This window comes from Anolis sagrei, chromosome 5, assembly GCF_037176765.1.
Source record: "Anolis sagrei isolate rAnoSag1 chromosome 5, rAnoSag1.mat, whole genome shotgun sequence".
Lineage (NCBI taxonomy): Eukaryota > Metazoa > Chordata > Lepidosauria > Squamata > Dactyloidae > Anolis > Anolis sagrei.
This window is the reverse complement of record NC_090025.1, coordinates 188,683,614-188,971,971: the sequence shown is the minus strand read 5'-3', so window position 1 is coordinate 188,971,971 and position 288,358 is coordinate 188,683,614.

The following is a 288,358-nucleotide window of genomic DNA, read 5'->3' as shown; positions in this document are numbered from 1 at the left end:
GAATTAATGCAATGACAAATGTGCAGGATTCTAGTAGATATAGTCCAAAAAGGTGCTTTTTCCAAGCTGTGAGCAAACACATATGATAGGTGTCAAACTAGAGGATGCTGGACTAGAGTCCTTTTCTACTCTACTATGTCTTGTAGGAAGACAGATAGGAACTATTGTAGTAACACAGATTCATGTGTGCCTGTTTGCATAGCTTGATTTCACCAAACGTGCTACACAAGCCATTGCTTCCTTCAACGTTTATGCCTAACATTTGAATTTTATACGAATTACTGCCCATCCACTGACATTTTCTCCATAATATAAAACTGCATGCCAGCACTAACTCAGTGAAATTTAATGTAAAAGCAAGGTAAAACAGTTGAAGTGGAAGAATATTTGATTAAATTGCTGCTTGATTTATAGTGAAATAAATTGGAATGGAAGTAGTGTGGACTTTTTTTTATGGCCACCGTATTTTACCTTCATAATCAAAGTCTCTGAATTCTTTGTGCTTCTGTGATTAAAACTGTCCATTTAGATGTCTTCATTCTGCATGTTATTACTTTTCGCTCCACCCTCTAATGACTATTTTGAGTTTTTGCTCACATCTATATGTATAGGGAGAGAAAGAGAGTGAATGAAACATTGTTTGGGTTGTTGTAGGTTTTTTCAGGCTATATGGCTATGGTCTAGACCAGAGGCATTCTCTCCTGACGTTTCGCCTGCATCTATGGCAAGCATCCTCAGAGGTAGTGAGGTCTGTAGGAACTAGTTCCAACAGACCTCACTACCTCTGAGGATGCTTGCCATAGATGCAGGTGAAACGTCAGGAGAGAATGCCTCTAGACCAGTTCCAACAGACCTCACTACCTCTGAGGATGCTTGCCATAGATGCAGGCGAAACGTCAGGAGAGAATGCCTCTAGACCATTGCCATATAGCCCGAAAAAACCTACAACAACCCAGTGATCCTGGCCATGAAAGCCTTCAACAATACATTGAAACATTGTTTGTTTGAAAAGAGTAAAAATCATTGGATAAAGAAGAGTAACAAAACTTGCCAGTCTATAATTTGGTTTTGAACATCCATGGATTTTGGTATCCACAGGTGGGATGGGGTCCTGGAACCCAACCCCAGCACATGAGAAGAGCATACTATACATTTCATAAACATAGGTAAAGGTAAAGGTTTCCCCTGACATTAAGTCTAGTTGTTTCCGACTCTGGGGTGTGGTGCTCATCTCCATTTCTAAGCTGAAGAGCCGGTGTTGTCTGTAGACGCATCCAAGGTCATGTAGTCGGCATGACTGCGTGGAGTGCCATTACCTTCCTGCTGAAGTGGTACCTATTGATCTACTCACGTTTGCATGTTTTTGAACTCCTAGGTTGGCAGAAGCTGGGGCTAACATCAGGAGCTCACCCTGCTCCCTGGATTCAAACTGCCAACCTTTCAGTCAGCAAGTTCAGAAGCTCAGTGTTTTAACCTGCTGCATCACCGGGGGCTTTATTTATTTATTTGCAGTATTCATATTCCTCCCTTCTCACCCCACAGGGGAATCAGGGCAAATTACAATGCACATATTCATGACAAACATTCAATGCCATAGACACACAACATATATAGACAAAGACACACAGAGGCTATTTAACTTTCTAGCTTCATGAGGGTATGCTTCGAATTCTGGCCACTGGGGGAGCTGTCGCTTTATTGTCCACTTTTAACCCAATAGAGTACTTCCTCATTCTTTTGCACACTGCTGGAGGTTCTTAAGATGTTGTAAATTAGTTAAATTAGCCTCCCTGCATAAGCGGTACCTAAATTTCCTACTTGACAGATGCAACTGTCTTTTGGACTGCAAAGGTCGATAGCAAACTAGACAGATGGTTGGGAGCTTACTCCGACCCGGGTTGGCTTCGAACTCATGACCTTTTGGTCAGTAGAGATTTTAATGCAGCCGACTCCTAACCAGCTGCACCACAGCCTACACTGTATATATCATATACATATTGATCTATTTTTGTTTGTTTACATAGCACCTGGAGACACTTCATTGACTGAAGTTGGACTTACAAATTGCTCCTTTAGTCCATAAATAAAATGGAAGCCCATCACAAGAGGAGCCAAAAGGAAAATTGGATCCAAGAAACAACCGTTTCAGTCGAAGGAAATGGTCCTGAGCATTTGGGATAGCAGTAGCTAATAAATACTAATACATAAATACATAATATATCTGCCCAGTTTCCAGGGAAGTTGGCAAAGTGTGTTCCTTCCAATTTGTCATATGCTCATGAGGAGGGGAAATGTGTTGACAGTAAATGAGGTAATATTGACACAATACAGTAAGGTCTTGTTTCCTTTTAGTCAGAGTGGAGAATAACTGAATTGCATCACAGTGCACCCATTTTCCATGCTTGTAGTAAGGACAATGAAAAGTCAGCTTAACATTGACGCCTTGCATAAGTGATGCTGTGAAGTAGTGCTCACTTAAAAAACAACAACATCCAAACACAAACAGAAAAAAATCATTTGATAGCCATACAAGTTCAAAAACTCTAAAACAAGTTCACAAACCAACTTTTTCATCCCTGTCAACCTCAAATTATCTCATGATTCCAGGAGGAAAAAAAAACCCAGAATGATAAAGGAGATCAGAATTTTTTTCTTGTAAAGTAAGAATAAAATTAGACCAGATCTACACATTAACCAGAGCCCCTGGTGGTGCAGTGGGTTAAACCGCTGAGCTGCTGAACTTGCTGACCAAAAGGTCATTTGTTTGAATCTGGAGATGAGGGTGAGCTCCTGCTATTAGCTCCAGCTTCTGCCAACCTAGCAGTTCAAAAACATGCAAATGTGAGTAGATCTTACACATTATCCAGATGGAGATGGTAAGCCATATGTCATATCAAATTGTAGGTAAACAACTAGGTATTTTAACATTTCTATGTGTAAACATTCCCGTGTTTGGTGGGACGCGAGACATGGCCTTTTCTGTGGTGGCCCCTGACTCTGGAACACCCTCCCCAAAGATTTTAGGCCTCTACGTTGGCAGTGTTTAGAATGAACTTGAAGACCTGGCTCTTCCGATGTGCCCTTCCAGAATAGGAAAACTCCATCAATAAGTCCCAGAAGCACTTTATTAGAAATTAAGATTGCTGGCACACTGAACTTACCCTATAATCCTTACATATCACCTGTCATAGAATCATAGAATAGAATCATAGAATCAAAGAGTTGGAAGAGACCTCATGGGCCATCCAGTCCAACCCCATTCTGCCAAGAAGCAGGAATATTGCATTCAAATCACCCCTGAAAAATGGCCATCCAGCCTCTGCTTAAAAGCTTCCAAAGAAGGAGCCTCCACCACACTCCGGGGCAGAGAGTTCCACTGCTGAACGGCTCTCACAGTCAGGAAGTTCTTCCTAATGTTCAGATGGAATCTCCTCTCTTGTAGTTTGAAGCCATTGTTCCGCGTCCTAGTCTCCAAGGAAGCAGAAAACAAGCTTGCTCCCTCCTCCCTGTGGCTTCCTCTCACGTATTTATACATGGCTATCATATCTCCTCTCAGCCTTCTCTTCTTCAGGCTAAACATGCCCAGCTTCCTAAGCCGCTCCTCATAGGGCTTGTTCTCCAGACCCTTGATCATTTTAGTCGCCCTCCTCTGGACACATTCCAGCTTGTCAATATCTCTCTTGAATTGTGGTGCCCAGAACTGTCACATCAGCACTTTTAATCTGTACCCATTACTCTGTCCCGGCCTAGTTTTATTGTGTCTTGGTATATTGTTTATTGCTTGTTGTTTAATATTGCTTTAACTGTTTTTAATTTGCTTTAGGTTTTGTATTGTTATGTTGTGTTTTGAGGCCTTGGCCTTTGTAAGCCGCATCGAGTCCTTTGGGAGATGCTAGCGGGGTACAATAAAGATAATAATAATAATAATAATAATAATAATAATAATAAGCTAGACCGTTAAAGAAAATTCTTGGATTAGCATTTTTCTTGATGTTCATGGCTATCACAAACAGGGAGTTGCATTTTTTAAAATAGCCGGTTCTAATTTGAGAACAAAATATAATAATCTTCATACATTCTTCACACTTTGTATGTGTCAATTAATCCATTGCTAATTCATTAGATTTATGAGTTTATCTATACCTCACAGGTATATCTGCATGCTGCCATTGTAACTTACATGGCTCTGGTCTAAGGAATAGTAGTTTGGCAAGGCTTAGAAGTCTGCTAGAGAATTCTCCCAAATGATGGCATTTACTAGAAGAATAATCAAAATGTCTCAAAAAATGCAAAACATTAGCAGAACATTCTAAAAGTTTCTTTAAACTACAAATTTGATTCTATGGGACTAAACAATGACATCCAAAAAATACACCATATATACATATACACATACACTCATATACATATGCATATGCACACATTCATACACATGTATATATATGCACAAACGCACACAAATATACACATATACACACATACATATAAGACATATAAGACATGTATATGTATATACAGACATATATACATATACATGTGCACATATACATATCCACATACATACATACACACAAATATGCATATAGACAAGCACACACTTATACACAATATGCATGTACACATATAAACACACAAATACACAAATATATGCACACACACACACACACACATATATATATACACCCATATATATATATATATATATATATATATATATATATATATGCACACATATATACACATACATACACACACACACATACACACAAACACACAAACACAAATATATGCACACACATACATATACACACACAAAACACATATACACAGCCTGGGCCACAGCAACATATGGCAGGGGATGGCTAGTACCTAATATAGATCTTTTAATCCTCACTACCTCTGAGGATGGCAAGATGGATGGATGGCATCCTTGAAGTGACTGGACTGACCTTGAAGGAGCTGGGGGTGGTGACGGCCGACAGGGAGCTCTGGCATGGGCTGGTCCATGAGGTCACGAAGAGTCGGACACGACTGAACGAATGAACAACAACAGCCTCTGAGGATGCTTGCCATAGATGCAGGCGAAACGTCAGGAGAAAATGCCTCTAGAACATGGCCATATAACCCGGAAAAACCTACAACAACCCAGTGATTCCGGCCATGAAAGCCTTCGACAATCTTTTAAGAAGTGCCTCCCAATGCCAAATATGAATCACAAAGCCATTGTCCTCTTATGGATTTGGGATTTTCTTTTGATATATGCAAGTGCTAAATAAAGGTGTATTGATAGGGCCAATGTGATCTGCGCTCACAAAATGCTTTAAAAATTAGCAGTTGTACATAAATGGGAAACAGAAACGTCTCAGCATGAGGGTTGCTTTAACACCCCCGTTTCCTAGTGCTTCCAAAAACCAGGCAGTAGCGAAGAAATTAAAAATGTTCTTTTTTGCTCTCTCTCCTCCCCCAGGTGGCTGATCTTTTGAATATTTCCTATAACCCCTTGCTGCGGTTCCTGTTCCGATCCCGCACTATTAGTCATGCATTCACAGGAAACAATCTATATGCCTCAAAAAGTGTGCTAGTTACTTGTCACTCACCACCAGGCACTAACGGACACTTTCAAAACCTGGCCTTGCTTTTTTTTTTTTAAAAAAAGTACACTGTGCTATATTACACTTCAGTTCAGAGAGGCAATGGGGAAAAGAAACACATGGCTCTCAGCTGACCCTCTTTTGAGCTCCAAATCTTGCAGAGGTGTAGCTACTGGGAAAACAAAAGGAAGGCATTGCTACCCAAATTCTGCCTCCCAGTGCAATTTTCATATTTGTCCATGAATAGAAAATTCCTATAGAGCAGGCATGGGCAAACTTCAGCCCTCCAGGTGTTTTGGACTTCAACTCTCACAATTCCTAAGAGCTGGTATTTGCTCTAGAATTTGCTAGGTTCTCTAATGTGACTCTGTAGTAACTTCTGGTGATCTAGAGGCATTTCTCCTGACGTTTCGCCTGCATCTATGGCAAGCATCCTCAGACGTAGTGAGGTCAGACTACCTCTAGAACATGGCCCTATAGCCCGAAAAAACCCACAAGAACCTAGTGATTCCAGCCATGAAAGCCTTCGACAATACATTGAACTTCTGGTGACTCTGGACCATGCTCTGACCTACAAGAAGCACTGCCTGAATATCAAGCAAAAGGTGGGTGCTAGAAACAATATCATATGAAAGCTGACTGGCACAACCTGGGGATCACAACCAGACACAGTGAAGACATCTGCCCTTGTGCTATGCTACTCTGCTGCTGAGTATGCATGCCCAGTGTGGAACACATCTAAAACACCACGCTAAAACAGTGGATGTGGCTCTTAATGAGACATGCCGCATTATCATGGGGTGTCTGCGCCCTACACCACTGGAGAAACTACACTGTCTAGCCGGTATTGCACCACCTGACATCCGCCGGGAAGTAGCAGCCAATAGTGAAAGGACCAAGGTAGTGATATCTCCAGCCCATCCCTTGTTTGTGTATCAGCCAGCATGTCAACGACTTAAATCAAGACATAGTTTTCTTAGATCTACAGAGACACTCGCTGGAACACCCCAGCAAGTGAGAGTCCAAAAGTGGCAGGCCCAAACCCAGCACCTCAATCCATGGGTGATACCAGATGAGAGACTCCCCCCTGGGCACTCAGAAGACTGGGCGACTTGGAAGGCGCTGAACAGACTGCGCTCTGGCACCATGAGATGCAGAGCCAGTCTTAGAGCCATAGCAAACTAGGGTTTTGCGAGAGCAAACTAAGCCAGCATGAGCGATGCTCCGCCTCTTTCTCCACCTATTTCCCTTTGCTAGGGCAGCGTTGCAAGCATACGCTCGTGCCGCAGCAAACTACAGGAAGCTTGCGCTCGGGCTTGCTCCGAAACCCCGCTTTTTTTCCCCCCGAGGCTGCTTTCTCTCTTGCTAGCGTGCCTGTTTTCCATTGCAGAGGGCAGGGATGCGAGCGTACGCTCACAGTTGAATTCTGCCAACTGCGAGAGTACACTCGCATTGCTTCCCTAGCAAGGGAAAACAGGCACACTAGCAAGAGAGAGAGCAGCCTCGGGGAAAAAAAGGCGGGGCTTCGGAGGAAGCTCGAGCACAAGCTCGCTCTCGCTTCCAGTAGTTTGCTACGGCTCTTAAGAAATGGGGCTACAGGGTGGAATCCTCAGCATGCGAGTGCGGAGAAGAACAAACCACTGACCACCTACTGCAATGCAACCTGAGCCCTGCCACATGCACAATGGAGGACCTTCTTGCGGCAACACCGGAGGCACTCCAAGTGGCCAGATACTGGTCAAAGGACATTTAACCAACTACCAAGTTTGCAAAATCTGTGTGTTTTTTTCTTTTTAATCTGTGTGTTTGTTTTGCTCTGTTAGAATTGTAATACAATGGTATGGTTGCTGATGACACAATAAATAAATTGTCCACCATCCAGCTTCATTGCATGATGCTAAGTTTTCACAGTATTTGATTATTACAATTTTAACACTAAATCTGAGCCAACAAAGACACTCTTCCATCCTTCAGCAAAAACTGTGTATGCAGTTGGGACATTCCTTGCACAAGCATTTCCTATTTGTTACACTAAAGCAATAAAGTGTCAAATCTATGTCCTCTTCTCTTCCCATTTATTGCAAGGGAGGAAAAGCCCTATCATATAGTCTCTCTGCTGTGAAATAAAATTGTCAGTGTTTCAAAGAATCTGGAGAAAAAATATTTCACCAAATATAATTTATCTGGCTTATTACTCATCCATGTGTTTAATTTGTGAATGCAGAATCCATGGATACTGAGGGTCAACTATAGAATCAAATTAAAAGGTATTGGAAACTCAATGCACCGAGGCTGCATCACGGAGAAATAGCAAAACACAATGGACTGGTGGTCAATGAAATTGTTTCAGGGGAGGGGGTCACACAACCCATGGAATGATCTGCAGTATTTTGGTGTTTCCAAGTAGCTTCTCAATGTCATCCCATTAAGTTTGGGAAAGGCATATTTCACCATAGCCAGATCTGTGATATTTCCAAGAATGGGAATTTCCACAAAATCCATTGCCTCAAAATATGATGTCCACTATCTTCTTGTTGTTATGTACCTTCAAATCAATTCCAACGTATGGTGATGTTATCCTAAGTTTTGATGGGTAGGCGGCTTTCTCATTTGTAAATATACATACTATGAATGCCCATGATCAAAGTACAGGAGGCACCCTTGGTTTTTCCTCCTCCTTATGGGCTTCCCAGAATCACCTGGCTGGTCACTATTGGAAGGAAGTTGCTGGGTTGGAAGGTCCCTTTCTCTGATCCAGGAGGGCTCTTCATATGTTCTCATTTCATGACATCAACCTTTGGCTTTCAGAAGGTACCTTTTTTGGCTCCAGCCTCTGTCTGGCTCCATTCCCCATAAACAAGGTTTGATTAATGTTGCAGGAGAAAGAGGAGTGGGTTGTGAATCACAAATTCCAAACTTTTAGAAGAAAGTCAATTTTTCCTCATTTTTTTACCCCTTCATTGAGGCATGCTACAAGGCAAGAAGCTTAGAAAACAGTATCACGCAGGCAGCTGCTGCAACGGAGGGCTTCTGCATACTGTTTTAGGCAACTGCTACCAGCAATTGTTGACTCATTTATGGAACAAGATGCACCAAAGTGGGGAAGAGGAAGCGAAGGAGCGAGAAGGCACATTCAGATTTTAGTTGGTAAGATGACCAAATTGCCAGCACCCAACAGAGCCAGAAAGAGAGAGTGAAGTCATCTATGGTCTACTGAGCAACTTGAATGAAAAACAGATGTTTCTTTCAGGTGTTCTCAGGTTGGGAACGGTTTATTACTCAAAGAATACCTGCAGGAATTGTCTGGTGGCATCATCTTTCTCATCTTTAGCCTTGCAGACCAAATGAGACTCAATATATATATATATATATTGCAGAGTTCAAGGTGAAGATATTAACTGTTTCAATGCAATACAGTTAAATTACTTTATATTATTTAAATATTTAATAGGTTTGCACCCTCTGTTTCAAATTTTTTTTTAGCTTGGACACTAAGCAAGGTCAGCCCTGGTTAGTACTTGAATGGCAACCACCATCCAATATCAAGTACTGTGGACTATATTTCAGGGGATGGAACTGGCAAAACTACCACTGAGGATTTCTTTCCTAAGAAAACTGTATGAAAGGGATGTGGTCACCATATGTCAACAGGCAACTTCAAAGTGCTTGCTTCTTTCCCCACTGTAAAATGGCCCTGGACATGGCTAACAATAAAAAAATAATGAAAGACAAACAATAACTTACACTTCAACTGTCCCGTTTTGGCAAGGATAGACCAATTAATTCTCTGTTATCTCATTTTTCTCAGCTGCAGTTATAATGTCTTTCTTTCTCTCTTTTCCTTCTCCCACTTTTTGCCTTGGATTCAGATTACTTCAGTTGCTGTAAACTGGGTCCAAAGTGCAAAACTAGTTAGCACTCCATGAACTTAGTGGAAAAGGAGACCTACAGGGTTAGGCAAAGGTAAGCTACTGTGGCCCCCTCTAGCTTCCTCTCAACTTGTTTTACAAATGTTAGCTTTCTGTTTAAAGGACTTTCTAGTTCAAATCTGGTTTAAAGATGTAGACCCCTAAGGAAGGAAATCAAGGAACTTGAAGTTGTCCATCCATGGTGTCCATCTAGCAGAGCATTTCTCAACCTGGGGGTTGGGTCATGAGGGGGGGTATCAGAGGGGTCACCAAAGACCATCAGTATTTTCTGTTGGTCATAGAGGTTCTGTGTGAGAAGTTTGTCCCAATTCTTTTGTTGGTGAGATTCAGAATGCTATTTGATTGTAGGTAAACTAGAAAGTCCAGCAACTACAACTCCTAAATGTCAAGGTCTATTTTCTCCAAACTCCACCAGTGTTCACATTTGGGCATATTGAGTATTTGTGCCAAGTTTGATTCAGATCCAACATTGTTTGAATTCACAGGCTCTCTAGATGTAGGTGAACTACTACTCCAAAACTCAAGGTGAATGCCCACCAAACCCTTCCAGTATTTTCTGTTGGTCATGGGAGTTCTGTGTGCCAAGATTGGTTCAATCCCATCATTGGTGAAGTTCAGAATGCTCTTTGATTGTAGGTTAATTATAAATCCCAACAACTACAACTCCTAAATCACAAAATCAATCCCCCCCCCAACCCCACCATTATTAAAATTTGGGCGTATTGGGTATTTGTTCTAAATTAGGTCCATTTAATGAAAATACACCCTGCATAACATATATTTACATAGCAATTAATAACAGTAGCAAAATTACAGTTATGAAGTAACAATGAAAATAATTTTATAGTTGGGGGTCACCACAACATGAGGAACTGTATTAAGGAGTCGTGGCATTAGGAAGGTTGAGAACCACTGATCTAGCAGAAGTTGACTAGCCAGTCACATTGGAAGACCAAGAGATTTCTAGAGAGATTGCAATTAATCAAATCTATGAATAATCAAATCAGCAAAGAGGAGAGCCCTTTGGAAGAACGCCCCTCCTGGCAAGGTGTCAACCAAGACATGGTCTCCTAGGTGTAACTAAACCTTTATTCCCCCCCCCCCCCAAATATATATCTCAAACAGATTTTGTTTTAGTAATCTTTGCATAATGAGTCCTACTGAGAGACTGAACAAATCTTACCATATATGCCTTAATTTGTTGGTATCTGTTGTGGCGTTATTTTGTTTTGTTGTTGCTGACTTGTCCTCTACACAATGCATTATCTGTTAAGCGCATTTCCAACTGATGTTGCTTTTTATCTTGTTTTGCAGTTCTTTATCATTAGCTGCCTTGAGGGTTTCACTGAGCCTAGTAGTTAAGAGATCAGTTTAAAAACATACAAGTGAGAATTGCAACAAATACTTCAGTGTGGTATGGATTGCTCCTACTAGGGCCCTTTTCCAGGATGTTGAATTCCATTCCATTCTCTAAGGGCATCATTCCACAGTAGGTACTTTAGTGGCCCCCTTCATTTCTAAATTTTCTTCTGGACTATTGAAAACTATAGGGTTCCATAGGATGGACATGACAGTTGAGCCTGCAGGACATCACAGGTATAATCTCTCATCCATTCTTCTGGAATAGCAGAGAACATTAGATTTCGGTAGAGTAATAATCATTTTACTGGAAGACAAATTCTGAAATTATCAGATCAACCAGAATGGCACAAGTTCTCCATGTAAGCTTTTGGTTTCTCTCTCTCTCTCTCCTTTATTTGAGGATAACTCAGGGAGCAACCAACTCACTTTTGCAACAGATCCACTGCCTGTTTCTAGGCAAAATTCAAAGTGATGGGTTTCACCAATGAAGCCTTATACAACCTAGGTCCATGTCACTTGAGGAATTGTTTTCTTCCATGGGAATCTGCCCAAGTTTTGAGATGTATTGGGGAGACCCTTCTCTCTATGTGTGTTTAATGGTGTATATTTTAATTTGGATTTAATTTTATTGATTGCTAAATCTTTTTTAACTTTTATATTTTGCTCATGTTTAGCTATGCATTTTTTGTAATATGTTGTTGCCACTTTTGAGCCTTGAACAGGTAGTTTATTATGATTATGATTATTATTTGACTGACACAAAAACACAGTATGTCACAGCAAATGAAATATATATGCAAATGAAATATATATCACAAAATCACAAGTTGAACACTTCCCAAACGTCTAGGACTGTGTGATGTATTTTTGAATGATGCGTGCAGATCCAAGTCAGGTGGCCTTTTGCAGTTGACAGATCATGATTTTGTCAATGTTTATTGTTTCCAAATGCTGGCTAAGGTCTTTTGGCACGACATCCAGTGTCCTGATTACTACTGGGTCCACCAGTACTGGTTTATGCCAGAGCCTTTGCGATTCGATTTTGAGGTTCTGATAACAGCTGAGTTTTTCCTGTAGTTTTTCCTCAATGTGACTGTCACCCAGTATGGCAATATCAATAATCCAAACTTTCTTCTTTTCCACAATCATGATGCCTGATGTATTGTGTTCCAAAACTTTGTCAGTCTGGATTCGAAAGTCCAGTGTTCATTTTTTACTACCTTTGCGGGTTTATGATCCCACCAATTCTTTATGCTGGCAGGTGGTACTTTTGACATAAGTTCCAGTGAATCTCACCTCTGAGGATGCTTGCCATAGATGCAGGCGAAACGTCAGGAGAAATGCCTCTAGAACATGGCCATATAGCCCGAAAAAACCCACAAGAACTGAGTGATTCCAGCCATGAAAGCCTTCGACAATACATTTTTCCAGTGAATCATCTGGGCCACAGAGTTGTGCCTTTGTTTGTAGTCCGTCTGTGCTATTTTCTTGCAACAGCTGATGATGCTTGCAGTGTATCTTATGACAGGTATGACCCAGGAGTTTATGGCCTTGATGGTATTGCCTCCTTTGAACTTGCTTTTGAGAATTTTTCTGACGCTTTGAATATATTCTTTGTTGACCACAGTTTTCACATGTTCATGTTTGATGTTGTCCAGCTGTAGTATACCCAGATATTTATAGGCCTCTGGCTGGTGACACTTTATCATCATCATCATCATCATCATCATCATCATCATGATGCTTCTTCGCTTCGCTTGTTTGCTTTATTCTGTTAGAAATGTAATATCGACTGGTTGCCCTGACACGATAAATAAATAAAAATCATCATCATCACCCATCTCCCCTTCTTTCAAAGTACGCTTCTAAGTTTGGCAAGGTTAACAACAAAAGATAGTTCTCTAATAAAGAATCGCAAAACCTGACTGTGGGCGATTTGTTTTTCAAGCCTGGATTCTGTTACCATGAAGTGTTGGTCCACATTTATATCACTCTTATAATTAAACTGAATGCAACCTATCTCTATCTCCACAGTTCTGCATCTACAGACTCAGCCAACCATGGTTTGATAATTCCAGGGTTTCACCAAATCTAGTGAGACTACCATTTTGGCAATACAATATTTCATTTTGAGAACACGGCTTGGATATTATTGTATATGAAAGGACAAATTGTAGCTCTGTCAGCCAGAAGAACTCTCTTCCTGAACTGAACTGACCACACTGACAATGGAAGTCAGCCGTGAAAGTATAACAAGCCGTTCCCTTGCTCTTCGTTGATATTTCATCTAAGTGTTGTGGAAAATGAAAGTTTCCGTGGGCATGGCAACATGAAAATGTTTGTGTGGGTAGAAGGAAAGAAAGAAAGGCAGAAGAATAAGGAGATAGGAAGAGAGAGAGAGAGAGAGAGGCAGAGAAAGAAAGAAAATGCTTGGCAATGAAGCTGCGAAGCCTTCTACCTAAAGCCCCCGCAAAGCCACATTAGCTGTGTCTATTTTCTATTTTTAGCACCTTTGTGGCTGAGGAGAGTGAAACCCAAACTGCTGTTTCTACCTGCTGTTCCCAACTGAACTTTTTAACAAGGGTGTCTGTGTGGTCTCTTTGTAGTTCCAACGGACAGAAAAGGGATGGAGCTGAGTTAAACTGTTCTTCTTCCTCTCTGCCAGCCCAGGGGTAAAGTTGTGAATGGGGTGGGGACAAAACGAAGGCATTGTCCTTTAAGAATATAAATTCAGTTCTGCCCCCTCCCCTGAAATTTTCCTTCAGTCCCCAAATTTCTGGCATTGCATTTTTCAGAGTGAGACACCGGAAAACTGTCACTTAGTACTCTTCTGTTTGTTGTGTTTGCATTCTCTTAGCCACTGTGCCAACGTATTTTCTTTGGATGCCTTAACTGTTTCTAAATACTCAGTGGAAATTTTAAGTTATTTCAATGCTAGAAATTTGAGGACTGAATGATTTTTTGCAGGGAAAGAATTCTTATTTACAGGAGAATAAACTCATTTTGGCCTTTGTCCAGAGATAGGTATAGAAGTGACCCATTCTACAAGTCACAAAGATCATGGAAAATGCTTTACCTTTTTCAAATCCAGGCCTTGAGAAAGTTACTTTTGTAGACCATAACTCCTAGAATTTTCCCAGCCCAAGTGGGCAGTTTCTAGAAGTTGTGATTTAGATGAATTACTTTATAAGCTGTGTCAGTGGCCCATATACAGTAGGAAAGGAATCTTAAAGGTGGATGGAGCAATTACCCAAAGCAAATGGAGCAGGTCATGACTGTCTCAGGCTCTGAGATTTTAAAGCCAAAATCCTTCACAGTTGCAAAAATATGCCATTCAAACAAAAAACACCAAGAGAACAAAAAATACATGCACATACATATACACTATTATTTATTTATTTATTTATTTACATTATTTCTATCCCGCCCATTTCAGCCCGAAGGCGACTCAGAGAGGTATACACAGTCGGCACAATCCGATGCCGAAACAAATTACATACATTGATAAAGCAAAAACATCAAGTGCAATTAAACATAAACGACAGTGCATAATAAACAGTTTAAAAAGAAACGATGTCCTTTCGTTCAAATCTTCATCCATTACATTGTCTTGGCCGTTCCTGGGTCCATTTCCAACTCTAGTTTGTCTGTTTACTCCGGGTTTCCGAATGCTTGCTTGAAGAACCAAGTTTTTTCTCTTTTTCGGAAAGTCAGGAGGGAGGGGGCTGATCTAATATCCCTAGGGAGGGAGTTCCACAGCCGGGGGGCCACCACAGAGAAGGCCCTGTCTCTCGTCCCCACCAGACGTGTCTGCGAAGCAGGCGGGACCGAGAGCAGGGCCTCTCCAGACAATCTTAAGTTCCTGGGGAGTTTGTAGGGAGAGATGCGTTTAGATTGATAGACTGGGCCAGAACCGTTTAGGGCTTTATAGGCTAAAGCCAGCACTTTGAATTGAGCCCGGTAGCAGACTGGCAGCCAGTGGAGCTGATTCAACAGAGGAGTTGTATGGGTTGTATGTTAGCAACCTGGCTGCCGCACGCTGGACCATTTGAATCTTCTGAGCCGTCTTCAAAGGCAACCCCACGTAGAGCACGTTGCAGTAATCTATACGGGATGTAACCAGAGCATGTGCAAACCAAAAAAAATTGGTCCTAAACTGTGTTCAAAAGTAGGGAGTGCTGGCGCTTCGTTTCTAAAGTCCTTTCTGAATTTTGTGGGTAAAAATTTCGAAACTTTATTAAACTTCCGAATTTTCATAAGTACTTTGTTAATGGCAGTTGTGCATGCGCATTAAGGAAAAAATACTGTCAGTAGGGAAACTTGAGGAGTGTTGCTCTTCCTCAATTTTGAGCTATCCTGATGAAACTTGCTACAATGGTAGAACACATTGACCGCTCCAGGCGGCAGAAATGTGGGGTTGCCCGCTTTAAAGCCCTGGTGTGATAACATTCTTCTCTCTTGCTATTGCTTGTTGATCAATTTTGAAATCAGGCTAAGAACTGCATGCAGTCCCTTTCGTAAAGTCAACCCCTTCATGGTCTTTTAAGACACTTCTTTTGGGTTTACTTAACACACAAGTTTAGGACTCTTACATAACCACAGTGTCATTCTCAAGGGAGCCCCTACAATTTGCTGAGCCGTTCCCTTGGCCTCGTTTCAATATTTGTCTTTCGGTGGTGGAAGAGGCTCGTATCCTTTGGAAGTGGAAAAATACTGGTGATGTCAGCAAAAGAAACACATCAAAATGGATGTCATTTAAATGGTGAGCTCACTATGTGGAGACATTACGTATGAAATCATTATGATTGGAATTTCTGCGCAGACTTGATGTTGAAATTATGGACCTTTCATACACACACACATGCAAATTGCAGAAAGAGTGTCAGCAAGGTAGTGTTTGGTCATATAGCCATCTCCCCATTCAGTGTCTGGGCAAAGCATGGGGAAAGTGCAGCCCATTAGAACACGTATGTCCCCCATGTCAATTTTATGTCCTCCCAAGCCACAAGAGTCTTCAAATAGTTGCCTAATACAATTGGGTGGGGCCGATGGGGAGTATAGTCTCAACTATTTTCCAAGAGTATCTGCCCTTCCTGCAAGCTAACAGGACCACCTGGCACCCAAATCCACCTACACCCTGCTTGCCTTTGGGAATGGCACAGAAAGGAGGACCCCAAGTTGTCTCTTTGCAGCCTTGCATGTCCCTTCCCACTTTGGGGCCACCATCACGTGGCCTCATGCTGCTTTTAATAAATGTTTTCATATATTTAATAAACCTCAAATACTATACAATGTGCTTTTCTGTGCTTCCCAGCCAAGTTTTCTCTTTGATTTGTATGAAAATATATCTTGTAAGCCGCTTGGAGTCCCCTTTGGGGTGAGAAGGGTGGCATATAAATGCAATAATTAATTAATTAAATAAATAACACAAGCTTTCTCAGTTAATAAAGCATCTGAGAAGGGCTGTGTCTACACCAGGGGAAATAATCCAGCTATAGTCCAGAGGAGTCTGCTCCAGTGCTGTACTGGATGCATCATGGGAGTGCCACAAATACTGGTAGTGAAGTCCCTGAAGCTGTTTTGCACTCCAGATGGCCAACCAGACCTATCTTCCTGGAGTCCACTGTTGCTGTTTCATTGCACAGAAGCAGCTCCCTAGCCTTGCTGGTGACATCACTTATGGAGAAGTCACAACAGGGTGCTATTCTCATCATTGATCACCTTCATTTTCACATTGCCAATGCTTTAGCCAGATGGTCATAGCTCTGGGAAATGCCTTGGCCATTGCAGGTGCCTCATGCAGAGATGCCCATGTGACCAGGGAAAAGGAGCCCTGTGGCCACCTGACAATTATAACCAGGGCAACACAGGCCCAATCCAGCCCCTTCCCCTGCACTGATGAACACAGGGAAAAGGTGATGGACCCAAGCATATGGACCTGGTCATACTATCCACACTATGCCTAAATGCATGGTGTGAACACAAGAATGTGAGGTGGCTTATGAGAGGTTAAAGGGAGCTTTGACAACGGCCCCTGTATTAAAAGCCCCAGATTTTAAGAAACCATTTATCCTTACTACTGATGCATCTAATGTAGGGCTAGGAGCGGTCCTTAGCCAAGAAGATGACCAAGGTAATTCCTAACCGGTGCTTTACCTGAGCTGAAAGCTCATAGAGAGGGAGCAACACCTTTCTGTAATCGAGAAAGAGTGTTTGGCATTCAAATGGGCAACTATAACGAAAACACGGAATTGATCCTTCACAGATCCCACCGTTGTTCACCACTGTAAAGGCTGAAGAGGATCCTGGACCAATATTGCTATAACAGATCCACTCAGATACACACCCACCCACCCACACACGAATTAGGTGTTTTTACCCCCTGACTGTGTTGAAAGTCCCCGAGTGTGCCCCGGGTGGGATTCGAACCCACGCCATCGAAAAGACTGAGGGGAATGTTATAGCAATATTGGTCCAGGATCCTCTTCAGCCTTTACAGTGGTGAACAACGGTGGGATCTGTGAAGGATCAATTCCGTGTTTTCGTTACACATGGCTTCAAAGTTTTCCCTGCAGAAAAGACCAGAGATCCCTGGAGGTCAAGTAGACATCCAGAAGTGTCTTCATGCTCAGTGTGGGCTATTGAACCTGTGCAGATTATGTGCACCTGGCCACTGGTTTGCCTTCCCTCCATGGTTGTAGCATCTTTTTTAAATGATGGGTAAAATGTTTCAATACTTCCTGATCTTGCTACTTTTTCATTATATACCTCAGTATGATAGGTCCTTTCTCCTACTGTGGCAATATGCCAGCAATCATGTGGCATCAGTAGGCATGATTCTTCTCTTCTCCTCTTTTCCTTCCCACTTGCTATTTCCACACTGGGTACCTTACTTCTTTTCTTTTTTCTTCTTTTGACTGTTTTAATTTTTTATTGTTGTAACTAGCTGTCCCCTGCCACACGTTGCTGTGGCCCAGTCTGTGTATATGTGTTTTGTGTGTGTATATATGTGTGTTTGTATATATATATGTAGGTGTATATGTGTGTGTATATATTTGTGTATTTGTGTGTGTATATATTTGTGTATTGTGTATGTGTGTGAGCTTGTCTATATGCATATTTGTGTGTATATATGTATGTATGTGGATATGTATATGTGTGTGCATATATATGTGCATGTGTATATGAGTATATGAGTGTATGTGTATATGTATAAATGGTGTATTTTGGGGATTTTTAAGTCTGTTCCACTGGCGTTTTGTGTGTGTGCATGTGTGTGTACATGTGTGTTTTATGGATGATGGACACTCATTGGACTGTTAGGTATATTGTGTCCAAATTTTGTGTCAATTTGTCCAGTGGTTTTTGAGTTGTGTTAATCCCACAAATGAACATTACATTTTTATTTATAAAGATTGTGAAATTATGCTAATTCTTTTTAAAATGATACAAACTACAAGGCATGTTGGGTAGGGCATAGGGCAGTTGTGATGATGAAGACTGGCCATGGGACCACAGATTTCCAAAGCAGCACAGTCGCGCTGGTGCAGAGAGTTGCACTATTGAACATATTAAAACTGATATGCATCCATTTCTAATGTTAACGTGATTTTGATGAGCAGTGGGTTGATGTGATAAAGTCCAAACCCAGCTCACCTTTAGCTCACCTTTAGCTCACACTCTTCCCTGTCTATCCTCCGTCTGAGAAGCGTGAAACTGGGAGCCCCCCTGGCTTCTTCCCCATAGTTTTCATTGTCATCCATTTTCTTTGACTTTGTATCTAATGATTCCTTTGGAAAAGAAAGTTGTTGTTGACTCACAGGAGAAGCCGCATCGGTTCAGCTCTACTATGCAAAATCCTCATGGCATATAAAATCAAATTGAGCAACGAGCGGTCTGCTTGTTAAGAGACAATGAAAACTCATGCCCTTCATTTGTATCCCCAGAATAGCTGTTTAATCCGCTGTGTGAAATCTAGTTCTCCTATGTACATCTGCAACTCTTCTTATTATCCATTGGGTTAATTTTTACTGTCTCTCAAGCAACTGAATAGCAGTAGAGTATGAAGAGTCTGCCAACTTCCCTTTCCTCGGGGATGCTGGGGAAAGAGCCCCTTGGACTCTTTGCTGATAATATTACTCATTAACTACATCAGGATAGGCCTGGATTAGACACTTGTTTTTTTTCCAAGAGCTCTGCCAAGGGGAAATTGTATTCTGTTTTAGTGGAACAGCGAGGAAATCAAATTGTGGGCACCAGAGGAGAGAGATGCCAAATAATAAAAAAGGGTTTTGAAATACATTTGAGGATTCATTTCCCCCCTAATGAATGTTTCAGCCAGGAGTTATCTAGGTTAGAGATTCACAAGTGTATTCGCACTCTGAAAGTTTTTTAGGACTTTCCTCAAAGTCCCTCTTATGTTTTGCACCAGTAAGAACACCAAAATGACTTGAAATGTCACGGATCAATACATAAAAGAGCAAAGAGAAGGAAAAAACATAACAGGTTGGACCAAAGAATTGGAATCATAGAATCTTTAAGTTGGAAGAGACCTTGTGGGCCATCCAGTCCAACTCCCCACCAAGAAGCAGGAAAACCACATTCAAAGCACCCCTGACAGATGGTTATCCAACCTCTGTTTAAAAGCCTCCAAAGAAGGAGCCTCCACCAAACTCTGGGGCAGAGAGTTCCACTGCTGAACAGCTCTCACAGTTAGGAAGTTTTTCCTCATGTTCAGGTGGACTTATCTAGTCCAAATTTCTGTTTGCACATTGACCAAACAGCAGTGCCGGATTTGGGACAAATGAGGCTCTGTGCTAGTTAAGTTATGAGGCCTTTTACTTGGCCTTGATGGAGGCCTACCCTGTCTGCTTTGTGGCATGTTCCCATAGACTATAAACTCTATCATTATTTATTTATTTATTTATAATTCAAACTTATATGCCGTCACTCCCCTGGGGCTCGGAGCGGCTTTCAAGAGCAGGCTAAAATCTAACACAATTTAAAAACAATTTAAAACCATTTAAAAACAACAATATCAGAGATCAAAGGCCTGTCGAAACAGATATGTCTTACATGCCCTGCGGAAAGCTGATAAGTCCCGCAAGGCACGGACTTCAGGTGGCAGCGTATTCCAGAGTGATGGTGCCACTGCTGTAAAGGCTCTGCTTCTGGTTGCTGTTAGATGCAAGGTCTTGACACTGGGAATTTCCAATAGATCTTGGTCCTCAGAACGGAGGGATCTCTGGGGTTGGTAGGGGGTGAGGTGGCCCCTCAGGTACATCGGCCCCAGACCATGCAAGGCCTTAAACGTAAGTACCATCACTTTGAAAGTGACCCGGTGCTCAATTGGTACCCAATGCAGCTGTAGTAAGATCGTAGTAAGATTCCCGCAAGAAGCCGAGCAGCTGCATTTTGTACCAACTTGAGCTTCCAGATCACCAACAGAGGAAGGCCAATGTAGAGGGCGTTACAGTAGTCCAGCCTTGAGATGACCGTATCCTGGATCACCGTAGCTAGGTCGTCCCTGGACAAGTAGGGGGCCAGCCGTCTAGCCTGCCGCAGATGAAAAAATGGAATTGCCCCGAAACAGAATCTCTTCAAATTAAGAATTGCACCACATAAGCAAAATCCATCATACATTTTTTTTTGGCAGGAAGATGGGCCCGCCTGGCCACCGGGGCCCTGTGTGTGCACACCTAAGCATAATACTAAATCCAGCACTGCCAACCAGATGCCTATAGGATGACCCTAATGAGGACATGGGTACAATACCACCTTCTCATTGATATTTTCTCACAGATAGGATTCAGAAGTATAATATCTTTGGAACTGGAAGAAATCAGTATGACAACCTCAAACTCCATAAATCTATCCAATTCTATTTTAAAGCTGTCCATGTTAATAACCATATCTTGATATAGCCCCCGGTGATGCAGTGGGTTAAATCCCTGTGCTGGCAGGACTGAAGACCGACAGGTCGCAGGTTCGAATCCAATGGGACCCTTCAACTCTCAGGAGTTACTGACTCTTGTCCTAACAGCTTGGCTGACACTTCTTAAAAACCATAGTGTACTTACCAACATTTAGTATAGACCCCATACTTGTGGAACTGATATAGTTTCAACTTCCTCATCTGACAAAAAGTGTTCTTTTAAGGAATTTCCAAGGACCTCCAGGCAATCCTATGGTATGCTTCAGCTGGACTTTAAAGAAGAGTTGTGTTGGAGGACTAAGCTAGTTTCTAGAGGTGACACTTCTCTAGGAATTTTCTAGATCCTTCAACACAACTCTGTCTCCAGCAGAAGTCGTTCATTTCAGTAGGGTTTGCTCCTGTCCATGTTTTCTGGTTTCCAAGTTAAGTTGATGAATGTGACGTTTATGCGGTCTGTACTGTACATAATATTTTACAGTATTGAATTGTGGTATACATTTTAGCCAAATTGTCATTATTGTGCCTTTGTGTAATTCTCAGACATTTAGTGGGGAAATATGACCCTTTTGACTTTTTTCCTTTCAACTTCCTTTTGAAAAACCAGTTCCCGCATTTTAGAAGTTTTCCCTTTTGAAGTGAAAATGTGTTTCTGCTGGACTTCCTGGGGCAATTTTCCACTTACATATAAATGAAATTTGATAGCACTGTGGTCCCTATTGCCAGTCAGTTCAACAGTGCCTATATCTCTTAAGCTCACTGACATGCAAAGGTAAGCCCCAGAGATCAAGCATTTCAGGTGAAGGAAGAAAGTGTCAAGGAAAGAAGGGGAAAAAAGGGTCTTGGGTCACTTTTAAGGCTACCAGATCTGGTATAGCTTTATGTTTCTTTGACTGTAACACACTTCCACAGAGGCATGAGTACAACTGCCCCTTGGAGAGATAGGGTGGGTTATAAATCAAGTTTTATTATTAACTAGCTGTACCCACCATATATTGCTGTGGCCAATCTTCACTCCCTCTTTCTCTCCTTCTTTCTTTTTCTCCTTCCTTCCCTTTTTTTGCTTTCCTTCTCTCCTTCCTTCTCTTCCTCTTCCCTTCCCCCCTCTTTTCTTTTCCTTCCTCTTTCTCCCCGTTCTTCCTTCTCTACCTATTCTTGGACGGCAACTCCCAGCAGTCCTCCTGATCAATCAATCAATCAATCTACCTATCTGTCTCTATCTAATCTATCTATCTGGAGAATTGCTGGGAGTTGCAGTCCAGGAATAGGAAATTGAAATATGCAGGGATTGGGATGCTCTCAAAGAAATCCAAGGAGAAGAAAGCTTGCAGCTTGGGAGCAATGCATTTGGATCATTCTCCTCTCCAGACAACCAGACAATGTAATACAAATGTCTGGTTGCTCCTGACACAATAAATAAATAAAATAAATCCTCATCTTCTAAAGGGCCTGGTCTAGGGGATGCTGGGGGCTGTAGTCCGGAAGAGAGTGTGGATATGTTATTGTGTGTTTTGTTTGCCAGGGGGAGTCGCTTTAGTGCACGTCCTGTAGCGTCTTTTTGCTTTTTTGGCTTTTAAAGTCCCTTCTGCTGTGTTTTTCAGTGTTTTAATGAGTGATGGTCTCTCATTGACCTGATAGGTGTATTGTGTCCAAATTTGGTGTCAATTCATCCAGTGGTTTTTGAGTTACGTTAATCGTACAAACTAACATTACATTTTTATTTATATAGATGTTTGATCCTCAGATATAAGATTTAAAGATGTAGTAAGCACAGGGTTTAGATGCCAAGTATATAGACTTGACCTTGAGTAGACCTCAAGGCAAGGAAGAGACATCTCACAGTGAGAGTTGTGCCCTGAAAAGTATGTTTTGTTGTTCATTCATTCAGTCGTTTCCTACTCTTCATGACCTCATGGACCAGCCCACACCAGAGCTCCCTGTCAGCCGTCACCTCCCCCAGCTCTTTCAAGATCAAGCCAGTCACTTCAAGGATACCATCCATCCATCTTGCCCTTGGTCAGCCCCTCTTCCTTTTTCCTTCCATTTTCCCCAGCATCATTGTCTTCTCCAAGCTTTCCTGTCTTCTCATGATGTGGCCAAAGTACTTCATCTTTGCCTCTACTATCCTTCCCTCCAATGAGCATCCAACTATATCTTCCTTATTTGTTAGTAGTAGTAGTAGTAGTAGAAGCTACTGTAATCAAGTTGTTTCTAATATATGGTGGCCCTAAGGTGAATACATCATGGAAATTCTTTGGCAAGATTTCTTCAGAGGGGATCTTCCTTTGAGGTTGCAAGAATGTGACTTGCCTGAGGCCATGCAGCAAGTTTCAATGGCTGACCAATGATTCAAACACTTGTCTCCTGGGGCTCCAATTCAACATACGAAGTACTATATCACACTAGCTTGCAATTGGCATTTTCAATTTGAAGAATGTATTATGTGCAGCCATAGTTAATGCTTAATGACATCACCAGGACCGTCACCTTCTAATATCACCTTCAGTGACAAAACAAGGGGGTTATCTCTGAAATGGTTGGGCATGGGATAGATCTGACATGACAACCTTAGGCAAATCAGATCCCTTTTCTTCACATTATCTAGAAGTATGCAAATGTTCCTACCTTTTTGAGAATTCCTATGAGATTAAGAAATACTGGTCTTGAATCTCAGGTTAAGCACCTGTGCATCTTTAATTCTGCTCTACTTAATTCAATTCTATTTTAGTGTTTTTTCCCCTATGTTTTATTGTAATGATTCTTTTGTGCAAGCTGCCTTTACTCCAAACCTTGAGATAAAAGCTGGATATAATAATTGTTCATAATAATGGCTGATACACTAGAGTAGCGTTTCTCAACCTGGGGGTCAGGACCCTTGGGAGGGGGGTTGCAAGGGGAGTGCCAGAGGGTTTATTTATTTATTTACAACATTTATATGCCGCCCTTCTCACCCCAAAGGGGACTCAGAGCAGCTTACAAGTAAAAAGTAAATACAATATATTATAGTATTATCATAGCACAATATTAATATGATATATTACATTGTACTATAACATTATAACATATAATATATATATATATATATAACATATAACAAAGGCCATCAGAAAACACATATTTTTATGGTCTCAGGAACCCCTTTGTTGGGCCAGCCCTCCCTCCCCCTGGTATTCAAAGTTAGTCATATTGGGTATTTCTGCCAAGTCTGGTCCAGATCCTTCAGTTGGGTACACTTTGCTTCTCCTATGTGGGTGAACTATAACTCCCAGCAACTACAACTCCCAAATGTCAAGGTCTATTTTCCCCCAAACCCACCAGTGTTGAAATTTAGGCATATTGAGTACTCGTGCCAAGTTTGGTCCAGATCCATCATTGTTTGAGTCCACAGTGCTCTCTGGATGTAGATGAACTACAACTCCAAAACTCAAGGTCAATGCCCACCAAATCCTCCAAGTATTTTCTGTTGGTCATGGGAGTTCTGTGTGCCAAGTTTGCTTCAATTCCATCATTGGTGGAGTTCAGAATGCTCTTTGATTGTAGGTTGACTATAAATCCTAGCAACTACAACTCCCAAATGACAAAATCAATTCCCCCAGCCCCACCAGTATTCAAATTTGGGTGTACTTGTTATTTGTTCCAAATTTTGTTCAACAAATGAAAATACATCCTGCATATCAGATATCTATATTACAATTCATAACAGTAACAAAATTACAGTTATGAAGTAACAACGAAAACAATTTTATAGTTGGTGGTCACTACAACATTTATTTATTTATTTATTTGTCGTGTCAGGGCAACCAGTCAATTATATTACATTTTAAAAAGAAACAAAGCAAACAAACAAACAGACAAAATACAAAATTTGTGAGTTTGGTAGTTGATTAAATGTCCTTTGACCAGTATCTGGCCACTTGGAGTGCTTCTGGTGTTGCTGCAAGAAGGTCCTCCATTGTGCATGTGGCAGGGCTCAGGGTGCATTGCAGCAGGTGGTCAGTGGTTTGTTCTTCTCCGCACTCGCATGTCATAGATTCCACTTTGTAGCCCCATTTCTGAAGGTTCGCTCTGCATCTCGTGGTGCCAGAGCGCAGTCTGTTCAGCGCCTTCCAAGTCGCTCAGTCTTCTGGGTGCCCAGGGGGAGTCTCTCATTGGGTATCAGCCATTGGTTGAGGTTCTGGGTTTGAGCCTGCCACTTTTGAACTCTCGCTTGCTGGGGTTTTCCAGCGAGTGTCTCTGTAGATCTTAAAACACTATTTCTAGATTTAAGTCGTACTAAAACATGAGGAACTGTATTAAGGGAGGTTGAGAACCACTGCTCTAGAGATTGAAGAGAGTCAGGTTAGGATATGTTTCTTACCTAAGTACTGGATCCTTCCTCATCTAGATCTAACTGATATTTAATTCTAGGGTGTCCCCAAAGTCACCTTACATAACATATGTATAATATTGTTTATTAATCTTTCCTATTTATGGAGGCTCTGTAAATAGTGTCTCTTGGCCTGACCATCCCCAGTCTAGATTTACGGCAACAGAGTTCTCTTGTTGATCAGGATGCAAATACTGTTATTTACATTCAGGCAGTGTTTTCCAGTGCAATATGCAGAGAGCTTTCCCTTGCAATTCCTTGTTGCATTAGAGATTGCTAATAGGAGGAAAGTGGAAACATCGGTTTGAACAGATTCCTGTTGCTTGCAGTGGCAGCTGCTGAGTAAACTAGAAAAGGAAGTGTGCTGTCACATGCTGGGCCTATAGTAATTGGCTTTTGAACAGAACATGCTCTTTGTGCCCAGCGTGAAGCCAGGGTGCCTCAACTGAGAGACCCTAAGGATTTTCCTATACAAAGTCTTTAGAAGCTTGAAAAGTTTAACATGGTCATTTATTATTGCTTAGGTCTTCAACAAAACAATCAAATACTTCTCAGATCTTCAACAAGTCAAACAAATACTTCAAGGATTTGAATCAACTGGTGGCTTTCTTAATCTTGTCCACGAGGGACAGGCAACTATCTTCATGAACTGTTTCTTTTCTTTAAGAGGAAAACCCTTTTTAACTCCTCCTTAGGTGATCTACTTTCTAAACTTTGCTGGTGTGGGCCTTACTCCAGGCTTCAAACTGCTTCTTGGGTTCAGAGTAGACCTAACAGCCAAGGCTTTATAGATTCACCAGCTGGATTCCTTTGGAACTGTTTCCCCCCGGAATTTCATAAGAAACGAAGCTTCTCTACAGGTGGAGCTGATTCACGTCCTGTAGCTAAGCTTTCAACTGTAAGACTGAACTAAAATGGCTCCCTTTCTCTCCTGAACCCTGGGGAAAGGGGTGGAACTAAAAACCCAACGATGATAGGCAGGTGGCTAGTCCCATGACTAAAATCATGGGACTAGCATGTGGCTAGTCCCATGATTAAAGGAAGCCACCTTATTGTAAAATGCATGGAACTTTGGAATACATGCAAACACTCAAAGAAAGAAAAGGAAGTTGGAGCTCCTGGTAATGCTTAATGACATCACCGTACCAGTACAGGAAGACTTTCACAATCCCAGCATGTTTTACATTATTGAATATGTAGGGTTCATGCATATGAATCAGTTATCAAGGTATAACCCAAGGTTAGGCATTCGTAACTGTGATAGTCAAATCTAGCCATTGAAAATAACTACTATTAATATTGCTTTAACAACAGTTTATTTGTTTCTCTTGAATATGTGAAACTTAATAGACTTACATTAAAATTGTTTAAAGGTAAAAGTGTTTTTGTAATCTGATGATAATTTTTAATTGTTTTATATTGAAAGCTGTCTTAGGGAGAAGTGGTGATTGTGAAAGCCAGCAAAGAAATCTGTGAATTAATAAATAAATATTAAAATAATAACCAGTTACTATCTTATATTAACTGGTGGCAATTTAAGTGGTGTGAATGATTGGAACTTGAGACATTTTCATATATTTCCCAGTAGCTATTCCAAGGGGCCTGCCCCTTGTTTCATAGGATATGTCAAGGGAGACTTAGAGGTAGAAATAGTCATGCCTGGCCAAGTTTTTCCAGCTGTAACTCTAGCTTGACTGCCTTGCTTTTTTGTATGGAAGGCTTTTAATATTTGGGGCACGCTGGAGCAGAGCAGTCAGTTCACTATGTCTTGCGCATGAGACTCTATAGGGCCCCTTTAAGTTCTAATTAGGCAAGCCCACAAACAGATTTCAAGGTGAGAAGGAATTGTTCCTTACCCACTTGGCCAGAGAATTAAACTTTTCCTTCGTTATTTCTGCAAATGTCACTGAACCACTTACCCTACCCCTCCTTCACTATTTGTGCCTCTGCCAGATTCTCCCTTCAAAGGATATCCAGTCTCTCTGTAAACACAGGTCTAAGGCCGCTGATATGCCTTTTTCAAGCCTGCGATATGAGTCTTAATTAATATACCTTTGTGACACACCTCCAGAATTTTGCATGTGCCAGGTCTTGCTAAAAATATTGTATTGGCACCCACATTGGTTCCCTTCCCCTGCTTTCCACCTCTTTTGTGGAGAAAGATTGAGACTGAATTTCTCTAAGCCTAAAGGGAGAACATGGCTATTAATAGAAATGTATGCATTGCAGTGTGTATGTCATGGTTGGTCCTGAAAAGGTCTGTTGGTTGTTTTGCTTGTGTGCTTGCATGCTGCAAGTCGCTTCTGGTCACTTCTGGAGTGAGAGAATCGGCCCTCTACGAAGACGTTTGCCAGGGGGAGTCGTTTTTGCGCATGCGCTGTAGCATCGTTTTGCTTTTTTGGCTTTTTAAGTCCCTTACACTATGTTTTTCAATGTTTTTGAGTGATGGTCACTTGTTGGCCTGATCGGTGTATCGTGTCCTAATTTGGTGTCAGTTCGTCCAGTAGTTTTTGAGTTATGTTAATCCCACAAAGTTGATAATAGTGGGTTTGCATCTAGTCTATTTATTGAAACATCCTCAATTTCCTCACCTCTCTCCCTCTGTCTCTTGTGTCTTTATTTATTTATTTACTATATTTGTACCCCGCCCTTCTCACCTAGAAGGAGGCTCTACACATAGGCAACAATTCAATGCCGTAAACCTATACAATTACAAAATAGACATTTAAATTAAAACCACAAATTAAAACATTTAAACATTGCATCAAATATTAAAACCACACCATCCATAATCATAATCCATAATCTTTCCATGATCCTTCCAGCCACACATCGGATCAAATTTCATGAGTTGAACTGGTAGCCCATTTGATTCTCTTACCATTGATCTCATTGCCTAGACTTATCTGAGTGGAGAGGTGGCCCTGTGGAGAATGAAAAAAATTGTGCCAATATGAATTGGGGCAGGGGAAACATGTGGGTATCACTGCAATTTCCTAAAAGAATCCCACACCTTGTGTGACTGTGGAGCTGACCAGACAACTCTGCATCTGTATGTTTGTCCACTGTGCCCTGCCTCATGTACAGAGGAAGAATTGTTGGAGGTTATAGACAATGCCATTGCTGTTGCCCATTTTTGGTCACAAGATATTTAGCCACCTGCACTCCTTCTATTTTTATCAGTTTTATACTAATTTATGCAATGATTTTGATATGAAATAAATAAATAACTTCAATTGCAGACCAGTATATTGAGAGTGGGTATGGTACTAGGGGGGGTGAATCTGGGGCAGAATTTTTCCATATTTCAGCTGAATAATTTTCCTATTTTAGACAGTCTATTGTAGCCTCCTGAAAGATAAATAATAGTACATTATGCAATTAACATCCCCTCTGTAAATGTGATTTTCCTGCTTATTGGCAGGGGATTGGATTGGATAGCCCATGAGATCTCTTCCAACTCTATGTTTCTATGAAATGCATTTCATAGATGCAAGATTTGTTGATTTTGGTGGAGTCAGATTTGCAATAAAACTAGGATTTTAGTAAGATCTCTCCCTCACCCACTGACCATGCTGAATGGGAAATTTAGTCCAAGATTTGACAACAACTTTTTCCTATTGACAATTCAGTCTCAATTAACTGCCATCCATCAAGTAATCAGAATGAGGAGGACAGAAGGGGTAACATTCTTGCCTGGACTGTTTTACTCTCTCTCATGTACCCCCTCCTCTGACAATGTGGCAGGTATTAAGATGTTTGAGAATTTCAACTAACATTTCACTGTTTGTGATGATCATGTTAACCTCAGCACTTTCAGCACTTTCCTCCCACCTTCCTGTCCCGTTGGCTTCCTGCCTCCTGGCCTCTGTTTTGCATCTCCTCTGAATCTCCGCCCTCCTTCATCATATCACCATCATGTCCAGACTCTGGGCCATCACAACTTGTGTGACTCATTGAATCACTGACCACCCACTGACCACATCCTATGGTCTCCCAGTAGTTTGATCCAACCCATGTCCATGGGCTTCAACTTCTTTGACAATATATCTTCTCAACTCCTAACCCAAGAGAAATGGGACACATGTGAGTGGGTGGGAAAATATACCATCAGAGGACACACACACACACACACACACAGAGTTGTATCTACTTTCCGTATTGCAATTGTTGCCCAAAGATAAACACTGAAGCAGTTTATCTGGCATCCTCATCTCCTTCAAGATTGATGTAGTCATTCCATTTTTTCTTGTTTGTTTTATTTTGCCAGCTCCTCTCCTTTATAGTGAATCCAAAGTCAGCCACAAACTGTAAAAAGGAACCTAAGAAGATGGAGGAAGAGGAGAAGAAAGTAGGAAGGTTTGCTCATATGGCACAGCCATATCTGTTTGCAGGAGTAAATTGTTCCAAGGCCAGTAACCACAAGTGAAACTTTAGAACTTTCCTAAGAAAGCACCAAAGGCCTCTCCTTCTAGTACTATCACATCCTGAATTTTTTTCAGATCTAATGTACTAATTTGTTTAGTTTCAGAGACACAACTGTGAAATGTACATATTGTATTTCTTGGTCGTCCTTGGATACGGAAGGTGCAAAAGAGGATTTTATTCTCAACTGTGGATTTTACACCATCTCAAAGTGGGTTTAACAAGAAATAATACCAACTTTCTACTGTGAAATAAATGAAGCCTAACAAACATTCAGACTGCTATTACACCTTAACCACAACTGGCCCACCTGTGCTAGGACTGAAAGGGAAATATGAGTTTCGAAGTTACTGGTAAAACATCCCTTGGAGTGACAAAGTAACTATCATCTTGCATTTTAAAATTAAAGAGTGAAAACAAAATGTCATAGGCATTCTATGAAGCTGTGGTTTGGTGAGACACTAGAGCTCTCCGATAGGGAAAAATAAATATCTCACCAAGCTACAAATTTCAGTATTCCATAAGATGCAGCCATGGCCATAAAAGTGGCATCTAACCACTATAATTGTGGAGCGTCAAAAATACTGTCAGCTTTGATAAATACTGTGCACTGAACTTGGGGATGGAGCAGTATGAGAATGGGTTGTTGTAGGGTTTTTTTGGGCTATATGGCCATGGTCTAGAGGCATTCTCTCCTGACGTTTCACCTGCATCTATGGCAAGCATCCTCAGAGGTAGTGAGGATGCATCTACACTGTAGATTTAAAGTAGTTTGACACCACTTTAACTGTCATGGCACAGTGCTATGGAATTAGGAAAGTTGTAATTTTACAAAGTGTTTAGCCTTCTCTGGCAAAGAGTGCCAGTGCTTCACACCAAACTACAAAATCCAGGATTTGATAGCATTGAGCCATGGGAGTTAAAGTGGTGTCAAACTTCATTAGATGACACTCTGAGAGAAAGATGAAATATAAATAAATGGTGATGTTATTGTTGATGATAATAGAAAAATGCTTCGGAAAGCTTATATTATATATCAGCTCTGCACATCCAGCTTATAACGCATGCCCCTTTTTTATGTCCTCCACACTTTTGTGAATCAAACAATTGTAAATGATATTTGCAACAAACCAAACTGATGCCCATAGTTATATGGATTGGTGATTGTGCCACCTTGGATTCATTTCAGAGAAAACACACACAGAGAAAGAGAGAAAGAGAGAGAGAGAGAGAGAAAGAGAGAGAGAGAAAAGTTGCTCTCACCCTCAACTGGCATCATCAAAGGATTTAAGTTTGTGATGGAGCCCATTTCCCTTTCCTCCTTCTCATTCATGCTCACAAGCAATTTTAAATGACTTATGCAGATGGGAAGCAGGTGGCCAGTATGCATGAACACTACCATCATCGCCCCACACACATCAATAACCAACAAAGTAGGTTTCTTATTTGTTAAATGGGTCATGGTAGAAGCAGACCTGCAGTTTAAAATGTGTTCCAAGGTGGGTTTTGGGGGAGGCTGTGCCTTTTGGTGTCTGAAATTGAGAAAGGTAATGGCATTGTGTCTCGTGTACATCTTGTGTTAGAGAAACTACAAGGCAACTGGACCAAGAACGCTCGAGATGATTCCACCTACTTCAACTTCTCCTGCCTCTATGTTAGAAGACAAAAAGCGGATACTTCAGTTTTGGGCTAAATGAGTGGGAAACTGATAGATCTAAAGGAAAGTCTAGACTGAATTTTTGGACTCAGTGGTGTATATTTCTATGGAAGTCTGTTGAGAGCTGTGGAACATTCTGCTGGAGCATCTCAAGCTCAACTTCTTGGCAACCAAAAGTGTTGGTCAACAAATTCCTCCACATTTGAAATGCAGCAAGTTTGGATAATGGCTGGTTTTGGTTGTGTGCCTAGATTTATGCTCAGCCCACATATCAGATAGTTGCACAACACCATCTTTGTGCAATTATTGTTGAAGCCATTTTGAATGGCTGGAAATGATGTCATGTCTCTCCTGCTAGTATTTGGGATTTTTCTTGGTGCATTGCTGATATTTTGAAGTGGGTGCCCAAGAAACGACATTTTAAAGGATTTTGTTTGAAGTGTCATAGAATATTCATCTTGGGGAGTTTAGCATAGTTAGTAAGGGTCCCAAGACCTGCACTAAATTTGCCACACTTGTAAATAAACTCATATACGACCAACCATCAGGCAATACCCACCAGAGCTTGGAATGAATGCTACTTTAATGTAGCTACCTGTAATGACTTTTTTATGTGTGTAATAAAGTTCCTCTTAAGAAATTATAATACAAATGGGCATGAAGTTGAATGATTGAAGCAATGAGTATTGGAGCCATGAGAAATGGACTCTCTTTTCCTATAGTTTGAAACCATTGCTCTGTGTCTTGGGGTGCAACTAGATCAGTAATTCTTAATCTGTGGGCTGCGGACCACCCGTGGGCCAGAGGATGAAAATCTGGTCCATGAGCCTCTTTCTTATTTTATTTCCACTCCTTTTGCATTGCCTGCCACTGCTCCCCTATCGTTGATCATGGCGTATGTTCTGAATTAGAAACTAGAGCTGATATGGTCTATCTAATGCAATTTTCTGAATCAGCACCCCAAACCGAAAAACTGATTCATAATCCTTTTTGGAGAGTGATCCCTGCTCAAAGTGGTCCCTGCTCAAGTAGTCCCTGGTCAAAGTGGTCTCTGGTCAAAAATGGTTGGGAACACTGATCTACACTGTAGAATTAATACAATTTGACACCACTCTAACTGCCATGGTTCAATGCTATGGAATCCTCTGAGCTGTAGTTTTATAAGGTCTTTAGCCTCCTCTGCCAAAGTACTGGTGCCTCACTATGAATCCCAGGAGCCCATAGCACTAAGTCATCACAGATGAAGTGTTGTCAAAGTGCTTTAATGTTGGAGTCAGCCTTAAATCCTATATATAAACTGTAGACGAACAGCCTACAGGAACTCTAGCTTCCTGTAGAGATAGCGAGAAAGAAAGTGTGTATGAAAGTGGAAATTATTTGTGTATGATCTAACAATCTGTCTGAGCATTTTTTAAAATTCTATCTAAAATAATGAGCTTTAGCCTGGAAATTATTTGTGGAGAGAGAAGACAGTGATCTGTATTAATGTGCCATTAAACACACACACACACACACATGCACACCATCAGAGGCGTAAAGAAAGCCAACTATCCTTTCTTGAATAGAGAAGGTCATATAATGAAAAGAATATTGTAACCAGACTGATAACTGTGTCCCTTAAATTAATACTGGATAATTGGAAATGATAATTTGCAAGTGACATTTCCTGCATGGTTAACTGGGGTATAGGTATTATTATTATATTGTTCGCTGTGAGTAAGTTGCGATGAGGCTCTTAATAGCATTTGTCACTATGGAAGATAAAGCAATGATAAAGTGTAATCAAATCTTATGCTTCAGGGCTTAAGATGATTGCCTGAGGGGGAACCACCCTTTCTTCCATGTAAGCTGTGGCAACCTACTTTATGGTGTAGCATTGGACTAGGACTCTGAGACTGGGATTTGATTTCATGGAAACCTTGTGACTGACCCAGGGCAAGTCACAAACTCTCAGGTCCAGAAAACTCTAGGATAGGTTCACCTTAGGGTCTCCATAAGTTGGAAACAACCTGAAGACCCACAAAAACAACAAGAAGAAAACTACTTCTTTCATAACATCCTTAGAGCATGACTACATTGACTACTTACATTCCGTTGTGCACAAACTATGAAGGAAGCTCCTCAGGCGTGATGTCCTATCGCCCAATTTCACCCCAAACCAGAACTCCTCCTTATGTTGGATTTATTTATCATGGAGATGGGAATTGAGGGCCCCATTAGATCCCATTGGGCTTCAACTCCCAGTGTTCTTCACTGCTGGCTGAGACTATTGGGGCATGCATTCAAAAAACAATTGCAGGAATGCACTAGGGCAGCATGTAAGACTTACCTTTTATCCCCTCCTACCAACCAATATATCCAACCAATTTGCTTTTTCTTTGCAACAACCCTTTAGGGTAGAGGATAGAGCAGTGGTTCTGAACCTTCCTAATGTCATGACCCCTTAATACAGTTCCTCATGTTGTGGTGACCTCCAACCATGACATTTCTGTTGCTACTTCATAACTGTAATTTTGCTACTGTTACGAATCGTAATGTAAGTATCTGATACACGGGATGTATTTTCATTCACTGGACCAAATTTGGCACAAATACCTGATTCTGAACTCCACCAATAATAGAATAGAAACAAACTTGGCACACAGAATTCCCATGGCCAATGGAAAATACTGGAAGAGTTTGGTGGGAATTGTATTTGAATTTTGGAGTTGTAGTTCACCAGCATTCAGAGAGCACTGTGGACTCGAACAATTTATTTATTTGTCGTGTCAGGGCAACCAGTCAATTGTATTACATTTCTAATAGAACAAAACAAGCAAACAGACAAAACACAAAATTTGCAAGTTTGGTAGTTGATTAAATGTCCTTTGACCAGTATCTGGCCACTTGGAGTGCTTCTGGTGTTGCTGCAAGAAGGTCCTCCATTGTGCATGTGGCAGGGCTCAGGGTGCATTGCAGCAGATGGTCAGTGATTTGCTCTTCTCCACACTCGCATGTTGTGGATTCCACTTTGTGGCCCCATTTCTCGAGGTTGGCTCTGCATCTCGTGGTGCCAGAGCGCAGTCTGTTCAGCGCCTTCCAAGTCACCCAGTCTTCTGTGTGCCCAGGGGGGAGTCTCTCATTTGGTATCAGCCATTGGTTGAGGTTCTGGGTTTGAGCCTGCCACTTTTGGACTCTCGCTTGCTGAGGTGTTCCAGCAACTCAAACAATGATGGATAAGTATCAATTAGATAAGTAGATAGCATCCAAGTAGACTATTGTACACCACTGGGAAAGAGAAAATGCACAACCAAACATGTGAAAAAAGAGGGCACAGACTTGCACAACAATGACATGTTAGATTGATATCTGTACTTACAAATGTAGATCTCCACTGAGCTGGGATGACAGAAGGTCTAATGCAATTGTAGTTGGGCAAGTTCCATCCCTCTTTTCCCCCTTATGATTCTTTACATTACACATGGAATGAAAGGCTCTTCAAACACAGAAACTGTGTAGAATGAAAGGGCCCTAAATCCCCATCCAGGTTTTTAAGGGTGTATTTATAGTGTAGAATAAATGCAGTTTGACACCACTTTAACTGCTATGGTTCAAAGCTATGGAATCCTAGGAGCTGACATTTGTTGCAGCTCCAGTCCTCTTTTGCGGCTCATTTGGAAGCTCATAAATTACACAGTATTTGGGATAGCACCCAAAAAGACTCTCCGAAAGCATCTGGCAATTTTACTAACACAACTAGAAGTAAGGTTTATGGGGCTTATTCTAATATCATGGCCAATTTGTAGCAATGTAAGTTGCTAAAAATAAATAAAAATAGCTGCTAAATGATTATGGAATCACAGGAGAAGTTATAGTTCTACATCATATTTATCCCGTTTTCTGCCAAAGTGTCCTGGTGCCTCAGCAAACTTTAAATCCCATGATTCCATAGCATTGATCCATGCTCATTTGCCAAACCATATTCATTCTACAGTAGAGATGGTCCCTTAGATTGGTGCTCATTAGCTTTAGTTGTGATCTAGGAAAACATGCTTCTCATTAAGCTGAAAATAAAGAAGTCCCAATGCTGGTTTTGAAGTAAACCTTGGACTTCCATATGAGAAATAAGAATGCTTTGACTGCACAGGGTACAAAAAAGAAATAATGTTTGCTTAGATTCCCTTGAGAGTCACTTATCAGATAATGCTTCTGAATGGACTTCTAATACATATGATATCTCAGATACTGTCAAACCTATTATTGACACCTCCAGGTTAGATACCATCAAATACTGAGTGCTACTGCATGTCAGTTGCCCGATACGGTCTACTACATAGTAAGTACTGTGAAATATTGTCAGTTACATGTCAGCTATCAGATATCATGTGAAATTGTTGGGTGTCATAAACCATTACATACTGACTGCTGCTACAGGTCAGCTGTCATCAAAATGCTGATATATATGTTAGATATGGTAAACTACGGTCTGTTACTGCCAAACCTGAAATACCGGATCTAAGCTATGCAGAAAATCAAGCACATTCTCTGAGGAGAATGTGGATGGGAACTGAGGCAGCACTTTGGTTTCTAACTTGGAGATATGCTTTAGAGGAGGAATAAACTATGCGATCGACATAGAATGACAATATTGGAAGAGACCCAGGGATCATTCAGTCCAACCTCCTTCTATGCAGAAACACACAACTGAAGCATTCCCAACAGGCCATGAAAACTCCAGAAAAAGAGACTCAAACACCCTCCTATTCCACCATCAAACAGTTCTTACCATCAGGAAACTCTTCCTAATATTTAGGTGGAATCTCTCCCCCCCCCCCCCCCCGTACTTTGTATCCATTGCTCCATGCCCTGATCTGTAGGGCAGCAAAAACCAAGCTTGCATTCTCCTCAGCGTGACATTCTTTCAAATCTTCAAACATGGCCATTGTTGGAGCATGTAAAAAAAATCAGTTGGTGAGTGTCTTAACTGAAAAATGCAAGGTGCAAAACTGATTGGTTGGGCTGCACCTGAGAGGCTAGCTGAGCCTGGGAGTTTTGGCAACAGTTACATGTTTAGGTTTTCTGTGTGGGAACTTGCCAAAGACAAGTCAGTGTATTTTCTGCTTCTGAGCTGCTGGAAGAAGATCCTTCACCCAAGGAACATTTGAACATCTCTCAAAGGACATTGTGTGATTCAATACAACTGCTCACATGACTGTATATGTTGCTCTGCACCACAAAGAGTAAACACCTTATTCTTTACCTATCATCCGCGTGGCATATCTTTTCTCTAGCAAGACAGTGTGTGGATTGGTAAAGACATGAACTAAACATTATTTTCATTCTGCCACAGCCATCATGTCTTAGCTTGACATTTTATTGTCCAAACTAAACATACCCAGCTCCCTAAGTTTTTCCTCATAAGGTAAAGCTCCTTGTAAAGGATGCTGTCCTATCCAAACCTTTTGCCAGTCAACCCCGAAATAAGAGACGCAGATGTATGGAATAAACTAATGGCTACTTTATTGAATGTTACCTAATTATACCTTGAAACTTGTATTTTCATCTCAACCTAATGTGAAAATAAGAATTTGATGAGGACTAAAGCTGAGGTAGTGTTACTTCCCGACCTACCCAGAAAATGGGCAAAAACAACAGGTTCCCGAGTGAAGTCATCCTGGATGTCCTTGCAGAGAAACATAACGGATAACTCTGCCCCAAGGAAATCAGAATCTCCCATTCCTCCTAGGTCATTTCCGTACGCCCTCATCTGGGTTATAAGAACCACAGATGAGGGTTTCTGTTGCTGACCTACACACAAAGGGTGTCTTGGGTGTACACTAAAATATGGCATTACCTCGCTAATTTCACAGTAGCCTATTTAATGACACCACAAACTGACAATTTGCCTTTAAACAGTATAGGGTAGGTGGAAAAAAAAAACCCTAGAATATAGAGGGGAAAAAATCCTATCCGGCCCCTGTTGGCAACCTATGAATTATACTGTTAGTGGCGGGAGGGTTGGTCGAAGTCTTCGATTAGAATGAACAGAGATGGGCAGAAGCTGGCTTAATAGCTCTGCCCTCTCTGGAAAGTAGATCTGGCTGGATCTACTTTCCCCTCTTCTTCTTCGGTGGAGGTAGCAAACCTCCTTCCCAACCCCAGCTGTGTGGGGCTGGGAAGTCCTGTTATGTGGCCATTCCTATTGCCCTATGTCAACAAGGCCATGGAAAGCATGGTTGAACTCTGGCAAATCATACTTCAAACTTCAAAACAAGGCAAGAGCAAAATAGCTCTGAACAATGTATTGTTGGAGGCTTTCATGGCTGGAATCACTGGGTTGTTGTAGGTTTTTAGGGCTATATGGCCATGTTCTAGAAGCATTCTTTCCTGACGTTTTCCTAGTTTCCAACAAACCTCTGAGGATGCTTGTGGCTAGGAAAATTGGGCTTACATATCTGTGGAATGTCCAGGGTGGGAAAAAGAACTCTTGTCTGTTGGAGCTAGGTGTGAATGTTTCAATTGGCCACCTTGATTAGAATTTGATGGCCTGACAGTTTTTAGGTATGGCTTGTTACTGCCCGGGGGAATTCTTTCTTGAGAGGTGGTTAGGTGTTCCTGATTGTTTCTTGTCTGAAGTTCCCCTGTGTTTGAGTTTTGGTTTTTTTATAATTTATAATTTTTTAGTACAGGTAGCCAGAGTTTGTTCATTTTCATGGTTTCTTCCTTTTGTTGAAATTGTCCACATGCTTGTGAATTTTAATGGCTTCCATGTGTAGCCTGACATGGTAGGTATTAGAGTGGTCCAGTATTTCTGTATTCCCAAATAATATGCTGTGTCCTGGTTGGTTCATCAGGTACCTCTGAACAAACTCTACCCAGAAACATCCAAGGTAGGTTTGCCTTAAGGTTGCCTCAAGTCAGATATGACTTGAAGGAACACAATGACAAGAATCCATATGAATTTATTTATTTATTTATTTACCACATATACCACCTTTCTCAGCCAGAGGCGACTCAAGGCGGTTCATAGTCGGCAACAATTCAATGCCATAACAAATATCAAAATATAGTTAAAACAATTATAAAAACAATTCAACATTTAAAATGTAATATAAAAAGCAAATGTATATGTAAAAACAAGATCCTCAGTGTCTCCTTACTAAAATCGTTGTCCATTGCATCGTCAGTCATTCCGTATATTCGTTTACATCTAATTATGCTCCAGTAGAAAAAGCTTGCTCGAAAAGCCAGGTCTTAACCATTTTGCTGAATGTTAGAAGTGAGGGAGTCAATCTTATATTCCTGGTGAGGGCATTCCATAGCCAAGGGGCCACCACTGAGAAGGCCCTGTCTCTTGTCTCCACCAAACGCATCTGCGAGGAAGGCGGGATCGAGAGCAGGGCCTCCCTAGATGATCTTAAAGTCCTAGATGGTTCATAAGGAGAGATACGTTCGGATAGGTACGCCGGACCAGAACCATTTAGGGCTTTATAGGCTAAAGCCAGCACTTTGAATTGTGCCTGGTAGCAGACTGATTCTCTTGAATGAGGTCTCTTAATTCTGCCTTGTCTTGTTTTGATAAATGCTGCATGTGCTGTCGTTCACTCCTAAGTTCCCTCGCACCCAGAGTCAGATACAAATTCACCTGATGACCAAACTCATTGAGGCTGGCTGGCTGGAGCAGTATTCCCTGCAAAGCATGTCTTACATTCTCACCGATGACATCTAGCAATTCTCAGCAGCTCTCTGATTTATTCAAGAGAGGGTCCCAAAAAGTACGGATTGCATATGAAAGAGAGGCAGAGGGGAGGAGTCCCTCGAATTAGAGTTCAAGTATAAAATCCAAGGAGCTTAACAGGCTGCTCAAACTACTGAGTGATGGGAGTGCAAAATGCGAATCCCGGAAGCAAGAGGGGAAAGATGGAAGAATAAGGAGGAGGTTTTAGATTCAGATGAATGCAAAATCCAGGTGCATCTTTCCTTAAGCCGCTCAGCCTCTCTGACTTGTCCATCTTCAAAACGCCGCTTTCTCAGTACGCCGAAAGTCTCTTCTCCGCCTGTAGTTGCCAAGGTAGTACAGAGCGAAGCACATCTGATTTCTCTAAAACCTGCTGGGATTACTCTCCCAAGCTGCTTTTCCGTATCACATCATGAGAAATCATTTCAGCAGAACTAGACCTATTACTTATTTCTTTTTCTCTCCTCCTCCTTCCCATTTGTGCTACGAAAACAGAAGAGGGTCTTTGCCAGCAACAATTTTTTTCCTATCCTGTGGACAGTTTACTGGTGGATCTGGCCGGGAAAAAAGCAACGTGGAATGTAATGGTCATGGGGCTGATTTGTGAACCATGACATTCCTGGTTCATCTGTTGCCATTGCCAAAAATGTAGTGTGTTCTTACATTAAATGTTATGTGACAGTACTTTACTTAGGCAATCCCTCGTAGCCCAAGGATGATGGTCATCCAAGTCCAATGTCTTTGCAGTGAGTCCGTCGGTGACTGTGGAGCCCTATCCTTGATCTGCATATTTCCCACAGTTAGGACATCGGTTTCTAGATGGAAGGTGGTCCCAGTCAGGGTGGGCTTGATACACCTTCCTCTTGGCACATTTCTCCCTTTCACCCTCCACTCATTCCTCTTTGTATTCTGCAGCACTGCTGGTCACAGCTGACCTCCAGTTAGAGCGCTCAAGAGCCAAGGGCTTCCCAGTTCTCTGTGTCTATGCCATAGTTTTTAAGGTTAACTTTAAGCCCATCTTTAAATCTCATTTCCTGACCACCAACATTACGTTTCCTGTTCTTGAGTTGGGAGTATAGTAACTGCTTTGGGAGATGGTGATCGGGCATTCGGATAACGTGACCAGTCCAGCGTAATTTATAATAATCATTGAACAAACCCATACTGTGTTTGTTTTCCTACAAAAGGCGGTCCCAGTCAGGGTGAGCTTGATGCATCATCCTCTTGGCCTATTTCTCCCTTTCACCCTCCACTCATGCCTCTTTGTATTCTGCAGCACTGCTGGTCACAGCTGACCTCCAGTTAGAGCGCTCAAGAGCCAAGGGCTTCCCAGTTCTCGGTGTCTATGCCATAGTTTTTAAGGTTAACTTTAAGCCCATCTTTAAATCTCATTTCCTGACCACCAACATTACATTTCCTGTTCTTGAGTTGGGAGTATAGTAACTGCTTTGGGAGATGGTGATCGGGCATTTGGATAACGTGACCAGTCCAGCGTAATTTATAATAATCGATGAACAAACCCATGCTGTGTTTGTTTTCATACAAAAGGCGGTCCCAGTCAGGGTGAGCTTGATGCATCATCCTCTTGGCCTATTTCTCCCTTTCACCCTCCACTCATGCCTCTTTGTATTCTGCAGCACTGCTGGTCACAGCTGACCTCCAGTTAGAGCGCTCAAGAGCTAAGGGCTTCCCCGTTCTCGGTGTCTATGCCAAAGTTTTTAAGGTTACTTTAAGTCCATCTTTGAATCTCATTTCCTGACCACCAACATTACGTTTCCTGTTCTTGAGTTGGGAGTATAGTAACTGCTTTGGGAGATGGTGATTGGGCATTCGGATAACATGACCAGTCCAGCGTAATTTATAATAATCGATGAACAAACCCATGCTGTGTTTGTTTTCATACAAAAGGCGGTCCCAGTCAGGGTGAGCTTGATGCATCATCCTCTTGGCCTATTTCTCCCTTTCACCCTCCACTCATGCCTCTTTGTATTCTGCAGCACTGCTGGTCACAGCTGACCTCCAGTTAGAGCGCTCAAGAGCTAAGGGCTTCCCCGTTCTCGGTGTCTATGCCAAAGTTTTTAAGGTTACTTTAAGTCCATCTTTGAATCTCATTTCCTGACCACCAACATTACGTTTCCTGTTCTTGAGTTGGGAGTATAGTAACTGCTTTGGGAGATGGTGATTGGGCATTCGGATAACATGACCAGTCCAGCGTAATTTATAATAATCAATGAACAAGCCCATACTGTGTTTGTTTTCATACAAAGGGTAACTTTTCTGAGCTCTCATTTATATCTCCTCACTACAGATTACCTGGCAAAAACTAACAATAGCACACCAAATGAAAAATACACTTTGTAGTTACAGTTCATATTGAACTTTCTATATCTTAAGGATTTAAAAAAAAACGCCACCTACCACAGCTGCAAACAAACAAAAACATTTCAGTCACATTGGGAATTGCTAGCAAACAATAGAGGTTGAATCCCAATTCAGAAATGTCCGGCAGGGTCATTATTTTACACTTATTGTGTCACTTAGCCCATTTTATTTCTGAAAATTGAAGTCAAAGCACCCTAAGCCCTGCTGAAAGGGTTTCTTTCATTTTGGGGGGCACCTGAGCTGTTACACAATTCAAGCTTACCTGTGCAGGGTCAAACAGGAACCTGTGATAAGGATAAAGTAATGGTGCTTGACATTGGCCAGCCACAAAGTGGTACACTTAACCCCAAGTCGAAAGATACTCTTTTGTGGAATGATGGTGACAAATGCTGTTATTGGCAGTAATTGGCAAATGCAAATTCCAAATCCAACTCTACTGAACTGTATGCTTTATATGAGGAAACTGCATTCAGTGTTGTTAGGGCTGACCTCCCCTTTTCATGTGCTTTGTTAAAAGAAAATGAGAGAGAAAAAGAAAAAAGTGACAGTTTATGTATTTTGGAGTATCTCTCACCCACTCTTTACTTTCTCAAATGGACTGTTGGGAGGGGAAGAGTGTCAGCATTTGGATTTCGGATGTTGCGATTTAGAAAGGAAAAAGAAGACAGGTACCTTGATGAAACTTTCTGGTACCCCAGGTTTAGGTTGGAGAAGAGAAAGGTAAGAGGATCATGATAGCCATGTTATATTGAAGATGAAGCCAGCTTCTTTTTTGGTGCTCTATTGCAGTGTTTCTCAACCTGGCGGTTGGGAATCATTGGGGGTTGTGAGGGGCTGCAGAGGGGTCACCAAAGACCATCAGAAAACACAGTATTTTTATTTATTCCATTCGTCATGGGGATTCTGTGTAGGAAGTTTGGTCCAATTCTATCATTGGTGGGGTTCAGAATGCTCTTTGATTGTAGGTGAACTATAAATCCCAGCAACTACAACTCCCATATTTCAAATCTATTGTCCCCAAACTCCACCAGTGTTCACATTTGGGCATATTGAGTATTTGTGCCAAGTTTGATCCAGATCCATCATTGTTTAAGTCCACAGTGCTTTCTGGATGTAGGTGAGCTACAACTCCCAAACTCAATGTCAATGCCCACCAAACCCTTCCAGTATTTTCTTTTGGTCATGGGAGTTCTGTGTGCCAAATTTGGTTCAATTCCATTGTTGGTGGATTTCAGAATGCTCTTTGGTTGTAGGTGAACTATAAATCCCAGCAACTACAATTCCCAAATTACAAAATCAATCCCCCTCACAACCCCACCAGTATTCAAATTTGGATGTATTGGACATTAGCGCCAAATTTGGTCCAGTGAGTGAAAATACATCCTGCATATCAGATATTTACAACATGATTCATAACAGTATCAAAATTACTGTTATGAAGTAGCAACAAAAATAATTTTATGGTTGGTGGTCACCACAACATGAGGAACTGTATTAAGGGGTTGTGGCATTAGGAAGGTTGAGAAACATGGTTTAGAAAGTAAATGAGGACAGGTACCTTTATGAAACTTTGTGTTATCCTAGGTTTAGCTTGGAGAAGAGAAAGGTAAGAAGAGACATGATAGCCAAAATGTCTGTTTGAAGATGAAGCCAGCTTGGTTTTTTGGTGCTCTAGAGACTAGGACATACTAGAGTGATGGGTTCAAACTGCAGGAAACGAAATTGCACCTGAAAATTAGGAAGAACTTCCTGATGGCAAGAATGGTTTGACAGTAGAATACATTGGCCCCGAGTCTGGTGCAGTCTACTTCTTTGGAGTTTTAAAAACTGAGGCTGGATGGCCATCTATCTGGAATGCTTGAGTTGTCTATTCCTGCATGATATGAGTTTGGACTGGAAGGCTCCTTCCCTTGAAGAATGACAACCACATGCTGGAACACACTAGGCTTTTAAGCTAGTAAAATACTATATTTTCAGCATCCAAAGAGATACCAGGGATCACCTAAGTAAGTGAGATGGTCATACTATTCCTTTCCTTCTTAAAGATTTCCCAAATTCATGGGTCAAATCCATAACTCCAAGGCATGATGTGAGCACCTGCAAAAAGTGCATGGAAGACAGTAGAGGCAGAACAAGAGAGAAGAAGAGAGAAACATCGGAAATCCAAATGCTGAAGCTCACAATGGAAAGACGCTGGAACCAGCATATTTTCCGATTCCCCAAAAAGGTCTAGTGCACAGGTAGGAAATGAGCTGTCTCATAATGTCACAAGAAGAAAGCAAGCAGTTTTTATTTCAAGATAAAGAATCTTGAAATAAAAGTCTTTGGATTCCTGAGGGCATCTCGGAACAGGACAAAAGTTGTCGCACTTTGCGTGAACTCTTGCCTCCAACTGCGGAAAGCCTTCCAGAGAATGAGTGAGAGAACCGTCTTGACTCAGGTTTCACAGCAAACAAGAAGCGCCCTAGAGGCCTCCTGGCTAATCCCGTGATAAACGTCGGGCTTCCTTTTCTTGATGTGCCACCGTTTTTACCAGCCCCAGAGCCAGCGGGCCCCATTGTCCTTGATTCACTCTGAACAAACAAGGGGCTGACAGCTTCCTTCCTCAGAGTAAACAGAGCTGCTACTTAGACACAGTTCAAAGACTTTTAACACTCCCGGCTTGACTATTACCTTCTGGATGGACACGTCCAATTTGCATTTTATGAGAGCAACTCCATCCATTTAAAGCCCCCAAATACTGGCACTAAAATAATGCACTGAACTGTTTTTTATGACCCCATATTTGTGGCTAGGTAGAATATGTTTTTAGAATAATCCATTTGTTTGCCTCTCCTATGTAATGGAAAAATAGGACCATTTTTAAATCCTTCACATAATATAAAACCCAACGTGGGGCTGCCCTTGAAAACGGCTTGGAAATTTCAGTTAGTTCAACGGGCAGCGGCCAGGATGTTAACCGGTGCTCCTTACAGAGAGAGGTCAACCCTCCTGTTTAAGGAGCTCCATTGGCTGCTGTTCATTTTCCGGTCCCAATTCAAGGTGCAGGTGCTCACCTACAAAGCCCTAAACGGTTTGGGACCTGCCTACCTGCGTGATCGCATCTCCGTTTATGAATCCACACTCTCCCTTCATTCATCCGGAGAGGCCCTGCTTATGATTCCACCTGCGTCGCAGGCGCATTTGGTGGGGATGAGGGACAGGGCCTTCTTTGTTGTAGCCCCCCGACTCTGGAACGCCCTCCCCAAGGACATTAGACAGGCTCCTACGTTGGCAGTCTTTAGGAAGAACTTGAAGACTTGGCTATTCCGGTGTGCCTTCCCAGAATAGAAAACTCCAGCAAGACATCCCAGAAGCACTTTACTAGAGACCTAAGATTGTCAGCACGTTGCACTTACCCAAAATCCTTATATTTCAACTGTCACACTCAGCACTTTTAATCTGTACCCATTTACACTTGGCCCAGCCTTAGTTTTATTGTGTTATGGTGTATTGTTTTTACTGTTTACTGTTATTGCTTTAATTGTTTTGATTTGCTTTATGGTTTATGTATATTGTTGTATTGTTGTTTTATTGAGGCCTTGGCCTTGTAAGCCGCATCGAGTCCTACGGGAGATGTTAGCGGGGTACAAATAAAGTTAATAATAATAATAATAATAATAATAATAATAACATAGAGCAACTATAACATATAACTATAAATTAGATCATTTAGACAATTAAAACATGGAGTTAAAACCATATTAATATAAATGTTAAAATCACATAATCCAGAAATCATCATCCAAGGCCATTCCAAATGGCAGATATCAATTGCACATAATTGAAAAAGATCTTGGGGTCCTTGTGGACAACAAGTTAAACATGAGCCAACAATGTGATGTGGTGGCAAAAAAAGCCAATGGGATTTTGGCCTGCATCATTAGGAGTATAGTGTTTAGGTCCAGGGAAGTAATGCTATCTCTCTATTCTGCCTTGGTTAGACCACACCTGGAATATTGTGTCCAATTCTGGGCACCACAATTGAAGATGTTGACAAGCTGGAAAGTGTCCAGAGGAGGGCGACTAAAATGATCAGCCAAGTTTTTACTTTTTTTCTGAAAGCCAGGATGGAGCTAATTTTGTTGGGAAGGGATTCTTGAATGGGATACTCCAGAACAGCATCACCAGAGTCCATACGGCCAGCCATTGACTGGCTCAATGGCTGGTAGGGGTTTGCACTTATGGTACTGAGCTGGATAATGTCTGTCCAACTCAGTGATGCTGGACCTGGTTCAGCACTGATTGACCACCATCCTGACCTTCCTGCTGGCATTTCAGGTGTAGCAGTGACCCACTGTAAACAAAACTAGTGGTGGAAATATCTCTCAGTGCCTATAGTGATGGTAGCCAGATCATGAAGCGGCATGAGAAAGGGGAGGAGGGAAAAGAAGAATTTCTCCCTCCACTTAAATAAATCTAAAATTAAAGATTCAGACAGAAACAAACATATCAGTGTGGGGAAAAAACACATCAAAATCACAAATTACTAACAATACTGATTAAAATTACATTTTAAAGGAAAAAAAGAGTTGTTATGCAGCTTGGAGGTGCCCTTAGACCTAACAGTACACCTATCTGAAAAACCACCTTGGTTCATATAAGGCTACCCCAAATTTGAGGTCATCAGAAGAGGCCCTTTTATGTGCTCCAACACCCCCTGACATTGGAGTGCACAGGTAACAAGGCTTTCTTTATGGCAGCACCATAACAATGGATATACCTGCCAAAGGAAGTTAGGTTGGCTTAAGCTCTATTGAGAATCTGGGAGATACACCTACAGTATGATGCTCTTATCCATGGACTCAGTATCCACAATTTCAATTGCCAATGGTCCAAAAAAATGCCATCTGGAAGAGTTTGTGGGCCTTTCTAGGTCCTCCATTTAAATGTTATGATATGTTTCTGACCCAAGTATGATCCTATATAAAGTTCACTGTTATCCACAGTTTTAGATATCATGCCTTACAATATATCCTCAGTGGATACGGGGGTCACACTGTAGATATAGTAAAAGTAAAGGTTTCCCCTGACATTAAGTCTAGTCATGTCCGACTGTGGGGTGGTGCTCATATCCATTTCTAAGCCCAAGTGCCGGCATTGTTCATAGACACCTCCAGGGTTATGTGGCCAGCATGACTGAATGGAGTGCCGTTACCTTCCTGGCAAGGCAATACCTATTGATCTAATCACAATTGCATGTTTTTGAACTGCTAGGTTGCAGAAGATGGGCCTAACAGTGGGAGCTCACCCCACTCCTCAAATTTGAACTGTGAACGTTTTGGTCAGCAAGTTTAGCAGCTCAGTAGTTTAACCCACTGCATCACCAAAAGCATGATTATGGAGTAACACATGCACAAAAAGTACATATGGATCTTTATGAGACCCTCAAAGCTTGTGAGGAATTGAACTTAAGGGTGGGAAATAATAATAAAAAAGGGAAACCAAGAGATTTGTCCATTTCTGCTTCTGACTGGCACAAAAAACATAGGGCCTCTAGCTTGCTGGCAGGGAGAGAAAGTCAACTTAAAACAGCGTGAAAATAAGTTAATTTTGTCTTGTTTGGCACCATTCTTACAAATTGCTCTGCTCATTGGGGTTGATCCCGAGCTATAGAGAAATCCCTCCGTTGCATCCAGTTGACGGAATTAACTATCACTCCAGAGTTAGATTCTGTGGTTAATTAGCAACCAGTTTCGGAAATTATGTTATCATCACCTTGGCTTAGCAGCCTCTTGCCTTTTCTTGATGCCTTCTTGCTCTCCAGTCTCCTGTCAAGCTCACAATATTTTCCACCTCAAGGATATTATTTTTAGCTGTTGACGCTCTTGTCTCATATAGAAAGCCTTTTTTTTTTACCTTAAGCTTTGCGTGTGCCCCTCAGTTATATTACATTCCTGTCCATTTGCAGAAATGACATCATATCTAGGGAGTGCTAAAGGTGGGGGATTGTTTGGTTTTGAAAGCGAACATGTGCCGAAATGACGTACCCTCCCTCCCTCTTTCTTTCTTTCTTTCTTTCTTTCTTTCTTTCTTTCTTTCTTTCTTTCTTTCTTTCTGCATCCCTGACACTGAGGTGACCTCTGCTCATCACCTCTGTTGACAATGCACACCTTCCATGTCATCCTTTGCTGTGATAAAAACTAAAGAGGAAAACAAACAGACCCCGAGGTGCCCTGCTGTCCTGCTGGTGCATCGAATGACCTGGTCACAAGAATGGCTCCTGACAGCCTTCCTCATGGATTAAGGCGACAATGGAAAGCCTTGGAAGGGGGTTCAAAGAGGTGCATTCTCCAGATATTTGTGAAGGAAACCAATTCCTCTTCCATCACTACCCTAATGTTCCAACCAGTGCTGGATATCAGGGATGAAATGGTGTAGTTGTGCAGAAGGAAGAAGCTGAGACACAAAGAGGGATGTGTGGAGCAACTTCAAATTCACCTGAAGCACAGGCAAAGTTGGTTGGAGATATAAATGAGACGGAGATGAAATGCAGCCTGAACTCTACCCAGAACCCAAAATCACCAAATTGACTAAACTGAGGCTGTTGTACTTTGAACCTATTATGAGATGTTGTGGGCCATTTGAAAAGATGACATGGCTTGCTAAATTTGAAGGAACAACCAGTCCTCCACAGATTCTGCATTCACAGATTCAACCCTCCACAGACTGAAAAAGCTTTAAAAAAGATTCCAAAAGGCAAGTCTTGATTTTGCCATTATGTTCAAGGAATATTATATTACTGTATATAATTGGACTTGTACATCTACAGATGGTATATGACTATTCACCATTGCTTTTAACGCACCATTTGATTACATTAATATTGTGCACTCCCCAAATCAAAGAAAAGCTTTATGAGAACTGCCATTCCTCTTGGCATCCCCCCAGCAACAGCAAGGGTATCCCTCTGGGCAGCTAAACCAGGAAACCCCAACTGGATGCCCCCCCACAAGGGTCTTCCTCCAGGTCCAAACCAAGAATGGGCAACCTGGAAGTCCCTGAATAGACTCAGAAGCGGAGTGGGCAGATCAAACGACAACATGGCAAAATGGCACTACCTAAAAGAATCCCACACCTTGTGTGACTGTGGAGCAGAACAGATAACACCGCATCTCTATGCTTGTCCACTGTGCCCTGTTGGAGGCTACAGACAATGTCGTTGCTGTTGCCCGTTTTTGGTCAAAAGATATTTAGCCGCCTCCACTCCTTCTATTTTTATCAGTTTTATACTAATTGATGCAATGCTTTTGATATGAAATAAATAAATAAAGTGCACTACCCATTGCTGGAACAAGGACTAAGCTCTTGCCTTTTGTCTGTCTACTCAGAGAAAATAATGTTTTTTTTTTTTTTGGGTAAGAGCTATGATACAGTACTCCCATTGACCCATGGATAAGTAGACTCAGTCTTTTTTTCTATTTGTTTTTTTAACTAACATTTCTGGACATATACATGAGAACATAAGGTACAAGTCTGATAGATGATGGGAATGCTTTGTAGTAACATATCTTAATTTCAGTAAGACCTTTGACACCGTGACAATGCCCACTGTGATATATCTTTAAACAAGCTAGGAAAATAGGGCAAGACAGGGCTACCATTAAGTGGAATTTAATTGGTTGATCGACTTTTAAGCAGAGGCTGGATGGCCATCTGGCAGGGGTGCTTTGAATGCGATTTTCCTGCTTCTTGGCAGGGGGTTGGACTGGATGGCCCATGAGGTCTCTTCCAACTCTATGATTCTATGACTGAACCCAAAGGATGCTCATGTATGACTGCTCTTCATTTGGATAGAAAAAACTATTCATAGGATTCTCTCCTGAGCCCAGTGCTACTCAAGTACAAAACGTTATTGCGGTCACTGACCAGCACAAAGCGGGGCAGTGCTATTCAACATCTTTATAAATGATATGGATGATGAAATGGATTATACCAAAGTAAAAAAGCATAACCCATATCTTGGAAGACTTGATCCGAAGTCAACATGACTTGAACAAGTTGGAGAACTGGCCCAAAAGTAATAAAATGAATTTCAATTAGGCAGAAAAAAATGGAAAAAAAGATATAAGATAAGTGACACCTGCCTAGAGAACAGTACATATGAAAAGGATGTCTTAGTAGATTGCAATTAGACTAAGCAATAGACCACATTCTGAGCATGAGTCAATGGTGAGATGTGGCAGCTAAAAAGCCAATGTGATTCTAGGCTGCATCATTAGAAATATGGTGCCTAGATTGAGGGAAACAATAGTGCCACTCTTTGATTTTGGGCAGATCTTACCCAGAATCCTGTGGCCAGTTCTGGGCACCACAATTCAAGAATATAGACAAGCTGGGACCCATCCAGAGGAGGTTGACCAGAATGGTAAAAAGTCTAGATAGAAGTCAAACTTTATAAGGAGCAGGTTAGCAAGTTGGGAATACTTAGCCTGAGAATAGATGGTTAAAAGTTACATGTTAACCTTGTTTCAACATTAGAAAGGATGGGTTGTAGGTTTTTCCGGGCTATATGGCCATGTTCTGGAGGCAATTTTTCTCCTGACGTTTCGTCTGCATCTATGGCAAGCATCCTCAGAGGTAGTGAAGTCTGTTGGAAGTAGGAAAAAAACACATCAATGTTCCTGTTTGTTTCCCCTCTGTTGTTTTGCTGTTGTAATTTTTGAGTTTTTTTTAATACTGGTAGCCAGATTTTGTTCATTTTCATGGTTTCTTCCTTTCTGTTGAAATTGTCCACATGCTTGTGGATTTCAAAATCTGGCAACCAGTATTAAAAAACTCAAAAATTACAACAGCAAAACAACAGAGGGGAAACAAACAGGCACATAAAATCACTCTCAACAAAAGATTCCCCCCAGGCCCTTCCAAGCCATTGAATGCAAATCAAGGTGATCAGCTGAAACATTCACAGCTAGCCCCAGCAGACAGGGGTCCTTTGTCTCACCCTGGTCATTCCACAGATATATAAACCCATTTTTCCTACTTCCAACAGACCTCACTACCTCTGAGGATGCTTGCCATAGATGCAGGCGAAACGTCAGGAGAAAAATTGCCTCCAGAACATGGCCATATAGCCCGGAAAAACCTACAACAACCCAGTGATTCCGGCCATGAAAGCCTTCGATAATATATTAGAAAGGATGTCATATTGAGGAGAGAACTACCTTATTTTCTGTATTGTCAAAGGCTTTCATGGCCGGAATCATTGGGTTGTTGTAGATTTTTTCGGGCTATATGGCCATGGTCTAGATTAGAAGCATTCTCTCCTGATGTTTCGCCTGCATCTATGGCAAGCATCCTCAAAGGTAGTGAGGTAGTCTCTGGAATAACCTTATTTTCTGTTATTCCAGAGACTAAGACAATGGACTAGTGAATTCAAACTGCAGGAGAAAAAAAGACTCCACTTTATTAGGAAGAACTTACTGACAATAAGAACTTTTTGGCTGTGAAATATGCTGCCTTGGAGCATGAGGAAGTCTTCTTCTCTGGAGGTTTTAAATCAAAGTGGGTGGACATCTGTGTGGGGGGTGGGGTGTTGTGTATATTCCTGCTTGGCCCAGTGGTGGCCCTTTTGGTTTCTTCCCATTTTGTGATTCCATGATTCTATAATCTGTAGTGACTGATTGGCCAAGGGCCTGTGTCTTGGAGGCTGGCTGCTGATGCCAGAAGGAGAGGATAGCTAGTTAGCAACCACCTGCTTGCACAATGAGGATTGGCTGCTCCATTGCATGAGGATTGACTGCCCCCAACCATCATAAGTAAAGATAGGTTATCCTTAACACCTCTTCTTTTCATGGGGTGGCAAAGGAGGTGACTTTAAAACCATTTTCCTTTTTTTAAAAACTACACAGAAGTGAAATGCCAGTCAACCAAGATATTTACCAAGGCTTCTCATTGACCCATATATGCTCTTATCTGCAAGCCATTATCTTTTAAAACAATGTTGACTAACAGCTTTTCTTTTGCTCTTGTTTCTCCCTGAAAAGAATAACAAATAAGCTTAATTCGCCACAAAATCTTTCTCCAATGACTTTTTAAGCCTTGCACAATGGCAGTTATTTTAAGAAGCATGACTAAGAACTTGCAACACTTTTCTATTTCTACTCCTTTCTTCGAGTGTTTGGTGGTTGTTTCCCCCTTTTCTTTCTTTCCTTCCTTAAAGCGGGAACACTTAATCACTTCTAATCTTTGGAAGTGCCATTACCTTTATTTGTACATGGACAGATAGGAGAGCTTTCACAGTCTCTTCCATTCTCGCATTTGTCTCTCCCATAGGTATGTCTTATTTTTTAAAAAACAACAACATAATTGTTAGTTATTACTATGAATAATAATGATAATAATTTATTCATTCACGTCCCACTTTTTATTCATTTACAGGACTCAAGGTGACATAACAACAACAACAACAACAACAAACACGTAAAACTACTCTGTGACTTCCAAATTTAGACTGACAGAGTTTTAGAGTACAATACTCTTGACCTCACAATCATAAAAAAACAAAAACAAGTATGGATTGTCGATGTTGCATCCCTAGGCAACAGCAGGATTGATGAGAAGCAACTGGAAAAGCTGACACGATATGAGGATTTAAAGATCAAACTGCAAAGACTCTGGCACAAGCCAGTCAAGATGGTCCCAGTGGTGATTGGCACACTGGATGCAGTGTCCAAAGACCTTGGCCTGCACTTAAAAACAATTGGCACTGACAAAATTACCATCTGTCAGCTGCAAAAGGCCACCCTAATTGGATCTGCACGCATTATTCGCCGATACATCACATACTCCTAGACACTTGGGAAGTCTCCGACGTGTAATCAAATATAAAAACCAGCATATTGATCTTGTTTGCTGTGTATTAATCTTCTTATGTATCAAATAATAATAATAATAATAATAATAATAATAATAATAATACGATCAAGGCTATCAACACCTGGTCCATCTCCATCATCAGATACATTGCTGGAATTGTGAACTGGACACAACCAGAGCTGGATGATCTGGACAGAAACACCAGAAAACAGATGACAATCCACTACTCATTACACCTGTGTAGTGATGTCGACAGACTTTACCTGCCCAGAAAATCAGGAAGCAGAGAGAGGGCTTCTGCAAGTGAAACAAATGGTAGAAGAAGAGAAACATGCACTGGCAGATTATGTGAAAGACAGTCAAGAACCAACATTGATGGAAGTCAATAGCCGAAAACTGCTTAAAGTGCAAAAGACAAAGAGTGAATACCATAAAAATACAATACACAGCAGAAGGGAAAACTGGCAAAAAAGACTCTCCATGGACAGTTCCTGGAAAAAAATAGCTAACTGCAGGAGATACAAAACACTCGATTTCAGGATTTAAAATCTCATGCTGGCCCAAAAATCCCATGATCCACTTCCTCACTGACATTAGGCACAATCTTTGGCTGAATTATTTATTTATATATTTATTTCCCATACCTGTACCCCACCATTTTCACCCCAAAGGGGACTCAGGGTAGTCTCTTAACTGGTAGAAATTCAATGCCCCAAAAACAAATTCCATAATTAACAGTTACAATTACAACCAGCATTAAATTTGTAAATTGTTAAAACAGCAATTAAAATAACACAAGTTCAAAATCATAGTACAGAATCTGTCCTTTAATCCATCACTTTAAGAGTTCTCAAGTATTGCATTGCTAGAGTTACTGCTTGAATGCTTGGTCCAGTAACCATGTCTTAAGCTTTTTCCTGAAAGACAGGATGGAGAGGACTGTTCTGATTTCACAAATGAGAGGCTACCACTGAGAAGGCCCTGTCTCTCATCTTCCCCAGTTGTGGTTGCAAGGGTGGTGGGACTGACAGCAGGGCCTCCTCAGATGATCTTAATCTCAATCTTGATTACAACAGTTTGAGATTTCAGCACCCCAAACTTTTCACTGCTGGCCATACTGACTGTATCATCTTGGAATCAAAGTCCAAAATATCTGGAGGACTTCATGGGATTAGGTGAAACCCAACTGACTTTCTGGAAAACCAGTATGGTGCTACAGGTCTTATTGCCAGTGTCCCTGGATCAAGATCCATAGTTCTTCATATGTTGAATAGATTTGGCCCAAGGCCACCTTCTGAGCTTCATGGTCGAGTAGGGATTTGAACCTGGAGCTCTCGCATATTGATTCAAGTCCAACTACACCAATAAAAATTAGGAGCAGCACCTGCATAACCATTCTCACTGAACCAGTCCACAGAGGGATATAACATAAGCAAGGTGATTAACACACGGAGCTTGCTGGCTTTGACTAACATTCATATAATTAAGAAGACAGGTTCAGATTATGATGCTGGAAATGAGGAATATGTATTTCCACTGAAGGCTCACAAGGAGCTGGACTTGGTAGGGTTCCAGCTTGAGCTTCAGTCTAGCAGAAACCATGAAATGGAGAATTCACACCAGCTGTCAGTTTTCTCCTGTGGGACCACTGGAGGTCCCAACTTGGGGAAATGCAGCTGGCTCCATCTGGGGCTAATTACTCATTTGGGGAAGGAAACCACAAGTCTATAACCTGATTTAAGAGTCAGTCTTGGTCTCCTTCTCAGTGTTCCTTTGACATCTGTCCAACCATGAGGTCAGACCCCTGATGGAGGAAGAGAATGAAATATGTTTTGGGATTTGCCTCCAGTGAATAAAAGTAGGACTGAATCAAGTCACTCTCCATCCATCTGACTTGTTTGAAGAGTTGATCAGACAGCCAGTTTCTTACCTTTGCAAATCAAATGTAATAACTATCTTCCAACATATGTTAAAACTTGAGTTCTTTCCCTTTGGGAACAACACTCTTAAATAGTCCCTTTGGCAACCTGGAGATAACTTCATTTTTTCTTCTGTAGGAAAATTCCTATAATCTCTTTTGCCAGTCCGTTGGGCCTCCTCAAGGATTTGTGTGAATCCTCTGCTTTTATGGTATGTGCTTCAGGTTAACCTTGTGAAATGCAAATGTCCAAAGTGCCTTTTTATATGACCAACAGAACCAATTGATAAAGCATCTCCCAGATGGCACCACTTTAGGCTAGGATGAACCAAGACCCTCTTTTATAAAGGGCAGTCCACTTTTAGAAGGTGCCTTCTATATGAAGGAGTTGCCTTGTCTAAGTCTGTTTTAAACAACCCTAAGGAGGTAGATCATGGACATGAAGTTTCCCATCTTCTATTAGGCCCTGAACTACAGAATCAGTAGGTGTCCAGATCAACAGGTCACAGGGAGATATATGGCTGCTTGGGTGAGATGTAATTCCATTGTAGCTATGAATATTTCTAATTTTGCATCTATACTTATAAATAGTACCTACACAAGCATGTGGACAATTTCGGCAGAGAGGAGGAGGCCATGAGGGTGAACGGAATCTGGCTACCAGTATTAAAAAACTCAAAGGTTGCAGCAGCACAACAACAGAGAGGAGGCTGGCAGGGACATCCTCTCAACAGGGGTTTGCTCCAGGCACAGTCAGCCCATTGTGTGCTGATCAGGGTGGTCAGTTGAGGCATTCACACCTGGCTCCAGTGGACGGGGGTCCTTTGTCTCACCCTGGTCGTTCCACGGATGTATGGGCCTTTTTTCCTGGTTCCAGTGGACCTCACTACCTCTGAGGATGCTTGCCATGGATGCAGGCGAAATGTCAGGAGAGAATGCCTCTAAACCATGGCCATACAGCCTGAAAAAACCTACAACAACCCAATACCTATCTGCATTTTATGGAATATGGTATCCTTTGTTTGGTTTTTTTCATGGTGACATGTTAGTTTGTACTGGCTGCCCTTTTCTATGTTGCAAGGGGATGGGAGATTCCATAGACCTTTCCTGGAGCACTTAGCAAATTCCAATGGACGACATTCATTTCTCTATGCCGCATTATCATGGGGTGTCTGTGCCCTACACCACTGGAGAAATTACACTGCTTAGCCAATATCGCACCACCTGACATCTGCCGGGAAGTAGCAGCCAATAGTGAAAGGACCATGGCAGAGGCATCTCCAGCTCATCCCCTGTTTGGGTATCAGCCAGCACGTCAACGACTTAAATCTAGAAATAGTTTTCTAAGATATACAGAGACACCTCAGCAAGCAAGAGTCCAAAAGTGGCAGGCTCAAACCCAGAACCTCAACCAATGGCTGATACCAAATGAGAGACTCCCCCCTGGGCACTCAGAAGACTGGGTGACTTGGAAGGCGCTGAACAGACCGCGCTCTGGCACCACGAGGTGCAGAGCCAACCTTAAGAAATGGGGCCACAAAGTTAAATCCATGACATGCAAGTGTGGAGAAGAGCAAACCACTGACCACCTGCTGCAATGCAACCTGAGCCTTGCCACATGCACAATGGAGGACCTTCTTGCGGCAACACCAGAAGCACTCCAAGTGGCCAGATACTGGTCAAAGGACATTTAATCAACTACCAAACTCGCAAATTTTGTATTTTGTCTGTTTGTTTTGTTCTGTTAGAAATGTAATACAATTGACTGGTTGCCCTGACACGACAAATACATAATTTCTCTATTATCCAGAGTTTTCCATTTCCATGATAAATTCAGGAGTGTGTTCCCTATGGATGTGAGTGTCATACATCCACTCAGCCTGAGTCAGAGAAACGCAGATTTAGCCTAGGCTTTTGTACTCTCTGCTGACACACAGGGAAAATGCAAATGCTTGAGAGGAGTCCAAAATAATGTGTGTGAAGAAAGCAAGCTCTCTTAATTCATTAAAGGCTCAAATGAACTTTTTTAAATAAAAAAATCAGGCTTTGTGCAGCCTAGTATCAGCAAAGGCTTGGACATGTTACATTTTATTGGACACATACTCAACTGATTTATTAGTCTGCTTTCTGTAGATATTTTACTTTTCTGTACAAAATTGTGATGGCCTACGGCAATGAACAATAAAGTTTACATGGTATGGCAATGAACAATAAAGTTTACATGGTATGATGTGATTTTATTGGATGACGACGCTCTCCCAGAATCCTCCCAGAGCCTCAGTCAACATAACTAATGGATTTGGGAATGTTCAGAAACAATCATCATCATCAACAGCAGCTATGGTTGACATTCTGTATTGCAGTTCCAGATTCATAGGATGCATCTGCACACTGTAGAATGGCAGGAGTTATCATTTTACAATCAAACTACAACTCTCATGATTCCACAGCACTGAGCATTGCAATAAAAGTGGTATCAAACTGCATACATTCCACAGTGTAGATGCATTCATAACTTGGACCCATGGTTCCATAACTGTTCCATATTCAATAATCCTATGTTGTCACCTCAATAGCCAGCAGTCCCTCTAGCCAGGCCTGTAGCCGGGGAGGGGGCGGGCTGGGTTTGATTCCGGGGAGGGGGGGGGGGCGAGTCTGAGTGAAAGAGGGTCTACCCTAGCAAACCTTTTGTATCGTTACCCCAATATCCCCATGCATATGAGATGTATTGAGGATGGCGATCAGATTATGATATGAATAAACATAACAGTCTAAATAATGTACCAGTAAGGCCTTTTTGCAGACCACCATGAGAATTTGGGGGGGGGGGGATGAAGCCCCCAAGCCCCCCCCCCCCGGTACATGCCTGCCTCTAGCAACCATCAGCTTCTCTGAAAGATGGAGGTCTGTTTTGAGGGTGATCAGGGCACAAGGAAGATGAGTAATGCTGTGACATTCAGAAGCAAGGCTCATCACAATTGCATCTTGCTGCCTCGCTTGCTGACAAAAAGGTTTGTGTCTTCATTACCAGCAAAACATACCTCCATTACTTGGACTGACTGCTACCTGGAAAGTAGTTTGGTGGTGTAGGGTGCATGAAGGGCCTTCTGCCGCTCCCCCACACCATGCATGCAGGCTTGGGGGGGGGGGGGAGCACAGAGCATCATCAAAGATATTTCAACTTTAAAATAAGTGCTTAACACTACTATATATCGATTGTTAAGTATAACAGATGATGAGATTTGTAATACCTTCAACAGCATCATCTGTTGTCCATACTCCCCCAAACCTCTCCAGTATTTTCTGTTGGTCATGGGAGTTTAGTAAAATTCCATTGTTGGTGGAGTTCAAAATGCTCAAAGATTGTCAGTGAACTATAAATCTAAGCAGCTACAACTCCCAAATGACAAAATTAATCCCCTGCAACTCCACCAGTGCTCAACTTTGAGCATATTGAGTATTTGTGCCAAATTTTGTTCAGATCCAGGGATGTTTGTGTTCAGAGTGCTCTCCAAATGTAGGTGAACTACATCTCCCCTAACTCACTTTCAATTCCTCCCAAATGCTCCAGCATTTTTTGTTGGTCATGGGAGTTCTGTATGCCAAGTTTGGTCCAGATCCGTCTTTCATGGGGGTCTTGGCTGTGGAAGTCAGAGCTGAATTGGTCGAAGGTACTGCAAATACCATCATCTGTTGTCCATACTCCCCCAAACATATTGTTTTTGTGATTAATCACTATGCATTAATTATGTTCAATTTATGCCAATGAAATGTATGACATCCTGCATATCGGATATTTACGTGACAATTCATAGTAGTAGCAAAATTACAGTTATGAAATAGCAACAAAAATAATTTTATGGTTTGAAGTCACCACAACATGAGGAACTGTATTTAGGGGTCACGGCATTAGAAAGTTGAGAACCACTGGATTAAGGGGTATTCTGGATTTCCGAATTCCAGATAAGGGATGCTCAACCAATACTTGTAAAAATTGTTTAAGATAACTTGAACCATGAATATGTGCAGATCTGGATTAAATCAATTATAAACCCCAAAAGTTAACATTCCACACAGGAGCATAGTCAATGTATTGTCGAAGGCTTTTGTGGCTGGAATCAATGAGTTGCTGTAGGGTTTTTGGGCTACATGGCCATGTTCTAGAAGCATTCTCTCCTAAAGTCCATCACCATATTTCCAAGCTGTGGAAATTCTTCCTTCTTACAAGACTTTAAGCGCTTCCTGAATAGGATCATTCAAAAAAGAGGTGGGTTACCGGTAATAACAACAAAGCCACACCAGAAGCACACAGGTGTGAGAACAGTTTGGATTTTGGTCAAATATATATTGCTTCCACCTTCCGTGGAGAGGGTCACAGGGAGACACCTTGGCCCCTGCATTGAGGGATGGTGTGGTTAGAAACAGACACAGAATTAATAAAAGCTAGACAAAGTTGAGCTTTCTTCCGTTAGTGGTTAACCTCTTTAACATCTTAAAACAGCACCTGACTGAGGAGCTGCCAAATTATATGTGACAGAGATAGGTTTAAGCATAATGCCTCTGTTCCTAGAGGTATATATTGCTAAAACAGCCACTTAATCCTTTGCAACTCAAATGAGCTACCTGACTGGCAAATTTAGATTCCAAACAGCAGTGTAATAGATTTTCTAATTAACAAGGATTGAGGACATAGCTACACTGACCGTTATCCCAGAAGTGGATGGATGGGTGGCAAATCAGTTTCATGATGGTTAAATGATACATGGAGCTAATTTAAGTGAACGCAGATCAAGGCTGCTTAATGCAGTCTTTGAACAGCATTAACAAAATTTGCGGACTGCTCTGAAATCTCCCTGGCAGTCTGGAGAAAGCTATGACTTTGGGCACATGTAACCTGTTGGTCCAGTTCCGAGATGGAGCTGGCCACAGCGGTTTACATGCCCATTTTGTATTCCCTGAGCTTGGGTGTCCAGGGATCAAGGATGGCACTCCCTCCTACCATTCTCATTGTCACAAGCTCCTTCTACACTGCCCTATATCTTAGAATCTGCTCCCAGATTATCTGCTTTAAACTGGATTATATGAGTCTCCACGGCCAGATTTATTTATTTATCGTGTCAGTATCAAGCAGACAATTGTATTACATTTTAAACAAATTTTTAACAAACAGACAAAACAGAGTTTGCAAGCTTGGTAGTTGATTAAATGTCCTGCATTGCAACCTGAGCCCTGCTACATGCACAATGGAGGACCTTCTTGCGGCAACACCAGAGGCACTCCAAGTGGCCATACTGGTCAAAGGACATTTAATAGAATACCAAGTTTGCAAAATTTGTGGGTTTTTTTTCCATTTGTTTGTTCTGTTCTGTTAGAAATGTAATACAGTGGTATGGTTGCTGATGACACGATAAATAAATAAATAGTTGTAGAATGGGACATGAAGCTGGGACTTTGGCTAAAACACAGTCAGTCAGTATTCAGAAGACTGGCAGTGTGACGTTTGCTGGTTGCGTAAACCCAGCGTTATGGGGGAGAGCTTGCCAATGATGTCTGCTGTGCAGGCTGAAGCAGTGGAAAAAGAAAACATCATGGTAGGATTTACTAGAAAAAGGGTTAAAAATGAGACAGGAGGAATCAGAAGACCATTATATCAACCTGTGACAAGCCCATATTTATATTTTTTGGCACCACAAGTTGAGGTTGGAATTAGACAGGTAAGGCTGTGGAAATGTCTCCTTCCTTGCCAACTTCCTGGTTATGCTTGTAACACCTGCATTTTAATACTTGGAAAGAAAATAGCCATTACTCTCAAAAAATGATTTCAGTTAAGAGGTTTAATTGCAAGGAAACCAATACATTCACTTCTTCTTCTCTCTTTTTTTTTTTAAAGCTCAGGCGGTGCACCTGGAATAGCAGAAAGAAAACTCTAATCAATCATACTTGTCATTGCAGTAAATGAGGGATGGGGAACCTGTATTCCTCCAGATGCGGTTGGACTACAAGTCTCATCATCCCTCACCACTGAAGAAGCTGAACAGAATGGGAGTTGGAGTTTGACAATATTTGAAGAACTACATTTTCTGTACCTTCCCAGAAAGTGTTTATAATATTTCATGTGTTTTTATATACATAATTTTATTAAGATATTTTCCAAATAATGTGTGTGTGTCTGTGTGAATCATATCTATCTATCTATATCTATGGCTGGATGGCTCTTTGTCAGGAGGGCTTTGATTATGTTTTCTTGCCCTGGTGAAGGGAGCTGGACCAAATGGCCTTAAGGCAGTATTTGTCAACCTGAAGGTCAGGACCCCTGGGGGGAGGGGGGTAATGAGGGGGTGTCAGAAGGGTTGCCAAAAACCAGCAGAAAATACAGTATTTTCTTTTGGTTGTGGGGGTTCTGTGTGGGAGGTTTGGCCCAATTCTATCATTGGTGGGGTTCTGAATGCTCTTTGATTGTTGATGAACTATAAATCACAGCAACTACAACTCCCAAAAGTCAAGGTCTATTTTCCCCAAACTCCACCAGTGTTCACATTTGGGCATATGTATTCATGCCAAGTTTCGTCTAGATCCTTCATTGTTTGAGTCCACAGTGCCCTCTGGATGTAGGTGAACTACAACTCCCAAACTCAAGGTCTATGCCCACCAAACCTTTCCAGAATTTTTTGTTGGTTGTGGGAGTCCTATGTGCCGAGTTTGGTTCAATTCCATCGTTGGTGGGGTTCAGAATGCTCTTTGATTGTAGGTTACCTATTAATCCCAGCAACTACAAATCCCAAATGACAAAATACATTTTTAAAGTGATGGTCACTCCTTGGGGTAGTAGGTGTCTTGTGTCCAAATTTGGTGGCAATTCGTCCAGCGGTTTTTGAGTTATGTTAATCCCACAAACGAACATTACATTTTTATGTATATAGATTCCTTCTTGTGTCTTCATAATGTAGTTCCCATTTTGTCATTTCAATATTTCTTTGAATATGGTTTTTTAAAAAAATCTTTGCAACATCCCTGCAAGGCAGGTCAGGTTTATTATATTACAGATGAACAATGCACATAGAGAACACACTCGGTGTAAGCTCCAGATAAAATGGAGCTTACACCTAGAATCGCCAGCTGCATTGGAATTAATGAAAGCTTGGTCCCACAACCACATTTTGAGCTTTTTCCTGAAGGCTAGGAGGAAGTGGGCTGATCTAACTTCACCAGGGAGGGAGTTTCAGAGCTGAGGGGCCACCACTGAGAAGGCCCTGTCTCTTGCGCCCACCAACCACATCTGTGAAGGAGGTGGGACCGAGATCAGGGTCTCCCCAGAAGACCTTAGCCTCCTAGCTGGCTCATAGAGGGAGATACATTCGGACAGGTAAGCTGGGCCGGAACCTTTAGGTCTTTGTAGGCTGAAGCCAGCTTTTTGAATTGTGCTCGGTAGCAGACTGGCAGCTTATTAAGGTCACTGTCAGGGTTGCTAGCTTCTGTGCAGCAGCTATGGCTTGTCGCCCCAAGATGCTTACACAGACTTAGAAAGTTTTAACATATATTTTATTTTAAAACTGTGTGTTCAGAGAATGTGTCCAGAGGAGGGCGACTAAAACGATCAAGGGTCTGGAGAACAAGCCCTATGAGGAGCGGCTTAAGGAGCTGGGCATGTTTAGCCTGAAGAAGAGAAGGCTGAGAGAAGATATGATAGCCATGTATAAATATGTGAGAGGAAGCCACAGGGAGGAGGGAGCAAGCTTGTTTTCTGTTTCCCTGGAGACTAAGATGCGAAACAATGGCTTCAAAATACAAGAGAGGAGATTCCATCTGAACATGAGGAAGAACTTCCTGACTGTGAGAGCCATTCAGCAGTGGAACTCTTTGCCCCGGAGTGTGGTGGGGGCACCTTCTTTGGAAGCTTTTAAACAGAGGTTGGATGGCCATCTGCCAGGGGTGATTTGAATGCAATATTCCTGCTTCTTGGCAGGGGGTTGGACTGGATGGCCCATGAGGTCTCTTCCAACTCTTTGATTCTATGATTCTATGATTATCATTGATATCTTAGTATTTAAATGTTTAACACCACTTTAATTACCTTATTCAATATTGGGTTTTAAACTCTGTTTTAACATTGTTTCCTGATACCTGGATGTGTGTGTAACCTGATGCTTGTATACTTCTGTACTTGTGTTTGTACATGTGTGCGTACTCTGACACTTGCACACCCTATCACTTGTACCTTTTGATACTGGTCATTGACCGTAATAAATATTTATATATATTAATAATGTGGAGCATATTCTGTGGAAAAGTCACAAATGATTATTTTGTGCAGAAAAGAGCATTTTCTCCACAGTAAAGAATAATAGTTTTTACATAGAAGTATTCATGAAATAGAAATATTATTTTCTGCAGAGAAAAGGTGTTACCAGTGCAGAAATGTTTTCCCATGCAAAATGTCCACATTTTGCTCTTAAAAAGGCCTCAAACCTGCCCCACCTTTAACGTGCCATCCTATTGAAATGTTTAAACCTGGCTATCATGTCCCATCTTAATCTTCTCTTCTCCAAGATGACTAAACTGAAGCTGTTGTATTTTGGACGTATCGTGAAATGACATGACTCATTGGAAAATAATGTCATGTTTGGTAAATTGAAAGGCAGTGGGAAAAGTCTGCATTACAGGTAGGCATACTCAGAAAAGACGTAGCCTTGAGTCTGCAAGACCTGGGCTGTTGTGGATAGGGTGACACAGAGCTTTCCCATTCATAGTGTCACCATAAGATCTACAGTAGCAAACAACAACAGCCGCAGCAGCAGCAGTTTCAAAGCAGAGCTGAAGGGGGGGGGGGGGAATCACTTCTTTTTCGGCACAAGAACTTTCAGAATCTGGCGGGAGGATTCTGGGAGATCTAGTCCAAAAAAGAATTACTTTCCAACCTTGGAATATAGGAATAACACATTTTCTTTTACTAGAAATAAAACTGGCCCATGTAGACATGTTGTCCTTGAAAGGAACAAGGTTTTGATATCTCCTTAATAAATTGTTCTTTTCCTTTCTTTCTCAAGTGTTCATGGTTGTAAATCCAGCCATAGTGAAACAGGGGCAAGGGAAACCAGCTGAGGATTAGTCCTATGATTTTGGTGCATTTTGCTCAGCAGCTGAAAAGGAATATCATTCTAATGCTGATTGATGGCTAAATACGCCAAAGCTTTCATGCCTCTCTTGTAACACCATTTGGACTGAGGGGGGAGGCATTCAAATACACCCATAAGAAACACAGCTGAGTAGCTTTTCATATATTTATGGTGGTTAAGATCAGTGGTGACTTAACAGTGTCCGTATCTGTGAGGTAGTGAATCCATTCCAGGTTTCAGGTTGAACTTCCAAGCAGCTGTCCAAAGTGCTGAACATTGAAGAGATGTCTTTATAAACGTATTGCAGTGGTTCCCAACCTTTGGGCCTCCAGGTGTTTTGGACTTCAACTGCCAGACATCTCAGCCAGCTTGCCAGCTCTTAGGAACTGTGGGAGCTGAAGTCCAAAACAACTGGAGGCTCAAAAGTTGGGAACCATTGATGTATTGATGTATTTTCAGTGCAACCCTATAGGCAACATCCACTGGAGAACCTGAGAACCTTGTATTGTCTATATCGATGTCAAATGTCAGCATGTGGGAAGAAGCAAAGACCACCAGCATTGAAGTGATGGTCCTCCACCATCACCTCCGCTGGACTGGCCATATTGTCCGGATGCCTGACCACCGTCTCCCAAAGCAGTTGCTCCACTCCGAACTCAAGAACGGAAAACGGCATGTCGGTGGGCAGGAAAAGAGATTTAAAGATGGGCTCAAAGCCAACGTTAAAAACTCTGGCATAGACACTGAGAACTGGGAAGCCCTTGAGCTGGAGGTCAGCTGTGACCAGCAGTGCTGCAGAATTTGAAGAGGCACAAATGGAGGGCGAAAGAGAGAAACGTGCCAAGAGGAAGGCACATCAAGCCAACCCCGTCCAAGACTGCCTTCTACATGGCAACCAGTTCCCTCACTGCAGGAGAAGATGCAGATAAAGAATAGGGCTCCACAGTCACCTTATGGACCCACCAGTACACTGATGTTGGAAGACTGTCCTACTCGGACAATGAGGGATCGCCTAAGTAAGTAAAGTAAGTATATAGAACAATTGTCTAGGTATGGCTAGGTCTTCCAGCATTATTCTATTGTCAATTTTCAGCAGAGGTCGGTCATAGAACTGCACTAGAAGTCCTAGAAAATGCCTAGACAGGGTTTCTTTGGGTCATTAGTAGGAGAGCAGCAAAGGTGGTGGCAAAGAAAGTAATTGCAAATAATCAGATCTGCAAATGCTTGATCTGGAAATGTGGAAGGATGATGGTATTGAAGAAAAATAAATTTTCCCTCAGTGTTTTTGGGAATACAGTGATTCCTTGACATATGTGTTTAATTCATTCTGTGACCAAGCTCATAAGTCAATTTGCTCGTATGTCAAATCAAATTTTCCCATTAAAATGCTATTAATCCATTCCAGCCCTTCAAAAACCACACCATTTTAAAAATAAAGAGTATTTAACTACAAGATCAAAGAAGATGCTGGCAGAGATGGAGGAGACCATTCTACCTTGCTTCCTTCTTCCTTGTCCTGGCTCCGCTTGTGACTGGCGAGCTGTGAGCAGCTCTCAAGGTGTGATATAGTGGTGCTGAACCCCCACCTCCAACATTCTCCTCCTGCTGGTATCTCAGAGGTATTCATGACACCTATGGTGCTACCTGGTGACATAAGGAAAAGCCATAGCAGGGGACATTTAATTAATTTCTTTATTTACTGTTTTATATACTGCTTTCCTCAACCCTGGGGTGGGGGTGGGGGTGGGGGGGCACTCAAATAATGCTTCCACCATGTCTCCTGCTATAGATGGCCCTTCTTCCAACTCCAGAGTTTTGTGATTCTATACTTTCAATATCATAGCTGAGTATTAGGCCTGGGTAACAACGCAAAAAATTGTTTCTAAAATCGATTTGTATTTGGGGTTTTTTTTTGTTTCAATATTTAAAATAATTACAAAATTTTCCTTTTAAAAAGTTCGATATTTACGAAATTTCGTAAATGGTAAAAAATTAACGAATCGATTTCCGAAACAATAACGAATCGATTCGTTAATGGCGGACGCGACCGCGAAATATGCTAAAAAACCTCCAAAAACTTCTGAAGCTTCCCTCTCCCTCTGTTCTTGACTGTTGGTGTGATATTATATTTTTTTTTTCACTAATTAAACCATAAAACTGGCCCAGACATGCGGAAATAATAACGAAACGACCTCAGAACAATAACGAAACGAATACAATAACGAAATACGAAGCATTTACAAAACGTGTTTAAAAATTCGTTTTTTTAATGATTGCTCCAGAATGGTTCGTTATCATTTTGTAATTGGAAAAATTAACGAATTATTAACGAATTACGAATTAACGAAACGAAACCGCCCAGGCCTACTGAGTATATATCAACAAGGCATGGTGCTTGCTAGTGATGCCAAAAAGTTTCCCATAGACCACTGCTTCTCAACCTAGGGGTTGCAACCCCTGGGGGGGGGGGGATCATGAGGGAGTGTCAGAAGGATCGCCAAAGAGTATTTTCTGTTGGCCAATCTATTGTTGGTGGGGGTTCAGAATACTCTTTGATTGTAGGCTAACTATAAATCCCAGCAACTACAACTCCCAAATGACAAAATCAATCCCCCTCCCAACCCCACCAGTATTTAATTTTGTGCATTAGTAAGGTTGGGTTGTTGTAGGTTTTTTCGGGCTATATGGCCATGGTCTAGAGTCATTCTTTCCTGACGTTTCACCTGCATCTATGGCAAGCATCCTCAGAGGTAGTGAGGTCTGTTGGAACTAGGAAAAAGGGTTTATATATCTGTGGAATGACCAGGGTGGGACAAAGGACTCTTGTCTGTTGGAGCTAGGTGTGAATGTTTCAATGGATCACCTTGAATAGCCTGACAGTGCCTAGAGCAAACTTTTGTTGAGACATGATTAGATGTCCTTGATGGTTTCCTCTCTGTTGTTGTGCTGTTGTAATTTTAGAGTTTTTTAAAATACTGGTAGCCAGATTTTGTACATTTTCATGGTCTCCTCCTTTCTCTTGAAATTGCCCACATGCTTGTGGATTTCAATGCCTTCTCTGTGTAGTCTGACATGGTGGTTGTTAGAGTGGTCCTTAGTAAGGTTAAGAAACACTGCCATAGACATACATAGCCAAGTGTACATATACATAGAAGTGCATTTTGTCATCTCTATCCATGGATTCTGTATCCACAGATTCAACCATCAATAGACTGAAAACACATTTTTGCTATGCATGGACTTGAGCATCCATGGATTTTAGGGGTGGGGGGTGGGTGGGGGTGGGAACTGGAACCAAACCCCAGAAGATAACAAAGGCCAGGTGTCATTTACTCAGTCCTGAATGTTGACAGGAGACCACATTCCCTAGGCTCAAGGAATCATCCAAACAACTGTTTTGCTGTAGGGAATACATGGTATGGACCTATCTGTGGAAGGAGGTGTTGATATTTATTCAGTAATCAATCACAGAGAGAAAGACTTTCAAATTGCAGCTGGAAGTTTTTATTTTTATCCCCCTTTTCCTTACTATTGGCCTTTTTTTTTAAAAAAAAAAGAAGGGGGAAAAACTTGCAATGTGGAAAGCAATACACGGCTGCCTAGTTCTCATCAAAAGCCGGCAATCACAGCTAAATCAGCATGCAAAATGCCACTCAACCTTGGGCCTTTATTAAAATTTGCTGGGACTCAATTTGAGATAGCGATCATTCTTATTAAAAAGCAAAATGTAAGATAGTTTTTTTTATATAAATCTCTGGATGGAATGGAATTGTTAATCAGCATAGACTGATGTGATTTCTCTGTTGCAAATCCTGCCGAGGGCTCAGAACTGGCATATTACCATAATTCCTAGGCTAGAGCTGGCAGCTTGGAAGGAAAGGAGAGGGGGAGGTAGGAAATAAAGACCCACAAGAGTCTTTAAAATGCTTAAGCAAAGCTGGAAATCGCAGCAAACAGCACAGTCTAGGAACAGCTAGTCTAGGTATCTTTCTGGGTTATATAATCAGTGCTGCTCACTTTTCATATTTTTTGGGTTTGCCATCTATTTGGGGTGAGGAGGGTACACACATGCATTCACAGAATATTTACACCTAATAGAATAACAGAACCTTCAACTGAAAGGAGAGCCAAAGTGGTGTAATGGTTTGAGCATTGGACTATGACTTGGGAGAGCAAGGTCCAAATCCCTGCTCCGACATGGAAAGGAAACCCAATGGATAACCTTGAGCAAGTCACACTCTCTTAGTCCCAAAAGCAAAGAGAGTGGCAACCTATCCCCATGATAGATTGCCATAAGTTGACTATGGTTTGAAGACATGCAACAATGCAACTGGAAGGGTTCAAAAGGGCCGTGGAGGAATAAACAACCAATGCACTCCCGAAAGGTATCCATCTCACCTCTGTATAGAGATTTGGAAAGTCCACTATGATCTGAGGTAGTCCATTTCCCTATCAAACAGTTCCTAGAGTCAAGAACTTCCCAAAGTTTTTAAGAAATGTCTCTTTTCTTGTAATTTGAATGCATTGGTTCATGTATTCAAACTACAAGAAAGGAGATTCCATCTGAACATGAGGAAGAACTTCCTGACTGTAAGAGCCATTCAGCAGTGGAACTCTCTGCCCCAAAGTGTGGTGGAGGCTCCTTCTTTGGAAGCTTTTAAACAGAGGCTGGATGGCCATCTGTCAGGGGTGATTTGAATGCAATATTCCTGCTTCTTGGCAGGGGGTTGGACTGGATGGCCCACGGGGTCTCTTCCAACTCTTTGATTCTATGATTCTATGATTCTATGTTCCAATCTCTTGAGAAGCAGAAAATAACTTTGTTCCATCTTATGAATGACATTTCTTCATCTATTTATGATAGCTATTGTTTCACCTCTTGGTCTTCTCTTGGTTGCTCTTTTCTGGAGACAGTACAGCTTGTTATCATACATATATGATGTATGATAAGAGGAGAAGGTTGAAAGGAGACTTAATGGCTATGTATAAAGATGTGAGGGGAAGTCATAAGGAGATGGAGCAAGCTTGTTTTCTGCTGCCCCGGAGACTAGGTCGAAATGGAACAATGGCTTCAAAGTACAGGAAAGGAGATTCCACCTGAACATTAGGAAGAACTTCCTAATTGTGAGAAGGGCTGTTCAGTAGTGGAACTCTCTGCCCAGGAGTGTGGTGGAGGCTTCATCTTTGGAGGCTTTTAAACAGACCCTGGATGGCCATCTCTCAAGGGTACTTTGAAAGTGATTTTCCTGCTTCTTCTCAGGGGTTTGCGCTGGATGGCCCACGAGGTCTCTTCCAACTCTGATTCGATGATTCTATGATATACATACACACTCATTTATAACACTTCCCAAATCCTTAAATACTCTTTCATATAATCTATGTTGTTTCATGGTGGGTGGTGTTAGCATTGGCAATGGTATGGTTTATTTATTTAAAGTTTAGTCTACATTTCCAGTAAAATTTGTGAAATTAGAAAATGTAAAAGGAAAAGCCCATATGAAAGCACAGGAATCCTCTTGTGGCTTTACACTGATACTTTGACATTAGTACTTTTTCTAGCATTGTGTAAGAAATATCCAATACAGATTAAGTATTCAAAACGTGTGTGACCAGATATGTTTTAGATTTAGATTTTTAAAAAGATTTGGAATACTTGTATTTGCATGTACATACATATCTCCAGCCCCTGGTTAGCATCTGGCCCTGCACCCCAAACTATTACCCCGGACCAGGCCTGTAGCCAGGATTTCGATTCGGGGTGTGTGTGTGAGTTTTTTCAGGGGGGTTTCAGGGGGGGGGGGGCTGAGTTTCAACCCCCCCCCCCCCCCCCCCGGCTACATGCCTGCCCCGGACAGATCTGCTATAGGTTCAGGAAATGAGCAGCCACAGGCCCCACTATTACTATTGTTGGGACCAGTTATTGCGCCTTACCCACTCCCCCCATGTCTTTCTTTGCAATAGCCTTGGTCTAGCCATCTCAAATTGCCTATGCCCTTTCTGAAATTCTGGCCTTAACAGTTAAGAATAGAGTGGGATTGGCATGAAAGAATAGGATGGGATTGGTTTTAATATATATCTGTTGTGTTGATAATTTTATGCCTATTTTTCTCTTACTCCATATGTTTTTGTGTTTTAGTTATTTGGAAACTGCCCTGAGTCCCCTAGGGGAGATAGAATGGTATATAAATAAAGTTTTATTATATTATTGTAATGAGATATCTTGGAGATGGGATCCAGGTTTCATATACACCTATCATATATATAGCCTGAGGATAATTTTACATCATATTTTAAATAAAGTTGTGCATAAATCAGTAAGCAAAGGTGTCAGTATCTCAACCACCCATATAGACCATTTTGGGTTTTCAAGTATTTTAGAATTCTGGTTTTTCAACCTGTACTTCTTTGTGCAATGGCCTTTCCCAGGCTACATTATTGTGGCTTCATACAGCTTTGCTCTCCAAACCAAACAACCATTGATTGGTCAGGGATGTTCTGGAAATGTTCCCTGAATTTGCCATCCAGTTTATCATATTCACCCTTGTAGCGCTCTTCTTTATGGTCCAACAGCTCATCAGGTTTTGGCCTTTATTTGCTGAAGATGCATTGTTTCAAAGGACCAGGCAACAGGAAAGACCTTCACCTGCATCTTGGGAAGGCACTAGCTGCCAGTGGCTTCCATATCTGTAGTACCTTTTTTCATATTTTTTATTGTTTTATTGGTTTTTCCCACTCCCACCCTCCCCTCCTTGTACATGCAATTTATACATCAAACTACAGAGGTTACATTTGAAATATCAGTCTCAGTCTTAATTTTTCTCTATAGTGAATTCGCTCTGGGTTTTAGTCTGATTTAAGATACCAACCAATAGGGCGTGAATCTATTAGGGGAATAGAGCCCTGGAATGCAATAAAGCCAATTCACTGTATTCTTAACCTGGAAGCAATCAATGGTGCCAGCTGAAGCTCCCTTCTCATGAAACACGTGACCACACATAAATGGAGATGGAATGATATTTACTGGGATTACAGCCAAGGAGGAAAGAGTCAAGCAGTTGTTCCTTGTGCACAAGATTCATAGCTGCAACTGATATTAAATATATTTCTGGGATTTGACATAATTCCTTGTTTCAACCTTGGCACATGGCAGGTCCATATAGGAAATCTATCTCTCTATCATCTGTATATCTGTACATCAACCAATGCATTTCACACTCTCTGGAAGGAACAAAAATGTACTTTGCATTAATGGTATTTGTCTTCAACAGTACAATAGGCAATCTTGAGGTACAGGCAAGTATGATGTTTCCCAGAGTAGAAGAATCCAAAAATACAAGGAGCTACATGGATCCATGTCAATGAACCAGTCCTACCAGTCTCTGTAGTTGTGTAGTTGTGTGCTTTCTAGTCATTGACAACCTAAAGTAATCCTAAAGTGAACCTACCACAGACCTCACTACCTCTGAGGATGCTTGCCATAGATGCAGGTGAATCGTCAGGAGAAATGCCTCTAGAACATGGCCATATAGCCTGAAAAAACCTACAACAACCCAGTGATTCCGGCCATGAAAGCCTTCAACAACTACCACAGATATTTTCAGAAGGTTGCTGTTACCTTCATCTGAGTCTGAGAGAGTCTGACTGGCCCAATTAGCCAGTGAGTTTCATGGCTAAGTAGGAATTCAAACCTCTTTAGCCTTCTTATTCATATGAACACCTTTATGTTGTTCAGGATCAAAAAGTTCAAGAAGTGGCAGTTTTAACAGTAGTTCCTCCTAATGTCCAAGTTCTTCTGTGCTCATGTTGAAGATCCCAACTTTTAAATCTCCAGTAGGGTTGGGGCTAGATTATTTTTATCCATATCATTGTAGGCTTTTGTAAAGATATTTGATCCCACTTGGGTGCCCATTAATGTAATCAGTGGAGTTGGTATGCATGTAAGGCATGTTCTCATTGATATGAAACTAATTTCAGATCAGCTTATGCTTAGTCAGTAAAACACAGGTTTTTGAGGTAACCTGGAAAATGTATTTCTTCAGTGCTGCCTTTCTCCAAGAGTAAACAGCTTGGGTGATTCAGAGCAGCCTTTCCATAATAATTGTATGATTTTCTGGTTTGTCTAGTGTATCCTTATATCACACTAAATGTGCATGCTGCTTTTGGAGGGCATGGCTCAGATATTTGGAATAATTTAGAGAGTTGTAAGAATACAAAGCCTATAATGCAGTGTGACTAAGAATGAGCAAAACCCATATGTATAGTAATGATGGCTATTAATGCGGACTTAAGACTAGAGTACTTTGTTTTCCTAAAATGGCAATGTTATGATTTTCTTGCTAAGAAAGGATTTATAAATTGGAAAAGGTGAATGAACATAGCATAGAAAAAGAGGCACATCCAATAAGACACAGTTTTTTATCTCCTTTTTTCTGTTGATTGGTTTTAACACATATTTTTGGTCTCTTCCTGGAATCTAAACCTGAAGGAGTGCATAGAGGCAATATTTCAGAGATCGGCATGTTAAGGACAGAAATAGGAAATGTTCCTTTTGGGATGACAAATTTTAGAGTCCCCCCAACCGACCTGTTGGATGGCCATATTGGTCAAGGGATTCTGAGATCAGTAGTCCAAAAAATAATCTTTTCAGCTAGAGTATCATAGAACCTTTAAAAGATCTAGAGAACTGAAACTGGCACACTTATAATCCTTTGTGCATTATGGTTTCCATGTCAATGTGGTTTGTTTGCTCCACATCAGATTAGGTTGCTTTGGGCTGCTCCCATATCTGTTCTCTGCTTCTCCTCCCTGTTGCAAGACAGAGCTGTTTGCTCCATGTCCCGCTATGTGTCACTCATTGTCCCATCATCAGAGTGAAAGTAACACTCAGTGCCTTGTTTGTTTCTATATCAGGAGAACAGGGGACACCATATTGTGAAACATATTGAGCAAATCCTTAAGTAACATCCAGTTGAGAGTTGGTGATACTTGAGCCAGGTTGGAGTCAACTCATGGGACCACTAACTGAAGCAATTATTTATTTGTAAAGTAAGTGCATGGAGGAGAGAATCATGCCACATCTTACAACCCATGTACCCGAAATTGAATGCATGAAGTCCATGTGGATATCTGATGAGTCATGGGCTACACCCATATACAGATGCCCCCACATATTTGTTTCTTGGTAAACAAATGCATTCATAGAAGCATAGAAGCATAGAGTTGGACAAGACCTCATGAGCTATCCAGTGCAACCCCCTGCCAAGAAGCAATGCATGGGTGTCGAAGGCTTTCATGGCCGGACTCACTGGGTTGTTGTAGGTTTTTTTGGGCTATATGGCCATGGTCTAGAGGCATTCTTTCCTGACGTTTCGCCTGCATCTATGGAAAGCATCCTCAGAGGTAGTAAGGTCTTTTTCCTAGTTCCAACAGACCTCACTATCTCTGAGGATGCTTGCCATAGATGCAGGCAAAACATCAGGAGAAAATGCCTCTAGAACATGGCCATATAACCCGGAAAAATCTATAACAACCCAATGCATGGGTGCTTCAGGAGGAGATGTACAGTAATGTGAGGCCATGAATGCCAGATCTACTCCATCTTCCATGTATTTTGTGTGTGAACAAAAGCTTCTAGAGATGATCGTGTCTGCCAGTACATCAATAATGTTACTTAAGATGTGGCTGGTGTTCTGGGGAAAAGAAGTAGACATGGGATATGCTGTGATCATTTGTTCCCACCGCAAAGATACCATTATGGTTGATAGTTGGTGTCCATGCTATGGTGCCCATGATGTACATTCATTTCTCTGCACCTTTACTGGCATGAAAAGAAGAGGAAGAGGCGAAGACGGCAGTAGGACTTGTAACAGCCCTTGCTTGTACAATGAAAGAAGGAAGAAAACATAGAAACATACGTTGTCCATGCTATGGTGCCCATGATGTACATTAATTATTCTGCACCTTCTCTGCCATGAAAAGAAGAGAAAGAGGAGAAAACAACAGTAGGACATTTTATAGCCCTTGCTTGTACAGTGAAAGAAAGAAGACATAGAATCATACTGTTGGAACGGGTTCTATGGATCATTGTCCAACCTCCTGTTCAACGCAGGGATTTCATCTAGATTGAACATTTGCAATAGATATCTGTCCGACCTCTTCTTGATGAAGACATTCAGAGAAAGAGAAAGAAACACTTTTCTAAGTGGTTGGTTCTATTGCATAACTTCCCTTATTATCAAGAAGTTCCTTCTAATGTCCACTTGAAAGCTACCCTTATGGAACCTCAAATCATTAGACTTGGTCCTATCTTACAGAGCAACAGAGAACAGGCTTTCCCTCTCCTCTGTGTGACAACCTTTGAAGTATTTAAAGAGAACAGGCTTTTCACCCCATAGTCTTCTCTTTACCTAGCTGAACATGCCCAGCTCCTTCAAACTTTCCTTATAAATGTTGTTCTCTGTACTTTGTATAGTTTTTGTCATCCACCATTATGTTCCTTATATTCCACCTTTTTCAAGGACTGTGGTAGTATGAGAAAGGTGACATCAAGCAATTCTGATTGCCTGACAGCCCTGGAGCTTTGACCCCGCCCCCCGGGCATCAGTCAAACTGTGTACCTGCAATGCACAAAGGTATGTGTGTTATTACGACATTTTTCTAGGCATACTTCAGAATTCTGGCTTGAAACATCAAAACTATGAATAGTCTTGGACCAGAATTTGTGAGGGGCCACAACTGCCATATGAATTTATTATTAAGAGTTCTACCCTTTCGAGGTGAAGTGCAGAGCTCCCAGGGAGAGATATTTTTGGAGACAGCATCTCAAATTTGGAACTCCATCTTCAGAATTATTGACCAATGGCAACTACTATTAGGGTTCAGGTCAATTTGGTACCTCAAATTTGGAACTCTATCTTCAGAATTATTGACCAATGGTAACTACTTTTAGGGTTCAGGTCAATTTGGTACCTCAAATTTGGAACTCTATCTTCAGAATTATTGACCAATGGTAACTACTTTTAGGGTTCAGGTCAATTTGGTACCTCAAATTTGGAACTCCATCTTCAGAATTATTGACCAATGGTAACTATTAGGGTTCAGGTCAATTTGGTACCTCAAATTTGGAACTCCGTCTTCAGAATTATTGACCAATGGTAACTATTAGGGTTCAGGTCAATTTGGTACCTCAAATTTGGAACTCCATCTTCAGAATGATTAGCCAGTGGTAACTACTTTTAGGGTTTGGGTCAATTTGGTACCCCATCTTCAGAATTATTGACCAAGAGTAACTACTTTTAGGGTTTCATAGAATCATAGAATCAAAGAGTTGGAAGAGACCTCATGGACCATCCAGTCAAACCCTCTGGCAAGAAGCAGGAAAATTGCATTCAAATCACCCCTGACAGATGGCCATCCAGCCTCTGTTTAAAAGCTTCCAAAGAAGGAGCTTCCACCACACTCTGGGGCAGAGAGTTCCACTGCTGAATGGCTCTCACAGTCAGGAAGTTCTTCCTCATGTTCAGATGGAATCTCCTTTCTTGTAGTTTGAAGCCATTGTTCCTTGTCTTAGTTTGGTTCAATTTAACTCATTGTGGTGGTGCAATGGGTTAAACTCTTGTGCAGGCTGAACTGCTAACCTGAAGGTCATTGGTGTAAATCTACGAGGTGAGGTGAGCTCCTGTCTGTCAGCTCCAGCTTCCCTTGTGGGGACATGAGAGAAGCCTCCCACAGGATGATAAAACATTCGGGCATCCCCTGGGTAATGCCCTTGCAGTCAGCCAATTCTCTCACACCAGAAGCGACTTGCAGTTTTTCAAGTCGCTTCTCACACACACACACACATTGGCACCTCAGATTTGGAACTCCTCCATATTTGTTTAGGTCAATTTGTTTTTATTCCAAGGAATTTTATAACTGTTTGAACTCCTATCGGAGTGCCTGCTGTTTTAATCATGTCATTTGTGCTGTATAATAAACCCTATTTATTCTCATATATTATTGTATGGCTTATTATTATTTGGCAGTATGTTTGTCTGCAATCATGTGAGCATTTTGTCCAAAGATGTGTTCAAAGACTGGCTTTAAAGGAGCAAGGCTAATGCTTTTTACTCTATTTTATTTTTTTATTTCGGGGTGGGAGAAATCACATGTATTGGCTAGGCAAGTCAGGCGTCCTCTTGCCGCGACTGCTTCATGCAAAATATCGGTAGTATTTGTCAGCCTGGAAGTGTCTTGAGGCTGCTACTGAGAGATATAAGGAGGCAACTGATAAGGAGAGCATCAGAAGGGCAGTTAATTGCCTCCAGTCTCTCGGTGCTGGGGAATATTTAAAATCTATGGGATTAAAGGCAGATTAAAAACTGTGGAAGCAGGGGCCCAATAGCGCTGAAAGATTGTTATCAGGGAGGGTAATGGCAGAGCAAAAATGAATGTGGCAAATAAAATGACAGATAGGAAATTCAGATCTGCTTCTAATGCTCAGAGTTCCATCTTGTAAGCACAATTCATCTACGTGTAAATCATTTTTTTTTTTTTGGCTTCAAGCTTATCAGCCAATCAGTGAATTAAAAATGCTCTTTCCTCGGAGGATTAAAGAGGTTGATTGAAGTCAGTGTGAAAACTGGCTAATAAGTCTGGAAATGTCAGGAGGGTGCTTCAGAGGAAGAACTCGCTGTACCGCTGTCCCCCTCCCAACACCAACACCAACTCCTCCTCCTCCTCTTCGGGCTTCTCCTCCCAGCAGGACTGTGAATCAGGGAGGCTGAGAAGCTCAGTAGTTGGGTTACTTGGAGGGAGAAGCTGCGGTTGGGGTGTAGGGTGGTTGCAAAGAGGCAGGTCATATTCTAAAGTTAATGACTCTATCTCAACTATTCGGACATAGGGAAGAGAGGTGGGCATTTTGCACTTACATAGGAAAATTATGCAAAGATTAGGTTCTTGTGGGTTTTTTGGGCTATAGGGCCATGTTCTAGAGGCATTTCTCCTGACGTTTCGCCTGCATCTATAGCAAGCATCCTCAGAGGTAGTGAGGTGAGGTGAGGTACCTCACTACCTCTGAGGATGCTTGCCATAGATGCAGGCGAAATATCAGGAGAAATGCCTCTAGAACATGGCCCTATAGCCCGAAAAAACCCACAAGAACCTAGTGATTCCAGCCTCATGGCCTTCGACAATACATTTATGCAAAGATTATTGCAGATGCAGACTGTGGCCAGGAAATCAGAAGACGCTTACTTCTTGGGAGGAGAGCAATGTCCAATCTCGATGAAATCGTAAAGAGTAGAGACATCACACTGGCAACAAAGATCCGCCTAGTCAAAGCCATGGTATTCCCTGTAGTCACCTACGGATGTGAGAGCTGGACCTTAGGGAAGGCTGAGCGAAGGAAGATCGATGCTTTTGAGCTGTGGTGCTGGAGGAAAGTGCTGAGAGTGCCTTGGACTGCGAGAAGATCCAAACAGTCCATCCTCCAGGAAATAAAGCCCGACTGCTCATTGGAGGGAAGGATACTAGAGACAAAGTTGAAGTCCTTTGGCCACATCATGAGGAGACAGCAAAGCCTAGAGAAGACAATTATGCTGGGGAAAGTGGAAGGCAAAAGGAAGAGGGGCCGACCACGGGCAAGATGGATGGATGGCATCCTTGAAGTGACTGGACTAACCTTGAAGGAGCTGGGGGTGGTGACAGCTCTGGCGTGGGCTGGTCCATGAGGTCACGAAGAGTCGGAGACGACTAAATGAATGAACAACAACAAATGATTCTTTGATTACACCATTCTAGGTAGACAAGAAGAGATGGTGGAATCTTGTCATTCCCAGTAGGTTCAGCCAAAAGCAAACTGCTGCTGCCTCTCCCAGATGGTGTGTTATTACCGATTAATTACTTTAGACACCTTTATTGCACTCTGATGTTGTTGGGCCGACAGGGAGCTCTGGCGTGGGCTGGTCCATGAGGTCACGAAGAGTCGGAGACGACTGAACGAATGAACAACAACAACAGAAAGTAGGACATTACGTATAAACCAAAGCACCCATCTTGGAGAAGTGAGCCTGAGACATATGAGAAATGCTTCCATTGATGATTGATTGATGGATTGATTTATTTACTGCATTTCTATGCCACCTTTCTCAACCTGAAGGCAACTCAAGGTAGCTTACACTGGCACAATTCAATCCCACATTGAACATAAACAAAATTAAAATAAAATTTAAAAACAACTAACACACATTATAAAAACCCTGTAAAAAGCATTAAAAGCATAAAACACCAGTAACTCCCTATTAGCTCATTTTCCAAAGACATTGTCAAGCCGTTCCATGTTCATTCTTTCCTGGGTTCCATATTCATCAATTGCACTGTGTTTTCAAAGGCTTGTTCAAAAAGCCAGGTTTTTATTTTTTTTTCCCAGAATGTCAGTAGGGAGGGGGCTGATCTAATATCTCTAGGGAGGGAGTTCCATAGCCAGGGAGCCACCACTGAGAATGCCCTGTTTCTCGTTCCCGCCAGGCGTGCTTGCAACAAAGATGGGCAGTTGATCGCAGAGACACTTGTTCATAGGCAGGCATGTAGCCGGGGGGGGGGGGGGAATTCTCACGGTGGTCCGCGAGAAGGCCTTACTGGTATATTAAACTGTTATGTTTATTCATATCATGATCTGATCACCATGCTCAATATATCCCATATGCATGGGGGTATTGGGGTAATGATACAAGAGGTTTGCTAAGGTAGACCCTCTTTCACTCAGACTCAGCCCCCCCCCCCCCCAAATCAAACTCAGCTCCCCCCGAAACAAAATCCTGGCTACGGTCCTGGTTATGATGATCTCCTCTCTGGATTCATCTACCTTCTCCTTTTCTTCCTTCACCCTACTTCTTCAATCTGCTTTTTCCTTCCTCTTTCTCCTTCCTCTTCCTGCTCCTTTCTTATCCTTCACCTTCTTCTTTTTCCTCATCTTTTCCCTTTGTTCTACTCCTTCCTCCTCTCTTTTTCCTCTTTCTTCTTCCTGTTCCCCCTTCTCCCTTTCTCCTCCTCCCTCTTTTTCCTTCATTCTCTTCTTTCTCCCTTATTCTCAACTTTCTTCTTTTTGTCCTCCATTTTTGCATTACTCCTCTTCCTCTCCCAAACTGTTCTAATAATCAAATACTATTGTATGATGACAAAGACGAGGTGTAGGACTGTTGTATTTTTACATGTTTTATTAAGCTATGTATACATGTATTCATTTGTTGGGATTGAATACTTCTTGCCTTTTATGCTGTTAGCTGCTCTGAGTCTCCTATGGGGAGATGGGGCGGTTTACAAATAAAGTTTATGGTTATTATTTATTACTAGCCATCCCCTGCCATGCGTTGCTGTGGCCCAGTCTGCTGATCTGGAAAATAAAGTAATGAGAAAGTGTTGGTTTATAATACATGAAATTTCTTTATGCTTTATTTCTTGTTGTTTCTTTGTCAATGTTGATGTAGAGATTGTCTGGTTGCCTACTTTGGAACATGCAACATTTCAAATCTATGATACCGTATCTGTCATATATATATGTGTGTGTGTGTGAATCATATCTATCTATCTAATCTATGGCTGAATGGCTCTTTCTCAGTAGGGCTTTGATTGTGTTTTCTTGCCCTGATGAAGGGAGTTGGTCTGGATGGTCTTAAAGCAACATTTCTCAACCTGGGAGTCATGAGGAGGTGTCAGAAGGATCACCAAAGACCACCAGAAACACTCTTTTCTGTTGGTCATGGGGGTTCTGTGTGGGAAGTTTGGCCCAATTCTATTGTTGGTGGGGTTCAGAATGCTCTTTGTTTGTAGGTGAACTATAAATCCCAGCAACTATAACTCCCAAATGAAAAAAATCATTTTTGAGTGATGGTAACCCCTTGGATTAATAGGTGCCCCGTGTCCAAATTTGGTGGCAATTACTCCAGCGGATTTTGAGTTATGATGTCACTCAAAACAAACAGAGCATCATACTTCACACACTGAACTCCCATGACCAACAGAAAATACTGGAAGGCTTTGGTGGGCATTGATCTTGAGTTTGGGAGTTGTAGTTCACCTACATCCAGAGAGCACTGTGGACTCAAACAATGATGGATCTGGAGCAAACTTGGCACAAGCACTCAATACGCCCAAATATGAACACAGATGGAGTTTGGGGGAAATAGACCTTGACATTTGGAAGTTATAGTCACTGGGATTCACAGTTCATCTACAATCAAAGAGCATTCTGAACCCCACGAACAACAGAATTGGGGCAAACTTCCCATACAAAACCCCCATGACCAGGCCCGTAGCCAGGATTTTGTTTCGGGGGGGGGGGGGGTGTGATTTTTTTTCAGAGGGGGTTTCGGGGGGGGGGCTGAGTTTCGGGGGGGGGGGGGTGAGTCTGAGTGAAAGAGGGTCTACCCTAGCAAACCTTTTGTATCATTACTCCAATACCCCCATGCATATGGGATATATTGAGTATGGTGATCAGATCATGATATGAATAAACATAACAGTTTAAATAATGCACCAGGATGGCCTTTTCACGAACCACCATGAGAATTTTGGGGGGGGGGGGCTGAAGCCCCTCAAGCCCCCCCCCCCCCCCCCGGCTACATGCCTGCCCATGACCAACAGAAAATACTTAAGGCCTCTCTGCCCCGGAGTGTGGTGGAGGCTCCTTCTTTGGAAGCTTTTAAACAGAGGCTGGATGGCCATCTGTCAGGGGTGATTTGAATGCAATATTCCTGCTTCTTGGCAGGGGGTTGGACTGGATGGCCCTTGAGGTCTCTTCCAACTCTTTGATTCTATGATTCTATTCTATGATTCTATTTTAATTGTATGTTATTCAAAGGCATTGAATAGTTGCCTATATGCCAAGTTGCCTTGAGTCCCCTTCAGCGTAGAGAAAGGCGGGATATAAAGAGAATAAATAAATAAATGCAATCATCATGTGCAAATTTTGTACAGCATTAGTCTTGAATTGTGAATAAGCTGAAAGAACTGTGTGATTTGTGATGATCTTCTGGCAGTCAGAAGGAAATGATTAAAACCACTCATTCTACTTCATCACACCAGAGAAAAAATCCACTTAAAATCCAATTTCTGCCTTCTGCAGAATTCTGGGGTTTGTAGTTTAGTGAGTCTGTTAAAGGCTTCTCCCTAATCTACAAACCCCAGAATTCTGCAGGAGGATTTTAAGTGGATTTTTTTTCATTTTCTTCAAGAAGAAAGTTAGTGAAGAATGACATCCCTACTCCTGTGTCGCTGATGATCAAAATCAATTCTGTTGCTATACCTCCTTTGATCTGTGAACTCTCATCTAGATTGGGGTCCTTACCTTTGGCTGGATCGAGCCCAACTTGTTAAGGCCTTTCTTGAAATTATCATTCTAGCCTTCTCACCGAGCCCTTAGCTTATTAACCTGAATTCCTATTTCCATCTCTCTCATTTTCTCCCCCATCCCCAAAGCCTTCCAGCAAATCAACAACATGTTTTCCTTTAGCCGACACTCAAGAAAATCTGCCGAAGCTGATTTTTTATTCTACCTGAGTACCTTGGCTTTAATGCTGTTTTAAGGTTGAGTGATCAAGCATGGCAAAGGGAGGAAATGCAATGCATTATTAAGATTGGGAAAATCAAACATACCTACAACTGAACTTCAGCTCTGGATCCTGATGGCTTAGGTGATGTCATAATGGACCTTTTTAGCTTGTAGCTTGGCTCATTTGCTTGAGTTGCCCAGAGGGACCTGATTTACCGCACAATTATTTGCCTGGAAAACACTATCCAGCAGTCCACTGCTTCTCAGCTCAATCTACGTGATTATCTGAAACGATCTGTTAAGGGCTGACAATCTTGCTGTGTCACACCTTGCAAAAAGTTGCTTTCTGGACTCCCATCAGCTGTGACAGTTGAGGGATTCTGAAAATTGTCAATTTGCCCAGAGCTTCTTTTTTTTTTAAGTCTTCTTCTTTTCCTCCACCCACTTTGACTCTCGTTGAGATGTTATTTTTCTACACTCAAGGATGTATTTGTTTTTTGTCATTTAAGCCAAATCTGCAGCCTGAAGCTACAGCCATGCGTGGTACTCCTATTCACACTCCTTGTGTCTATTGGAATTTTTATTTTATTTTTTAATTATTATTATTTTATTATTATTTTAATGTCATTTTGATAATGTTGTTGTTGTCTGTTGTATATGATTTTATTGCTGTATTATGTTGTCCGGGCTTGGCCCCATGTAAGCTGCTTCTAGTCCCCTTCGGGGAGATGATGGCGGAGTAGAAATAAATATTATTATTATTATTATTATTATTATTATTATTATTATTACTAGCCGTTCCCTGCCACGCATTGCTGTGGCCCACATGGGGGTTCTGTGTGGGAGGTTTGGCCCAATTCTATCATTGGTGGGGTTCAGAATGCTCTGTGATTGTAGGTGAACTATAAATCCCAGCAACTACAACTCCCAAATGTCAAGATTCTATTTTCCCCAAACTCCACCAGTGTTCACATTTGGGCAGATTGAGTATTCGTGTAGAGTTTGGTTCAGATCTATCCTTGTTTGAGTCCACAGTGCTCTCTGGATGTAGGTGAACTACAACTCCAAAACCAAAGGACACTGCCCACCAAACCCTTCCAGTATTTTCTGTTTGGTCATGGGAGAACTGTGTGCTAAGTTTGGCTCAATTCCATCGTTGGTGAGGTTGAGAATGCTCTTTGATTGTAGGTGAACTATAAATCCCAGCAACTACAACTCCCAAATGACAAAATCAATTTTTTGAGTGAAGGACATACATTGGGCTGTTAGGTGTCTTGTGTCCAAATTTGGTGTCAATTCGTCCAGTGGTTTTTGAGTTCTGTTAATCCCATAAACGAACATTACATTTTTATTTATATAGATTATTGATCCAGAACAGACTAGATCAGGAGAGCTCCCCACAAATACAAGAAGAGCACTACAATACAAAGTACCATGCAGATGAACTGCTGTCTAAGAAGAACTTTCCCAAACTTTGAGAAATCCAAGGTTTGTGAAAATAGAAGGGGGAATAAATAATAATAATAATAATAATAATAATAATAATTATTATTATTATTATTATAATAATGCAAACTCCTTCCGAAAATGATTGAATGAGAATTGCTTGTGTTCAGTAGCCATAGAACATAGAGCTGATGTAGAAGAAAATGGGAATAGGACCAGGGCTGGAATGGAGTGGAATGGAATGGAATAGACTTCCCTGGAAGAGGACATGACTGGCTAGTGATGACTGCAATACATAACTAGTAGGGCTGGGCAACCACAGAAAAATTTGTTTCTAAACTTGATTCGTTTTTAGGGGGGTTTTGTGTTTCGATTTTTAAAAGAATTCCGAAATTTTTCTTTAAAAAAGTTCGAAATTTATGAAATTTTGGAAATTACGAAACAATTATGAAACAATTACGAATCGATTCGTTAATGGCAGACGCGACCGCGCAATACGCTAAAAAAACCTCCAAATGGGACAGGGGGAACTTCTGAAGCTTCCCTCTCCCTCTGTTGTTGACTGTTGGTGTGATAATTATATATTTTTTTCACTGATAAAACAAACAATAACTATAAAACTTGCACCAGACTTGCGGAAATAATAACGAAACGATTTCGAAACAATCACGAAACAATTACGAAATGAATTGAAAAATTCATTTTGATTTTTAGTTGCTCCTGAATGGTTCAATATCGCTTCGTTATAAAAAAAATAACGAATTAATAACGAATTACGAAATTAACGAACGAAACCGCCCAGACCTAATAACTAGAGTACCCCACAGGACTTAAAATCATACCCTGCAACTGTCCCAATTTCGCAGTGACAGTTGTGATTATTTTTTTTTACAGTATCTATATACCGCTTTTCTCACCCCTAGGAGGACTCAAAGTGGTTTACAAACTTTAAACATAAATCATATTAAAAACAGTACATCATCAAATATAAAAACAGTTATTAAAACCATAAAACAATCTCATCAGTTGAGTTGGTGTTCCAGTCCTTGTCCCACTAAAAGCTGCATACGTCTATTGTCAGAAGGCCTGGTCCCAGAACCACGATTTTATTTTATTTTCTAAAGGTCAGGAGTGAGGGAGCAGATCTTACCTTCTTTGGGAGTGTGTTCCTTAGGCAGGGGGCCACAGTCGAGAAGCCCTGCTTCTCATCCCCACCAGCTGCATTTGCGCTGTTGACAGGAGCAAGAGCAGGGCCTCCCCGGATGATCTTAAATTGCAAGGTGGGATGTAGAGCAGATGCGTTTGGACAAGTAAGCTGGGTCCGAACCGTATAGAGTTTTATAGGTCAAAACCAGCACTTTGATTAATCCTCTGCGATTCCACTTTTTCTGCTGCTTTTAAAATTTCCCAGCTTTCTTCTCCTCCTCTCATCTACGCAAATTTTTGCATCTTATTTCAAGTGAAGGTCAAAATGCAAAAGTAGCTTATTTATTTATTTACTTCATTTTCCCTCTCCTTTCCCACCCAAGGGAAATCAAAATGGCTTACAGCAAGAATTAAATGCTGCTAAAACCCAACAATAAACAGTAAAAATATATCCCACAGTTAAAACGATTAACAGTTAATCAGTAAAACACATAAAACAATATACAAATTAAAAGCATATAAGGTGCATAATTCCATTGATCCAATAACCTTGCTCAAATCCTTAACTTGCACCGTGCCAAAACCCATAGTAGCTTATTCTTCAAAAGTCAAGTCTTTAGCTTTGTTCTGAAAGCCAGAAGGGGTGGAGCCTGCCTGATGTCGCTGGGGAGGGAGTTCCACAGCTGAGGAGCCACCACTGAGAAGGCCCTGCTTCTCTTCCCCACCAATCACGCTTGCAAAGATGGGACTGAGAGCAGGGCCTCCCCAGATGATCTTAAAGTTCTAGTAGGCTCCTATGTACTTTGTACTTTATTCAGGGTGTTCAGAGTGTTGAGAGGTTTAACTCAGGTGCCCTCCCCTCCAAACTCATTATTAGAACCTTTAATAGTTCACTGTGATGCTTTCAACAACCATTTTGTAGATAAAATCTCTCATATAAGAGCTGGCTTAAACTCTGTCATTGGAGCAGGGGCCAACAACGAGGTGTCCAGTAACTCTGTGAGTGGGATTACATGGTTTCAATTGGTGAATACTGTTGATGTTGTGGCAAGTAAAGAGGCAACCAACTTTCTTGATCCGTGCTGGTCGTTCAGTGAAGAGATGCAGTTAATTCTCAAATACAACAAATTATCACTGCATCTCCCAGTGAGGAGAATGTTTAAAAGAAGCAGTAGTTAGACCACTGCTGAAAAAGCCCTCCCTGGATCTGCGGGCTGCTCCTCTAGCCTACCAACTTTTTCATCGACCGCCCAAGACTGTGGAAAAACCTGCCAGAAGAGCTCTAACAGCTAAATGAGCTGTCAGAATTTAAAACACATTTGAAGACATATATCTTCTGGCAGGTATCTCTAGCCAATTTTAATCACAAATTTTAAATGTGTGTCTTATTTATTTATTTATTTACTTTGCTTATATACCGCTGTATCTCAAGCCCGAAGGCGACTCACGGCGGTTCACAAACAGTAAAAACAGTAGAAACAGCAGTGGTTCCATACAACATATAACAATTGACTTAACACATTATCCATAAATTACCAATAAGCAATTACAATGCACAATTATTACAAAAAACAACCGTACCCAATCTTCTCATCATCCAAGCGTAGTCCAGGTTCATCGTCCATTGTTCCATTCCTATGTTCCATTACCAGATTGCACTAAATTACTCAAACGCCTGCACAAACATCCAGGTCTTCACCTTTTTGCGGAATACCATTAGAGATGGTGCTAGTCTAATGTCCGTAGGAAGGGCGTTCCACAGCCGAGGAGCCACCACCGAGAAGGCCCTATCTCTCGTCCCCGCCAGCCGAGCTTGAGAAGCAGGCGGGATCGAGAGCAGGGTCTCCCCGGAAGATCTCAAACTCCTGGTGGGTTCATAGGCAGAGATGCGGTCAGATAGGTAGCTTGGCCCGGAACCGTTTAGGGCTTTAAAGGCCAACGCCAGCACTTTGAATTCAGCCCGGTAGCAGATCGGTAGCCAGTGGAGTTGGCGCAACAGGGGGGTTGTATGCTCCCTGCGCTCCGCTCCTGTTAAAATCATGGCTGCTGAGCGTTGGACTAGTTGGAGCTTCCGAGCTGTCTTGTGTTTATTCTTTGTTCTGTATATTCTAATATGCATTTTTTAGAAATATGTTTTAATATGTGTATTTTTATAGAATGTTTTAGGTTATTATTATGTGCTTTTAGCAATGTTGTGATTTGCATCGAACCACGAGGAGAGGCGAGTAAATAATAATAATAATAATAATAATAATAATAATAATTGCTTTATTAATTCAGTTGGGACACACAGCTGATGATTTTCTGATGGTAAGACTATTTGACAGTTGAATACTTGTCTTGGAGTGTGGTTTGAGACCAGATAACCATTTGTAGGTAGTAGAATCATAGAATCAAAGAGTTGGAAGAGATCTCATGGGCCATCCAGTCCAACCCCCTGCCAAGAAGCAGGAATATTGCATTCAAATCACCCCTGACAGATGGCCATCCAGCCTCTGTTTAAAAGCTTCCAAAGAAGGAGCCTCCACTACCCTCCGGGGCAGAGAGTTGCACTTTAACTGTGTTCCTTCATTGGACTGAATAGCCCTTGGGATCTCTTCCAAATCTATGATTCTATGTAGATGAGAAGAGATGGTGGAATCTTGTCATTCCCAGTAGGTTCAGGCAAAAGCAAACTGCTGCTGCCTCTCCCAGATGGTGTGTTCTTACCGATTAATTGCTTTAGACACCTTTATTGTACTCTGATGTTGTTGGGCCATGCACCTCCAATCTGTAGTGGGGGAAGCTATGGTATATTAACCCCAAATGCATGACTGACAGGCTGAGCAGAGATAGCTTCTTAAACCTGGGGTGTGAAAGCCACCTCGTACACTATGCTTGAGAGGTTGGGTGAGTCAACCTTGCTAACCGCCCTGGAGCGCCTCAGCCCTGGCACCTTGCCACTTCAATAACATGCAGTCAGAAGGCTGCAAAAATAAATGCGCTGATGCGTGCTTTGAGGGCTTTGTCTCTCAAATGAAGTCCAAGACCTGGGAGGTGTAGCCGTGCTGGCAAGGTCTGGTGGTAACATTGTATTAAAAATAAAAAAGAGGGAGAGAACTGGTCTATGGAACGACGTCGAGCAAGGAAGGGCAACCTGTTTCGCACTGAGAGTCCCATTAGGAACCGACTACATGCTGCTGGGGCATGGCAATTATTTTGATTAATATAATTGTGTGGCAATTAATGTGCTGAGAAATGGGAGCGCTGACTCCTTCAGCCAGCTGGAGTGACTCAGAACTCAAGAGCACTGTCAACCTTAAAGATCCAGGCTTAGAAGGTAAAGAAAAGAAACAGTTTTGCAAAGGCAAAGAAAACAGAATATTGAGTCTAAAAGCCTGGGCCTGCCTGATCCCCTACAGCTGCTGATCAGTGAGATGGAGAACCTACTCTGGGTTTTAGTTTGAACTTTACAAAAACTCTGCAAGATACACAGACTTTTTCCTCAAAACAGGATGAGTGTCTTGGATATGTCCTTTAAGATACAGATGGCATAGCAGCAAAAGCTATTATTTCAGATAGGTGATTTCAGAGCGGTAATCAGAACTGTTTCAGCCTAATAGTAGTAAACCAAAAGCCAACAACAACAACAACAACAACCTTGATTTTTATACCCCACCAACTGTCTCCCCGAGGGGACTCGGGGAGGCTTACAAGGGACAAGCCCAAAAAATTACAGATAAAAACACAAGCAATTAAAAACATCAGATAATCACAATCGTAAACAACATCAGAACAATCTGGCTGAGAAAAGAACATAGTTGAGATTCAGGCTCAAGTCTATATTGGCAGCTAAAAGGTTATATCTGGCTTTCGGATGACTAATGTGTTTTAGTTGTGTGCCTTCAAGTCATTTCCAACTTATGGCAACCATAAGTGAACCTATCACAAGTTTCTTCTATGATTCTATAAGTGAACCTATCACAAGTTTCTTCTATGATTCTATAAGTGAACCTATCACAAGTTTCTTTTGGCAAGATTTGTACAGAGCTGATTTGCCATTGCCTTCCTCTGAGGCCATGACTTGCCCAAGGCTTTCTGTGGCCTCCAATGTGCAAAACACTGCACCAGACTTGCTTGCTAGACCCCTAACTAACAAGGTGAAAATCTCTCTTATCTTGATTACACGGTGTTTTCCCCAAGCCTCACTTACATTTTTTCCCACTTCTTGCTTTGCATGAAACTCCTTGCTACACAATTATACCAAGCTGATACCATGGATACATGATGCTACAGAATCCTGGGGCTTGTAGTTTGGGGAGGGATTGGAACCCTCTGACAGTGAACTCTAATTTTAAGTACTTCATGTCACTTCAGATCCCACCTTCTTACAGGGTGGAACCATGCCCATCAAAGTGTTATAATTTTCTTGTGTGGAAGATCCAAGAGGCTGGGGGAAAATTATGATGGAAATCCTGCTTCATGCATGCACTAGTGCCATATGGGAGCAAGTGTAGGGTTTACCAATATGCTTAGGTGTGCTTAAGCACAGTGCTCTGTTGGCCAGGGACTCCCATCTTCTTGCCAATTCTTTTTACAGTGGGTTTTGCTTATGTGATGCAATTATAAATTTGAAGGCGTTCTGTTCAGAGTGATCCCAGATGTAATGACAGAATTGATAGTCTATGGGAGTGTGCCACAAAGTAAGAAAGGTAGGTCTGCTAGGCCTACTACTGCAGGGCCCAAGTAAGGGGCCTCATGATCCAACTAGCTCAGGGCCTCATTTGTCTTAAATCCAGCACTGATGGGAGCAGTTGGACATTTTGGTTACATCTGCAATGTCCACATTCAGTTCAATGGAAGAGGAATTGGGCATGCAGTGTGCAAGAATCCATACTTCTGCACCTTCCTGTCATGGAAGTAAGAAGCGGTCAGACTGATGGTGTTGATGATAGGTGTTCTAAGAGCCCTCTTCCCTGCCAGTGAGGGAAGCTTTGCCATTTTCCCCTCAGAACAACTGCTGGAACCTAGCAACTGTGGGAACCATGTGGGAATCATAAGTCACACTCTGGAACTCTAGGAATATGATGTAGTGGAGTTGGACTTCTGTCTCCAGGTTACTTGTTCCCTCAATCTGATAAACTAGTGTATGAATGGGGTTCCCTCTACAGCAGAACTTGACAGTTGCTGTCTCCCAGGCTTTGAGGTGCAGCAAAAAGAGAAACTATGTAACTATGCCTTAACTAGAAAATGCTGCTTAATCAAGCACCTTGCCTCCAGATGCAATCTATCGGCAGCTACAGGGTATTCTCACCATTTCCAACCATTCAACCTCTGCATCTGATTGTGCTCTTGATATTCTTGTGTTTCTTGGAAATCTCGATATTCCTATATTTCTTGGAAATCTTTAAACTCAACAATAACTCCAAACACTTATTTTGTTGTTGCTGTTCATTCGTTCAGTCGTTTCCATCTCTTCATGACATCATAGACCAGCCCACGCCAGCACTCCCTGTTGGACGTCACCACCCCCAGCGCCTTCAAGGTCAATCCAGTCACTTCAAGGATGCCATCCATCCATCTTGCCCTTGGTCGGTCCCTCTTCCTTTTACCTTCCACTTTCCCCAGCATCATTGTCTTCTCTAGGCTTTGCTGTCTCCTCATGATGTGGCCAAAGTACTTCAGCTTTGTCTCTAGTATCCTTCCCTCCAATGAGCAGTCGGGCTTTATTTCCTGGAGGATGGACTGGTTGGATCTTCTCGCAGTCCAAGGCACTCTCAGAACTTTCCTCCAACACCACAGCTCAAAAGCATCTCTTTTCCTTCGCTCAGCATTCCCTAAGGTCCAGCTCTCACATCCGTAGGTGACTACAGGGAAGACCATTGCTTTAACTATGTGGATCTTTGTTGCCAGTGTGATGTCTCTACTCTTCACTATTTTATAGCGATTGGTCATTGCTCTCCTCCCAAGAAGTAAGCGTCTCCTGATTTCCTGGCTGCAGTCTGCATCTGCAGTAATCTTTGCACCTAGAAATGCAAAGTCTGTCACTTATTAGTTTAGGATATTGGAACTCCTCAATTAATGGAATGACTAAAGGACTGGCTGAGACCTTGCCTTGTGCATACTTTTATCTCTTTGGATTATTGCGCATGATTAGAACTGGACTGATTTCCCTGTAGTTCAGTGGCTCCCATATTGTGGTCTTCCAGCTATTTTGGACATCAACTCCCTGAGACCCCAGCAGATTTGGTCAAAAGTGACGACTTTTGGTAACTAATTTCCAAAACACTTGGAAAAACAATGTTTGGGAAACACTGCTTTAACTGCTCTGATTATTTTTTTACCCATGAGCACAGGACAGATATGACCCTACTGCTGGAGTGGCTCTTATTAAGATAGCCAGGTCACTTTGATACCTTGGAACAGCCCTTTGTGATTCCCCAGTAGAACAAGCCTTGGAGATGTCAGAAGCATGATGTTACAAGAGGCAATCTCCTAAGGTTGCCAGAGTGAACATTGGAGTTTTTTCCAGCAGTCACCAGCCAATCCCTCTCCAATGCCAGAAATACAGCTTAATGGCGTAACATTAGAAAATGTTGACCATTTCTGCTACCTTGGCAGCCACCTCTCCACAAAAATCAACATTGACACTGAAATACAATACCTCCTGAGCTCTGCAAGTGCAGCATTTTTCCGAATGAAGCAGAGAGTGTTTGAGGATTGGGACATCCATAGGAATACCATGGTGTTTTAAATTTCTGTTATATTTGTTTGTATGTTTCAGCATTTAATTGTTGCCAGTGTAAGCCACTATGAGTCCCCACTCCGTGGTTGAGAAGGGCATGGTAGAAATGTGGAAAATAAATAAATAAATAAATAATAAGGTGCTTGTTTACAATGCTATTGTCCTCCCAACCCTGTTATACACCTGTGAAACGTGGACTGTCTACATACTCAACTCCTGGAACAATTCCATCAGCATTGCAAAACTCTTGGGAAAACAGGCGGACAAATGTCAGCATGCTGGAAGAAGCAAAGACCACCAGCACTGACGCAATTCTCTTATGTCATCAACTCCGCTGGACTGATCATGTTGACTGAATTCCTGATCACCATCTCCCAAAGCAGTTACTATACTCCTAACCCAAGAATGGGAAACATAATATTGGTGGTCTGGAAAATAGTTTTAAAGCAAACCTTAAAAACTGTGGCATAGACACTGAGAACTGGGAAGTCCTGGCCCTTGAGTGCTCTAACTGGAGGTCAGCTGTGACCAGCAGTGCTTCAGAATTCAAAAAGACATGAATGGAGGGTGGAAAGAAGAAATGTGCCAAGAGGAAGGCGCGTCAAGCCAACCCTGACTGGGACTGCCTTCCACTTGGAAACCAATGGCCTTGGAGATGTCAGAAGCATGATGTTACAAGAGGCAATCTTCTAAGGTTGCCAGAGTGAACACTGGAGTTTTTCCAGCAGTCACCAACCAATCCCTCTCCAGTGCCAGAAATACAGCTTAATGGTGTAACATTAGAAAATGTTGACCATTTCCACTACCTAGATCAAGAATAGGGTTCCACTGTCACCTATGGACCCACCACTCAGACATTTCACTTGGAGGACCATCATCCTCGAGCTATAAGGGATTGCCTAAGTAACAACATTGGAGTCCACTTTGATCCTTTAATGGTTGTATAGAAGAGGGGATTTCAGTAAGTGTAGCTTGTTACCTAGTGGTGTGATGTTCACATAAAAAGCATTCAGTTCAACAGAAGAGGAAACATGCACACTTGTAAACACAAAACCTTTCCAGCCAGTCCTCTTGCCCTGAGATTATCCCCCATCAGGCTGAAGACTAGAGAAAAGGAACAATGAGCAGATTGCTCCAGCCTCAATGTCTCCTCACTGATCCTTCTGTTGAAAAAAAGAGTATTTCCCTCACACAGCCCCTGAGCTGTTCCTTGCTTAAGGACAGGTCTTTAATGAAAACAAAATAGCTACTGACGAATATTGACACGATGCTTAACAGAGAGAGACACAAATCCAGGGCATGCTTGCTGCCACAAATCAAATCCTCATGCCCTTCTCTTTTACTCAGTTGCTGGGCAGGATCATAGCAGCTGGTGAAAGCATGACATAGAATTTAGAATGGCCTTAGGATTTGGAAATGAGAAAAACAGAACATTCTACCTGGATTCAGTTTTAAAACAAACGTGATCAATCCGTGCCAAGCCTCTTATTCTTTAGTGGAACCCAGTCATCTTCAATTTATGGCAATCTCTGCCATCAACTGCCCTGTTCACATCTTGTAGGCTCAGGTTTCCTATCAAACTGTAATGTGGTCTTTTACTTTTCTGTCTGTCTTCAAGTTTATGGAACATTATCATATTTTGTCATGCATCATGAGGTATTCGAAGTGTGATAGCTTTTGGGCATATGGGAAGCGTTCATGGAGGGGACATGGGATCTGCGATCATAATGACAATATTGTTTCCGTTATGGATATAGAGCTTGGCTGAATATGGAGCAGTTATGAATCTGTAACTCTAGCTTATGAATCTTTAGCTGCAATGTAGGATCCCAGCTTTTGTAAGTAAGTAAGTAAGCAACCAAGCAAAGAAACATATACATTATGTGGGTTTTGTGGTGTTAAGGTGTGATAGATCTACCTTTTAGTCGGCTAGGCCGAAGCCTGCATAGCAGTGTCCGGCATCTTGGTTTCCAAGCAGAGCAGGAGGAGGAGTCAGGCTGACTCCTGATTGGGTGTAGCAATTGGGGGTGGAGTCAGTTTAGAGAGGGAAAGCAGCTGTCTTGTTTGACAGAAAGGGAGAAGGGATTTTAACAGCGAAGAGGGTAGATGGATTTTTAGGCTGGGGAGCTGAGGAGAATTTAGACAGAAGAAAGTGAGCTTTTGGGAGTGAGTCTTTTAGTCAGAGAGAATAAGATAGTGACAAAAGGCTTGAAGTTTACTGTACAGAGTGTCAGTAAAGAAGACTTGTTCGCTTGATGCTTATTGCTCTGAGGAGAGTATTAGTTGAGGACTAATTACTCTGTGAGACAGGAGAGTCTGTGCTCAGCGATATACTGTTTCAGAAGGAAGTTGAACAGTATAGTTAAAAGAGACTCACAGTAACCCAAAGCTACATTCTTAGGGAAAACTGTCTAAACAGCTAAGCCTTTGTAACTGAATTACGCTTTATGTACCACTCAATTCCAACGAGTTGTTGTTAATATCAAGTTTAAAATAAACTCTTTCTTAGTTTACCTTTTAACTGGTGTTTGCCTCAATCCATTCGTTTCCCTCAGAACTCATTCTTTCAACACATTTTTACACTCCAGTCAGCTAGGGAGGAAGCCATAGAAGACCAAGAACTCAAACCCACATTACCTATAATACATTCACACCCTTTTGGTTCCTCAGGCCAGTAATTTCTGAGGTGGTGGCGGCAAATACTACCAAGTAATTCGGTCACTTAGGATCAGCCTTTGTTCTACGCTAGCTCTAATTTCGTTATATTGGTGGCAGCGGTGGGATTCGTTTGTTCCACCCTGCCTGGATATTCCTTCTGATTCCTTTATATAAGGCAATGCCAATAATACATGTTGAGCACCTCTTACCCAGAATAATCCAAAATCTGAAATTGGTCACATGAAACATGCTGAGATAAGGACACATTTGTTTTCTGGTGGTTCAATATACATAAACTTTGTTTTCATGAACAAAATTATTAAAATATTGAAAAAAAATACTTCCAAGGTGTGTGTTTGTGTCAGGTTTTACAATGTAATGTAATGTAATATAGCTGAGTCATACACTACTAATAGGCTTCTATTGGAAATGCTGAGTCATGCATTAACTGTATATAGGGAATCATTTGGGGAACGTGTTCTGGCCTAGTCCAGGTGATTGTGAATGATGTAATCCTGGGTCTGAGTTAAGTTAATGAGTTGGGAACCAATCAGAGATTGCTATGTGTAATTGTATAGAATTGTATATAAGGAAGTCATGTAGAGTGTATACTCTCTCCTTGTGCTGTGATGCTGTTCGTCGAAGGCTATATGTAACTGATTAAAAGAACCTGTCTGCTAAGACAAGATATAACTGTGTGCTGTGGTAAGTTTGTAATGTCATCTAGACTGGGGGAAAGACAATGGTAAAACTGACAATGGCCGGGCATGTGCTCAAGTGTCTGTAAAAGGTTCCAGAGTGACTGTAGGCTGTGGGAGCAGTTGACTGAAAATACTGTGCAGGAAGAAGCTACTGGAAAGCGCTGAAGTTGTGCAACTGATCTGCTGCTGAATTGTGAAATTAATCTCAACAGTTTGTGTTTGTATAAGCTATATATGGAACATCAATTCATTTAGTCCCATCTCCTAGAAAACTTATTATGGATACATATGCTAATACAGGTCATCCAAAAACTGAAAAAAAAATCCAAAATATAAAACACTTCTGGTCCATAGCATTTGGAGAAGGAATTCTCAAACTGAAATAGTAATAGGAATAAGTATAATTATCACAACAAGGAAGGAGGGAGGGACTGGATGATGATGAAAAGAATCAGTTTTGCATATCTTTTTTTCTAAGCAATACAGATGGGTTCTCTCTTACCTGTACCTAGAACCCTTATTTGAACAAAGTAGAAACATTACAGAGTATCTCCCTCATTTTTAACAGCAGCCATAGGAGGATTCCTGCCTCTCCACTGCCAACTTGGCAACCTTCACAGCAATTAGGGATTGCACAAAACTCTGGCCCGTTTTCCACATGGAGTGGGAGAGAGTGAGCGAGAGACAAAATTACCTTCAGATTCATTTTGTCTTTCTTCCCCTTGAAGGAATGATCTCACAGAGCAGTGGGGTGGTGTCAGGGTGGAGCTGGGAGGGATGGGCCAAGCCCAAAGCCCTTTTTACTTGTTTTTTTGATGTTGTCCGAAGAATGCTTGAACATGTAGAAAGTTCTATTGTCTCCTCTGACATGCCCTTCCTTTTCACATAGCCTGGCATAACCATTCAGAGCAATGAAATTGGGGCAGCTTTTAAAATGTTTATTGGGTGTGTGTTGGAAGAGGGGTAGTCTTATACGGCGAGTATTCCCCAAACTCTGTTGGGGTTCAGCCTGAGTTTGAACTTGAACCTGATTCTCTGTTTGTTCCTCCTGATGCTAATGAAAGTATATTTACTGATGCTAGTGGAAATGTACCTTTTGATGCCAATGCTCCTGAAATTAGTGAGGAAGAAACTGCTGTAGGTTTGGAAAATGCCAATGTTCCTGAAATTAGTGAGGAAGGAACTTCTGTAGATTTGGAAAATGAAAGTACCAGTGTTCATGAGAATGTTTCAGAGGGAGACCTTGAACTTTCCCTCCCTTCTGCACCTGTTAACTGTAATGACAACAGAAGGGGCCAAATTTGGAAAGACAGAAGTAAATCACTCAGTTTGCGTCGATCCTCCCGAATTCAAGAATTAAAAACATTGGCTTCAAAACAGAAGGGCGGTCCACGGAACCAATTCTTGAGTTTTAATTGCCTTACGCTGGGCTGATTGTCTCAGTTCAGGCATCGTTTCAGAATTGATGAAGACCTTGGCAGTTCTCCCGGTTCCCTGGCCATAGTTTGGGAAGATTTCTAGGATATCAAGTACGGTTAGGGGATTGCTAACAGATTCCAGTATTTCCCAGTGAGGCTTTTGGTTTTGCTTTGTCCATTTAAATTCATGTTTGCTGATTTTGCTGTGGCTTTTGACTTGCATTTTTCCTTTATTTTGTAACCATTTTTCTTCAATAAAAAAGGATTGTTTTTCACAGCCAAGTGTGGTGGATAGTTATCTTAGGGCCTCGTTCCCTGCTCTGGATTGCAACAAACTCTATATTTTAACTGGAAAAGTTGGGGGTTGTCTTATATGCCCAGTTGTCTTATATGTGGGAATATACAGTAATTATCCAGTTCCAGCAGTGGTTAGTAAAACATAACAACAACATAGAAGCAGAAAGGCCTATCACACCAGGTAGGGGATGGGGATGTGATGGGATTGGCAGATTTCGATGGGTTTGCCCATCAATAGTTCAGGATGGGTTAATCATGCAGAGTAGACAAACTGGCATTGGGATGCACATTTGTGCTTTAGGAACTGTAACCATTTCTAGTTTCCCTCCCTTGTGTAATAATGCCCTATCCCTTTTAAAATATAAGAAGTGATAGTATTAATTTATTAATGACTTAGATGAAGGGCTAGAAGGCAGGATCATCAAGTTTGCAGACGACACCAAATTGGGAGGGATAGCCAATACTCCAGAGGACAGGAGCAGGATTCAAAACGATCTTGACAGATTAGACAGATGGGCCAAAACTAACAAAACGAAGTTCAACAGTGACAAATAAAAGAATCTCCACTTTGGCAGGAAAAACGAAATGCAAAGATACAGAATGGGGGACGCCTGGCTCGAGAGCAGTACGTGTGAAAAAGACCTTGGAGTCCTCGTGGACAACAAGTTAAACATGAGCCAACAATGTGATGTGGTGGCAAAAAAGCCAATGGGATTTTGGCCTGCATCAATAGGAGCATAGTGTCTAGATCCAGGGAAGTAATGCTACCCCTCTATTCTGCTTTGGTTAGACCACACCTGGAATATTGTGTCCAATTCTGGGCACCACAATTCAAGAGAGATATTGACAAGCTGGAATGTGTCCAGAGGAGGGCAACTAAAATGATCAAGGGTCTGGAGAACAAGCCCTATGAGGCTTAAGGAGCTGGGCATGTTTAGCCTGAAGAAGAGAAGGCTGAGAGGGGAAATGATAGCCATGTATAAATATGTGAAAGGAACCCACAGGGAGGAGGGAGAAAGCTTGTTATCTGCTTCCCTGGCTTCAAACTACAAGAGAGGAGATTCCATCTGAACACGAGGAAGAACTTCCTGACTATGAGAGCCATTCAGCAGCGGAATTCTCTGCCCCAGAGTGTGGTGGAGGCTCCTTCTTTGGAAGCTTTTAAACAGAGGCTGGATGGCCACCTGTCAGGGGTGATTTGAATGCAATATTCCTGCTTCTTGGCAGAATGGGGTTGGACTGGATGGCCCATGAGGTCTCTTCCAACTCTTTGATTCTATGATTCTATAAGTGATAGTAGCAGTGATTGTGGCCACAAAACAACAGTAATGGTAGTGGATCTAACATCACAAAGATAGATGCAAACTTTCTCTTGATGGGATTTTAAGATTTCCAGAGTGTCTTCTGATTTCACAATTCAAAGCCCACGAAAAGAGTAAAACACCCTTCCTGTAAAAGCACATGAACACACAGTTGGGTCGGGCAAGCAATGCTAGACTGAAAGTTCTGACCAACCTTCATGCCCTGGAAGCCCAGGCAGAACCTCTCTCTGCTTCTTGCTGCTCTGAAGTGCCTTCTGCAACCGCACCTTCCTTGACATATCTCCAGGGGCGGCTCATCCATTACGCAAAGTAAGCGATCGCAGTACACTTTTTTTTGCCAGGGGCGCAGAGGCGCCTCTGTAAATGTCCCTCGACCACCACTTGAGGAGCACCCCCTTGGCTCACAACAGTTCTAGCAGTCCGCGGGGAGCCTCGGCTTCCTTGCCTCACTGCAAGGTGATCCTCTTCCCAAAGGGGCCGGGCCCTTGAGCCTCGCCTTACCCCTCTCATTCCTGCTCCATATCAATGATTGGTTTGGGGGGGGGGGGGCAAAATACTGTTTGTTTACCATTGAAAATTACCTAGGGCCACCTCTGCATACCTCCTTAAGGGCTGGGGCACTGCAATGCCAACCGTGTTGCAGGGAGGCATGGAAGAGCGAGAAGAAGGATTTCTATTGTGACTCAGAAGGACAAGGCGTGCAGACTTTCTTTACTCTGCTACAGTCGGGTTGCATCGCAGCCTTGGCGTTAATTGCACCACTTTAATGTGTGCTTGTTTTAATTCCCCCCAGTGTTTCAATTAAATGAATCAAGCAATTAAAATTAATTAAAGTTACATCATTTCAGAGGAAAATTAAAAAAAAGAGGAAAGCACCTGTGGAGAGGAACCTGGGAGGTTGGAAAGGAAGGGGAGGGGTGGGAAAAGCAGGGGAGAAAGGGCGGGAGCTGGGAACCAGATTGGGCGTGTTTTCACAGAAGTTGCCTTCCTTTCCAGCTTTGCTTGTGGTTAATTTGGGGATCAGGGCCCTTGGGCACATATGTGCTCGGAAGCAAGGGCAGCCTTTAACCTGCCGAGTTGAAGGATACATCCATTCAAAAGCACCCAAAGCATGTTCAGTCCTTCCTCCTCAGAGCTGGGCAAAGTTACTTTTTGGTCTATATCACACTCTCCAAAATGTTAGAGGGGAAAACCAGGACGCAGGTGGTTTACATATGCAGTCAAGATGGCAACATTAATAAGAGGAAAAACGTACAGGCTTCAAGAGGCTGCAGAAGTTTGCTTTTGCCTAGGTCTGCTGGGAAGGGTAGCATTCAATCCTTTATTTTCTTTAAGAATGAGTTAGGGAGACCTATATAACATTTTAATGATCTAAATTATTCAAAATGTTTTGAATGTTTTAACTTTTGTTTTTGTGTCAAGAGCAACTTGAGAAACTGCAAGTTGCTTTTGGTGTGAGAGAATTGGCTGTCTGCAAGGATGTTGCCTAGAGGATGCCCAGATATGTTTTACTATCCTTGTGAGAGGCTTCTCTTATGTCCCCACATGGGGAGCTGGAGCTGACAGAGGGAGCTCATCTGCGCTGTCTCTGGATTCAAACCTATGACCTCTCAGTCTTTGTTCTGCCGTCACAAGGGTTTAACCCACTGTGCCACCGAAATGTCCTAATATTTTAATTGATTTGTATGTTTAATTATATTATAATATTTATATGTTGTTGATTTTAAATTGCATTGCTTTTAATGTTGTGGGCTGCTTTGTATCTCAATCAAGATAAAAGCAGATTATTATTATTATTATTATTATTATTATTATTATTATTATTATTTGAAGTACAACAAGATGAGTCCACAGCAGACGAGATCACTGTGCTGGCTGTTGTATTGGATCACACATCACACACTTTCCAAGTGTCTAGGACTGTGTGATGTATCGGCGAATAATGCGTGCAGATCCCAGTAAGGTGGCCTTTTGCAGCTGGCAGATGGTAATTTTGTCAGCACCAATTGTGTTTAAGTGCAGGCCAAGGTCTTTAGGCACTGCACCCAGTGCGCCGATCACCACTGGGACCACCTTTACTGGCTTGTGCCACAGTCTTTGCAGTTCGATCTTTAAATCTTCATATCATGTCAGCTTTTCCAGTTGTTTCTCTTCAATCCTGCTGTCACATGGGATTGCAGCATTATTATTACTAGAATAATAATAATAATAATAATAATAATAATAATAATAATTACAATCATTGATTTGGAAGAATCTCATGGGCTATCTAGTCCAACCTTCTGCCAAGAAGCAGGAAAATTACATTCAAAGTACCCCCCAACAGATGGCCATCCAGCCTCTGTTTAGAAGCCTCCAAAGAAGGAGCCTCCACAACACTCCAAGGCAGAGAGTTCCACTGCTGAACATCTCTCACAGTTAGGAAGTTCTTCCTAATGTTCAGGTGGAATCTCCATTCCTGTAGTGTGAAGCCATTGTTCCACATCCTAGTCTCCAGGGCAGCAGAAAGGAAGCTTGCTTTCTCCTCCCTATGACTTCCGCTCACATATTTATATGGGGTCCTCGTTATGTCTCATTTCAGCCTTCTCTTCTGCAGGCTAAATATGCCCAGCTCTTTAAGCTGCTCCTCATACCATTTTTGCCTTGGAAGTCAAACTGCAATGATGGAAGTAAGTTACGGACAAAGGGGAAAAGTGGGAGCATGGGAGAGAAATTGAAATTGGAACAGTTGGAAGATAGATCTATATGTACCACTTTCAGAGGAGGCTTCCCATGAACCTTCCTCTGAAGTTGAGAGAATGTGACTTGTCCAAGGTCAGCTGGTGGGTTTCCATGGCTGACCAGGGATTTGAACTCTGGTTTTCACTGTCCCAGTCCAATACTCAAATCACTATACTATGCTGGCTTTCTTACCCTTACATGTGGAAAGATATAGTTTCGCAATGAGACAATAAAAAGGCACATTAGCAGATAACATAATTAGTTATTCATAGTGGATATTCAGAAGAATATATAACTATGCTCAAGATCACCCAGTCGGTTTCTATGAGTAAGTAGTGATTAAACATTCACACACTATATGGCTAGCTTTCTATGGATCTTCTTTGCTGGTATTCCCAGCCCTGACTAACTGGGGTTCTCTAAGATCTTACATGATATATATTCTTAGCACCTGCTAGTTCCTTGAATATCCATAACGATCAGTGATTTTATCAGTGTAGGTGTACCCGGCCATCAAGATTAATCTTAATTATTTTACACCTTCACTGTATGCATGCTTTGTTGTTGTTATGTGCCTTCCACCATGCTGGCACTCTTATTAAGCCTATAAATTTATAACGCTGCAAGGAAATTTCCCTTTCAGGCTCTCCTAAATCCATATATTAAAATCATATTACTTAAATCACTACTGGCTGAGGTCATGAGTTCGTAGCCAGCCCGGGTCAGATTAAGCTTGCTGTTGACCTCTGCAACCTGAAAGACTGTCAAGTAGGAAATGTAGGTACCACTTTAAGGTACCACTTTAAGTGGGAAGGCTAATTTAACTGATATACACACACACATCGCTAAGATCCAGCATTTAACCTGAACTTTGAAGGATTTTGAAAGAGCTAACCATCCCCAAAACAGATCCATAGGATGTTTTTTTTTTTTTGAAGCTTAGACAAACGTCAGGAGGGGGTTCACCATCTCATTGACATGAATGGCATCAACTGCAACTGGACGGAAATGGAGAAAAGAGAGAACATTGAATCCCATTGAATCGGTGGGGCTTGTGTAAGTGCCAAGTTTCCATCCAGTAAGTGGTTCATGAGACTAGCTGGGACTAGTAACAAAAATTTTGCACTATAATATTAAAACACAATTAAATAGATTATAATATTAAAACGGGCTCTGAATCAAAAGCAATTTGAAAAATACAGTAGGGGAAGTACAGGACACACATACCTGCTTATTAAAATACCTGTCCTCAGCAATAGGTGAGTTCTTCAAAGTCTACATGAATAAAAATATCTGTGCTTTAGGTATAGTCCTTGGATGTACCTGGGACAAATATCTTTTTTTACAGTCCTTGGCTGAAAGTCGTCATGGTATGTGGTTTGCACATTGTTATGACTCTGGAGACTAGTATCCAACCTCTTTCCAGCATTAGAAACCTATTGAATGACCTTTGTGAGTCACAATTTCTTAGCCTCAAAGGAAGGCTATGACAACACCCCTCTGAACAAACATTGTCAAGAAAATCACATCTAATCACCTCTCAACAAAAGTTTGCTCTAGGCACTGTCATGCCATTATAGGCTAATCAAGGTGGTCAGTTGAAACATTCACACCTAGCTCCAGCAGACAAGAGTCCTTTGTCTCACCCTGGTCATTCCACAGACATATAAACCCTTTTTCCTAGTTCCAACAGACCTCACTACCTCTGAGGATGCTTGCAATAAGTGCAGGCGAAACGTCAGGAGAGAATGCCTCTAGACCATGGCCATATAGCCCGAAAAAAACCTACAACAACCCAGTGATTCCAGTCATGAAAGCCTTTGACAATACACTCCCTAGCATCTCCAGCCTAATCACAAGACCACAGAATCTTGGCTTTATTGGCTCACATTACCTTGTTTGAAAAGTGCTCATGATAACTGGTATCACGAGTGGGCATGGCCAGTGCCAAGACTGGGTGAGTATAGAATAAAATAGAGGGAGGTCTCAGAACTACGGTAGGTGGGTTGATAAAATGGGCCATGGACTACATGTAACCTGGCTAAGTTCCGTAGTCTTGCAACCATTGAATAAAACTACCAAATATATGTTTCTTGAAAGAAAGTCTCTTGCGCAACATGTAAGAAAGCTGCTACCAGTCATTGTAGATAGCAAATTGCACTTATTGAGGAAGAATTTGAATCCCTCCTAGAAACTGAATTTGGCTTTTGGGCCACAATCCCTTTTGCCTGACATTTGGTGGTTTTCCAGCTCTGTAATGAAACCTTCCTTGGAGGTTGAAACAAGGTTAGATGTCCACCTCTCGGGAGTTTGTTAGCTGTGTATTTCTGTGTGGTATTATTATTATTTATTTATTAACTTTGTTTATACCCCGCTAACATCTCCCGAAGGACTCGATGCGGCTTACAAAGGCCAAGGTCACAACAAAACAACAGCATAACAAATACAACAGCAAAACTCATAAAGCAAATAATAAAACATCAAGCAAAACAATAAAACACTAAAAACATGACACTATGATGCATTTAAAACCTAAGGCCGGGCCAAATGTAGTGGACAAAATTTTAAAAGTGCTGGACATGACAGGTGAAATGTAGAGGTTTTTGGAGGTAGGTGCAATGTGCAGACAATCCTAAATCTCTAACAAAGTGCATTTGGGACATGATGCTAGGAGTTCCTATTCTGGAAAGGCACACTGGAACAGCCAGGTCTTCAGGTTCTTCCTAAAGACTGCCAATGTTGGGGCTTGCCTGATGTCCTTGGGGAGAGATTTCCAGAGTCGGGGGGCCACCACAGAGAAGGCCCTGTCCCTCGTCCCCACCAAACGTGCTTGCGACGCAGGTGGGATCGTGAGCAGGGCCTCTCCAGATGATTGAAGGGATCGTGTGGGTTCATATATGGAGAAGCGGTCACGCAGGTAGGCAGGTCCCAAACTGTTTAGGCCTTTGTAGGTGAGCAGTAGGTTGGTCCAAAGGACCCTTGAGACACATTGCAAATATATGATTTTCCAGTGTGCTTGCTTATTGTTCCATTGTGCAAATCAGAGTTTCCACAGTCCTGATGGTACACAGAAATAGCTATGCACTGTTCAGGAATGTAAAATTATGTGGATGGAATCCTGTTGGTTAGGTCCTAGAAGAGAACAATTGGATCCCATTTAATCCTGTGTAATCATAACCCATCTTAACAGTTGCATCAGGCAAAGGAGGTCTATTCTGCAGGATGACATTTCTACCCTCTCCCACCAAATAGTGAGGTTGTGATAAGGACTTGTGGTAGAAGTACTGAATCTCATTGTCACAGGCTTGCTCTCTGGCAGGAGGGAGTGGGACACATCATCTTCCTTGCACTCAGACTGGAAGCTCCTTCAACCAATCTGGCAGGTGACTCTTAAGATAGACCAGGGAATTTTGGATCAGGGGTGCCACTTAGTTACATCTCCTCAACCCAGTGGTTCTCAACCTGGGGGTCCCCAGATGTTTTGACCTTTAACTCCCAGAAATCCGAACAGCTGATAAACTGGCTGGGATTTCTGGGAGGTGAAGGCCAAAATACCTGGGGACCCACAGGTTGAGAACCCATCTAGAATTAATTGTATTTGAAAAAAAATGTGTTACATTTAAAATTTTCCCTTGTAATATTAACTGCTTAGTAGACCTTGAACCTATAATGGAAACTCACAATTTGCAAAAAGTAATTGGCCAAGATCCACAAAGGAGTTGTGCCCTCTTTCACATCTGGTCACTCTAGTTGTAGAAGGACAAGAAGATCCACTATTTTTATGACATGGAATACAGCCACATTCTAATTACCAGATATACTCATATGTTAGTCGACCTCATGTGTAAGTCAAGGACAGGTTTTGGGACCAAGGTAATGTATTTTCATATGACCCATGGATCAAGCAAGGCCATTTCGTGGACAGGACAAAGCACCAATGCCATCTCAGGAGTCAGATCCCCTTGGCCACCACTGTTATTCTTCCACCCAGGTGTTCAAAAAGATCAGAATTGGCACCACAAAGGAGAATGTAGGGTGGGGTGTGTGCTTCTTTTAGATGGATAAAACTCTTGCCTTTTGCCATTCTATTCAGAAAAGGGGATGGTGTGTGTGTGTGTGTGTGCTTGTGTGTATACACACACACATGGCTAAGATACAGTACTCATATTGACCCACAGATAAGTTGACCCAGGTTTTTGTGTTGATCTTTTGACTAAAATTTCTAGACCTGCACATGACTATATAGGACATCATATAAAGGGATGGATGGATCAGGCCCAATGGTTAATACTCACAATACTATAAGGTGCCAATAAGATTCTCACTGCTGCTTTGGGTCTCAATCAAGAGAGAAAAGTGGGGGTAACAAGAAAAACAACACAATAGAGATATGGGGTCTGGGGCTAAAATACAGGGATTTGCTTTATGTTGGGATACCTAGTTGTAAAGGATCTCCGCCAATGGTAATGAAGCTGCCACCAAAGTGTAAAGAGACGCTACCAATTAGTGAGGAAGCGCCTAGGTTTAGGAGAGAGGAGCCACTGATTTGTAAAAGGCTCTGGTATTAAAAGCTCTGTTTGTGTGGTGAGGTAATTTTAGTAGAGTGGGTGCACAGAACGTAAAATTAAGGGAGATGAGGCAGTTTTAAAAACCAAAGAGAACAAGTTTATTTTTTAACAAAGCGTATGGTTGCAGTATGAAGATGTTAAGCTTGGCAAATACTTGATGGTTACATGTAACTTGGTTGCGATACAATTCAGACTTTCGATGTTACAACTTATGAACTCTTGCTGTGGTGAAGCGCTTTATTAACCAGTTTTCCCTGCAGTGAATAGTCTCTCTGTTTGATCTATACTTGATCAAATCACAGATCTCCAGTCTTCCTCCGACTAGCGATCCTAACAAGCCTCTGTTAGTTCTTTCTAACTAAAGCAACTAACAAGGTTTTCCCCTTCAGCTTCCCAGCTGAAGAAATCTCTACTATTCACGAACACTAAAACCTGACTCTTCACTTCTTCACTCCCCAGAGTCTAAAACTGACTCTGCTGCTCTCTCAGAGTCTCTCCCCTGACTGACTCTAACTGTCACTTTTTTAAAACCTTTACTCTCTAAGCTCCTCCCACCTCCTCTTCTGCCTCATTTCCATGGTAACACATTTCTCACAGCTAGGCCGCTCCAGTCTTAGGGCAACCAATGCAAACATAAATACAGTTATAAGCATATTATTATAAACACTTCTGTACACTAGTGAATCTCCCTGGTTTATAATCCACCATTTCCCTAAGATAGTCTGAACATCTGTATTTAGGAGGCTTGGAAAGTACTAAACTAGAGCTCCAATTCCTGGAATTAGAAAAGCTTCAAAAGTCCACTGTAATTTCTACAGAAGAGCCCAAAATGCCAAGTAACTGCTGTTTAATTATGTAGCAATTTAATGAGGTTTATTGGTAAATAAATTCCAGGTGATTATAGAGTAATGACATGTCCCTGCAGACTAGTGAGTAATTGCATTTATCAGATCCAAAAGAAATTTCCATATAACCTGTATAGAAAACTGGAAGGAAGAGATAATTAGGTCTCTATTCCTTGCAACTGCATAAGTTGTTGGTTTTTCTTTTTTTAAAAAACCAAACTAAATATTGTCTTCTCACTACACGATAATTACGGGGAAAAACTTCATCAGAACAGAAAGATGAATTGACCCCCAAAAGACCTAATTTTATTTCCATTAAAAATCAACATTTTGAATCCTATGAAGCCTTCAAACATAATAACGTTTTAGAACTTTTGAATGTTTATTCCCATTTCATGCGGAAACCCAGGCCTTCCCCATTGTCATTTCATTAAGATGAATCTTGAGATATACCTTTTCAGATCTTTGGTCCAGTCTCTTTCTTTTTGCCCATTTAAAAGAGAGTTACAATGTGGTAGGGAAAGACCGGTTTAAGACATGAAATGGATACACTTTTAACTATTCGAAGGTCATTGTGACATGAATTACAAAAGGGAAATTAATCCTATTGCTTAAATAACATGTGATGTGGTTTCTCTACTTGTTGCATTTAATCTGCTGTTGCAAATTACACAAAAAACTATATTTGCAGTTGGAGAATTTGGCCAAGATCTGGAGACACTTGATGTAGTGAATTATCCAGTGGTAGTTTGGGGATCACTAGACTGGATAATCAAACTTGGTTAGAAAGGAGGAAAAAAAAGAAGACCATACCTCAGATGAATGGACTCAAATGAGGAAGCCATGTCTGTCCTATGTCTGCTAGACTTGAGGATAGGTGACTTGGAGGCCTCCCATTCATAAGTTTGCCATAACTCAAATCTGACCTGACAGTAGCCCATAACAAGCTTGTACATTTGGAAGACCTTTATTTCTTTAATTCATGTGATTTCTGAATATTAATTAAACAGAATGGATGCAATCCAGTGAATAACATGTGCATGATGTTACTCCATATACTCTGGCATTTCACAGATGTATCTCAGAACATGTGCATGGTTCCAAGTTCCTATAGTATTCCAAGAGGTCTCCTCTTAACTATCAAGGGTGTCCCTTCACTTTCTCTGTTTTATATTTCTTATCCCAAAAGCAATTTGAAGACATATAGTACAGGATATTTTGTTTCAAAGCAAAGAGAGGCTGCAGAAGTTTGCTTTTGCAAGACTTTGGCCCTCTTTTCCTCTCACTCTTACTGATTTAACTACTTTTGCATGTCATACTCAGTTTGCAGCAAATGAAGTGAGGGTAAAGGTAGAAAGTAGGAGGAGGAGAGAGAAACTGGGACATTTAAAAAGTTAACAACAAAGTGGGACAGCAAATGATTACCCTAGGTCATCCTTGCCAAACTGGGACAGTTGGAGTATATGTTAGAATCAGATGTTTGGTGTGGCATCTCCCTTTGAGTGACACCACTTACTTGTAGGCTACATATTCCTAATTTCAGTTGTGAATTCCAAGTGGCATATTTTGGATGTTCCTGGATGAACAGCCAAGATAGATTGAATTTCATCAATACAATTTGTGCTGTCACGCGCTGAGCCTGTAATAATTGTCTTTTGAACAGGATGTGCACTTTGTGCCCAGCGGGAAGCCAGGGTGCCTTGATAGAGAGGCCCTAAAGATTTTCCTCTGGAAGAGTGTTTAGAGGCTTGAAAGGTTTAACAAAGTCCTTTACTACTGAACAAATTAAACAAATACTTCTTCAATCTTCAACGACAACCATACAAATGACTGGTGGCTTTCTTTATCTTATTCACAAGGGACACGCAACTGGCTTTGAGAACTGTTTCTTTTCTTTTGAAAGGAAAACCCTTTTTTAACCTCTCCCAGGCAATCTACTATCTAGTTTTTGCTGATGTGGGTCCTACTACTGGTTCCAAACTACCTCTTGGGTCCCAAGTAGACCTACCAGTCAAGTCTTTGTAGATTCTCCAGCTGGAGTTCTTTGGGTCTGCAAAACTGTTTCCCCCGAATGCTGTAAGGTTAAGAGGCTATAAGTTCCCAGCCAGAGCTTTGGGACTATTTTTCCCCGTAAGCTGTTTCCCCCGAAGCTGTCTCCCCTGAAGCTGTAGGCAATGAAGCTTTTCTGCAGGTGGAGCTGGTCCACATCCTGTAGCTTAATTTCCTTCTGTAAGACTGAACTAAAAATGGCTCCCTCTCCTCCCAGGGCCCTGGGGAAAGGGGCGGAACCAAAACTTAACAATGATTGATGGGCCATTGGCCCTATAAATGCAAACCATGGGAAGTCACCTTTGCAGAATGCCTGAAACCTTGGAATGCATGCTGACATTTAATAGAAAGAAAATGAAGTTGGAGCTCCTGGTACAGCCGTACCAGCACACAGTTCTCAAATAATCACAGCTCAAGTTATCTTTTCAATCAGCTTCTTACAACTCCACCTCTCTTTTTTACCCCAATACATACTCTTTCTTTTAACAACTTTGTTCAGCGCATTGGTCATCCATACAAATAACAGTTAACATTATTATTTTTAAGTGCAGTCCCGAAGAAGGCAGTAACTTTGGTGCCAGAGATGGTGGAATTCCTTTCCAAGAATTTCTCTTCTAACAAATAGACCCAGCTGCTGGAGAGATAAATTTCATGGTACCAGTTTGGATGCTCCTCTCTGGGGGGGAGGGGGGAAATGAACCACCTGCAAGCTTTCTGCAAACAACATGTTTTATGGACGCTCAAGGCAATGCTCGCCCATCACGACCTGACAGTAAGAGGAGGATGAATGGGGTCTTATCTCAGCCACACATGTAACCTTCAATGTCCCCTGGCTTGACCTCCCTCTGCACTCATTTATGAAAATGATTCATCTTTAAAGAGTTTCCCTCGACTGCCTGGAGGCCGTAGATCTTTCAATGCCGGACTTGTGCAGGCTGAGGTTACAATCTCCAGGGGTGGAAGGCGTCTCCAGGCATTTTGTTCTGAATGCTCAGAAATATATACACAGACCCACTTAAAGGGGCACGGCAGGATTATGGAAGGCGATGGTTAACAAAAACACATTATCTCTGTTAACTTAAGAAGCCCCCACTGAATTAGACCCAAGTTCTGTCTAGTTTGGCATCCTGCTTTCCAGAGCAGCAGAGGAAGAACTTGCAAAGTTTTTTTTTATTTCAACTTCCAGAATTCCCATCCAGTCATGCCAGTTGGGGATTCCAGTGCCCCTTTCAATTGTCATACCACAGATTGGATTTCTAGAATTTAAAGTTTGACGAAGCTGTTAATTCTATTTACCACTCAGACTACACATTCCACAAAGTGACACAATGGCAGTTCAAATGATATCTCAATTGAGTATTCTGAAAGAGACTTTGGAGCTGTGTGTGTATGTGTGTCAAGGGGGTGGGAGAGGAACTTTTGCAAAACAAAATGGATAGGCAGGCAATACTCAAGGATATATAGATCTACATTTTAGTTTTTATCAGGTTTACATTGTTTTCATCTTAAGTTTAGTTTTTCCTGTCTCTGCATTGGTTGGACATCTCTGTTATTTGTATGCAAGAGATAATTTGCATACATTTCTTTCAAAGTACTTATCTCTGTACACATTTCTGCTCCATTTATCAATTTTTGCAAACAGTTTCCCCCATAATAAAGCATATTCATATATTATTTCCCCTATTATATGGTGGGAGCTAATGCAGTTATTACTTCTTGGGAGGAGAGCAATGTCCAGTCTCGATAAAATAGTAAAGAGTAGAGACATCACACTGACAACAAAGATCCGCCTAGTCAAAGCCATGGTATTCCCTGTAGTAACCTACGGATGTGAGAGCTGGACCTTAGGGAAGGCTGAGCGAAGGAAGAGAGATGCTTTTGAGCTGTGGTGTTGGAGGAAAGTGCTGAGAGTGCCTTGGACTGCGAGAAGATCCAACCAGTCCATCCTCCAGGAAATAAAGCCCGACTGCTCATTGGAGGGAAGGATACTAGAGACAAAGTTGAAGTACTTTGGCCACATCATGAGGAGACAGCAAAGCCTGGAGAAGACAATTATGCTGGGGAAAGTGGAAGGCAAAAGGAAGAGGGGCCGACCAAGGGCAAGATGGATGGATGGCATCCTTGAAGTGACTGGACTGACCTTGAAGGAGCTGGGGGTGGTGACGGCCGACAGGGAGCTCTGGCGTGGGCTGGTCCATGAGGTCACGAAGAGTCAGAGACGACTGAACGAATGAACAACAAAAATGCAGTTATATTTGTATGTTTATCTCTGTATGTGTCACAAAAACAGAGACCAGAAAAGGAAAATATTTGTGTTTCTGATCACATCTTAGTTCAAAAGTTGAAATTCTGCTAAGTCAAAATGCAAACCATTTTCCCCTCCACACTAAGCACTGTACCCAACTATATAAGGCCTGATTACACAATGTATGTGTTTCTTAACTGATGTATGTTTTGATTTGGGTTTATTTTATATATTTTTTATTTTGTTTTGACTTTTGTAAATTTTATGTCTTTCTAAGTGTGTACCAATTTGGAAAAAAGTGGGATAATAATAATAATAATAATAATAATAATAATAATCTATTCTTGGGAAGTGTCCAATGTGTGATCCAATACAACCTGCATAGTGATATTGTTTGCTGGGTACTAATCTTGTTGTGTTTCAAATAATAATAGTCTATTCTGTTTAGGATTAGCAATTGAATTTAGATAACTGCCATAGCACATGAAGTTCTTATTCAACCCTCAAACTATATTTTATTCTTATGCTACAACTCCTGCCCCTTTTCATTTGAGTTATTGATTATAGATGCACAAGGGTGGGTGTATGCTGTCTATAAAGGCAATACATACAAATGTGGATGCTTATCTCTTCCCTCCACAATGCAATCAGAACTAAATTACCCCTCACACAATGTCATTGAAAAGCTTAGGGGGAAAATTTCCATCAAAAGATGTCCGAATGTGACCCGAGGAACAAATGGATTCATAGACTGGCATCTTGTTAGTGTTGTGTTGTTGTTCTTATGGACCTTCAGGATGCATCCTACTAATGGTGACCCTATCTGGAAAATGCATCTTAGTTCTTTTTGTTTGCAAGATTCATTCAGAAGAGGTTGGCCAGTGCTTCTTCTGAGGATGACAGAGGGGACTTATGTCACTTAATGGAACTTCTCTTTCCTTCCTCCCAGTCATGGATCTTTTCCTGTTTTCTACCTGGACTTTGAGAAATTCACTGACTCTTGACAAAAGGACATTCTTATTGATTGTCACCAGGACCGGATGCTATGTTGTTGTGCCAGTCAGCAAACAATGAATATATACAGTTGCCTCTCCAGATTTGCTGCAGCAAACTTTGGCCCTCCAGGTGTATTGGACTTCAACTCCCACAATTCCTAACAACCTACCAGTTGTCCCGGAGATCTTGCTGTTTCCTAGAGCGAGCATTTTAATGAAATCCATGAATAACCAAATCCACCAAAGTCAATCCTTACATGTGGATAGCCGACTGTCTGTCTCTATCTGTAATCTATCATCTATCTAGATATAAATAGCAAAGTAAATCCCCTTTAGGAGTTTGCCTCTTTGGGAACACTCCTTCCACCTTCCCTGTCAGCTATGCACATCATGGAGAAAATAAAACCGACCTTGACAATTTTCAGGAGTCTACAGCAGCCGTCCTGGCTATGAGACAGGCTTCCTCATAATAGCACCTTGGCAATGAAAAGTTGCCTGCTGCCCAGGGGGGACACTTGAACAGGGCTGGGCATGTGGGTGTGAAAAGTTAGAGAGCTGCTGGAAGAGATCTCTGGAGCATCATTTTCCTGCAGGTGGAAATTTAATTTTGGGAGTCTCCATTTTTTTTATTTACTGGGATTTTTTAAAAAAATCCTGTGCCCCATTGAAGGCAGGGTAAAGCTGCCTGGAGCGAATGCATCAGCTCAGCAACTGTATCCCGTCAGAAGTGGGTGTGCATCACTCAGTCAGATTTCATTTCATGGCCAATTCGCCAGCATTCAGCGCTTCTCCCATAAAATGGGCAAGCTGAACGAAGCCAAGAGATTGGCTAAGAAGGATTTCTCTCTCTCCCCTTCTCATTCCCTTCCACCACCCCCCACCCCCCGCCATCCCAAGCTATGCTGAAACAGGAAAATGGAAAAACAGGCTAGGACTTGTTTCAGACCATTCTTGGCACAGGATGGAGGAGAGAACAACTGTATCCTTTGGTGTTGTGACTATGATCTGTCCTTAACATAGGGTTGCCAACAAACTAACTGTCAGGTCACCAAGAGGGATGTGCTCAACTGCAGGATTAGTTTTGGAACACAACTCTTTCCTTGCAACAACTGCCTTGCGGCATAATTCATTTTCCCCAAAAACATAAAATATAGTTAAAACATTAACATATAGTATAAACCATATAAAAACAATAAAAGCAATAAATCTTCTCTGTATCGTTCCAATTTTAGTATATGTGCTGCCGAAGTGAGATACAGGAGATTTAACAGCATCCCTTATAATGAACGGAGTTGTATCTGCGGGGCACCTGAAATTGAGGATATAGCACACATATTGTTTGATTGCAAATTGTATCAAAAGGTGAGAGACTTCCACCTTGGTCCATATATCAAATGGACAATGTATTGGGATTCTCACATCAGAACAACATATTTTATGTGTGGCCAAGACCCAAAAATAACGTATAAAACAGCTCTGTACTTAAGCAAAACAATACGTCTGAGAACCACATATGTAGGGCTGATTGGGGTAAATTGTAGGGGTGATAATGAAATATGATGTATATACTCAGCTTGATCAGTTTATCAGTTTTATCATGTCTTATCATATGTATTTACTGTATTATTATAAGTGTCTTATTTTAACTTTCTACGTGGGGTGTGATCAGGTCTTGTTAGACCTTGTTGTTCTGTTTCTTATTGTGATATGGCCTAAGGGCTAATCAATAAAAATTACTACTACTACTACTACTACTACTACTACTACTAATAAAAGCAATAAAAAAGCACAAGTCCTCAGCATCTCATTACTAAAATAATTTTCCAGTCACGTTATCCATTTGTTCCGTGGATCTAAATTAGACTGTTACACTGCATCCACGAATGCTTGCTCAAAGAGCCAGGTTTTAACTCTTTTTCGAAATGTTAGGAGGGAGGGGGCCTTTCTGATAACCCTAGTGAGGACGATCCATAGCCGAAGGGCCACCACTGAGAAGGCCCTATCTCTTGTTCCCGCCAGTCACATCTGTGAAGGAGGCAGGACCAAGAGCAGAGCCTCCCCAGACGATCTTAAGCAACTAGCTGGTTCATAGGAGAGATACATCCAGACAGGTAAGCTGAGTCAGAACCGTTTAGGGCTTTAAAGACTAAAGCCAGAACTTTGAATTGTGCCCAGTAGCAAACTGGCAGCTAGTGGAGTTAGAGGAGCAGAGGGCTTGTACGCTCCCTGAGCGCCACTCCTGTTAATAATCTGGCTGCCGCCCGTTCGACCATTTGAAGCTTCTGAGCAGTATTCAAAGGCAGCCTCATGTAGAGTGCGTTGCAGTAGTCTATATGGGATGAAACTAGAGCGTGGACTACTGTGGCCAAGTCAGACTTCCCTATGAAGCTCAGAACAAAGAGATCCAAGGATCCATATTGTCTCATTTTGAGATCCTCTTGGAAGACTCTTCTTTGTCCCATCCTCTTATCGGTTTGCCTGGTGGGTCTTCTCATTGGATTCTCCCAAGTGCTGGAACTCCCTTCTCAGAGAAGTTTGACCGAAGGTGGATCTACCCTGTAAAATTAATGTAGCTTGATGCCGCTTTAAATACGATGGTTCAATGCTATGGAATCATGGGGATTATAGTTTTACAAGGGCTTTAGCTTTCTCTGCCAAAGCTTGCTTGTGCCTCACCAAGCGATGCCTACCAGTATTTCCTAACATTGAGTCATGACAGTTAAAATGTTGTTAAAGTGCATTAATTCTACAATACAGATGCATCCTGACATCCTTTTTATGTTGGCAGGTGAAAATATTTCCTTGCCTGAACAGGTCTTTGAAGGCTGATTGCCCAGGGGAGAAGGGCTTTTAATAAAGTGCTGGATTGTGTCTTTTTATTTTTAATGGTCCTGCTCATAACTGCCTTTAATTCTGTAGCCTGTTTAATTAAATTTAAAACACTTTATGATGTGTATTTTTTCCCTTAGGTCTATCTGTTCTAACTTTTGTAAACTTTTGTAATGCTGGGGTACAAAGCTGGCAATAATTTTTATGCTTATATTTTGTTTTGTTAATCTTATGGTTATATTGTTTTTACTTTGTATGTTTTGTGATGTTACCTGGGAACCACTCTGAGTCCCCTCGGGGAGATGGAGTAGTATATAATAATAATAATAATAATAATAATAATAATAATAATAAAGACATACACTTCAACTTTGCCAATTTGGCAGGGACAATCCTGGGTAATCTGCTGCCACCTCACCTTTTCATCAGCTTCCTTCCACTTTCTCTGACTTATTTCAGTCACTGCAAACTAGGTGCAAAGTGCAAAATTAGTTTGTACTCCATTCACTCAAAATCAGGGGGAAAGGAGGGGACTTAACGGAGTCCTGCCCTCCCCAGCAGGCTTAAGCAAAACAAAACTGCTGCAGCCTCTCCCAGGTTATGAGTTCTTTCTTTTATAATTTTGACCCCACTCAAATGTTGCTTGACCATACATGTACTAGTTTTCATCTGTCAAAGATGGAAAGATATGCAAATATGATCATCACCACCTCCCCGATTGGGTAATTTTAAAAATGCCCTGATTGACTCAGACCAATTCAGAGAAGTCAGCCTTGATTTAGGGATGCAAATCTTTGTGCCTTCTCCTTCCAGCTTCATGGAGGTCAGCTTCCTGTACCTACTGTCTTCCCAGTTCAGATGTCTTCATACCAACATCAGAAGATCTCATTCAGGTCCTTCACAGAATCAGAGAATTAAGATTTCCTACCCGATCCAGACCAGACCAACTTTTGATCAGAAAAGGTCCTTGTGGGGTGGGGGGTGGGATTGCATTTTCTAGACCTTGGAACTTCATGCCAAGTGAAGTTAGGTTGGCTTCATTAGTTTTGAACTTTCAATGGAAAGACAGAACTATCTTAGGAGTGCTTTTACAAGTTTTTTAACAAGGAGACCTTGGTGGCATAGCAAGTTAAACCGCCCAGCTGCTGAACTTGCTGACTATGAATTTGGTTTGAATTCAGGAGCAGGGTGAGCTCCCATTGTTAGCCCCAGCTTCTGCCAACCGAGCAGTTCGAAAACATGCAAATATGAGTAGATCAATAGGTACTGCTTCGGCAGGAGGGTAACAGTGTTCCCTGTAGTCCTGCTGGCCACGTGACCTTGGAAGGGTCTATAGACAACTCTGGCTCTTCGGCTTCGAAATAGAGATAAGCACCAACCCCCTGAGTCGTACACAACTAGACTTAATATCAAGGGGAAACCTTTAGCTTTTAACTAGTATTTTAAATGGTTTCTTTTAAAATTTTAAAATTTTCACTAGGTGGGTTGGAATATGTGGTATATACATGCTCCAAAGAAAGAAAGAAAGGGAGAAAGGCTTCTCCTTCTAGTGTCCCAATAATATTTTGAACATCAATGCATTCGCCTGAGGCCATAGAAGAAGTCAACATCTCAATCTGCATATCAAAACTCCCTGTCTCTGTAAAAGACAGACAACATTTACCTTTTTGCCTTCTTCGTTTTGGAAAGCAATGCATTTACAGAAAGATTTCCACCTTTTGTTAACATTTGCTTCAAATTATATAGCCAGCAGACACTCAGGTGTTATCTCTGGGAGATATCAAGGAGATGATATTGATGCATTACTGAAGGCTTTATACAACCACAACAAGCAGCTCCTGAATTTCTTCTCTGACATACAATTGTATAATGTAACTAATGTGCCAAAAAGAGATAAAAACACGAATAAGCATTGATATCACAAGATCAGAAAAAGAAAAGTACATCCATGGCAGGAGAATTTACTGTTTGTGGTACCATTCCTCATGGACACCTCCAATGGGAAAAAGAAATCTCTAGAATACAAAAAGATTCCATCCCATCCTCACTGTATTCAAGAATTGTTTCCAACCTCTTTCTTCAAATATTCCAGATTTCTTTCCCTCCTTTCCTCCATCACTTCCTCCTCTTGATTACAGGTTGTATTTAGTCTCATGCAAATTGATTTTGACCAACGTCTGTCAAGCTTTTTATGACTATTATTCAGGAGTTATAATCAATATGGCTTTAGCAACATATTTATTTATCATGTCATCAGCAACCATACCATTGTATTTCAATTCTAACAGAACAAAACAAACACACAGATTAAAAAGAAAAGAAAAAAAACACACAGATTTTGCAACTTGGTAGTTGGTTAAATGTCCTTTGACCAGTATCTGGCCACTTGGAGTGTCTCTGGTGTTGCCGCAAAAAGCAACATTATACTATCTAAACATCAATACCATTTTGATTTAGCTCTAACATCCCTCTTTCTCTCACTTGATCTCTACTGAATCTGTGTCTCAGAAACAATAGCTGTGTTTACATCTTAGCTAGGTCTGAGAATACAGAAAGAAACAAGGCAAGTAGAGATAGATTTTCATCCATAGATAGTTCAGTACAGCCCCCTCATCCATGGATTAACCTTCCACTGTTTCAGTTATCTAGGCTCCAGAAATATTCTCCTCGAAAGTATTTGTTGACTTTTCTAGGCCCTCAACTGCAATTCACTTGTATGTCTCCATTCCAAGCATAGTCAAAATATATGGTCTGCTATCATCCTTAGTTCATACTCCAGGAACTAAAATATAAAATAATATAATACATTCCAAGACCTCCTGTGGATAACTGAATCTATGAATCTATTTGTTCAGTTGCTTCCAACTCTTCATGACCTCATGGACCAGCCCATGCTAGAGCTTCCTGTCAGCCATGACCACCCCCACCTCCTTCAAGGTCAAGCCAGTCATTTCAAGGATACCATCCATCCATGTTGCCTTTGGCGTACCCTCTTCCTTTTTCCTTCCATTTTCCCCAGCATCATTGTCTTCTCCAGGCTTTCCTGTCTTCTCGTTATGTGGCCAAAGTACTTCATCTTTGCCTCTAATCTCCTTCCCTCTAGTGAGCAGTCAAGATTTATTTCCTGTCAATCTGGGGCCGGGCCATATCCAGAAAAAAAAATGGGGGGGGGGGGGGGTAGCGAACCATGAAGAGTAGTTCCATAACACAAAATAATTAAAATAGTATGGTTCATCCTACATTTTATATAGCTTTAATTAAATCTATTTTCTGGTCTCCTTCATGGGGGGCTTCAAATCCCTCCCATGCCTTAGGCTTTGCCTGCCACTTATGGGTGGGCCAACTTGGTTGCGTCCACTATATCAGCTATTGCTACAACTAATGACTGTGAATAAATTGTCAAAATTTGCTATTGACTGTGCTTGCAGTTCTGGAGGGAGTTGCTTAATTTTTGCCTCGAATATACTGTACTTAGCATAGGGATTTGGTTAACCAGTTAAAATTCATGAGTAAACCAGGTTTTTTTAATCTCCCCCTTCCCCCGGCTACAGTCCTGATCTGGGGTGTGTGTATAGTATTGGGCTAAAACTGAACTGGGGAATAGGAATGAAAAATCTTGGTGATGCTGGGAAATTATAATAAATGCTTCAGGATAAAAAGAATCTTGTGTAGATCTCCAAAAGAAAACCATTTTTTTCAGGAACAAAACCTGGAATTTCCTGAGACCTCTTTTCCTTATCCGGAGATATCTAATAGGCTTGGGCGGTTTCGTTCATTAATTTCGTAATTCGTTATTAATTCGTATTTAAATTAGCTTATGATCCTATATTGAGCCATGCAGGAATAGTGTGAGGAGTAATTAAGAATCGAAACAATTTTTCCAATTTTCGTAATTATTTTGTAATTATTTTCATATTATAATATAATAATATATAATATATAATACAATATATTATAATATAATATAAAATAAAATAAAATAATAATAATATAATAATATAAAATAATATAATAATAATATAATATATAATATAATAATATTATAATAATATAATATATATATATAATATAATATATTATAATAATATAATATACAATAATATAATATAATATATAATAATATAATATAATATAGTTGTTGTTTGTTTTATCACACCAACAGTCAACAACAGAGGGAAGCTTCAGAAGTTCCCCCTGTCCCATTTGGAGGTTTTTTTAGCATATTGCGCAATTGCGTCCGCCATTAACGAATCAATTTGAAATTTACGAAATTTCGTAAATTTCAAAAAATTTTAAAGAAAAATTCGGAATTCTTAAAAAAAAGAAACGCAATGGACCCCCTAAAAACGAAACGAGTTTAGAAACAAATTTTTCCATTGTTACCCAAGCCTAACATCTAATGCTGTTTTGGCAACTACTGCATGGTTCTGTTGTTTCCAAGATCCTGTCAATATAAGGTTGGCATGTCTGCTTTATAACATGATTTTCTACATGAAGAGGATGGCTCAGAGCATCACATCATGGTTGTATGGCATAAATATGGTTGTGCTACATTACCCTTCTGCTAAGTATCAGCACTGTACCACTGGTTGTGTCCTATGCTTCCCTGAGCAAAGTTCCCAGGAATCAGAAGATAATGTGTGTTATACAGGCCCTGAGGGAAAATTGGCACTGTCACTCACACAGTTGTAAACCCTTGCCCTAGATATTTCCTCCTTTCTTCCATTTGTGAGTTGCATGATTGTGATGGGACCCTGAAATTTGGAAGTGATTGCCATTTACAATTGGTGACGTTTTGACAATGAGACCTTTTGACCTCATTGAAATTTCATGAGTAACCGACCTGGTTAGAAGCAACCTCTTCAGATGAAGAAAAGTCTCAAAATCTTCACATATAGTTCTAGTGACTGCGTCATAGGCACAATCACTTTCTAGTCCTGTAAAGAACAAATTATTAACCTTTGGGTCCTTGGGGGATGCCGTTGGCTGGAAAAAACTAGTCCAAACTTGGTTTTTCCATTTATGGTGCTGAAAGACTTGTTTCTCCTTGTCTGACTAGCTATCAGGTCCTGACCTTTGTTTTGCTTTGTCATGGAAATAGGCAGGTGAAAGAAAATATAAGCATTTTCTTTTTTTTTTAAAAAAACCAAAACAAAGTATAGTATCATCTGAATGTTGCCCTTTAAGGGATGGAAAAGGTGAGGAGCAATAAGGAAGGTCAGTGTCAGGCAATACAATGTTTGTAGATGAACCAGAAGAACCTGAAAATCCAGCATTGGGAAGAGATCAGGAGTGAAGGCAATTTTCTTTCTTTATCATCATGGCCTTCTCCTCTTCCTTCTCCTTCTCTGCTTCCTCTATCCCTCAGTAGGGTCTTCAGGCCTCTCTTACTTTGCTATTCCCCTACATTGGCAGTCTTCAGAAAGAATCTGAAAACCTGGGTGTTCCAATGTGCCTTTTCATATTAGGAACCCCCAGCACCAAATCCTAGAAGCACATTAGTAGAACCAAGATCACCGCACACTGCACACCGCACTTATATTATAATCCTATATTCCTCCCGCCACATCAGCACTTTTAATCCTGTACCCCTACTCCGGCCGGCCCAGTTTTAACAATGTCTTGTTGTATTGTTACTGCTATTGTTTTCCTGCTTAACTGTTTTAATTTGCTTAGGTATTGTATTGTTGTATTGTGTTTGGGCTTCGGACTGTGTAAGCCGCATTGAATCCCTTGGGAGATGCTAGCAGGGTACAAATAAAGTTAGAATAATAATAATAATAATAATAATAATTCCCAAATAAAGCAATTTTCTCATGAATTCAACATAAACAGGCTATTGAACATTCAGAGAAGCCATTCATTAAAAAAGCGAACCACGTCCTACACTGATAAACTATAATCTTGGTGCTACAATTGGGTAGTGTGAAAGGGTTTCTAGTCATACCATTTTTAATGAATGGCTTCTCTGAATGTTCAATAGCCTGTTTATGTTGAATTCATGAGAAAATTGCTTTATTTGGGAATTATTATTCCCAAGGGATTCAATGCGGCTTACACAGTCCGAAGCCCAAACACAATACAACAATACAATACCTAAGCAAATTAAACAGAACAAACTGGCAACCTTTTAAGAACTATATGATTCAAGAGAAAAGGAAGATGTTAATTATAAGCTTTTTGAATTAGATGTCTGTTTTATATATTGTTATAATGTTGTTTTATTTTGTTTTATATGTTGTTCACATTTTTATGTGTTATTTTTTTAACTGTGTTGATCGGGCTTGGACCCATGTAAGCTGCCCTGAGTCCCTTCAAGGAGATGGAGGCAGGGTACAAAAATAAAATTATTATTATTATTATTATTATTATTATTATTATTATTTTACTGACACAAAAACACAGTATGTCACAGCAAACGAGAGCTATATGCTGGATTTCATATCACAAAATCACAAGTTGAACACTTCCCAAGCGTCTAGGACTGTGTGATATATTTTTGAATGATGCGCGAAGATACAAGTCAGGTGGCCTTTTGCAGTTGACAGATCAGGATTTTGTCAATGTTTATTGTTTCCAAATGCCAACTGAGATCTTTTGGCACGGCACCCAGTGTGCCAATGACCACTGGGACCACGTGTACTGGTTTATGCCAGAGCTTTTGCAGTTCGATTTTGAGGTCCTGATAATGACTGAGTTTTTTCTGTTGTTTTTCCTCAATGCGACTGTCACCTGGTATGGCGACATCAATAATCCAAACTTTTTTCTTTTCCACAATCGCGATGTCTGGTGTATTGTGTTGCAAAACTTTGTCAGTCTGGATTCGAAAGTCCCACAGTATTTTTGCATGTTCATTTTCTACTACATTTTCAGGTTTATGATCCCACCACTTCTTTACTACTGGCAGGTGGTACTTGTGACATAAGTTCCAATGAATCATTTGGGCCACAGAGTTGTGCCTCTGTTTGTAGTCCGTTTGTGCGATTATCTTGCAGCAGCTGAAGAGATGACCCCCCTCCCCGATGGGTGCCACCTTGTCGTGGTGGGGGGTTTAATTGCTCCAAGAATGTTGAGAGCTGTGCTGGCATGTAATGTAACTACCAGCAGGTTCAACCAAGCCAGAGAGATTTCAGCTAAGGAGTGGAACTAAGAGCACCTAACCCATTAGCACTATGGAGAAGCAAACCAAAACAAAGTTGATACTGGCTCGACTGATGTCCAGAATAAAAAGGACCATGGTGGATGCTGCTGATTCTGGACATCCATTGACAAGTGGGCTACAGAATCAAAATACAAATGGACAGTCACAGAAGTGGCAGAAATATTCAATGCCAGAAAACTGCACAAGTATTATTATTATTATTATTATTATTATTATTATTATTATTATAGGAATGGACTGCTCTGGAAGTAAGGAAGAGTGAAAGGGGGAAGCATGTAAAAAAGACATAAAGAAACAAATTATTTTTTTCCACGCTGGGGAGGATTGGAAGCCTACAAACCTTCCCCCGCCCTTTCTCTCTCCCTTCTTTCCCCTCTTTTTACCCCCTTTCTTCAACATATCTTTTTCCTCTATCTCTAATTATTGCAGATTTAAACTCTTAATAAAAAGTATTTTTTTTAAAAAGGTTTTAGTTTAACTGACATACAACTTATGGAATTTTGGGTTTTGTAGTTTGGTGACATAATACAACCCTTTCACAGAGAATTCTTAATACACTTCCCATAACTGTAAATTCCAAGTTTCCATATGATGTAAAGTAGAATCATAAAGCTTTAACCTTGTACAATGAAAGGACTCAAATAGGTGGTAGGATAAGAGGTGCAAATCCTCACTAACCATGAGGGTTATTCTACTTTAATTGTCATGGTTCCATACTATGTAATCCTGGGAATTGCAATTTAGGCAGGATCATTTAGAATTCTCAACCAGAGGACTCCAGTTTTTTTACCAAACTCAAAACCCTAGGATTTGTTTTGGTTTTGTTTGGGTGGCTAAATAAAGACATTGATATAATATAATACCTGAAGTTTGTTTCATGGCCAATATGGCTCCCTCCATGTTTATAAAGAGAAGATAGTCTCTTATCATTTATTAATATTGATCAAAGACCTCCAAGATGGGAAATATCAGATATTGATTGCCATGGGTCAAGCAGTAAATACAATCCTCCAGTAACGCATGAAGAATGGTAATATAAAATGATTGATATGAACCACAGGCTGAAAGTAAGACCTCTATTGTTTCTGGTTGAGAATGTAGGAATCCGTGTCAGTAGTATGGTGAATCTAATACAGGTTTTAGAGGAAGTATTCAAAGTGAACTGCTGAAGGAGCAATCCAAAGTGCTAAAACAAATGCTTAAAATAGATTCAGCACCTTGGACCTCCTTTAAAGGGCAGCTTTATTGTTATTGTGTACCTTCAAGGCATTTCTGACTTATGCTGACCCTAAGGCAATTCTTTTCTGGATTTTCTAGGGATGAGAGAGTGTGATTCACTTAAGGTCATTCAGTGGGTTTTCATGACCAAACAGGAGCTGCACCCTGGTCTCCTGAGTCATAGTTCAACAGTCAAACCACTACACCATGCTGGCTCTCTAAAGATAAGCACTTCCTTCATGACAGGAAGGAGCTGGACTCAGTGACCCTTGTGGTCTCTTCCAACTTAATGACTCTATGATTCAAGATCTCCTCTCCAACTGGGACTACAGAATTCTAACCAATATCAGTGATGCCTGATGCATTCCATGTCCATTGACCAGTGGATCCACTCCACATTTCTGTCCAAGCTTTGAAGTGCTGAAAATTACTTCCAACTTAGGTTCTACACCATGGATATTTACTTCAATGTTCATGCCATAACCTGGAGTTGAATCACTGCCTCATAGAAATGGGAGCCACTTTCACCATTGGTCCAGATAATGGGGTGTTTCAAAATTGCATATAAGACCTTTTAGTGATGATCTCTTTATTTGTTACCTGCTGGTAAAAAATGCTGACTCTGACTCATAAACTGAGATTGGAAGTTTATGAGTCAGAGGGTGGACAGTCCTTAAATTTGTTAAGAAGAAGAGGGTGAACATACAAAGAAGAGCGATTAACAGAAGACAGATCCCATTAAAGAAAAGATGGGAAGTCAACCAACCCTCCTTACCCTCCCCTTAAACTACCCTACCCCCTCTTAACCTTGTTTCCCCCTTCCTATTGATTTTAACCCACTCACCCACTTACACCACCCTGCACTTCAAATATCCCCCCTCCCAAGCTCTCCCTATCCACACCTTCCCTAACTTTCCTCCCCTTCTTTCCTACCTTGTTATTCTTTTTATGATATTCTGGGAAATCTTTCAATAAAGATATCTATCATCTATCTATCTATCTATCTATCTATCTATCTATCTCTATCTCTATCTCTATCTCTATCTCTATCTCTATCTCTATCTCTATCTCTATCTCTATCTCTATCTCTATCTCTCTATTTAATGTCAGCATCAAAACAGAAGTTCAACTGATCAGGAAGGAGTTTTCTTTTTGAAAGAACCGCCTTGAAATCTGATTCCAGTGAAGAGTTTCATCAATGAGAGCAGACATTCAAATCAGAGATGTAATCTTTGAAGACCTGGTAAGAATTCCAGACAGGAAGCCAGGTTGGAATCCAAGACTGCTCTGCAATCATCTCTGTCTTTGAATTTGATACTGGACATCTAATTTCTCCTGGATTTAATAATAATATCAATGCCTACCTGGAACAAGAAAAAGAGGACAATCTTTCCTGTCCCTCTTTTGGACAGTGATATATATATATTTCCACTTGCCCAAGAGACAAGTGATGGATTGCCATCAGTCCTAGAACCTTAACTGGATCAGTCGTTCTTCTGTGTACAGAAATGCTGGGGATTAGATGTTGTGTAGGAGTAACCAAGCAATGGCTTGATGTCTACTCTTTAATCTGCCCTGGAGCCTGTGGGTGGGTGGTGGGTGAGGACAGAAAGGTGGAGCTTGGATAAAAGCCCAACCGCTGGCTTTAGGGAAAACAAATTGAAGGTGATTGGCAAATAGCTGATGCAACCACAAACAATATTAATAGTTAGAATCCTAGGAACTGGTGAGCAGAAGAGCATCTTATTGACCTCTAGGAATGGTGGAAGTATAGCAGCTGACCCTCCATCATGTCATAGAAGATCATAGAGTTGGAATCATGGAATTTGAAGAGAACCTCAAGTTCTATTATTAGAGAGTAAGGGTTCTCTAAGCTAGTGCTTCTTAAAATGGTGTCTATGGACTGGGGCCAGTTTTCAAGCTGTTGTCCAAAGTGAGTTTTCAGGAAAGACTAAGGAAGTTGCAGCCAGAAGGTCAAATATGTCATCAGGCTTTGGAGCACTGGGCAAAAGCCCTACTGGTTACTGCTTTAAAGAAGCACTCTTCTCTTCTGGTAACCCCTTCCTCATTAGAGAACTCTTGAGAGGTGGCCATCTAGCCTCTGCTTAGAAACCTTCAATGAAAAGGAGTCTACCATCTTCTGAGATAGCCATTCTTAGTCTGGAAAACAGTGATGAATAATATGGTATCATGTAATCTCCCTTCCTGTTAATACTTTGTACGTTTAATTTTTTTGGCTTGATTCCTTTAGTCCCACATTTAAGGTATGTACCTTATATATGCAGTGAGCACCACTAGGGTTGAGTTCCAGGACCACCCAAGGATCCAAAAAATGCTGGATGCTGAAGTCCCAATAAATCCGTAATTTTCAACCTGTGGGTCTCCAGATGTTTTGGCCTACAACTCCCAGAAATCCCAGCCAGTCTACCAGTTGTTCGGATTTCTGGGAGTTGAAGGCCAAAACACCTGGGGACTCACAGGTTGAGAACCACTGCCATATATCATATGACAGAGAAGGTAGAATCCACAGATGTAGAAATCTGTGACTATAGAAGGATGACTGTCATCATGCAATTAAGGAGAACATCTCATGTATTTGCTGTCATGAGCCTGTGACCATGAAAGTTCATTCTATAATTAATATGATCATGTTAAGGTGACACAGAATTCTTTGTTTGTTTTTGCTCTAGCTAATGATGCAATGTAAATGACAGTTGAAAGACAGCTCAGCTAATATTACACTAGCTGAAACTGATTGAATCCAAATTCATCTCGGATAATGAATGGTAGAAATAATTTTCTTGCTTAACTTTGTGCTAATATAGTGGCTGTATCTCTGCGCTGTGGGAGGTTTGGACCTGAAACAACCTGGATCCTCCCTCACTCCACCCCTTCTGTGCTTCTTTTACGGCTCCCCTGTTTGCCAGTACAACAGATGTGCCAGCATATTTCTCTGCTGGGTGATCTTTGAGATCAACCATCAAATGTGGATTATGTTGACATGAAGACAGTTCAGACACCTGGTTCAATTAGGACAAGAGTCTTTTGGTTATTTCTAATACCCTGCAACTCATACGTCTTTGAGTTAAGATTTCATGGTAATACAACTACAAAATAGCTACAGGTGTGATATATATGCAGACTAAGAACATCTAAGCTGAAATCTCAATTCAGACTCAAAATCTCACTAGTGACCTTGAGCCAGACATTCTTTCAGCCCACACTACCATTGTGAGGTGGTCATGGATAGAGGCAGGAAGAGACCATACATACATAAGTGACTTCCAAACAATTTTCATTTGGCTCAATTTGGCTGCTGGCTATTAAGGTGGGCTTGAGAGAGACATTTATGAAGGGGTAAAAGTGTCACAATTGTGACTATGTAGTGTTGTTGAATATGGATTGGTTACAGATCCAAAGCAGTAGAGGTGTATCACTGCAGAAGGAATGCAATTTGGCAGCACTTTTCACCAAAGTGGATCTGCATCTGAACTGGTTACACCTGTGGAACTCTACCTTTGAAACCATGAACAGAATATGGCTGGTTCTCTAATTAATGATATTGGGTGTGATTTTAACTGCCATGGCTTCATGCTATAGAATCCTGGGAGTTGTAGTTGGGTGAGGCACTAGCACTTTTTGGCAGAGAAGGCTCAATACCTTGTAAAACAACAACTCCCAGGACCACAGATTCAACTATCCGTGGCTTGAAAACTTTGAGGGTTCACAATAGCTGCAGATACATTTTGAGAATGAAAAGAAGTTTGTGTACACTGAACGATCGGTATGCAAAGGGATCTTATCAACATGCCTAGGTCTCTAAAGTGCTACAAGATCCCTTTGCAGATTGAAATTCCAGGCTAACACAGCTATGTCTTTAAATTGAACCACCTGAAAGCAAAGGTATCTCAGCCACCCATCCAGATGATTTCAAAGTATTTCAGATTTCTGGATAAGGCCAATTCAACTGCTACTAATAAGAGACCCAGTTCTTGAGGATTGCAACATAAGGTTTGGGTTTTTGACTAACTTGCTCCATCTCAAAGCATCAACAAACATGCATGAGTCAAGGCAGCAGACACTTTGGGAATGCAACTGCAATGTTCCGAGAGGGAGGCTGGAGGTGAAGCAACATGTGCTGACAGGCACAAGGCAGCGGAGGCGAGCCTGCCACGTCAGCAGCTGAGCCCGCCATCAATCATCCCTAGGACGCTCATGCAGGACAAGGGCTGAGGACTGCAGGGGTGGCAAGATGATGCAAGGGGCACAGGTGCACCACAGGTGTGCAAGCGCCAGGATTTGCATGCAGAGGCTGCCTCTTCTCTCTGAAGATTAAAACACACACGCACAAACAACCAAACACATTAATTAATTTACGCAATACCCCGGGTGGTGGGGAAACCAGCAAATCTATGGGTGTGAAAGGGAAATGGCTTTCCTGCCTTTCTCCTCTGTACTTGCCGCATTTCATAAGAGAGTCTTTGCTCTTTCTTCAACTTGCTTTATGCAGTCAACTGATCAATCTTTTCTTGGCATTGTAGAATTAATGCAGTTGGAATGGATACCATTTACCTTCTCTGGCTCAATGCTATGGAATCCAGGAAATTGTCGTTTTACAAGATCTTTAACCTCTTCCAAAGTGCCAAAGCCTCAGAAAAATACAAAATGCCAGGATTCCATAGATTGGCCCAGGGCAGTGAAAGTGGTGTCCAACTGCATTCATTCAACAATGTAGATGCACCCTAAGTAGTTGATCTACAATCTCAGTGCACTTCTGTGGGGAAACTTACATGTGCATAAGGCACTGACAGGATTCTGACAAGTCAGTTTACTTTTGAAAGTGATGGATAATGATGAAAATGATATACACCAAAGATGCACACTGTAGCATATAGAATCACAGAATCATATTGGCTATCCAGTCCAACCCCATTCTGCCATGCAGGAAAAGCACAAGGTACCCCTGACTGATAGCCATAGCCTCCAAAGAAGAAGCCTCCACCACACTCTGAGGCAGTTTGTCCCACTGCTGAACAGCTCTTATAGTCTGGGTGGTTGTAGGTTTTTTCGGGCTATATGGCCATGGTCTAGAGGCATTCTCTCCTGACGTTTTGCCTGCATGTATGGCAAGCATCCTCAGAGGTAATGAGGTCTGTTGGAACTAGGCAAAAGGGTTTATATATCTGTGGAATGACCAGGGTGAGACAAAGGACTCTTCTCTGCTGGGGCTAGGTGTGAATGTTTCAACTGACCACCTTGATTAGCATACAATGGCCTGACTGTGCCTGGGGCAAACTTTTGTTGAGAGGTAATTAGATGTCCCTGCCTGCTTCCTCTCTGTTGTTGTGCTGTTGCAATTTTAGAGTTTTTTTTAATACTGGTAGCCAGAATTTGTTTATTTTCACGGTTTCCTCCTTTCTGTTGAAATTGTCCACATGCTTGTGTATTTCAGTGGCTTCTTTGTGTAGTCTGACATGGTGGTTGTGAGAGTGGTCCAGCATTTCTGTGTTCTCAAATAAAATGCTGTGTCCAGGTTGGTTCATCAGGTGCTCTGCTATGGCTGACTTCTCTGGTTGCAGTAGTCTGCAGGGCCTTTCATGTTCCTCGATTCGTGTTTGGGCAACGCTGCGTTTGGTGGTCCCTATGTAGACTTGTCCACAGCTGCATGGTACATGGTAGACTCCTGCAGAAGTGAGAGGATCCCTCTTGTCCTTTGCTGAATGTAGCATTTGTTGGATTTTCTTGGTGGGTCTGTAGATACTTTGTATGTTGTGTTTCCCCATCAGCTTTCCTATTCGGTCAGTGGTTCCCTTGATGTATGGCAAGAACACCTTTTCTCTGGGTGGATCTTCGTCTTTATTCTCGTGGCTTGTTCTTGGTCTTGCAGCTCTTCTGATGTCTGAGGTGGAGTCTTCATTGGCCTGTAGAGCCCAGTTTAGGTAGTTCAGTTCATCTTGAAGGAGGTGGGGTTTGCAGATTCTTTTTGCACGGTCTGCCAAGGCTTTAATGGTATAACAGCTCTTATAGTCCCTAATGTTCAGGTGGAATCTCCTTTCATGAACATTGCTCCAAGCCTTAGTTTCCACAGCTGCAGAAAACAAGCCTGCTCCCTCTTCCTTATGGCAGCCTTTCAAATGTATAAACAAGGTGATCATATCTTCTCTCAGCCTTCTCTTCTGCCAGATAAACAGACTCAGCTCTTTAAGCCACTGTTCATTCTGTAAGTAGGTTTGCATTTAGCATACATTATAAAAATGCACATTATTTTTGTCCCTATTCTACTATTTAAAAAAACACTGAAAATGTATTGTATGGATGATGCTATATAAAAGCACACTTCACTTGGAGGGTAGAGTTTATATAATTTGTACATCATTTATCATGAAAGCCACACCTCAAAGGGCCTAAAAATGCAGACAGCTGTATTGATCTATATCAAGAAATCCCTTTTCATTAATTTTTGTTTTTATCAGGATCAGGATTTTTTGCAGAGCATATGGTTCTTAATTGCTTATTCAAAACCAACCCCAAAGACTTTGCATGACAAGTAAGGTACCTTGGAAGAATATTGTTCGTTCAGTCATTTCCAACTCTTCGTGACCTCATGGACCAGCCCAGGTCAGAGCTCCCTGTTGACCATCACCTCCCCCACCTCCTTCAGAGTCAAGCCAGTCATTTCACCTGGGAAGAATATATTACTGGAAATACCCCCCCCCCCCAAAATCTACTGTGAGAGTTGTACAGGACAGCGGGATGTCTAGGCAGATAAATGCCTAGAAGAAAGCTTGCTTTGATCTTCATAGGCATCTCCAGTGTTAACCAAACATTGTCAAGTAACTGAAACTATGATGCATGCCTCTATTGGCACAAGAAGTGAGTTCATGCGCTTGACCCACCAGACATAATTTATAAGCATAAAAGTTATTTGTGTTTATAAGATGCCTATAAAAGGGCATGGTACAATTAAAAACAGAACAGCCTTACAATACCAGGTCCTAGCAGCCCTGCTGTAAAAAAAGCATAATAAAAACTCAGGAGTAAATAACAAGAGCTGACATAATAAAAAAAATACTATACAAAACCTGTCTAATTGAAAACAGTAAAAAATAATATAAAACAAAGAACTCAGACTCACCAAGAAATAAACAAGGATTTAACAGAACTAATAAGGAAAACAGTTAAAATAGCAGGAATTAAAAAAAAAAAGACTTTGGCAGAACAAAAGTAAGTCTTCACTTAACAAAAGAAACAAAATGATGTTGGTGTCAGTTACATTTCACTAGGGAGAACATTTCAGAATCTCTCTCTCTCTAATAGTTTGTCTCCAGATTTCTGAATAAGGAAACATGAAGAAAAAGAAATTACTTGGCTATGGTTATGCATGCACTGAGAAAAGAGATGAAAGAATCTTGAGTTCCTTAATTTCCATGTGTAGCTCCTGACAGTCAAGGGAACAGAATGCATCTTGCCTTGGAGATCTGCATGTTTGCAAGGTTTTTAATGTATTGCTTTTTGGAGGAGAGACGATGCACCCAAATCAATAAATGTACATGAGAAAATGAACATGAAAAACAATAAACAATAAATACCAAAGGATGCTGATATTAGGCTTGTGCATTTCGGCTGAATTTCAATCTATTTCTGCTGGCCAAATTCTGGAAGACCCCCATTTTTGTGCACCTCCTGAAAAGTAGGTAGCTGGATAGATGTTTTTGGTCTGCAGCTGAAAAATGCAGTTAGATCCAGCAGCAATGGGGAACTTACGAGGCTCCCATTTCCATTTTTGGGACCGTTTCCCTTGTTCCCTTCAAGGGAACTTAGGTTTCAGAAATGGGGTTAAGGAAGCAGCCACAGCTTGAGTAAGACAACATGTTAAGGCGTTCTTCAATTCTGATTGGATCAACAAGCAGGGTTCAGAGGGAAACCCCATGTGAGCAGCACACATCAGCCTCTTTGTGTGTCTCATGATGCTGAATAAGGGAGGATGAGCTGTGATTGGCTGCCACATGGTCCTGTTATGGACAGAAAAACATGACGGCTTGGTCCTTGCCATTATGGCCATCCGACCAAGCCAAACAAGCTGAATTGGATGAAGGGAACTGACCACTCTGAATCCATGCACAACAAGCCTAGCTGATATAACATCTGTTTGAAAATTTCAATTGCTTCCTGGAAAAAAAAGAAAACCCCTGGGCTTCAACATTTCTGTACATTTCAATTTATTTATTATTTATTTCGGGTTCTTTTACCCCGCCCTTCTCACCCCGAAGGGGACTCAGGGAGGCTTAAAAAAGCAAAGGCACAATTTGATGCCTGCATCACAGAACAATCAAAACACAAAATTACATCAAATTCACAGTTAACAACAATTCATGCATTATACCAATAAAATCAATAAAATCAATAAAACCAATACAAACCCAATTCCTCCTCCTACATGGTCAGCATTCGCTATCTCATAGTTCTAATTTTCAATTCCACTTCGTCAATCCTGTTGGTCTTACTCGTCTGATTGTCTTATTTAATTGCCAGATTGCCCAAAGGCCTGGTACCATAACCATGTCTTCACCCTCCTCCTGAAGGAGAGGAGGGATGATGATGTCCTGATTTCCCCCAGGAGTGAGTTCCACAGGTGAGGGGCCACCACTGAGAAAGCCCTGCTCCTCGTCCCCACCAGCCTCACTTGTGACAGTGGTGGGGTTGAGAGCAAAACTCTCTTGTTGACAATTTCCTTGGGCTCTGATAAGGAAGGAAGGGATACAAATTGAATTCAATAAAAATCAACATGAATGGGAAAAAAATCAGTATTAAAACTTCCTTAATGACGTGTTAGAAAGTGCAGATGTACATTAATTTGTAAACAAAGGAAAAAATAAATAGAAGGATAAAGAGGATGAGGAAGAAAAGGAGAGATACACACACCTTGTGAATTCTACCTCCTCGGTCATACTTCTTATTCCATGTAACAAATATATCAGTTCAGGGATGGCTTTATGGAGAAAGAGGCATGATTTTTCATATAATTCAACCATTGACAGCTGGCAATTTCTATGCCAGTGAGGCAGTGAATCCCCCCTCAGTTTTAGTTTGAATGCAAAAGGAACCATATAAAATGCTGGGGGATGCTGTTTGGCACCTTGGCCAGCACTTTTAGAATTCAGATTAAATTCTAGAGAAGAACCCTCCTAACCCTTTTGACTAGAGTTGTGTGTGGAATTCGTTCCTACCGTTTCTTTCGTGTATTCCATTCCTTCGGGAGAATGAAATGGGAAGCCCCATCCCCACACAAAAATCTGCCCAACATGAAAGCCTGCTTTAGTGTGCATCTGAGCTTGCCTCCTTGCCTTGGAAAAGAGAGAGAGTGTGTGGCAAGATGTGCAGGCAGGAAGACCTGGAGCTTAGCTGCAGGCAAGATCTGAACCTGCCTGCATGCCTCACCACAACACACCTTTTGGTAGAAGCATTGGCAACGGTAATCCACACAACAATCATCACTAGGTTGGACTATTGCAATGCCTTATATGCCGGCCTTCCAAAGTCAACAACTCAGAAGATTCGGATGGTCCAAAATGCGGTGGCCAGGCTGCTAGCGGGATCATCTATAAGATCCCATATTACACCCACTCTGCAACAACTGCATTAGCTACCAATAGAACATTGGATCTCTTACAAGATACTGATTCTGACATTTAGAGCTCAAAATGGCCAAGGACCTTTATATCTTAGGGACCGCCTCATTCCTTTTCTCCATCAGTGGTCACCTCAATCCACCCAGGAAAATCTCTTATACATACCGGGCCCTAGGGAGGTACACCTGGAAGCTACAAGGCGTAGAGCTTTTTCGACCTATGCTCCAATTCTGTGGAACTCATTGCCTCCATATATTAGAGCAATGTCGGAGTTGTGACCTTTTGTAAATGCGCTCAAGACTTGGCTGTTTGGTTGTGCATTTAAGTAAAGTGATCAGATCTAATTTGCCAAATAGTCACTGTTGTATGTTTTTATGTTGAATGTTTTTATATTGTGTAAATCCTATTTTAAATTGTAAGTTGCTTGGAGCACCTTGGTGGAGAGCAACTAATTAAGAAATAAAATGAAGTGAAGTGAAGATGCACTCTTGGATATTGTGGTGGGGTGTGTTTGACGAAGCATGCAGGCAGACCCGGAGTGCACCTACAGCTGAGCACCTCTTATTCTAGAGCAGGGGTCCTCAAACTAAGGCCTGGGGGCCGGATACGGCCCTCCAAGGTCATTTACCCGGCCCTCGCTCAGGGTCAACCTAGGCCTGAAATGACTTGAAAGCACACAACAACAATAACAATCCCATCTCATCAGCCAAAAGCAGGCCCACACTTCCCATTGAAATACTAATAAGTTTATATTTGTTAAAATTGTTCTTAATTTTAATTATTGTATTGTTTTTAAGTATCTTTTGCACTACAAATAAGATATGTGCAGTGTGCATAGGAATTCATCCATGTTTTTTTCCCCAAATTATAATCTGGCCCTCCAGCAGTTTGAAGGGCTGTGACCTGGCCCTCTGTTTAAAAAGTTTGAGGACCCCTGTTCTAGAGTAAGGCACTGGCAGGCGCATGCACTTTCCAGTCCTGCCTGCACACCTCACCACACACACACAGTCTTTCCACACTCTCTATGATTCTATGATTCTATGAGATTGCATGTGTGGTGTGGTGTGCAGGCAGGTTTGGAAAGTGCATGTGCCTGCCAGTGGCTACAGCCAAGTGCCTCTTACTTTAGATTAGAAATAGCAGGTGCCAGGTAAGAGGAATGCATGACAGGAAGGGGAGGCAGTGGGTGAGAAGCCCTCTTATAACGGTTCAATTTTTGGGCCCCCGAATCGAAAGCACCAAAAACAACCTTCCTGATTTTGGGAGGCTCATAAAAAATAGATTGGGACTCCCAACAAAAGCCAGGACAAGAAATGGGCAAGGTTTATCCCAAAAGCACGACCTACTATTGACATGGATGGAGATCCTATGTTACTGATGTAGTTAGAAATCTGTTACATTGTCTCATTTCCTGACCTGAACTCTGAAACCTACTTTAACGGCCAGAAGCCACATGAAACAATGGAGATCAGGATGCATTATCAGTGCTCTCCTATCATGTGTGGAGTGACAACCAAAAGCAAGATCTCCCCATTGAATTTTAGACTGCTGGTGAAAAATGGTTGGAAACTTTATCCTACTGTGACCCAGTCACCAACAGAACATGTGCTGTCACGCGCTGGGCCTATATCAATTGGCTTTTGAACAGGACGTGCGCTTTGTGCCCAGTGGGAAGCCAGGGTGCCTCAGCTGAGAGGTCCTAAGGATTTTCCTATACAAAGTCTTTAGAAGTTTGAAAAGTTTAACAAAGTCCTTTATTATTGCTTAGGTATTCAACAAAACAATCAAATACTCAGATCTTCAACAAGTCAAACAAATATTTCAAGGCTTTGAATCTACTGGTGGCTTTCTTAATCTTGTCCACAAGGGACAGGCAACTGGCTTCATGAACTGTTTCTTTTCTTTAAGAGGAAAACCCTTTTTAACCCCTCCTTGGGCAATCTACTTTCTAAACTTTGCTGGTGTGGGCTCTACTCCCAGCTCCAAACTGCTTCTTGGGTCCTGAGTAGACCTACCTGTCAAGGCTTTGTAGATTCTCCAGTTGGAGTCTTTTGGAAATGTTTCCCCCCAGAATTTCGTAAGAAACGAAGCTTCTCTACAGGTGGAGCTGATTCACGTTCTGAAGCTAAGCTTTCAACTGTAAGACTGAACTAAAATGGCTCCCTTTCCCTCCTGAACCCTGGGGAAAGGGGCGGAACTAAAAAACCCAATGATAATTGATGGGTCATTGGCCCTATAATTGCAAACCAAGGGAAACCACCTTATTGCAAAATGCATGGAACCTTGGAATACCTGCAAACACTCAAAGAAAGAAAAGGAAGTTGGAGCTCCTGGTGCAGCCGTACCAGCACAGAACAGATACCCCTTACCCACCACTTGATGCTATTGTTGGCCTTTAAGGTTGCTTGTGATGGCATTTGTGTTCATGGCAATAGTGCCACAATCCTGAATATGGAACATGGTTGAAAACAGAGCAGACAAATCTGTAACTCTGGGTTAAATGTAATCTAGGATGCCTGCTATAGAATTATCAGATGCCACTGAATTTATGTGGTTATAGATTATATAACTGTCAATGCTGTGATCATCTACCTAACTAAGCATATATATCTGAATCTAAGTAAACTCTCAATGCATCTTAACTTCATCTTTTGTATCTTGGGATAAAGGAATTATATTTCTGTTATTTTAGCTCAACCTGGCTGCTGTCTGGAATAGGAGGAGGGTATATAACCAGTTCATCTACAATCAGTTACCTAAAGGATTTGTCAGCCTAAACTTTGTAACTGCTTTACTTAACCCACGTTGTTCCTTTGGGCAGAAAGCTAAATATGGATTTACAAGTACACACAAACAAAAACAATGCACAAAGTCATTCTTAGCCAAGTATAGCTTTGCTTAAGAGCAGGATTATGCGTAATTTTGAATGGGTACATGTAATTGTTTGGGTGTGCCTAGAAAATCTCCAGGTGCTTGTGGTGGGGAAAGCATCTATAGCAAGAGCACAAAACTAGCTACCTTAAAGATCTACTAGGTGAATATAACAAATAGGATTTATTGGAGGCCAGCAGTGGCAGCACCCCAATTTGGTCTGGGATGAAAGGCACAGCAATCAATGGTGGGCAAAACTAAGTGTGACAGAGAATAAAAGGGGAAGTGGGTTTTGTCAGATGAGCATGTCTGAACCCTTCTATCTATCCCATCAACTTTATAGGGAAGTTTTGTGGAAATGGAAGACAGTGCCATCTCAGTGGCTGCTCTTAGGATCTGAAATTCCCTACTTAGGGGTTCAGGAAGCTCAAAGGTAGACCATCTGCCTTGCACTCAGGTGTGCCAGGTTCAATTCCTGGCATGATTACACTGAACTAATCTGTCCAGAGATGCCAGGGACTCCTTTCCAAATTGTGAGCTATAACAAACTCCAACCATTAGGAATTTTTTGAGATAATTATCATAAATCTCTAGCACCTACTATCCCTGAAATTAGAAATCCTCACATAGGTTACACTAAGGGAAACAATTATGTTTAGCCTCCAATTCAAGATCAATTTATTAGGAACTAACCCTTGCAGAACTCAGTGAAGCTTGAATTTAAAGAAATACGTATATGAGAACTTGGGTAAAGTCCTTGAAGGTTCTGTCCATAGTCCAGAAGGTGTAGATTATTTTACATTTTGAGCATGCATCCAAAAATGGACAATGTATTGCTATACTGCAGCTCCCATCTATCCTAGTCAATTTAGCCAATGGAGACGAATCCTGGAAGTTCTGGTTCATTATCATCTTGAGGGGGTGGTATGACTATTAGGCCATGGTCATGACTAGATTCATTGAACCAACTATTGAAGCCTGAGTTAACAGAGAGGCAAATCTCATGACTCAGTTAGTTCCAGTGAGAACTAATATTATGAGGGTTGAATGAAAAGTAATGCCTTAACCTTCATTACTTGGGTTTGGATGGGAATGTTTTAATAAATCAAACACAGAAATAATCCTTAGAATGTGCTTCTTAACTACCACTATTCACTTTTCCACATAATCACCAGACAATTGGATAGATTTCTGCCAACAATGAACAAGTTTTCTAAGGCCGTAATGGAAGAAGTTGACACTCTGTTTCTGCAACCAGCGTCTCACAGTTCTCTCAACGTCTTCATCAGAAGCATAATGGTGTCCCTGCAGATCTTCTTTCATTATTGGGAACAGATGGAAGTCACACAGTGCTAAATCTGGACTGTATGGAGGATCTTGTATGGTGGTGAGATCTAGTCTGTGAAGTTTCAAATCTGTGCACTTTCATTTTGGTTGTCAGCATCCTGGGTACCCATCATGCACAGATCTTCTGATAGCCAAGCAAAGCAATAATGTGACACACATGTTCTTGTGAAATGCTGATTATGCTTGAAATTTCTCTCTGAGTGATACGACAATCATACTGAATCAATCTGTCAACCTTTTGCTTGTGAAACATGGTGGTTGCTGCCACAGGACGTCTAACTATTTGTTTGTCATGCAAGTCAGATGTTCCCACCTCAACACAGTACTCACATCAATGCAATCACCATAAACAGTTTGCATTCTCTGATGAATCTCCTTTGGGGTGACACCTTCTGCTGTCAAGAATTCAATAACTGCATGTTGCTTAAGTCGCGTTGACTGGCCGTCTGTGCAGGGTTCCATACTTTGCACTTTAACAACACAACCATTCAATGCTAAGGCTTCCTGCCAAAATGGAACTGTAGAGGAGAGTCTACTGAACAAGCCAGTATCTGCTGCATACCAGTACTGCCATCTGTTGAGGAGTCACAAAAGTGGAGGCATTACTTTTCATTCAACCGTCGTAGGATGTAGGTAAAGGTAGAGATGAGTGGATGTTATCCTTGAAGTGACTGGCTTGACATTGAAGTAGCTGGGGGTGGCCACTGGCTACAGGGAGCTCTGGCTTGGGCAGGTCCAGGAGGTCACGAAGAGTCGAAAGTGACTGAACGAATAAACAACAACAAGAAAGTTAAAGGTTTCCCCTGACATGAAGTCTAGTTGTGTCCAACTCTGGGAGGTGATGCTCATCTCCATTTCTAAGCCGAAGAGCTGTCGTTGTCCATAGATGCCTCCAAGTCATGTGGCAGGCATGACTGCCACAGTGTACCTATTGATCTACTCATATTAGCAGTTTTCGAACTAACAAAATGAAGTTCAACAGTGACAAATGCAAGATACTCCACTTTGGCAGGAAAAACGAAATGCAAAGATACAAAATGGGAGACGCCTCGCTCGAGAGCAGTACGTGTGAAAAAGATCTTGGAGTCCTCGTGGACAACAAGTTAAACATGAGCCAACAATGTGTTGTGGCAGCAAAAAAAGCCAATGGGATTTTGGCCTGCATCAATAGGAGCATAGTGTCTAGATCTAGGGAAGTCATGCTACCTCTCTATTCTGCTTTGGTTAGATCACACCTGGAATATTGTGTCCAATTCTGGGCACCACAATTCAAGAGAGATATTGATAAGCTGGAATGTGTCCAGAGGAGAGTGACTAAAATGATCAAGGGTCTGGAGAACAAGCCCTATGAGGAGTGGCTTAAGGAGCTGGGCATGTTTAGCCTGAAGAAGAGAAGGCTGAGAGGAGATATGATAGCCATGTATAAATATGTGAGAGGAAGCCACAGGGAGGAGGGAGCAAGCTTGTTTTCTGCTTCCCTGGACACTAGGACGTGGGACAATGGCTTCAAACTACAAGAAAGGAGATTCCATCTGAACATGAGGAAGAACTTCCTGACTGTGAGAGCCGTTCAGCAGTGGAACTCTCTGCCCTGGAGTGTGGTGGAGGCTCCTTCTTTGGAAGCTTTTAAACAGGGGCCATCTGTCAGGGGTGATTTGAATGCAATATTCCTGCTTCTTGGCAGGGGGTTGGACTGGATGGCCCATGAGGTCTCTTCCAGCACTTTGATTCTATGATTCTATGCTAGGTTGGCAGAAGCTGGGCCTAACAGTGGGAGCTCACCCTGCTCCTCAGATATGAAGTATTTTGAATGCAATTTTCCTGCTTCTTGGCAGGGGGTTGGACTGGATGGCCCACAAGGTCTCTTCCAACTCTATGATTCTAAGTTCAGCAGCACAGCGGTTTAACCTGCTGCGCCACCAGGGATGTAGGACCAATATATTATTGTTGCAAAAACTGGGTGAGCATGGTCTATCAAATGAAATGCACATAACAGAGTCAGACTGCAATCTTGTCCCCATGTAATTACAAGTAACTTCTATTGAACTCATCGGTGCTTACTTCTGAGGAGATTCATGTAGAATTACTGAGTCAATTTTGGTTAAAGATAAATGGGTGTGACTTGAGATTTGTGTGTGTGTGTGTGTGTGTGTGTGTGTGTGTGTGTGAGAGAGAGAGAGACTGTATCCAAAGGCAAGATATGTTCCTATCTACCTTCCAACTTTATCTCTCTATTATCTGCCTGCTTAACGTTATTAATTAGTTAATGCTTGCAAAGCTCTTTGAAGATCCAAAGCTCTGTAAGTATTATAATTCTCATTATCTGCCTGCTGTATCTCTTCACCTATCCGGCTATCTACCTTTTCTATCTATCTATCTGTTACAACAATAATACTTAACACTTATAGCAGTGTTTTCTAATCTACAGCAGTGTTTCGAGACACTTTACAAACATTAACTAATTAATCTAATCGAGCCATCTTGCAAACAACTTCTCCAGCGAACAGATGGCGCAGCGATTGAAGTAGGTCGAGTTTTATTTTTAATTTCACTTTTGGGAGGAGGGGGTGAGTATGATGCCATCGATTGTCACGAGTGTGAGGACAAAAAGTGGTTGCATACAAACCAGTAGTGGAAGTCAGAGCTGCTCTTACAACAATACGACCGGCGAAGTTGGCTTTATTTGCTCACAGCACTGTTTATACTGCTTGATATTATAACACCTCTAATTACTAGGTGCAGAAAATGAATTTCACCAGCTTGTAATGCTTCCCTCCATTATAAGATGAGCTCTGCTTATCCTCAAATGGTCTTCTTCTTTTAAATTGCAATCTGAAATGGGCTATTATCTTTTCTGTAAGAGCTTAGACCAAATCTTACTAGTGACATACGTTGGCGTAATCTTCGGTTATGCCAGGGACGTTATGAAAGTCCCCAGCTTTTTATGTGACACATCCCATTTCCAGGCCAGCTCCACAATTCCAATGCTTTGGCTCCTGCCACTCACTTTGCTCTTCCTTCTCATGTAACCCCTTCCTGGATTGAGCGCTTGGGGCTCAGGTTGACCTCTTATATGTGAGCTTGTGGCTACAATCATTGGTGTGATGGATTCACTGTGGTTTGCATGGCCAGCAGACATAGACAGTGGTTAAAAACAAACGAACAAGTAGAAGTTTATTATGACAGGATTTCTTAAACCTTTCCACTTTCTATGCCAGACTTTCAAAGGTTGGCTTTGAGCCCATCTTTAAAACTCTTTTCCTGTCCTCCAACATTCTGTTTTCCATTCTTGAGTTCAGAGTAGAGCAACTGCTTTGGGAGATGGTGGTCAGGCATCCGGACAATGTGGCTGGTCCAGCGGAGTTGATGGCGGAGGACCATTGCTTCAATGCTGGTGGTCTTTGCTTCTTCCAGCACGCTGATATTTGTCTGCTTGTCTTCCCAGGAGATTTGCAGGATTTTCCAGAGGCAGCGCTGATGGAATCATCCCAGGAGTTGTGTGTGACATCTGTAGACTGTCCATGTCTCACAGGCATATAGCAGGGTTGGGAGGACAATAGCTTTATAAACAAACACCTTGGTATCCCTACGGATGTCCCGGTTCTCAAACACTCTCTGCTTCATTCGGAAAAATACTGCACTCGCAGTGCTCAGGTGGTGTTGAATTTCAGTGTCAATGTTGACTTTGGTGGAGAGGTGTCTGCCAAGGTAGGGAAATGGTCAACATTTTCTAATGTTACACCATTAAGCTGTATCTCTGGCATTGGAGAGGGATTAGCTGGTGACTGCTGGAGATGATTTCCACTCCGCTGGGAAGCTTACCATCAACAAGGTGAAGTATCATAGTGATGAAGATGGAGAATAAAATTGGGGCAATAACACATCCCTGTTTGACGCCTGATTCCACCTTAAACGGGTCACTTTGGGAGCCATTGCTGTCCAGGACTGTTGCCATCATGTCATCATGGAAGAGCCGCAGGATGTTCACAAATTTTTCAGGGCACCCGATTTTCTGGAGGATGGTCCAGAGAGCGCTGCGATTCACTGTGTCGAATGCCTTTGCAAGGTCAATGAATGCCATGTACAGAGGTTGATTTTGTTCCCTGCCTTTTTCTTGGAGCTGTTGTGCAGGAAGATCATGTCCACGATTCCTCTGGAGGGGCGGAAGCCGTTCTGGGATTCTGGGAGGGTGTCTTCTGAGAGGGGTAGAAGGCGATTTGCAAGGATTCTTGCGAGGATTTTCCCAGCGGAGGTTAGAAGGGAGATACCTCGATAGTTTCTGCAGTCTGTTCTTTACCCCTTTTTTTTTTGAAGAGGGTGATGATGGTGGCATCCTTGAAATCTGCTGGGATTTTCTCAGTCACCCACACTTTTTCAATGAGCTGGTGGAGTTGTTGTGTCAGCTCAGGTCCACCCTCTTTAAAGATTTTAGCAGGGATCCCATCAGGTCCGCTGGCTTTGCTGACTTCTTCCAAACTAGGCAGTGCTGCAAGCTCATCCCTGGTTTGCTGTTGTGGGATTTGTGAGAGAACCTCTTCAGCCACATTGGAGCTGCGATTCAGGAGGCTTTGGTAGTGTTCTTTCTAACTTAGTGCAATTGATTTTTTGTCCTTCAGAAGTTTGGTTCCATCTGATGAGCATAGGGGCTGTATGCCATGGTTTCTTGGTCCATAGATGACCTCTGTGGCTTTGAAAAGTAAGCTCCCGACCATTAATAGTCTACTTTGCTGTTGACCTATGCAGCCCGAAATACAGTTGCATCTGTCAAGTAGGAAATTTAGGTACTGCTTTATGCGAGGAGGCTAATTTAACTAATTTACGACACCATAAAATCTTCCAGCAGCGTGTGTAAGAATGAGGAAGTATTCCATCAAAGGACCTGGTGTCACAAGTGGATGGTGAAGCAGCTTCTCCCCCTGTGCCCAGAACCAAGCATACCCTCATGAAGCTGGAAAAGCTAGAATGTCAAATTGCTTCCGTGTCTGTCTATATATATTGTATGTCTAAATGGCATTGGATGTTTGCCATGTATATGTGAATTGTAATCTATCCCGAGTCCCCTGTGAGGTGAGAAGGACAGAATATAAATACTGTAAATAAATAATAATTAAATAGGAATTATGGCAGTTTGACACCACTTTCGAAAATGAGATGGATTCTAACTCCTATGGAATCCTGAGATTTGCAGTTTTGAGTGCCTTGAGAATTCTAGGCCAGAGCACTTCAGTGTCTTCTTCACATCCCAGGAGTCCATGAGATGAAGTCATGTCAGTAAAGATAGACTAACGGTGCTATAATATTCTAATGTGAAGAGATCCTTGCTTGCTTTGACATGGTTCAAACTACAAGAGAGGAGATTCCATCTGAACATTAGGAAGAACTTCCTGACTGTGAGAGCCGTTCAGCAGTGGAACTCTCTGCCCCGGAGTGTGGTGGAGGCTCCTTCTTTGGAAGCTTTTAAGCAGAGGCTGGATGGCCATTTGTCAGGGGTGATTTGAATGCAATATTCCTGCTTCTTGGCAGAATGGGGTTGGACTGGATGGCCCATGAGGTCTCTTCCAACTCTTTGATTCTATGGTTCCTTTAAGTCCTGTGGGAAAGCAGAAGAACGATTTTCTAGGTGAAACGTTACTCATATTGTTGCATTAGAAGCTGTTTCTTCATTGGGCCATTGGAAGAGAGAACAAGTTGATAGCTGTATAACCAAGCGGTTCTGCATGAACCCCGTGGTGCATGTGAGCACTTGTCCTCATCCATTTCTGTCACCTAAGATTGGGAGAGAAATTTGCCAAGGTCTCCTCCCCCAGCACTCTCACCTGGGACCTAGAATAGCCACAACTGCAAATGCAAAGCCTGTGCAAGTATTTTTTTTATTTTAGAAAAGATGTCAAGACTGTCAGAAATGTCATGAGAATGGGATATATCTGCTTATCTGTTACCACTTACTAATTACAGAGTTGACTGCTAATTATCATAAATCTTGGCACACAACAGTGTGACAAGATCCACACGAAGAAAGCGAAACAATTCTTTCCCCCCTCCAAATTGAGAGCTTGGCAATTGGGTTGCACTGCTCAGACGTTGGTCTTCATGCTGCGGTCATCGCCTTTGGCTGTCAAATAACTATATCAAGGTATGCTCTTTGGGTCTCCAATGGAAAGTGGCTAGAGGCAACATCGCTAACATTCCAGAATGGCAATGAAGAATATACGGACGGCAGAAAAGAAGAAAAATGTTATCAGTAATGTGAAAAGTACAGGGGTGCCTCACACAGTAATGATTTTGAATTGTAATTCTTAGGTGCACTTGCTCGGGTGTAAGCACCACTGAACCATGTAGACATTACTTTGAAAAGAGCCTGCTTATTGTTCTAATATAAGTCTGCAATATGATGTTCCTGTTAATGTATTGATATTGACTCATATCACATAACTTCCCCCATCTGGGAGGGCCTTTGCACAATTAAGACTCGTGCGCCAACTGCGACCGTACCTCGTGAAGGCGGATCTGGCCAGGGTGGTCCATGCCTTAGTCACCTCCACATTGGATTACTGTAATGCACTCTACGTGGGGCTGCCCTTGAAAATGGCCCGGAAATTTCAATTGGTTCAACTGGCTTCATTTTCATTTGGGACTGGTTCATTTTTCAGTCCCAATTCAAGGTGCAGGTTCTTACCTACAAAGCCCTGAACAGTTTGGGACCCTCCTACCTGCATGACTGCATTTCTGTGTATGAACCCACACGACCCCTTTGATCATCTGCAGTGGCCCTGCTCGCGCTCCCACCTCCATCGCAGGCGCGATTGGTGGGGACAAGGGAGAGGGCATTCTCGGTGGTGGCTCCTCAACTATGGAACTCACTCCCCAAGGACATCAGGCATGCCCCAACTCTGGCAGTCTTTAGGAGGAGCCTGAAAACATGGTTGTTCCAGTGTGCCTTCCCAGAATAAGGAAACTCCCAGCATCATGTCCTCTAAATGCACTTTACTATGGATTTAGGAATGTCTGCCTGCCCCATCCCTCTCTGAAAACTCTGTCCTAGTTCATATTCATCTGTTCATGCTCGGCATTATCTTTAAATTTTAATCATTGCATCTGGCCCAGCCATAGGTTTTAACTGTGACTGTGTTATTGTTAATGTTTATTGCTTTTTTGTTATGAGTTTTATTTTATTGCTTTGTATTATTTGTTGTTATTGCTTTGTGATTGATGTGTTGTGGGTTCGGCCTCATGTAAGCCACACCAAGTCCCTTGGGAGATGGTAGCGGGATATAAATAAAGTATTATTATTATTATTATTATTATTATTATTATCCCAAACATCTTCTCCCTACTATATTACTTCCTGTCTTTAAAACTACGATATAAAAGAAAAATAAATAAAATTGACTTTCCCTTCCCTCACAAAGCCTTTAAGCCAGTGGTTCTCAAACTTCCTAATGCCACGACCCCTTAATATAGTTCCTCATGTTGTGGTGACCCCCAACCATAAAATAATTTGTGTTGCTACTTTATAATTGTAATTTTGCTACTATTATGAATCATAATGAAAATATCTGATATGCAGGATTTATTTTCATTCACTGGACCAAATTTGGCACAAATACCCGATACATCCAAATTTGAATACTAGTGGGTTGGGGAACTGATTTTGTCATTTGAGAATTGTAATTACTGGGATTTATAGTTCACCTACAATCAAAGAGCATTCTAAATTCCACCAATGATGGAATTGAGCCAAAGTTGGTGCACAGACAGAGACAGCCCTAGGTAAATTTCAACAGTAAGCAAACAGTATTTTGCCCCCCCCCCCCAGGCAACCAATCACTGATATATATTTTCTGTTTGTCGTGGGAGTTCTGTGTGCCATATTTGGTTCAATTCCATCATTGGTGGAGTTCAGAATGCTCTTTGATTATAGGTGAACTATACATCCCAGTAACTACAACTCGCATATGTCAAGGTCTATTTCCTCCCAAGAGCACCTCAAGAGCACCCCTGGGCAAAATCAACTATACTGCAAATACTTACTTTGCGTAATGGGTTGAGCCGCCTCTGTGCACAGAACTCCCATGACCAACAGAAAATAATGGAACAGTTTGGTGGGTATTGACCTTGAGTTTTTGGAGTCGTAGCTCACTTACATCCAGAGAGCACTGTGGACTCAAACAATGATGGATCTGGCCTAAAGTTGACACAGATACTCAGTATGCTCAAATGTGAACATTGGTGGAATTTGGGGGAAATAGACCTTGGCATTTAGGAGTTGTAGTTGCTGGGATTTATAGTTCACCTACAATCAAAGAGCATTTTGAACCCCACCAACGATTGATTTGGGCCAAATTTCCCACATGGAACCCCCATGACCAAACGAAAATACTGTGTTTTGGCGACTACTTTGACACCCCCCTCGTGACCCCCCCAGGGGTCCTGACCACCAAGTTGAGAAACACTGGTGTAGACAAACCCTTGGTGATGTGGATCTAGAAGATCATGCCTGGTATATCTGAATTTACTTTATTTTTCTTAGATCTACAGAAACACTCGCTGGAACACCCCAGCAAGCGAGAGTCCAAAAGTGGCAGGCCCAAACCCAGCACCTCAATTCATGGGTGATACCAGATGAGAGACTCCCCCCTGGGCACACAGAGGACTGGGCGACTTGGAAGGCGCTGAACAGACTGCGCTCTGGCACCACGAGATGCAGAGCCAATCTTAAGAAATGGGGCTACAGGGTGGAATCCTCGGCATGCGAGTGCGGAGAAGAACAAACCACTGACCACCTGCTGCAATGCAACCTGAGCCCTGCCACATGCACAATGGAGGACCTTCTTGCGGCAACCCCAGAGTCACTCCAAGTGGCCAGATACTGGTCAAAGGACATTTAACCAAATACCAAATTTGCAAAATCTGTGTGTTTTTTTTTCCTTTTTCTTTTTAATCTGTGTGTTTGTTTTGCTCTGTTAGAATTGTAATACAATGGTTGCTGATGACACGATAAATAAATAAATAAACCCAGAGGTCCTGGGTGGGGAAGTGCAAGTTAAGGAGAGCTGGGTGTTTTAGGGCTCGTCAGGGCAGCCACTTTGAAAATTAAACCTGTATATATACCATAAGTGATTTATTTTTTTAAAAAAACACTACATGACTGCCATAAGTTCACATTTCTATTGAGGACAGACTGGGGAGGGGGGCATTTCCCCGGGTCTTTTTGTTGCAGTGTTCAACACAGGTATATTAAATTCACATAATTCATCATCCGAAGGGCTGCCTGGAAACCTGTCAAAAGTTTTGCAGATGGGTTGTCGAGAGAATTGCCTTTGGGCCACTTTGAGCCGAGGATCTTCTCATTACAAACTCTCCTCGTGTTGGTCCTGGAAACTTTATTCACTTCCTTTACCAGACTCCCCCTTTCTTGGATGAAACTGATATTTCCTGATCCCACTGTGTAACAGACATGTTCCATAATTACATATGATCACCATTTTTTAAATTAGTCATTTTCTTTTCATAGGTCCTACTGATCACTTTCATTTGTTCCATGGTGCAAAATGGAGCCTCTCATTAAAAACGGCAGTTTTCAAAACGTTGACAGATCACCGACCACAAAAATACATTTTCTTCTCCGCGAGCTAATCGTTCCTAATTCTGATGGATTATTGTATCAAGGGGAAAAAAGAGAGAGTGCAAAGTACAGAAAGCCATTCACAAACTGTACACAGACTGAAATATTTGGTGGCTTAAAAAAGAAACTTTAACTATAAGATTCAAAAGACCACCCAAAACATTCACTCCCTTGGTGAAGCCTGCAGTAAATCTTTTTAATAACTTGACATGATTAAGTTATCCCCCTCCCTGCCTCACCCTTGTGATTTTTCACCCATGAAGATTTATGAAAAGTTACTCAGAAACACACCTGGGTGGAATTTTTTTTCCAAATGTATATGTATGCATATATATATATCAAAAATTCCCAATCCGTCATCATCTTGAGTTGTGCCCCTGAGCGTTTCTGTCTTGCTGAATGAATGGTGAAGTGTCAGAGAAAAAAGGTGTTTTCACACCAAAGAACTATTTTGCCTCTGGGGATGTGGGGGCTTCCCTGACTTTACTTCCACCCCCTTTCAGGACTTGTGTTACTTTTAAAATGTTGCCTGTTTCTAAAAGGCAACAATATTAGAAAATCCATGTTAAGATTTTTTTTCAAAGATATTTTTAAAGTTGTGGTATGTAGCTGAAAGAAAACTGCTAATTAAAAGAAGGAAAACAAAGATTATATGTATTTAAAATAAAACAAGCACACTTTCTTTTTGAATTGCATAAAATGGAACACTTCACTAAACACTTCACTAAAATGTGAGTTTCTGTTGAGAATGCCCCTGTGATGTTAACTGCTCCAAGTTTTTGCCTTATGAGGAATGGCTTAGGAAGCTGAGAATTTTTAACCTGCAAAAGAGAAAACTACAGCCCCATCTATTTATCACAGGATGCTGAAACTGAACATGTGTAATGAAATAGGTCTCTATAGGTTACGTGCCAATTTACAACTCAGAATTGATAATGGTCTTGATTTTGCAGGTATTGAAGTGGTGTGAAGTTTGATAATGGACCCAGTGGTATACAGAACAGTCCTCAAATTCCTTTGCTTGCAAGGCCACACACCAAAGGAGATGTTCAATGAGATGATGGGGAATCATCACCATCATCATCTGATGGGGATGATTCCCCATCATCTGATGTAGTCAAGAACTGGCATCGTAAATTCAAATGTGGTCAGACTTTGGTGCAAACAGCTCCAATTCCATGGCAAACCCACTTTGCTATTGATGAACATACCATCCAGTAGGTGGAGGTCACCATTTGCCACTTAGCCCAAAATGTCAAGATTAGTGTTGAGTTCATGGAAAAAATAATCCAAGACCATCTTCCCATGCATAAAGTATCTGCTCGCTGGGTCCCCCAGCTGCTCACACCTTTCCAGAAGCAGGAATGAGTCTAATGCTGTCAGGCTCTGTTGATAATGTGCCATGGAAACCAGGACTTTTTAACAGACTGAATCAAGGACAAAAGCTGCATCCATCACTATGATCCTGAGAATAAAGTCCAGTCAATGCAATGGAAGCATCATGACTGACCATCTCCAAAGAAGGCACATACCCAACTCTCGGGCTATATGGCTATGGTCTAGAGGCATTCTCTCCTGACATTTCGCCTGCATCTATGGCAAGCATCCTCAGAGGTAGTGAGGTCTGTTGGAACTAGGAAAATGGGTTTATATATCTGTGGAATGACCAGGGTGAGACAAAGGACTCTTGTCTGTTGGAGCTAGATGTGAATGTTTCAACTGACCACCTTGATTAGCATATAATGGCCTGACAGTGCCTAGAGCAAACTTTTGTTGAAAGGTGATTAGATGTCCTTGTTTGTTTACTCTCTGTTGTTGTGCTGTTGTAATTTTAGAGTTGTTTAATACTGGTAGCCAGATTTTGTTCATTTTCATGGTTTCCTCCTTTCTGTTGTGGATTCCAGTGTCTTCTCTGTGTAGTCTGACATGGTCATTGTGAGAGTGGTCCAGCATTTCTGAGTTCTCAAATAAAATACCATGTCCAGGTTGGTTCATCAGGTGCTCTGCTATGGCTGACTTCTCTGGTTGAAGTTGTCTGCAGTGCCTTTCATGTTCCTTGATTCGTGTTTGGGAGCTGCATTTGGTGGTCCCTATGTAGACTTGTCCACAGCTGCATGGTATATGGTAGACTCCCTGGTCATTCCACAGATATATAAACCCATTTTCCTAGTTCCAACAGACCTCACTACCTTTGAGGATGCTTGCCATAGATGCAGGCGAAACGTCAGGAGAGAATGCCTCTAGACCATGGCCATATAGCCCAAAAAAACCTACAACAACCCAATCACTTATTTTGATCATCAATCAGCTATCTCAGGGAGTCAATGCTGAAAACAGAATATCCTTGTCATATTTTTAAAGGCACCAACTCTTGCTTACCTGACTAAGCTTCAACACAGCTGCAAACACAAGCCAGTGATCACAAACAATTCCAGTAGATTTCCTGTTGCAATATCTCACAGACCAAACTGTGATCTGCAGTAGCAAAGCCCTAAGGCTCTCATTCATAGATCATTCAAATGAGATTTCTCCTCAAAGGCAAGGTCACGCTGATTTCCTTGAAGAAATTAAATAGATCTTATTTCTGCTCATAAATAGAATTTATGCTAATTAGCAGTTCCTTATTTAGATTTTTCACCCATTGGCATCTTGAAATGCAGCATGTGACAACTTTTTCAAACAGCAAATACAATGAAAAAAACAACACAGGAAACAAAATTAATATAACTCATTTTTCCATTCTGAATTTGCTTCTAAGTGTTTCTGCTTATATTCTTTTATTCTGAGTCTTCTTTATGTCCCTAATGATTCCTGATGCTGGATTTCACAATCAAAACATGCTATAACCTCTGGCATAAGAGTACATAGCTTGGTGACAGAGGATGTGTTTTACATGCAGAACAACTCGGCTTCAGTTTCTCAGCATCTCCTGTTGAAGAGAATAAGTTTAAAAGGTTGTGTTAGGGAGTTCACATGATGCTGGAGTAGATGAAGAAACAATATGACATAGAATCATAGAATCATAAAATTAAAGAGTTGGAAGAGACCTCATGGGCCATCCAGTCCAACCCCTGCCAAGAAACAGGAATATTGCATTCAAATCACCCCTGACAGATGGCCATCCAGCCTCTGTTTAAAAGTTTCCAAAGGAGGAACCTCCACCACACTCCGGGGCAGAGAGTTCCACTGCTGAACGGCTCTCACAGTCAGGAAGTTCTTCCTAATGTTCAGATGGAATCTCCTCTCTTGTAGTTTGAAGCCATTGTTCCGCGTCCTAGTCTCCAAGGAAGCAGAAAACAAGCTTGCTCCCTCCTCCCTGTGGCTTCCTCTCACATATTTGTACATGGCTATCATATCTCCTCTCAGCCTTCTCTTCTTCAGGCTAAACATGCCCAGCTCCTTAAGCTGCTCCTCATAGGGCTTGTTCTCCAGACCCTTGATCATTTTAGTCGCCCTCCTTTGGACACATTCCAGCTTGTCAACATCTCTTTTCAATTGTGGTGCCCAGAATTGGAAACAATATTCCAGGTGTGGTGTAACCAAAGCAGAAAAGAGGAGTAGCATTACTTCCCTAGATCTAGACACTAGGCTCCTACTGATGCAGGCCAAAATCCCATTGGCTTTTTTTTGCCACCACATCACATTGTTGGCTCATGTTTAACTTGTTGTCCACAAGGACTCCAAGATCTTTTTCACACATACTGCTCTCTTTAAACATGGTTTGAAATACCTGCCTATTAACTATGGAAATATATTGTTTGATTTATGGCAACCCTATGAATAAAAGACCTAGAAGATCTCTGGATATCAGCTGTCCAGCTCAGGTCTTGCAAACATGGGGCTGTGACCTTGACTGACTCAATCCACCTATAATATGGTCTTCTTCTTTTCCTACTGCCTTCAAAATTACTGGCAATAATTATCTTTTCCAGTTAGTCAGGCTGTGTCACAATATGTCCAAAGTAAAACAGCCTAGTTATGTTTGGATTTTCATGAGAGTTTAGGCTCATGGGTCTGCGACAGCACAGCAGGTTAAACTGCCAGAGGCAGAAAATCTTGCTGATCTGAAAGTTGGCAGTTCAAAGCCGCAGGTTAGTTTGAGCTCCCGTCATCAGCCCGAGCTTCTGCTTACCTAACAGTTTGAAAACAGTAATGTGACTAGATCAATAGGTACCACTTTGCTAGGAAGGTAAAAGGTGCCCATGAAGACATGTTGACTATTATAGGATGGTAAAACATCCGGGCGTCCCCTGGGCAATGTCCTTGTAGACACCCAATTTTCTCACACCAGAAGCAATTTGCAGTTTCTCAAGTGACTCCTACCATGAAAAAAATCAACTTTTGCCCTTTGCCTCTAGGATGGTGACAGAAGAGAGATGCAGCTCTCCGGCAAACTCCTCACCTTCACGAGGTGACACATCATAGGTCCCTGGAGGAAGCCCTCCTACCACACCAATTGCTTTTGAGGCTATCACCTTGGCAAGAGTGAAGAGATGGGCTTTCTTTAAAGGTTTCACTAGCTCAGGCAAGGAGGAAATGGAAACCTTTTGAAGATGAAGCAAGTCACCTTGCTCTTCACATTCATCAGAGACACCCACCCCATCGGCTCCACACAAAAGAGAGTTTGCAAGCCCACTTCCTCCACAGCTAGACACCACTTGTTTTCAGCTAGAAAATGCAACTCCCACAGTTGAAGAGGAGATACAGCCTTTGTTATTGGTAGAAGGTTTTCTCAACATCTAAGGAAACTGATCAAGTATTGCAAACCCAAATCTGTTACTTCCTTGACTGAATCCATCCATCCATGACAAGCATGGGCAAACTTCAGCCCCCCAGGTGTTTTGGACATCAACTCCCACAATTCTTATCTGCCATTAAGCTGGCTGGGATGTCTGGGAGTTAAAGTCTAAAACATCTGGAAGGCAGAGTGGGAACACTAAGCCAGAGAGAAGAGCAGAAAGTACAGGAGGAGACAGAGGAGGCGGAGGAGGAAGAAGAGATGTAGAAACAGGCCGATTTGTGCTCTGTTATTAGTGTTATAACTACTTTTTGAGCCCTTGTTCTATCCCTTGATCCCTTGATCCAGTCCTTTTTCCTATTACCTTTGACAAGGCCAAGCATTATCATAATTTCCAGTGAGTTGCATCTTTTCATGGTGTGTCCAAAGTAAAAAAACTTCACCTGACTTAATTTGGGTTCAGGCTTAATAAATTCTTGGACTCATTTATCAGTTTTTTTGGTGGCCTATGGTAGCTACAGGAGTCTTCTACACCACAACATTTAGAGATAGCTGAATAAATGAAATCATGTTTTATGCACAGGTTATCAGAGAAAATGACTACAATTTTTTTTCTCGTGTCAGGAGTGACTTGAGAAACTGCGAGTCATTTCTGATGTGAGAGAATTGGCCGTCTGCAAGGACGTTGCCCAGGGGACGCCCGGATGATTTGATGTTTTTATCATCCTTGTGGGAGGCTTCCCTCATGTCCCCACATGAGGAGCTGGAGCTGATAGAGGGAGCTCATCCGCGCTCTCCCCGGATTTGAACCTGTGACTTGTCGGTCTTCAGTCCTGCCAGCACAGGGGTTTAATCCACTGCAGCACCAGAGGCTCCGGAGGCTCAGGTTGCATTGTTGTAAGTGATCTGTGGTTTGCTCTTCTCCACACTTTGGGGGACATAAGAGAAGCCTCCCCACAAGATAGTAACACATGTGAGCATCCCTTGGACAACATCTTTGTAGATGGCTGATTCTCTCACACCAGAAGTAACTTGCCAGAAGTGACTTGCAGTATTCTGATTAGTTATTGGGTGGGAAAGGACTTAATGACATGAAACTTGTTAGAAAATACCAAGGTCTGAGATTTATTCTTGCACACAGCATTTGACAAAGTATTATTTAGTAACTTTTTTTAGTGTGGTAAAACAGTGGATGTGACTTTTAATGAGACATGGTGCATTATCACAGGGTGTCTGCGCCCTACACCACTGGAGAAATTACATTGCTTAGCCGGTATTGCACCACCTGACATCCGCCGGGAAGTAGCAGCCAATAGTGAAAGGACCAAGGCAGAGACATCTCCAGCTCATCCCTTGTTTGGGTATCAGCTAGCACATCAATGACTTAAATCAAGAAATAGTTTTCTTAGATCTACAGAGACACTCACTGGAACACCTCAGCAAGCGAGAGTCCAAAAGTGGCAGGCTCAAACCCAGCACCTCAATCCATGGATGATACCAGATGAGAGACTCCCTCCTGGGCACACAGAAGACAGGGCGACTTGGAAGGCGCTGAACAGACTGCGCTCTGGCACCACGAGATGCAGAGCCAACCTCAAGAAATGGGGCTACAAAGTGGAATCCACGACATGTGAGTGTGGAGAAAAGCAAACTACTGACCACCTGCTGCAATGCAACCTGAGCCCTGCCACATGCACAATGGAGGACCTTCTTGCGGCAACACCAGAGGCACTCCAAGTGGCCAGATACTGGTCAAAGGACATTTAATCAACTACCAAGCTTGCAAACTTTGTGTTTTTTTAATCTGTTTGTTTTTTTTCTGTTAGAAATGTAACACAATGGTCTGGTTGCTGATGACATGATAAATAAACTTAGTAACTATTGTGAAGTCATTGGCCAATAGATATCGTTGGCTAAACTGAGCTTTGCTTTGAACTTTCAATCTCTCACTCCAAATATGACTTCATCACATTGTTTTCCCCTGTTTTTTTAAATAATCATTTAGAAATGCTGGGAAAAAAGTAAAATCTTCACAGTTCTTTGGACTCTCCCACACACGTATAATCACCCAACTAAATGGAAAACTATTATCTCAGTGGGGAAAAAGGCCTCCCACATAAATTGTTCTCTACAGACGTACAGATAGTTTTTAGAAATTCTCTGCACACACACACAGGACTTCTCACAGAGCGATGGTCTCTTCCAGTGTGCCACCAAACCTCAAAGGGAAGGAAAACAAAACCCCACCCTCTCCAGAAATGAGCTGGCCATGTTGTTTCCTTAATAACACGGAGCGTCATTTTCTTCCGAGGAAGAAAGAGAGCATTTAAAGAAATCAGCCTTATGATATCCTAATGACAGGTATAATTGGGAAATGTCATTCTCCAAGTGACAAGAGAAAAAGACGAAGCAAAGAGAGTTATGGCTTGTTGTGGAGATTCTGTTTTGTTCTCCAAAATCTGCTGCATCCAAGTAATTTAAGCCCCCGAGCCATCTTGGACAAGGCAAGGTCTAATTGGGCTGCAGTCTCCGTTGCTTCCTTTCTTGCAAATTTGCCATAATGAGGTTGTCTGCGGAAGGGTCAGTAGCTGATGGCCGGCTTTGCTGGAGCCTTTGGTGACTGTCAACAGCAGGAGAACAAGGAGTCCATTCGGGTCACAGAGAGAGAAAGAGAGAACTGAACTAAATGAATGCTGGTAATTGACGTAGTGACAGCCGTGTCTGTCGGGAGACAAGCGGCATGGGCAATAAGTAATGAAAGATATGGTGCCTATGGAAGAGCAATGCCATTGCCCAACAAAGTGAAAGATGAATAGATGCTTGCTGCTCTTTTGACAGATCTTCAAAATTGGGATGCAATTACAGCACCGTTCCTCAAGACTCTGCAAAGCATTTGCTTCACTTGAGTTATCTTGACTAAACTGAAATAATCATTGGGTTGTTGTAGATTTTTGCGGACTATATGGCCATGTTCTAGAGGCATTCTCTCCTGACGTTTCGCCTGCATCTGTGGCAAGTATCCTCAGAGGTAGTGAGGTATGTTGGAACTAGGAAAATGGGTTTATTATATATCTGTGGAAAGACCAGGATGGGACAAAGGACTCTTGTCTGTCAGACTACACCATGTCAGACTACACCGAGAAGCCATTGAAATCCACAAGCATATGGACAATTTCAACAGAAAGGAGGAAACCACTAAAATGAACAAAATCTGGCTACCAGTATTCAAAAACTCTAAAATTAAAACAGAAAAACAGCAGAGGGAAAACAATCAGGGACATCTAATCACCTCTCAACAAAAGATTGCTCCAGGCACTTCCAGGCTAATCAAGGTGGTCAGTTGGAAACAGTCACACCTAGCTCCAGCAGACAAGAGTCCTTTGTCCCACCCTGGTCTTTCCACAGATATATAAACCCATTTTCCTAGTTCCAACAGACCTCACTACCTCTGAGGATGCTTGCCATAGATGCAGGTGAAACGTCAGGAGAGAATGCCTCTAGAACATGGCCATATAGCCCCAAAAAACCTACAACAATCCAGTGAGTCCGGCCATGAAAGTATTTGACAATACAAATCATGTTGGATTTGAACTATTTGTAAACATACCTTAAATTATGTCCAGCTAGGTATACTTATTAAGCTTTGCTGTAATATTGTGGTGTGCCTTCAAGTCATTTCCAACTTATGGTGACTTTAAGGTGATCCTATCACCAGGATTTTTTTTTTTTTTGCAAGATTAGTTCACATGGGATTTTCCTTTGCTTTTCATTGGGGCTGAAAGAGTGTGACTTGGTATATATTGCAGTGTTTAATATTCAATCTGTTGTGAGTGAAGATCAGGATGTGAAACACATTTTGAAGAGTTGCTCCTAGTGGGTACTCAGATGCAAAATCTCATCATACAGGTTAGATTACTTTTATATATCCAGAAGACCTACATTTCTAATTCTCACTCCCCAAGCTAGCTTAACCTTGCTGAAGGCAATCGAGTCCTGGGAGTGGTCAGTAAGGAATACGTAGCCACCTTGGAATCCTTCACTGTAAGCCCTCTATTTCCACAATGTCACAGGCATGGAGCCACTGGTGGTGAAGTGGATTAAACCGCAGAGCTGCTGAACTTTCTGACCGAAAGGTTGCAGGTTTGAATTCGGGGAGCGGCTGGTGGTGCAGTGGGTTAAACCGCTTAGCTGCTGAACTTGTTGACCAAAAGGTCACAGTTTTGAAGACGGGGAGTGATGTGAGCTCCTGCTATTAGCCCCAGCTTCTGCCAACGTAGCAGTTCAAAAACATGCAAATGTGAGTAGATCAATAGGTACCGCTCTGGCGGGAAGGTAACGACGCTCCATGCAGTCATGCTGGCCACATGATTTTGGAGGTGTCTAGGGACAATGCCAGCTTTTCGGCTTAGAAATGGAGATGAGCACCACCCCCCAGAGTCGGATATGACTGGGCTTATTGTCAGGGGAAAATCTTTACCTTTACCTATGAGCTCCTGCTGTTAGCCCCAGCTTCTGCCAGCCAGCAGTTCGAAATCATGTAAATGTGAGTCAATAGATACTGCTCTGGTGGGAAGGTAACGACGCTCCATGCAGTCATGCCGGACACATGATCTTGGAGGTGTCTATGGACAACGCCAGTTCTTCGGCTTAGAAATGGAGACGACTGGACTTATTTACAGTATTTATATTCTGCCCTTCTCACCCCGCAGGGGACTCAGGGCAGATTACAATGTACATATACATGGCAAACATTCAATGCCATAGAAACACAGAGACTATTTAACTTTCTAGCTTTCATGAGGGTATTCTGGCCACCAGGGGAGCTGTCGATTCACCGTCCATTTGAGACACTGATGGGGTACTTCCTCATTCTTTGCAAGCTTGCTTGCTGGAGATTTTATGGTGTCGTAAATTAATTAAATTAGCCTTCCTGCATAAGCGGTACTTAAATTTCCTAATTGACAGATGCAACTGTCTATCGGGCTGCAAAGGTCGACAGTGAGCTACACACAATGGTAGGAAGCTCACTCCAACCTGGGCTGGCTTCGAACTCATGACCTTAATGCAATGGACTCCCAGCCAGCTGTGCCACAGTCCCAGTGTACTAACAATGGAAGCATCCTGGCAGGCCCGTAGCCAGGATTTTGTTTCGGGGGGAGCTGAGTTTGATTTGGGGGGGGGGGGGCTGAGTCTGAGTGAAAGAGGGTCTACCTTAGCAAACCCTTTGTATCATTACCCCAATACCCCCATGCATATGGGATATATTGAGCATGGTGATCAGATCATGAATGAATAAACATAACAGTTTAAATAATGTACCAGTAAGGCCTTCTCACAGACCACCATGAGAATTTCGGGGGGGGGGGAAGCCCCCCAAGCCCCCCTCCCCCCTGACTACATGCCTTGTAGGTTGAAGCCTACAAGGTCACTTCTAAGTATAGTTAGTCCTTCCTATAGCTCCTTCCCCCAATTGGAAAACCCATGGAGGAACTGTCTGAAGATGGAACCATTACGAGCTGAGTCCAAAGGCAATGTTATATGAATGGAATAATGTGGGTGTGGGATGTTTGTGTTTGTCATTACAAGATCCTTTCAGTTTGGTACTATAGAGTCACCAGTGGTTGCAAATATCTCAACTTGAGCTATTCTCCTATGGTAGTCATTATTCTATTCATGTGCGCATTTGTGAATGTGATCATTACTCATTTTACTTTTTGCAGATTTCCTGTAGTGAACAACCATGGGTGCAGGTGAGATAATTCATGTGATATAACTGTATCGTTATATCACTCCTCGGCTCTTCTCAGCTCATGTTAGCACCATGCCATACTGATAATAAATGCCAACATTAAGCAATTGCTTGCATGAGTCCTAACATAACAAACACACCAGTTGTCATATTACCCAACAATGTCTGTGATCCAATTCTCATCAGTGGAAGGAATATACTTGTTTAGTAATGAGTTGCCGAAAGATGAAAGTATGGGAGAAACATACTTGCCATTAGTTCTCAATGAAAGAAGAAAGTGTTGCAGGAAAGAAAATTGCACCAGTACAGCTTGCACATGTTTGCCACATCATAAAGGAGGAGAATGACATTGAGCAAGAATGGAGTGTATTTCAGAGTACTGTGTAACTTACAACTCATCTCATTAGTTCTGGGTGGGTCACTATTCCAAGGCCAAGCAATCTATTTAGCATGCATGGCAGAAACTCTATCTATCATCTATCTATCTATCTATCTATCTATCTATCTATCTATCTATCTATCTATCTATCTATCATCTATCTATCTATCTATCTATCATCTATCTATCATCTATCTATCTATCTATCTATCTATCTATCTATCTATCTATCTATCTATGCATACATATGAAAATGTATTACAGAGTTTAGGAAGGAAGTATGGAATGAAGTGAACATGAACATACACAGCATGCTAATACAAGGTCTACTGATAACATTGTTACATCGCCTTAAGGTTTAGATGGGAGCCGCTGTGGTGCAATGGGTTAAAACCTTTTACCAGCTGAACTGCTGACCTGAAGGTCGGTGGTTCGAATCCACAAGTTGGAGTGAGCTTGTCCCACAGGATAGTAAAATATCCAGACGTCCCCTCGGCAAAGTCCTTTGTTTGTATTTTATTCATTCAGTAGCTTTTGACTCTTTGTGACCTTATGGAACAGCCCACGCCAGAGCTCCTTGTCTACCGTTGCCACCCACAGCTCTTTCAAGGTCAAGCCAGTCACTTCAAGGATGCCATCCATCCATCAACGACTCAAATCAATAAATAGTTTTCTTAGATCTACACTCACTGGAACACCTCAGCAAGCGAGAGTTCAAAAGTGGCAGGCTCAAATCCAGCACCTCAATCCGTGGGTGATACCAGATGAGAGACTCCCCCCTGGGCACACAGAAGACTGGGTGACTTGGAAGGCGCTGAACAGACTGCGCTCTGGCACCACGAGATGCAGAGCCAATCTTAAGAAATGGGGCTACAAAGTGGAATCCTCGACATGCGAGTGCGGAGAAGAGCAAACCACTGGCCACCTGCTGCAATGCAACCTGAGCCCTGCCACATGCACAATGGAGGACCTTCTTGTGGCAACACCAGAGGCACTCCAAGTGGCCAGATACTGGTCAAAGGACATTTAATCAGCTACCAAGTTTGCAAAATTTGTGTTTTTTTATCTGTTTGTTTGTTTTGTTCTGTTAGAAATGTAATACAATGTTCTGGTTGCAGATGACACGATAAATAAATAAATAAATCCATCCATCTTGCCCTTGGTCTGCCCCTCTTCCTTTTTCCTTCCATTTCCCGCAGCATCATTGTCTTCTCTAAGCTTTCTTGTCTTCTCAGGATGTGGCCAAAGTATTTCATCTTTGTCTCTACTATCCTTCCCTCCCATGAGCAGTTGGGCTTTATTTCCTGGAGTATGGACTGGTTGGATCTTCTTGCAGTCTAAGGCACTCTCAGATTTTTTCTCCAACACCACAGTTCAAAAGCGTCTATCTTCCTTCGCTCAGCCTTCCTTATGGTCCAGCTCTTACATCCATAGGTTACTACGGGAAATACCATTGTTTTAACTATGCAGATCTTTGTTGCCAATTGATGTCTCTACTCAATTCTCTCACACCAGAGCAACTTCCAGTTTCTCAAGTCACTTCTGACACAATTTAAAAAAGTTTTAGATGAGTTCTGCAGAACCCATAGAGGTCCAACCACTTCTCCTCCCCCCCCCCCTGAAAAAAAGGAAAACAACACCCCAAAAGTAACTAAATAAATGTATTGTCGAAGGCTTTCATGGTGGGAATCACTGGGTTGTTGCGTGTTTTCCGGGCTGAATGGCCATTATTATTATTATTATTATTATTATTATTATTATTATCTTTATTTGTACCCCACTACCATCTCCCCAAGGAGCCCCCGGTGGCGCAGTGGGTTAAAGCACTGAGCTGCTGAGCTTGTTGATCGAAAGGTTGCAGGTTCGATTCCGGAGAGTGGTGTGAGCTTCCGCTGTCAGCCCTAGCTTCTGCCAACCTAGCAGTTCGAAAACATGCAAATGTGAGTAGATCAATATGTACTGCTCCAGCGGGAAGGTAACGGCGCTCTATGCAGTCATGCTGGCCACATGACCTTGGAGGTGTCTACGGACAACGCTGGCTCTTCGGCTTAGAAATGGAGATGAGCACCACACCCCAGAGTCAGACATGACTGGACTTAATGTCAGGGGACTACCTTTACCTCTACCTACCATCTCTCCAAGGGACTTGGTGCGGCTTACAGGAGGCCGAGCCCAAACACAATAGAAGCAATAAACATCAATACAAGCAATTAAAAATCATAGACAATAAAATACACATTATATATTAAAAAAGCAACATATAATTAAAACAGTGGGAAGGCCAAATGTAAAGTTAAAATTGGAAATAATGCTGGGCCATGATCGAAAGGTGATACTGGTGTTTGTGGAGGGCATACAAGCAGACTCAGGGAAATGTAAAGTGCTTTGGAGGACAAAGTGCTATGGGATCATTATTCCGGGAAGGCACACTGGAACATCCACATCTTCAAGCTCCTCCGGAAGCTCCATGTTGTGACCTCACAAGTTCTGAGAATACCTGCCAGAAATTTCTGAGAATAACTTCCAAATGACAAAATAAATTTTTTGAGTGATGGTCACTAATTGGATTATTAGGTGTATTATGTCCAAATTTGGTGTCAATTCATCCAATGGTTTCTGAGTTATGTTAATACCAGAAACGAACATTACATTTTTATTTATATAGATACTAGCTTGGGGACCCGGCGTTGCCCGGGTTATTAGAGAAAGTGGGTAATGGCGGTTCTGTATGCCAAGTTTGGTCTTTATTGGTCTTTGGATAACGGCTGCATTATTTTCAGGAAGTGAGTGAAGGTACTTGAAGTCCCATCATCCATGGCCCATCCTCCTCCAAACAGCAGCAGGATATAGAGTGGGTCATGGGGGCTCTGTGTGCCAAGTTTGGTCTTTATCAGTCATTAGATAAGGGTGGCAGTGGTGTCAGTAAGTGAGTGATGGTACTGCAAGTCCCATCATCCAAAGTCCATCCTCTTTCAAACAGCAGTGGAATGTAGAGTGGATCATGGGGGCTGTATGTGGCAGGTTTGGTCTTGATTGGTCATTAGAAGAGGGTTGCAGCAATCTTTGGAAGGGAGTGGAGGTACTTGAAGTCCCATCATCCATGGTCTGTCCTCCTCCAAACTGCACCAGGATGTAGAGTGGGTCATGGAGACTCAGTGTGCAAAGTTTGGTCTTTATCGGTAATTGGATGAGGGTTGCAGTGGTCTCAAGAATTGAGCAATGGTACTGCAAGTCCCATAATCCATGGTCCATCCCCGACCAAACCACACCAGGACGTAAAGTGGGTTATGAGAGGTCTATGTGCCAAGTTTGGTCCTGATCAGTCATTGGATGAGGTTAACAGCAGTCTCCGAATGTGAGTGATGGTACTGCAAGTCCCATCATCCATGGTTCATCCTCCTCCAACCTGCACCAGGATGTAGAGTGGGTCATGGAGACTCAGTGTGCCAAGTTTGGTCTTTATCGGTAATTGGATGAGGGTTGCAGTGGTCTCAAGAATTGAGCAATGGTACTGCAAGTCCCATAATCCATGGTCCATCCCCGACCAAACCACACCAGGACATAAAGTGGGTCATGAGAGGTCTATGTGCCAAGTTTGGTCCTGATCAGTCATTGGATGAGGTTAACAGCGGTCTCAGAATGTGAGTGATGGTACTGCAAGTCCCATCATCCATGGTTCATACTCCTCCAAGCTGCAGTAGGATGTAGAGTGGGCCATAAGTACTCTGTCTGCCAAGTTTGGGCCTGGTCTGTGATTTGTAGTGGCTATAATGTTCTATTGGAAGTGAATCGGGTGAAGGTACTGCAAATCCCATCATTAGTGGCCCATCCTGCCCTGAACTGCACTGGAAGTCCCATCATCCATCGTCCGTCCTTCTCCAAACAGCATCGGGATGTAGAGTGGGTCAAGGTGGCTCTGTGTGCTAAGTTTGGTCTTGATTGGACATTAGTAAGGGTTGCAGCAGTCTTGGGAAGGGAGTGGAGGTACTTGAAGTCCCATCATCCATGGTCTGTCCTCCTCGAAAGTGCACCAGGATGTAGAGTGGGTCATGGGGACTCTTTGTGCCAAGTTTGGTCTTGATCAGTCATTGGCGAGGGTCTCAGTGGTCTCAGGAAGTGAATGAAGTGACTGCAAGTCCCATCATCCATTGTCAAATTCTTCCAATCCGCACCAGGATGTAGAGTGGGTCATGTGGGCTCTCTGTGTAAATTGTGGTCCTGATCCATCATTGTTGGCAGTTGTAATGGTCATAGGAAGGGAGTGCAGGTATTGCAAGTTCCATCGTCCATGGTGCATCCTCCTCCAAACTGCACCAGGATGTAGAGTGTGTCATGGAGACTCAGTATGCCAAGTTTGGTCTTTATCGGTAATTGGATGAGGCTTGCAGTGGTCTCAAGAATTGAACAAAGGTACTGCAAGTCCCATAATCCATGGTCCATCCCCGGCCAAACCACACCAGGACGTAAAGTGGGTCATGAGAGGTCTATGTGCCAAGTTTGGTCTTGATCCGTCATTGGATGAGGTTTGCAGAGGTCTCAGAATGTGAGTGAAAGTACTGGAAGTTCCATCATCCATGGTCCACCCTTCTCCAAAACTGCAGCAGGATGTAGAGTGAGTCATGGGAGCTCTGTGTGCCAACTTTGGTCTTGATTGGTCATTAGATGAGTTTTGCAGCAGTCTTGGGGAGTGGAGGTACGTGAAGTCCCATCATCCATGGTCTGTCATCCTCCAAACTGCTCCAGGATGTAGAGTGGGTCATTGAAGCTCCATGTGCCAAGTTTAGTCTTGATCAGTCATTGGCGAGGGTCTCAGTGGCCTCAGGAAGTGAGTGAAGTGACTGCAAGTCCCATCATCCATTTTTAAATTCTTCCAAACCGCACCAGGATGTAGAGTGGGTCATGCTGGGTCTCTGTGTAAATTGTGGTCCTGATCCATCATCGTTGGCAGTTGTAATGGTCTTAGGAAGGGAGTGCAGGTATTGCAAGTCCCATCGTCCATGGTGCATCCTCCTTCAAACTGCACCTGGATGTAGAGTGCATCATGGAGACTCAGTGTGCCAAGTTTGGTATTTATTGGTAATTGGATGAGGGTTGCAGTGGTCTGAAGAATTGAGCAATGGTACTGCAAGTCCCATAATCCACGGTCCATCCCCAGCCAAACCACACCCAGGACGTAAAGTGGGTCATGAGAGGTCTATGTGCGAAGTTTCGTCCTGATCAGTCATTGGATAAGGTTAACAGCGGTCTCAGAATGTGAGTGGTGGTACTGCAAGTCCCATCATCCATGGTTCATACACCTCCAAACTGCAGTAGGATGTCGAGTGGGTGATGGGGGTTCTGTGTGCCTATTTCGGTCTGTATTGGGAGTGTTCTGACCCAGCCCCCGGCCTTTCTTTTCCTCTCTTTGTCATCTCGGAATGTTGGATTTGAGGCTGGCCAATCAGAGACCATATGCAAATTTCCTTCTGTCATGCCCCGTTTCTGCCATGAACCCTCTTCTCCACCAGGGGCTCCTATTGAAGCTGGCCAATCAGAGACCATATGCAAATAGCACCACAGCGGCAGCCAATCAGAACGCTGCCACATATCCCTCTGCCCTACGTCCGCCGCACTTCCGTCCGTCGCATACAAACTTTGACTTTTATTATATACTAGCTTGGGGACCCGGCGCTGCCCGGGTTATTTGAGAAAGGAATTGTGTATTAAGGTTGGTCTTTATCAGTTATTTATATGGCTCGCAGTGGTCTCAGGAAGTTATTGAAGGTACTGCGTGTCCCATCATCTGTGGTCCATCCTCCTCCAAATTGCACCAGAAAGTGCAATTTTCTCAGGAAGTGAGTGATGGTACTGCAAGTCCCATCATCCATGGTTCATCCTCCTCCAAACTGCAAAACTATGTGCCAAGTTTTGTTCTTGATCTATCATTGGATGAGAGTCACAGCGGTCTCAGAAAGTGAGTTTAGGAACTGCAAGTTCCATCATCCATAGTGTGTTCTCCCCCAAACCTCACCAGAATGTTGAGTTGGCCATGGGGGCTCTCTGTGCCAAGTTTGGTCTTTCTTGGTATTTGGATAAGTGTGGCTGTGGTTTCAGGAAGTGAGTGAAGGTACTGGAAGTCCCATAATCCATCGTCTGTCCTCCTCCAAACAGCATCGGGATGTAGAGTGGGTCATGGGGGCTTTGTGTGCCAAGTTTGGTCTTGATCGGACATTAGATGAGGGTTGCAGCAGTCTTGGTAATGGAGTGGAGGTATTTGAAGTCCCATCAGCTATAGTCTGTCCTCCTGGAAAGTGCACCAGGATGTAGAGTGGGTCATGGGGACTCTGTGTGCCATGTTTGGTCTTGATCAGTCATTGGCGAGGGTCTCAGTGGTCTCAGGAAGTGAGCGAAGTGACTGCAAGTCCCATCATCCATTGTCAAATTCTTCCAAACTGCACCAGGATGTAGAGTGGGTCATGCGGGCTCTCTGTGTAAATTGTGTTCCTGATCCATCCTTGTTGGCAGTTGTAATGGTCTTAGGAAGGGAGTGCATGTATTGCAAGTCCCATCGTCCATGGTGCATCCTCCTCCAAACCAGGATGTAGAGTGCATCATGGAGACTCAGTGTGCCAAGTTTGGTCTTTATTGGTAATTGGATGAGGGTTGCAGTGGTCTCAAGAATTGAGCAGAGGTACTGCAAGTCCCATAATCCATGGTCCATCCCCAGCCAAACCACACCAGGACGTAAAGTGGGTCATGAGAGGTCTATGTGCCAAGTTTGGTCCTGATCAGTCATGGGATGAGGTTAACAGCGGTCTCAGAATGTGAGTGATGGTACTGCAAGTCCCATCATCCATGGTTCATCCGCCCCAAACTGCAGTAGGATGTAGAGTCGGTCTTGCAGGCTCTGTGTGCCAAGTGTGGTCTGTATTGGTAATTTTCTGACAGAGCCCCCTCTGGCCTTTTCCTTTCCTCTCTTTGTCATCTTGGAATTGAAGTTGGCCAATCAGAAACCATATGCAAATTTCCTTCTGTCATGTCCCTGTTTCTGTCATGAACCCTTTTCTCCACCAGGGGCTCCTGTTGAAGCAGGCCAATCAGGGATCATATGCAAATAGCACCACAGCAGCAGCCAGTCAGAATCTTGGAACTTTCAGGCTGGCCAATCAGAAAGCCAGCACAAACTCCTCTGCCCTACGTCCTCCCTCTGCCCTACGTCCTCCCTCTGTCCTCCCACACATACAAACTTTGACTTTTATTATATATATAGATATAGATATAGATATAGATTGTATTACATTATAATATTATCAATATTATATGTATATACAATATATCATATTAGCATAGCACAATATTATTATTATTTAGTACTGTATTGTTGCTGTGGGGAAGAGCCCACAACTGATCATTGGGACTATTCCTAGCAAATTGAAGGAGTTGGAGGCAAGGTGCAGCTGTTACAATGTTGAAAATATTCCAGTAAAATAATATTCCAGTAAAATAATAAGTCTCTAGCCCTCAATGAATAGTGAGTCTAGATAGATTAGCATGAGGGATTCCTCCCCCAAATTCCTTGTGCATGCCTATCTTAAGAAGCTGCATAGAAGGCTTAGAAGGAGTGTTGTCTTACTCATCCTGCATGCATCTATCTCCTCCCCCTTTGAATACTTAGCAATGTGATCTCTTCAGGGAAGACATAATTTCCTCTTTAAAGGTATTGTTATTGCCCTGGGCTGGCCATGCAGCCTATCTCTATTTCCTGGCTCTCTCTTAGAGAGCAGGGGTCCTCAAACTAAGGCCCAGGGGCCGGATACGACCCTCCAAGGTCATTTACTCGGCCCTTGCTCAGGGTCAACCTAAGTCTGAAATGACTTGAAAGCACACAACAACAACAACAACAACAACAACAACAACAACCCTATCTCACCAGCCACACTCCCCATTGGATTACTAATAAGTTTATATTTGTTAAAATTGTTCTTCATTTTAATCATTGTTTTTTTGCACCACAAATAAGATATTTGCAGTGTGCATAGGAAGTCATTCATGTTTTTTTCAAATTATAATCTGGCCCACCAACAGCTTGAGGGACTGTGACCTGGCCCTCTGTTTGGAAAGCTTGAGGACCCTTGTTCTAGAGTGAGGAGGCATCTTGTCATTGTTCAGGCAAGATGTAGTAGACATGGCTATTTTGTTATTTTTTCCCTTTTCCCTTTCCTTAGAAGATAGCTCAGTGTGGCTAGTTAGCTCCAAGAACCTTTCCTATCCAGAATGGATTACTTTTGACTTTAATAAACATATTAGTTTTAGAACCCATGAAGTTGTGGATCTGCAATCCTGTTCCATCCTGTTGAATGTAAACCAATCCTTACTCATTACATGTAAGCTTCTGCTGGTAATGAACTGTGTTTCTGGCACTATTATTATTATTATTATTATTATTATTATATTTATTATTTTACTCTATTATTATTACATTTATATTGTTATTATTACTTTTATTTTTTAACTCTATTATTGTTATTATTGCATTTATTATTTTACTCTATTATTGGAAGGATATGTAAGCACATTTACATCGAAGAAGGTGAGAATAATGGTTTAATCAGAGTTGGACAGTCTTATCTTATATTACAATTCTATGTAAATATTCAAAAACATTTAATCTAGTGATGCCTCAATTAATGTAATTGTATTGGTATCTTGGGAGGAGAGCAATGTTCAGTCTCGATAAAATAGTAAAGAGTAGAGACATCAGACTGGCAACAAAGATCCGCCTAGTCAAAGCCATGGTATTCCCTGTAGTCACCTACGGATGTGAGAGCTGGACCTTAGGGAAGGCTGAGCGAAGGAAGAGAGATGCTTTTGAGCTGTGATGTTGGAGGAAAGTTCTGAGAGTGCCTTGGACTGAGAGAAGATCCAACCACTCCATCCTCCAGGAAATCAAGCCCGGCTGCTCACTGGAGGGAAGGATACTAGAGACAAAGTTGAAGTACTTTGGCCACATCATGAGGAGACAGCAAAGCCTAGAGAAGACAATTATGCTGGGGAAAGTGGAAGGCAAAAGGAAGAGGGGCCGACCAAGGGCAAGATGGATGGATGGCATCCTTGAAGTGACTGGACTGACCTTGAAGGAGCTGGGGGTGGTGACGGCCGACAGGGAGCTCTGGCGTGGGCTGGTCCATGAGGTCACGAAGAGTCGGAGACGACTGAACGAATGAACAACAACACATTGGTATCTATGTTTATTTTGAAATTGACCAGTAGCTGCTGCATTTCCCATCCTCGGCTTATACTTGAGTTAATACATTTTCCCAGGTTTTGTGGTAGTTTTAGAATCTATGAAGTTGTGGATCTGCAATCCTGTTCCATCCTGTTCAATGGAAACCAATCCTTGCTTATTACACTTAAGCTTCTGCTGGTAATGAACTGTATTTCTGGCACTGTTGTATTTTTGTGGAATCACTCCCAAGTGATTCCCAATAATGGGAAGGGTGAAAATTTTAGTATTTTTTTTCTCAGAGCAATTCTGGTTCAGCCTTGGAAGAAACGTCAGCCTTCTGGCATAATAATTCTGTTGATTACCTTCCAGTCAAGTCAATTTGGACAAGAGATTGCCTTGAATTTTCATCTCCGAAAAGGGGTTTGACATTCCTTTTAAAAATAGGTGTCGGGGCAGCTGTTCAACCAGCATGAATAAACAAGACTGATCTAGGAAGACAGATGGATATTGTCATTTCTTAAACAAAGACACAATATTTCCTCCTCTCTCTTTCTCTCTCTCTCTTTGAACAATTCAGGAGCGTGTGTTTCCAGAAGCTGTAATTACTCACTGATGGTGCAAGCTGAGCGTTCATCTCGGTGTTTATACCTAAATACAAAGCATGCGCTACATGGCAACGGCATGGGATAGAACATGCCTTCTCGTTTTTTCTCTCTCCCCCCAGAATAGTTCCTGCGCGCCTCCTGCCAAAAATTCCAACTGGAGCTGGGTTACAAAGCATGACTGCAATCGGCTGGTTAGCCAATTGGAGTTTCCACACCTTTTGTGTAAAGCTGAGGTTTGTTTGACTTCCAGCAATAATTGCATCTAATTTCATCATGTTGAATGCACTTGTTTCATCACCCTTGTGCCTGCAAGGAAAAAAGGAAAAGAAAGAAAGAGTGGAAGAAGACAACAAACACTTTCAAAACTAATGCTCCCTTGATTGTTTGTGTGGCTGAGATCAATTTCAGGAGAGAGTCGCCAAGGTGGTTGCAGGTGTGCCTGGTCTGAGGAAGCCGGTCCTGGTGCATGCGCAAGGATGAAAGCGATGCAAATCATGTTGGGTTGGAGTTATTAATAAGCACGATGATGAATTGGGTTTTAATTCATGCCATGATTTATAAATCAGCCCTGTCTGTGGGAGATTAGCACAGCATGGGGCGTTTGGAACAAGAAGGATCAGGGTGGGGCCCGACACTTGGAGGGCATCATCGTGAGGAAAAATGTCAAAACAAACTGTGCAAACTTGTAATTAATTACAAGTATCATTGGGCCTCATCCAATGAGCAGCAAAGCTCCAAAAGGCAGAATGCTCTGGGACCTGGGCGCCAACTGGTTCAGAGGGGAGGAGAAGCCCTTCTCTCAGGCTGGATCTACACTGTCATATAATGCACTTTGAACTGCATTATATTGCAGTTAATTTATTTATTATTTATTTATTTACTTTGCTTATATACCGCTGGATCTCAAGCCCGAAGGCGACTCACAGCGGTTCACAAACAGTAAAAACAGTAGAAACAGCAGTGGTTCAATACAACATATAACAATTGACTTAACACATTATCCATAAATTAACAATAAGCAATTACAATGCACAATTATTACAAAAAACAACCGTACCCAATCTTCTCATCATCCAAGCATAGTCCAGGTTCGTCGTCCATTGTTCCATTCCTATGTTCCATTACCAGATTGCACTAAATTACTCAAACGCCTGCACAAACATCCAGGTCTTCACCTTTTTGCGGAATACCATTAGAGATGGTGCCAGTCTAATGTCCGTAGGAAGGGCGTTCCACAGCCGAGGAGCCACCACCGAGAAGGCCCTATCTCTCATCCCCGCCAGCCAAGCTTGAGAAGCAGGCGGGATCGAGAGCAGGGTCTCCCCGGAAGATCTCAAAGTCCTGGTGGGTTCATAGGCAGAGATGCGGTCAGATAGGTAGCTTGGGCCGGAACCGTTTAGGGCTTTAAAAGCCAACACCAGCATTTTGAATTCAGCGCGGTAGTAGATCGGTAGCCAGTGGAGTTGGCGCAACAGGGGGGTTGTATGCTCCTTGCGCTCGGCTCCTGTTAAAATCATGGCTGCCGAGCGTTCGACTAGTTGGAGCTTCCGAGCTGTCTTCAAAGGCAACCCCACGTAGAGAGTGTTGCAGTAGTCTAAACGGGATGTAACCAGAGTGTGGACTAGTGGCCAAGTCAGACTTCCCAAGGTACGGGCGCAGCTGGCGCACAAGCTTTAGCTGTGCAAATGCTCCCCTGGTCACCGCCGAAACCTGGGGTTCCAGGCTCAGCGATGAGTCCAGCCTCAGTTAAGATCCTCAGTCCAGTCAGTTAAGATCCAGCCTCAATCATACCACCTTCCAATTGGTGGGAATTTGCAATAGGGCTTTTTTGATGTCTGCCCCCAAGTTCTGAAACTCCTAGGAGGACAAGAATAGCCTCCTCCTTGCCATATTTCTAACAGCAGACATGTTATTTTATTCTAGAAGACTTTTTGAACTGAAGGTTTTTGAAAGCAAGGGCTTTAAAAGAAGGTGCTGTGCAGGTTGAATGGCCCTGATCTAAAACACTTGGTGTTGGGTTTCATCCCTGACTGCCCAAGTCTCCAGCTCTCAATGAGTAGTTAGCCTACTCATTGAGAGTGTGATGGAGTGTGATGGGAAGCAAAATCCTATGAGCTTTGGTGGGACCCCCAGATGTACTAGTCTTCATAGCATTGCCCCATTTTCATTGCATTTCTCTATTGGATCATGAGATTTTTTCCCCAGCCCTTCTCACCCTGGGAATTTGGGTGTGCTTATTTCCACAGAAATGAATCCATAATTTGTGCATATTGTTTTCCAGTTTTTATATGCATTATATGCTTCTCTGTGTGCATTATATGCTTTTTTGGTGTGCATTTCCCCATTGCACATTGCATACATTTTTCAAAGACATGCCTTTTCCGCTGTTTACATCTTTCAAATGAATCCAGGGCTGGGTGTCCTTCTTTCTCCTTCACTGAAATGCATCACAAGCCTGGGGAAATGTGTGAATTTCTAAGGCAAAAACGTCTTCGTTCTGTTATCAGTCTCAGGAGGAACAAAATGGATATTTGCATAGGTGTGTTTCCTTTGCCAACACATATGCTAAAAATCTAGAACAATATTTGCATAGGGAAATAGTCCAGTGAATATCCGTCCCATTCCCACTACCAACCAGAGTAAACAATACTGAGGAATACAGACCAGTAATCAGAATTGGTATTAGGTAGATTTTTATTAATTGGTGGGTTCCATTCCTGAAAAAGAATGAATCAGACTTCACTTTAAACTTTAAAAAAGCTAGACAAGGTGATGTCCAAATAAGAGTAACCAAGATGACCCAAAATCTGGAATCCATATCCCATGAAGAGAAGCTTAAGAAACTGGGTATGTCTAGCCTGAAGAGGAGAAGGTTAAGAAGGGACAGGATGGCCATACTGAAATATTTGAAAAGATGTCAAATTGATGAGGGAGCAAGCTGATTTTCTGTTGTTCAAGAGTATAGGATACCAAGCAATGGATTCAAACCACAGGAAAAAAAGATTCCTAAACATTAGGAAGAACTTTCAAATAGTAAGCACTTTTCAACCATGGAATACTTTGTATGGTACAGTTTTCTTTTGGGAAGCTTCTTAAACAGATGCTGGGTGGTCATCTGTTGGGAGTGCTTTGTTTGCTTGTTCCTGAATGGCAGAATAGGGTTGGACTGTATGGTCCTTGTAGCATCTTCCAGCTCTATAATTCTTTGATCCTATATGTGCTTTCTCCAATGTAGATTCGGGACCTTGTGTAGCTCTTTGAAAGTTCAAACTAATCCCCTGAATGAGTTCATTATCGTCCATACTAGTCAAGATTCTGGAAAAGATTATTAAGAAAGTGATCTGCAAACACTTAGAAAGAAATCTGGTCATTGGTAATAGTCAACACGGATTTATCAAAAAACAAGTCATGCCAGACTAATCTGATCTCTTTTTTCGATAGAGTTACAAGCTGGGTAGATGCAGAGAATGCCGTGCATATCTGGACTTCAGTAAGGTTTTCGACAAGGTCCCCCATGACCTTCTAGCAAACAAACTAGTCCAATGTGGGCAAGGCAAAACTACGGTGAGGTGGATCTGTAATTGGTTAAATGGACGAATCCAGAGGGTGATTCTCACCAATGCTTCCTCTTCATCCTGTAAAGAAGTCACGAGCGGAGTGCCGCAGGGTTCTGTCCTGGGCCCGGTCCTGTTCAACATCTTTATTAATGACTTAGATAAGGGTTAGAAGGCATGATCATCAAGTTTGCAGATGACACCAAATTAGGAGGGATAGCCAATACTCCAGAGGACAGGAGCAGAATTCAAAATGATCTTGACAGATTAGAGAGATGGGCCAAAACTAATAAAATGTAGTTCAACAATGACAAATGCAAGATACTCCACTTAGGTAGAAAAAATGAAATGCAAAGATACAGAATGGGTGAAACCTGGCTCGAGAACAGTACATATAAAAAAGATCTTGGAGTCCTCGTGGACCACAAGTTACACATGAGCCAACAATGTGATGCGGCAGCATCAATAGGATATGGCCTGCATCAATAGGAGTATAGTGTCCAGATCCAGGGAAGTCATGCTACCCATGCTCTATTCTGCCATAGTCAGACCACACCTAGAATACTGTATCCATTTCTGGGCACCACAATTGAAGGGAGATGTTGACAAGCTGGAATGTTTCCAGAGGAGGGTGACTCAAATGATCAAGGATCTGGAGAAAAAGCCCTGTGAAGAGCAGTGTAAAGAGCTGGGCATGTTTAGCCTGAAGAAGAGAAGGCTGAGAGGAGACGTGATAGCCATGTGTAAATATGTGAGAGGAAGTCATAGGGAGGAGGGAGCAAGCCTTTTTTCTGCTGCCCTGGAGACTAGGATGTGGACCAGTGGCTTCAAACTACATGAAAGGCAATTCCATCTGAACATTAAGAAGAACTTCCTGACTGTGAGAGCTGTTCAGCAGTGGAACTCTCTGTCCTGGAGTGTAGTGGAGGTTCCTTCTTGGAGGCATTTAAGCAGAGGCTGAATGGCCATCTGTCGGGGGTGCTTTGAATGCAATTTTCCTGCTCTTGGCAGGGGATTGGACTGGGTGGCCCACAAGGTCTCTTCCAACTCTTATGATTCTATGATTCTATGACATGGGAAGCCACCAGCTACCACTAAGTTCCCTGGGGCATAACAGCATAGCTTTACAAACAATTAATGTCATCCTATGATTTATTTTTGCATTTTTAAATAAATAGAATAAACAATCATACAAACCACAGGCTTCAAGATCTTCAAAGCTTTCTTGCCACCCTTAGCAGGTGATCCAGATAATAACTTGTTGAGACAGACTCGTCAAAAGGTTATTATTAACTTTGGGTCATATGCATATAAGTTGAAGGGCATATGTGTCTTTTCCCAAGTGCTGAATCATGAATCATGAAACTGGAAATCACATATCAAAAGAGCAAGTTATTGTCATACAAATAATGATAACAATAATTTATATAGCACCATCACTAAACATATTACTATGCCTGCCTCTTCTTCTCTTCCTGTACAGTCAGTGCAATGGCTGTGGAAATGGTGGAGATATGGCTGTGTCTTTTTTTCTCCCTCTGCAGTTGCTATGGAAGAGACAGCAAGGGTATCCCTCTGGGCAGCTAAACCAGGAAATCCCAACTGGATGGCCCCCCACGAGAGAGGGTCTTTCTCCAGGGACAAACCAAGAATGGCCAACTTGGAAGTCCCTGAACAGACTCAGAAGTGGAGTGGGCAGATCAAAAGACAACCTGGCAAAATGGCACGACCTAAAAGAATCCCACACCTTATGTGACCGTGGAGCAGAACAGACAACTCCGCATCTGTATGCTTGCCCACTATGCCCTGCCTCATGTACAGAGGAAGAATTGTTGGAGGCTACAGACAGTGCCGTTGCTGTTGCCCGTTTTTGGTCAAAAGATATTTACCTGCCTGCACTCCTTCTATTTTTATCAGTTTTATACTAATTTATGCAATGCTTTTGATACAAAATACAAATGGAAGAGAGGGCAATGAATGAATGAATGAATGAATGGATATCAACCCATGTTGTCTGTTTACCTCTCAATCCAGTAAACTATTGAATGGAATAGAGAGGTTATTTGCTATTATTTTTATGGTGGAAGAAGTTAATTAGTCAACCATCAACTGGTTCAATTGCAGTGACAACTGTTAGCTGCGAAGACATCCACTGTTCAAATTACACTGGAACAGAGAAGGAGGGAGATGACCTATGTTATATCTACTATTTCAGGCTGGTACAAGGAGATACAAATCATAGAATCAAAGAGTTGGAAGAGACCTCATGGGCCATCCAGTCCAACCCCTGCCAAGAAGCAGGAATATTGCATTCAAATCACCCCTGACAGATGGTCATCCAGCCTCTGTTTAAAAGCTTCCAAAGAAGGAGCCTCCATCACACTCCGGGGCAGAGAGTTCCACTGCTGAATGGATCTCACAGTCAGGAAGTTCTTCCTCATGTTCAGATGGAATCTCCTTTCTTGTAGTTTGAAGCCATTGTTTCGTGTTCTAGTCTCCAAGGAAGCAGAAAACAAGCTTGCTCCCTCCTCCCTGTGGCTTCATCTCACATATTTATACATGGCTATTCTCTGGAGTGAGAGAATTGACCATCTGCAATGACATTGCCCAGAGGATGCCTGGATGTTTTGATGTTTTACCATCCTTGTGGGAGGTTTCTCTCATGTCCCCACATGGGGAGCTGGAGCTGACAGAGGGAGCTCATCTGTGCTCTCCCCAGATTCGAACCTCTAGCCTGTCGGTCTTCAGTCCTTTCAGCACAGGGGTTTAATCCACTATACCACCTGGGGTTCCTGTAATGCAAATTGGACATAGAGTTGTACTGGAGGACTAAGTTCCTTTTATAATACATAATTTTTCACTTTCACAGGGTTCCTGTGTCGTTAAGGCATTGAAAGTGGAGGGCTGATTGTCTCCTGTTGATATAACTTAGAAATATCCAAACCTTTCTCAAATGCATTCCTTTTAAATAGAGCATTATAATAATCAAAGCAGAACATAACTAAAGGAGGCATTGCTGTGGCTCTTTCAGATCATTGGGTTGGTAATGAAGAATTCACAGTTAGCATAAGCACTTCCTTTAAGTTACAGTTTACTCAACAATAGTAAAGTGTGACTGTAGCAAAGTGTTAAAATCATTTGGCCAGGTTTATCTTAATCCTGCCTTTAAAAACCAAAGGGGTAAAGTCTGCCAGAAAATTCTCTATTTTTAAACAGGCACTTAAATAAGACAAGACCAATCCTGCCTTTCCGGCACAACAGTTTCCATACGAGAACTTTGTATTTACTTCTCAGCACAGAATCTTCATAATATTTGTTTCTTTTGGTATCCTGCAATCCTTGCTTTTGCCAAGTCAACAAAGTACAACCTGTCAGATTTAAATCATATGCAGAAAGTTTTGGTTTTGCTTAAAAAGCAGAAGTACCAGATATTACATTTGGGGTACCCGCTAGCTATTAAGGTAGGTTTGTAGAAGTTTTTGTATAGTTTTAAATCTGCATTGTTTTAAATGTATTGTTAGCTGCTTTGAGTCTCATTATTGCTAGACTTGTGCATTTTGGCTGAACCTCAATCCATTTCTGCTGGCCAGATTCCAGGAGACCCCCATATCTGTTTTCACGCACCTCCGGAAAATGGGCAGGTAGTCAGGTTGGATTTCATCCATGACTGCACAAGTCTCCAGCTCTCAATGAGTAGTTAGCCTAGATAGATTAGAGGGATTCCTTCCCAATTTCTTCTAGCAAGCTTATCTTAAGGAAGGGCTTAGAAGGGGTTGTCTTACTCATCTTGCATGCCTCTATCTCCTCCCCCTTTGAATACTGAGCAATGTGATCTCTTCAGGGAAAAATGTAACCTCCTCTTTAAAGGTATTTTTATTGCCCTGGAAAAGCCATGTGGTCAGATTTCACCATATTGGCTCTCTTCTCCTTTTGTCTTCTTTAGCGTGAAGAGGCATCTTGTCATTGTCCAGGCAAGATGTAGTAGATATAGTTACTTCCACGGATATATAAACCCAATTTTCTAGTTTCCAACAAACCTCACAACCTCTGTGGATGACTGCCGTAGATGCAGGTAAAAGTCATAAGAGAATGCTGGCCATACAACCCACAAAACATACAACAACCCAGAACTACTCATATATGGGATGGTAGTTCTTCACTAACTTTCTTATTAAGAGAAGCAATTAGTAATTGCAGCATTTCCCCCCTTGTCTGGAAATGTCTTCAAAAACACACAGCATTTGAAGCCTATTTGTAATTCAGATTTATTTGGCTGAGTTGTGCACAAAAAAGCAGTTCTGCACAATATTTTTTCTCTCTACAGAGAATCCTGTTTCCTATGGGTTTCTAGGCAAAAGAATCATGTACAATATTAGCATAGAACAAGATCCAAACTGTGAAAATTGTAATCAGTCCAGGGTTCTTTTCACCAAGGTTTGTGACACCCCAAATGCATATTTTTCATCCATTAAAACATTTCTGAATACTACTTTCCCTACTATTCCCATGTCACAGAGGGCAAAGTAAATACAAATTCTAGGCCTCTAATAACTAGGATACTTTAGAAAATGGACACTGTCCCTCGTACAACTGTCTTTCTTATCTCACAATGAACAGGGCACGCAAAAGGGGCTTTAAAGAAGGACAATGGAATAAAAAAATTACCTGGGAAAAACAAAGAGAGACCAGATTGATTGAGGAAGAATATCCCAAAAGATGTTTCTTCTTATCTACCAAGCCATTGCAATGATTGTCTGCCGTTGAGAATTCAGCAGTTTACCAACAAATTATTCTTACAATGTGTTATTCTTGAGAAGAGATGTGTAGATTCATCACAGTAGTTGTTTTTGGTCGTAATATTGTATTCTTTGGTGTTAAACTGGCTTTTTGTTATTGAAAAAGTCACCTAACAACTATAAACCACAACTTTGTTTTCACATTCATAACTGTTAAAAAACTTGATTCTAGGTTTAATGGAGCGGTTCTTTTATTATGTTTTAATATTACATAATATAGGTTGGGTTTCTCTTATCTGACATGGCTAGGTTTTTGGATTTGTTTCGGTTTTCAAATACTTGCATTTTCACGTATATAGGGAATGAACAATAAGGGGAAAGGGGGCTAGTAGCACATCTCGCCTTCATCAAACCTCGATTTTCATGCTCAATAACATAACCAAGTTCCTTCACATGTATTATAAATAGAGAAGGGGCACACAATCAAGCCTTTTCCTTGCCAATGGAACAAAAAACTAGCTATGGATTGGCTAGTCAGAACAGAACTTTCTCTAATCAAAACTGATGATTATTTCAGAGAAGAGAGGAAAACTCTTCATCTTCCTTTCAGTTGAAGCCAACCTATGAGGTCACTGGCCACAGGAATGTCTAGAGAATCAATAACCGACATCAATTTGGGTTTCTTAAAACAGGAGCTGAACAGAGAGGTGTGAGGATCCACCTTCCAAAGCCAGGGGAATGGCAGAAGAATCAAGGGTGTGCTAACATCATGGCACATTGCATAACTTTGCCTCTTATGGGGATCAAGAATGACTTTCAAGCACCGCTCAGGACAAATACTACACCGAAGAATTTGCAAGGAAGGGTGGAGGCAGTGAGCAAAGGAAAATTCCATTAAGCACTCTCGTAAAGCAAGATGAGAGATCCACTGACAGGCATTTCAATATTAAAGTGATGGCAATAAAAAAAGAAGTTGCTGGCAATTAAAGTAAAAGTTATTGGTTGGCATTCTGCATGGCAGTGACGGATTTGTGAGTTACAGATCCATAACTACTCCATATTCAGTACTATAACAATGATTGCAGCACTATTGGCACAGTTGTAAATGCCCCCTTTCACAAACATTAGCTGCATCAAGCAAAGGAGGTCTGTTTAACTGCCAATTTGAGGGCAAAGAGGAAGATGTCTCCAATTCCGCTCCCAACAGTGAATGAGGCTGTGGCAATCAGAAGAATGACCCCTCTTGCAACTCTTAATGTGCTGTAAGGAAAGAGTGAAAACATTATCTTTGTTGTATGCTGATCAGTGGGGCTGCTGGTTGCTAAGGTGGTCTTGGAGCTGGGTGAAGCCAAGATATGCTATCTAGCTATGCACTTATAACTATGTTCCTGATATAGGATATCAGGCTTTGTGGTTTAACATCTTATACCTGGCATGACTTACTTGTGAGATAGGTGTCAGAATGGTGCAGAGGTCTGGGTACTTGACTAAGGTCTCAGAGTAAACCTCAGAGAGGGTTTCCCTTTGTCTTCCTCTTAGGGTGAGACTTGTGCATGATCACCCAGTGAATTTTCAAGGCTGAATTGAAAACATGGTCTGCAAAGTTGTAGTCCAAAGTGCTCTTCCAGCAGTTACCAACCAATCCTTCTCCAATGCCAGAAATCATAGAATCATAGAATCAAAGAGTTGGAAGAGACCTCATGGGCCACCCAGTCCAACCCCCTGCCAAGAAGCAGGAATATTGCATTCAAATCACCCCTGACAGATGGCCATCCAGCCTCTGTTTAAAAGCTTCCAAAGAAGGAGCCTCCACCACACTCTGGGGCAGAGAGTTCCACTTCTGAACGGCTCTCACAGTCAGGAAGTTCTTCCACATGTTCAGATGGAATCTCCTCTCTTGTAGTTTGAAGCCATTGTTCCGCGTCCTAGTCTCCAGGGAAGCAGAAAACAAGCTTGCTCCCTCCTCCCTGTGGCTTCCTCTCACATATTTTATACATGGCTATCATATCCCCTCTCAGCCTTCTCTTCTTCAGGCTAAACATGCCCAGCTCCTTAAGCCGCTCCTCAAAGGTTCTCCAGACCTTTTATCATTTTAGTCACTTTCCTCTGGACACATTCCAGCTTAATGGTGTAACACAGTTAATGGTGTAATACAGTTTAATGGTGTAACATTAGAAAATGTTGACCATTTCCACTAGCTTGGCAACCACCTCTCCACAAAAGTCAACATTGACACTGAAATACAACACCACCTGAGCTCTGTGAGTGGAGCATTTTTCCGAATGAAGCACAGAGTGTTTGAGGACCAGGACATTTGTAGGGATACCAAGGTGCTTGTTTATAAAGCGATTGTCCTCCCAACCCTGCTATATGCCTGCGAGATGTGGACTATCTACAGACGTCACATGCAACTCCTAGAATGATTCCATCAGCCTTGCCTCTGAAAAATCCTGCAAATCTCTTCGGAAGACAAGCAGACAAACATCAGCATGCTGGAAGAAGCAAAGACCACCATCACTGAAGTGATGGTTCTCCACCATCAACTCCGCTGGACTGGCCATGTTGTCCGGATGCCCGACTGCCATCTCCCAAAGCAGTTGCTTTATTCTGAACTTAAGAATGGAAAATGGAATGTTGATGGGCAGGAAAAGAGATTGAAAGATTTTATTTATTATTTTATTTAGTACACTTGTATACCGCTAATATCTCAGCCTGTGCGGCGACTCATTGCGGTTTACAACATATTTAAAAATACAATATTCACTTTAAAAATATAAAATAAAATATAAAAATACATACATATACATACATAGTATTGGGCCACCAATACAGACTGGAACATCTCATAGTTAAAGATGGGCACAAAGCCAACCTTAAAAACCTATGGCATAGACACTGAGAACTGAGAAGCCCTGGCCCTTGAGCGCTCCAGTTGGAGGTCGGCTGTGACTATCAGTGCTGTAGAATTTGAAGAGGCATGTATGAAGGGCGAAAGAGAGAAACAGGCCAAGAGGAAGGCACATCAAGCCAACCCCGACCACGACCACCTTACATCTGGAAACCGATGCCCTCACTTTGGGAGAAGATGCAGATCAAGAATAGGGCTCCACAATCACCTACAGACCCACTGCCAGTACACTGATCTTGGAAGACAATCCTACTCGGACAACGAGCAATCACCTAAGTAAATAAGTAGTCCAAAGCTGAAACCATTAACAAGAACCAATGCCTCAAGGACCTGCTCAAATAAAAAAGGTTTTCATCTGCATATGGAAGGATAGCAAGGGACGTTTCAGTCTAAACATTTCTGAGATGAGAATCCCAGAGACTGGAAGCAGCCACCAAGAAGGTCCTTTCTCATATTCTCATCAGATGCACCTGGGAGATGGTAGGACACAGAGAGAAGGATCTTCTGGATTCTTCTGGACTGGAGCCTACGTGTTAGGAAGCTGCTCCTCCCATCTGATCTGGAGCAAATGCACCAGCCCTCTTTGGCAGAGAAGGTGAAGCTTGTAAACTACAGTTCCAGGATCCCATAGCATTGAGCCATGGCAGTTAAAGTGAGGTCAAGCTGCATCAGTTCTACAGTGCAGATACAGCCCAAGAAGCCAGTTCAGGTATGCACTGTCCTCCCACAACTTTAATCTGACACCCATCTGATGAAAATGTAGAAGAAAGAGAGGGGGAAAGAACTGGAGTCCCCCCATTAGCTCAGCTTGAAGCACCAGCAATGGTTGTTTGTTTGTTTATTTATTTACTGTATTTGTATACCGCCTTTCTCAGCCAATTGGCAACTCAAAGCGGTTTCCAACAAATCAGTATACATAGAACATAATATAGATAAAAACATTAAACAATATGAAACATCACAAAAGCAATAAAAACAACATCATCAGTGTCTCATTATTCTCAAGCATTGTCCAATTCCATTGTCAGGTCATTCGATTTCCTATATTAGCTACCCTGTATTTGTAAACGCTTGCTCAAATAGCCACGTTTTAACTTGCCTCAGAAACGTCAAGAGGGAGGGAGCAGATCTGATTTCCCTAGGGAGAGCATTCCATAGCCGAGGGGTCACCATTGAGAAGGCCCTGTCTCTCGTGCTTGTGACGATGGCGGGACTGAGAGCAGGGCCTCCCCAGATGATCTTAAAGACCTCAGTGGTTCGTAAGGGGAGATACGTTCAGACAGGTAAGTTGGGCCAGAACCATTTAGGACTTTATAGGCGCAACAGGGGGGTTGTATGCTTCCTGAGCGCCACTCCTGTTAACAACCTGGCTGCCGTTCGTTGGACTAGTTGAAGCTTCTGGACCGTCTTCAAAGGCAACCCCACGTAGAGAGTGTTGCAGTAGTCTATACGGGATGTAACCAGAGCGTGGACTACCATGGCCAAGTCAGACTTCCCAAGGTATGGGCACAGCTGGCGCACAAGTTTTAACTGTGCAAATGCTCCCCTGGTCACCACCGAGACCTGAGGTTCCAGGCTCAGCAATGAGTCCAGGATCACTCCCAAGCTGCGAACCTACGTCTTCAGGGGGAGTGTCACCCCATCCAACACAGACTGTAACCCTATGCCCTGTTCGGCCTTGGTTGTTCTCTCTTCTCTTTGGAAATTTTATACACCAGACCGTTGTGATAAAAAGATCACACATTGTCACTACCCTTCAGCACTAGTATTTGTGTTTCCTTGCTTTCTTTTCCCCTCCTCTTCCAGTTTTCCTCTTGTGTCGTGCCTTTTAGTAATCCTGGGGAAACATGCACTACATTTGCCATCCAGGAGGCCTTTGTAATGAAGGACAGGTTATACATGCCTTAAATAAACAAATAAAAATGTAAAATGTTGTTTCTTTTTGGATCGTCAAAAAATCTTTTCAAAATACAGCGGCAGGAATCCTTTAGAACTATAACCTTTGCATTTCAGTCTGGGCTCTTGTTTATACATCCCACTCCTTTTCAATCTATTCACCGTGAAGTGTGTGTGTGTTTAAAAAAATCCTTTACAAAGATACTTGCTTTAAGGTGAAAAACAATGTCTTAAAGTGCTGACAGTTCCATCCATGACGTCTAGGATTCCTTTTGCCGATGACTGCATTTTCACCCTCAAATCCCAAAGGTCGGGGAGAGGTGATGTTTTCATTAAAACATACCTGTTAAGTTGACCTAAAGCCGTAACATAAACAAAGACTTTTAAAATGCAGACACCTGAAATATTTTTTTGAAAAAGAGCCTGGCTCAAATGTCTGAATAGTGAAAGAGTGAGAGCAAAGAGAAGTAGAAGAAGGCGAATGAGGCATAACAAAATGCCTTTGAAGCTGAAGTACAAATCCCATAGGTTTTTGAACTGTCCAATGAGTTTGAAAGGTTTTACACACACGATCAATGGATACATCATATAATTCCATTTTTTAGAGTTTACCCATTGATTGGATTGTTGTAGGTTTTTCCAGGCTATATGGCCATGTTCTGGAGGCAATTTTTCTCCTGACGTTTCGCCTGCATCTATGGCAAGCATCCTCAGAGGTAGTGAAGTCTGTTGGAAGTAGGAAAAATGGGTTTATATATCTGTGGAATGACCAGGGTGAGACAAAGGACTTTTGTCTGCTGGGGCTAGAGGGAAATGTTTCAGCTGATCACCTTGATTAGCATACAATGGCTTGGAAGTGCCTGGGGGGAATCTTTTGTCGAGAGTATTTTTATGTGCCTGTTTGTTTCCCCTCTGTTGTTTTGCTGTTGTAATTTTTGAGTTTTTTAATACTGGTAGCCAGATTTTGTTCATTTTCATGGTTTCTTCCTTTCTGTTGAAATTGTCCACATGCTTGTGGATTTCAATGGCTTCTCTGTGTAGTCTGACATGGTGGTTGTGAGAGTGGTCCAGCACTTCTGTGTTCTCAAATAATATGCTGTGTCCAGGTTGGTTCATCAGGTGCTCTGCTATGGCTGATTTCTCTGGCTGGAGTAGTCTGCAGTGCCTTTCATATTCCTTGATGCGTGTCTGGGCGATGCGTTTGGTGGTCCCTCTGTAGACTTGTCCACAGCTGCATGGTACACGGTAGACTCCTGCAGAGGGGAGAGGATCCCTCTTGTCCTTTGCTGAATGTAGCATTTGTTGGATTTTCTTGGTGGGTCTGTAAGTGGTTTGTATGTTGTGTTTCCTCATCAGTTTCCCTATGCGGTCAGTGGTTCCCTTGATGTGTGGCAAGAACACTTTCCCTCTGGGTGGATCTTCATCTTTACTCTCGTGGCTTGTTCTCGGTCTTGCAGCTCTTCTGATGTCTGAGGTGGAGTCTCCATTGGCCTGGAGAGCCCAGTTGAGGTGGTTCAGTTCATCTTGAAGGAGGTGGGGTTCGCAGATTCTTTTTGCATGGTCTGCCAAGGCTTTAATTGACTTGGGTGATGGTTGGAGTTTTTATGTAGATATCTATCTGTGTGTGTGGGTCTTCTGTAAACGGTGTGACCCAATTGTTGATTTGGTTTGCGGATGACTAGGACATCTAGAAACCCATTGATTCCTCAGACAAATGAATGAATATGTTTGATATTTCAAAATTGAAAAGAATACAGACACTTGTTTTGTGCTAAAATACAATATGAGAGTGAGCAAAAACTGACAGAGACTAATGAGGAGTGTTCCTGCTCAATCTTGGTGGTGAATGCAAATTATGAAAAAGTAACTTCCCCTTTTTGGCTTTGCTTTGCTTCCTTGCACTGACAAGGAAACTGACTTTGGGAGCCTTCTGAGATTTACAAAATGAAAAACTAGTTTGTTGTGTGTTTTCCAGGCTGTATGGCCATGTTCTGGAAGCATTCTCTCCTGACGTTGCACCTGCATCTATGGCAGGCATCCTCAGAGGCTGTGAGGTCTAGTTTCCAACAGACCTCACAACCTCTGAGGATGCCTGCCATAGATGCAGGTGAAACGTCAAGAGAGAATGCTTCTGGAACATGGCCATACAACCTGGAAAACTCACAACAACCCAGTGATTCTGGCCATGAAAGCCTTCGACAATACATTAAAATGAAAAAGTATGGGGTAGGTTCCGATTCTTAAATTTTTGACGCAGGCCACATCAACATATTGGATATTGCCTGATAAAGTACAAAATTTAACAAATGTGATCCAAATTATGAGGCAATCAAAAATGGACACCTCTAATAGACAGTCTAATAGGAATCCGTTTATTCTTAATTTGTTTTCCTGTTGCTTATTTTAAACTTATTGTAAACTGAAACCATTTCCCCTTGTTATAAGATCTGATAGTGTTGATGTTGCTAAGTGTCATCAACTCAACTTTATTGGTGACCCAATGAATGAGAGACCTCTAAATCCCCCTATCCTCAACAGCCCTACTCAGGTCTTGCAGACTCGGGCCCCTTCTATGCTGTCATATAATCCAGATTATCAAAGCAGACAATCCACATTATCCAATTTGATCTGGATTATACGAGTCTACACTGCCATATAATCCAGCTCAAAGCAGACAATCCGGACTTTATATGGCAGTGTAGAAGGGACCTCAGAGCCATGGCTTATTTAATTGACTCTATCTTTCTGTTTTTCAGTTTTCTTCTTTTCCTATTGTTTACTGCTTTACCAAACATAATTGCTTTCTTAGATTATTCTCGTCTTCTCCTATATGTCCAAAGTACAAGAGTCTCAGTTTAGTCATCTTCACTTCTAGGGAGCATTCGGACCTGATTTTTTTCTTGGACTCATTTATTTGTCATTACGCACATTATTTTCAGTATGCACAGAACTCTTCTCCAGCATCACTTTTCAAAATTATTGAATGTCTTCCTATCAGCTTCCTCCACTGTTCAGCTTTCGCAACCATAAATAATACATGTATAATAGTGAGTTATAATCAAGGAAAAAAATAAATTAGTAAATGTTTTATAAAGCTAATATTGTAGTTATTGGTGGGTCACCTCATGCTTAAAGCCTTCCTGCTCCACCAGAAAGGTTCATTCTCAACCTTTCAAGCCCTAAACGGTTCCAGCCCAGCTTATCTATCCGAATGCATCTGTTCCTACAAACCTACTAGGAGCTTGAGATTGTTGGGGGAGGCCCTGCTCTTGATCCCGCCTGCCTTGCAAGCACGTTTGGTGGGGACAAGACACAGGGCCTTCTCTGTGGTGGCCCCTTGGCTGTGGAACTCCCTGCCTAGGGATATTAGATCAGCCCCCTCCCTCCTGACCTTTCAAAAGAGAGTGAAAACCTGGCTTTTCGAGCGAGCATTTGGAACCTTAGGATAAATAGACAAATTTGAATCAGAAAATGACCCAGGAACGGCCAAGACAATGGAACGGATGAGGTTTTGAATGAGAGCACATAGTTTTTAAATTTGTATTATTTATTGTTTTATGCTTTTAAATGTATTGTAATCTTTCTATTTTGCTTTCTGAGTTGCCTTCGGGCTGATATGGGCGGGATAGAAATAATGTAAATAAATAAATAAACAAACAAACCTTTGGTTTTCCAATTATTTTGTTTGTCACTTCTCAGCATGGTCAGTGATGATGGCCACTAGGAAATGAAGTCCAAGACAACTGGAGGACCAAAGGTTGAGAACCACTGGTTTCTAGTTCAACATATAAAAACTGTAAAAAGGAAGGGAACCTTTAATTTTTGATCTGATATCCACTGTTTCATTCACCCAGACTCCAAAAACGTCCTCCCATAAAGTGTATGTGGGGCCCTCTAAGTCTTCCTGTGCAATCTTATGGTATGTTTCTGATCTAAATATAGTCAAAATACAGGCTCTGTTATTATCCATGGTTTCGGGCATTCATGGGTTGTGTGTGTGTGCCTTGAAAGGTATCCTCTGCAGATATGGGGTCATACTGTATTTGTTAATCACAGAATCATAGAATCATAGAGTTGGAAGAGACCTCATGAGCCATCCAGTCCAACCCCCTGTGAAGAAGCAGGAAAATCACATTCAAAGCACCCATGACAGATGATCATCCAGCCTCTGCTTAAATGCCTCCAAAGAAGGAGCCTCCACCACACTCCAGGGCAGAGAGTTCCTCTGCTGAACAGCTGTCCTTACAGTTAGGAATCATAGAATCAAAGAGTTGGAAGAGACCTCATGGGCCATCCAGTCCAACCCCCTGCGAAGAAGCAGGAAAATCATATTCAAAGCATCCCTGACAGATGACCATCCAGCCTTTGCTTGAAAGTCTCCAAAGAAGGAGCCTCCACCACACTCCAGGGCAGAGAGTTCCACTGCTGAACAGCTGTCCTTACAGTTAGGAAGTTCTTCCTTATGTTCAGGTGGAATCTCCTTTCCTGTAGTTTGAAGCCATTGTTCCTTGTCCTAGTCTCCAGGGAAGCAGAAAACAAGCTTGCTCCCTCCTCCCTGTGGCTTCCTCTCACATATTTACACATGGCTATCATATCTCCTCTCAGCCTTCTCTTCTTCAGGCTAAACATGCCCAGCTCTTTAAGCCGCTCCTCATAGGACTTGTTTTGCAGACCATTGATCATTTTAAGCATCCTCCTCTGGACACATTCGAGCTTGTCAACCTCTCCCTTCAATAACTATTGACTGCTACTAATGCTATTTTTCATGTTTCTAATGTTTTCCCCTTCAGTTACATCCTTTACTATCCCAAATATGTCTAATAATAATAATAATAATAATAATAATAATAATAATAATACTTTATTTATATTCTACTCTATCTCCCTAAAAGGACTCAGGGTGGATACTTCACAGCAATAGTCAAAACCTAGGCAAAAACTCCCAATAAAGCTTCCCCTTTCCCCCTGAAAAGAAGACATAAACATTTTCTGTTAAGTTTCTAACATCAAACTGATACTGCTTATTCATTCACACTGCATGCAATGGCCAATCAGAGAGGAATTTTCTTTAATAGGCTAAGACAGAATAATCATTCAAATAATAATGAATGTTTAATTTTTTTAAAAAAAAAGTTGGAAAAATGGGAAACCTATTAATTCTGTTCTTGCCCTCCTTAAAAAAGATGTTAAATATATACGTTTGTCTGACTTCACAGACTTGGCATTTAACGTTTGGACAGCTTTTTGGATCCTCGTCCAATATTTTTAGCATGGCAGCGACTGATACAGTCACATCATATCTATCTTTGATATGATTTAGAATCAAAAATAACAAACAGCGTAATTTTCTGGCTGGCCAATATAGTCTTTAACTTGAAACCGAAACAGTAGCTCTTTAATCGCCTTAACATCCTCAGCTCGCTAAGAGGCTAAAATAATTTCCCCAAATCAAAGGACCTTTGTTTCTTTGTAGCTTTGCATCCAAACCCAGATTTTCAGCTGAGTCTTGGTTGGATCCTGGAATGGGCTTTGGGTTCTTGCAGAAAAACTGGGCCAGATGTGAAATGCTAAACTTCCACATGTACATTTTTCATTAGGCTTATGCACGGATTCAGTTTGGTCAGTTCCCTGCAGCCAATTCAGCTTGTTTGGCTGGCTGTAACGGTAAGAGCTGACACCTTGCTTTTCTTTTTTTGGGCGGAAATGGCCCATGCGGTAGTTGGTCACAACTCCTCCTCTTCTATTTTGTGATGTGGTGGCAAAAAAAGCCAATGGGATTTTGGTCTGCATCAATAGGGGCATAGTGTCTAGATCTAGGGAAGTAATGCTACCCCTCTATTCCACCTTGGTTAGACCACACCTGGAATATTGTGTCCAATTCTGGGCATCACAATTCAAGAGAGATATTGACAAGCTGGAATGTGTCCAGAGGATGGTGACTAAAATGATCAAGGGTCTGGAGAACAAGCCATAGATGCAGGTGAAATGTCAGGAGGGAATGCCTCTAGACCATGGCCATATAGCCCGAAAAAACCTACAACAATCCAGTGATTCCGGCCATGAAAGCCTTCGACAATACATTAGTTAACTTTATTTGCAAAATCTGTCTCTTTGTCTTTTTACCTATGATTACAATAAAGCTCCATCATCACACTAACATAGATTTGCATTTCTATGATACTTCACCATCTCCTCCCATTAAAATACAGTTAAAATATAATAAATGCAATTGAAATATGTTTTAAAACACACAATCCCCTAAAAAATCCCACCTGAAAACACTTCTCTAGGATTTTCAAAGTCCCGCAACACAACTCTATAGGCAACTTCTGCTGAAAAAAACATCTCTAGGAATCTTTAGCTCCTCCAGGACAACTCTGTGTCCACTTAGTGGACTGTAGAATTACACTGGAGAACCTAGAGATTCCTAGGAAGACTGCATTAATCCACAAAGTTAAACCTGCAAATGTATATTCTATATATCAGTGCTGTCTATGATTCCCCCCCCCCCCCCATGGGTTATGTAGCCTTGTGGCATATTTGGAGTTATGAATATTCCTTTTGAAGAAATGTGCACATAAAGCCGAAAGATAGAAAAGGTCCCTTAAGCGCTTCCTGAAAGTCAAATTTCGTTAAACATTACTTTGCTTACTCTGAATATTTCTGGATAAGGGTTGATCCAGACAGGTGGATCCAAGATCCAACCCCTTTTTAGTCTTAAGCTACCAGGGTGACCTTAAGGGAATCCGTATTCCAATTTAAAGTATCACACAGGTTTTTTGTGAAGATAAATTAGGGTGGGTGGGACACATAGTAGGTGGGATGCCAGTCTCAGTAAGCTGCAATAATAATATAACGAAATAAGGCAAGAACAGTGTAGTATAGTGGATTGAATGTTGCACTAAGGGTGCATCTATACTGCAGAATCAGTGCAGTTTGATACCACTTTAACTGCCTCGGCAGTTAGGAGTCCCCAGTGGTGCAGTGCACCACTGGAGGGAGCACAGATGAGCTCCCTTTGTCAGCTCCAGCTCCCCGTGGGGACATAAGAGAAGTCTCACACAAGGATGTTAAAATATCAAAAACTTCTGGGCATCCCCTGGGCAACATCCCTGCAGATGGTCAATTCTCTCACACCAGAAGCGACTTGTAGTTTCTCAAGCCACTACTGACACAGAAAATAATTTGCCTTAGCTCCATGCTATAGAAACTTGGAAGTTGTATTTTTACAAGGACTTTAACTGCCCTGAGTTGCCTCCAGACTGAGAAAGGCGGTATATAAACGTGGTAAATAAATAAATAAATTCTCTGCCAAAGCGTGGTAGTACCTCACCAAACTATAAATTCCAGAATTGCACAGCATTGAGCTATGGCAGTTAAAGTGGTGTCAAGCCACATTACTTCTATAGTGTAGATCAGCCGTTCTCACCTTTTTTTGATCAGGGATCACTTTGTCAAGGGACCACTCTCCAACATTAGTACCATTAGCAACATTAGCAATGGAGTGATTGGATGACGACTTGGTATGCCAAACTGTTATCAATGTATATTTATAATAGTTATAATGTATGCCATGTGTATTTTATGCTATGTTATTGTGTGGCACTGAATAGTGCCTCTTGGTAGCTGTCCTGAGTCCCTCTTTGGAGGTGGAGAAGGATGGTTTAATAATGCTCCTAATAAATAAATAAATAAATAATACCCAAAGGGGTATGAATCGGTTTTTGGTCAACTTTAGATCTGGTTTGGTTGTTTGTGGTACTGATTCAGAAAATTGTATTGGATAGACCACATCAGCTGTAGTTTCTGATCCAGAACATATGCCATCCAGTAGTTGCCATCGGCTCACCCACCGAAAACCATATTTAATCATCCAGAGCTGATATGGTAGTAGTAATCTTTAATGAGTAGTTAGCCTCTCCCCTCCTGCCATCTCCGTTACTTTGGCACTATAAGAGGGTTTCATGAGACCAGTCACTCTCATTGCTGTGTGGTTTTGAGACAACAGTGTAGTAATGGTGAGGCTGCAGACCATATTTTCATTCCTGTAGACCACTGGTGGTCCATGGACCACAGGTTGGGAACTAATGGTGTAGATGCATCCTAGGTCTCTGGAAGACCAAACTCTGAAATCCCTCTCTGTTATGGAAATCCACTGGGAGATCTTGGGCAAATACCACTCTCTCAGCCTAAGAATGAGAAAATGTGGAGGCAGTGACAGACTTTGTATTTCTAGGTGCAAAGATGACTGCAGACACAGACTGCAGCCAGGAAATCAGATGTTTACTTCTTAGGAGGAGAGCAATGTCCAATTTCGATAAAATAGTGAAGAGTAGAGACCTCACACTGGCAACGAAGATCTGCATAGTCAAAGCAATTGTATTCCCTGTAGTAACCTATGGATGTGAGAGCTGGACCATAGGGAAGACTGAGCGAAGGAAGATAGATGCTTTTGAACTGTGGTGTTGGAGTAAAATTCTGAGAGTGCCTTGGACCACAAGAAGATCCAACCACTCCATACTTTTTCGGTGATGGCCCCTTGACTCTGGAACTCCCTCCCTAAGGACACCAGGCAGGCCCCAACTCTGGCAGTCTTCAGGAGGAACTTGAAGACGTGGTTGTTCCAGTGTGCCTTCCCAGAATAATGATCCCTTAGCACTTTGTCCCTCTAAAGCACTTTACATTTTTAGGTCTGCTCGTATGTCTTTCCACAAACGCCACTATCACCTTTTCGTCCATGTTTCAACACTATTTCCAATTTTAATTTTACATTTGGCCTTCCCACAGTTTTTAATTGTATGTTGTCTTATTGATAATGTTATATGTTTATTGTTTATGTTTTTATTTTTTATTTTTAATTTTTATTTTAATTGCTTGTATTGTAATTGGAGCCCCCGGTGGCTCAGTAGGTTAAACTGCTGATCTGCTGAGCTTGTTGATCGAAAGGTCGCAGGTTCGATTCCGGGGAGCGGCATGAGCTTCCGCTGTCAGCCCTAGCTTCTGCCAACCTAGCAGTTCAAAAACATGCAAATGTGAGTAGATCAATAGGTACCGCTCCAGCGGGAAGGTAACGGCGCTCCATGCAGTCATGCCGGCCACATGACCTTGGAGGTGTCTACGGACAACGCTGGCTCTTCGGCTTAGAAATGGAGATGAGCACCACACCCCAGAGTCAGACATGACTGGACTTAATGTCAGGGGACTACCTTTACCTTTACCTATTGTAATTATTGCTTGTATTGTTGTGTTCGAGCTCGGCCTCATGTAAGCCGCACCGAGTCCCATGGGGAAATGGTAGCGGGGTACAAATAAAGTGTTATTATTATTGTTATTATTATTATTATTATTCAGGAAATAAAGCCCGACTGCTCATTGGAGGGAAGAATAGATGAAGTACTTTGGCCACATCATGAGAAGACAAGAAAGCTTAGAGAAGACAATGATGCTGAGGAAAATGGAAGGAGAAAGGAAGAGGGGCCAACCAAGGGCAAGATGAACGGATGGCATCCTTGAAATGACTGGTTTGACTCTGAAGGAGCTGGGGGTGGAGACGGCTGACAGGAAGCTCTGGCATGGGCTGGTCCATGAGGTCACGAAGAGTCGGAAATGACTGAATGAATGAACAACAACAACCTAAGAGGAAGACAATAGGAAAAAAACACTTTTTGAATAAATCTTGCGAAGAAAACCCTATCAAAAGTTCACTTTATGGTTGCCAGAAATGGCTTGAAGGCATAAACAATGGTGAAATATATTTGAATCTGATATAGCATTACAAAACTAATGATGAGTTGATTCTGTTTTTTTTTTACTCCTTTAAAGAAACACTGATTTGATATTATAATGGGAGATAATCAGGATGATATCCCACCATCTGAACACCAAACACTATCTTCCTTTTCACAACATCTGTAGAAAATCGTTGATGGATGTCACCGCCTTTGTCTCCGACCCTGTGCCTTCACCCGAAAAATACACATTTGCAGACATTGATAACGCAACAAAAAGCCAATATGTAAATGTGCAAAGATTTTTTTCTTTTTTAAAAAAGAATCGACAAGAGACTGAAATGGGTCAAAACGAATTTCTTTCCCAGGGCAGGCTGAGTCCCAGTTGGATTGGTTGCTGGAGCGACAAAGAATACATGCAAACTGAACCCTTGATTAGAATTTGGGAGGGAGAGATAAAAGGTTTATCTGTGGAACAAGGACCATTTTGATGGCATATTAGATGGCAGGGCGGTGTGTGTTTGCCTAAACCTGCCCGTTTCTTTGCTTTTGTCATTGAGGGAGGGGAAAAAGAGGGAGAAAAATAATCTTGCCTTTTAAGTGAATTTAATGGGCTGTGAATAAATATGCAAATAGCATTGGCTGTTGGCTTCAAAGTCGCATTTAACTGGAAGTGTGTTCGAGATGAAACAACACTGCTATTTGTGCAGAGTACGTGGCGTATACTATTGTCCTATTATTATTATTATTATTATTATTATTATTATTATTATATTATTATTATTAATTATTTTCTGCTCCTAGAATACTATAATTATTTTACAACAGTATTCAAACACTTATTTCCTAGTTTTAATTTTATTGTTGCTATCGGCCATTAAGTTGCCTTAAGCTTATTGGCATACTATGAATGCGGTTGTGTCCACATTGCAAAATTATAGCAGTTCGATGTATTGTTGAAGGCATTCATGGAATAAATGGGTTGTTGTGTGTTTGGCCATGTTCCAGAAGCATTCTCTCCTTACATTCCACACAGTGGGGTCTCCATCTCTGGACTCTTTTGGGACTCTTCCTGTGGGGACTGTATCCCTAGGGAGACTGCCATGCTGAATATCCGTGATCATTCATATATATAATCTCAGATATTCATATATATATAACCATTCTTGTAGTGACACCTCTTTCTTTTCACCTTTGGAGTCTTGGTAAAATTGTATTGGTGTGAGAGACTAGACCCATAACTTATTATGGATCTGCATCTTAAATGTCTGAATCTCCCTTTAGGTGTTTGGTATCCAAAAAGCTTGGAAATGTTGATTTAGGAACTCAGGGTACCTGGAAGTACCCAATACATGACGGGGGTTGCAATAATGCACCAGTTAGATTAGGGTTCATATACACTACTAAATGCATTCATTTTACTACAGATAAGAAATGATTGAACAGAGTTTGGGTTGGAAGGGCAACTAGGGCTCCTTTTAAGTTGGTTCTACATTTCTATATAACTTAGATTATCAAAGCAGATAGTGCACATTATCTGCTTTGAAGTGAATTATATGAGTCTACACCGTCATATAAAGCAGATAATCTGGATTTTATATGGCAGTGCAGAAAAGGCCTTATTCTTGCAATAGAGATAGGAACTCTTGAGGAGGTTGGAAAAACTTGGAATTGTATGTATGGCCCCATCTACACTGACCACTTAATACATTTCGAAACTAGCATCAAACTGTGGGGTTTCCAGACAAGGAAAACCTACAAAAGTGCATGAAAGGAAGTTGTTAATGTGCACCAGTGCTCTCTGGATTGTGGAATCACAATTTGGGCTTCAAACCGGTTCCAGGATTTCCTATGTAATCATCTGGACAGTGAAACCACTTTTGTCAATACCTGTTTGAAATGAACTTAAGTGGCAGTGTAAACGGTCTTGCCATGTTGAAAAAGCCTGTCTTGATCACAGAGAAGACATCAGGAACATTTCTCTTTGCCGTTACCTTCCATTCACTAAAAGAAACTTCTGCCCAGAGCTCGTAAGTGTGTGGAGGAGAAAAGGCTAGTGACACTGGATTTGCAAATTTGCATCACTTCACCTTTATTACCTGTAAAGGACTTGTCATGAATACCAGGGCTTGGAGCTTTCAAGACTGTACCCATTGGGTACAAAAGGGGAGTAGCTGCCCAAAGTGATTATTCACCCGAGGTGTAGAATGCAGAAACCTGTTCATGCTGCCTAATGGTTGGAAAGTGTGACAAGGCTCCAAGAGCTCATTTTCCAATGTACAGTGCCAAAAATAAGCACACATGCTTAGTGTCAGCCCCCGTAACAGACCGAGTGAAATGGGAGCTTGGCTACAGCTGTTGCCAGTGTGGCAGAAATGTGTGCCCAACATGCAAATACGTCTTGGATGGGCACCATTATGGTAAGAGCTGCATGGGCCAGAAAAAAGCCGGTTTCAAAACACACATACACAAATCACATTTAACACATTCATTCAAGGATAGGTCTGCCAAAGACCATTACCAAGGGAAATTTAATAGAAACTCCAAGGTACTGTTAGAACATAGAAAGGGTAGAAATACTAGATAAGATGCATGAGGGTAAAAACATAGAATTAAGTGCCGAAGTCAGAATCATTCAGGGCATTTCAGATTTCTATGTATGGTTGTGACAGGCAGAGAATGAAGAAAAATGAGAGGATGGTGGAAGAAAACAGATTTACAGATACCATGGATTGCCAAACAGACAAATGAATGGATCTAAGTGAGTGGTTCCCAACCTCTCGTCCGTGGACCACCAGTGGTCCACAAGAACTAAAATATGGTCCATGGTCCCAGCGTTACTACGCCATTGCAACAAGAGCGACTGATATCTCAAAACCTTCTCAAGGTTTATTAAATATGGTTTTCTGTGGGTGAGCAGATGGTGATTACTGGATGACATATGTTCTGTGTCAGAAACTAGAGCCGATGTGGTCTATCCAATGCAGTTTTCTGAATCAGCACCCCAAATAACCAAACCGAAGATAAGTTTTCCAAAAACTGATTTGTAACCCTTTTGGTACTAATGTTGGAGAGTGGTCCCTGGTCAAAGTGGTCCCTGATCAAAGTGGTCCCTGGTAAAAAAAAAAAAGGTTGGGAACCACTGGTCTAAGTGAAAACATCTTGACTAAAGGCCAAGATGAGTAACTGAGGTTGTCATACTTTGACCATCTTATGGCAGATTACATGACTCATTGGAAAACATGATAATGCTCTGCAAAGTTCAAAGAAACCATATATGTAAAGTTTCTAAATTACAAGTGGAACATGAGCCTGCATTGTGATGCAGCAGCTGAAGCAAGCCAATGTGATTCTAGGCTGCAGCAAGAGGAGTAATAGTCCCATTCTATTCTACTTTGTTTTGGTCTCACCTGGAATAGTGTCCAGTTTTGAACATCACAATTCAGGAGGGATATGGACAAAATATAATGTGTCTAGAGAAGGGTGATCAAAATGATGAAAAGTTTGGAAACTTTATGAGTAATGACTGAGGGAGCTGGGTATCTTTAACCTGGAAAAGAGAAGATGAAGAAGTGTCATGACGACTATGCTTAAATATTTGAAAGGATATAGAAAGCTTATTTTCTACTGGTTTAGGGTCCAAGACAAGGAACAGTGGATTCATACTTCAGGAAAAGAGATTCCATCTAAACATTAGGAAGACAAGCTGAACTGTTTCCAGAGAAGGGCAACTAAAATGATCAAGGGTCTGGAGAAGAAGTCCTATGAGGAGTGGCTTCAAGAGCAGGGCATGCTGAAGAGAAGGCTGAGAGGAGACATGATGACCATGTATAAATATGTGAGGGGAAGTCATAGAGAGGAGGGAGCAGGCTTGTTTTCTGCTGCCCTGGAGACTAGGATGTGGAACAAGGGCTTCAAACTACAGGAAAGGAGATTCCACCTGAACATTAGGAAGATCTTCCTGACTGCGAAAAGTGTTAAGCAGTGGAACACACTGCCCTGGAGTGCGGTGGAGGCTTCTTCTTTAAAGGCTTTTAAGCAGAGGCTGGATGGCTATGTATTGGGGGTGCTTTGAAAGTGATTTTCCTGCTTCTTGGCAGGGGGTTGGACTCGATGGCCCATGAAGTCTCTTCCAATTCTATGATTCTATGATTCTAAGAATGTGCTGTTTGGCAATGTCATACACTGCCTCAGAATGTGGTGGAGTCTCCTCCTTGGTTGATATTTAAACGGAGGCTGGATAATCATCTATTATAAGTGTTTTTGATTGCATATAACTGTGTATTACTGCATGGTAATACACAATCAAAACCCTTATGGCCCCTGTGAGCTCTTCCAACGCTAGGATTTTAGAAGCAGATATGGATTAAATGGCTCATATTTGATCTTTTTTCTTTCAGATTTGAGGAATTTGTAAATATTGGAGATTGTTCAGAATATTAAATACTGTTCAAATTTAAGTCTCACACATTTCTAGATGATATCACTAAGGCTTCTTCTTGTGGCCTTCAGAATGCCATCATCAAGTCGCCCCTGTGTATTGGCCACTGATATATACTTTTCCAAGTGAAAAAGGGGAAGCACCCATTTGAAATGGAAATGCAACAGGTTGCAAAAGGCATTCTTGTTGGGTACAAATTATGAACTGTGATTTCCTTTTCTATTTTTCCATTGCACTACATTCATCTTTTAAAGCAAGTTCTGTGTTTTATTTAGTTTTTAAAAGATGAGGTTATCCTCAGTATTTTTTTTTAAAGAAAACCACTTGCTTCTCTTTGGTAATTAGCTAAAAAGCACTTAACTTCTTATCCAGGGACATTTATTTTAGTATGAATGCAATTATGTTTAATTTCTTTGGCTTCATTATTATTATTTTTTTTAAAAACTTTGGTGGTGACGAATCCTGGACATGAGGTAGATGAAGTAAAGTATTTTGAAACTCCAGCAAGAGCTTTCAATGTATTTTAATGGCAGTATTAAGCACGTGCTAAACCTCAAGTCCCATTCAAGTGCCTGGCCGCTGTGGCTGTCTGGATGAGGAGGAACAAGCTGAGGATCAATCCCGACAAGACAGAGGTCCTCCTGGTCAATCGTAAACTGGATCGGGGTGTAGGGTGGCAACCTGTGCTGGATGGGGTTACACTCCCCCTGAAGTCACAGGTCTGCAGTCTGGATGTCCTCCTGGACTCATCACTTACGCTTGAAGCTCAGGCATCGGCGGTGGCCGGGAGGGCCTTCGCACAATTAAGACTCGTGCGCGAACTGCGACCGTACATCGTGAAGTCGGATCTGGCCAGGGTGGTCCATGCCTTAGTCACCTACAGATTGGATTTCTGTAACGCACTCTATGTGGGGCTGCCCTTGAAAATGGCCTGGAAATTTCAGTTGGTACAACGGGCAGCAGCCAGGTTACTAACCAGTGCTTCTTACAGGGAGCGGTCAACCCTCCTGTTTAAGGACCTACACTGGCTGTTCATTTTCCGGTCCCAATTCAAGGTTCAGGTCCTTACCTACAAAGCCCTGAATGGTTTGGGACCCGCCTACCTGCGTGACAGCATTTCCGTGTACGAACCCACACAATCTCTTTGATCATCTGGAGAGGCCCTGCTCATGCTCCCACCTCCTTCACAGGCGCGATTGGTGGGGACGAGGGAGAGGGCCTTCTCAGTGGTGGCCCCTGAACTCTGGAATTCACTCCCCAAGGACATCAGACATGCTGCAACGCTGGCAGTCTTTAGGAGGAGCCTGAAAACGTGGTTGTTCATAGAATCATAGAATCAAAGAGTTGGAAGAGACCTCATGGGCCATCCAGTCCAACCCCATTCTGCCAAGAAGCAGTAATATTCCATTCAAATCACCCCTGACAGATGGCCATCCAGCCTCTGTTTAAAAGCTTCCAAAGAAGGAGCCTCCACCACACTCCGGGGCAGAGAGTTCCACTGCTGAACAGCTCTCACAGTCAGGAAGTTCTTCCTCATGTTCAGATGGAATCTCCTCTCTTGTATTTTGAAGCCATTGTTCCGCGTCCTAGTCTCCAGGGAAGCAGAAAACAAGCTTGCTCCCTCCTCCCTGTGGCTTCCTCTCACATATTTATACATGGCTATCATATCCCCTCTCAGCCTTTTCTTCTTCAGGCTAAACATGCCCAGCTCCTTAAGCCGCTCCTCATAGGGCTTGTTCTCCAGACCTTTTATCACTTTCGTCGCCCTCCTCTGGACACATTCCAGCTTGTCAATATCTCTCTTGAATTGTGGTGCCCAGAATTGGACACAATATTCCAGATGTGGTCTAACCAAAGTGGAATAGAGGGGTAACATTACCTCCCTAGATCTAGACACTATGCTCCTATTGATGCAGGCCAAAATCCCATTGCCTTTTTTTGCCACCACATCACATTGTTGGCTCATGTTCCAGTGTGCCTTCCCAGAATAAGGAAAACTCTTAGCAATATGTCCTCAAATGCACTTTAATATTTAGGATTGTCTGCAGGCCCTCATCTTTCTTAAAAAACCTATCCTAGTTTACCTTACATTGTTCATGCCCAGCATTTTAAATTTTAAATTTTAATTATGACCTTTGGCCCGGCCATAGGTTCTTTTAAATGCTGTATGTCATTGTTATTGTTTATTGCTTACTGTATATTTTTGCTTTTCAGTTTTATTTTAACTGTTTTGTATTGATTGTTTGTTAACGCTTTTGTTTATTGATGTGTTGTGGGCTTGGCCTTATGTAAGCCGCACCGAGTCCCTTGGGGAGATGGTAGCAGGGTACAAATAAAGTATTATTATTATTATTATTATTATTATTATTATTATTGTGTTCATTGTATTGTCGAAGGCTTTTAATTTCCACTTTTTTCTGTTCATTGACTGGAGCTTCTCCACAATTCCTCTTGAACTAACACCCATCTTGTGGAGTCTTCTGTCTCCCTTCATTTCCAACAGCCTTGGTGAATCTGTCTTCACTATTCTGCGAAAAGTGTTGCCAGTACATGCTGGGGAAGCATCTACTTTCCTACTACTTAACCTTTAGTTTCCTTTGGTCGCCTGCCAACCATGTTACACAGCTTCTACTTACTTATGTGATTATAAAAATAAGATTATTCATTTCTTCAATCCCACTTTCAACTATGAGCAAGATGGTTAATAGAGGATAGTTAAAACCAACAGCCAAATCCCGCTGTTGTCTAAACATACTGACAATCCCGAGCAAATCCCTGGATTTCTGGGAAGCTACTCAAGGTGTAAACAGGTTTGAAATGGGACCAGATTCTAGCTTTGGTTTTTAACAAAGATAGGCATTCTGCTTAAAATGGGCAACACCTATGGTAATGAAATCACATAATTAGATTATGTTGATGGATTTAATGTGAAGGTGAATCAAGTTCCTTTTCCACTTTTCCCCACATACAAATCACTACAATTCCTTCCATTGTCTTTATTAACTGAAGAAGGGCAGGCTCCCATTGGGCGAATGTTTCTTTTGCAATCTGGTTAGTTCCAGTGAGTGATGGGATACTTCTGGCTTGTCTGTGCAAATCAATTTGGGTTGGTTTTTACCAAGATGGAAGAGGCTCCTTACTGGATCTGGCCAAACATCTGTATTCTTTCCAAAATCTTTCTGCCAAATGACTTTGGGATACTGAAGCAAAAAAAGGGAAGAAATATTTCCTGACAATTCAACAGAAAAATTGGAAGTAGATCTACACTGCTTAGTTACAATAGTTTGTGACCACTTTAACTACCATGACACCATCCTATAAAATCCTGGGATTTGTACCTTGGTGAGGTACTCCACCAAGGGGGGGGGGGGGGGTTGACCGCTCCCTGTAATTCAATCCAGTTAGTAGTCTGGCTGCCGAACGCTGGACCAATTGAAGTTTCCAGGCCGTCTTCAAGGGAAGCCCCACGTAGAGTGCACTGCAGTAGTCCAGTCTAGAGGTAACTAAGGCGTGGACCACCATGGCCAAGTCAGACCTCACAAGGTATGGTTAGAAGCTTTTTTGAGACATTTTAGCTAGGGATTCCTACACTTTCATCTTGTTGGTACATAGAACTTCAGCAGCATATTTCTCTGTCTGTTTATTTGTCTCATCCATGAATTTGTAATTTATGTTCTGGTTACCTGATTTAAAAATGCAAATCCTCACAAACTTAATTGTGTTTGCCATATTAATTTAGAATGATAGCAACACAGAACCCAAGAGAGTGATATACTTTCTGCTGCAGCAGGCACGTTGGTTTGTCAGTTTCTGCTGTTGGGAAAAAAATGTTTATTTAGCAGGTAGAATGAGAGAATTATAGAACTGGAAAGCAATTCGAGGGGCATATAGTCAAATACCCACCAATTCAGGAATCCACAGCTGAAGCCTCCTTAAAAGATGGTCATCAAAGTGCCCTTCATCTCCCATGAAGGAAAACAATACAATATATTGTCGGACAGTTTCTTATAGTCAGGATGCTCTTCCTAATGTTTAGTCCCAGTCTCTTTTCAGTATTTAAACCAGTGGTTCTAATTCTTTCTTTTGGAGCAATAGAAAGCAACCTTGCTCTAGGGCCCTAGCTATATTATATTATATGATCCACACCAGCTGTTCCCAACCTTTTTTTTTTTTTTTGACCAGGGACCACTTGACCTGGGACGACTTTGACCAGGGACCGCTCTCCAACATTAGTACCAAAAGGGTTATGAATCAGTTTTTGGTCAACTTTAGATTTGCTTTGGTTATTTGGAGGTGCTGATTCAGAAATTGCATTGTATAGACCACATCAGCTTTAGTTTCTGATACAGAACATATGTAATGTGGGCTAGGCAAAACTACGGTGAGGTGGATCTGTAATTGGTTAAATGTACGAACCCAGAGGGTGATTCTCCCCAATGCTTCCTCTTCATCTTGGAAAGAAGTGACGAGCGATATTGACAAGCTGGAATGTGTCCAGAGGAGGGTGACTAAAATGATCAAGGGTCTGGAGAACAAGCCCTATGAGGAGCGGCTTAAGGAGCTGGGCATGTTTAGCCTGAAGAAGAGAAGGCTGAGAGGGGATATGATAGCCATGTATAAATATGTGAGAGGAAGCCACAGGGAGGAGGGAGCAAGGTTGTTTTCTGCTTCCTTGGAGACTAGGACGCGGAACAATGGCTTCAAACTACAAGAAAGGAGATTCTATCTGAACATGAGGAAGAACTTCCTGACTGTGAGAGCCGTTCAGCAGTGGAACTCTTTGCCCTGGAGTGTGGTGGAGTCTCCTTTTTTGGAAGCTTTTAAACAGGGGCTGGATGGCCATCTGTCAGGGGTGATTTGAATGCAATATTCCTGCTTCTTGGCAGGGGGTTGGACTGGATGGCCCATGAGGTCTCTTCCAACTCTTTGATTCTATGATTCTATGATTCATCCAGTAGTCACCATCTGCTCGCCCACAGAAAACCATATTTAATGAGCCACAGCACTATAAGAGGGTTTTGCGAGACCAGTCGCTCTTGTTGCAATGCTGTAGTAACTGTGAGGCTGCGGACCATATTTTAGTTCTTGCAGACCACTTGTGGTCCATGGACCACAGATTGGGAACCACTAGGCTACAATGAACATAGAATGCAGTTTGGAACTGCATTACATGGCATGTTAGATGTGGTCTAATTTCCATTGAGCAGTGATACTTGTTTCTGAACCAACTTGCATTTGTCCTCATCCACATATCAAAGCTCTTCTGTTCCCTTGATGCTTCAAAGTTAGGCTTTTTTACTCAGATCATGGTGTGAGCATGAAAAGAAACAAGGAGTTGATTTAAACATGTGTGAATGCTGAGCAAGAGCCGTTCAGGGGTGTCTTTTTTCTCTGTCATGAGGATGAAAATGTGAACATGATTCATCCTTACAGGAGAGCATAAGATAGTCAAATATGAACATCCCTGCAAGCCGTGCCATTGTGAAAGATAGAGACCTGTCAGAGCGAAGATAGATGGAACCCTCATTCAGCACCATCAACGTGTTTCACTGCCACCTTTTAAAGAGCAAATCATTCTGCACCCTCATAAATCCACCTGTTTTACTTTGGAACATTTTAATGTTATGTTCTTTTCATTTAATTTATGAAGAAATTCACACCCTTTGAGCAATGCTTGCAAAAACACAAACTAAATGAAGTCTACACAAGTTCCTGGTTGTGATGCTCATTGCTTACGTGCACAATAACACTGCTTGTCCTTGAGATTCATATTTTTGAGGTAGGAAACACGAGTTTTGATGTTACAAGTGCCTGTGTTATATTTCCACGTGGTCTGTGAATATCTGTCTCAGGCCCAAACTATTTGTTAGTCCCAAATACAATGAATATCAAATAAGGGAGATTTACATGTGCACTGATTTTCCATTCACGAACTGAGTCAACAGATCTTCTACAATAAGGCTGCTTGAATGTTGAGGTCTTCAGAGGACTTTTGCTTGGACCCATCACCAAAGGATTTGGTGATGGGTCTCTCCTCTTCATCAGCCAGCATTATAAAACCCTAAACAGATCTGGCCCAGCTTACCTGTCCAAACTTATCTCCCTCTACGAACCTCCAAGGACCTTAAGATCATCTGGAGAGAGCCTACTTTCAGTTCTGCTGCCATCACAAATCACGTTTGGTGGGAACGAGAATCATAGAATCATAGAATCATAGAATCAAAGAGTTGGAAGAGACCTCATGGGCCACCCAGTCCAACCCCCTGCCAAGAAGCAGGAATATTGCATTCAAATCACCCCTGACAGATGGCCATCCAGCCTCTGTTCAAAAGCTTCCAAAGAAGGAGCCTCCACCACACTCCTAGAGACAAGGCCTTCTTGGTGGTGGTCCCTTGGTTGTAGAATGCTCTCCCTAATGAGATTAGATCTGCCACCTCCCTCATGACCTTCCAGAAAAAGCTCAAACCCTGGTTATGGGATCAAGCGTTCACAGGATAGATGGTTCTAACAGACTGTTTTTTAGTTGACGGCAATGGATTGAAGATAGTTTTAATTGACTGTTTGAACTGATGGCTATGGATTGATTAGGAGGATGACACAAAATGGCATATTCTTTCAATGAACTTATAACTGTTTTTAATTTAGGTTAAATTAATTTTATGTTGTATATAGTTTGGCACTGAATGATGTCTGCTGGTAGCCGTCCTGAGTCGCTCTTCAGAGATGAGAAGGATGGGATAGAAATGCTCTTAATAAACAATCAAATAAAATTTCCCCTTTCTTCATCATTATCAAGTTCTGCTGTTGTGAGCTACTTTGTGCCCTTCCCCATGAGAGAAAAAGGGCTTTCAAATTCAATCAATCCATCAAAACAATTAGAAAATGTGTTGCAATATCATTATAGTAGTAGTAGTAGTAAAGTGTTCCCCTGAGTTGGGATTGTACATTATGTTTTGTCTATATTGATTCCTCTTTTTGTCTTGCAGTTTGGGTTCTTTTTTGGGTAAGATAGAAGACAAAGGTGTGCCTGGTGTTCTGCAGCAGATTGTTTCTCCATTTGGAATAGCAGACTCCATGATATTTCGCATCAAGTTGCTGTTACAGCTCAGTGACGGAACCAGTGACAACCATCTTTTCCCACTCCACCCCCTGCAGTGTCCCAGTTAATCCCCTGTATAAAGTTTGCATTTCCAAAACAGCCATTGATGCATCTGTCAAAAGCAGCCAAGCAGGTGACGTTTAGCTGACTCAGCACTTCATCCGAGTTTGACCGCTTGGGCTATCTCAGAAAGATAATCGCCCTTTCATGAGCCTCAAAATGGCTTGCGGCTGAAATGGGACATTGACAGCTATAAAGACAGGGCTCTTCTCTCTTCAGATAGTCTGGAATGTATGATCCAAGAGAACAGAAACCATTGGATTCCTGAACTACGTTCTCCCTGTTACAGATTTTGAAATAACCATGTATTTGTCCCAATCCAAAACTATACATGGGTATTAGATGGGAATGAATTCATGTTGATCTATAGCTCAGAGCTTATTTAATTAATTTAACCACCTCCCCCCACAAATCCCATCACTTAAAAATCTATAGCATGTGTACACAGGGCCAAGTAATGAAGCAAGAAATAAAGAACTTCACACGCATAGAGAACATGAAATACATTGTATTGTCGAAGGCTTTCATGGCCGGAATCACTGGGTTGTTGTAGGATTTTTCGGTCTATATGGCCATGTTCTAGAGGCATTCTCTCCTGACATTTCACCTGCATCTATGGCAAGCATCCTCAAAGGTAGTGAGGTCTGTTGGAACTAGGAAAAAGAGTTTATATATCTGTGGAATGACCAGGGTGAGACAAAGGGCTCTTGTCTGCTCGAGCTAGGTGTGAATGTTTCAACTGACCACCTTGATTAGCATATAATGGCCTCAACTGGGCTCTCCAGGCCAATGGAGACTCCACCTCAGGCATCAGAAGAGCTGCAAGACCAAGAACAAGCCACGAGAATAAAGACGAAGATCCACCCAGAGGAAAAGTGTTCCTGCCATACGTCAAGGGAACCACTGACCGCATAGGGAAGCTGATGAGGAAACACAACATACAAACTATCTACAGACCCACCAAGAAAATCCAACAAATGCTACATTCAGCAAAGGATAAGAGGTATCCTCTCACTTCTGCAGGAGTCTACCATATACCATGCAGCTGTGGCCAAGTCTACATAGGGACCACCAAATGCAGCATTGCTCAGACTACTTCAGCCAGAGAAATCAGCCATAGCAGAGCACCTGATGAACCAGCCTGGACACAGCATTTTATTTGAGAACACAGAAATGCTGGACCACTCTCACAACCACCATGTCAGACTACACAGAGAAGCCATTGAAATCCACAAGCATGTGGACAATTTCAACAGAAAGGAGGAAACCATGAAAATGAACAAAATCTGGCCACCAGTATTAAAAAAACTCTAAAATTAGAACAGCACAACAACAGAGAGGAAACAAACAAGGACATCTAATCACCTCTCAACAAAGGTTTGCTCTAGGTACTGTCAGGGCATTATATGCTAATCAAGGTGGTCAGTTGAAACATTCGCACCTGGCTCCAGCAGACAAGAGTCCTTTGTCTCACCCTGGCCATTCCACAGATATATAAACCCTTTTTCCTAGTTCCAACAGACCTCATTACCTTTGAGGATGCGTGCCATAGATGCAGGCGAAATGTCAGGAGAAATGTCTTTAGAACATGGCCATATAGCCCGAAAAACCGTACAACAACCAATTAAATACATTCTTCCAACTGCCTAGCCCTACACATATTCACCAGAAAATGTGTAAAACTGCAGTCAAAAGAACTTCCTCCCAGAAAACTGTGTATGGTTGCCATTCCAATGGCATCTTCATTTTGGCTTTAATCCTATTGTTAGTCCTAAATATAACAGACCCATGGAATTGATTGGAATTGACCTGCATGTTGAGTCACTAATCATCAGTTGTTTCAACAGTACTACTCTTCTTGGAACTAATAAACAGAATTTTTATCATGGTTGACATTTATTATGTTGGAAACAAAATCAATTGATTTTGACCAAGTTTTATAAAGGATAAAAGTATCCTAAAGGCACCAGATCCTATCTAATCTTGGAAGTTAAGCAGCGTCAACCCTTGTTAGTATGTGGATGGGAAACTGCCAACGAATATCAGCTGTAGTAGGCTGGATTTTATAGAACAAAACTGGCAAAGTTACCACTGAGTATTCCTTGCCTAAGAAAACTTGATTAAATTCATGGAGCTGCCATATGTTGTCAGTCAACTTGAAGACTGATACATAAAGAGGATTATCCATTTCTATGTATGGTTGTGAAATATTTCCTAATGTACCCAACATTTTAAAATCCTGTCAAATTAGGGTACAGTCAAACCAGATTCTTGGTTTCTACATGATTTTTCCATCTGGCAAACATTCAGAACTCACGTTTCCAAGACTGCAAGCAGGATTTCATCATCTTTATTGTGTTAAGATGGTGTCACTGGATGGAAGCCTCTTACAGCCTTGACATACATGGGCCAATTATGTTGTCATCAGCCAGAGGCTTCCATTCAGTCATCAGACAGCTAGAGGCTCCCAGGGACTTTCATCATTGAGTTATATTCTACAAACAACTGGACAAGCTCTCCTAAATGTGATTCCCTCTATTGCTACCGGAAGCAATAGAGGGAAGCTCCAGCTAGTCCAGCGCGCGGCAGCCATGTTGTTAACTGGAGCGGGACGCAGGGAGCACACAACGCCCTTGCTGTCCCAGCTCCACTGGCTGCCGATTTGCTACCGGGCCCAATTTAAGGTGCTGGTGTTATCCTACAAAGCCCTAAACGGTTCCGGCCCAAAATACCTTGCGAACCGCATCTCGGCCTACCAGCCCACGAGGACCTTGAGATCATCTGGGGAGGCCCTTCTCTCGGTCCCGCCTGCCTCACAGGCACGCCTGGCGGGGACAAGAGAGCGGGCCTTCTCGGTGGTGGCCCCCCGGCTATGGAACTCCCTCCCCGCTGAAATCAGACAGGCGCCTTCCCTCATGGCCTTCCGCAAGGGCCTGAAAACCTGGCTCTTCGAAAAGGCCTTCAATTAAGTGCTATGTTTTTGGAATGACCACCGGAATGGACTAGGACTATGAGATTGATTATGACCCCAACAAGACGAAGCGGATTTTTAGTTAATTAGTTGTTGTATTAGTAAGATGTTGTGTTATGGTCTTGATCTATTGTAAACTGTTGTCTTTTCTATGTTCTGTACACCGCCACGAGTCGCCCTCGGGCTGAGAGTGGCGGTTAACAAGTGCAAATAATAAATAAATAAATAAATAAATAATAAATAAGTTGTCCCACCTCACTACCTTTTCCCATAAGCAATTGATTTTGCCAAAAAACGATGCACCAGCTCCAATTTACTATGGTACGAAGTTACCAGGATTACTGCTGCAACTTTACATGAGCAGTAACATGACAGTAATTGTTGGCAAGTTATTTTGAGTTCCTCAGTCACATTCCTGTTGACCAACCTTGTTTGACCCAACACTTTCCAGATGTGTTAGGCAACCAAAACACTGGATGGGTGATAGGAGTTGTAATCCAACTGAAGAGTGTCTGGTTTGGGAAGTTTGTTTGAATGGCTGTCTTTGAATAGCCATATTCTATGGGTCCTTCCACACAGCCCTATATGGCATCTGTCAGGGGTGCTTTGAATGCAATTTTCCTCCTCCTTGGCAGGGGGTTGGACTGGATGGCCCATGAGGTCTCTTCCAACTCTATGATTCTATGATTCTATATCCTAGACTATCAAGGCAGAGAATCCCACAATATCTGCTTTGAACTGGATTATCTGTGTCCAGATTCAGATAATCTACCTTGATATTCCGAGATACAGGGCTGTATGGGCCTGAGACATCTCTGTGATGCCTGAAATTAGAGTTTGACTTGTAATGAAGCATAATAATTTTGGCAAGAGCATGTCTTTGAGGGGAAGGGGTCAAACTGACCCATTAGCAGCTGTGTGAAGACACTTTAGTATAAAGAATTGGTTGACTATAATTTAATTCCTCACTCTCATTGATACAGAAGCTTTTGGAAATAAGAAACTACGTAATCAGAAACAGCAGGTAGCCTGGAAATCGGTAGACCTCTATTTTCAGCAATAGATGAAACATGTTGGAATTACTACACTCTGAGTATTCCTTCTTTGGAATTCTGAAATCTAAAATACTCTGAAATCCAAAATTGCCAACCTGGATGACTGAGATACTGACATTTTTGCTTAATTATGTTTCAGTGTACACAAACTGTTTCATGCATAAAATATCAAAAATATAAAGTTCCCTTCAGGCTATGTGTACAAGGTGTAGATGAAACATAAATGCATTTCTTGTTTACACTTGGCCTCACCTCTAAGATATCTCATTTTGTACTTATGTGCAAATACAAATATTCCAGAATCCATTATACTTCTACTCTCAAGCATTTTGGATAAAGGTTACTCCTCTTATATTACAACAGTGGCAACAACAACAACAACAACAATAGCAATAATAATTTTATTTATTTCTCGCCTCTTCTTGAGTCTCGAGGAGGGTTACAATATCACTAAAACACACACAATCATCTAAAAACATTCTAAAAAATGCACATAATTAAAAAAATCTACAAAATACATATTAAAATACACAGAACAAAGATTAAACATAAGACACAAGTTTAAAATTTGTGATTAAAACTGGCTGGCCCAGCAAAAACCACATAAGCCCCAATGGCTTACCCTGTCTTCAGATTCACACATTCTGTTGATAATAGGCTAGAAGGAAGGGCAGAACTGCGTGGAAGCAAAATATGGTTCCTTTCATTGATCCTGATATTGACCTCAACCAATTCATTCAACAAATATTAGCTACTATATGAATGGCATAGAATCATAGACTTGGAAAGGAACTCAAGGACCATCTATTTCAACTATCCGTCATGCATGCTTGTAGAACTAAGGATCAATTCTAATTTGTTCCATGCTTCAGCCCTATTCAGGAGTAACAATAATATCTAAGCCAAGATGAAGATGGCATTTGGCTGTTGAGATATATTCATCAGTTATCTCAATGAGTCTACTCTAGTTGGGATGTAGCAACAAAATTCCAGTCATCGTCCACATTTCTAATGTTGGAAACAAAACCAACTGACTTTGTTTAAGTTTGATAAAGGGTCCAGAAATCCTAAAGATATCAGATCACATCTGATCTTGGAACGGATACTATACTCCATCCATTTGGCCTTCGACTAGCAGATAATGAACATCTCTCAATCTAACTTTGGGAGTGCTTATATGTTTCCCCCTAATTAATAGCTGTTAACATGCTGCACATTGAGTGCAGTTGGCCAGTGGGAAAAGAGAAAATGAATTATCATGAGGATGGATTGTGCAAATGAGAGTGGCCCCTATGACCCTGTTCCTCATAATTGCTGGGACAATACTTTTCAATATGCTGACTTTTTGGGAACAGATGAAATGTCAGCATCTTGTAGAAATCTGAGAGTGTTGCTGGTACCCACATAGCACTGGCTGCATCTCTCCAAGCAAAAAAAAAAATGCTGGTGGAGGTATGTATGGAATATCAGTTGCAGTCTTGAGGTACTGATGGGAACTGAACATACCTGTAGGTTACAGAGGCAAGAGGAAGCTGGAAGAAGTTGTAACCTACCAAGCTAACACAACTGACCAGCACAATTTGGTGATTTTGGTGAATGAACACTGATTCAGTTTTCTATCAATGTGAAACAGAAAAAAAATAGTGTGCAAAAGTGTTGTGCAGTGACTTCTGGTCATCTCAAGCATCACTTCCATTGTGTTAAGAATGGACATCTGAGACACATCACATGCACAAGATAATGGTAGTATGACCTGAAGTGTGTGCCAATGTAATCTTTATTACATATTTTCAGGAGCATGTGGTGATATGGATCAGGTCACCACAAATAAGTTCGTTGTCTTAAATACCTTCCAGGTTAAACCTGGAAGACATTAAGATGTAGAATACTAACTCCAGTAAAAGATGCGCATAGGTCCTGTTTTGTCCTACTTGATAATCATTAGTCTAGATCAGTGCAAATATCTACAGTAAAGTACTGCTACCTTCAACCTTGGGGGAAAGTCAGGATGTTGGCATGGTCTCCAGGTTGCTTATCTACTTTTTTCATCATCCCTCTGAGATGATGAACCTTTGCTAAATCCTTGGGTATGTATACTGCTAAGCCATCAAAGAGTTTATGTGATTATTGGGTGACCATTGTATTATTTTTCCTCTTGGGTACAATGAACTTCAAGAAGTCACAAAATATCTCTTATATCCCCATTTTCCAGTCTACATATGCTATCCATTATTACTCAATGAAGATGCAATAATACCCCCATCTACAAATGCGGGCAACTGGTGTTCATTCTCAGGAATTCATGTGAATGGAAGGACAATGAGTGGGTTGTATTTATGTTCACCATTCATCCCTTATTCATTCTAATACACTCATGAATTGCTACACAGAAACACAATCATTGCTGCATAAAAAACAAGCAAACATGCAAATAGAGTAGTTTCCAAACTGAAATCATGCAGCAGGAGAAAGCAGGTCAAACATTTTCCAAGAGCCCATCCTTGAGGGATTTTTCTTTCTCTTCCTCCACACTGGACTTCCTTCAACTAAAACTAAAGGTCAGGTCAAACAGATTGTTGCTGTAATAGCTAATTACAGTCCTCCTATTTGTCCTAGGATATGGACAGAGGCATAAATCAAGAGGCTGATAGTTTGATTTGTGCTGCTTCTGGTTATTAGATGTGTGTCAGTGAGCAAAGTTGGGATCAAAGCCCCCAGCGAGACAGCCAGGGGTCGTGAAGCATGGCCAGAGCCTAATCGGCTGGACCTAGCTTGTGCTGAAAGGAAGTTAGTAATGAAAGGCCATTAGCCAGGAGCTCTGTCCAAGCACTGGAGCAAGGAGGAGAGGAAATGTGTTCTCTTAAGCAACAGGTCGGCATGTGTCTTTGGGCTGAAGCGGGGGAGGATGGATTAGGAATGTCACCTTTTGGCAAATGTGGGGCTGGAGTTCAGAGAGGAATAGGAATGTAAGCCACATCTTGGTGAGTACACCAAGGGTCCACCTTGACCAAGAACTGGTCTTTCTTTTCCTAGCTTCTTCTGGCTGGTATGTGCCTTCGAGTGGATTCAAAGTTACATTAACCTTAGGTAAAGGTTTTCCCCTGACATTAAGTCCAGTCATGTCCAACTCTGGTAGTTGGTGCGCATATGGAGACCCCAGTGGCACAGTGGGTTAAACCCCTGTGCCGGCGGGACTGAAGACCGACAGGTCGCAGGTTTGAATCCGGGGAGAGGTGGATGAGCTCCCTCTATCAGCTCCAGCTCCTCATGCAGGGACATGAGAGAAGCCGCCCACAAGGATGATAAAAACATCAAATCATCTGGGTGTCCCCTGGGCAACGTCCTTGCAGACGGCCAATTCTCTCACACCAGAAGCGACTTGCAATTTCTCGCGTCGCTCCTGACATGACAAAAAAAAGTTGGTGCTCATCTCCGTTTCTAAGCTGAAGAGCTGGCATTGTCTGTAGACACCTCCAAGGTCATGTGGCTGGCATGACTGCATGGAGCGCCACATGGACTGCATGGAGTTACCTTCCCACTGGAGTGGTACCTAATGATCTACTCACATTTGCATGTTTCAAACTGCTAGGTTGGCAGAAGCTGGGAATAACAGCGGGAGCTCACCTCCCTCCCTGGATTTGAACCAGTGACCTTTTGGTCAGCAAGTTCAGCAGCTCAGCGGTTTAACACACTGTGTGCCAGAGGGCTCTACATTGACGTTACTCTTAGGCTTTCTTGGTAAAATGTCTTCAGATGAGATTTGTCATTTCCTTTCTCTCGTGTTGAGAATATATGATTTGTCCAAGGTCTGCATAGTTCTGATGTTCCAAATTTCTAGTCTAATACTTAAACCACTATTCCACAGTGGCTTTCTAAAGTTTTTTCTATTTCTCCCACAGTACTTCAGCCCAAAGGGGATTCCACTTTTGAAGCTGAAGGTGGGAGATTCAGAAACGATGAAAAGAAATGATTTCTTAACACAGTGCATTGATAACTGTGAGATTTGCAACAAAAATGTAGGAAGACGTGGTCCTATCATTGCTAAAGCCAGCTATAGATTACAGGCTACCCAGATGTAAGGCTGGATATAAAAAATGAGTCATGTTCTTTGTTTTGAAAATCCACTCATTCAGAAATATAATCACTGTAATCATGGAGACTCCATTTTGACAAGTGGTGGGCAATCATGAAAAGTCAGGGGCTTTGAGATTGCTCTGGAGGACACAGATAGTGTAAACAGATTTCTCTAGAAAGGATGCACCTTGCAGAGGTGCATGTGCAAAGAGAAAATACTCCCATGTTACTTCTGATTTGTTTGTGTGCATCCATAGTTGGAAATGGCAAGGAATTATTTTATTTTATTCAGAATGCTTCTCCTCCTTTCTACTTTTTTGAGTTGCACTTCTGCTTTTTTAAAAAGCATGCCTAAATAGCAAAGGAGAAGAGAGCCGTCTCTCTTCTCCATCAGCCAGTTCCCCCCCCCCCCAAAAAAAAACCTTCATCAAGTTCTGCTGTTGCACACACCTGGCCAGAGGTAGCCAAGTGCACAACTTGTAATCTTCCTAGTGCATTAGGTGGATTTCAAAGTCTCTGCGGCAGAGCGAGGGGGTTGTGGCAGACCTTCAAGGTTTGCAATTAAGCATTGCCTGCAGATGGGAGCCATGCCCTGGCTTTGTTGCTGAAGGCTTTCCTTTCGCTCCAGTGATGGCCTAATCAAAACAGAGACCACGGCAAGTTGACACAACCTGTAAGGCTGGCTGAAGAAGGAGAGGGGGTGGGTGGGGTGGAATCAAGAGAAGCAATAAGAGGCAGGCTGCTGAATGGTTTTGAAAATGCCCAACAGGATTGGGAAGGCAGGTTTCAGAATGAGATTTCTCTCTCTCTGGGACTGAATTTTCAAAAGATATTCAGGACTGGCTGCAATCTCTTTAGTGTTGGTTACATCCACTGATGCTACCAAAGTCAGGAGCAGTGAGTGCATTCTGGGTTTTAGTCTGAACATGGAAGTACCTATCCACTAACTATATTCAGAACCTTGGGTAGGCCCTTAAAAATCCAGACTAAAATCTGGTAGAACTTCTTGTCTGGCACGGAAGTAATCAACCACAGAATCATGAACAGCCATATAATTATAGGGTGAATTTATATTGTAGAATTAATGCTGTTTGACACCACTTTGACTGCCTGGGTCAATACTTTGGAATTATTGGAGCTGCAGTTGTGCAAGGTCTTTAGCTTTCTCTGCTGGAGCCCTCAATGGCACAAGGCATGAAACTCTTGTGTTGGCAGGACTGCTGACTGAAAGGTTGTCAGTTCAAATCCGGGGAGCGAGATGAGCTCCCTTTTGTCAGCCCTAGCTCAGGCCCGTAGCCAGGATTTCATTTCGGGGGGGGGGGGGGGGGGTGGTGGTGAATTTTTTTCAGGGGGGGTTTCGGGGGGAGGGCTGAGTTTCGGGGGGGGGCTGAGTCTGAGTGAAAGAGGGTCTACCCTAGCAAACCTTTTGTATCATTACCCCAATACCCCCATGCATATGGGATATATTGAGCATGGTGATCAGATCATGATATGAATAAACATAACAGTTTAAATAATGCACCAGTAAGGCCTTTTTGCAAACCACCTTGAGAATTTCTGGGGGGGGGGGGGGGGCTGAAGCCCCTCAAGCCCCCCCCCCCCCCAGCTACATGCCTGCTCCAGCTTCTCACATGGGGACATGAGAGAAACCTCTCATTGATGGTAAAATACGCAGTCATCCCTTGAGCAACATCCTTGCAGATGGCCAATTCTCTCACACCAGAAGCGACTTGCAGTTTCTCAAGTCATTCCTGACATGAAAAAAAGCTTTCTTTGCCAAATAATGTTGGTGCGTACAACTTCCATGATTTCATAGCATTGTGTCATGGCAGTTAAAGTTATATCAAACTGTATTAATTCTACAATATAGATAGAATAACAGTTTCTTGGAATACGAAGACACCAACATCTAAGCCAATCCCTTGCCATTCATAGCTAAAACACTTCTAAAAGATGCCCACCCAACCTCTACCTAAAGACCTCCAAAGAAAACGAGTCCACCGCCCTCTGAGGCAATCTATTCCAATATTGTTTTAAAAAATCTTCCTTTATTTCTCTATAGTTGTTGTTGTTGTTGTTGTTGTTGTGTGTTTCTGATGTGGCTTCCCTATAGTGAATCTATCACAGGGATTTCTTGGCAAGAATGATTCAAAGTGGGCATACTTTTCTCTTAGGGTGAGATAATTCCAATTTAGATCTCCAGGATTGCTGTAGGGTCATCATACGTCAGAAATGACTTGAAGACACACAGCAACAACAACAAAAATAATTCTTATGCTGTTTTAAAGCATAGTGATCAAAACATATTGTGAATCCCTCAGCATGCTCAGTTCTGTTTGGGCTGTTTTTAAGGAGGGAAATTATAGGATTGTCATACTCCTGGCTCAGCTACGTTTTAGTTGATCTCTAGGAAGGTAACCCAGTAGGCAATATTCCAAGATTCAAGGTTTCAATTTGTTTAAAAGTAAATTTCTAGCCTGTGTAGAAGGCAAGAAATGGGGCAAAATGTAGTTGTATTCTTCTATAGCATGCAAGAAACAAGGGAGGACAAGGTAAGGAAAAGGAGGGAGTAAGAAGGAAGGGGAATTATGTGGATACATACTGGTTCTCTGGTATCAGTTGTTGTAATTTTTTAAAAAATAGTATGAAAATTAAAACATAATGGAAGAAAAGTACAACTGTTAATGCACCTAATTTGCATAATTATAATGAAAACAATAAAAATATGCCATTGAGATATATGCCCCAAACCTCCTTACTTACTTGTATATCAACTTAAACTCCTTCACACTTCACCACTAATTTTCACGGCTTATGTATGGAACAACTTTTGTTTTTCATTCTTAACAAGTAGTCTGTTCCTCCAAATTCAGAAATAAACGACTCCACCATTTCTCTTATGCCAAGAAGGCCTCTGCCATGACATGTAGATTTTCAAAAGTGGCTGATTGATATTTTTTCCACAAGGGTTTCTGAGGTCTGAAATCTGGTCCCCAAATCTTTAATTCTCTAAACTTCCACAGTAGGATGTAACCTTGCTCAGACTTCAGATAACAACCCAAGATGTTACTTCTGTTGATAAACTCCTTACATTAAAGGCTTCAACCTTCAGTGGTTTTCAATTCCAAGCAAAATACCTAAACGTTTTATTTCCTCGTGTGCTTTCCATTTATTTTCTAAGCAATGCCATGGCTCCTTCAGCTCTATCTCTATCCAATTCGGTGTCACAGTAGTGGAAAGCGCCTGCTTCATCCCAACACTAGTTGATTAACTTTGATGAAATCCTGAGGTGCAAAAAAGGGGGGAAATGCCCAAAACTTAAGTGCCAAGTGAAGTAATTGCTCAAATACTCAAACTATTATACTATGCAGGTTTTCAAAGTACAAATACTAAGCCAGCATAATATAATAGTTTGAGCATTAGGCTAGGTTGGTAAAGGTTGTCCCCTGACATTAAGTCCAGTCATGTCTGACTCTGGGGTGTGGTGCTCATCTCCATTTCTAAGCCGAAGAGCCAGCGTTGTCCATAGACACCTCCAAGGTCATGTGGCCAGCATGACCGCATGGAGCGCCGTTACCTTCCCGCCAGAGCGGTACCTATTGATCTACTCACATTTGCATGTTTTCAAACTGCTAGGTTGGCAGAAGCTAGGGCTGACAGCGGAAGCTCATGCCGCTCCCCAGAATCGAACCTGTGACCTTTTGGTCAACAAGCTCAGCAGCTCAGCGCTTTAATCCTATTGATCTACTCACATTTGCATGTTTTCAAACTGCTAGGTTGGCAGAAGCTAGGGCTGACAGCGGAAGCTCACGCCGCTTCCTAGAATCGAACCTGTGACCTTTTGGTCAACAAGCTCAGCAGCTCAGCGCTTTAATCCACTGCGCCACTCAGCGCTTTAACCCACGTAGCATTAGGCTACGACTGGGGAAACCAGGGTTTGAATCCTTGCTTGTTCATGAAATTCACTGGGTAATCGTAGGCAAATTACACTATCTTACTCTCAGAGGAAGGTGATGCCAAATGTCTTCTGAATAAATCCTGTCAGGAATACCCTTGTAAAACCCTGGGAATTGATTACCATAGGTTGGAAAGTACACACAACAACAGATCAGAGATAATGACCACCAGAAAAGAGAAAACCAGGGACCATTGCATGTCAACATGAAACAAAGGATTTCTGGGGTTGGAGGGGAAGAGCCAGGAAGAGGTATGTGATAATAGAGAGATTAAAAGGGGAAAACCAGGTAGGAGGTAGGAGGGTCAGACTGGAAGGAAAAAAAAGGCGAACTCACCTGGGGGACAAGAGGAAAGAGAGAGAGGGAAACTGGTGGTCAATAGGGGTGTATAATTCGGTTAAACCCCATTCTGTTTTAGGTATCTGGATTTTGATGGACTCCCAGATGTGTTTTTCAGGAGCCTCCCAAATTCGGTCAGGAAAAAAAATCAATTTTTAATCTGGCAACTCAAAGATCTGGGAAAGATCCAGCCCATTGGCTGCAATGGGGAACTTACGAGGCTCCCCTTTTTGTCATTTTTAGGGCATCCGTCTTAAGAAACCACCCTTTCTGGGGTGCTTTCTCCTTGGACATTTTCACGTGTGCCACCAGAATCGAGAGTATAGCTGCAAATCATGCCTCGTACTGTCCAGGCTTCCCTCTCATCACACGGAGGGAAGTCGAAGCCTCAGTAAACCTGTTCAGGCTTTAAAAAGGGAGACCTGGCTATTTCTCCCTTCAGTTACCCTTCTTACCTCAGCCTTGGCTTCACATTGCCAGAGGTGGCCCACATCATCCCGGCTTTCCTCTCATCACATAATAATAATAATAATAATAATAATAATAATAATAATAATACTTTATTTGTACCCTGCTACCATCTCCCCAAGGGACTCGGTGCGGCCTACATGAGGCTGAGCCCACAATACAACAATAAAAACAATAGCAACAGTAATACAAAACAATAAATAAACTCATAAACAGAAAATAAGCAATAAACATTAACAATAACACGATGACGTTTAAAACCTATGACTGGGCCAAATGTAATAATTAAAATTTAAAAATAATGCTGGGCATGACCAGGTGACGTATAACTAGAATAGAAATTTTTGAGAGGGATAAAACGTGCAGACAATCCTAGATCACTCATAAAGTGCGTTAAGGAACATATTGCTGAGAGTTTCCTTATTCTGGGAAGGCACACTGAAACAACCACGTTTTCAGGCTCCTCCTAAAGACTGCCAGAGTTGGGGCGTGCCTGATGTCCTTGGGGAGTGAGTTCCAGAATCGAGGGGCCACCACCGAGAAGGCCCTCTCTCTCGTCCCCACCAATCACGCTTGTGATGGAGGTGGGAGCACGAGCAGGGCCTCTCCAGATGATCGAAGAGATTGTGTGGGTTCGTACACAGAGATGCGGTCATGCAGGTAGGTGGGTCCCAAACTGTTTAGGGCTTTGTAGGTAAGAACCTGCACCTTGATTTGGGACCGGAAAATAAACGGCAGCCAGTGGAGCTCCTTAAACAGAAGGGTTGACCACTCCCCGTAAGGAGCGCCAGTTAACAACCTGGCCGCTGCACGTTGAACCAATTAAAATTTCCGGGCCGTTTCAAGGATAGCCCCACATAGAGTGCATTGCAGTATTCCAATCTGGAGGTGACTAAGGCATGGACCACCATGGCCAGATCCGCTTTCACGAGGTATGGTCTCACTTGGGTGGAAACCTCTTTAAGCCAGCTCAACACAGCCTCCCATCCTTTCCGTGATCCATTCTCCTTATATCCTTCAATAAGGCCTGTGTTAAAGGCATCAGACTTAAGAAACCACCCTTTCTCAGATTGTTTGGCCTCAACATGCTTTTAATGAAGCTGAGTTAAAGGATGCACTCTTTTAAAACACTTATTTCAATGGGAGCCACACCACCTGAAGGAACATTAGGCAATATCATTCTTAAAAAAGATATTAATTACCTCCTCATTTTATGGTGGCTTCACAAATGGTAAGATACATCTTCTACTCGACATTTGAAGCTCGCTTCCTGTGAAGGGCACAATCAGTGGTAGTTTCTTAAGTGTGTAGAAAGTAAACTGCTTATTGAATGCTACTTGAGTCAAAAAGCAAGCCAAGCTATGCAGAGCTGTGAGTGGCATTGAGAATTTAGATCACAGATCTGTCTCTCTCAGAAGCTTACTCACAACAGAAACATGGAAGCCCAGCTTGGCTAAAACACATATCATGGCATTCTTCTGTTCTGATTGGCTCAACTGGCAGGGTTCATAGGGAAACCTCATTTGGGCTGCCTTTCCGTGCTCCGCGTATAGTTGAAAAAAACAGAAAGCAGTTGTTTTCTGGTCTGTTGTGGCCAGAAAAAAAATGGTGGCAGAACCTAGAATCATTTTGTTGTTCATTCGTTCAGTCGTCTCCGACTCTTCGTGACCTCATGGACCAGCCCACGCCAGAGCTCCCTGTCGGCCGTCACCACCCCCAGTTCCTTCAAGGTCAGTCCAGTCACTTCAAGGATGCCATCCATCCATCTTGCCCTTGGTCGGCCCCTCTTCCTTTTACCTTCCACTTTCCCCAGCATCATTGTCTTCTCCAGGCTTTGCTGTCTCCTCATGATGTGGCCAAAGTACTTCAACTTTGTCTCTAGTATCCTTCCCTCCAATGAGCAGTCGGGCTTTATTTCCTGGAGGATGGACTGGTTGGATCTTCTCGCAGTCCAAGGCACTCTCAGAACTTTCCTCCAACACCACAGCTCAAAAGCATCTATCTTCCTTCGCTCAGCCTTCCCTAAGGTCCAGCTCTCACATCCGTAGGTTACTACAGGGAATACCATGGCTTTGACTAGGTGGATCTTTGTTGCCAGTGTGATGTTTCTACTCTCATAAAATCAAAGAGTTGGAAGAGACCTCATGGGCCATCCAGCCCAACCCCCTGCCAAGAAGCAGGAATATTGCATTTAAATCACCCCTGACAGATGGCCATCCAGCCTCTGTTTAAAAGCTTCCAAAGAAGGAGCCTCCACCACGCTCCAGGGCAGAGAGTTCCACTGCTGAACGGCTCTCACAGTCAGGAAGTTCTTCTTCATGTTCAGATGGAATCTCCTCTCTTGTAGTTTGAAGCCATTGTTCCATGTCCTAGTCTCCAAGGAAGCAGAAAACAAGCTTGCTCCCTCCTCCCTGTGGCTTCCTCTTAAATATTTATACATGGCTATCGTATCTCCTCTCAGACTTTTGTCAGTTGGGCTAGGTGTGAATGTTTCAACTGACCACCTTGATTAGCATACAATGGGCTGACTGTGCCTGGAGCAAACTCTTCTTGAAAGGTAATTAGATGTCCCTGTCTGTTTTTGCTGTTGCAGTTTTAGAATTTTCTAATACTGATAGCCATATCTTGTTCATTTTCATGGTTTCCTCCTTTCTGTTAAAATTGTCCACATGTTTGTGTATTTCAATGGCTTCTCTGTGTAGTCTGACATGGTGGTTGTGAGAGTGATCCAGCATTTTTGTGTTCTCAAATAAAAAATTCTAAAATTGCAACAGCAAAAACAGACAGGGACATCTAATTACCTTTCAAGAAGAGTTTGCTCCAGGCACAGTCAGCCCATTGTATGCTAATCAAGGTGGTCAGTTGAAACATTCACACCTAGCCCAACTGACAAAAGTCCTTTGTCCCACCCTGGTCATTCCACAGATATATAAACCCCTTTTCCCAGTTCCAACAGACCTCACCTCTGAGGATGCTTGCCATAGATGCAGGCGAAACGTCAGGAGAAATGCCTCTAGAACATGGCCATATAGCCAGAAAAAACCCACAAGAACTTAGTGATTCCAGCCATGAAAGCCTTCGTCAATACGATGGAAAGATTATTCCAAAACATTAACAAAATGGTTTTTTAAAGCTATTATGAATAATGTGGCTATTTTCTGAGAAGAGCAAAGAAGAGGAGAAATGGAGATTGGCAATGCAGCCCTATGCATGTCTACTCAGAAGGAAACACTCCCAGATTCCACGGAACTCCTAAGAAAACGTGCTAATTAGCCTGCAAAACAAACTGGGAGGGGGATTTCCTGAAACAATTTCTCCACTAATTATTCTGTCAGTTTCACAGATTTGGAGACTGTAAGTCTAGTAATGCAACTTAATTTCCATTTCTGGTTACATGTTCTTCTGTCTTCTCCAACATGGCACTCCCTTTGTAACAATTCCCTTATTTTATTTTCATTTTTGACAGGGCAGGGGGGATAAAAATCCTAGAAATCATGATCCAACGTCCTGGTAGTCTACAAAGGAAACTTTTCCAAGCTCTCCAAGCTCTCATTGTGACCACAAAAACTCCCATTAAAAATGATACCCAGCCCCAGCCTGCATTTAAATGCTTATTATAATAGCGTGATAGCTGTCGACCTCTTTAGATGAAATCAAAACTTGGAGAATTGCATATTATGTGATGGGAAAAGAGGTAGACCCAACCCTCCCCGTTCCCTCCAGCTTACATTAGGTCAAGACCTGTTTGGCACCATCCACATTCTTCCCTTTTCTAACGTGAACTCTGAAAGGGAGCAGAAAAGTCAGGACAGAGAATCAACGGCAGCACACCTTTCCAATTTTGGTCTAAAATTTCACTTAATGCAACGGTGGCGCCAGACCTCTGCATATGATGGGTACCGTTAAGCATATGTTTATGTAATGTGACGGCGTGCCTTGGCGATCCTTCCCATTATTTGCTAAAAGCTTTAGTCACTCCAGGTTCACTCATCCAAAACCCTTTATGATCTCAAATATCTCACTGACTTTCTCCACAACTAGCCTGAAGCAGAAAGGGAGGACAGGGATACGAGGAGAGCGGGAATGAGCAGAGCAGTAGGAGAACGGCGTAGGGATGGGATTATCAGAGAAGTTTGAGGGAGATTTATGGTTTGCCGACATGATAGCTTGCTCAGAACAGAGAGGTGAATTAGGACTGAAGTCATCTGATTGGTCTTGACACACAGCTTCTGCATCAGAGGAATTAAAATTCCTTGGAAGAAAAGCTACATTCTGCAATCAGTATCAATTATGTAAAATCAGTCCGATTCATATGGTTTCCTGTGTATATCTGTGTGTGCTTTGTAAAAACTAGAGAATGTATTCTGGATTTATCTTAACAATGCCATGCAATACTCCTGTGGTGTTGAGTCTCCTCCTCCTGCTCTCCCTTATTACACATAATCCTAAGAGGAAAATGTGGTAAGATTGTGTTGCTGGATTTCTTTTTACCCACTCGACACCAGGGCTGAATTCTTTATATTCATTTGCTTCTTTAGGTTTGAATTATGATTATGAATAAAAGAAAGGAATTCATCCTATTCTCTTTTATTGATGTCGTGGTCTAAATTCAAGGCCAATAAATGAGGCATTGTGCCAGAGTATGGGTATCCATCACTTATAAGAAAAATACCATGTTCCCTCACTTATTGTTCTGGGCACCACAATTCAAGAGAGATATTGACAAGCTGGAATGTGTCCAGAGGATGGCGACTAAAATGATCAAGGGTCTGGAGAACAAGCCCTGTGAGGAGTGGCTTAAGGAGCTGGGCATGTTTAGCCTGAAGAAGAGAAGGCTGAGAGAAGATATGATCATGTATAAATATGTGAGAGGAAGCCACAGGGAGGAGGGAGCAAGCTTGTTTTCTTCTGCCCTGGAGATTAGGATGTGGAACAATGGCTTCAAACTACAAGAGAGGAGATTCCATCTGAACATGAGGAAGAACTTCCTGACTGTGAGAGCTGTTCAGCAGTGGAACTCTCTGCCCCGGAGTGTGGTGGAGGCTCCTTCTTTGGAAGCTTTTAAACAGAGGCTGGATGGCCATCTGTCAGGGGTGATTTGAATGCAATATTCCTGCTTCTTGGCAGGGGGTTGGACTGGATGGATGGCCCATGAAGTCTCTTCCAACATTGATTCTATGATTCTATGTGGGTGTTGCATTCTAGGACCACCCACGAAAAGTGAAAATCTGCGAAGTAGGGACACTATATTTATTTTAATATCTATACATTATTTTAGTAGTTATACACTATTTTAAGTTTTTATAAACACTCCCCAAACACTTATACACGGCATAACCCTATTCCTTTACCTTATAAACAAAATCCTTCAGTCACTTTAGTTGAGCAGCAACTTTCAGAAAGTGCTCCACTTCCATTGGGCATATGTAAGCAGCATTGACACATGCATGCGCAGTCTAGCCCTCATGCTTCCTTACCCATCTCTGCTGCAAGTCCACCCAATAAATGCCTTTGGAGCCACTTCCAGGGCCAGGGTAGTACAGTAGGCTGCACTTCGTGACCAGCAGGCCTTCCCTGCCTCAGGCCTGGCCCACTGACCATCCTCCCTTTCTGAGGCCAATGGGCCTCAGAAAGAAAAAAATGTGAAACAACAAGTCCACATAAAGCAAACTGCGAAGTAGCAAGGGATTACTGTAAACACGTTTCTGCTTCACTTGAGAAATACTATCCCTTTATTGCAGTGGCTCCCAACCTGTGGGCCACAACCTATTGGTGGACCACAAGACCTAAAATAAAGTCCACAACTCTAGATTATTTAATATGGTTTTCTGTGGGTGAGCAGATGGCCACTACTGGATGGCATATCTTCTGTATCAGAAACAAGAGCCAATGTGGTCTATTCAATGCAATTTTCTGAACCAGCACCCCAAATAACCAAACCAAAGCCCCACACATCGCATGGTGTGTTCTGCATACAAGTTGAATAGGTTGGGTGAGAGTATACAACCCTGCCGTATGCCTTTCCCAATCTAGAACTATAGTATCTCACCAAATTACAGATTGTAATACCCCATTCAAAATGCAGAATTAGAGAAGTTTGACACCACTTTACTTGCCATGGCTCCATGCTATGGAATCCTGGGATTTGTTGTTTGCTGTGGCACCAAAGCACACTGACAGAGAAGGTCAACATCCCACAAAACTGCAACTCCCAGTATTCCATAGCATGGAGCAATGGCAGTTAGACTGCTATAATTCTGCAGTATTGATCCAGCCACAGGATGTTGGTATGGCAGTTAAAGTAGAATCACAATTCTAAACTGTGTCATATGAAAAGGCCCTGAGACACAAGCAAATTTCAGTTCCAGATGAAGGAGTGCATGTTTTGCTCCAAACAGATGCACCATAGCGACCAGGAGCAAGAGCACAAAGCAGATGAAAGCAGTATTTTCCCCCGAAACATTTTAATTTGCTATAACGTATAATAGCATCTCTTTTTCTCAGGCACAGACCAATTCGCAGTGATCAAAAACAGCAGGCAGTCAAATTGATTATATCGGTAACTTATTATTAAAAGGAGAGTCAATTTTCCCCATCGTTCATCAGTATTGGAGAAGTCAACAGGGTTACGCAGATGTAACACTAGCAGTTGCCAATGGAGAATTGCATGTTGCCTCATGCAATGGTGCCTCATGCAATGATGTAGTGACAAGGGCTTTTCTGCTCTCGATGGGCATGACAGATGGTTTTGGATGGATGAAGGTCCTAATAAATTGGGTGTGGAAATGGAGACTCACCAGAGATAACATTTGAAGGCAGTTGCTAACCCCTTCCTCCTCCCCACACCCCAATTTGTTATCAGTGGTGTGTGGAAATTACCAAGAAAGGATATCATATCATCGCAGATTTCTTCTTTCTCATCATAGTTGATTATTCATTTGAGTAAAGAGCAGCGCATAGATGTTGTGGTTATTTGAAGAACACACATAACAAAGCACACACAACGAAGGAGCTGTCGTCATTGGTTTTCCTGCAAAAAGTGTGAGTAAGCAAATTATGAAAACATTGAGAGAGAGACAAAAATCCAGGCATGAAAGGTTATTTTTAATGCTATGATCAGAACTATATACAAAGTTGCTCTGTTTAGAGACAAAATCAGTATGAGTCATGTCCTGTGACGCTGATACTACTTCGTTCCAGCCGGTGTGAAATTTGCAAAATTAATGCAGGTCAAAGGGCTTGCGATACTCTCCTTAACCTCCTCATTTTAAAATTTTGAATGGCATTGCCCTATCCTTTTTATGATGAATGTTGTTGTTGTTCATTCGTTCAGTCGTCTCCGACTCTTCGTGACCTCATGGACCAGCCCACGCCAGAGCTCCATGTCGACCGTCACCACCCCCAGCTCCTTCAAGGTCAGTCCAGTCACTTCAAGGATGCCATCCATCCATCTTGCCCTTGGTCGGCCCCTCTTCCTTTTGCCTTCCACTTTCCCCAGCATAATTGTCTTATGATGAATAGTAGTTAACATTTTCAAAGCAGAGGCTTTGTGATTTTTTTTTATATGAAATCCAGCATATAGAACTCATTTGCTGTGACATACTGTGCTTTTGTGTCAGTAATAATAATAATAATAATAATAATAATAATAATAATAACTATTTTTATACCCCACCCCCATCTCCTTGAAGGAACTCGGGGCGGCTTACATGAGGTCAAGTCCAGGTAACAGAGTTAAAACATAGCACATCAAGTGCATCAACAGCAATTTAAAACAACAGAAACAACATTAAAGAAAATATAAAACAGGTGTCAAAACCTACAGTAATAACATGGTCTGGTCTCGACATGGGTAAGCGGTCTGGTGTCCAACAGATCAGAGGATAGGGCAATGAAAAAAGTGCATAGGGCATGTAGCTGTGTTAAGGATAAGAGTAATAAATAAGGTCAAACTCAAATTTTAGATAAAACAGTAGTAAAGTGCATAGTCAAATTTGGGGTCCTATCTAAGGATAGTTGTCAGAGGAAAAGTTTAATCCAATGCACAGCGGAACATCCATGTCTTCAAATCTTTCTGAAAAGTGGATATTGAGGGGGCTAGACCAGGCATGTAGCCGGGGGGGGGGGGGGCTTGAGGGGCTTCAGCCCCCCCCCCCCCGAAATTCTCATGATGGTTCACGAAAAGGCCTTACTGGTGCATTATTTAAACTGTTATGTTTATTCATATCATGATCTGATCACCATACTCAATATATCCCATATGCATGGGGGTATTGGGGTAACAATACAAAAGGTTTGCTAGGGTAGACCCTCTTTCACTCAGACTCAGCCACCCCGAAACTCAGCCCCCCTCGAAACCCCCCCTGAAAAAAACTCAGCCCCCCCTCCCCCCGAATCGAAATCCTGGCTATGGGCCTGGGCTAGACTGATTTTCCCAAGGAAGGGATTTCCAAAGTCGAGGGTGACAACCGAGAAGGCCCTCTCCCTCGTATCCACCAACCGAGCCTGTGACGGAAGTGGAAGCAAGAGTAGGGCCTCCGCAGAAAATCTCAAGGATTGTAGGGGAAGATGTGGTCTCGAAGATAGGCAGGTCCCGAACCGTTTAGAGCTTTATAGGTGATGACCTGAATCTTGGCATTTGTAGGTCCTTCAGCATTATTCTATGATTTACATCCAGATGAAATAAGATGACAGAACTGTGCTGGGAGACCTAGAAATTCCCGGAGAGGTATCCTCTCAGGTAAATAAATAGAATATCACCAGCTAATGTGAAAGGCTCCCTATATAAGAATAAATAAGGTAGGAGTCAGCTAAGAGAGGCCAATCAAACTAAGATCACATTATCAGTTTAATGTATAGGTACTAGATCATTCAAGTACGAGCCCTTTAACTGTAACCACTACACTACTACCTCCAACTAAGCAGGGAGGCCATTTAATTTTCCAGCCCATGTTATTTTTCTCACCACAGTTTGGCTCTGTAAGAGAAAACAACCCTCGTGATTAGCACTCTTTCATTTTGTATGACTTTATTGGCAATTTTTCCTCTTGTGTGCTTTCATATAAAAATGAGCCAAAGCTTATCAGAAGAGCAAAAAAAAAAAAAAAAAAAAAAACCACGATAAAGAGACAGATAGCAGCAGGAAATTAAAAAAAGGAGTTATTACTCAGTTGAAATAATAAGTTCAAGGGATAGAAGTGGCATGCAGGAACTCACATTGCTATGAGATATATAAATAGCTATCTGGAGTAAAAACCATGAATCTTTTTGCACCATATGAGCTGGTCGCGTCACCAGAGCAAGGCTAGATGTCGTGGTCCTTGATAATTGCATTTAACTCTGTCAGATGTGCTTTCTTGGAGCTAGCATGGGGTAGTGTAGTAGATATTGACAAGCTAGAACATATCTAGAGAAAGGTGACCAAAATGGTAAAAAATTCTAAAAACCATGCCTTATAAAGCATGGCTGAGGCAGCTGCATATCTTTAACCTGGAGAAGAGAAGTATAAGAGGAGATTAAGTATTTGAAAGGAGAGCAAATTGAGGAGGAAGCAAGTTTCTTTTCTGCTATTCTAAAGACTAGAAGAAGGAGGAATTGATTCAAACTATAAGAAAAGAGATCCCACCTCAACATTAGGAAAAACTTTGTGATGGCCAGAGTTCTTCGATAGTGCTGGACTGTGTTGGAGTCACCTTCTCTGGAAGCTTTCAAGAGAGAATGGATGGCCATCAGTCGGGAGTGCATTGATTGTATTTTCCTGCAAGGCAGCGGGTTAGACTGGATGAACCTTGGGATTCTTCCAAGCTTGTGATTGTGTGATTCTAAGCAAATCATAAGATTCTAAAGTGAACTTTGGATAAACCACTCCAAGAAATCCCCAGGATAGAGTCACCATAAGTCAGAGTTGACTTAAAACCACACAGAGTGAAATGAAGGGTGAAGCTGCACTGTAGAATTAAGGCAGTTTGAGACCACTTTAACTGCAATGGCCCAATGCTATGGTATCTAAGGAGTTCACATGCAACTCCTGGAACGATTCCATCAGCACTGCCTCCGGAAAATCCTGCAAATCTCTTGGGAAGACAGGCAGACAAACGTCAGCGTGCTGGTCCTGGAAGAAGAAAAGACCACCAGCATCGAAGCAATGGTCCTCCGCCATCAACTCTGCTGGACTGGCAGTGGCCACATTGTCCGGATGCCCAACCACCGTCTCCCAAAGCAGTTGCTCTACTCCAAACTCAAGAACGGAAAACGGAATGTTTGGTGGACAGGAAAAGAGATTTAAAGATGGGCTCAAAGCCAACCTTAAAAACTCTGGCATAGACACTGAGAACTGGGAAGCCCTGGTCCTTGAGCGCTCCAGCTGGAGGTCAGCTGTGACCAGTTGTGCTGCAGAATTTGAAGAGGCACGAATGGAGGGTGAAAGAGAGAAACATGCCAAGAAGAAGGCGCGTCAAGCCAACCCCGACCAAAACTGCCTCCCACCTGGAAACCAATGCCCTCACTGTGGGAGAAGATGCAGGTCAAGAATAGGCTCCACAGCCATCTATGAACCCACCCTTGGGACACCAAACTTGGAGGACCATCATCCTCGGACTACTCTAAGGAGTTGCAATTTGGTGAAGCACCAGCACTCTTTGGCCAAGATCTTGTATAACTATGACTCACTTAATTCTCACTGGAACCCCCAGTGGCACAGTGGGTTAAACTGCTGAGCTTCTGAACTTGCTGATCAAAAGGTCGCAGGTTCGAAACCAGGGAGCAGCGTCAACTCATGCTGTTAGCTCCAGCTTCTGCCCACCTAGCAGTTCAAAAACATGCAAATGTGAGTAGATCAATAGGTAGAATCATAGAATCATAGAATCAAAGAGTTGGAAGAGACCTCATGGGCCATCCAGTCCAACCCCCTGCCAAGAAGCAGGTACCGCTCCGACAGGAAGGTAACAGTACATCATGCAGTCATGCCGGCCACATGACCTTGGAGGTGTCTATGGACAATGCTAGCTGTTTGGGTTAGAAATGGGGATGAGCATCAACCCTCAGAGTCAGATATGACTGGACTTAGTGTCAGAGGGAAACCTTTACCTTTAACTTAATTCCATAGCCTTGAGTCATGGTAGTTAAAATAGTGTCAATCCGAATTAATTCTACAGTGTAGATGCACTCTCAGACATGAGAAAAGTAGAATGACCGAGAAATAGCAGGTCTATCCTTGCCAAATTGGGGCAGTTGGAGTGTCACTGCCCCAGGCTTTCCAAAAGGCAAAGGAAAAGGAGCCTTTAGCTGAAATGCAGGGAAGAAACATACCAAACCTGGGGGCCTTTTCAAGACAGAATGTCGACATGCACCAGCAATATGGAAAGTTTGCCCAGTAACTTCATCTATCAAGCTGACAGTAAATTTAACCATGGATAAACTCTGTGTTGATTTAGGGACCTGTTTTTTCCCCTCCTCTCCTCCCCAAGCTGGGGTGATGGTAGCCGTAGGGAATGTGCCAGAGCAGTGTGAATAAAATGGCGACTCACCTGTAAATAATGGGGGGTTGAACGAGGGAGCTGTTTGCTCTTCAATCATTCTGCTCAAAGAACCTGCCATGGCATGGTTTCATACCTGGAGTCATACTATTCCAATACAGAAGGTGGGGAAGGGGAAGGGGAAGGGGAAGGGAGGTGGGGAGGGGAATCCCATGGAGAGGGAGGAAAAAAAAACACCACATTTTCATACAACCGACAATGCATGCACTGTCAATCTTTCTCCTCATGATTATGTACTCGGCCAAAGTATGCTGACGTTTTATATGGTAATTACACCCGCTGTGACTTTCATAATTATAGCGGGAGAAGGTCACAGACAGGGGAACTCTGCCAACCATCTTGAGCAGAAAGACTAGCCTCAACAAGATATAGAGTGCACAGAGTTGGCTGTCGATTGACAAGTTTGTGTTACTGAGAGGGGAGAAATCCAGAGTTCTGGTTTGTAGAGTATGGTGACATTGAGGTGAATTGTGGTTGGTGACATGCCAGTGCCTAATACCATCACACAAGTGGTTGCCTTCCTTTATTGTGTATGTAACACAAACATATTCAGTTCAAGATTGTTTAAATGTGGTGGTCTCCTTTTTAGTCTAGTTTTCAACAGAAGGTGGATGGCTCTATGTTTGGTGTGCTTGGATTGTGCTGTCCTGCATTGCAGAATGGACTGGATGGGCCTTAAGGTCCTTCCAACTCTATGATTACATATAATCATTTCTCATGGGCTAAATGCGACAGTTAGTCCTAACTCAAGCACTGCCATTGAATCAACTGAATTTACCTATGACTCACCATTCAATTATTCAAAGTGTGTATTCAAACTGAGACTGACTAACCAGACTCTAGCCATGCATCTGTGCATTCTTGGGTCCCTTTCACCCTAAAAAATTAAATCACTTGATTCCACTTGAAATGCCATGACAATATCCTGAAAAATCCTCAGATTTGTAGTTTAGTGAAGTATAAGTGTTTCCTGGCTGAGACTTCTAAATAGACTATCTTTAATATATACCTCTCAGTTTTCAGTGGGTTGTTGTCATGGCAGTAAAAGTGGGCTCATAGTGCTGCAATTTGATTGTGTGGAAAATGACTCTGGAGACATTTAGGATTCATATCTGCCCATGGAAACTACTGAGTGACTCTGGGTACATCTCTAAGCCTCAGAGGAGAGGAGGCCAAAGGCAAAGACCCTCAGAACAACTCATGGGAGTTATAATAATATAATAATTTTATTTTTATGCCCTGCCAACCATCTCCCCAAGGGGAATTGGGGCGGTTTACAAGGGACAAGGCCAAAAATTACAAATAGAATACAACCAATTAAAAACATCATATAAAATATAAAAACAATCACAATTGTAAACAACAACAAAACAATATGGCTGAGAAAAAGAACATAACTGAGGTTCAGGCTCAATGAGAGTAATACATCCTGAAGGGAATGCAAGGAAAATGCAACAATCAAGTAGACAAGGTTGGGAATAGTGTCATCGAAAGTGTTGAGGTGGACGATAAGAGGGCCGATGTAAAATGCTGAACTTAAAGTAGGGACAGGAAAAATTACTGATGGACTGCTTAATGAAAAGCACACCGGAACATCCAGGGTTTTAGTTGTCTCCGGAAAGAGGACAAAGTAGGAGCCTGTCTGATCTCCCTAGGGAGGGCATTACAGAACCAGGGGGCCACCACCAACTGTGTTTGAGATGGCAGAGGGAGACAAAGATGTACCTCCCCGGATGATCTCAAGGTACGCACTGGTTCATAGGGGAAGATGCAATTGCGGAGATAAGCAGGTCCCAAACCTTTTAGGGGCTTTATAGATGATAACCTGCACCTTAAATTGGGACCAGAAACTTATTAAAAGCCAGTGGAGCTGTTTAAACAGGGGGGTAGACCCCTCCCTGTAAACTGTAGTCTGGCTGCAAATCTTTGGACCAACTGTAGTTTCCGGGCCATCTTCAAGGGCAACCCCATGTAGAGCACATTACAGCAATCCAACCTAGAGGTGACTAGGGCATGGACCACCATAGTGAAATCAGAGTTGTAATTTTACAAGACTTTCACCTTCACTGCAAAAGAGTACTACTGCCTTCAAGATTGTATAAAATTTATCCATGGCAGTTAAATTAGTGTTGAAGTGTATTATCCACTGTAGACCAGTGTTTCTCAAACCGAGCTCCTTCAGGTGTTTTGGACTTCAACTCTCACTTTAGCTTCCAGAAATCCCAACCATCTTACCAGCTGTATAGACTACTGCAACAATCTCTATGTGGGGTTGCCTTTGAAGACTGTCCGGAATCTTCAAATGGTCCAACGCTCGGCAGCCAGGTTGTTAACAGGAGCGGCACTCAGGGAGCATACAACTCCTCTGTTGCGCAGCTCCACTGGCTGCCAGTTTGCTACCAGGCACAATTCAAAGTGCTGGCTTTAGCCTATAAAGCCCTAAACAGTTCTGGCCCAACTTACCTGTCTGAATGGATCTCCTCCTATGAACCAGCAAGGACGTTAAGATCGTCTGGGGAGGCCCTGCTCTCGGTCCCGCCTGCATCACAAGTACGGTTGGCGGGGCCGAGAGACAGGGCCTTCTCAGTGGTGGCCCCTCGGCTGTGGAACGCCCTCCCTACAGAAATTAGATTGGCCCCCTCCCTGCTAGCACTTCAGAGGAAATTGAAAACCTGGTTGTTTGAGCAAGCATCTGAATAGGCAGTGTAACTAATATAGAAATATGGAACAATTGGATGATGAGACTGGATCTAGATTTTAACTATGAGACGATATGAGATGTTGATGCTTATTGATTGTTATAAGTGTTATCCTTTTAAATGCTTCTTAACTGTTTTTATCATGTTTTATGTATTGTATTGTGGTTGTGAACCACTGAGTCACCCCGAGGGCTGAGAAGAGCAGTATAAAAATGTAGTAAATAATTAAATAACTATTACAAGACAGATGTTCTCTCATTAAAAAATAGCAATATTTGCATTTTCCTCACTTTTGGAGGGGTTCTATGCAACTAACCCTAACAAATGTGGAGGGTCGGCAATTTTGCATTTAATACAAAATCTTTCTCTCATACATTAGTTCTTGGCAAACGTTCCGGGTTTGAGCTTGCAGTCTTCTATTCCAGTGTCACTAAAGAGCAAAATTCATTAGACCCATTGCTTTTCGTGACATATGAAAAACCCAAACAGTAGACTTGGAAGGGTTTATTGGGCTACATTTGTATCTTGCTACAGGAAGAGACAGGCTAATAGTGCTGCGTTTACCTATTTCTAGACTTCCAATTAATCACTTCAAGAGCCAACTCTAAACAATCCTAAAAGCTAACAGTGGAAATGGGATGGTGTTTTCAAAGGGATACCTAAAGAGAGTGATTTTTAAAACTGGACTGTATGGAAACTGTTCGAGTCTTTCTGAGTGAAGGGAAGACTGTGAGTCATTCATTTACATGAGAAAGCAACTTGCAGTTTTTCAGGTTGCTCCTGACATGAAAAAAAAACAAAACAAAACAAAACCTCCAATTTGTATTTCCTGAGTTTGCACATTATTATTTGGGGTGCTCTGTTCTGGTCAATAATAATAATAATAATAATAATAATAATAATAATAATAATAATAATAGGCAGCCCAAGAACAAGCCATTCGAACCAATGCCATCAAAGCCAGAATTGAAAAGTCGACAACAGATCCCAAATGTAGACTCTGCAATGAAGCAGATGAAACAATAGCTCACATGCTCAGCTGCTGCAAGAAGATCGCGCAGACAGACTACAAGCAGAGGCATAACACTGTTGCTCAGATGATTCATTGGAACTTGTGCCACAAATACCATCTGCCTGCAACAAAGAACTGGTAGGATCACAAGCCCGAAAAAGTTACAGAGAATGAACACATCAAGCTACTCCGGGACTTCCGAATTCAGACAGAGTTCTGGAACACAACATTCCTGACCTCACAATCATGTTAAAAAACAAAGTATGGATTGCTGATGTCGCAATCCCAGGTGACAGCAGGATTGCAGAGAAACAACTGGAAAAGCTGACATGGAATGAGGATTTAAAGATCAAACTGCAAAGACTCTGGCACAAACCAGTCAAGGTGGTCCCAGTGGGGATCGGCACGCTGGGTGCAGTGCCTAAAGATCTTGGCCTGCACATAAACACAATCGGCTCTGACAAAATTACCATCTGTCAGTTGCAGAAGGCCACCTTACTGGGATCTGCATGCATTATTCGCCAATACATCACACAGTCCTAGACACTTGGGAAGTGTCTGACGTGTGATCCAATACAACAGCCAGCAGAGTGTCTGCTGTGGACTCATCTTGTTGTGTTTCAAATAATAATAATAATAATAATAATAATAATAATAATAATAATAACAACAATAATCAACAATTGTTTGAATTGATTTATCTGCCAGCTGCAAAAGGCCACATTACTGGGATCTGCATGCATTATGCGCTGATACATCACACAGTCCTAGACACTTGGGAATGTCTGATGTGTGATCCAATACAACAGCCAGCAGAGTAACCTTGTCTGTTGTGGACTCATCTTGCTGTGTTGTTTATAACAACAACAACAACAACAACAACAATAATAATTTATTTATATACTGCTCTATCTTCCTGGGGGACGGGGGACGGACCTCAGGGCGGTTTCCAAGCAACAACATCAAAACATACAGAATCACAACATGAACAAAAAATAACAGTATCAGCAACATGGGCTGTTACTTCTGTACTCTTTTTGTGTATTGTTACTTACACAGTGTCAAGCATTTGGATAAATAAGTGATTGTTTTCCTGACATCACATCCATTTTTCTTCTAGCTTCTCTCTCTCTCTCCACCCCTTTCCATCTTTTCCATTTTGCTTTTCACTTGTATGCTAATTTAGTGTTGTAACAGACATCGTGGGGTTTGGGTTATTTGAAGATTAGGGCCAAAGATTCAGCTAGCAAATCCATCCCCTCTCGATCCTGCCTAGAAAAACAAGACCATTGATGGTTGGATGCTCATTTGTTGGGAGTGCTTGGACTGCATATTCTTGCATGTCAGGGTTTGGACTTGATGGTCCTTGGAGTCTTTTCCAGTGCTATGATTCTCGAACCTATTAATTATTCAGTGCATTGAATATAATTTTGGGACTCAAGATCAGGACCTTGGACAGCTCCTTACTCTCTTAAAGAAACTGGAATGGCTCCATTGCTTCCCTGCCATGGAAGCTACCAGTTTCCACTGCTTAACTGTTCAGAAATTCTCCAAATAATAGTGCATGAAAGACCAGAATGGGCCTTGCAAAAGTGAAAATACATGTGGTCTCCTGGTCTGAAGAGATGTGGCAAAATGTTGAGACAGGCCAAAAAGAGTTTGGAAAAGGCCAATGAAATTTATCAGGGGAATTCTGCACATCCTTGAAATTGCTCAGCCTAGCCAGCCAAAGTGTTGATTGTTCATTTCATTCCCTCTCCATTATACGCTACCTGCCTTCTCTCCCCTCACGGTTGCTTGGTTTACCGATTGGTCCTGCTGTAAAGGGACAGTGAAACTATTTTATAGGATACAATCAAGGAATTGTGTGACAAGACAAACACAGTGTTGAACAGTGGGGAAACGGGATTCGCAATGTGGGGCACCTCATCTTCATAGGAACAGGCAAAAGTTGTGCTGTGTTTGAAATACAGTCTCCTCATAACAATTACCTTCAATGAATGGTACATTGCTCTGTGCATAAAAAGAAGCTCAGGCCATTAAATCCATTGGCACAGACTGGAAGCCTTCCAGCTTGAAGCTAAACTATGCTAAATAGCTCGTGTTCATATTACCTATCATTCTGCTCCGCAAAGGAACAGCCAGTATGGCAGACTGGGCAGAACACTGCCTTTTTGAGTGGATTCAAATCCCCAGTCAGCCATGAAATTCCCTCAAGAAACTCAGGTGAGAATTTTAATCATTAAGCAATACTGAAAAATATTGCAGAGCAGTGTGATTGCATTCAGCTGTTCAGACACTCCATTCTGTTCCCTCACTGATTGAAATTAAACTTGGGAAAAGGGTTTCCTGCTGAAATCCAGTATGCACCTGAAATGTCGCAAGATAGGCTGCTTGCATGAATGGCCGAGGATGCTTAAGATCCTGTGAAAGCACATTGTGATTGACTAAAAAGAAACAGAACAGAAGATGGTTCCAGTGAGAACTGGCACATATCTGTGACGTGGTCAACTAAGCCAATCTCATTAAAACCCTAGCACAGGAAATACACATGAGCCTAAATCCCAGGGTGTTTCTTCATCCTGGAAAGAAGTGACAAGTGGAGTGCCGCAGCGTTCCGTCCTGGGCCCGGTCCTGTTCAACATCTTTATTAATGACTTAGATGAAGGGTTAGAAGGCAGGATCATCAAGTTTGCAGACGACACCAAATTGGGAGGGAGAGCCAATACTCCAGAGGACAGGAGCAGACTTCAAAACAATCTTGACAGATTAGAGAGATGGGCCAAAACTAACAAAATGAAGTTCAACAGGGACAAATGCAAGACACTCCACTTAGGCAGAAAAAACAAAATGCAAAGATACAGAATGCCTGGCTCAAGAGCAGTATGTGTAAAAAAGATCTTGGAGTCCTCGTGGACAACAAGTTAAACATGAGCCAACAATGTGATGTGGTGGCAAAAAAAGCCAATGGGATTTTGGCTTGCACCACTAGAAGCATAGTGTCTAGATCTAGGGAAGCAATGCTACCCCTCTATTCTGCTTTGGTTAGACCACACCTGGAATATTGTGTCCAATTCTGAGCACCACAATTTAAGAGAGATATTGACAAGCTGGAATGTGTCCAGAGGAGGGCAACTAAAATGATCAAGGGTCTGGAGAAAAAGCCCTATGAGGAGCGGCTTAAGGGGCTGGGCATGTTTAGCCTGAAGAAGAGAAGGCTGAGAGGAGATATGATAGCCATGTATAAATATGTGAGAGGAAGCCACAGGGAGGAGGGAGCAAGCTTGTTTTCTGCTTCCTTGGAGACTAGGACGCAATGGAACAATCGCTTCAAACTACAAGAAAAGAGATTCCATCTGAACATGAGGAAGAACTTCCTGACTGTGAGAGCCATTCAGCAGTGGAACTCTCTGCCCCGGAGTGTGGTGGAGGCTCCTTCTTTGGAAGCTTTTAAACAGAGGCTGGATGGCCATCTGTCAGGGGTGATTTGAATGCAATATTCTTACTTCTTGGCAGGGGGTTGGACTGGATGGCCCATGAGGTCTCTTCCAACTCTTTAATTCTATGATTCTATGATTCTACACTATAGAAATAATGCAGTTTGACGCCAGTTTACCTATCATGGCTCAATTCTATGGAATTCCAAGATTTATAGTTTGATGAGGCACCAGAACTCTTTGGCAGAGAAAGCTAAAGATCTCTAAAACTATAGCTCTCAGGATTGCATAGTGATGAGCCATGACAATTAAAGTGGTGTCATATTCCATTAATCATATGGTAGATGCAACATTAGTCTAAACTAGAATAGAGCCATTGCATTTAATAGATTTACTTATGCGTTGACTCATAATTAAGCAATTCGTTTAGTGAGTATATACTATCTGGAATAGACCAGCAGGTTTCCAGTCTTAGTATCCTAAGAAAGGGTGAAGAAGATTTACTCATTAGGAGTGTGAAATCTTTGTTTTTAATTCATTTTTCATTTTTCATTTGTTTGATTTGTACATAAGAAGTGTTATTAAGAAATGTGGAGGGGTGACCATGTTTAAGATTCGAAACACTGACCTATGACTTTTGGATGAATTTTGTAAATCTCGTAAATGGCTCCAGGTCTCCATAGCAGACAATGCTTATCCCCCAAAAGGGCTGGGTTTGGTTCCCCAAAAGGGCCCTGAAGAGAATGGTGAGGCCGGAGCGGAGGGAGAAGCTCTGCTTTACCGCGGGAAGCTAGCAGAATTCTGGAAAATGTAGTTTAGGGCAGAGCCTTTTGAATTCAGTGACATAGGAGTGCTTGCCTTCCCAAACTTCATTTCCCAGAATTACTGCCTTGTGCCACCACCACCTCCTCCTTCTCCATGTTCATTCTCTAAAGAGATTTTGAGACAAAAGGATATTGTTGGGAGTTAAAGTAACCCTGCGAGGTAGGCAAAATTGAGAGGCAGTCACTCCAAAGTTTACCTAATAGGTTTCCTATTATGATTATTATTGTTGTTATCATTATTTAAAAGGCTAAATGGGCATCAGTTGGGGTGGTTTAATTGAGCTTTTCCTCCTCGGCAGAATAAAGGGGGCTGGATTCCCCCCCGCTCCTGCACAATTACTTATTGAAAAGTAACAAAGAATTTGTTACTTCATTGTAGTTATGATATAAATATTTTAGAAACACTTTAGAAACTATTCACCTCCCCCCCTGCAATTTTGTAATGAGTTTTGAAACTATTTTCATTAATTGCACAGCCCTACTGTTAATTGTTCTGCATTTGTGTTTTTACTAAATAGTAGAGGAGGAAAATCACATGATTTTATTATCAACTTGTGTTGTGTCTCATGCTCTTATCTCTTATGCTGGGACAACAAGGCCAGTTGTGTTGAGTGACAACTAGTTATAGCTCATCATGTCTAAGGCTGTGCATGTGTTGCAGAACCATTCAATTATTTTTGGCAACACTGTTTTGTTTTCTAATTTCCCGAACGTTAGCTTATTTCTTGGACTCTTTGATTCAGTTATTTATAGATTGACTATTGAACTCCTTTTGTTTTGCACTTACTGTTACTGTTTATTGTTTATTTTTTGTTTATGAGATTTATTTTGATTGTTTTGTATTGATGTTTTGTTATTGCTTTTATTATTGTTGTTCTATGGGCTCGGCCTCATGTAAGCCGCACCGAGTCCCTTGGGGAGATGGTAGCGGGGTATAAATAAAGATTATTATTATTATTATTATTATTATTATTATTATTAACTGATTTGATGGCTTCTTTTGGGTATAAATCTGGACTTACTTTTTTGCTTGAGCTAAAAGTTTACTCTTTTGGACATTTGCTACCCAGACCATGGATAGCTCCTTCAATGAAATTATTAAATCCTGATATGGATTCAAAGTCCTTGGCTGACATCATACTTCTAAGTAATAGCCAGGAGTTTTAGCATCATCATGTGCTATCTACATAATCTTAGAGACTGAGTTTGTGACCTGCCAAATGCAAAGAGAGTGTTTCCTAAAAGTTTGAAATTTTGAGGGGGAAAAACCAAGTGGAGTGGAATCCCCAATAAGAATGGAAAACTTTGCTTACGAAACCAATTGATCATGAGACCATGAGAGTTGGTGCATAGATACCGAGCCAAGATTAAACCCATGGGCCTCTGTAACATTGTGCAGAAAGAGATTGCTATCGTTCCCTTCAGCTCGTAAGCAAAGAAAATATCTTCACCCAGAAAGATTGCAGATAAAATATGATATCGGTGGAAGTCTAACATGTGGGTGAGTTTCAAGGAACATGCTGTGAATTTTATCTCAAAATCTAGCTAACCATTTTTTGGGGGAGGGTGTACAGTTCATCTTCGTTTTGATGACGTGTACTGTTTCCTAGTACAGTTACGCAGAATGTTAAAATAACTTTTACGTTGAAAAGGCCTTTCTGTGGAGTTGTGGGATGAAATATTGGTGTAGGTGGGGAGAGGACCATGATTTTTCATATTTGAGAACTTGCTGCCATTCCTAGAAATTCATTATTAACACTCAAGGGTGACACTAATTTTTGTCAAGTTTATTTTATTTTGCATTAAAGCATTGCGTAAATTAGTATAAAACTGATAAAAATAGAAGGAGCGCGTGTGGCTAAATATCTTTTGACCAAAAATGGGCAACAGTAACGGCATTGTCTGTAGCCTCCAACAATTCTTCCTTTGTACATGAGGCAGGGCATAGTGGACAAGCATACAGAATGTGGAGTTGTCTGTTCTGCTCCACAGTCAAAGAAGGTGTGGGGTTTTTTAGGTCAAATTTATTTATTTAATGCATCAATCAGACCCATCACTTTGCTTATTTATATGTATTAGACATGAGCATGGATCCATTTTTAGTCAGTCCCTTTGGCCATTTGGCTTTTCTGTTATTTTGGATGCTCAAAACAGTAAGGGGCCAGCCATTAAAGATTCTAATCTGAAATGGGACCATGTGGCAGCCAATCACAGCTCCCCCCCCCCCCTATTCTGCATCACAGTTTAATCTTTTTGATTTTCCTTTATTTTCCAGATTCTTTTTATTTAGCGGGGCTAATTGGGAGTTGGAGACCTGAGGGATGGTAGGTGGGGTGTGCAGGCTTTGAGCTTGGAGACGGAGAGTCGCCTTAGCTTCTTTTTCTCCTTCCCTTCCTCTCCTTCAGAAAATACTTGTAAAAGATAATAATAATAATTAATAATAATGGCAATCCCAGCAAACAAAAAGAGAAGTCTACCTCTCTTCTAGAGTAGAAGGTAGAAACAGCTTTAGGGAAGCAAAACCACATGCAGAAAGGAGATTTCAGGCAATAGAGAAAACAGAGGGGATTTTTAAGGTAGTCTAAGGAGGATAGCTTCACTGAGCTTCAGGTCATCACAATTCCTTCCCTGGGCCTCCTTAAAATGCCTTGAAAGCTGCATGGCATGCTGCTGGTGCTAGCATATGTGTGTGCCTCTCCTCCTCTACAAACAGAAGGTAAAGGATCCAGAAAATATGATATCTTAACTCTGATGGTTTTTAAAATCCGGGTCTTAATGAAGGATATGGAAGGGGAGCCTGTGGGAAATCCCCCCTCCCCCCGCTATAATGGGCTGAATAGGGTGCTTTCTTAACTCCATTATTTACACCCTGTCTCCCTTGAAGGGAAGAAAGGATAGGCGCCCAGGGGAAAGGGGAGCATTTTAAGCTGCCAATGGGCCAATAATATCCAATTATTGGATGTGGAGTGTAAATGGCCTTTTGGCAGCACACCCCAGGGGAAAGGGGAGTCTTTTAAGCTGCCAATGGACCAAAAATATCTATTTTTTTTCAGCTGTGGAGTGAAAATGGCCATTTGGCACTGCGCCCATTTTCAGGAGGCACTGGAAAATGGATTGGGGGGGGGGGGGGGGCTTCCGATAACCCTTCCACACAGCCCTATATCCCAGAATATCATGGCAAAAATCCCACATTATCTGCTTTGAACTGGGTTATCAGAGTCCACACTGACACATATTCCAGTTCAAAGCAGATAATGTAGGATTTGCTGCCTTGATTTTCTGGGATATAAGGCTTTGTGGAAGGGACCTATCGTGGAGGGAAGTCCAAGTATTCTTCTTTTGGCAAATTGAATATTCAGCTGGCAAAGCTAATAAATCAAATTGTTATCCTTAATAATCAAAGTGAGACATAGTAAGAAATGCTGAATTAATCATGGCTGGCAGAGCTATACCTCTGCAGAAGCAGAGCTATTTGGATAGATTTTTTTTTTTAAAAAAAGAGCAGGGATGTACTTTCATAGAATCATAGAATCAAAGAGTTGGAAGAGACCTCATGGGCCATCCAGTCCAACCCCCTGCCAAGAAGCAGGAATATTGCATTCAAATCACCCCTGACAGATGGCCATCCAGCCTCTGTTTAAAAGCTTCCAAAGAAGGAGCCTCCACCATACTCCGGGGGCAGAGAGTTCCACTGCTGAACGGCTCTCACAGTCAGGAAGTTCTTCCTCATGTTCAGATGGAATCTCCTCTCTTGTAGTTTGAAGCCATTGTTCCGCGTCCTAGTCTCCAGGGAGTATTTCTTACTTATTTACTGCCTGGGAGAGGGTGGAGTAGGCACTTAGGGACTAGGGGAGTACATCTGTGCCTGGACAGCAGTTAGCCTACCTACATGTATAAGGGCAACTTCTAGAGATTTGGGAGGGTAGCAGTTAATGTTTTATTTTTGCTACATGAGTGGAGTCATACGTAGCCCAGGCATCTCACCCTGTCTCCTGAATGGTTAAGGAGGCACACTATGCCACTGGGGGAACTGCCTTCCATGGCTATGCATTGCAGAGTCACTATGTCACTTTGTCACACTCCATTGGTTTGACATAGGACCATGGTCAACAACTATACCCATAGGCTTGAAATCTAGTGAATGCATAATGAGCATGAAGAGGAAGAGAGTACAAAAATTATAGCTCATTCCTTGACTGTAAAATTAAAAAAATGACCATGCTCCTCGTCTCTGCACTTTCCATGTGCTTTATTCTTCTATATCAGTGGTTCTCAACCTGGGGTCCCCAGATGTTTTTGGCCTTCAACTCCCAGAAATCCTAACAGCTGGTAAACTGGCTGAGATTTCTGGGAGTTGTAGGCCAAAACACCTGGGGACCCACAGGTTGAGAACCACAGTTCTATATCTTGCATTATTAGAAAGCAAGGGTGGTATAATTCTGGACAAAGACTTCAAATCCTTGTTTGTCCATGGAAAGTCATATTCTCTCAGACTCAAAGGGAAGTAATGGCAAAACTCACATGAACAGATCTTGCCCAGAAAACCTTTGATATCTTCTCCTTGGGGTCATTCTAAGTTGGAAAATACTTGTAGGCACACATAAACAATTCCCTCCCTTCCTGTTTTTCTGGTGCAGAAAAGCACTATAAATATGAGGTTTGGTTGATTGTTTCTCCAAAATAATAAGTTCACTAATGGAAGCCAATAAGGTGTAATTGTTTGAACACTGGAGTGCGACTCAGGAGATTAGGGTTTGAATCCTGGCCATGAACCCACTTGATGAGCAACATTCTCAGCCCCTAAAAACTTGTGAAATGTTTGCCTTAGAGTTGCCATAATTTATTATTTATTTACTGTATTTCTATACCGCCTTTCTCACCCCTGAGGGAACTCAATGTAGTTTATAATAAGTCAGAATTGTCTTGAAGGCACACAACAACGAGATCATTGGTGGACTCACTATGGCCTCTAGCAGATTCGTGTTCCCAGTGGTACTGATAGCTACTTTCATTCTTCACACCTTTTTCTGAATCATATTTTATACTTTATTGGATGGATTTTTAATTCAGGGATTCAGATGTCAAGCAAACCTACAGATGCCCTCTGAATGTCACCATGCACTTGTGAGATCAATATTAACCATCGTTTGTTAGGCTGTACTGTGAAAGACAGGATAATTCATTCCTTTGTTGTGACAGAATGATGGGTTCAGTGTCTAGCTGTTCTAATTGAAGTGAGGCCAACCTGTAAAGAAAAGAGATATATGCTTTTTTATTTTTCTATATCATTAACGGGTGGTGGCTGTGGTCGCTCTTAGAAATCCAATGGATAATTGAGTTGCATAAATGTCATCAGGATTAGAAGTAAATTAGCCTGCATGTATGTAAATCAAAGCAGGTGTCAATAATCTGAGCCAGCTGGAGATACTTTACTGCCTTGGGTGAAGGACAAGATGCATTCCGCTCCTCCATTCCATTCCTTACTTCCTTCCTTCCCTACTTACTTACTTAGGCGATCCCTCGTTGGACGAGTAAGATGGTCTTCCATTATGGGTTTCTCTGTGGGTCCAGATGTGGCTGTGGAGCCCTATTCTTGCTCTGCATCTTCTTCTGCAGTGAGGGCATTGGTTTCCAGGTGGAAGGCGGTCCCGGTCAGAGTTGGCTTGACGCGCCTTCCTCCTGGCACGTTTCTCTCTTTCACCCTCCACTCGTGCCTCTTCGAATTCTGCAGCACTGCTGGTCACAGCTGACCTCCAGCTGGAGCGCTCAAGGGCCAGGGCTTCCCAGTTCTCAATATCTATGCCAGAGTTTTTAAGGTTGGCTTTGAGCCCATCTTTAAATCTCTTTTCCTGTCCACCAACGTTCCGTTTTCCATTCTTAAGTTCAGAGTAGAGCAACTGCTTTGGGAGATGGTGGTCAGGCATCCGGACAACGTGGCCGGCCCAGCGGAGTTGATGTTGGAGGACCATCACTTCAATGCTGGTGGTCTTTGCTTCTTCCAGCACACTGATGTATAGTCAATTGGATGGGCAAGTCACTCTTTAACGAAGATTGGAAATGTTCTCCAACATTCTTGAGTATAAGAACCAGATGGGTTTTTTTTTAAATCAACATCTACATTAAACCACTGGGACAGGTCATTTGGAGGTGTGAGGTTCAGTACTGATGACACTAAACTCTATTGCCTCTTTCCCTATAACACTAGGAAAGCTGTCTTGGTTTTAAACCAATGCCTGGCATTAGTAATGGATTGGTTGCGGGCAAATGAATGATAGATCAATTAGATGAGACTGACAAAAGGTGTGTCAGGAAATGGGGGGGGGGCAGCTGTGATAGATGGGGTTACATTTTCCCTACCCTCCCTCATATTCACAGTTTGGGCATAGTTCTGGATTCAGCCCTAAACCTGGAGGCCAAACTCACAGCCCTTCATTCGTTGATATGCAAATCTACAATGTATGTTCAGTGTGCATCTGGGTTCTCGGTTGTATTGAATTTTGACATGAGGATACTTGAAGGAATGGATGTACAATACAGATATTTCAAGATGTAGTGGACACACAATTTATGAATTCATTGTGTGGCATGAATCCCATGTGTGTTCCCACCTAGAGCAACAGAATCAATGGATTTTACCACTATTGTCTGCTTTGCTTGGGCCTATCAATAGGATTAAATCAGGGATTGTGCTTATATTATTGTTGAACTGCAGTATACAAAGCAGGTACCACACACCTATAACCATCCCCAAAATTTCTTGGCGCTTTAAGTGGCAACACCACATAATGAAAGGTGCATCTCCAAGCAAAAATCTGTGACCATTTGGAAGTGTGACACTCAACATATCGTGTTACCTCTGAATGATTGCTTGGTTACTTCTGGCATCAGAAATTTCCTGCCGAAGAAGCAGTGCCAAAGACAGTCATGGGACCCCATCTCACCTTGAATGGATTCAATCCTGTGTAATTTTGGAAGCTGAATACAGTTCGGTTTAGTTGGATGCAAGATCTTAAGATCTCCAAGAAGAGCAAGGAAACAGTCATTCTCCAAACCTTGGAGATGTAGCGCTAGTTGGAGGTGATAATAATGGCCTAGATAAAGCAATGTCTCCTATAAGGAATGTTCGGTATTTCTCTTTCCACGAACATTACCAATCTTTTTGGTCACAATTTAAAATAATTTTCTCACACTATTCAAACAGTGGGTTCTATTACCGGAGGGGGTAATCAAACTCCCCACCACTTGGAATTTTCAGAAATACAGAAATGTCCCTTTTTGAGTCCAGAAAGAGCTGCATTATTCAAAAGCTGTAACTCCAGCGGTTTAGAGTTTCCTATTTAAATTGGGACGGCCAGCCTAAAGGACAGTGATGGCTCAGTTTCATGAAAGGTGTACATTGTCTAGAATACCAGTTGCTGGGCAACATGAGTGGGAGAAGCATGCCCTCCAACATGTCACAGGTGAAAGCTGTGATATGTATGGCTAAAAAACATTAGGGTTTGGGCAAGATTGTAGATATTGGGTTGTTGTAAGTTTTTCCGGGCTATATGGCCATGTTCTAGAGGCATTTTCTCCTGACATTTCGCCTACATCTATGGCAAGCATCCTCAGAGGTATTGAGGTCTGTTGGAAGTAGGAAAATGGGTTTATATATCTGTGGAATGACCAGGGTGGAACAAAGGACTCTTGTCTGCTGGAGCTAGGTGTGAATGTTTCAACTGACCACCTTGATTAGCATTTAATGGCTTGGAAGTGCCTGGGGGGAATCTTTTGTTGAGAGTGATTTGATGTGCCTGATTGTTTACTCTCTGTTGTTTTGCTGTTGTAATTTTTGAGTTTTTTTTAATACTGGTAGCCAGATTTTGTTCATTTTCATGGTTTCTTCCTTTCTGTTGAAATTGTTCACATGTTTGTGGATTTCAATGGCTTCTCTCTGTAGTCTGACATGGTGGTTGTGAGAGTGGTCCAGCATTACAATACATTGTAATACATTGTAGACATTGTTACTGAGGAAGAACACAGAAGCTAAAGGGAATACAGCAGCATCCTTTTGCCCAAGCCTACTGGGAAAGGCAAGATTCTGTTCTACCACCACTAAGTTAAGTCAAATGACACTAAGATTCTGTGCCCCTTTTCTACCTCCACTAAGTGGTAATGACATTTGCATTATGAACTCAAAATAGCAATCAAAATAAACAGAGGATAAAGGAGGAGGAAAGAGAAATGGGGACGTTTCTAAAAGCAGCTGAAAAAGAGGATTGATCAAGACTGTCTCTGCCAAATCAAGACAGTTCATAGACACATAGAATCATTCAGTTGGAAGAGACCTCATGGGCCATCCAGTCCAACCCCCTACCAAGAAGCAGGAAAATCACATTCAAAGCACTCCCGACAGATGGCCAAAAAAGCCTCCAAAGAAGGAACCGCCATCACACTCCAGGGCAGAGAATCTCACTACTGAACAGCTCTCACAGGGCGCTTCCACACAGCGCATTATCCCAGAAGCATCTGCGTAAAAAATGTGTATGTTCCTGGGACCCTTATCCACACACTCCCCAGAAGGTATGTGCCTTCTGGAGTGGGTGTCCAGATGTTCTCCCAGAACTTTCCGTGAAAACACCTGGACACTCTAACCCCCTTCCCAAGAGACTTTGTAAATCACTGTTAAAAAAAACCAAAATAACTTGCTTGACCTTCATTAGAGGGCTGCCAGAGCTCTCCTGGCATCAGGAGAAAGGTGGTGGTGGTGTTGGGGGGGGGGGGGGGGGGCAGGAGCAATTTAGCCTAGAAAACTGTAGGAATACTGTTTGGACTGGGTGTGGAATAAACTCACTAACAAATTAATTTGCCACAAACTAGGGTTTTCCTGCTTTGAGACTAATTAATTTGGGTATGTCCAGGATTTATTTATTTATTTATTTAGCAGTTTTGTATACCGGTCTTCTCACCTCCATCGAGGGACTCAGACCGGTTTCCAACATAAATATCACAAACAATAATTAAAAACAAATTACACTAAGACATTAAAAAGCAAATATACAGTCATATAATTACAATTACGATGGTCAGTCGTCATTATAAAATCATTGTTCGTCAACATCCATCCATATAACAGGATCTTGACTCATTCTTCAAATGCCAGTTTCTAGAGCCAGGTTTTCACCTGTTTTCTGAACATCAAGATAGAAGAGGTAGTTCTGATCTCCAGTGGAAGGGAGTTCCAGAGTCGAGGGGCCACCACCGAGAAGGCCTTGTCCCTCATCCCCATCAGACGCGCTTGTGAGGCCGGTGGGACTGAGAGCAGGGCCCCTCCAGATGATCTTAGCAATCTTAATGGTTCATAGGGGAGAATACGTTTGGACAGGTAAGCTGGGCCAGAGTCGTTTAGGGCTTTAAAGGTTAACACCAGCACTATGAATTGTGCTCGGAAGCTAATTGGCAGCCAGTGGAGCTGGCGTAACAGAGGAGTAGTATGCTCCCTGTACCCCGCTCTTGTTAGTAGTCTGGCTGCCGCACGTTGGACTAGTTGAAGCTTCTGGGCAGTCTTCAGAGGCAACCCCATGTAGAGGATGTCATCTGGACAGCCCCCTTTTTATTGCAGTAACTCCCACACTAAAGGGGCTGTCTGGATGCACCCACAGTTAGGAAGTTCTTCATAATGTCCACGGGGAATCTCCTTTCATGTAGTTTGAAGCCATTGTTCCGGGTCTTCAGGGCAGCAGAAAATGAGCTTGCTCTCTCCTCCCTATGACTTCTAGTGGATGGTATGAAGGTGTTCCAATAGAATAAACTATTTGCACCACCAGGATCTATGAAAGTGTTGACAACAATTTAAGTTAATGGGTTCACTGAGTTGGGAGTAGTACATTTAGCTCAGAAAGCTCTCTTTATCTGAAAAAAATACCCCAGATTTGCTTTATAGGTGTCAAGCTATATACTTTTTACAATGCAAATTTGGGCTCTATTCCAAGTCTATAATGTTAAAAACAAAAGGAGAGAAATTCTAGTTATTAACTAAATTGTGCTTCCCTTCTTCCTTCTCAAACAGTAGTAGTGATTATTGAAGTTAGAAATGTTCTTGGCAGCTGCTTCCAGCCATAGCTGTTAATAGAAATTATACAGCCTTGTTATGATTAATTATGTTTCTGATTCTAGAAGATACAAGATTGACTTACATTCTTGGGCAGTATGGATGTAGAATTGGATAGTAAGTATGGATTACATTTTCGATAAATGGTAATAGCAGCAAGAATATTGCTTGCCCAAATGCGGAAATGGAATGAAGTACCAGTGATGGACAAATTGATTGTTAAGATTACTGAGCTGGTCCAAATTGCCAAATTAATGTGGCTTCTAAAAGATTAACTAATTGAAGATTTTTTTTTAAAAAAAAAACACTGGAATTTGTATATGTACTATCTGAGCAATAAGAAACACAAAATTGATCTTTGTTTCATTTACACCTTATGCACATGGCCTGGTTATGGTTGTTTATAATTTTAGTAGGATTATTTAGTTAGGTATTTAAAGGTAGATTGAGAATATTTTATTTGGATTTCTAAAATCCCAAATGTTCCCAATCTGAAATTGTTGATGAAGGTAGCTGAGACAGTGACACAATTGCTTTCTGATTGTTCAATGTACACAAACTTTGTTTCATGCACAAACATATTTTAAAAATTCAGGCTGTGTATAAGGTGTAAATGAGGCAAAGATCAATTTTGTGTTTAGACTTATTCCCATCTCCAAGATTATGTGCTCCAAAATCAGAAAAACACAAACAAAATCCAAAGCTGTTTGGAAGAAAGGTGAGAGAGATATCAAATCAGTCAATATCTTTTGGCTATGCATTCCCCATTAGACCTAGTTCTCATAATCAATGGCTTGGAGGATGCCTGTAGCCAGAATATTTTAGTTGAGATGGTCATATTATAAGGCTGGATGCCATAATTAACTGAAGAGAGGCGAGGCACCATACTTGTAAATTATAACTGACTGCAGAAACAGAAACTTGGAATTCTCCACAATACTTTTGGGTAACTAAATACCCACAATATTTTTGGGTAACTAAATCAAAAATTCACCACATTATTTCAAAGTGAACAGAGAAATCTTCCAACAGTTTTTCAAAGTTTGATATTATCAGTACTCGGATCACATCTTTATTTTATTCTCCTAAAGATTCTGGTTTGGTTTTTTTCCCATTGCTACTCCAACAAGAGAAACCACATTGGCACCTGGACACCATTTTGCATTTTCCTCACGAAGTCTTTGAAAGTAATTTCTTCTTTGAGCTTCTTCTCAAAAGGAATTTCTTGTCTATCACACTGAATAAGAACGGTTGAATAAATAAGCAAGACGTTTTTTGCCTCGCACAAATGCAAATATATGATTGAACAGCCTTTAGATCCCCCACCGGGAAGTAAATAGGTATGTTGGCAGCACTGAGCTTGGGAAAGTTATTTTTTGACTTACAGCTCACAAAAAGGCGGATACAAGTTTGTTCTCTGCTGTCCCAAAGGGTAGAATAAGGTCTAATGGTTTTAAATTAAAGGAAGGTATATTTTGATTTGTGATCTTAGAAAGATTTTCTTGACAGTAAGATATGGAGAGTTGGAGGGGGTCTCCTTCTCTGCTTGTCTTCAGAAAGGCTGGATGGAAATGCTTTAGTTCAGTGGTTCTCAACCTTCCTAATGCCAAGACCTTTAATGCAGTTCCTCATGTTGTGGTGACCCCCAAATTTTACTCATTGCTACTTCATAACTGTAATTTTGCTACTGTTATGAATCATAATGTAACAGACATGTAGCCGGGGGGGGGGGGGGGCTTGAGGGGCTTCATCCCCCCCCCCCCCGAAATTCTCATGCTGGTTCACGAAAAGGCCTTACTGGTGCATTATTTAAACTGTTATGTTTATTCATATCATGATCTGATCACCATACTCAATATATCCCATATGCATGGGAGTATTGGGGTAATGATACAAAAGGTTTGCTAGGCTAGACCCTCTTTCACTCAGACCCAGCCCCCCCAAAACTCAGCCCCCCCCCGAACCCCCCTGAAAAAAACTCACCCCCCCCCCCCCCGAATCGAAATCCTAGCTTTGGGCCTGTAATGTAAATATTAGGGCTGGGCGGTTTCGTTTCATTAATTCATAATTCGTTAAAAATTCGTTATTTTTTGTTAACGAAGCGATAATGAACCATTCTGGAGCAACTTAAAAACGAAACGAATTTTCAATTCGTTTCGTAAATGCTTCGTATTTCGTTATGTATTCGTTTCATTATTGGTTTGAGGCCGTTTCGTTATTATTTCCGCATGTCTGGGGCAAGTTTTATAGTTGTTTTTTGTTTAATTAGTGAAAAAAAATTATAATATCACACCAACAGTCAACAACAGAGGGAGAGGGAAGCTTCAGAAGTTTTTTTAGCGTATTGCGCGATCGCGGCCGCCATTAACAAATCGATTCGTTATTGTTTCGTTATTGTTTTGTCATTTTTTTTACCATTTACGAAATTTCGTAAATATCGAACTTTTTTTAAGGAAAATTTTGGAATTCTTTTAAATATCGAAACGCAAAAAAACCCAAAAAACGAATCGATTTTAGAAACAAATTTTTCCGTTGTTACTCAGGCCTAGTAAATATCTAATATAATATGCAGGATGTATTTTCATTCACTGGACCAAATTTGACACAAATACCCCAAATTTGAAACTGGTGGTGTTGGGGGAGGATTGCTTTTGTCATTTGGGAGTTGTTAACCTACACTCAAAGAGCACTCTGAACTCCACCAACAATGGAATTGAACCAAACTTGGCACACAGAACTCCCATGACCAACAGAAAATACTGGAAGGGTTTGGTGAGCAATCACCTTGAGTTTGGGAGTTGTAGTTGTAGGGCTTTTGGTGGAAGGATTTGCCATCTGTTTCCAAAAAGGGAAGAAGACAGGCCTTCTCTGCCAAAGGGGTTCCTAAGACCATCAGAAACATGTATTTTCTGATGGTCTTTGGCGACCCCCTCTGAAACCCCCAGCTGGATTTCCTGAACTGAGTGGCAAGTATGGATTTATTCATTAGCTATGAAAACCCTTCCAACTCAATGTTTTTTTTATAAATATCCTAGCCCAATATTTCTCAAACCCTGGTCCTCTAGGTGTTTTGGCCTTCAGCTCCCAGAAATCCTAGCCAGTTTACCAGATGTTAGGAATTGTGGGAGCTGAAGTCCAAAACATCCGGAGGAACAAAGTTTGAGAAACATTTCAACCCAATAACTGCTGTTTTGGAAACTAAACTACTCTCCTTGGTGAGAGTATTGGCCACTGTTTCCCTTCAATGGGAGAGGAGATGAAGCCCAGAGGAAAGGTGCTAATATTGATGCTGGTGATAATGTGGTATTTTCAGGTTCTACTCCATAGAGCTTCAGACCACTGCACTTTAGAAATTGCTTCTCATTAACACCTTGTATTAATATCTCTGATGGTTAAACTAAACAAACTGATATGAGATCTACAATTGTATCCCCTTCTTTTTCTAAAAAAAGCCTAAACACTTAAAAGAAGCTGTATTGGCAAAGTGTGGTGGATTTTACAGTGGGTACTTGGTATCTTCTGGGGTTTTGTCCAAGACATCCTGTGGGTACCAAAATCTATGGATGTTCGATTCCAATTACATATAGGAATATAGTTAAACAGGGCCCCTTATAAAAAATAGAAAAAAAGAAAGTTGTCTTTTTGGATTTTAAAAAATATTTCCAAGTTGCAGTTGGATGAATCTGTGGATACAGAGGACTGACAGTACCATGTTGAAGGAGGGATTTTCCATCAGTTACATTAGGCAGGGTACAAATACATATTATCATTATCATTATCATCATTATTATTATTCATTTCTACTTTTTTGCTTACACATCTTAATCAACACTGAAGTCACATATTCTCACTTTATCTTTCTCTGCAATTCCAAGAGTAGGCTTTTAAAGCTTTCTGAACAATTTGCTTAGTCCAGCAATGCCCAAAATGACACTCTTTTCCCTCCTTAAGTATATCAGCCTTTTCTTTAATATGGTGGGATATCTTAAGCATAGAAGCATCTCAGTCTTTCACCCCACTGGTCAGAGAGAACTGGGATCCACAAAGAAAAGGGATCCTTCTCATTTTTTTTCTTGCTTCCGGTAGATATTTATTCACACTTGCTCAACCATTTCTATATTGGATGAACCTCTAAGGACCTTTACATTCCATAATCTAATTTGATCATGTACAGCACACACAGTCGACACAAATGGATGCTGATATTTGGCCAGTCTTCACATCTTGCAGATAAGAAATTATCTGTCAGTGTCAATAACAAATCTTGGGCCTCACACATAGTATGTTATGCCTAGGATAGAAGGCACGCTCACTCATGAATAGGGAACATGTATGCCTTGCTCAAAAGGGAGTGGAACTTGAGTGCCCTCTATGGGAGGCCAGCATTACGAGAATGGAGCAATGCAGCAGAGAAGTCTTATTTGTAATATCAGGAAAAACACCTATATTTTGAAACCCAGGAGCTCTAGATAGGGGGTGGGATTTTATTTTATTACACATCCTATACACCACTTTAATTGCCATTACTCAATGCTATAAGAACTGTAGTATTATAAGATCTTAGTTTGTTCTCTCAAATAGAGTGGGTGCCTCACCAAATTATAGCTCCTATTATTCCATAGCATAAAGCTAAAATGGTTCCAAATTACAGTAATTTTATGGTATAGATCAGTGTTTCTCAACCGTCCCAACGCCATGACTCCTTAACACGGTTTCTCTTGTTGTGGTGACCCCCAACTATAACATTATTTTAGTTGTTATTTCATAATTGTAATTTTGCTACTGCCATGCTTCGTTATGTAAATATCTGATATGCAGGATGTATTTTCATTCACTGGACCAAATTTGGCACAAATACCCAATACGTTCAAAGTTGAATACTGGTAGGGTCGGGGGGAGTGCATTTTGTCATTTGGAAGTTGTAGTTGCTTGGATTTATAGTTCACCTACAATCAGAGAGCATTCCGAACTCCACCAATGATGAAATTGAACCAATCTTGGCACACAGAACTCCCATGACCATGAGAAAATACTGGAAGGGTTTGATGGGCATTGGCCTTGAGTTTGGGGGCTGTAGTTCACCTACATCCAGAGAGCACTGTGGACTCAAACAATGATGGATCTGGACCAAACTTGGCACAAATACTCGATATACCTAAATGTGAACACTGATGGAGTTTAGGAGAAATAGACCTTAACATTTGGGAGTTGTAATTTCTGGGATTTATAGTTCACCTACAACCAAAGAGCATTCTGAACGCCACCCACAATGGAATTGAACCAAACTTGGCTCACAGAACTCCCACGACCAACAGAAAATGCTGGAAGGGTTTGATGGGCATTGGCCTTGAGTTTGGGGGCTGTAGTTCACCTACATCCAGAGACACTGTGGACTCAAACAATGATAGATCTGGCCCAAATGTGAACACTGGTGGAGTTTGGGGGAAATAGACCTTGATCTCTGGAGTTGTAATTGCTGGGATTTATAGATCACCTACAATCAAAAAGCATTCTGAACCCCACCGACAGAACTGGGCCCACACAAAACCTCCATGACAGACAGAAAGTACTTGTGTTTTCTATTGGTCTTTGGTGACCCCCCTGACACCCCCTCGTGACCCCCCCCCCGGGATCCTGACCCCCAGGTTGAGAAACAGTGGTATAGATGCACCTTGAGTTCACAATATGGATCTAGCTTTGGCTGAAACCAAGAAACTAATTTTTCATCACTTTTTTCTCAAAGAACACAACAAGAAACTTTATCGGTTTCCTGCTGTTGTAAGAAAATCTTTAAAACTGTGCCATTTTCAAAGGCCATGTGCAGTTTGGGACATTTTCTGCCAAAGAAAATGTACATGGTATTTGTGTGTATGTGTGTGTGTAAATAACAGCATGTTCAATGCAGGAGGAAAAATAAAAACATGTAAAACCCAGAACCTCAATCAGTGGCTGAGATGGTATGAGAGACTCCTTCCTGGGCACACAGAATATTGGGTGACCTGGAAGGCACTGAACAGGCTGTGTTCTGGCACCACGAGATGCTGAGCTAACCTTAAGAAATGGGACTACAAAGTGGAGTCTACGACATGTGAGTGTGAAGAAGAGCAAACCACAGACCACTAACTACAGTGCAACCTGAGCCCCGCCACATGCACAATGGAGGACCTTCTTTCAGTGACACCAGAGGCACTCCAAGTGGCCAGCTTCTGACCAAAGGACATTTAGCATAATGCCAAGTTTTTAAAAATATATTATAACTGTATTCTCAATTTGCTTCTGACATGATAAATAAAATAAGCCATGGGAATATAAATCATGACATAATGCTGAAAAAAGTTCTTTCCCAGCCTTATATTGTGGGTGGACGCCTCAAGCTGAGTTTATTAAACATTTCCACAGAATTCTCAATGAGCCATTCTTTAGCCACCTTACACTACACACTGGGAAACAGGGAATGTAATTAAATAAATACCACAAAGTGGGTGGTTATGCCAAACACCTGGAGAAATTGGTGTATATCTGTAGGAGGCACGAAGCTAGCCAATCTTGCCATCTTTTGAATTATCAAGCTGAGTGGGAAAGGTTCTATATGTTCATTAAGAAAAACCCTGGAAATTGTCTTTATTTTATATATGAAGAAGTTTTCAGATTTTGGTGTACACTTCAAACTCAAAATGGAACAAAATTCTGCCCCGTTTGCACTAGCAAAACATAGTAGGTAAAGTCCATGGTGCACCTGTCAGCCACACAGGTATTTTAGATGAAACGTCTCTCAGAAAGGTGCAAAATCTTTTTTCGGTGCAGACGTGATAAATACAGAGAGGTTCAAACATAAACTTTAAGAAACTTAAGCACCAAAAGCCTGAATGAATGGGAATAAAGGGACTGTGGTGCAGCTGGCTGGGAGTTGGCTGCATTAAAACCACTAATGACCGAAAAAACCCTTTACGGCTCCGGCCTAGCGTACCTGTCCGAACGCACATTAAATACTGAAAACGTATACCGGAATATACTTAATTTAATGCCCTTAGTGGTGCAGTGGGTTAAACCACGGAGCTGTTGAACTTGCAGACCAGAAGGTTGGCAGTTGGAATCTGGGGAGCGGGGTGAGTTCCTGCTGTTAGCCCCAGCTTCTTCCAGCTTCTTCTAGCAGTTCAAAAACATGCAAATGTGAATAGACCAATAGGTGCCACTTCCACGGGAAGGTAATGGCACTCCATGCAGTCATGCTGGCCACATGACCTTGGAGGTGTCTATGGACAACGCCACCTCTTTGGCTTAGAAATGGAGATGAGCATCACCCCCCATAGTCAAACACAACTAGATTTAATGTCAAGGAGAAGAAACCTTTACCTTTACCTTATACCAGAATAGAGTTTTAGATATATTGTAGATATATTGACAAAGGATATGTAAATGGGACTTGTGAAAAAATGTTTCTATCTAACTACAGGGATCATTTCATGAAATAACAATTTATTTAACAAACTACAAGAGAGGAGATTCCATCTGAACATGAGGAAGAACTTCCTGACTGTGAGAGCCGTTCAGCAGTGGAACTCTCTGCCCCGGAGTGTGGTGGAGGCTCCTTCTTTGGAAGCTTTTAAACAGAGGCTGGATGGCCACCTCTTTGGCTTAGAAATGGAGATGAGCACCACCCCCATTGTCAAACACGACTAGACTTAATGTCAAGGAGAAACCTTTACCTTTACCTTATACCAGAATAGAGTTTTAGATATATTGTAGATATATTGACAATGGACATGTAAATGGGACTTGTGAAAAAATGTTTCTATCTAACTACAGGGATCTTTTCATGAAATAATAATTCATTTCTGCTGCAACACTACACATAAGTTATAGTCAGTCATTTTGATGAGAGGAGATTCCATCTGAACACGAGGAAGAACTTCCTGACTGTGAGAGCCGTTCAGCAGTGGAACTCTCTGCCCTGGAGTGTGGTGGAGGCTCCTTCTTTGGAAGCTTTTAAACAGAGGCTGGATGGCCATCTGTCAAGGGTGATTTGAATGCAATATTTCTGCTTCTTGGCAGGGGTTTGGACTGGATGGCCCATGAGGTCTCTTCCAACTCTTTGATTCTATGATTCTTATGATGTCACCCTTCTGATGTTGTCACCCAATGTGGTTTGCACCCCCTTCATCTCCAAAGTGATGCCACTGTTCTGGGAAAGTGCACGTGTTACTTCCTTTAAAAATGATGACATTATGATGGTTGTTGAAGAAGTACATAATGTTTAGATCCTGGAGTGATATCTGCCCTATCCTATCAAGGTCATCCTGTTTCATGTTCCATTTGTCCCAGCTTTAGTGTATTTAGGCAAATGGTTAATCTGTTGTTCTGCATGGGATGTCCAACCACAAACATAGTGGAAGCTCGTGGATTTGATAGATCTATCCTGATGTATCTTTTTAGAAGGAACAATCTGCATTTTCTATCCCTGCTTCAAGTAATATTTCTATTTGAATTAACTATCTCAGCACTTTTGTGATGCAAAAGGTGGTGGTGGTGGTGGTGGTGGTGGTGGTGTGTGTGTGTGTGTGTGGGGGGGGGGTTAGGTAGCAAGATTATTAATTCATCACAGTGAATGGGCCATCAATATTACTAAGGTATGGTACATTATTGCGAGGGAGTTAAAGTAGGTCAGCACAAGCCAGCAAGCTAAAGAGACTAATCATGCTTTCTGCTGGTAGACATCCATCTACCGCAGGGCCTGTGCTTTATGCGCTGGCATCAACATGAGATAAGAATTTTGATTTGTGGAGTTCGGAGATCACATTTCCACTGGAAAATAAAATAAAAAGAGATGGCCTACTCTTCAACATCTAAACCATTTAGCTCCGTGTTTTTGATAAATGGACAAAAGTAGTTCTACTAAAACTCTGGGTTATACAACGAGAGCATGTTGGATGCTTTTAAAAAATGGATAGATTTAGAGGTGAAAAGGAGAGAGATTTGTCAGTTTGCAAATAATACCTGAGTTAAGAATGGGAAGAATATTCCCTATTTTTCATTTCTGGCTCAAAAAAATGGCTTTCACAACAGTTGGGAAGACTTGTCAGAAAAAAAGAATTAGGGTAGCAAGGATTTTGTGCAATTGTCTCCCAGCATTTGAACATCCTGGTGTGTTCTGAAGTCGTCTTCTGTGTGCAGAAACACATGGCTTTCTTTGTTGTTGCACAAAACATATTGCATTTTCTTCACAAAAATTGTATTTCTGTGCATGAAAAGTGCTTTTTTTGTCCTAAGAAAATGTTTTTCTACTTAGAAAAACTCTCCTGAAAACTTTCAGATAGTATTTTTCCTGCATTAAAATATGTGTTTCCTCATGGGAAAAAAGAAAAGTTTTCTCTAGAGACTGAGACCAGGATTCTGTATTGTAAATACATTTCTGTAAGTAGAATTACAAATGTGAGAAATAGGATTGGACAGTTTCGTAATGTTCATATCCATTAGAGAGCCGCTATTATGTTAGTATGTAGAAAAGCTAGCAAAGTGCCCAATGTGCATTGCACACTGATGCTCACTCATCACATTGATGTGCATGATGTATCAAATGATGAGTGCCATTTCACTCCACCCAAGTGATATGAAAGTTACTAATAATCAATGTGGATAAAGCTATTGCAGTTTGAAATTGTATCTTTGGTTTTGAAAATGATTAACCAATGATCTCCATGCTCCTTAAATAATTCACACCAGGTAAATGCATGGATGAGAAGAGGGGAGATAATATTGTGATGATCCTATAGTGACCATCTAATGATCCATACACACACACACACACACATATATATACTCTGTTTGTTTTGAGTGACATCATAACTCAAAATCCGCAGGATGAATTTTTGCCAAATTTGGCCACAAGACACCTACTAACCCAAATAGTGACCATCACTAAAAAAAATTGATTTTGTCATTTGGGAGTTGTAGTTGCTAAAATTTATAGTTAGCCTACAATCAAAGAACATTCTGAACTCCAGCAGTGATGGAATTGAACCAAACATGGCACACAGGACTCCCATGGTCTACAGAAAACACTAGAAAGGTTTGGTGGGCATTGATCTTGAGTTTGGGAGTTGTAGTTCACCTACATCTAGAGAGCACTGTGGACTCAAACAATGATGGATCTGGACCAAACTTGGTATGGATACTCAATATGCCCAAATATAAACACAGATGGAGTTTGGGGAAACTAGACCTTAACATTTGGGAGTTGTAGTTACTGGGATTTATAGTTCACCTACAATCAAAGAGCATTCCGAACCCCACCAACGATGGAATTGGGCCAAACTTCCCACTCAGAACCTCCATGCCCAACAGAATACTACGTTTTCTGGTGGTCTTTGGTGACCCTTCTGACACCCCCTCGTGACCCCCCCACCTTCCTTTGAGGCTGAGGGAGTGAAGTTTTCCCAAGATTAACTAATGCATTTCCATGGCACAGTGGGAACTCAAACATTGATCTGCATGGTTTTGGTACAATCCTCAAATCAGTACGCTATCAGTACGCTATGCTGGATCTCCCCACCATATTAGCAAGGTTAAAAGTTTCTTCAAACATATTATTTCATCTTATGGGGAAATGTCACCTTTTTCTTTTGAATTTTTTACATATAAGAAATGGATTGTCTCACCATATTCATAAATACCCCCTTCTCTTGGAAGCACGTGTTTATATAGCAGGTTGCTTATTGGTCTGCATTTAATACAGCCATCTAACTCTATATATTCTGCAATGGCATGAATAAAGAGAAGAAGGTTGTCTGCCATCCTGTGGAATGTGTAAGTATCTTCTCCCAAACCAAATTATTTTGTCAGCTCACCATTCTTTAAAAATCAAACCAATATTCTGGTGGACAACTTTCTATTGGTTGACATCAGTAAATGCATCCACATTACTTGTGATGAGGATTATGCACCTTCCTTTTTCCAGATCATTTGGGCTCCTTTGCTGATGTCACTGATCTCAGGGGAAAGGGATGGTGGCACTAGCTCATGTGGACAGTAGACCCATTCCAATTACAACCAGTCCAGCTGCCACAGCAACCCAAAGTGTGGTACTGCTCCAGAGTGTTGAGAAAAACTCAAGAGCATTTTCTGACTTCTGGTAACATGGAATAAAACTATTTAGCCACTTGCGCTCCTTCTATTTTTATCAGTTTTATACTAATTTATGCAATGCTTTTGATATGAAATATCAAAACTACAAGAAAGGAGATTCCATCTGAACATGAGGAAGAACTTCCTGACTGTGAGAGCCGTTCAGCAGTGGAACTCTCTGCCCCGGAATACAGTGGAGGCTCCTTCTTTGGAGGTTTTTAAACAGAGGCTGGATGGCCATCTGTCAGGGGTGCTTTGCATGCAATATTCCTGCTTCTTGGCAGGGGGTTGGACTGGATGGCCCATGAGGTCTCTTCCAACTCTTTGATTCTATGATTCTATGATTTGAGCTCACCAAATGTTGAAGGCTACAGAAAATGCCATTGCTGTTGCCCGTTTTTGGTCAAAGGATATTTAGCCACTTGTGCTCATTCTATTTTTATCAGTTTTATACTAATTTATGCAATGCTTTTGATATGAAATAAAAAATAAAGCTCACCAAATGGCCTGGAAGTCCCTGGACATTGTCTGAATATCCAGGAGTGACTTCTACTTCAAATCAGAGTTTCTAGCCAGTAAAAACAAACCCAAACCCATGATGAAAATAGAGAAATGGGAGGAATAAGAAAAGGAGCAGAAGATTCCTTGACTCCAAGCCATTTTTATTCACCAATGCATGGTTTCCTAGCAAGGGTTGGGGGCCTTGAGGCTTGAGAATGGCCTAAGCCAATATACCTAATCCAGAGCATTGTGGTTCTTAGAGCTCATGTAACAGACTATTACACAGTGTGCACTGCCGATATGCCAGCCAATGTATACTGGTTGGTCATATCATGTTGAGGAGTTGCTGTAGAGGATGTGGAGAACATAAGTGGCACATTTGCTCTTCTGTCTAAAGTCCATTTTGGATTGTGCATCAGGAAAAAGATGTTTGTCAAGATAGAATATTACTGTCATATATGTTGTAGTGTACTGAAATAATATCTGACTTATGGTGATTCTATGGTGAACATATCAATGGGTTTTCTGGGGCTGAGAGTTGCCCAAGGTGACCCAGTGTATTTCTATGGGTAAGCAGAGAATCAAATTCTGGTCTCCAGAGTCATAGTCTAGTGTCCAAACCACTACAGCACTCTAGTATAGGGTAGTGTACATATCCAGGCTCCGAGTGTATTTAGGTGACATCATATAGGCTGAAGAGAAGAAACAATTTCAGATTCATGAACATGTTCCTTGAACTGAGCATATGTGCAAGCCCCTTGATGCATACCTGAATGCAAACACCAAATTTGCACTCCACCCATGTGTAAAATATGCATCCATGTGCTATTGTATTCTGCCTTCAAGTCATTTCCAAATTACGTGGACCTCATGGCTAACACATCATGGGGTTTCGTTGGTTGGATTTCTTCAGAGTGGAAGAAATCCAACCTGATTGATTTCCATCAGGGCTTATAGTATGATTTAAATATGGATACGTGGTGGATTTTCATAGTCATGGAGGAAACAAACCCTGGTCTCCTGGAGTCCCAAGTCCAACATTCAAACCATCACACCATGCCAACAGTCTGTCATGTGCATGTTACATGAGACCCATGTGCAATTCCACATCTGAAAACTTGAACTGAAAGCATTGAACAAAAATTCTGAAATGAACAAAAATTCTGGTATATGTGTGGATGGAATGGATAGTGTGTGCCATCTTATCCTATGTCTTCAACAACAAAATAGGGGATGCCATCTTATCCTTCAACAACAAGATATCTTGGTCTTGTCTTGATATGGCATCCTGGGAGTTATAGTTTGGTGGGGCATAAACACTCTTTGGCAGAGAAGACTTTGTAAAAGCACAACTCTTAGGATCCCATAGCATTGAGCCATAACCGTTAAAATGGCATTGAATTGCATTTATTCTGCAATGTAGATGCAGACTAAAGTGGTTGCCTGTTGGCCATCTTTATTCAGTGTGAATGAAAACCTCCCATGGATCTGCACACTCTGGAAAATAACTGAAAGGAAAGTGTGAATTTGACATCTTGTTTATAAAGAGCACCATGCAAACATAGTTCTTTTGAACACAACCTGATGAATTCTTATCTGGTTTTATTTTTCCTCTGTGCATTTATTTATTCCAAACTGTTTACCCAAGATAACCGATTATGGGGGGCATAAAAAAAGAGAGAGAGAAGAAATCCAGGCTTGCAACTATTTAAATAATAGCATATGAAGCTGTGGCTTTATTTGGGGAGGGGAAGAGGGGGAGGTTTGAAAAAAGAATACCCAAACAATGCAATGAATACAGAGATACCGAACTTCCCATTACAAGTTCAGGCAGAAATGCAGCGCAAGGCCAAATTAATCAGGCATAAAACGAGGCTTGCAATCTCTCTTTCGACATCCACATGACAAATGAGGTGCTTTACATCGGATGTCAGAGGTATTCTCAAGTTTTAAAATCAATATGCTGGTCTGTAAAAACTGCATCTCCAATCACGATTAGATATATAAATGTTGGTGGCGCAACACGGCAACACAACAAAATGGGACGACCATCTCAAATCGAAGGAGCCCCCTCGGGTCCAATACCATTATTTCCTCCCCTCCAACACATGTTTAATTTAGTGATAAAATGCTGAGGGATGCAATACTAAATTAATATTGTTACCTTGGGGGTGCAGATAAGTTCAGGTGAACACACCTATCCTCAATCCATCTCTAGGAAAAACATAAACTAGGACAAAGTAAAGGAATGCTTAAACCTTTAAATAATTATGTTCTCTTTCAGCACTATAGAGCCATTATGGAAACCCTCACAGATGAAAGTTCAAATAGCTGCTCAGATAGAAGTTTTGTGGGGGAAAAAAGTTTTCAGAATATTCTCTGCTGTGCATGAGCCTAGGAGTTTGGCAAAGTTACTTTTCTGAACAAAGACTCCGAAAATTCCCCTAAGCAGTATAGCCATTTGAGGTCTCCTTGTGCAGAGAAAAACGGGATACAAATGAACATAATAATGATATAATTCTGGTACAGGTGTTTTGAAACTCCAAATTCTTGGGACCAAAAATGTTTCAGATTTTGGATTTTTTCAGATTTTAAAATACCTGTGTTTGCAGATATGGATATAAATAGATATTTTGGAGATGGAGAACATCCCTAAGGTTGAAATAGAAGTATACTTCATGAAGACCTTATTCACACAGCATTTTTATACAATATTTTAATGAGTTTGCACATGGAAGAAAATTTGTGTGCATAGAGCCATCAGAATGCAAAGATATCACTGTCTTAGCCACTCCATGTGGAGTATTTCAGATTTCAGATTTTGAAACAGTAATTGCCAAATGGTTCTTGTGGGTTTTTTCGGGCTATAGGGCCATGTTCTAGAGGCATTTCTTCTGACGTTTCGCCTGCATCTATGGCAAGCATCCTCAGAGGTAGTGAGGTCTGTTGGAAATAGGACAATGGGTTTATATATCTGTGGAATGGCTGGGGTGGGGCAAAGAGCTCTTCTCTGCTGGAGCTAGGTGTGAATGTTTCAACTGACCACCTTCATTAGCATTTGAAGGCCTGCCTGAGCCTGGGAAAATCTTTTGTTGAGAGGTGTTAAGATGTGCCTGGTTGTTTCCTCTCTGCTGTTTTGCTGTTGTAATTTTTGGCAAAGTTTGGGGAAGCTTGAATGGTATTGCCCCAAGGGATTGTACTGACCCATAGACTCCCTTCTTGCCTTCCTTATACACAAGACAAACTGGTTGGGAGTTATTGTTTGATGAGGCACCGGGAGTATTTGGCAGAGGTCAAGACCTTGCAAATTGATAGATCCTGTGATTCCATAGCACTGAGCCTTGCTAGTTAAAGTCAAATAGAACCTCATCGCACTAGAGAATGAATCCACTTCAAATCTGGTTGCTTCCTCCTGCAGAATTCTGTGGTTTGTAGTTTAGCGAGGCTATTAAAGACTCCTCCCTAAACTACAAACCCCAGAATTCTGCAGGAGGAAGCAACCAGATTTAAAGTGGATTCATTCTTTTCTAGTGTGATGAAGTAATAACTGCATTATTTCTATTGTATAAATCAGTGGTTCTCAACTTTCCTAATGCCGCAATCCCTTATTACAGTTCCTCATGTTTTGGTGACCCCCAACCATCAAATTATTTTCGTTGCTACTTCATAATTGTAATTTTGCTACTGATATGAATCGTAATGTAAATATCTGGTCTCCAGGATGTATTTTCATTCACTGGACTAAACTTGGCACAAATACCCAATACGCCCAAATTTGACTACTGGCGGGGTTGGTGGGGTTGGAGGGGTTGATTTTGTCATTTGGGAGTTGTAGTTGCAGGGATTTATAGTTAACCTACAATCAAAGAGCATTCTGAACTCCACCAATGATGAAATTGAACCAATCTTGGCACATGGAACTCCCATGACCAATGGAAAATACTGGAAGGATTTGGTGGGCATTTCGGAACCATTGGCAACCATCTTTGAGAGTTCTTGGAGAACGGGAGAAGTTCCAGCAGATTGGAGGAGGGCCAATGTGGTCCCAATCTTCAAGAAGGGAAAAAAGGATGACCCAAACAACTACCGTCCGGTCAGCCTCACGTCGATACCGGGCAAGATTCTGGAAAAGATTGTTAAGGAAGTGGTCTGCAAACACTTAGAAACAAATGCAGTCATCGCTAATAGTCAACATGGATTTATCAAAAACAAGTCATGTCAGACTAATCTGATCTCTTTCTTCGATAAAGCTACAAGCTGGGTAGATGCGGGGAATGCCGTGGATGTAGCGTACCTGGATTTCAGTAAGGCCTTCGACAAGGTCCCCCATGACCTTCTGGCAAGGAAACTAGTCCAATGTGGGCTAGGCAAAACTACGGTGAGGTGGATCTGTAATTGGTTAAGTGGACGAACACAGAGAGTGCTCACTAATGCTTCCTCTTCATCTTGGAAAGAAGTGACAAGTGGAGTGCCGCAGGGTTCCGTCCTGGGCCCGGTCCTGTTCAACATCTTTATTAATGACTTAGATGAAGGGCTAGAAGGCATGATCATCAAGTTTGCAGATGACACCAAATTGGGAGGGATAGCCAATAGTCCAGAGGACAGGAGCAGAATTCAAAACGATCTTGACAGATTAGAGAGATGGGCCAAAACTAACAAAATGAAGTTCAACAGCGACAAATGCAAGATACTCCACTTTGGCAGAAAAAACGAAATGCAAAGATACAGAATGGGGGACAATGCCTGGCTCGAGAGCAGTACGTGTGAAAAAGATCTTGGAGTCCTCGTGGACAACAAGTTAAACATGAGCCAACAATGTGACGTGGCGGCAAAAAAAGCCAATGGGATTTTGGCCTGCATCAATAGGAGCATAGTGTCTAGATCTAAGGAAGTAATGCTACCCCTCTATTCTGCTTTGGTTAGACCACACCTGGAATATTGTGTCCAATTCTGGGCACCACAATTCAAGAGAGATATTGACAAGCTGGAATGTGTCCAGAGGAGGGCGACTAAAATGATCAAGGGTCTGGAGAACAAGCCCTATGAGGAGCGGCTTAGGGAACTGGGCATGTTTAGCCTGAAGAAGAGAAGGCTGAGAGGAGATATGATAGCCATGTATAAATATGTGAGAGGAAGCCACAGGGAGGAGGGAGCAAGCTTGTTTTCTGCTTCCTTGGAGACTAGGACGCGGAACAATGGCTTCAAACTACAAGAGAGGAGATTCCATCTGAACATTAGGAAGAACTTCCTGACTGTGAGAGCCGTTCAGCAGTGGAACTCTCTGCCCCGGAGTGTGGTGGAGGCTCCTTCTTTGGAAGCTTTTAAACAGAGGCTGGATGGCCATTTGTCAGGGGTGATTTGAATGCAATATTCCTGCTTCTTGGCAGGGGGTTGGACTGGATGGCCCATGAGGTCTCTTCCAACTCTTTGATTCTATGATTCTATGATTCTATGATTCTATGACCTTGAGTTTTGGAGTTGTAGTTCACTTGCATCCACTGTAGACTCAAACAATGATGGATCTGGACCTAACTTGGCATGAATATTCAATATGCCCAAATGTAAACACTAGTGGAGTTTGGGGAAAATAGATCTTGACATTTGGAAGTTGTAGTTGTTGGGATTTATAGTTCACCTACAATCAAAGTGCATTCTGGACCCCACCAACAATAAAATTAGTCTAAACCTCTCACACAGAACTCCCATGACCAACAGAAAATACTGTTTTCTGATGCTCTTTGGTGACCCCTCTGACACCCCCTTGCGACCCCCCCTGAGGGTCCTGACCCCCAGGTTGAGAAACACTGGTATAGATGCACCCTTTCTCCGCTGTGACAGAGTCACCCAGTCTGGGAGGAGCCATTGAGTATGCCCTTACCTACTGTGCCAAAGAATGTGGAGGGACATATAAAAAGCCCTTCCCTGAGGAATTTATAATTTGGGAAATCTCACAGGTTATTTGAAACATATTTAGTTATTTGTAACACATTTGTAAATAGTTATTTCCAAATTAAAAATGAGACAATAGTGCTACTTGCTATTATTACTTCCTCCTCCTTCTCACCACCTTTGGTATCATTTTCACAGACAGATATAGAAAATGTTCTTCTCCAGTGGTGTCACTATAGTTAGCATCATACAGCATGGTGACTCATAGTGTCACCACTCTGGATCTCTTCCTGTACTAGACCATATCACAATATTGTAGCCAAAAGACAAAAAAAAATGACTATAAACAAGTGATTATAAAATCCAGCAGCAATGAAAAAGAAAGGTGAATACTTCAATTTGAAGTGTTTTTGTAATTGGCTAATAACGATAGGTCTGACTGAAATGCATGTTCATCAACACAGAGTTTCAGCTTTGTAGGTAGATTGATGCATTCCACATAACTTGGGTTTAAAAAAAATGTGTGGTTATATCTAATTACAGGGATATTTTTGTATATAAAAAGTCATAAATTTCTGCTAGAACACTGCACATTTTTTATAGACAGTCATTTTGGTCCCACCTATCAAAAGTGTCACCTGGTGTGGTTTGTATCCTGCACACCCCTTTAATAATGTGAGTGCTCTTCTCCATGCACCAATTAGTGGTGTCCTGAACTGGATCATGAATATCTAATTGTGAGATGTTTGTTTGGATTTGTATATATGCCACAGGGCAGGGTGTGAAGCTTTCTCTCTCTCCCCTGACTTCTCAGGTCTTGCTTGCTTGCTTGCTTGCTTCCTTGATTGTGTAAACGTTCCCAACACAGATGTCACCCTTGGCAGCGGAGCGTTTGGCAACTCTCCCAGGGCACCATAAATCTATCAAGAAGGTGTAATGAAGTTAGACCCTGAATTGGTTTCCCATCATCTACTTGGATCTTGTACCCAAGTCTTCCCTACTGTTGCCACTGGCATCGTTTATGATGGTGCGATTGGGGGGGGGGGGGATATTTAAGAACTACCATAGTTTCTTTATTCTACTGCATACATTAAAGAGCTGGTACCTCATTTATGTTCAATCCATATCCTGCCTTCTTGTGACAGCAGTGGGAGAATAGGAAAACTTGCTTACAGTTGGTCAGAATGTTTGATTATGACTGGAGAGATCTGGGTTCCAATTCAATGCTGTATATTATTATTATTATTATTATTATTATTATTATTATTATTTCCAAATTTTCAATCACATTCTCCATTACATAATTTTACATATATTTAACTACAAAGAATACCAAATGGGCACTGTTGTTCATTCGTTCAGTCGTCTCCGACTCTTCGTGACCTCATGGACCAGCCCACACCAGAGCTCCCTGTCGGCCGTCACCACCCCCAGCTCCTTCAAGGTCAGTCCAGTCACTTCAAGGATGCCATCCATCCATCTTGCCCTTGGTCAGCCCCTCTTCTTTTTACCTTCCACTTTCCCCAGCATAATTGTCTTCTCTAGGCTTTGCTGTCTCCTCATGATGTGGCCAAAGGACTTCAACTTTGTCTCTAGTATCCTTCCCTCCAATGAGCAGTCGGCTTTATTTCTTGAAGTATGGACTGGTTGGATCTTCTTGCAGTCCAAGGCACTCTCAGAACTTTCCTCCAACACCACAGTTCAAAAGCATCTCTCTTCCTTCGCTCAGCCTTCCCTAAGGTCCAGCTCTCACATCCGTAGGTTGCTACAGGGAATATCATGGCTTTGACTATGTGGATCTTTGTTGCCAGTGTGATGTCTCTGGGCATTAGGGCTTGGTTAATATTGGTGATGGATATGCAATGGTCCTATTGCAAATTGATCCCATTGTGAAATCGTTACTTCTACTTCTAAAAATCTTTTTGGTTGTAGAACTGATTTATGCACTTTGAAACATCAGAAACTAGATGTTTTTGATATTTCAGTTACCATATGGGTAACTTTGGATTTTGGAATTCTGAATAAGGAATGTTCAATTATATCTCTACAATACATCTACACTCCAGTTTAAAAAAAAAGCTGCATATCAGGATACACAAGTTAAAATATTCCTTCTGCTCCATATACATGTATTGTTTATGTTTCTCCTGGCATATAACAGTTGAAAATTTTATTGCTTTCACTAGGGCCACACCCAAGCATAATTTAATCTGGGAATCACAGTGTGTGTATTCACATCTTGCTTGCTTTTGTTGGTACAATATAGATGCAACATCTCACTCTCTTTGGTAAAAATTTAACCTTTCTTTCTGCTTCTTATTTTCTCCTTTTTTTTCTCCCCCAGCTTTCTCTTCCTAAATTCTCAAGAACTCATTGGGAAATACCCACACCTAGCGACAAATGACTAAGAGTTGGAAACAAACAGGAGGCATGATGCACCATGGCTTTCTGCAAAGTGTGTAGCAACACTAGAAACTCAAGGTGATGCCTGGAGAAATAGGGTGAGACAGTGCATCATTACCCAAGTAGTGCTTTAATAACTTTTGCAACGCTTGCGAGAGGCGGCCAAGCGTGGATCGCAGCATGCCAGAACGTGACCAGGTTCTCACCAGCCTTCATTTAGCAAGAGCTGTTGCTGTGTTTTCCCTTTGGGTGGGAAGCGAAAGGAGTCACATACATCCTTTCAAATATTTAAACATGGCTATCATGTCCCCTCTCAACCTTCTCATCTTCAAGCTAAATGTACCCAACTAGCAAATCTGCTCCTTATAGGACTTTGCTCCCAGATCTTTCACCATTTAGGCCAGGGGTCCTCAAACTTTTTAAACAGAGGGCCAGGTCACAGTCATAGAATCATAGAATCAAAGAGTTGGAAGAGACCTCATGGGCCATCCAGTCCAACCCCCTGCCAAGAAGCAGGAATATTGCATTCAAATCATCCCTGACAGATGGCCATCCAGTCCCTCAAACTGTTGGAGGGCCGGATTATAATTTGGAAAAAAATGAATGAATTCCTATGCACACTGCACATATTTTATTTGTAGTGCAAAAAACACTTAAAAACAATACAATAATTAAAATGAAGAACAATTTTAACAAATATAGACGTATTAGTATTTCACTGGGAAGTGTGGGCCTGCTTTTGGCTGATGAGATACGATTGTTGTTGTTGTGTGCTTTCAAGTCGTTTCAGACTTAGATTGACCCTGAGTGAGGGCTGGGTAAATGACCTTGGAGGGCTGTATCTGGCCCCTGGGCCTTAGTTTAAGGACCCCTGATTTGGGCCATCTTCCTCTGAACATGTTGCAGCTTTTCAATATCCTTCTTAAATTATGGTGTCCAGAACTGGACACAGGATTTCTGATCAAAGCAGAATAGAGTAGTACTATTACGTTCTTAGATGCATTCTAGAAATGCATTGGCTTGTTTAGTTGCTGCTGCACACTGTTGATACATATTCAATTTGTGGCCCCTAGATCCATTTCATAAAGAGTATGGGCCTGATCAATGTATGACCCACCAAGAAGTATCTTGGCCATTAAAGATTGCATGGGAAGTATGATCTTCCTGTTATAATGTTCTTCCCAGAGTCAGAATGCTGTTTTTCGGTCAACATGCAGAAATCTTTTTAAAATATTATTTTTATTGTGCTTTTATAATATTTACAGCAAAAGTGGGGGAAACATAAAATTGCAGAGATAGTCAGAGAGAAAGGAGATAATGGAGAGGAAGAGAACCCCCCACCCCAAAAAAACCCCAGGGGTGAGTAACTTCCCAAAGTCTTTGAGAATATAGTTTTTCTGTCACTGGTTGCAGATTCTTCGTTGATATAATAATAATAATAATAATAATAATAATAATAATACTTTATTTGTATCCCGCTACCATCTCCCTAAGAGACCCGGTGCGGCTTACATGAGTCCGAGCCCGAATACAACAATACAAGTAAAACAACAACAGTACAAGCAATACAACATTATCAATAAGACAACACACAATTTAGAACAGTGGGAAGGCCAAATGTAAAGTTAAAATGGAAATAATGCTGGGACATGGAGGAAAGGTGATAGTGGCGTTTGTGGAAGGGCATACGAGAAGATCTAAAAAATGTAAAGTGCTTTGGAGGACAAAGTGCTATGGGATCAGTATTCTGGAAAGGCACACTGGAACAACCATGTCTTCAAGCTCCTCCTGAAAACTGCCAAGGTTGGGGCCTGTCTGATGTCTTTAGGGAGTGAGTTCCAGAGTTGAGGGGCCACCACCGAAAAGGCCCTCTCTCTCGTCCTCACCAACCAGTTTGGCTTCCCTTGTGTCTCTTTTTCAAATGTTGGATAAGTCTATCATAAATGTAATTTTTCTGTTTACAATAAAGTCCTTAAATCCAGACCAATTTGTCTTCTTTCGTGTCTCTTTCAATCTTTGGGACAGGCTGTCCATTTGGATTATATCAAAATCTTTCAAAATCCATTCTTTGGTATTTGGTATTTTAATTTGTTTCTATACTTTAGCTAGGGTTAGTCTGGCCGCAGTGCTAAATAAAAAGAACATTTTGTCCTGGTTTTCATTTAGTTTTGTGCTTGAGATTCCGAGGAGATACATCTCTGGTGTCTTTTTATTTAGACAACCTTACAGAAGGGAATTTTCATTGGATTCTTTAATTTATTTTAATTAATTTATTTTAATTTATTTTAATTAAAAACTATAATTTTAATTGGAGTGTTAGAACCATGGAAACATGAAGACATGGACATGGACAGGAAGGACTGCCAGAATTATCTAGAGTGTCCTTCTGCCATGAAGGAATATAAAACTAAAGTATGTACAGAAAAGACCCAGCCCACCTCTATTTAAAGACCTTCAAGGAAGGAGAGTCCACAACCTTCTCAGGTGGTTTATTCCATTGTCAAACAGCTCACACATTGAGATTTTGTACAGTTGCCACCCATATCCATCTGTCCATCTATCCTAGACACACATGGAGGGAGCTTCTAAGTATACATGGTGCTTCATATTTAAGGATGTCAATGGATGGGGAAATGTCCTGAAACAATTGACTCTTGGAGTTATAGTAAAGATTTGTATATACCGTTGATTGTCCACATTAGCAGGTTTGACTTTTGTGGATTTAATTATTCATGATTTTGAATAAAATGTTCTCTCTGGATTCTCCAGTGCAATTCTATGGGTAACTTCAATAGAGCTTGACCATGGAGTTATGCTAGAGGACAGGCATGTAGCCGGAGGGGGGGGGGTCGGGGGGCTTCAGCCCCTCCCCCCCGAAATTCTCATGGTGGTTCGCGAAAAGGCCTTACTGGTGCATTATTTAAACTGTTATGTTTATCCATATCATGATCTGATCACCATACTCAATATATCCCATATGCATGGTAGTATTGGGGAAACAATACAAAAGGTTTGCTAGGCTAGACTCAGACTCAGCCCCCCCGAAACTCACCCCCCGAACCCCCCCGAAAAAAATTCAGCCCCCCCCCCTGAAGCGAAATCCTGGCTACGGGCCTGCTAGAGGATGTAAGGATCCTTACAGCTTCATTCTGGTAAAAACACAGCATTTTTAATCTGTGTTTTCTCAATTAAATGGCAGTCTTGGGCCCCTAACCCTAGTGAATGTGTAGGGCTGACTGAAAACTGCAACTGAAGAGGAGAACACTTGATATCACTTCCAGATCTTCAAACACTGAAGTGAACTTCTCATCATTATTAATAATGAAACATGTTGATTGATTTAGAAAGCTCAATGTACCAGATTGAGACTCTTGTTTTTGTGTTTATGAATGTCTATAACTGTTTTGTAATGTTATATGTAAAATACTTAGAAACAAAATAATAATGTTAATGGATGGGGAAAGTAATTTGCCTTTCCTTTGCAAGTATCTGCAAGTAGGCAAAATAAATAACAGGTTTGCCAATGCTGAGTGCCCTTACCACCTTAAAAACAATTCCAGGGTTCCTGAGAGAACAGCTTGTGGGAAGTAGAGGTGAAAAACCATTCCATTGGATTTTTCTCTTGACAAAAACAGCCTTTTTTGAACTTTTGGAGACTTGCTGAGAGCAGAAACACATCTCGCCTCAGGAACCCACGCATTTGCATGTACAGGATGTTTCAGAAACAAAATGCATACCAAATGCACTCCTTTTACAACATGAACAACTAAAAATATGTACAGCTGGTAAAAAAAACTGCTGAAATGTGTTCTAGTAAATGGAATAGGATGGAGAATGTGAAAATTCTCTACTTTTTAGGGATAGTTAAAATTAAGAATGCAAGTCATAACTTGGTTCAACTTTGCAGGTTAAAGGGGACAAAATCATCCAGTTCTCATCATGAGACCCAGGGAAATTTCTGTTTTTTTTCCACCTTTGACAGGTTGCAAATTTTGAGACTGGTTTACAAATGGTACAACATTTAAAAATCCAACAAGTGCTTTCTGACAAATATAATAGTATTGGATAGAAGAACTAACAGGGGAAGCATAACATAGAGTCATGTTGAAGGGCCTAGAAAATGCCAAATGAGGACATATTTTTTCAGATGTGGATAAATGAAATCCTGGATAATGATTCCACAGATATGCTGGAGGGCCTAGAAAATGCCAAATGAGAACATATGGGTGTTGTATTGTGCCTGTTTTGTGCAACAACAAAACCAGTTCCATGTTCCTGGAATGTAATATATTTCCTAGTCATTGGTGCAAATAGGAATAGGAATCCAAAAATTGGGGGTATTGATTGCCTCCTTTAGGTAGATAAGTGAGGAAGGAAAATGTTCAAAAATGATCAAGAATAGTTTATTCCTATTTTCAGAAATTGTTATTTTTAACTGAAAATGCTTGTTCTTTCTGCACAGAAAACATTTCTGCACAGAACTCTTCTATTCATAGAAAACAGTTGTCTCCTATGCAGAAAATGCTGTAACTATGAATTAATTTTATTTCTAGAGTATCCTGTTTTATTTAATTTTACTTCTAGGCTATCCTATTCCCCAAGGGCTCAGGGTGGATCAAAACCTACACAACAACACACACCCCATACTGTTGTGTGATTCACTATTGTGAACCTCCTGACTGCAAAGGGGAAAATCTATAGGTACTGACTCATGTTGAAATGCAAAGGGCAACTTCTGACTCCCATCCATCTTCTGACTCGCATGTTGGGAGGGAAAGAATATTCCCATCATATTTAATGCAAAGATGCAGCATAGTTAGGGGCCTCTATCAGTCAATGGAGAAAAACATGCCTGGCTTGCAATGTAGGCAAGTTGTCCAAGCCATCCTTCACAGACCATGTTGACTCCATGCTCCACTTCCATAAGCATTCAAGGAAATGTATCTTGGTACCAACTCCTACTTTCTCTTGTTACCTATACTGTAAATTTTGCCTTCTTTTCCTTGACCATTTTTGAATATTGTCAAATATTCTTTTCTTCTTATTGCTGATGGATGAGCAGGAACTTGGCCAACATTCTCACTCACTTCCATCAGGGGCTGAATGGATAGAGCTGGAGTGAGTTCAGCAACCCACAGAGAGCAAAGCAGCTTTTGGAATGGATGGCTTGAGCTCATGGGATCCTTTGATTATTCTTCATTGAACATTGTTCATTCAGCAATGACAATCTGAGGATGGAAAGAAAAGGTTTTTAAATCTTCTTGTTCTATTTAGGGTGCTAAAAGGCTCTCTTTTTCTTGGTGGATTGGGGTGAGTGAAAGAGAAGCCGGACAAACCTGGTTGAATGCCTGTGGAGAAGATAGATTACAAAATAAGAATGTGTCTCTGTCATAAATCAGACAGAGATCTCATATCAAAAAGACAGGGCAGGAAGTGTGAAAAGAACCAAATAGTTGGATTGCGGGGCCAGCCAGGCAAGGAGATCTGGCACAGGCTAGGTTGATTTCTTACAACCCCATACAGTGTGACTCCCCCCATATTTACGAGATCAGCTCCCACCTTTCCATTTTCCTACATTCAAAAAAATGATGTTATATCTAATTGAAATGATCTTGCTGTTTTGCAGATACATTTTACTCCCTCCCCTATGATCCCAAGCTGCATGTACTCCTCAAATATAGTACACCAAGTTGCATGTACTCTTTGAACAGTACTCACCCTAGGATGTGAAAGTTAACAGTGTTTTAAAGGTGTAATTCTTTAATGCGAGTCACTTGGGGCCAAAATCCACTTTCCATGAGATTTTTGTCTTTTCCTTGTTGCCCAATCCAAGGTTTGCTCCACTTCCTTCATTCAGCCATTGAATGAGCCACCCAAAGTGAGTCTGCTTCTGAACATTTGCCTTTAGCTCCTTCTTTTATCTCATTTTCTCCATCTCTAGTGCTTAATTGTCTACCTCAAATGGATATTGTGTGGATTAATTAGTCAATGTTTGTGCTATGCTTTGGAGAAGTCAAGTGCTACTGTAGATTTTTTTAAAAAAAAATATTAAATGCCTGAGGGTTTTACTGTCTTTCTCACAATAGAACAGAGGAGGGGCTCTTTACGTGTGAGACAAGGTAACTTTAAATTGTCCTTAATTTCCATTAAAACAAAACAGCAAGCGTAAAGCATGGGCAACTCCCTATTCAAGTAGCCAACACCCTAAATGCCCCCACCTCTCATCCCAACCAACACCAATTCTTGACGTTCCCTGATTTGAGGTTGGTGTTTCATCATCTCATGGGTTATTTGAGTAAACAAGGAATGCAGGATTAGCAAGCAAACATGGAAAAAGGGGTAAAGGAGACAACAGGGTGAGAGAAGGTGAATGAATCTAAGCTGTAGTGCAATGGATTAAGAGTTCACCGGGACAATGCACAAAGAATTGTTCCAGGCCCTGAGACTTGGAGGCCCAAACTCTGAGGGCCCTTCTACGCAGCCATATAACCCAGAATATCAAGGCAGAAAATCCCACAATATCTGCTTTGAACAGGATTATCTGAGTCCACGTTGCCATATATTCCAGTTCAAAGCAGATAATGTGGGATTTTATTCAGTTGCGTGGAAAGGGCCTGAGACCTAGGACTTGTTTGTAATGATGTGGGACAGGGTGAGGAAATGAGATGAGTAGCCTTGCTAGAGTGTTAACAGCAACCATTCCAAGGTGATATGCATAATATGCATGTTATATGGACACATTTCAAGTTGCTGTGTTCATCCTGAGGTTCCTCCACCTCTTTGCCCTGATGTTAAAGAAGGGCCACATCTTAAGATCTGGGAACTCTAATCTGCACACTCATGGAGGTCAGAAGAAGTGGTCCCCATAACTCTCAATGGATCTGAGGTCCATGTTTAAGGGAGGCTACTCCAAGTGGAAGTTTGAGTGTATTTTCTCTCCCTGTGGAATCCCATGCCAGCTGATGTGAGACGTGAGCCAGTGCTGTTTTGCTTTTGGCATCTACTAAAGACATTTATTTTCCAACTTGTCTTCCTTGACCAAAGGACCAGTCACAGTTTTATTGCTAGCATTGTTTTGATATTGCAAATATGTTTTATCTTCTGTGTGTTGATATGTTTGTTGAGAATTTCTTAGATGTAGAGGAATTTATGAAAACAAACACAAAGATAAAGAAATGTATATACACACTGAAAATTTGGCAGCTTTTCTCATTCCCTACTGACGTTTCCAAGCGTTCACTCAGAGAATATGGATTAAACCTTGTCATTTTATCTAATTTGCCTGCCCAGCACCCTAGAATACATTACTATGCTCCTGACTCACACTTGACCATTCCATACTTCAATATGTGTTATTGAGATAGTTATGTATTTCTGGCTCGTTGCTCTGTGTGATGATTTGGGTCCTTAAAATATATTTTCAGGCAGTTTTTGTTTGATGGTTTGGTTTTGCTTTGAGATAAGTGGCCTTGAGAATTGAATTCTACATCCCAAATGGATACAATCCAGTATTACTACTTGCTTTCGCTCAAAGTTTGGGAAAGTTACTGCTTTTATACTGCACCTTCTAGAGTACAAAAAAAGGCATGCCCGGTGGTGATGGGAATTTCAGTTCAAAAACTAACTTTCTTGAGCTCTGACTCCACTGAATGCATAACACTTCTGTGTACTACTTTGGAGATCTCTCATTCATAAGTTAATTTGGTGGCTGTTAACAACGTCATCATATCTACTTGTATTCCTGCTTCCTAGTAGAAATCCATAGGGGTTGCATCCAGTCATTGTGCCTTTACACAAATCAATGATGCAACTGCACTTGAAAGGCTACTTATTATGTAGAATGTTAGAGATGCACAGAATGCTATTGGATAGCTCATAATCCTTGGAACTCAGTTTCACAGGGTTCTGTTATTGGCGTAAAATGGGAATTATAGATTCAGCTGTATGCTGATCTAGTTTAGTGAGTTTGATAAGCTCAATTTTGACAATAGCTGATGTCTCCCAATGGCCTACGTTTATTATTATTATTTATTTACTTTGTTTTACATCTTGCCCTCTCCCTCACAGAGGGACTCAGAATAGCTAATAGCTGGCAACAATTCAATTTTTTTTGGCGTGTCAGGAGTGACCTGAGAAACTGCAAGTTGCTTCTGGGGTGAGAGAATTGGCTGTCTGCAAGGACATTGCCCAGGGGACGCCAGGATGATTTTAGAAGTTTTTATCATCCTTGTGGGAGGCTTCTCTCATGTCCCCGCATGAGGAGCTGGAGCTGATAGAGGGAGCTCATCCACCTCTCCCCAGATTCGAACCTGCGACCTGTCGGTCTTCAGTCCTGCCGGCACAGGGGTTTAACCCATTGTGCCACCGGGGGCTCCAATTTGATGCCATTCAAACATAAGACAATATCAACTCAAATTACAAACCATTATATATGCAAAATTAAAATGTCAGTACATAGCAAAACCAACAATATTTTAAATCAGCTCCATCTCATTGCCATGATCGAAGTCCATTGCCATTTAACACAGTCCATCAATTGTCTTCCTCAAAGGCTTCCTTCCAGATAAAGATTTCTATTTGCTTTCTGAAGAACAACAAGGGCACTATTCTGATGTTCTTAGGGAGGGAGTTCCTAACCTGAGGAACCACCATCTTAGAAGGCCCTCTCTCTCATTCCCACCAGACATACCTGAGATGGGGGTGGGACCAAGAGTAGGACCTCTCCAGTGCTCAGGCAGACTCATATTGGGAGATGCAGTCAGATAGATAGATCGAGGCTGAACCATTCAGGGCTTTAAAGGTTAACTATTTTTTATTCCTAGCTAACTCTGCTAGGAATGTGTAAAAACAAGCATGTACCTCCATGTTGTATTGTTGAAGGCTTTCATGGCCGGAATCACTGGGTTGTTGTAGGATTTTTTCAGGCTATATGGCCTGACGTTTTCCCTGCATCTATGGCAAGCATCCTCAGAGGTAGTGAGGTCTGTTGGAACTAGGAAAAAGGGTGGAAACCTTTTTTCCTAGTTCCAACAGACCTCACTACCTCTGAGGATGCTTGCCATAGATGCAGGGAAAACGTCAGGCCATACAGCCTGAAAAAATCCTACAACAACCCAGTACCTCCATGTTATTTATTATGTGCTGATAATATACTAAAGCACAAGGTCCAAATGAGGAGAGTTGATACTATGAAGATTTTGGGCCCTTCTACACTGTGCTAAAATAAGGGAGAAACTGGATTATTTTAATCCAGTTCTTCTGGGTTTCTGTCCTCACCCTCAACCCAAACACTAGGCATTCCCTTGGGGGTGGCTAGATGCCCTCCTGGGTCAACCAAAGATTGACCCAGAAGAGTATCCAGCCCTCCTCCAGCCCCCCATTTTCCTCTAAAAACTTACCCAAGAGGTCTGCCAGCAGGACATGCCCTTCTGGAGCTTTCTCCTGACATGTCTGGAGGTGGTGATGGTGGTGGGTGCTGGCAGGCCCTTCAGGTACATTTTAAGGGGAAAATGGGGGGGGGGGGCTGGAGGGGAGAAAGAGGTGGGTACCATCCCACTCCTTTAGGCTCCAGGAACCTGAAGAACCAGGATGGCTGAGGGGTTGACTCCCAGGACTACGGAAATCAATCCCCACAGGCCCAGCACCTGCAAAAATCCAGACCTTAGCTTAAAGTCCAGATCTTTACAGGTGTCAAATTAATCCACAGAAAACTGGGATAGTCAGCTTAATCCTATCACAGGTTTTAGGACAGTGTAAAGGGCTCTTTGTTTCTGTCTTCCAAGGTATGGGAGTTCCTTTCTGCTGTATTGCCATGCAATTTAAGTTTGGTACCTCCTGAATGTCCAGGATATAAATATGTAATTACCTAGTGCTATACCACTATCACATTATGTCAGATAAAACATATGGGGTTTATTTCATTCCTTGCCCAATCTAATTATTTATTGTTCTCAATTTTCGTGCATCTTGTTCCATCTGATCTTTTGTCTGTCCAGGAAAATGCCTAAACTGGATTTGAAATTTGGAGGAGGCACAAATCTGTTGCAGCTCTCAGTTCATTGCCAGCCTGATCCCAGAGTTTGGCATGGGGGCACCCTGGGCTGGATTATCAATGGTTCAATTGCCACAGTCACTTCAGGCCCTTCATTGGCTAAGGCCCCAATGCTGAAAGAAGAAGGTGTGGTTTGCTTGCTTTTCTTTGCCAGTCACTTCCTGAATCTCCCGACGTTTGGTGTATTACTCAAGTAATTGAGTAAAAATGCATGGAGCCAGGCTGTCAGTCTCACAGAAGTTGCGGGATTAAATATGGGCTCACACATGAAGCTGTCTCTGCTGCTGTCTAGTGTACTTTGCATGTTATTTATTACCCATTCCTTTAAGTCATCAATTATGCATGTGCTCAAAGGGGTCCTATTGCTGGATTTGCTCCAAGGCCCAACCATATTAATCTAGCCTTGGGGCCACCTGCCCCACCTGTTTCAAGAGAAAAGATCCACACCCTCTTGAAATGGAGCCCACTGTTGAAACTGAGAGCATCCTTAGCCAGCTCTGCCCCCTCCTTACAGTTAACAACAGGTTTTCCCAAGTGAGCAAGTATTGGGATGAGTAAGAAAAGGGCTTAGTCAGTCTCTCATACTTGGTCCAATCCCTCTTCCAAGGCCTGAGTCGAAGGTTATCTCCCTTTTCCTTAGGAACATTGGATTTCTCCCCAACTTCATGTTGGTGAATGTCACCCACACTGTTGTGAAAAATATAACAGCTTTGTATTGCCCATGTAAACAAAATACAGTCAATGTGTTGTCAAAGGCTTTCATGGCTGGAATCCCTGGGTTGTTGTAGGTTTTTCGGGCTTTATGGCCACATCAGGAGGGAATACTTATAGAACATGGCCATACAGCCCGAAAAACCTACAACAACCCAATAATATTGTCAGCCCTCCACATTTGTTAGATTAGTTCCCCTGTGAAAGGGGGAAAATGCAAGTAAAGAAATTGCTTTTATTTATTTATTTAATTTATTTATTTACTGTATTTGTATACCGCCTTTCTCAGCCAACGGCGACTCAAGGCAGTTTCCAACAAAACAATACACATAATATCATAAAACATTAAAACAGTAAAAACAACAGTAATATTAACAACATTATTATCGAGCATTGTCCAGTTCCATCAGCAATGAATCCAGGATTACACCCAAGCTGATTTATTTTACCTGAGAGAACACTTCTCTAGGAATTTCTAGGTCTTCTCTCATGACTCTATGGTCAACTTCTGCTGGAAGCGGAACACAGAATCACATTGGAGGTCCTAAAGATTCATAGAGAGATGTCATCTCAAGAAATCCCTTGGTGCTTCCTCATGATTAGAGAAAGTTGACCATGGAGTCACACTGGAGGACAGAGAGAGATCATTGTAAATCAAATATGAGAATAATCAACCTGCAACCTCAAAGTGGAAAGAAAATTGTATATAATACCCTAAATGCACCAGTGTCTGTTTGATCTTGGAAGATATGCAGGTCAACCAGGATTTAATGGGAAACCATCAAAGAATATCAGGTTCTATAGACAGGGACTTCTTAAACTTTTCTATTAATGATTCTTTTTGTCTAGAGAAATTTTAATTTGACTCTAGGTATAAAGGTATACAAAACATTCAGACATTTACTGATAACAAATCAGCATTTGCAAGGCTTGCTAAACAGTCTAATTTTCTTTTTTATGAAGTCCCGCTGAAGCATCTTCTGCAGAATCTACTGTAAACACTGCACAACAGATTTGTGGAAATGTCTAAAATAAACACTGGGGGGGGGGGGGGGGTCAGAAAACTTTGAATGTTGTTGCTTTTTTTGGAACCCTGACATTGAGTTAAGGGGACCCCATTTAGGGTCAGGATGCACTGTTTAAGAAGCAGTGCTATAGACTATATGCCGGAAGAAAGAACAGACGAAACCACCTCTGAGAATTCCTATATTAAGATAACCCTATGGATAAGTCAACATGTGACTTGTAGGCACTTTGCATACACAAGGGTGTCTTTAGAGGTCCTTTGATAAGAAATTTTCAATAGTGCACCTTTTTCTTCCCAACTCTCAGGAAGTTATTTTCTCCTCAGAAAAGTGAAAGTCAGGAATGGAAAAGTATATGGTAGTGTAGAAGGGGCCTATTATGTCTACAGTGACAATGGGCTATTTCCCAAGCATTATAATAAGCAACAGGAATTATTTTAATGAAAAGCTTTGATAAAGTATACATATCTGAAATACTTTGTAGAATGGATTCTTTATTTTATTTGACTTCACTCCCACCTATCTTTTCATGTGGGACACAAGTAATTCACACACACACAAAATCATGCCTTTCATTGGCCCAAGCACAGCAGGTTAACCACCAATTGCAATAAATATTACCAATCAAAAGGTTGGCAGTTTGAAGTCCGGGTTGGGGGTGAGTGCCTGACCTTCAGCCCAGCTCACTGCCCAACTAGCAGATTGAAAACAACTGTGAATAGATAAATAGCCACTGCTTAATGCGGGGAGGTATTTTAATGGCACCATAAGGAAAGACCAGAAAAAGGCCGGCAATTCGATCAAAAGGAGAAAGTCTGTGAACAGGGCTCTTTGGCATGGTGGATGGAACACCAGAACCCCCGGTGGCCAGAATTGAGCACAACCTCCAAGACACCGAAGATGGAAAAAGCCTAGATACCTCTATTTATGTATTGTGTCTGTCCTGTCAGTGTATAATGGCATTGAATGTTTGCCGTATATGTGTTCTGTGATCAGCCCTGAGTCCCCTTCAGGGTGAGAAGGATGGAATATAAATACTATAAATGAATGAATGAATGAATGAATGAATAATCTAACTTAGAAAAAATGCTTTCCCTGCACCGTCCTTACATAGCAAATATTGCTCAGCGACAAGGCCAGAAAGGGACCAAAAAGCCAAGGGAACCAGTGTGGAGTTGTGGTTTGAGTATTGGACTCTTTGGAGGCCAGGGTGCAAATTCTTGCTTATTCAACACATTTTTCATCCTCAGAAAAAAGCAGTGGCAAACTCTTTCTGAATGAATCTCGCCAAGAAAATTCTGTGACATATTTGTCTGAAATGACTTGAAGCCACACAATGTCAAGGAGGATCCATGCTGAAGGAAAAGGCTGCTTAGGTATTTTGCAAGCTCTAAGGAATTCAAAGTTACTTTAAACAGGTACATGGCATTCTGACCCATAGCCTCAGACATCTTGATGTGTTCTGCTGATAAAGACATTAGTTATATCACCAATGTGTTGCAAGGAAGAAGTCTGACACACTGTAGTTTAGAAATATGTTTGCTTATACTGGTTAGTTTATATTGCTGCCATAGGCTTTTTTATTGGTTAATTGGCAATGTTGTGCTGTTTTGCAAGAATGCTATTTAAGCTTCATTGAACTACCTGCGTGCTGGCGGACTTATGCTTTGCATGCAGACTCTGCCCAATGTTGCATCTTTATAAATAAATGGTGACCTCATTCCATGAAGCCTCCACTTATTGGATGCTAAAGAGAGATTGCCCTCCACTCAATAAGTTAGAATCATAGAGTTAGTGGGGACTTCATGGGCCATCAATTCCAACCCTCTTCTCAATACAGGTTCTCCAGATAAAGCAGTGTTTCTCAACCTTCCTAATGTCATGACCCCTTAATACAGTTCCTCATGTCGTGACCCCCAACCATAACATTGTTTTCGTTGCTACTTCACAACTGTAATTTTGCTACTGTTATGAATCATCTTGTAAATATCTGATATGCAGGATGTATTTTCATTCACTGGACTAAATTTGGCACAAATACCCTATATGCCCAAATTTGAATACTGGTGGGGTTGAGGGGTTGATTTAGTCATTTGAGAGTTGATTTAGTCATTTGAGAGTTGTTCACCTGCAATTGAAGAGCATTTTGAACTCCACTAAAGATGGAATTGAACCAAACTTGGCACACAGAACTCCCACAACCAACAGAAAATACTGGAAGGGTTTGGTGGGCATTGACCTAGAATTTTGGAGTTGTAGTTCACCTATATGCAGAGAACACTGTGAACTCAAGCAATGATGGATCTGGACCAAACTTGGCATGAATACTCAATATGTTCACATTTGGACATATGGTGGTGTTTGGGGGAAATGTGGGAGTTGTACTTGCTGGGATTTATAGTTCACCTACAATGAAACAGAATTCTGAACCCCACAAATGATAGAATTGGGCCAAACTTCCCACACAGAACCCCCATGAGCAACAGAAAATACTGTGCTTTCTGATGGTCTTTGGTGACCCCCCTGACACCTCCCTCGTGACCCCCCCCAAGGGTCTCGACCCCCAGGTTGAGAAACACTGAGCTAAAGCATCCCCAGCAGGTAGCTGTCCAGCGTTTTTTTTTAAAAGACATCTAGAGAAGGTGGCTCCACCACTTCTCTAGGCAATTGCTTCTATTGCAGGACTGCTTAAACTGTTGAAAAAGGTTCAATATATACTCTAATGCAACTTCAAACAATTAGACCTCGTTTTATTATCTGGAGCAACAGAGAACAGGCCTTCCCCTTTGTGACACCCCTTGAAGTATTCAAAAAATACCCATATGTCTTGATCATAATGCCGTATTTTTAAATTGTATTGTTGAAGGCTTTCATGGCCGGAATCACTGGGTTGTTGTAGGTTTTTCGGGCTGTATGGCCATGTTCTAGAAGCATTCTTTCCTGATGTTTCGCCTGCATCTATAGCAGGCATCCTCAGAGGTTGAGATATCTGTTGGAAACTAGGGAAATTAGGTTTATATATGTGTGTGGAATGTCCAGGGTGGGAGAAAGAACTCTTGTCTATTGGAACTTGGTGTGAATGTTTCACTTGGCCACCTTGAGCAGCATTTGATGGCTTGACAGTTTTTAGGTGTGGCTTGTTACTGCCTGGAAAATTCCTTTCTTGAGAGGTGATTAAGTGTTCCTGATTGTTTCTTGTCTGGAGTTTCCCTGTGTTTGAGTTTTGTTTTTTATTTATTGTTTTAATTTTAGAGTTTTTTAATTAGTGGTAGCCAGATTTTGTTCATTTTCATGGTTTTTTTTTTCTTTCTGTTGAAATTGTCCACATGCTTGTGGATTTCAATGGCTTCTCTGTGTTTTTTTAAATTATTTTTTGCACTTGCTTTGTATACTGGATGCTGGGGTATGCCATACTTTCTTGCCAGACTGGAACAGTATTTTTTTTAGGAACAGATGTTTTGGGGTGAAAACTAATGGCTAGAAATTACCAAGGCCATTCTGGTGAGATAACTCCTGGAAAAGTTTAATGTTTTGATTGGTTAAGGAATGGGAATATAACCCATGTAAATGGTTGAATCATTTGCAATTAAATATACTATATAACTTTAAAAGTCTGCACTCCTTCACTGTGATCAACTCTAATTTCTGAATGAAACTTTTAAACTTATAAGAATTTTTATTTTCTATATTGGAGTTAGCCTGTCCATTATGACCTGCCTGTCCATTATGATCCCCCAATCTTCTTTTACTGCTATTGCAAAAACCAGTGTGTGGAAATCTCATATCCACTGCTGTGGACAATATACTGCCTACTTCCTTTCTGGGAACTGATACAGCTTGGGCCTAGAGCAGTGGTTCCCAACCTTTTATTGACCAGGGACCACTTTATCAGGGACCACTTGACCAGGGACCACTCTCCAACAGGGTCCAAAAGGGTCACAAATCAGTTTTTGGTCAACTTTAGATTTGGTTTGGATATTTAGGGTGCTGATTCAGAAAATTGTGTTGGATAGACCATATCAGCTCTAGTATCTAATACAAAACATATGCCATTCAGTAGTCACCATCTGCTCACCCTCAGAAAACCATATTTTATAAGACCCAGCACTCTAAGAAAGTTTTGCTAGATCAGTTTGTCTTGTTGCAATGGTGTAGTAATGGTGAGGCCACGGACCATATTTTAGTCATGGACACTGGTGGTCCATGGGCCTCAGCTTGGGGACCACTGACCTAGAGGAAGAGTACTCAATGGGAAGGTATAAATATTGAGCAGATTTGTATGGGTGGCTTTGAGTATTAAATTATGTGGTGTTGAGAGTAGTGCTTTGTCTGCCCTGAATATCTAGCAACTGTGGACCTTAGTGATTCTGGGGGTGAAGTTTTGGTAGTCAAGGTGTGGATATAGATAGATTATGGCACAGATGGCTGAGTGACAGCTGCATAAAGATCACTCTGACCAAAAGATCATGAGTTCAAAGCCAGCCCGGGTTGGAGTGGGCTTCCAATCAATTGTGTGTAGCCTGTTGTTGATCTTTGCAACCCGAAAGACAGTTGCATCTGTCAAGCAGGAACTTAAGGTACCACCTTAAAGTGTGGGGAGGCTAAATTAACTGATTTATGAGGCCATAAAGAAGACTCCAGCAAAGCATTCCAGCAGGGAAGCATGCGGGAATGCGGAAGTGCTTCATCAGTGTCGCAGATGGACGATGAAAGCGACAGCTCCCCTGGCGGCCAGAAAAAGTTAAATAGCCTCTGTGTATCTCTGTAAATGTTGGTACGTCTAAATTGGCATTGAATGTTTGCCATATATGTGTACACTGTAATCCGCCCTGAGTCCCCTGCGGGGTGAGAAGGGCAGAATATAAAAGCTGTAAATAAATAATAATAAATAAATGAACATAAAGATTAAATCAATAAAGTAAAATTAGGAAATGCCTCCCCTCTCATTCTTTGAAAGTTAGCCCCTTAGGTTAGTTTCCAGGTAAATAAAGTTTAAATCTTACTTATATACTCCAGACTTTCACTGACTCCAACAACCTTCTTTGGGATTTCACAGTGAGTTAACTAGGTGGATGCCACCTTCTCCAGAGTTTGGAGGAAGTTACTTGTTGTAGTACAGTTTAAAGAAACCCATAGCCAGCAGGATTTGCCAGGAGCCTTTGGGACTTGGAATCATGAAAGGTGCCTTTTCTAAATTGTGGCCAACAACTGTCATGTTGCAGCCATCTGTGTTACATCTCTGTATAAAGGCACCAAGCCAACAGACACTGTCACGGAGGACCCAAGAATGATACTAATATAACCCCCTCCCCCCATCCACATGAAACAGTATGGCAACTTTGTTTAGTAATATCCTTTTATCCCCTTAATTTCCTCTGGATCAGCACTCTGAAATCAGAGCAGTGATACTTCAAAGCTACTTAGGTATTTTTAATTAATCCTCAGACCAACCTTGCCACTTTACCCCACGCCCAGTTGTATTTCAAGGGCAGAGGTAGGGACTGATGCCAGGAAAAACTGTCTTGCCTTATCTAATCTCATTCATCTCTGTAATTTTAAAACCTGCCATTAACTCAGCTCGTTAGCATTGGAGCACTTGATTGCCCTTCATGTTCAGATTAGGAATGGGATTAAACCTAGAAAAATTGCTGCTCCTTCAAGGGTTAAGAGCATAACAAGAATCTTTTGCCTTAGATCATAAATTAATCTAGTCCAGTAGTTCCCAAACTTTGGTTCTCCAGGGGACTTCGGATCCCACAATCCCTAACAGCTGGTAGGTTGGCTGGGATATCTGGGAGTTGAAGTTCAAACCACCTGGAGGGCCAAAGGTTGGGAACCACTGAACTAGTACAATGGAAGGTCAGGATAAAGCCTAAATAAAGTTCTCAAAGTCCACAGTGTCTCTTTGCTTTGGTCCAAGAAGTTCGTTTCTAGGTCATACCATCCCTAAAACCTAGCATAGCCTGAAACCAAGATATTGGATGTCTTGGAAAAGAAAGAAAAATGCAACTAGACTTGCATAAGCAGCGATGTACCTAAAGGGAGCTGGAAAGCAGACAAATAGGGATCCTTGAAAGGTTCCCACCCTCCACCCCATCTACCATTTCCTTGCCGATAGACCAATATTCTCATTGACTTAACTTTACTTCCTTTCACCTCATACTTTTCCTCATGGGTTTTTTACATGTTAAACCCTACTGTGAGGCAGGGAGAGAATATACACCTATATGCAAATTATCACTTCTGAAGGTACCAAATCTGGTAGATTATTTCACTGGCATCTCCAATGGACAGAATTCCCAGTGAAAAAACCATAAGAGAAGATGCAGACTATTAAGATTATATAGAGATTATTCCCCCCACCGAGTGCAATGATTTCCCACCCCTTCTCCAAGAATTCATGCACTAATTCAGAGCTTGGGAGTATTCCTTTTTTTGGACCACCAGTTGTGGGACTTTATCACACAAATCCACTCCACACTGCACTTGCACTTTCATTGACTCTAGCTACACAGCAGCTGGAGCACCTTCCATAGTGTATCCCTCTTTATTAGTGTATTTGCACCTGTTTTGCAATCCATGGTCCTGCGATTGTACATTCACATATCTTCAGAATCTTGCTTTCCTGTCTTTCCACTGTTATGTCATTTTTTATTTTTATTTTACAGAGTGTTTGCAATTCCAGCATAGAAAAACAAAAAAGGGCAATAATATATATAAAATATAAAATGAATAGAATATGGAGAGCTTTGGAATAGTGAGTGGGAGAAGGGAAAGGATCATGTCTGGCTCGAGAGCAGTATGTGTGAAAAAGATCTTGGAGTCCTTGTGGACAGCAAGTTAAACATTAGCCAACAATGTGATGTGGTGGCAAAAAAAAGCCAATGGGATTCTGGCCTGCATCAATAGGAGCATAGTGTCTAGATCTAGGGAAGTAATGCTACCCCTCTATTCCGCTTTGGTTAGACCACACCTGGAATATTGTGTCCAATTCTGGGCACCACAATTCAAGAGAGATATTGACAAGCTGGAATGTGTCCAGAGGAGGGTGACTGAAATCATCAAGGGTCTGGAGAACAAGCCCTATGAGGAGCGGCTTAAGGAGCTGGGCATGTTTAGCCTGAAGAAGAGAAGGCTGAGAGGAGATATGATAGCCATGAGAGGAAGCCACAGGGAGGAGGGAGCAAGCTTGTTTTCTGCTTCCTTGCAGACTAGGATGCGGAACAATGGCTTCAAACTACAAGAGAGGAGATTCCATCTGAACATGAGGAAGAACTTCCTGACTGTGAGAACCGTTCAGCAGTGGAATTCTCTGCCCTGGAGTGTGTTGGAGGCTCCTTCTTTGGAAGCTTTTAAACAGAGGCTGGATGGCCATCTGTCAGGGGTGATTTGAATGCAATACTCCTGCTTCTTGGCAGGGGGTTGGACTGGATGGCCCATGAGGTCTCTTCCAACTCTTTGATTCTATGATTCTATATCCCTTCTCATCTATTTACAGAATATAAGCGAAATGGAACGATGTCACCAAGATAGGCAATGGCAACATTGTGGGATCATGAACTTTTGTTTCCTCCCTCCCCCAACCCCCGGTCAATAGTGTGAGATGGGTTAATCACAAAGAAGAGGTGATTGACAATGGCATGCACAGAGAGTCATGTGATAGAGACTGTCATGAAAGTCCCTAAATTCTTGATCTAGTGGCAGGATGGCTGGGGGAATTCTCAGAATGGCGGCTTTAAAAAACGGAACTTTCCCAAACTCTTCAAGCATTGAAATCTGTCATCACGTCCCACTACTAATACCTCCTTGAGAGAAACACCTGATTCACATAACTCAACCACCTTTTTAACATTTTTCTTTTAATTGATGCTCTCCTTTGTTGAAGTTGGGGGGGAAGGAAAACTAATTAAAAGGTGCATTGTGAATTACCTGCATTCTTCCTTTTAATAATGTAGTAGAAAGTTAATGGTGATGATGTGTGTCTTTAGATGCCTATAATGTTAATTACTGAAGATTAGCTGGCAATTGGTGATATGATTCATAAAGTCCTATTGTTAAGCAAATCTGCAAATCTGTTTGATTTAGGTGAAACGCGAATGTGAGAGGTTGTACAGAATGATAGTGCGTGGAGGGTGCGGGGAGAAGGAGAAAGGGGGGAAAGAGATGAAAGAAATTATCCTAGTATAATTTGTGACTCTGCTCGTTGGAACACCAAGGTTTATGGCAGCCAACGTGGTAGATATAGTTTCAGAGACCGAGGATTCTGCTGAGAGATTAGATCAGCTACAAATTGCTAAATCTGATCACTTAGATAAAAACTTCACCAGAGGCTTCAAAAGAGGTAGAACATGTTTTGTGATTGCCCCATAGGTGGTAAAGCAGGGGAGAGAATCATTTGCACAGTCAACTTACCTGCAAAAGTGTTCAGGGCTATACACAATATCCCCAAATTCAGGCATACATTGAAAGAAAACAAGTACAAAGTTTGTTAGGTAATTCAACAGGGCTGTATCAAAAACAGACAATAAAATACCAAAGTATTCTGAAAAAGTAGAGGATACGTATTATAGTAGTACCCTCATCAACCTTTTTTTTCTTTTTGCTTTATCAAAAAGGCAAACTTCTGCATCACCAAGAGTTTACCATCTTAGAGCTCTGTGTTATGTCTGGAGAAGATTGACAGGTGATATGATACCAAACTATAAATATCTGAAGTATCTTTAAATATACTCCACCTCAAACATCAGAAGAGATGCATGACCGAGAACAAGCCACGAGAATAAAGATGAAGATCCACCCAGACGAAAAGTGTTCTTGCCATACATCAAGGGAACCACTGACCGAATAGGGAAGCTGATGAGGAAACACAACATACAAACTATCTACAGACCCACCAAGAAAATCCAACAAATGCTACATTCAGCAAAGGACAAGAGGGATCCTCTCACTTCTGCAGGAGTCTACCGTATACCATGCAGCTGTGGACAAATCTACATAGGGACCACCAAACGCAGCGCCCAGACACGCATCAAGGAACATGAAAGGCACTGCAGACTCCTTCAACCAGAGAAGTCAGCCACAGCAGAGCACCTGATGAACCAACCTGGACACAGCATTTTATCTGAGAACACAGAAATGCTGGACAACTCTCACAACCACCATGTCAGACTACACAGAGAAGCCATTGAAATCCACAAGCATGTGGACAATTTTATCAGAAAGGAGGAAACCATGAAAATGAACAAAATCTGGTCACCAGTATTAAAAAAACTCTAAAATTACAACAGCACAACAATAGAGAGGAAACAAACAAGGACATCTAATCACCTCTCAACAAAAGATTGTTCCAGGCACTGCCAGGCCATTATATGGTAATCAAGGTGGTCAGTTGAAACATTCACACCTAGCTCCAGCAGACAAGAGTCCTTTGTCCCACCCTGGTCATTCCACAGATATATAAACCATTTTTCCTAGTTCCAACAGACCTCACTACCTCTGAGGATGCTTGCCATAGATGCAGGCGAAACATCAGGAGAAATGCCTCTAGAACATGGCCATATAGCCCGAAAAAACCTACAACAACCCAGTGATTTCGGCCATGAAAGCCTTCGACAATATCTTTAAATAGATTATTTTCATCATCTAGAACAGTGGTTCTAATGTCAAGGGCGTAGTGAAGCCAATCCACTGTAGTATCATATAGATGAATGGTTCCCAACTTGAGGTCCATGGACCACCAATGGTCTACAAGAATGAAAATATGGCCCATGGCTTCACTATTACTACGCCGTTGCCTCAAAACCATGCAGCAATGAGAGCGAATGGTCTTGCAAACCCTGATATAGTGCCGAGACAACGGGGATGTCAGGAGGGGAAAGGTGGACTACCCATGAAAGATTATTACTACCACATCAGCTCTAGATTATTAAATATGGTTTTCTGTGAGCAAGCAGATAGCAACTACTGGATGGCATATGTTCTGAAGAAACTAGAGCTAATGTGGTTTATTCAATGTAAATTTCTGAATCAGCACCCCAAATAACCAAACCGAATCTGAAGTTGACCAAAAACTGATTCGTAACCCTTTTAGTACTAATGTTGGAGAGCGGTCCATGGTCAAAGTGGTCCCTGGTCAAAGAAAGGTTGTGAACCACTGATCTAGAAGATGGAGCAATATACTTTTCTGCATCTCCAAAGTATAGGATCTCAGCCAAGACAGCTCAATATTAGAAACAACTAGAATTCCTAGGACCTTATACGAACAGCAACTAATTTATAAATATGCTTCAGAGGCCTACTAAACTGTTTAATATAAAAATTGCCAAGTTATAAAACCAGAAGTGGGCCATCATTTCTGAAAATTTTTGGCATTTTCAGCCATCTATATGGCTTCTGGATCATTTTGAGGGCAGAAATTGACTGCTTGCAATGGAAACCCAAAAGTTTCATGTGGAATTTGATAACAGCTTGTTCAACCCATAAGTAAAAAGAAAAGTTGTCTGAAATCCTGCGTAATGCTGATACAGAACAAGCTTTCTGGCCCTTAAATAAGGGCAGGGGCGGCTCATCCATTACGCAAAGTAAGCGGTCGCAGTACACTTTTTTTTGCCAAGGGCGCAGAGGCACCTCTGTAAATGCCCCTCGACCACCACTTGAGGAGCGCCCCCTCGGCTCACAACAGCCTTAGCAGTCCGGGGGAAGCCTCAGCAACCTATTACACAAAGTAAGCATTTGCAGTATAGTTGATTGTGCCCAGGGGCACTCTTGAGGCGCTCTTGGGGGAAAATATCCAACTCCCTAAGCAGGGGCAGCTCAACCCATTACACAAAGTAAGCATTTGTAGTATAGTTGATTTTGCCCAGGGGCGCTCTTGGGGAAAAATAGACCTTGATATATGTGAGCTGTAGTTACTGGGATGTATAGTTCACCTACAATTAAAGAGCATTCTGAACTCCACCAATGATGGAATTGAACCAAATATGGCACACAGTACTCCCACGACGAACAGAAAATACATATCCATAATTGGTTGGGGGGGGGGGGGGGGCACCAAAATACTGTTTGCTTACCATTGAAAATTACCTAGGGCCGCCTCTGAATAAGGGATATCCCTTACAATAAGAATACTTGGCAATTCTATGCATGGATGTTAGAGCCTGGAAAAGTTCCTTTTTCTGGCTACTACTTGGGGGAATTATAGTACCTGTAGTTGAAAATCAACTTTCCCAAGTTATGATGGATGCCGGTTAATCAAAGGAAAGTACATTCGGGAAGCATATTAATGCCTAAAGCAACTCACCAGATTGAGGCCTTTTAAATATATTGCAAGCAATGACTATCCACTCAGGAACCATTTGAATAGGTAACATCCATCAGATAAAGTTAATCCCTTGGTTTGCAAAGTACACAAGAAGATAGTTAACTTTAAAGATGTGAGTAATTACCTTGACATTGCTGGATTTAAATGCTTAAGTAGCGGCACCTTCCATTACCCAGTTTAGCAGAAAAAGAAACAACGCGTTTTCCAAAGTGAAAAAAGATATATTATGTCCTAATACTGAAGTTCTGGATGATGTTTCCTGTCTCTCATTGCTTTTTCTCTGCTCCCAGAATCACAAAATGAGATGAGAAAAAATTTAAACAATACCACTTCTATTTAAAAATGTGTAGAACCACTGATTCACTTTGAGTGAAAAATTGCCAGTCTCTTTCTCTCACATTTTTTGAAAGATTACTTTCAGTTCTTGAGCTGTGTTTTTCTGTCAGCATCAAACTTAACATTTTCTGTTTAAAAAGAGTGTTCCCTTCCAGTGGTGTTTGCTATTGCACAACATGTTTTTCCTTGTCTCCATATATTGCATTTAACATGATTCATTTTGTGATTGGTCACTGCAAGTAACATAAGTTTCATTTTCAGGTCTGATCACTGAGGTATATGTCGCTGTGGAAGTTTCATGATGGGAGAAAAATGGTTTTTATCACAGTGACTATTCATTCCTCAAAAAGTCTATAGTCGAGCAATCATGTATGGAAGTTTAACTTTAGCAGATTTGATTTTTCATGGATTTGATTAATTTGGGCCCCTTCCACACAGCTGAATAAAATCCCACATGTTCTGCTTTGAACTGGGATATATGGCAGTGTGGACCCACATAACACAGTTCAAAGCAGTTATTGTGGGATTTTCTGCCTTAATATTCTGGGTTGTATGGCTGTGTGGAAGGGCTCATTGTTGGTCCTCTACAAATCTCTAGGTCCTCCAATGTGACTAGAGATTTGAAACATTTCATCTTACAGACACATTTTTTAGGCTCATATCATTTTGTGACACACAAATTCAGTTTTACTTACAAATCGGGCAGCAAACCAACCCCTTATAAATTGTAATAACTAATACCGGTGTATAAATTATAATACATAAATCATAACAAATATATGATCTGTATAATGGTCTGTATGATGACCAAGTAGCAACTGTAAGAACTGACCATGGAACAACAGACTGGTTTAAGATTGGGAAAGGCATACGGCAGGGTTGTCTACTCTCACCCAACCTATTCAACTTGTATGCAGAACACGTCATGCGATGTGTAGGGCTTGACGAATGCAAGACTGGCATTAAAACTACTGGAAGAAACATTAACAACCTTAGATATGCAGATGATACCACTTTGATGTCCTAAATCGAGGAGGGGCTGAGGAGCCTTCTAATCAAGGTGAAAGAAAAAAGTGCAAAAGCTGGGTTGCAAAAAACCAAGATTGTGGCAACAAGAATAATTGATAACTGGAAAATAGAGGGAGAAAACATGGAGGCAGTGACAGATTTTGTATTTCTAGGTGCAAAGATTACTGCAGATACAGACTGCAGCCAGGAAATCAGAAGACATTTACTTCTTGGGAGGAGAGCAATGACCAATCTTGATAACATAGTGAAGAGTAGAGACATCACACTGACAATGAAGATCCACATAATTAAAGCAATGGTGTTCCCTGTAGTAACCTATGGATGTGAGAGTTGGACCATAGGGAAGGCTGAGCGAAGGAAGATAGATGCGTTTGAACTGTGGTGCTGGAGGAAAATTCTTTGAGTGCCTTGGACTGTGAGAAGATCCAACCAGTCCATACTTCAGGAAATAAAATGTGACTGCTCATTGGAGGGAAGGATATTAGAGGCAAAAATGAAGTGTTTTGGCCACATCATGAAAAGACAGGAAAGCTTAGAGAAGACAATGATGCTGGGGAAAATGGAAGGAAAACGGGCCAACCAAGGGCAAGATGGATGGATGGTATCCATGAAGTGACTGGCTTGACCTTGAAGGAGCTGGGGGTGGTGATGGCCAACAGGGAGCTCCGGTGTGGGCTGGTCCATGAGGTCACAAAAAATTGGAAGTGTGTGAATGAATAAACAAGAACTAACAACAATTATGCCTCTGAGAATGCTTGCCATAGATGCAAGCGAAACATCAGGAGAGAATGCCTCTCGAACATGGCCATATAGCCCGAAAAAACCTACAACAACCCAGTGATTCTGGCCATGAAAACCTTCGACAATACAACAATTTTATATATATCTCAATATATCTCACAAAAGAATTCTTTCATTTATATATTTAAAATACAGGTAGTCCCCAAGTTACAAGCAAGATAGGTCCTATAGATTTGTTCATAATCTGAATTAGTATGTAAGTTAGAACAGGTACATTTTAACGTGTATCTCCATATATATATATATATATATATATAGAGAGAGAGAGAGAGAGAGAGAGAGAGGGGGGTGGGGTGGGGGTGGTGGTTTGGTTAGCATAGGCAAGTGTTAACACCCCTGTGGTGTTTATTTTGCTGTCTGTGCCCCTGTTCAGCTTGCTGTATAAATAAGGATTGGTGATAAAGCTTCAGTGGCGACACCTTTTTCCAATGATAATGACTCTTCCAGAAGTGAATTTCCCTTCCGAGGGGTAGATTTCTCTCACTTCATGTTGTCTCATCCTCATTTTTATCTATGACTCATTTGTGTTGGATGTTTGTAACTTGGGGACTGCCTGTATATGATTTATTGCTTATTTCATTTAGACTAGAGGTTTCTCATTTCTCATGAGACACACCTACACACTGAAATTGACACACAAATGTGTTGTGACACAGAGTTTGGAAAGCTCTACTTAGAAAGATGGGTCCCTTCCACACAGCCATATAATCCAAAATATCAAGGTAGAAAATCCCACAATATCTGCCTTGAACTGGGTTATCTGAGTCCACACTGCCATGTATTCCAGTTCAAAGTAGATAATGTGGGATTTTATTCCATTGTGTAGAAGGTGCCACGGTGAGGTCTTTTCTGAGTAGGTCTTCAAACAGAAGTTGGACAGCTACCTGACAATGGTCATAGTGAAATGATGGCTAGATTTTTATTGGTTAGACTGGAAAACAGGGTCAAAAGGGCACTGAGACACCAGTGAGTTTCTCTGCTAAGTTAATGAAACTTACTCAATGATCTGTTCAATTAACCAGG